The sequence below is a fragment of the Monodon monoceros genome, unplaced genomic scaffold (genome assembly GCF_005190385.1).
Source record: "Monodon monoceros isolate NGI ecotype Baffin Bay Population unplaced genomic scaffold, NGI_Narwhal_1 Super_Scaffold_19, whole genome shotgun sequence".
NCBI classification, from domain to species: Eukaryota; Metazoa; Chordata; class Mammalia; order Artiodactyla; family Monodontidae; genus Monodon; species Monodon monoceros.
Genome location: NW_021703775.1, coordinates 70,465,891 through 70,754,248, shown reverse-complemented (window position 1 = coordinate 70,754,248; position 288,358 = coordinate 70,465,891). Strand labels below are relative to the sequence as shown.

General features: G+C 44.3%; 1 protein-coding gene across 1 annotated transcript in view; it reads left to right on the top strand.

Moving 5' to 3' along the window:
- Window positions 1-271,641: 271,641 nt before the first annotated feature.
- The window catches only part of KLHL29 (kelch like family member 29), a 309,933-nt gene continuing 293,216 nt past the window's right edge, over window positions 271,642-288,358 (top strand). Inside the window, exon 1 of the mRNA XM_029231912.1 lies at window positions 271,642-272,241. The gene's annotated coding sequence lies outside the window, so the exon portion shown is untranslated. The remainder of the gene's footprint in view (window positions 272,242-288,358) is intronic.

The following is a 288,358-nucleotide window of genomic DNA, read 5'->3' as shown; positions in this document are numbered from 1 at the left end:
AAAGGGAGAGTGCTTTGAAGACTGTGAAGACTTGTAAGCTGTTCATCTCTAAGGTAAGATGGATGATGAAAGTGGTGGTGAATCCTCTCTCATCTATACTGCATACCTTAGGAGCTCCATTATCTCTCTTCCAGCTAACTTGGCTACAAACACAATCCCCATACTGTAACCCAAATGTGCTAATCACTCCCCTCCCTTCCTTCTACCTCCATTTTACCACTCTTAAGACAACCATTAAAAAAAAACCTCAGTTTAGGACATGGATTAGGGGGAGACTTGGGCTCAACTTGGATAAGATGGCAGCTGGTATAACTGTAAACCACACTGTTGTTCTACCAAGAGACATCACAATATTGTATTTAACCACGAGGGCTCTGAAGTCATACTTCCTGGGTTCAGATTCCGTCTTCACCAGTATGACTTGCTCTTTGACCTTAGGTAAATTGCTTGACCTTTTTGTGCCTCAAATTCCTCAACTATAAAACAGGGATGTTAATAGTAGCATCTACCTCATGGGGTTCTTGTGACTTTTACATGAAATAAGATACATAAATTATCTGAGACATCATATATGTGAAATAAATATTTGGTCTAATTTCATATACTTAGAGGTGGTAACAAGAACTCAATCATTCAACAAATATTCAAGGATTAGTTAGAAATCCATTTGCTCCAGGAACTGGGGATACAGGGAGAACAAAGCAGAGATCTACTCAGATTTATTAGAGTCTAATGTGGAATATAAACAAGTAAATAAGAAATTCAAGCAAGTGGTAAGTGCCATGATAGGGAAAAAAATAAAGGATGCTGTGAAAACACACAGAAAGGGCTTCTTGGAAGGATGGAAATGAGGAAAAAGTAATGAGGTGTTACGGGCTGAATTTTGTCACCCCAAAAGTCATACATTGAAGTTCGAATTCCCAGTACTTCCTAATGTGAATGTACTGGGAGATAAGGTATTTAAAGAGAGAATTAAGGTTAAATGAGGTCATTAGATTAGGCCCTAATACAGTGTTAACAGATGTCCTTACAGGAGGAAAAAATTAGGACACAAACACACATAAAGGGAAGACCATGTGAAAACAGGAGAAGATGGCCATCTACAAGCCAAAAAGTGAGGCCTTCAGAGGAAACAAACCCTGACAACACCTTCGTCTTAGACTTCTAGCCTCCAGAACTGTGAGGACATAAACTTCCCTTGTTTAAGCCACACAGTCTGTAGTACTTCGCTAAGGCAGCCCAAGCATACATAGGGTGTGGCAATGGTACTCTTCAGAGAGACACGACAACACATCTGAGACTGAAGTATGAGTAGGAGAGGGCATATTTTGGCAAGGGCAGAAGGCAGGGGGCCACAAGAGAAAGGTCAAGGCCATGACTGCTCATAATACGACCTTTCATTTGTATATATTCCAAGCTCTTTGGAGCACATTATTAACTTCTTTTGTCCTCACAACAGCTTTGAGGTGTTGGACACATCTGAGTCAAAACTATCACTATTTTCTAGAGATCAAAGCTAAGGTTCAGCATGGGGCTGAACTTGACTCACCCACACTATAGATAAGTGCAAAACTGAAGCTCTTAATGAGGAAATAACAAAGCTATCTCTTCCTTGTATTTGGTACTGAATATAGTTTATGTTTATTGATGTCATGGAGAAGGAGAAACTTTAATTCCCAGTATAATCCCTTCAAAAACAGCTAAATAATATAAGATAATCAGTTTGGAGACAGATAAGTGAACAATTTGAAAAAGACAGAGAGAATGGTTGAACATGGGCTTACAGATGAATTAGGCCAGCAGATAAGAATGGAAACTGGATACAACAAATGTTTTGGAGGGGTTGTGGGTGATGGGTAAATTTGGTGAAATCTGTATGTTCTTTTCAAGGAAGGAGAGAAGTGAATATTGAGTCAAAACTTCTCCCCTAGTCCTCAAACATCTTCGATGGTGATTTAAACAGTCTGCCCCCCACACCTAGCACATCTTCCTTGAGGTTAATGAACCGGAGTTGAGCTCTTTGAGATGAATCCACACCGCATGAGGACTTCCAAGAAGGAACAAAGTGAGGTCAACGTGGTGTTTCCACTGTTCCGACACAGTCTAGTGATGGAACGTTGGTTGAGTTAACTAAGAAAGCATTCTTAAAGCATCACCTCAGTTTTCTCACCTGTAAGACGGGGCCTCATTTAACATGAGAGTTAAATGAAAGCATTAAAGGAGACATCTAATGCTTGGTCTAAAGCCTTGTGCCTGGCACAAAGCAAGCACAGGATAAATAGTGGGTCCTTATATAAAATTTTAGGGGAGAAAAGGAGCTGCTTCTGACTTGGGGCTGCAGAATGATTTAGGTGCCATTAAGCTCCCTTCCACTCTGAGCTTTACACTATTCAAATGCATCAGTAACGGATTAACACTTCCACAGCTAAGAGTTCCCTTGAGCAGACAAACAAAGACAGCTGGCAGCACCTAGCATCACCCTCCTACTTTCTGAGATGAGCAAGCTAAAGTCAAAAGAACCTAGTGATATCAGGTAAATATAGTTGAGCCTGTCATTGGAAAGCTCCTAATAAGTTTCCCAGGTGATTCATTGGGGGGCAGGAGGCATCTGACTCACCCAGGCTGCCCTTGCTCACATCCGCAGATTTGATGGACAACTGGCCTCAGGTAGTTCTTTTTCAGAGCAATCCAAGGTGTTCTTCACAGAGTATCGAAAACACAACAATGATTCCACTGAGAAATGATGAGAACTAAAAATAACAATTATATTATCTTCACCAAGACAAGAGTACTGGAAAGATGAGAACCAGTTTTTTTCCAGGAAGAGAGACACGCTCTCTTTCAAGCCTATAAAGGGTAAACACCAGAACCACCAGATTCCCCCAGGGTTCATGTCAGTGGGCTGCACATGTCTGCACAGTCATGCAGTGCCGCATTACAGGGAAATGTCACTAAGCCAAAGGACCTCAAACAGGGCATCCAGTAAATTCTGAGCAACAATAGTGGCCTCATCTGGCTGGACTCCAAAAGCAGAGTATTTGGGAACATGACCTTGCTATACATGGAGCCTCCAGATAGTGAATTGAGGATAGCCTGCCAATCACAACTGAAAGATGCTCCCAGACACCCCTGTGCAAGTGTGAAATCTTCCAACCACATGCTCTTAGCTTCTGTCTACTCCCACACAGTCTCCTGTACCATTAAAGGTACTCTCTGATATTGATGCGTTATTTAATTTTGCTGAAATAATGCTGTTAACGTTGTTCAAATGTTCTGCCTACCCGCCTTAATCTTAAATTCTTCAAGGGCAGCAGGAAGCCCTTCTCCAATTCCTCATGTCCTCCTCTCTTTCTCCAAACCCCTGCCCCAGGCCTAGCTTTAGCCCTAACCTCAGCACAGGCCCCACACTAATGCCTGTGGTACGACTGAAAGAACAGAACCCTATTTGCTTCAACCTCAAAACACATGGAAATCCCAGGATAAAGTCCTCATATATGACATTGGTCAAGGCAACTGCCCTGTACCAGTGTCATCACAGTGTTCACTCTTGCATATCAAACTCTTCCTTATTGGACTAATATTTTAAGTTCATTAAAATGGCAGGCAATTTGCTGTCTAAACTGTGATATTTTTGTGGTGGTTTGCAAGAAATGCAGAACAAGAAAACTAGTAAGACAGAAGTCGTTTTAATCAGGGCCAGGTATTGAAGATGATCATAATGGTGGGTGCTCTCTGTACATTTCCCTTCTCATCTCACACTGACTTTGCTGAATGAAGAAGTTACAAGACTCTGAGTAGGGAGGCAGAGAGATCTTTCTAAAGATGCAGAGCTTCCCTATCCACAATCAGACCCTAGAAAATTGCATAGGCTCATGCCTCTAAACCACAGGTTTTAAGGACCCGCTGCACCTTAAGGCTCTGACTGCTGCTTCTAATGTGTTTCCAGAATTAGAAACTGTCCACAGGAAGTGTCCTATGATCTGGGACATCCCTGTGCCCCTCCTAAGACATTCTGGAGGACCTAGAGACACACAAGAAGGGAAAAATCTTTTCTTATCTCTTGCTTTCCATCTTCTCTGGCTATTTTCTCCTTTCCAAACTCCACATACATATGCACATGCAACGCACAGTTGGAAAGAACAGGAAAAATCTCACCAACTCTGACCTCATTCTTAAATTATTTGCCCAAAAAGAATAGAAGGCAGTAGAAACCAGAGATTTTACATGTTACCTATAAAATTAGTATCTATGAGTTAACTATGAATTAGTTAACAATGAAATTAGTAAGTACTCCTTGTAAAAAATATTAAAACAATGCAAACTAGAAAGTAAAAGTTTCCACATATATATATATGGTTTATGAAGATTTCACAAATGGAAAAGTCAACATTCTTCTTAACATCTTGAGATACAAGCTCTGATTTACCTTCTGAAAGACAGTAGATGATTAGAACATTTCTGGAAAATCATACCAGAAATTGATAACTGTAATTACTTCTTGGAATGGAGAAAAACTTACTTTCCATAACCTTTTACAGTGTTTAAATTTTTCACTCTAAGCATGCATTGCCTTCTAAAAGTGAAGGTAACCAAATCAGACAATTAATCAATTGGCTAATTTTTAAAAGTTGTTCTAGTTAAGAAGACATCAAATCTAGTCCCACAAATTAAAGTTATTTTCTGGTGTGAGGATCTGAAAACAGAAGCTTTAGTCCCAGCCCTCTCCTTAATATGTCTCATGACTTGTGTTTCCAATCCATGAAAACAGAATTGTTCCATTTATTGATTTTCTTCTATTTCTTTCATCAATTTTGTAGTTTTCCACATATACATCTTATAATACATATCTTGTCAGATTTATACCTAAGCATTTTGGTTTCTGGTGCCATTGTAATTTTTTTAATTTCAAATTTCAATTGTTCATTACTGGTATATAGGAAAACATTTGACTTTTGTACATTAAGCTTGTATCCAATGACCTTGCTATACTCACTCATGAGTTCCAGGAGAGTTGTATGTTTGTTTCTCAATTCTTTGAGACTTTAGACAATCATGTCATCTGTAAACAAAGATATTTTTTTCTTTTTTTGTGTTGTACAGTTTTTTTTTTTTAAATGGAAGTATAGTTAATTTACAGTGTTGTATTAGTTTCAAGTGTACAGCAAAGTGATTCACTTTTATATATATATGATATATATATATATCATATATATATGAACATATTCTTTTTCAGATTTTTTTTCCATTATAGGTTATTACAAGGCATTGAGTATAGTTCCCTGTGCTATTCAGTAGGTTCTTGTCATTTATCTATTTTATATATAGTAGTGTGTATATGTTCATCCCAAACTCCTAATTTATCTCCCCCCACACACCTGCTACCCCCTCTGGTAACCATAGTTTGCTTTCTATGACTGTGAGTCTATTTCTGTATTGTAAATAAGTTCATTTTTATCTTCTTTTTTAGATTCCACATATAAGTAATACCATAAATTTGTCTTACTCTGACTTACTTCACTTAATATGATAATCTCTATGTCTATCCATGTTGCTTCAAATGGCATTATTTCATTCTTTTTTATGGTTAAGTAATATTCCATTGTATATATCAATATATACCACACCTTCTTTATCCAGTCATCTGTTGATGGACATTTAGGTTGCTTCCATGTCTTGGCTATTGTAAATAGTGCTGCAATAAACATTTGGGTGCATGTATCTTTTTGAATTAGAGTTTTCTCTGGATATACGCCCAGGAGTGGGATTGCAGGATAATATGGTAACTATTTTTAGCTTTTTAAGGAACCTCCATACTGTTCTCCATAGTGGCTGCACCAATTTACATTCCCACCAACAGTGTATGAGGGTTCCTTTTTCTCCACACCCTCTCCAGCATTTCTATACACTAATAATGAAATATCAGAAAGAGAAATTAAGGAAACAATCCCCTTTACCATTCATCAAAAAGAATAAAATACCTAGGAATAAACCTACCTAAGGAAGCAAAAGACCTGTACTCCAAAAACTATAAGATGCTGATGAAAGAAATTGAGGATGACACAGATGGAAAAATATACCGTGTTCTTGGATGGGAAGAATTAATATTGTTAAAATGACTACACTACCCAAGGCAATCTATACATTCAATGTAATCCATATCAAATTACCAATGGCATTTTTAGCAGAACTAGAACAAAAATTTTTTAAATTTGTATGGAAACACAAAAGACCCCAAATACCCGAATAGCAAAAACAAACATGAGAAAGAAGAATGGAGCTGGAGGAATCATGCTCCCCAACTTCAGACTATACCACTACATATATATACCACCATATACATATATATACCACCACTATACCACTACTAAAGCTACAGTAATAAAATCAGTATGGTACTGGAACAAAAACAGACATGTACATCAATGGAATGGGATAGAAAGCCCAGAAATAAACCCATGCACTTATGGTCAATTAATCTCTGACAAAGGAGGCAAGAATATACAATGGAGAAAAAACAGTCTTTTCAACAAGTGGTGCTGAGAAAACTGGAAAAGAATGAAAAAGAATGAAATGTAAAAGAATGAAATTAAAACATTCTCTAACACCATATACAAAAATAAACTCAAAATGGATTAAAGACCTAAATGTAAGACTATAAAACTCCTAGAGGAAAACATAGGCAGAACACTTTTTGACATAAATTGCAGCACTATTTTTTTGGATCTCTCTCCTAGAGTAATGGAAATAAAAACAAAAATAAATAAATGGGACCTAGTTAAACTTAAAAGCTTTTTCACAGCAAAGGAAACCATGAACAAAATAAAAAGACAACCTATAGACTAGGAGAAAATATTTGCAAACAATGTTACCAACAAGGAATTAATTTCCAAAGTATACAAATAGCTCATACAGCTTAATATCAAAAAACAAACAATCCAGTCAAAAAATGGGCAGATGACCTAAATAGACATTTCTTCAAAGAAGATATACAGATGACCAACAGGCACATGAAAAGATGCTCAATATTGATAATTATTAGAGAAATGCGAATCAAAACTACGAGGCTGTCATCTCATATCAGTCAGAATGGCCATCATTAAAAAGTCTACAAATATCAAAGACAGTTTTATTTTTTCCTGCCCAATCTGTATAACTATATTTGCTTTTATTGTCTTTTTGCATTAGCTGGGACTCCAGTATGATGGTAAATAGAAGTGGTAAGAGAGGGCATCCTAGACTTGTTCCTGATCTTAGGGAGTAAGTTTCTCACCGTTAAGTGTTAGGTCAACTGCAGGGTTTTTGTAGGTGTTCTTTACAAAATTGAGGAAATTCCCCTCTAATTCTAGTTTATTGAGAGTTTTTATCATGAATTAGTGCTGGATTTTGTCAAATGCCTTCTCTGTACCAATTTATATTATCATATGACTTTTTTTTTTTACCTGTTAGTGTGGTGGATTATGCTAATTGATTTTCTGATGTTGAACTAGTTTTGCAAACCTGGGATAAATCCTATTTGACTGCGGTGTATAATTCTTTTTATACAGTGTTTGACTCCATCAACTAATATTTTGTTGAAAACTTTTGCTTCTATGTTGATATAGTCTTCCCTTCTTGTAACGTCTTTATCTGTTTTGGGTTTTTTTTTTTTTAATCAGTTTAATGCTGTAGTCATAGAATGAATCAAGAAGTATTCTTTCTGCTTCTACTTTTCTGGAGGAGACTGCTGAAAAGTAGTATCACTTCTTTAAATACATGGCATAATCTACTAGTGAACTATCTGGGACTGATGCTTTCTTTTTTTGAAAGGTTATTAATTACTGACTTTATCTCTTTAATAGATATAGGGCTATTCATGTAACCTATTTATCCTTGTGAGAGTTTGGCAGTTCTTGTCTTTTAAGGAATTCATCCATTAATCTACGTTATCAATTTTGTGAGCATACATGGTATTCCTTTATTATTCTTTTAATGTCTGTGGACTCAGTAGTGATATTCCTCCTTTATTTCTGATTTTGGAAAATGTTGTGTCTTCTCTCTTTTTCCCTTGGTTAGCCTGACTAGATGTTTATCAAATTTATTGATATTTTCAAAGAATGAGATTTTGATTATATTGACTTTCCCTATTATTTTCCTATTTTCAGTTTCATTGACATTTGCTCTAATTTTTATTGTTTTTTGGCTTGCTTTAGGCTTAAATTACACTTCTTTCTCTAGTTTCCTAAGGTGGAAGCTAGATTATTGATTTAAGATATTTGTTCTTTTCTAACATATGCATTTAACACTATAAATTTCCTTCTAAGCACTGTTTTCACTGAATTCCACAAATTTTGATGTTTTATTTTCATTTAGTTCAAAATAATTTTTAATTTCTCTTGAAACATTTTCTTTCATCTGTGTGTTATTTAGAAATGTGTTTAATTTCCAAATATTTGAGTATCTTCCAGTTATCTTTTTGTTATTGATTTCCAGTTTAATTTTATTATGGTCTGAGACATACTTAATATGATTTCTGTTATTTTAAATTTGTTAAGATGTGTTTTAAGGTCCAGAATGTAGTCTATTTTGGTGAATGTTCCATGTGAATTTGAAAAAAATGTATATTCTGTTGTCATGGGATGGAATATTGTACAAATCAAGTTGACTGATAATGCTGTTCAGATCAAGTATATCCTTACTGATTTTGAAACTACTCTTATCTATCAATGACTGAAAGAGGGGTATTAAAGTCTGCAGCTATGGTAATGGATTTTTCCATTTCTCCTTGCAGTTCTGTCAGTTTTGCCTCATGTATTTTGGCACTCTTTTGTTAGCTACATATACATTAAGGATTGTCATGTCTTCTTGGAGAACTGATCCCTACATTATTATATAATTACAACTCCAATATTATTATATAGCTTCTTTATTCCTAATAATTTTCCTTGTCCTGAAGTCTGCTTTGTCTGAAATTAACATAGTTACTCCAGCTTTCTTTTGATTAACGTTAGCACGGTATATCTTTCACCATCCCGCTACTTTTTTTTTTTTTTTTTGCGGTACGCGGGCCTCTCACTGTTGTGCCCTCTCCCGTTGCAGAGCACAGGCTCTGGACACGCAGGCTCAGCAGCCGTGGCTCACGGGCCCAGCCGCTCCGCGGCATGTGGGATCTTCCCGGACCGGGGCACGAACCCGCGTCCCCTGCATCAGCAGACGGACTCTCAACCACTGCGCCACCAGGGAAGCCCCATCCCCTTACTTTTAAAGTGCTTTTCTTGTAGACAAAATATAGCTGGTTCTTGTTTTTTTAATTCACTCTGAGAATTTCTCTCTTTTAATTGGTGTATTTAGACCATTTACATTAAAGTGATTATTGATATAGTTGGATTAATGTCTATTATATTTGTAGCTGTTTCTATTCACTACACTTGTTATTTGTTTCTTTTCCCCACCTTTTTGTGCTTTCTCTGGTTTTAATTACATGAGTCCATTTTCTCTCCTCTCTTAGCATATCAATTATTCTTCTTTTTAAAAACAATTTAGTGGTTGCCCTAGAGTTTGAAATATACATTTTTAATTAATCTAGGCCCACCTTCAAATAACAGTATACTGTTCCACATTTATGGAAAGTACCTTATAACAGAGTTTTCCCAATTCCTCCTCCCTGTCCCTTATGACATTGCTATTAGTCATTTCATTTATCCATAAGCCATATACTACTTCAACAGTTATCTTTTAGATGAATTAAGAGTAAGAAATGCAAAAAATTTTATTTTACTTTTGTTCTCCAGGTAAGCATATTTCAATGTGACTTTGCTGTATTCACCTGTCTCTCCAGATTTCAAAGTGATAGTTTGCTCCACAACATCATTCTCTGATGGTCCAAGAAAAGTCATTGGTTTTCAGTTTGCTTAGCTTTTTCTTGTTGTAAGGATGACAGTGATGACTTCCAGGACCTTCACATGTAGGAGCTAAAACTGGATGTTCCTTTTGACTTGTGTTTCAATATTCTCACCTATAAAGTGGAAAAGACCCTGCCCTGGAGGCTGCAAGGCGATGACTCATATAGGGTGGGGGTCTTGCAGGAGGATCATGAGATAGGACCTTCTTTCTCTGCAATCTATCAGCCTTTCATTTTATCAAAGCTGATTACTTCTTCATTCTACTCATTCAGAATCTCATAGACTTAACGTATCTTTGCCCATGAGGATTTCTGAATTAAGTCATAACGTACTAGATTATGTATTCCTTTTGGCCTCTGTATCCCTAACATTTTGCCCTACTCTGCACTTTTATAGTACAGACTCTACCAAAAATAGAATCAGGTTCAAGTTAGGAATAACAATGGTGGTACTCAGGAATCAGGTGAGTTATAGGTTGTGGGATTAAAAGTGCAAGGCTCAGAGATGGCTGGGGCAATAGAAACAGCATATTCAATCTTAGAACAGAGTGTGGGTAGAAAAAAAGAAGGGCATCGAAGGGTCTGTCATTCTCATTACCCTGGGATAACTCCTACTCCCTTGAGATTCCAACTTAACCTCTGGTTGGTCTGTCTGCCTGCTTCCTCTCACTGCTCAAAAATTACAATAGCCATTATTTCTAGAATTATAAAATACTCAATATATAAGGAAAATAAGCATTCATATAGTCCAGTCATCCACCCAAAGCAAGGATCTTTTCAAGCCCCGTTACATTACTAAGACAGTAGTTTTTTGTTTTGGGGGGTTTTTTTTTGCAGTACGCGGGCCTCTCACTGTTGTGGCCTCTCCCGTTGTGGAGCACAGGCTCTGGACACGCAGGCCCAGTGGCCATGGCTCACGGGCCCAGCTGCTCCGCGGCATGTGGGATCTTCCCGGACCGAGGCACGAACCCGTGTCCCCTGCATCGGCAGGCGGACTCTCAACCACTGCACCACCCGGGAAGCCCCTAAGACAGTAGTTTTGCCCTCAGCCAAACTTCATCTTAACAATTTTCTCATCTCATTGGTCAGGACTTCACATTCTGAGGGAATCATCAGAATCCCCCAGTTGAGAATCACCTGAAGGCTTCGTTAACCTGAAGGATTTACTCCCCACCCAACCATGAGCTGGATAAACTGCTGTCTGTCTCCTCCTTTGCTTTGGTCTTCTGGCCACTCTTAATCCGTGTGACAAGGGCCCACACAGCCAAGCTACCCCAGCTTTGAAATAAATGATGTGAACACTGGTGCCAAATGTGTAAGTAAAGTTCAAAGATTTATGCTATCTTTTAAAATTCGGCCAATTCCTGTGCACAAGAAAAAATCAATTGTTGGGCCTGCTTTGTTCTTGAAAAACAAAAATCAATCATGGTTCTTGCCAACGATCCCATTACCCTCTGGGTGCCGGGGTCCCTCCTTCACATCCCCATTGCATGTTTACATCAGCTATATTGAACTGCATTTCCATAAGGCTTCTGTCTTGGTTTAAGATTGAAACCACCTTTTATATTCCCCTCTCTTCCTAGCATCCTTAGATCCCTATTACTTTTCCCCAAAATAACTGTAAGTGTGTGAACTAATTAGCTTAGAGAGCACAAGCTCCCTTAATGCCTTCGGAATCCTGCCATCCCACACTGATTTCTCTATGTTCTGAGCTGAAAAATAGCCCCTCACTTGGTTTTGGCTTAATTATTCTTCAAGGTCATCCCTTTGCCACTCCTGTCCATGTTTTTTCTTCTCTGCTTCTGTTTTTAAGAGGATTTTTAAATAGGTTCGGCAGCTCAGTCATTTTTGAGTCATTACTAGCTTCAATCCCCTTTCACACTTATTACTTGTCCTATTTTTTTGCTAGCCTCACCTCCTTCTCTGCTGTATTTGCAAGAGTGTTTCTGATTCTCTCTGACCCCTTTGCCAGGTTGGAATTTTTCTGTGTTTTGGTGGCCTGTGCCTTTTCCCTGCAGTTTGAACTAGTCTCGCATGGCCTGGATTTGAGAATGGGCTCTCTCCTCCCGTTTACAGCACAGATGGGTCTTTTCCTTCATCTTCCAGCTGCCCCTTCACGAAGCTGGGCTGAATGTTCCCTTGATCTTCAGGACACTCACTCGTCAGGCAAAAGCTCCAAGAAGACATCTTCCCCATTCATGGTGGTTCAACAGCACCCCAGACTTCTGGGTTTCCAGTCCACCTACTGATTTATTTCTATGTTTACCTTTGACAGAAACCAGAATCTTGAGGTGAGAATAATAAAGCAAATGCAACAATTATAATAATAATGCCACCTCACACTGGAGAGCACTGAGGGCTTTTCAAACACTTTCCTATAAATTCTCCCATCCAGAAGACACATTACATAACAGACTTTTATAATTTCCTGCTTTCTTCTAATTATTATTCTAATTATTTTCTATTTTCTTCTAATCTCCTATTGTAATTTCTCCTTCCCACTCACTTTGCATTATCAATCATCACCTAAAGAACCATGGAAAGCACTTCAGAGCTGGATCTAGACCAAGGGATTTTGAACTTTTTGAAGTAGCAGAACAAAGAGTTGACACTGAAGCCAGAGTTCACATCCTATCAGGAATGTGTAAGGATAATTAGAAAACTGAGGATTAAAACCTCACAACCAAGCACGCCCAATAAAAATGGGAAATGCTACAACTCTGAGGCCCACAGAAGACCTAAGCATCCCTCACTAACTCCAACAGCAGGCTCTGGGCAGCACCTCATTCCAGGCATCATAGATCATAGAAATGGGCTCTTAAATGAGACTTAATCTGGTTCTCAGAGGGAACTAAGTCTGCAAGGTATGGGCCTCTGTGGGCAGAAGGTCTGGGCAAGTAAGCAGAGTAGAATGCTAGGTAGAGAGGGAAGAAAAAGAGATACCCAACAATGATGCCAGGCAGAAGACTCAAAGGCCAGGAAAACAAGTCTTCAGAAGTTCACTGTTATGGCCCAAATTGGAGATAGGGCCTCTACAGGGGTGATTAAGCTAAAATGAGGAGGCCATTAGGGTGGGCCCTAATCCAATCTGACTGGTGTTATTATAAGAAGAGGAAATTTGGACACAGAAAGAGACACCAGGGATGCACACACAGCGGAAAGACCAGGTGAGACACAGCAAGAAGATGGCAGTCTGCAAGCCAAGGAGAGAGGCCTCAGAAGAAACCAAACCTGCCTACACCTTGATGCTGGAATCCTAGCTTAAAAAAAAAAATTTTCCGTTGTTTAAGTCATCCAACCTGTATTTTGTTATGGCAACCCAAGCAAACTAATGCATTCACCCAGAGGATAAGTTAAGCAGAAAACCCTCAGGTCAGATTTCCTGGGTTCCAATCTCACCTGACCACTTACTAGCTATGTGACCTTGGGCAAGTTATGTAACCAAACTGTGCCTCAATTTTCTCATCTGTTTAACAAGGAGGATAATGGTACCTAGCTCACAAGGTTGTCATAAGGATTAAATAAATTAATCTTTGTAATGTGCTTTAAAAACTATCTGGCGTATGCGCTATATTAGTTGCTACTATTATTACTGTTACTACCATCATCTCATCTAATGTGCCAGGATTCTTCGTGGGTTTCCAGGAAGGTAGAAGAAGATCGATGAGACTAGAGAGGGACTAGAGACTAGGGAAAACATGTAAACAGAAACGGATTTTTGAGGCAGAAAATTTGTGACTTAAAGCTTGTATCCGGCAAACATCAACAGCTAATTCTAGGAAATGAAGACATTTCCGGAAGACGGAGTATGTCTCCCCTTTAATTCACACTCATTGTCAGAAGTCCGGGCTTCCCAGCGTTCAAAAGCATTTCAGCAATAAACATTAAGCACCAACATTTGCATTAACATGAAGAAAAAGAACAATAAAGATAAATATCATCAGTGCTTATGTGCCAGGGGGCAGACTTTATGCCACCACAGTCCAAAAACAGGAGAAAGAAAACTTCTGGAGTCATATCAATTTTTGATGTTAAATTTCTGCATACTCTTCTTTTATCTCATTGCATATGAGAAAACATGAATACTCCTTTCCCTTGAAGCAAAGACCCCTCTGAAAAAGATGAAGTGGACAAAAGAGTTCAAATTGCTTGATAGTGTTAGAGTCCTTTTTTAAGCAATAATGTCCATGTTTTTCGATGAAAAGATTGTCTAAAAATGTAAGCACAGGCTCTGTGATGTGGTCACAACATGAAGAACTAAATATTTGGCCCTTTAGGTCCTTTGGTCATCATTTCAACCTGCCTAGGAAAAAGGAGATTGAAGCCACATTCCCAGAAATGTCATATTTATCAACAGTAATAAATTTCTCAGAATCGGAGGGACCCATCTGCACTTACTTTAAGCAGCAACGACTCTGAAAATGGGCAATCGCTTCCCCAACATGAAAAAAGCATCCAACAGCAAAGCAACTGATTGGAAAAAATGAGACTAGCCTAAAAGATGAGAACTCTGGGAGGTCATCCACGTTCAGATAAAGGATCTAAGCCTGACTGAGAAAAGCAAGATGACTAGTACAATGGAAGGAACTCAGTAGAGTCTGCATATTACAAACAGAGGGAGCATGGCTCATGGTGAAATTGTTATTTTTTTTCCATCACTTAGAAGACTGGGATCAAACTGCTTATCTCAGAGTTCTACTGGTCTACAAATCCATCTCAGAATCCCTGGTTTTAGTTTTGTTTTTCTAAGGCTCAAGAAAGACCACTGTTGGTTTGAAAAGAGATTATTTCAAACTATTTTATTCTGATCCCCTGAGATATCAGATTTTCAAAACTGTTTCAATTAGATTTGTACCCTTGTAACCCTTCATCCCACAACAACATCCCTAACAACAAAGTCCAGGAGCTATGAGTTATGTGTCTGCCGAACAAGTTAAGAAAGGGTTTTAATAAGACCAAATAAAGACTGAGCTCTTGGTAAGGCAGGTAGGGAAGGGAATGCATAGGTCATTCATTGGTTTAGAGAGTTTTTGAGGATGTCTGCCTTCTGCAGCTGTGAATGACCCCTCGAGTGTCTCGACTCTACATCCTGTTTGATAGATCAGTTGATCTACCAGCTAGTTCTACTCTACACAAACGTGGCTAGGCTACGTAGCTAACCCAAGCTCTGCAAATGCTGAGGCCTGTTGGCATTACTTTTTCCCCTTGTTTATTATGTGTTGACATCCAGACAGATTCTTAGGCAGGTCCTGTAGACTTCAGATTTTCACAATATTACAATTTCAGCAGGCTGAATTGTTAAAAAGTGGAAACTGGACAGACTGTTATCAACTTTAATCGACCATTAGAGCATCGGAGCTTGAAGGCACAGTATTTAACGGCTGGAATGGGGTGGTCAAGTAAAATGCTGTCTCTTTCATTTGGAATCTGGGAATAAAGCCAACCCAGATAGAAAGGAAAAAAAAGCCATTACTCGGACAGCTGTGGCAGAGCACAAGGATCAGCGATGCAAAGGAGCCCAAGATGAAAATATTGCAGTACACTTGGGTGAGGTTTGTCTACAAATTCTGGTTTGCAGATTTTTTACATAGTGAAGATAAATAAGCTGAGGAATGAGATACTGACCTACCAGAATGAAGGCTATTATCTAATATCAAAAATGGATCCTGTGACATCATATTATACTGCCAGACTTGGCCTCAATATGTCATCAGCTCTCTGTGCAGGAATGGCTCTCTTCTCAGAAAGGCAAATAATTTGCTGCCTTGGTTAGGATTCTCCGCCTCAGCCCCTCAGCATGGAACACTGTGAATGCTTCAGAGAAGGATCCTGGAATTAAGGTTTTTAATTGCACCTGACATTAGTGAGCTTTCACCTGTTGGCAGCCATCTTGTTAAAACCACCCACGGGAGAAAAGTTATTTTACTAGGAGTTAATGCTCCTTGCTCCTTCGTGCCTCGGTTGGCCATGCCAGATTCCTTCCTGACACCGTTTACTCTGCTAAGGTGGTTTTGCACATTATGAACTTTCAGAATGTTAAACTGAGCACAGTTTTCTTTTAAACAAAATATATTGTTTATGTAAAGAGTCTAATGGCCCATAGCAATCCAATCTACATGTAAAGTACAAGATTTCATACTGAAGCAGTTTTATTACTTCACATATGAAAGATATTGAGCAGTGGTAGGTATATTGTATTTGTATCAGAAAAATGCAAGGGCAGATATATGGGGCTTGTGCTTAATAATATTAGAATCGATTATCCCAATGAGAGGCGAGACATCTGTTCATTATGGGAAGAAGCGTCATTTCCACCCCACCACTGTTGCCCGATGAACCCTTTCCCCTCTTCACTCAGTGAAATAACCATACTTAAAGGATTAATAATGCCTCCCAAACTGAAAACATTAACTGTCTGTCAGCAGCAAGGGAATATTGTTGATATCATTTAAAATTTACTAAGCACATGTGGTTTGCTGGACATTATACCAAACCTATAAAACATTAGACATTTAATCACTGGTTGCTTTTGTATGCTAATTATGTTGATTCACTTGACCTCTCAAAAACTGGATTTAATCTTTCCCATAATTTCTACACTATGGAAACCCCAAACCTATTTTTCTTTACATTTTAGCTTCTTTTTCCGTGAACTCTAATCATTAGACAATCTCTTGCAGAGTAATCTGTACACTTATAAACTATCAGCTATTTGAAATATTTTAGGAGAGAACTAATCTCTTTTTTTTTTATTATTATTAATCTGGAAGGTTGTTCTTTTTTTTTTTTTTTTTGCGGTACACGGGCCTCTCACTGTTGTGGCCTCTCCCGTTGCGGAGCATAGGCTCCGGACGCGCAGGCTCAGCGGCCATGGCTCACGGGCCCAGCCGCTCCGCAGCATGTGGGATCCTCCCAGACCGGGGCACGAACCTGTGTCCCCTGTATCGGCAGGCAGACTCTCAACCACTGCGCCATCAGGGAAGCCCTGGAAGGTTGTTCTTTAAGCACTGCTGTTGAGAGGGAAAAGCTAAACCTTTGCAATGTTCCTAATAAACAGATTCTCTAGATGCCCTCTCTCCTTTTACCACAATAAATATTTATTCAATATAATTGGAAGCCTCGATTAATATTACTTAAATCAGATGGGGTGAGAGCATATTCTTGAGTTAACAAAAACTAAAACTAGCAGGCAATTAGGGACACAGAATAATTTGAAATGAAACCAATGCAAAAGGAAATTTGCTTATAATATCCTTTTGGAAATTTTGTTATATTTTTGGATACAAGATTTTGTTGTATGAAATTTCACTTTTAAACATTTTTTTTTCCTTTTCCATGTTTTCAAGGGTGGAAAGAAAGAGCTTTCTTTTCCACCCTAACTTGCTTCTCGGAGTAAAAGATGGTCCCTAGCTGTCCATGTCTGAATTGATGTGATGTGCTTTGGGATTTAGTTAGAATGCACACATTTTTCCATGTCCTTCTAGCTTCTAGGCATGCAGGCCAAGTTCAAACACAACATCTTAAGTAAATAAAACTAAATTGAACAGCTAAAGCCTTCCTTCAAGGAAAGATATACAGATTAGTGAAGGCCAGACCATAGTGTGACTCTTGCCTATACCCCAACGATAATTCAACCACACTCTAGAGGGAAAAATGTGCCTCTGCTGCGTGACTGTGTGTGTTTGAGTCCACACATAGTTTGCACTTCCTGGGCCCTGCACAATATGGCCTGTGGTATGGATTAGATATAAAATCATTACACTGTGGATGTCAGTGCACTAGTCTTATTTTCCTTCAGTAGAAAAAGAACTCTCAGCCAAAATACTGTTTACATTTAAAAAATGTTTCCTCCACAAGAAATCTTCCTCCCTGTAGATTCCCAAGTCTAGACTTAGCTGCGAAATCCAACCTTTGCCAGCAGGAGTGCTCACCAAGCTGGGAGGGAGCTGAAGCAGACAAACCTCTGCTCAGAGGGGAAGTGGGCCGCCCAGGTGGGTCATGACTGCACAACGGGCTCCAAGGCTCACCAATATGTACCCATCGAATAAAGGAGCCCTCAGGCGCTCCTGTCTCTTCAGATCTCCGAGACTTGGATTCCAGTGAGAGAAAACACACATTTAATCAACTAATAAATTTACTTTTAAGAGGGTCTCCTAACATCTCGACAAGGAACTTCTACTTTTTAACGTGCTGCAATTTCTACTCTTAATACCTTAGTTCTACCCTCTTTGATTGATCAACATCCCTTATTAAGCAAGCATCTGTAGCGCCTCATTCATCAGGAAACTAAAAAAGCTGTCTTAGTCTGTTTGGGCTGCTATAACGAAATACCACAGACTGGGTGGCTTATAAACAGAAGTTTGTTTCTCACAGTTCTGGAGGCTCAAAGTCCAGAATCATGGTGCCAGTATGGTCGGGTGTGGGCCCTCTTCTGGGCTGCAGACTTTCTGCGGCTTCACATGGTGGAAGGGACCAGGGAGCTCTCTTTTATAAGGACACTGATCCCATTCATGAGGACTCCATCCTCATGACCTAATCACCTCCTAAAGGCCCCACCTACTAATACCATCACTTTTGGGTGCTGAAGTTTCAACATGAATTCTAGGGGAATACAAACATTCAGACCATAGCAATAGCCAAAGGACTGATGCTCCTTGATCATTCCAGTTCTATTCATAGCTCTTCATGTGTCATTGCTAATGCCCAAGCCAAAGGGCTGGGTTTTGTAGGGAAGGTCAAGATTTAGGAAATATGTTCTGCTTCCCAAGGAATTAATGGACTCTTTGGAGAGTGTCTTGGTCCATTCAGGCTGCTGTAAGAAAAATACCATAAACTGGATGGCTGATAAACAACAAACATTTATTACTCACAAATCTGGAGGCTGGGAAGTCCAAGATCACAGCACCAGCAGATTTGGTGTCTAGTGAGACCCACTTTTTGGTGCATAAATGGTGCCGTTTTGCTGTGCCCTCAGAGGATGGCATAATTCCAATCATTAGGGCTCTGCCCTAGTGACCCAATCACCTCCCAAAGTCCCCACTTCCTAATACAATTACGTTGGGGGTTAAGATTTCAATATATAAATTTGGGCGGAGGGGATAGAAACATTCAGACCATAGCAGGAAGGTAAGATTCATATGTGATATAATTATTAAATAAAACAAGGAGATGTGTGATTAAAACAATCAAAATGTGAGGCTGCTGAGGTTCAGGGAAACAAATATTCCATTATATCCACTACACTCTATTACCAAGGCAGGAAAGAAGATTAACATATTCTTGAAATATTTCCAATGGTAATTGAAATAATGAGTTCTCCTTTCCTTCCCTATAAGCAGAAAAGTCAAGTAATCATATCACGTTGCTACCTTGTCATTCCATGTACTTGATGAAGCAAAGGAAAAGCATCAATAATGCCACTATTCTTCTACGAATCGAAATGTCTTTGGGTTCCACCTTACTTCCTTTCCTAACACAGAAGCATTTTCCCAAAGAGACAATGTAATATATATGGCAATTAGTATCCCTTCTATATCAGCCCTTTAAATGCACCTGCCAAGCCTATGTCAGCTGTTAGGAGAAATCATAAAAAAGCAATCCTTCCAGAATATCTCCAGGTCCCCTCTAGCCAACCGGTTCCAATTGTTCCCGTACGCTAGTACCCTAGTTCTCAATTCTCTTCCATTCTCTTTGATACCAATCTTGGCTGTCAAACTCTATCAAGCTTCTTGACTTGGCCTTTTTACCCCTTTAGAACATGACCTCCTGTATCTGCCTCTGTGCTCCACATGTGAAAAGACCCTCTATCCCCTCACTCCATCCACCCCTCACCAGAACACAGACCTTCAAGACTCAAGAGTGGTGGTTGGTGTCCAAGGGTCATTGTAAGAGCCAAAAGTATGAGGATAAAAGACTATTTACTCAAAAGAACCAGGGTTCTCTCTGCCTAGAGAACTTTTTTTGAGCAGTATGACAAAATATCTGTCTATCTGCCTATATCCTCCACTGGTGGGTGAGCTCTTCAAAGCATGGGACAAGGACTTCCTTATCTCTTCATTCTAACACACTGCCTAGAAAAATAACACACACATGGTTGCTTAATTAATTAATTAATCCATGCTCCAAGGTTAATTAACTCCCCCAAACAAAACTATTTATTCAGTAGTCTCAACTAGAGTTTAGGAGGAAAGTGAACTAATTGAATTAATTCACCCTAAAGCATAAATTATTAAAAATACATCATTCTGGGCTTCCCTGGTGGTGCGGTGGTTGAGAGTCCGCCTGCCGATGCAGGGGACATGGGTTCGTGCCCCGGTCCGGGAAGATCCCACATGCCGCAGAGCAGCTGGGCCCATGAGCCATGGCCACTGAGCCTGCGTGTCCAGAGCCTGTTCTCCGCAACGGGAGAGGCCACAACAGTGAGAGCCCCGCGTATCACAAAAAAGAAAAAAAAAAAAAAAATCATTCTGATATAGGACCTGACAATGGTATTTTTTTAAATCTCCCCAGGAGATTTTCATGAGCAGCCTGTCTTGAGAACTAGTGGCACAAAATGCCCTCTGTGCTGTGGCCCCTGCTTCTCCCATCATCTACCCCATGCACGTGCCTCTCTAGTTGTACTGAAATAAATGTCCTTTTTCATGCACATCTTGCCTGCCCAGACCCCCAGATCTGTTTCACCATACTTGGAGAAATTTGAAGTTAGGGATGATGTTAATGTCTCTTCCAAGGTCTCCCTATCAGTATTATTTGCCTCCTATGGTCTGAATGCTTATGTCCCCCCCAAATTCATATGCTGAAATCCTAACCCCCAAAGATGATGGTATTAAGAGATAGGGCCTTTGAGAGGTTCTTAAGTCATAAGAGTGGTACACTCATGAATGGGATTAGCACCTTATAAAAGAGGCTCCAGAGAGACTCTTTGCTCCTTCCTCCATGTGAGGTTACAGGGAGAAGTTGCCGGCTATGAGCCAGGAAGAGGGTCTTCAACAAATGCGACCACCCTGGCACCTTCATCCTGAACATCCCAGCCTCCGGAACTGTGAGAAACCAATTTCTGTTGTTTATAAGCTACCCAGTCTGTGGTATTTTGTTATAGCAGCCCAAACACTAAAACATTGCCTCCCAAATCAGGTTATTTTTTTCCCTGGAAATGCATGTCAGAAATAATGTTTCATTTTGAACAAGAGTTAAATCACCAGAGTAAGGAAACTACATCAAAAGCTACTCTGGGAATTTTGGGAAATTTGATGAATCTAAATGAGAAGAAAATACAGAGTGAAGCCTTTTAAGATTCATCTGCAGCAGCTCGTCTCAGTGGTGGATGGACTGTGCTGGTTTTCTTCATCTGCAGGGCAAAACCCATTGTCTAACTGTAGAAAAAGATTTATTGCAGTTGCCAGAGCTATGAAAGGGAATCATAATTCCTGACACCTCTCCCCATTCTTTCCTCATCCTCTAGCATAATATATCCAGACAATTTGGTTATGACTTAGTAGGTACTGATGGTAGAGCGTAGGGCTCCATCTTGATGGATTCAAACCCAACCCATCCTGCTGGTCTTCTGTAATAACAGAGAAGGTCTCAGAGACCAGAGTGAGTTCAGGGCAGTTTTCAAGTACATAACAATGGGTGTTTCTCATGAAGTCAACATAATCATATTCTCTGATGATGTATCTGCTACACTCACGACTCCATCTGAAATATTTAGGGCTTGTCCTTTTAAGATGATCCCAAAACACCCCCTTCAGCTTGTCTTCCACAAACATGCCTTTTCTGAGCGATTCAGGTGTAGAAGGAGGAAAAAAAAAAAATAGGTGGGGGATTTATCAGGATTAATTAATACACAAGAGGAAAGAGATGTATGTGATTAAACTAACCTCTCAGGTTCATTATAAATATTTTATGCATTTATGTGGCTCTGAATTCTGTCTTTGTCATTTAGGAAATAGCCCTTTGTCATTTAGGAAGCTTCCTACGAGTGAAAATAAGCTGCAAGGATTCTTATACCCAGGTCTGCAGTTGGAAAGACCCAAATAGAGAGCAGTAGGACTCCTGTCAGAAGAGGTAACACTGCCAAGGAGATAGGAAGGGACACACCATCACTGCATTCACTGGGCTGACTGATTCTCTGGAGGCACTTTATATAGGAAATATAGGAGAAAGCCTTGGTGGATGAAGGACAGCTCCCAGAAGAGGGGATGGGTGGGGCTAGCATCCCCAAACTCTCCTTTACACGGGCCTCTGCACTGACCTCTGGAGATGCCCTGAGTGCTCCCTCCTCAGCACCTCCACTATTGTTTTCCCCACACCATCCCCTAGCCCTCCACCATGCAATGTCCTCCTTTTACCCTTCTCTCTGCCTGGCTTCTCCCACCCATCCTTGGAAATCAGGCTCCAGTTCATCTCCACCATGAAGGCTATCATGGCGTTACATATTTAGGATTATCTACATCCCTTGGAACCAGAGGTTCTATTTCAGAGTGGGGTTGATTTCAAGAAGTAAAATTTCAACCACCCAAAGTAATTAAAAAGGAACTTCATTCTCTACTCACATTTCTCAAAAGTCATGAGAAGGTCTCCAAAAGCATAGTTTATAGTCATATTTATTAAAACTCTCTTTCGTCACTGTCCTTCCTATCCCCAAGGGACTCCCACAGCACTTTTTTCAACCCCTCCCCAGAAAGTGCCTCTTTGTCCCCCAGCTCATGAGGCTTTCTTTCTTCCTTTACTACAGCGGGGAAGATTAAAGTAGACACCACATGATTCTCTTTGGTGTTCTGGGGGAAAGGCAATGACTTTGAACATGCGGACCTCATGAATTTGTATCCCATCATATACTTATTATATATCCTTGTATTCTAGACATTTTTTCCTGTGTATTGATCCTGTCTTCCCGAATAAGGTGTGGATTCTTTGAGAACTATGTTTTATTCACCTTTGTATTTTAGTACAATGTAGGTTTTCAGTAATAGTTTTAGAATGAATGAAAGAATTAAAACATATGAAAGTCAAAGATTAAATTTCATATTTCATTAATTCCTTCTGCAAATATCACATACTACACACTCAATTACTATTTGCTGATGATAACAAAAGAGGAAAGCAACCTAATCAGGAGGAAGAGAGGAGGCAAAGGCCCCGATCAACCCTGCAGTCTTTCACCCATAATGAGCTTCAGTCAACCAAATCTCCAGGGCTTCTTCACCCAGTAATCTGTTATTCAGCCTCTTGTACGTGGACGTGCCCAATTCATTATATCAATCTCGAAAAAAAAAAAAAACCACCTGCTTTGTTTTGCTTTTGTCCCTACTAAAATTCATCTTACTAGATATGACCTGTCCTTTCAGCTCTTTGCAACCTGTTTGATCCCTGGGTTTGTTACACACCATGATTCCTATTCTCCGAAGACTTATCAACATGGTTGTAGAGTCGCCTTTTTATTTTTAGTTGTTCATCACATCATGAAAGAAACTCATCTCCACCACAAGGAACTGCAGGTTGTAATTTGAACGCTATGTACATACATTCAGATGCACATTTATGCATGTCACACGGGGGAATGTGCCCACTCCTTCACCCAAAGCATAGGCACACGCTGGGCACTTCTGACAAACACCCACAGACGCACCTCAATACAACATCAAAATGGGTCCAAAGCACATGGTAGGCAGGATGTAGTCTGTACTAGGTGCTACCTGGTTGAGAACACTTGCTGGGGCCATAAAGAGAGGGGCACAGGCACACAGCGAGGCAGGAGGAGGTGCAGCTTCCCAAAGCATGGCTTGAGCATCCTGGACCAGATATTGCCCTCATGGAACCTCATGGTCAAAAAGTTTTCTGAAGGGAGAGCAGGGCCAATTTGCTGAGCTCCTATTATAGGCGTGCACCTTCAGATGCATTTGATCTTCCAGTCACCAAAACACCAGCATAGATCTTATAAACATCAGCATATTTGTACATAAAATTAAGGCTCACCTAAATTAGGCCATGCATCTGTGTCATAAGGTCAGTAAGCGCCAAAATCAGAACCAAAGAGTGATCTCATCCAGGCTCCAACTGCTGCTGCTCTGATCCCAGATAACCTGTTGGTAAACCCACAACCTGCATCAACCTAGACCTCAGCTGCTCCTCCCGGACACACATGCTGCATCCGTCCCTAGGAAATTCCATACATGTCCTCCATCCTCACCTGGACCACAGAGCAAAGCCACTTCTTGCCCACAGTCAGATCCCACTTCCTTTCCCCACAGTGACAATGCCAGGTTTCCATCATCCTCCTTGGGAAGCCCTACTCACCCTGCCACTTTTTCTACCGGATGAGGAACTGAACTTCTTATTTGCTTGGTTCACTTTTCACCAGCAACTTATCAATGGTATTGTGGTTACAGAGCCAGACTAAGTCCAAATCTTGATCCCTCTACTTTCCAGTTGTGTGATTTCAAGCATGTTAGTTAGCCTCTCTGAGTCTCAGCTTCCCTATCTGTAAAAGGGGCTAAGAGCTGTATCTATCTACTGAGCAATCCCTGGGCGGGTTGAATGAATTGATGAATGTGAAGCACTTAGAACGATGCCTGGCACACCGTGAGCATGAGATGCATTCTGGTTCTCACATGTGCCAGCTCTGGGAGCCAGGAGGACAAGATGGACACAGCCCCTGCTGTAATTCGAACAGGGAAATCAGTGCTAAACACGTAATTGGACAAATAATTAATTAGAGTGGAGATGAGCACTCTGAAGGAAAAGGACAAAGGCAATGAGAGCATCTACCAGAGGGTCAGAATGAGTAGGAATCAGGTAGATCAGGGGTCAGCAAACTATGGCTTGGCAGCTTTAGTAAGCAGAGTTACTGGCACACAGCCTCACCCTTCCATGTACGGAATGTCTGTGGCTGCTTTTGCTCCACAACCCTAGGGTCTAGGCAGGGACCTCATGGACCACAAAGCCGAAAATATTTACCATCTGGCCATTTAAGAAAAAGTTTGCTGAACCCTGAGCTACAGGAGGGGGGAAAGAGAAAAACAATCCATAAAGAGGATGTAGGAAGGCTGGCCTGGGGCTCAAGGAACTCGGAAAATGTGTCCCTCGGGCATGAACTCCCCAGCTTCCGAAACCATATCACCTGCACATACAGACACCTTCAGCTGCACCTTCTTCCCTCTGGCCTCTGGGAAATGGCAAACGTTCCCCTCATTCAGGACCGCAGCCTCCTCTTTGCTCAAGATTTCCTCTCCTCTAAGAACCTGTCCTCCCAGGTTCATTCTTTCTTTCTTTCTCTTTCTCTCTCTCCCCATCCCCCCCTCCCCAACTAGTCATCCTACCTCCAGTCTTTCCCACCCATCCTCCCCACTCTGCCTTCAGGGTCATCATTCTAAAATGCAAATCTGACCATGTCACTCCCCTGCCTAAAACCCACCAGTGACTCCCAATTGTTTATGGGTAAGAGTCCAAACTTTAAAACAAGATATACAAAGCTCTACATAATCTGTTCTCACCACATCTGCAACTTTATCCCTGGCAAACTAGGACCACCTATCCTATTGTAACAATCATTAATCTTTCTTCTTGACCACTAACACCTTTGGACGCCCTCCCATGTTTCACAAATCCCTCACCTCATGAGTGTTGTGGGAAGAGAATACAAACCAAATGGTCATGTTCCCAGCTTCCCTTGCAGCTAAGGTCCAGGCTGCCTGAGGTGACCTCAGCTTCCCCTGACAGATGAACCCAAGTCAGGTTCTGAATCTGAAGCCAGCAGTATGAAGAAGGATGCACAGCACAGAGTTCATTCTGCTGAGGGTGGGGACAGCAATGTCCAGGCTCAAGTGGCAGTGCCCAGTGCCCAGCATTGCAGTGTCAGTAGTGAAAGCCACCCTGGCTGTGTCCAGCAAAGAGACAAAGATGTCTCCTCTGCTAACTGTCAGTCTAGTTCTGGGAATATAGCAGAGAACAAGAGAGAAAAGGTCTCTACCTTTACTGGGATTATATTTTAGAAGCTGCATCTGACTTGCTTCTATCTTCAAGTGACCACCATGGTACTGGACACAGAGAATGTACTCAGTCCATGTTTGCCTTTTGTGTTCCAAGCCATTCCTCTGTTTTCAGTTCAGCCCACTGCCTAAGATCTCATTGCGTCCATGACCTTCATCCTGAGGGCTACTTCACCACCAGTGCCACAGCTGTGGAAGTGGGCTAGACTCCACGATGGGCCCTGATCTTGTTTGCTTTTTACAAAATCCCTGGAATAACTATCTTATTCCTTTTAAGTAGCATGAAGCTGAAAGATGGCTCATTGCATGTTCCCGTTGTTCTAGTTATAGGTGACTAAGCGTTCTGATTTATTTCCTTGTGCCCCCATTAGCCTAACTCATCCCAGGACTGTGAACATAGTAGGTGTTCCATGAATTTAGGTTGAACCTGACTTAGTTGTTAAATGTGTGTGTGTGTGTGTGTGTGTATCTCCTCACAAACAGAGCTTGTGAAGAGAGTCACAGAGTCTAATTTTTGCAGAAAAAATTCAGAACAGCTCTGATTAGTGAGTTTGTTCCATTTCCCAAGAAATCGTTTTAACCTTTAAACACAGAAGGTCAGCCTCTCATCTCTCTGTTCACACATAATTCCCCCTGTCCTCTGCTCTCAGTGCCTCGGCAACCCACCGGAGAGAGAGCCCGAGTCTGCGGGAGGGAGAACGTGGGTGCTCCAAGGCCCAGGCTGCCTCCCTGGGACTGACTAAGTCGTCAGAATACGTTGTCTCCCTTGCTACATTATTAATGAAACTGCGAGAAGTTCGGGAGAAAAAATTTTCCCCCACCCAGAATAATTAGCATTTATGCCACACACGTTGCAAACTTAGGAAGATGAACATCAATAAAACAGAAAATGTTCCCTTTGAATCTTATTCTGGAGCCAGTGCCAACGAAGCACTTTGAAAGAGTGAAGGGAGTGGGAGAGCTCAGGTTGAATAAATCAGGGTTGCTGGGTCATCTGGGCACTGTGGGTGGCCCCAGTTAGGGCCAGAGGGGGCTGGGGGAGTCCAGCCGGTCCCAAATCTCTGTAGTATCATCACAGATCCTGGGTAGCAGTACTGGAAGTAGTCAGTGGTAGGATGTCCTACCATGGGTGATGGCTCACAAGAGCCCAGGAGACGCAAAGTCACTGAAATGAGGCCAAGGTCAGACAGGCTGGCTTGGTAACTTCCTGAAAGGCCCGGACTGGCCTGCAGGGCTGACCCTGCAGCTGAAGGAAGTCACATGATCTTAAGTAGGTGGAGGTATCTAAGCAGGTCACTCTAACTAGTGGGAATGATTCGTCATAGAGCCCAGGATTTCAGTAGCTTTTTAACAACCATGTCAAACAGCTAATGGGCCAAGTGTTACTTCCTTGTAGAAGTCTTCCCTGCCTCTCCCATTTAAAACAGCACCCCATCATTCCATTTACCATTGCTAGGCTTTCTCTTTCCTCTCACCACCCTTTGTTAGCCTGTATCATATAACCTACTTATTTGTATTGCATACTGTGTATTGTGTATTACATTTTAATACTAGAATGTAAGCTATTTGAGGACGATGTCTTCTTATTCACTGCTGTGCCCCCAGCTCCTGGGTCAGTGCCTGGTATCCAATTAGTATTTACTGAACTCATAAATATATTCTGAACTAAAACTCTGATGTATTTTCACTTGAACTGCTCATTGACCAGGTTTATCTCAACTGTATTTGTACAATTGTTAGTTTTTAACTTTAAAAATGCAGCATTTTATCTTTTGGGTTTTTGTCCATTTTTCCAGTCTTTCAAGTTTAGTAAGTCTTGATTCCAACACAATGGTGGGTCCCCTCAACCTCATTTCAATGCCTCCAAAACCTGAGCAGCATGCCATTGTCCCTCCATCCAAGTTGACATGCCAGTAGACACGTCCCCTCAGCCTGGATTCATTATTCTTAACCATTTGAGCCAGGAATCATTGCAATAGAGGCTCTCCCTCTGAAAAGGACCTTTGAGATCAATTGATCAGAAGCTTCAGTTTTACAGACTGGGATTCTGGGACCACATGGGGAAGTGAGTGACAAATGGATGGCCTCTCTGTGACATCATAAAAAGTGCAGGGCTTCCCTGGTGGCGCAGTGGTTGGGAGTCTGCCTGCCGATGCAGGGGACGCGGGTTCGTGCCCCTGTCCAGGAAGATCCCATATGCCGCGGAGCGGCTGGGCCCGTGAGCCATGGCCGCTGAGCCTGCGCGTCCGGAGCCTGTGCTCCGCAGCGGGAGAGGCCACAACAGTGAGAGGCCCGCATACCCAAAAAAAAAAAAAAAAATGTGCAGTGATGGGTTCATAAAGCCTCAGCCCCCCTGGGTTAAGTAGGTGCTTCCATAGCAACAAGCTCCCAGGGTGGCCTTGGACGAGCACCTGAATTCTCCAACATCCATGCTAGACAGGTGGGATCCATCCACAAAGTCTGTCTCTTCTTTATCTTTTCCCATACCAAGGGTGGTCCATGAGCAACAGCTGGAAGGACTCAGAAGCCAAGCCAGGGCCCTGGCTTCTCCCCTCTTCACCCTATCCTTCCTTCTCCCTCCTCCTGAGGTGGCAATGCTCTCCTGTTCTCTTCCTTTTCCACCCCACTGAGACATGTAAACTTATTCAGAGGGGGTGCAAATGCCAAGAATATACTGATGAGCTATGGCCAACAGATACTCAAAGAGAAAAGAGAGGTTTCCTGGCGCTTCTGAGAGCATAAAATCCTTTGGCTCTCAGTGACTGGCAGCGTTTAAAAAAAACATGTCCTGAAACAGCCAGAAATATAAGGGTAAAGGGAAGAACCAGTCACAGTAAGTATTTGTTGAATGAATGAATGAATGAATGAATGACTTCAGTATATGAAACAAAGTAAATGGACAGAGTAATGGAACTGCTGGTGCCTCCTCAGACTTACCTTGTCCTAAGTGGGGACATCAGGGGAAATCACAGCCAGTGCCTCCGCACCTCCCGAGGAAAGGCCGGGCAAGAATAGTCCAACATTAGGGTACAGTGAACGCTGCAGAGGTCGCTGTGTGCCCACCTGAGGCCACATCCTTCCTTGGCCTTCTTCCCCTGCCTCAGCCTGCTTCCCTCAGTCCCTGCTCCTGGGAGCACCGCCTCCATAAATCACTTTCTCAAGAATCCCCATCTCCAGCTCTGTTTCTAGGAATGTGACCCAAGACATTATATTTCTTAAAATACAACAGGCAGTGGAATATTTTCTATTGAATCTGGCCCCTACAACCTTTTTAACTCCCTCCCACCAGACCCCTCATTGCTGGTCCCAGAACACAGTGTCACCAGACTCCCACTTCTGCAGCCGGCTCAGGCTCTACAGCCATGACGTCAATGGCAACCCTCAAAATGCAGGGACGCTCAGAAGTAAACTGTCTGCAGCCACAGTTTTAGACACAAAGGTGAGCAGCTTAGCTTGTGAAGTTTCAAAGCTGCCAAAAGGTGTCTTCGGTTATAGGAACAGAACCCACTGTCACAGTCATTAATTATTTATGGAGCAGATTTGGGAAAGAGTCAGGGGCAGGTGGTGAGACAGGCAATACAGAAATGGAGAAAGATTTGCATGTGCTTATCTTAAAAACTCCCGGGTGGGCTTCACACAGGAAAGCAGTCACTCAGGCTGCCCTCTGCCACCAACACCTCACCTCTCTCCCTTCTGGGAGACCGAGAAGGAAGCAGATAATCCGGAGTAGAAAGCTCTGACCTTCCCAGCCTGCTCAGTTTTAGATTCGGAAGGACTTTAAATGACAGGCCCAACGTGGCCACTTGGCGTGGCCTGGAAGTATCCCTGTGGCGCTGTGGCCTGTGTGCACAGACTCCCCAAGGCCGTGAAGAAGCTCCCAGCCAGCACGCCCCTTCCCTCTCCACGGGGCTCCTTCAACTATCCCCCACTCACCCACCTGTTTGCCACCTTCTTCCTTATCGTACGAGATCTTGCCTCCGGCTTCAAGGGAAATGCAGAAGGGAGCAAAGTGTGAGGTACTGAACCTCTGGCTTACACACACACACAACACAGACAACACAAAAAAACACAGAAGGCACACACTATACACCCACAATAGACCCACAACACACACTACAGATACACAACACGCAGACAACACACAATGCATGCGCACACACACACACACCCCTGCTCTCTACCTGCCCTTTCCTCCTGAAAGCTTGGAAGAGGTGACCTGCTCCTCACACACCCCCTCCCACTGCTTCCTCTTCTCTCCCAAACTTTCAACCCCTCTCGCATTGCAGGCCCCTTCCTATGAGCATTTACTGTGCTGGAGTTTCACTTCTTAAAAAAAAAAAAAAAAATGGGACAGGCATAAGCAACAGACTACCTCCCCTCCTACCTGCAGTGAAAATAGAAGCATCAGATGGGCACCACACACACACACACACACACACACACGCACGTCTACACACCTAGTGGGGCCCTCAGTGGCAGCCAGGCCCTCCCACCACAGCATCACCTGTGCTCCAGACCCACCCCTTCCCCACCTCCAGAGCCAAGTCACAGTTCCCTGAGTTAAACCCTCTCTTAAATGTGCAACTCCTTCCTTTGCCAGCTCCTCTCCCACTTTAAGCCCAGATCTTCCTTGGGCTCCTTCACTTCCTGGCACCCAGCATCTGAGGGATAACTGATAACTCCACACCCGTGTCTCCAGCCCAGCTCTCCCACCAGGTCAGCCGCAGGTGTAACAAGTTCCTAGCGGACAAGAGCCTTGAACAAAGCATGTCGAAAACTAAACTTCTCAAGCTCGCCCCCTTTCTCCTTATAATTAATGTCTCACTTCAATAAATTAGCATTTCCAGCCAGCCAGTTGTCCAAACCAGAGACCTGGATATGGTACTTGACTCTTTGAGATTCAACCTCCTTCTCCCTTAACCAGTAAAACTCCATGTCCTATCTTTACATCCCCTAAGTGTCCCTTAATCCATCTCTTTCCCCCTATTTCTTAATTGAGGCCCCCCCATCGCACCTTCTAACACTGGAAGAGCCTCTGTCCTACATGAGGCCCACCCACTCCCATGCACTGCAGTCATCACTCCAACAAGCAAAATGGAGTTGCCACCTTCTCTTTAAACCCTTTCCTGAATATCTTCCCCCTTCACAGACCTCCTCCCAGGAGAAACAGACTCAGGGAAGAGAAACTGAGCAGAATACAGCAAATCCAGGGTCAGGGAAATTGCTGATTCGTGCATTTGTTCGTTCATTAAATTATACCTTCAGAACCTGGAGTTAGTCCTTCTGGGAGTCTCCAGGCCCAAGCATTTAGTGTGCTTGTTTATTTCCTTCATAGCACTTACCTCCATTTGTTGGTTTTTTGTTTTTTGGTTTTTGTTTTGATTCACTATTTTTATACTTAAAAAAAAAAATCTATCTCCCTTTAAGAATAAGTTCCTTAGGGCTTCCCTGGTGGCACAGTGGTTGAGAGTCCGCCTGCCGATGCAGGGGACACGGGTTCTTGCCCCGGTCCAGGAGGATCCCACATGCCATGGAGCGGCTGGGCCCGTGGGCCATGGCCGCTGAGCCTGTGCGTCCGGAGCCTGTGCTCCACAACGGGAGAGGCCACAGCAGTGAGAGGCCCGCGTACCGCAAAAAAAAAAAAAAAAAAAGAATAAGTTCCTTAAAGAAAAGGTACTCTCTCTGTCTGTTTGATATGGTATCCACAGCCCCTATTCCTAGGTGGGACATATAGTAGTCACTTAATAAATATTTATAGAATAAATGAAAGGATAAATGAATGACCACATTGGCACATGGTAGTTTCTATCCAGAGTCAGTTCCATCAACACTAGTTTGAGAACAAATTTCCCATCATCGATCGGCAAGCATTTACTAAGTACCCGCCATCTACAGGCGGAGTGGGGCGGGCGCCAGCAGCACAGATACAGAAAGTGTGATTTCTACACTCAAGTCTCTCTAGGGAGGGAGGGACTGAGGTACAAAGGGCTAACTCTTAGCAGTGTGGGACCAGGGCTCTCCATGCCCAGGGACAGGCCTCGCCTGGGGTGCCCGACACAGATGCCAGCCTTGGAGTGGGGACAGTTCCAGCCTGAGGAGCTGGGCCCTGGGGAATGTCCTCCCTCCTTTGCCTTATGCCAGACTCCAGATACCCATTCCATGCGCTCAGCCCCCAGCAGGAGGAAGAATGTGCCTTCCACTCTGGTCCCATGAGGCTATAGCTGGAGGAGGGTGTGCAAATTTATCAGGAGAGAAGGAAGAAGCACAGGAATGCGTTAAAAAAGAAATGAAGAGAAAATGAGAAGGAAGGAAAAAGGAAAGAGAAAAGCCATCCCCGACGACATCTCTCATCTCTCCTTTACAATCCCGGCCCCGGGCCTTAGCGCGCTCACCGGGACAATGCAATGCCCTTCCCACCAGCCTCCCTAAACCAAAACACCCACCCTGGCTTCCACTGCAATCCAAGCTGCAGCCAGGATCTGGTGTGGGCTTTTATAAACATAAAATCGGATTGTGCAGCTGTGTCACTCCCTGCTTAAATCCTCCTTGACTTCCCTCACATCGAAAATAAAATCCAAGTTCCATGTTCAGTCATGGAAAGCCCTTCATGATTTGGTATCTGCCCCTGTAGACTGAATCCAGCCACAATGACCTGCTTTTTGCACCTGAAAACACCAGGCTTACTGCAGCCACAGGGCCTTTGTCCTCATTGTTCCCTCCTACTGGACGGCTCTGGCCCCTCATTTTCACCAAACTGGGTCCTTGTTGACATTCAGCTTAAACATCACCTTAGCGAAGTGATGCTCCCTTGACTCCCCATTCTGAAGTAACGACAGGGCTCCCACTCCATTACATGCCTGGGGGTTATTTTTCTGTACAACCTTTACCAGTATTTGAATCTTTCCTGGTCACATTTTTCTGTATTCCCCGGTATATTAGTCTTCTACTGCTGCAAAACAAATTACCACAATCTTAGAAGCTGAAAACCACACCCATTTATTAGCTCATAGCCCTATGGGTCTGAAGTCTGGCACAGACAGGCTGAGTTGTCTTCCCAGGGTCTCCCATGGCTAAGATAGAGGTGTTGGCTGGGCTGTGTACTCGTCCGGAGCTTGGAGTCCTCTTCCAGGCCCGTGGGGTTTTGGCAGGATTCATTTCCTTCAGTTGTAGACCTACAGTTCCCAGTTCCTTGCTGGCCACCAGCAAGGTGCAGCCCTGAGCTCCTGAAGGCCACTCCCATTCCTTGCCATGGGGCCCCTCCAACTTCAAAGCCAGCAACAGAGTTTTCCTCACATTGAGACCCTCTCACGTTGCGAATCTACCCCACCAGGAAAAGCCCAGTCCCCACGAAGGGATCGCCTATGTCAGGTGGACCCAGGACCATCACTCTGAAAGTCAAATCAGCCATATAACGTAACCTAATCCAGGGAACGACCGTCCCATCACATTCACAGTCCACATCCACACTCCAGGGGAGAGGATTATACCCAGCAGGTATGCCGGGGGCAGAAATTTGGGGGTTAACTTAGAATTCTGCCTACCATGCCCCACTTGAGGAGGACATTGCCTGCCTTGTTATCTCTGCACCTCAAGGCCTTGGACAGATCTTCCAACCACACAGAGAACATGCTGACAATGAAAGTACTGCATAGCACAATGTGGGAAAGCAACAGCATTGCTCAGAAATTACAGGTGCCCCAGGCCCAGGAGCCCTGACCAGCCCCGGCCCTGTCTGTCCAACCCAGGGACAAGGGAATCAGAATCCCACATGCCTGAACCCAGCCATGGGCCACCGATGCGCCACCACACAGTACTGGAAGCCTCTGGCCGAGACAAGTTCCAGCACATAGCAGATGCTCATTAATTTGTTTTTCATTTATTAATGGAACGAAAGGAAGAGGGCTATCCCTCCTGGAAACTAGAGATGGACAGAATTGAAAGAATTGGGGTGGCGAGAGCAAAACAGAAGCCACGAGCCAATCAAGTACTTTCCACCTCCCTCTGCTCTCAGCCTGTCCAACACCCACTTCCCGAGACCCAGCTCCCTCCAGCCCCACCTCCCCCAGGAAGCCTCCTCTGCCCCAGCCTGAGGTCCTGTGCACTGAACGCCCACCTACCTCATTCAGCCCTTTTCAGAGAGCTGCCTTTGGACCCCTCTCTCCTATTGTGGAGCAGTAGGCCAAGTCCTGCGTGCTATTTGCAATTCACCACGCCTGTGTCTTGGGTTCCCGTCTCACCTTCACTCTGCTTGAGAAAGTGGCTGTTTCACCCACCTTTGTCTCCACCCAGTGCAGATGGAGCACATTTTGGCTGTGAAGACCTCTGGGACCTGCTTGGTGGTTTGGAATTGAGACCTGCTGTAAGCAGGAAATGGGAGCTGGCCTGAGGTGGGGTAGTCGTGGGGTGAGGCATGCCAGGTGGGGTGGAGACAGAGGCGGGGGAGCAGGCAGCAGGAGCACAATATGAGGCCCTGGCACCTGTGAAAAGGCGACAGAGGCCAGAAGGTCACAGCGGACCTAGAAAAGGAGAGGAAGGAAAGCAATTGGAGCAAGAGAGCTGCTCGTCATCAGAGTGGCCTGCAAACACAGGCTACTTGCTTTTGTCCAAACCTGCCTAAAGAGCCACAGTCAGAGAATTGTCTCCACTGTCGCTTCTCCTTACTTCCAGTAGTGGTCACTGTTGGTGCAGATAAAATGAGACAGTGATGCTGGTGGTAGATGTGATATATTTTGCCCTTGACATCCCAGGGAGTAAAGAAAAATGATCTGGTATGCTAGTAGGCTGAAAGGTGACCATAAGCCTATGAGTGAGACTGTCGCCAGCACACAAGCCCCATTTGGGTACGTGAACAGGAAGGTAATGCTCATGCCATGGGTTCAAGAAAGACTCTCATTAGGAGTAAGATGGGTCAGAACTAACTAGACTCCAAGTTCTGGTTCTGGGCTCCCCTCCAGGGAGACTGGTACTTAGCGAGGGATCAGAGGGCAGCCTCAAAAGTGATAAGCAGACCGGGCAGCAGGGCCTGGGAGAAAAAGAAGCTGGGATTATTCATCGGGAAAAAACAGGCAGGCAGGATTTAATACAATCTTCAGGTATCAGAAGAGTTCTTAGGCAGTGCAGGCTAAGTCTTGGCAGTGGCTACTGAGGATAGAATAAGGAAAGGAACTTAATCCCTAGCATAAGGGATTTAGGATAGCTAAGGGGGAGAATTTCCTGATGGTGAAGGTTGTTAAAAGTGGCAATGAATGGTCTGGGGAGAGACTCGGGTCTGCTCTGGAAGCTTTTACAAGTAGAAGAGATTATCCTCTGGTAGGGCAGCTTATCTCTAATCCTGCCTGAAGGCAGGGGAATGGACGCAATGACCTCAGGGTCTCCTTCAGACTTGGAAAGCAGGCTTTCCCATCAGTGGGCCAGGCAACACTGCTGAGCAGGAGATGTGTTTAAGGAATGCCCAGAGTGTTTCTGGAAATAAAAAGGAGCAGCCCCACGTGAGAGTTCCTTTCCTTTGCCTATCTTTTAGCCAGGGCTGCCTCACAGCAATGGCCAGGCTCCTCTATAACCTCAGGTGTAATCAAGGGCACCTTAGACAAGAAAGCCAAGAGCAGCCACAGACCACGCAGAGAGAGATTACTTTACACTCGGCAAAGCACCCAGGACAGCAGAGCCTTGCTGTGGTCTTCTCCACAGAGGGTTCTGCATTAAAAAATCCATGTGGACTGTTTGTATATTTTGGAGATTCACTTTGTTATACAGCAGAAACTAACACACCATTGTAAAGCAATTATACTCCAATAAAGATGCTAAAAAAAAAAAAAAAAAAATCCATGTGAAAAGCTTGCTGGCCCCCAGGCAGTAGCAACAGGGCGTTTTCAACGTGTTGCTGCCAGCCCAGATGACCAAAAAGGGCTGCGCTATCTCCAGCTTCCCTCAAACCACACTGCCACTTCCTGTCTGTAAATTGACAAGCCTTCTGGAAACACTGGCCAGTGCGCAGCTGTTCACCTTGCGGGCCAGGGAAGAAAAGCCCATGACCGTGTGCATGCACAGCTGAGACCATTAACAAGTACACAGAGCACTGGCCGGGATGGCCTCAGAAGGCTTCTGCGCTTGCACAGAGCTCGAAGGAAGGGCAAGATTTGGGCAGAGACGGGAACACCAACATCTTCTGAGGTGGTTTGCCAAAGTGCCGCCCAGATACGTGAACTACTCTCAGGGCCACAGTTGATTCAATGTTTTCTGAAACCCAGAAAGCCAAAGACAAGATGACCTTTGGCTTTCTAGAACCTCGGGGTCTGACTCTGCCCAGTATTCAACCAGATAAATTTGGAAGTGCGTATATCTTTTATTTTCAGTTCTATTTCCCCAGTGAAGAAAGAATTCTTTAAACCCTAACCCTATACCTTCACAGAGCTTGATTCTTCATCCCTGCTATTTCTTTCTTATAACTTGGCTGATGTCCTCCCAGCGCTTTTTCTTTGTCCTCCATATCTCTGTTCCAACTCTTTTACAGCATTTGCACCAGCCCCATCTCTGCTTTCCACCTCTCAGCTCTTGATAAGTCCACAGCTCCGTACCCTCCCCCACAAACAGGGCCCTGAGGCCAGTGTCCTCCCTTCAAGGACACCTTTCCTTCTGGAAACTTAAACATCAGCTTTCTGGACACTCCTACTTAGACCGCCTCGTAGCACAGGGATAGGACTGGAGCAAACGGCCAAGGATACTTAGGGGAAATAAGCATGGAAATGTATTATTCTGCCCATTGCACATGCTGGACACAGGCAGGAGCTGGTTGCAAAAGCATATTAAGCATGCAATCAGCTGCATCCTCGAGCTAAATAAAGCTATTTTCATTTCATAAAGCAAGAGAGGAAGTCAAGTCATTAGGGAAATAGGGAGGGAGCTTAAATGCCTAATTGGAAGCTCTATAGCACTTGCAAAGTACCTTTGGTTTTTCTAAAGAGTTAAGGGAAAAACATTGAGCTTAGAATTGCAGATAGATCGATCTCATGTCCCTTCCCGCATTAGCACAGAAGGAGAATCCCTTCCTGTGGGCTCATCCCAACCCAGGTTACGGTACATAAATGACACTGAGGGCCCAGAGGAAACAAGTGGCTCCCAAAAGCAGGAAACATTGAGGAGACAGAAAAAGTCTTCTTCCTTTCCATGGAAGGCAGAAGCTCATGGCCACAGCACCTCTCTGGCTGTTTTAGTTTCCATCTGTTAGTAAGAATTTTAATGAGTTTGATTTATTTATTGGACATTTCCTATGTGCCTGGTGCAATGTGAGGCTAAACTACCTCTGGAGCGTCAGTGACCTCCTCTGTTAAATGCAGGGGTTAAGCATGATTGGTGGTTTAGCCCTGAGATTCCACAAAAGTGCCTGGGAGCCACGGAGGGGAGGGGTCCATGTGAGAGATGGACAGACAAGGAAGATTCTACTCCCCCATGCCCATGTCCACTTGTATCTGTTTAATATTTTGGGATTCCACGTAAGATATTGTTTGGCGGGGGCAGGGGGGCAAGGTTTCTGTTGCTTAAATACACACACACGCATACACACACACACAGAATCCACCGAGGGCTCCTCCAGGATTGAGAAATTCAAGATGTATTCTCCTAATCTCACCATGCAGATGAGGGAAGTGCTCATTGACCAGCTTGGTAACTTAGTTATAGAACTCAGTTGCTCATAGATTCTCTGGAGCATGTAATCCAGGAGCTCAGAGCATAAGAAAACAAGGATTATGTTTCCTGGGAGGTTCAGGCTTGACTTGTTGATTGATCCTGCACATACGACTGTTTTGAGGTAGAACAAGAGCAATTCCTGCATCACATACTTTTTCATAGAGAGCTCCTCTAAACTCATCTTTTCCCAACTCATCTAAACCATGTCTCTTACAAGTTGCAGAAATGAGAACATTCAGATTAACCTGGATGCTCATCTGGTGATGGGGTCTTCTTACAGATAAGGTCTTTTATCCAGAAAATCTCTGTCTCAGGAGGGCTGAGGGCGTTTATCAACACAGGACTCTTCAATCAAGAGGAGCACACAGGGGCTTCCCTGGTGGCGCAGTGGTTGAGAGTCCGCCTGCCGATGCAGGGGACACAGGTTCGTGCCCCGGTCTGGGAAGATCCCACATGCCGCGGAGCGGCTGGGCCCGTGAGCCATGGCCGCTGAGCCTGCGCGTCCGGAGTCTGTGCTCCGCAACGGGAGAGGCCACAACAGTGAGAGGCCCGCGTACCGAAAAAAAAAAAAAAAAAAAAAAAAAAGAGGAGCACACAGGATCAGCAGAAATAGTCAGGAGGAATAGCCTTCTTGAGCCAACATCATGGTGTTTCTGAAAATTCCCAGAGCCCCCAATTCCAAAGGAATGAACCTCTAATGGTTGAATATTAGGTACTCTGAGTGCACATAGGAGGTAATAACTAGAGCCTCTGGGAAAACTAACTGCCAGGTCCCCTCAAGGAGCCAGCCCTGCAAACACACAAGGACTTAGCCCTTGACTTTTTCTTCTGATCCCTACAATGGGTTCACACTGCACTTTCCCATTCCACGGAATGTCTGCAGCCACCTTTATCATCACAGAGAATGCAACAAGAAGATAAAGTTAGAAAGTACTTCTTCCCCTGATCTGCAGGAATGACCTCCAGACCTCAGGCCTGTGGTTCATGAGAACAAACATATCCACTAGAGTGATCATGAGTAAGTCAGCTTGACACACACATGACATGACATGACGTCCTAAGTGTGATTAGATTAGGTCCCTACCTGCGCTGGAAATGAAACCAGAGGCATATAACGGAGGACCTGCATCGAGTCACACCCAGTCTTTCTGCAACATCACCAAGCTGGGCACTCACGCCTCTGTCCCGAAGCACAGTCTGTTGGGAGTCCCACAGGGTGTGAAACTCAACTGTTTTCCTGGCTGAAGAGACAGTTGGATTTGCATGGGCAGCAGGGACTGGAACTGCAACTACCAAAACTCTAGGTTCTCCCCAAAATTCTAACCCCAAATAGAGACAGCGTGTCCCTGGAGAAATGGCAGGATGTGGAGAGAGGAAGAGGAGAGAAGCAAAGTCGCAGAGAAAGTGATGAACGGCCAGTCTGCTTTGCCAAGCTAGTTATTACTGAGTCGTTTGCCATTTGGCCCCATGTATTTTTAAAGCATATAGTTAAGGAGCATTTATTAAAATGTTTTCAAGTTGTCCTTCTAAAGAAGAGACCCTGACAGGTCACTCAGTATACTGCAAAGGTGGGTTAAATACTATTATCCCTGCTTCAGAGATAGGAAGACACAGTATAATGGATTACCTTAATTTCCCAGAGACATGTGGTGCATTCATTACTGAGAGGGAAAAAGAAAAAGAAAAGAAAAGACAATCAGATTAAAGAGTCCTGAAGCCTGGGCTGCCTTGCCAAGAAAGCCAGCCAGTCTGAGAAAAGGAGAGGCGAGCCCCACACCTCCGAGGGTGCTGCTCCAAAACACGCAGTCCTTAGAGACACAGACACCTTCAGGAGCTCCGAATTAAAATGCACAACAGAAACAAATTCGCCACACAGAAAACTGCGAGGCCTCACCAATCTGCCATGTGAGGCAGATTGGGAGAGAAGGAAAAAATAATCCAGATCCTAGTTTAGTTCAGGAGCTTGTTTTCTTACACCGACAAATCCTTCTAAATATGATTTCCTGATTAGAGTCAAACGTTGGAGGCCCAAACTCTCCGAGATTGTTGTGTTGTCAGCATGTTAAGGTGTTCCTTAGCAACTCTCTCCCTCCACCTTTAGGAGGAAACAACACCTCTACCAGTAACACAAAGCTGGAGAAGCCTCAGCACTTCTGATGATTCACAGCCGGGGAGGGAGGCACAGATATCTGAGGTCGATGGGAGAGTGGGACGCTGGCTGGTAGCAAGACATAGGCAGCAAATGCCAAGGCAGCTGCCAGGCTGTATGCGGAGGCTGTGCAAAAGGAGAGAAGAGGGGCCACTGCATCTCTGTATCTCTACATACTTGCAACCATCATTTGCCATTTCATTTTCATTCATGAAATGCGAATCCCAGTACTTACACAGAGCTAGTATCTTTTTTCTCACCAGACTTAAAGATGCAAAAAGCCCTAAGGAGAGGTCAAGTTACTGAAGGTTAAGGAAAAGGGTTTCCTGAAATGATTTTGTTTTAATCCTAAACTCTTGAATCTTCAGAATCAGTTCGGAAAGAAATGAAAAGCAAAACTTTATGTATCCATTGATTAACTACTTATTACACATTTGGCAGTACGCTGGCTCTTGTTCTCTGTGATTTCCGGTCAGCTCTTTGGGCAATGAGCACCATCAATGAACCCTAAAGCTAGAAGGGACTATCAACTCCAATAATCTCATTTTCCAGATGAGAAAGCTGAGGCCTCATGAGTTTCTCTTCCTTGAGAGATGAGTGATTTACTGACAAAGCTAGAGTATGAATCCAAGTATTTCCACCATGACTACTAATTCTCAGACCAGATGCTTCCAAACTGGACTTGGATGGTCTCTGTCTGAGAAGGGGAGAAGTGAGACTCAATTTGCCAATATTCACAACCTTGGAGGAAGTGATATTCAGCCTAAGCCAAAACACACTGGAAAATTCTCTAATTTAGTCAGATGATGTCTCACTTTACATGATAAATGTTTCTAAAAAGTTGCATGCAAATCAAATTTTTGCAAATTGAATTACTTTTTTAAAAGCACAAGACAGATTGCTTTGTAAAGGAATCCTGGGCTGAAAATGAGAAATATTTCTGCAATTTAAATAATAACTACCTCCATAATTTATCTCTTGTGCAATTCATAATTTAATATTTCTTGGTTTTGTTTAGCATCACTTGTTTAAAACAAGAAAGATCTATATTTATGCAGCTAGTGTCACCAAGAAGTTTGAAGTACATTAATAATAACTAATACTTTCCTTCTACATACCCTTAAGAACTAATAAGGAATTGGTATTCCCATTTGGCAGATGGAAAAAGCCAAGGCACGGAGTAAGGATAGATCTAAGATCATGGAGAAAGTCAATGAGGTGGACAGCATGCCTGCATGTTTTTGATTATAAATCCTGCATTTTTATCTATTGATGTTAGGACACTGTAGGCAACTATCATATTCGAGTTCTCCAGAGAAACAGACCCAATAGGATACATATGGATACATAAGAGGGGACTTATGAGAATTGGCTCATGTGACTATGGAGGCTGAGATATGCCATGATGTGCTGTCTGCAGACTGGAGGACCAAGAAACCCAGTGATATAATTTAATTCGAGTCCAACGGCCTGAAAAAGGGGGCAAGGGAAATGGAAGAGGGGCCATTGGTGTAACTCCCGGAGTCCGAAGGCCAGAGAAACAGGAGCTCCGATATCCGAAAGCAAGAGAAGATGAATGTCCCAGCTCAAGAAGAAAGAGCAAATAGGCCCTTCTTCCACTTTTTTTTTCCATTGGGGTCCCTAGTGGATTGGATGATGCCCACATTGGTGAGGGTGGCTCTTTTTCACTCAGTCAAGTGATTCAAATGCTAATCCCTCTTCTGCGAACATCCTCACAGACACACCCAGAAATAACATTTCCCCAGTTATCTGGGCAATCCCTCAGCCCAATCAAGTTGAAAAATTAACTGTCACAGCTATTGTCTCCCAGGGAGACATTCTCCACGTCACAGATACGTGGACTCCAAAGAAATTCATAAGGCATCTCAAAGATATACGTTCCGGGAATCCAAGACAGCCTCCTACCTTTCTCTCTGCCCAATCACTGGACTCACCTAGGAAACATGGAGACCAGAAAAGAGTCTCAACCAACCCATGACAATGTGGCTTTACCAATTCCCCATCACAATCCACCCCTCTGACTGTAGAGAAGAAAAGAGGAGAAAGTATAGGCTCTGCCCCCAAGAACTCTCAGCCTACTGAAAGAGGCAAGGCTCATACACAAAACTACGTTAGAGTCTAAGTTCATATGGGTCTTCCCCACTGGACTGTAGAGCCTTAGGAGAGGGACCTCTTCATCTTTGCAATGTTAGCGCCTTGCCTTGGAAAAAGCCAGTACCCAGTTGAATTTTTGGTCATATTAAATTATGAAAATGTAGAGAGATTGGGAAGGATGTTATCTGCAAATATCTGGAGAGATGATACAGAATAGATAGAATAAACATATTGTTTGTATCTCCAGAATGAAATCATCTCCACTGCAGTGCGGGAAGATTAATAATAATGCCAACCTCAGAGAGTGGCTGTGGCACTTGAGTGGCAAAATAGATCTAAAGCATTTAGCAAGTCTCTGGCACACAGTGAGCACTTAATAGGCAGTGCCTATCATTTATTTTACAAGGATCACAGATTGTGGTGACAGAGGACCACATGACAGATCAATGTGAGGAAGAATTTTCCAAAAGTATCAAGGGCTGCTCCCTTGTGGAAGCTACTACATGGGTGAAGCTCCCTCTCCCAGAGGCTGGACAGTCATCTCTCAATGAAGATGTCAAGAAAAGTCCTGCACTAGGTAAAGGTTGGCTGACAGCACTGGTTCATTAACCTGGCTGAGAATTAGAATAATGTAGGCAGTGTTTTAAATATACACAGTTTTAGGCCAATCCAGACTTCTTTAACAATTGTGAAAAGACCCAGGAATTTATATTTTAATAAGTATCCCAAAGTGACTTTTAGGTAGCTCATCAAGCATGGATCTAATTATCTAAGTTTGAGAACCACCTGTATAGAGAAAGTTTATACTCCCTTCCAGATTCTGAGGCTCTAGGAATTCCTTCATCCATCCTTGATCACCTTCAGAATAGTATCATGGAAAATCATACAGGTTGATAAAGTCAGAAAGATTGGCTTCAAATCCCTGTTCTGCCACTTCCTGTTTGTATCACTTAAAGTGTATTGATTATTCTCCCAAAGCCTCAATTTTTTTGTCTATAAAATAAAGATGATTACCTTGTATGGATGTTTATTCTAGGAGGGGTTTCTGGCACATAATAATATTTAATATTTAATAAATATTTTATCAGAAAAATGCCTCTCATTGTACATACATACATACATACATATATACATACATACATACATAAATAAAGACTTAATAAATACCAGTTCCCTTTCTCACCACCATCCCAAACTTTCACATTGTGTAGAGGAAACTGAGTTCACTTCAAGCAAGGAGGTGACAAAAGATGAGAAAGTAAGACAACAGAACCATGCATAGATGGAGATACCAGAAGAACAGGAAAATAGCTTGGGAGATTCCAAAAAGCAAGAGAATTCTCAAAATCTGAAGTAAAGCAGGCAGAGAAAAAACACAATGCATTAAATTTCAGTGGGGAAGTGAAGGAGAGTGAAAGTATCATGGATCTTTCCGGATTTTGTTGGGTGTTCTCAATCATTACATCTGCATTTAGAAATATTTATATTTGCTGAAAACCAAGAGCCTTGGCGCACAGGGAGAATGAAAAGAGCAAGGGACAGGGTCTAATTAATCATCAGGGGGCTGTCACACTGACAACTAGAAGAATTGGAAAGTTACAAAGTACCAGCACCAAACAGCATCAATCACCCAACGATGGTAAATAAATTAATCAAAAATCATTGGGTACCAAAAGGTCTGGGGGAAAAATAAGAGGCAGCAGAGAAAAATGATCAGGAGCAGCAAGCAAGCAAAAATAGCAGAGCCTGACCCTGTTTAAGCTGAAGCCAGGTACCTTGGCCACTCTGCCTTCAACGCCTTGCCCACCCCCAAGCAGACTGCCAAGCACAGCTGGGTTTGTAGCTATTACCCCTTCTGTTTTGAATGGGAGATTCACTTAGCATCCCTACTCCCTACCCCTAATAAAAGGGGAAATATTGGCCTTGACAAGTAGGTCATCCTAAATACCACTTTGCTCAAAGCCATTCCCTGACTCATTACTGAGCTGCTATATTTGTGCGTTTGAGTTAAAACTCCCCACCTAGCCTGCTGGGGACCAGTTATTACCAGCCACAGGTCTTGGTGGAATACATGACTCTCTTCTCTGGGATACTGGGGGCCCTCACTGACCCAGAATTATAACACCTGGCCCACCCCCCCTTACCTGGCCTCTATTTCCCCCAATCAGTTTGGTTTTTGTTTGTTTGCTTGTTTTTAACGTGGCAGAAGAGTGGTTATGGAGGATATTAACCAGATCATCAACTTCCCCATTCTTTTCCAATCAGGATGCACACATCTGCCCCTTTAGGTTCACACAGGATTCAGGGGGGCTCAGCCATGAATTAAAAGAATTGAACACCTGGATTTCCTATGGATCCACACAGGTCATGAAATATTCCAGTAGAGTTTGACATTTGCTATGATCCGCCTTTTTAAAAAATATATTTTTGACATGCTAGATCACACATCCTTTACAATTCACCCACAAGGGTTAATCTGCAATTTAATTCCATTTAACAGATATTCAGTGAGTACGCATAGGTTTCTAGCAATGATATAGAAGTAAGTGGGGTCATGTCTCTATTCTGAGAGCTCATAGACTAGTAAGAGAGACAAAACCATCACAGATTACACGATCCGGGCAACTGTGACCATGGTGACCACACAGAGACATAACCCATGCACAGTAGGACTAAGGACAGAATTAACTCTCATGTGAGGCATTGGGAAAGGCTTAAGTAGTGGGGAGCGCTGAGAGAGAGACAGGATTTGATATGACGTGGAAGAATGTTATCACTTGGATGATGGCGACAAGAGAATGGCATTAAAGGCACAGAGACAAACCTGAGAAAAGCCTGAGAAGTGGGTGAATGCAAAATATATGGGAGGAGCCATGGAGAGCCTGACCTTGCTGAACAGAGGAAGTGGGGTCATGAGTGGGAGACAGTAGTGATGAGGGTTAGGAAGAGTCTTTTAAGTACAAAAGCATCCCTCCACCCTGAACAACTCTGACTGCCTGGGTACACGATACTCTCCCTTCTCTAGATGTCCAGAGAGATCACAAGGGTGTCTCCTGGGCCTTCCTGGGGGCTGGAGTCTCCAAATATGACAGCAGCAGCTGTAAACACCACAGGAGCTCCAAGGAGCTAGTCCCCAGAAGGCAGGGCCCATGTTTGAGGCCCAGCAAGGGAAATAACACATAAATGATATCTGAGCACAAATAGGTTATGTACAGATCACATGCACCCAACCAGGTGATAGATAGACAGGTAGGTATCAAGTTGATAATTTGTTGGGTGGGTAAGTTTTGGAAAGTGAGACAATATATATGTGTAACTGATTAATTGAATGAACCAGACTCATAAGGTCCAAGCAAGAAGAACTGAATTTTTTTGTCACACCTGCCCTTTTCAACCTGTTCTATGGGATCATTACTCCCTGCTCCTAAATGAATATCCAACAGTCTCATCACATTTTTTGTTAACTCTCAGATAAAAAGCACATTAAAAAGTCCAGTGCTATGTAATGTTAAAATTCTAAAATCTCCTCTAATTTATGGTTGCACCAGTTAGACCCATCACAGTCTTGGGGGCCTGAGGGGAGAAGTCAGAGCCTGTGTTCTTTTCTTTTGCTCCCTCCTCCCCACTCCACGCTCTGATCTGTGGCTCCACAGGGGTGAGTGCAAGGGAGAGGGAGGGGAAGGAAGGCGCAGGAGAGGTCCTCTGGAATGGTGCAGATATAAGCCAGCATTAGTGCTCTTGGAATACAGGGAATGTCATCCAAAGCTAATTATTTTCTTCATGGGGTGCTTTTACGAGGACCCCCATCTTGCATTTTCTTGCAAAAACAATGCTTCCCGTGGCCCTGCAGCACTCCCTCCATCACTGGCATCTTGCAGTACACCCCTCAAGCCCCTCATCTCTCCAGGGGGTCCTCGTGAGCAGCTGAACCCGATAAGCCCTCTTCCTCAGAGCCTCTTTACTCTACAAGGATGTAAGCTTAGGCTTACATCCTAAGCCTGGTTATACCTCAGAAGGGCAGGCCATTTCTAGGGCCATTCTGATTCTTTCCTCTCTTCTTCCTTCATGCAAGCTGACCAACAGAGTCCAGTCACAGTGTCCACCAAAGGCCAGAGAACACAGGTAAAGCTTCTGGGCAGTCCCCTTGATTAGAGAGACTCCACCTTTCCTTCCTACTTGGGATGCGTGGGGAACAAATCACTACGTGTTGACAACCTTCCCCATCCTAAATCCTGGCCTCCTACCTTCTACCCCTTTTCCTTTACACCCTGGAGGTGGCTGATGAGCTAATGCTGACAGCACAGTTTAGGGTCAACTCCTTTTAAAGTACTTTATAGATGGGCTAGACTATCATTTTAAATTATGGGTGCACTTGGCAGATATTTTTCTCAGACTTTGGGCATCAGCTGAAATTCCAAGCAACCAGAAAGTTTTATTTAACATCCCCCTACATGACTATCACAAACTTATAGAGGTTCAAGAACCCTTAGAGATAACACAAGGCCCCTAACTTATTTTATATATTAGAAAAGTAACACTCCTCCCTTGTCTCACCTTGTACTTCTATCTCATGTGTAGGGGGATACTGAGGCTGCTAAAAGACTGTACCACACCCGGCAGAAATGGCACCTCCCATCTGCTCAGGCAATGTCTCTCAAAACCTAAATAGCCCTCCTTCTCCTAAGAGAAAGGGCCTGTGAGCAGAAAAGGCCATAGTGCAGCTGGGACATGCAAGTCTATGTATTAATCAGGGTAGGTTCGTCTTTGCTGCAGTAACAAATAATCCCTGAAATCTCAATGGCTTAATAGCACAAAGTAAGTTTATTTCTAACCCACTTCAGGTTCTATGGGGATTGATAGTGCCCCTGATGTCCTCTCCTCCACGTAATGATTCAGGGACCCAGGTTTCTCTTCTCTTTTGTTTCTCCTTTATCATGAATTTGAGTTTGCCCTCAAGGTTGTCCACAAGCCAGCAGATGGGGGAAAGGGAGCATAGGAAGTCACACGATCACTTAACCACCTTGGTCATATTACCTCTGCTCACATTTCATAGGCCAGAACTAGTTATATAGTGAACCTAAATCAAGGGAGGCTGAGAAAAGTAGAGAAGTTCACAGAAATCTCCATAGAACCAACTCTGTACCACCTACTGAGCATCAATTTCATTCTGGGGACAAAGGTATTTCTCCTCTTTATTCTGGTGCTAAAGTCCACACTCTTCTCACCACACATGTCTCCACTTTGTGATTTGATGAAGAAGAGGAATTTCATAATCAGAGGCAGGATAGCATTGAGATTCAGAGCACAGACTCGAGTCAGAATGTCAGGGTTTAAATCCAAGCTCCACCACTGGTTAGCTAAGTGACTTGGAGTCAGTCACTTAACTTCTCTCATCAGTATCATAGGGATAATAACAGTACATACCTAAAAGGATTGTTGCAAACATTAAATAAGTTAATATATCTATAGAACTTAGAACAGTGCCTGACTTATGGTAATCCCTACAAAAATGTTTAATGTTAATATTGTTGTTATTTTTATTCTCTATACCAAACTCTTTGCCCTGTTAATTACAGTTGCTCTTGGCTATACATAATTCCTTATTAGCAGACAGCATCTCACTGAAAGATGCCAGAGCACTGTAGTTCATTGCTTTAGAAAAGAAGAAAGATCCCATTGTCTGCAAAGCTTCCTGGTCATTTTTCCAAATCAATTCTCTAGGACAAGGCATAGTCAGAATAAAGTCTTCACTGTCGCATTCCAGGCTGGTAGAAATGCTCCATGCTTCAATAGCTCAATGGCCTCACACCAGCTCTCAGTGGCCTGCAGCCCTCTGAAGAAAGAAGTTATGTCCTAAGGGTGAAAAGTTATTTAGTTTCCCTGCCTGACATTCTAGTCCCAGGCCTTCTAGAAACAGAGAAGCTGTTGTCACCATGCCAGGATGTGACAAATGATGTGAGGGAGTGTTATGATACAGCCATCCATCCACCGTCAGAGGCCAGGACCACAAGGGGACAGAAAATGAACAGGGAAATTGTTAATTGTGTTGCTTTAAAGCTTCCCAAGAGAAACTTCAGAGAGAAGTATGTTTTGCCACCATCTAGAGAGGCATAATATGCTGAAAGCCTTTAGAAGGTACACCACCAGCTAGGCAGGAGACTAGCAGAGCTTGGGGAGGGAAGGAAACACCTCAGAGTCAGTGAAAGCAAAAGACGAACACTACAGAAAGAATCGTTGCAAAAGCAGGTGTCTATTATGCTTGGAGAGAGAACTAAGGTTAATCTTTACAGGATCCTGGATAAGTTACTTAACATTCAGAGTTGGCAGAATATGTAAAATGAAGAAGGTATATATCTTACTTTCTTAAAGGCAGGGGGCTACTCTTGAGAACCCTCCAGAGTCTAAGACCATGTGATTCTTTAAGTATGTGATGCCCTTTCTTCTCTCCAGTGTAGAGTTATTTATTTGATAAATGTAAAATGGGGGATTTCATGGCACTAAATTTAGTCTCACTTACAAAAGATATAAGCAGGATGGAGGCTAAATACATATATAACAAAATTCCATTGCACAAATCACCTTCTCCTTCTGGAGAGTGGGTTCTACCATCACATGCAAATATTTGCCATGCTGTGAGGTTATAGTACATGGGCTGGATATTTCTGAAGGGAAATACCTACTACATGCCCTATAGCCCTGATGTTTTTATTCTCTCCAGTCCACAACAGAGACTCTCTTGAAAGGATTAATACTTTGACTCTAACATGAAGCCTACAGAATCCATATTAAAACAACAGTGTAAAATTTCTGCTTATGCCTAAGAAGGAGTAAGAGGAACCAGATTTATCTTCCTACCTGAAGCCAAACAAAAACAAAATAAAAACAAAAAAAGCAAGCAACATACATGAAGCAATGTTTTTAAAGACTCAGTACATCAGGGAATGAAGGATGGTGATCCCTGAAAGAGAAGAAACAAATGAGAAGAGCCTAATAATTGCCCCAGTTTACTGCCTTGAGAGAGTCTCCAATACATGACCCAAGGAGAGGGAACCTAGGCAGATCCCAGCACACAGCCTGAGTCAAGCAGGTGAAGTTGAAAGTCCAGGGGTCCTGGGCTTTACTCTTATAAGAATTTTTACCACGTGAAATAGTACAATATTACTTGAAGGTAGACTATGAAAACTTAAAGATGTGTTCTGTAATCCTCAAAGAAACTATTAAAATAACTAAACAGAGTTATAGTATAAGTCAATCAACAAAGAAGATAAAGTAGAATAATTTTAAAATACTCCATTAATACAAAATAAGATTTAAGAAAAAGGAAAAGAAGAACTAAAAATAGATGGAACAAATAGAAAACAAATAGCAAGATGACAGATTTATATTATAATCACATTAAATATAAATGATCTAAACACTCCAGCTGAAAGGTAGAGATTACCAAAACCATACAAAAACAATACAAAGAAAGAAAATTTCAGACCAATATCTCACATGAACTTAGACACAAAAATTCTCAACAAAAAATTAGCAAATCAAATCCAATGATGTATAAAAAGAATTATGTCCCGTGACCAAATGGGATATATTCCAGGTATGCAAGGCTGGCTCAACATTCAAAAAGCAATCAGTATAACTCATCATATCAACATGCCAAAGAAGAAAATTCATATGATAATATCAAACGATGCAGAAAAAGTATTTGACAAAATCTAATACCCATTAATGATTAAAAAAAAAAAGACTCTCAGCAAATTAGGAATTGAGGGAAATTACCTTAACTTGATAAAGAGCATCTACCAAAAAAACCGACTGGTAATATCATATTTATGGCAAAAGACTGAATGTCAGAAATGGAGAACAGATTAATGGTTGTCAGGAGTTAAAGAAAAGGGCAGGGTGGCTCAGAGGAAGGGAAAACATGAGATTTTTTGTCGATGGGACTTTTCTATATTGTGACTGTAGTAGTAAATACATGAAACTATTCAAGTGATAAAACTGCATAGAACTAAAAACATATGTACACACATACATACAAATAAGTACAAGTAAAACAGGAAATCTGGGGCTTCCCTGGTGGCGCAGTGGTTGAGAGTCCGCCTGCCGATGCAGGGAACACAGGTTCGTGCCCTGGTCCGGGAAGATCCCACATGCTGTGGAGCGGCTGGGCCCGTGAGCCATGGCCGCTGAGCCTGCGCGTCCGGAGCCTGTGCTCCGCAACGGGAGAGGCCACAACAGTGAGAGGCCCGCGTACTGCAAAACAACAACAACAAAAAAAAAAACAAAAAAAAAACAGGAAATCTGAGCAAGTCTGATGTATCAACATCAATATCCTGGTTTTGATATTGTACTGTAGTTTTGCAAGATGTTACTGAAGGAAATTGAGCAAAGGAAACACAGGATATCTCTGTATCATTTCTTACAACTGCATATAAATCTATAATTAAATCAAAATAAAAGTTTTTAGGGCAGATATTTTTGGATTGGGTAAAAAAAATACAATACCAAATTTGTGCTACCTATAAGAAAAATATTTTAAATATAGACATAAATGGTTAAATTAAAAAATGAAATATATATGTATATATATATATATATATATATATATAGAGAGAGAGAGAGAGAGAGAGAGAGAGAGAGAGAGAGAGAGACATCCCTAAGTATCCATAGGGGATTGGTTCTAGGACCCCTATTATACCAAAATCTACGGATGTTCAAGTTCCTTACATAAAATGGCATAGACAGTCAGCCCTCTGTATCCACAGGTTCTACATCTGTGGATTCAAGCAACCCCAGTCCAGAGTTGGTTTAATCCAGGGATGCAGAACCTGTGGATACAGAGGGTCAACTGTATACACATATTTGTGTGTGAGCATATAACATTAATCAAAAGAAAGTTGGATATAACTTTCTGGCTATTAATAACTGGCTATATTAATAGCATATGAAGTAGATTTCAGAGCAACAAAAACTTATCAAAGATACAGAAAAGTCATGTCATATTGGTAAAGGGGTCAATTACCAGAGTCACATAATAATTCTAAATGTTTATGCAACTTATAATGGAGCTTCAAAATACATGAAGCAATAACTGATAAAACTTCAAGAAGAAATAGACAAGTCCACAATTATAGTCAAAGTTGTCAACATTTACCTTCTGATAATTAACAGAACAAGTACAAAGGAAATCAGGAAGGTTATAGAATATCTGAACAATGCCATCATGTATACATGCAAAATTTGTCCACAGATGTTCATAACAGCTTTATTTATAAGAGGAAAAACTGGCAATAACCCAAATGCGTATCAACTGATAAATAAACAAATAATGGTTGATCCATACAATGGAATACTACTCAGCCATAAAAGGAATGAACTACTTATACACATAAACATGGATGACTGTCAAAATACTTACACTTCGTGGGAAAAGCCAGACAAAAGAGTACCTGGTAGCAGATTCAATTTATATAAAACACTCAAAAATGAAAATTTATAGTGGCAGCAGACCATTAGTTACCAGCAGACATAGGGAGAAGGGAGTGATAGGGATCACAAAAGTCTCCAAGGATCTTTTGTTGATAACAGTTCATTATCTTGAATATGGGGATAGTTTCCTGGATCCTGTATAAGTCAGGCCTAATCAAATTGTATACTTTAAATATGTAAAGTTTATATTATTTCACCTATATCCCCAAAACACACACAGTATGACCAGCACCCACCAAGAGGCATCAATCATTATCCCCAACAATGATCCCTTCTATCCGAGCCAGACCTGTATCTTCACTGTGTCAGACACATGGAACATCCCTCTCCTTCCTTCCTTCTGTCTCTTCAAACTCTATTTGTCCTTCAAAGTCCAGAACAAGTCCTACCTCCTGCAGGGAACCTTTCAGGACCTCTGTCCCTCACTGCACATATAGACTACAACTGTTCTATATGAGAGTATCTTCATCATCCAAATAGAGGTTGAGCTCCCTGAAACCAGGAACCATGTCATCAGGATCTTTCCTCTACCTGCATAGGCCTGAGTCCAAGAAGCCTCAGTTGATACCTGTTGCTTATTTGGTTGATGAATCTTTCACTGATAGGTCTCCCTCATGAGGCTACTCTTCACTCTGTGATGACATGTCATTAATTTTAAAAAGGGAAGAACATCTTCTGTGCTTTTGGCCTTTGCCTCTGCCAGGGACCACTGGTGTTTCCAATCAGAGCATGCCTCTGGAAGGGTCCTGTGTGCTGGCTCATGTAAGAACTCCCTGCAGCTGGCTACAGTGCTGAGCTTGCTGCAGAAAACCAGAGAACCAAGGGCTGCTTTGGTCCACTCTGTGCTTCACATATCCCAGAGGTTCAGCAACGTTTGCAAAGAAGCCATGCACTACTCTGATGTTACTACAGCCTCAGAACATAAGAAAATGTCTAGTGCCGACTAAGTTCTTGTCCAGATGAATAAACCAAGGCCAGGGAGATCATGTGGGCAGTTTTGGGTTACTCACTGAACCTTGCTTCTTCATTCTTACTTTCTTTGTGTTTGGGGCTTGTCTCAAGTGAAGAGATCATAAGATAAACAGAAGGACAGACCTCCCATCCCCTGTTGCTTCACTAGACCAGAAAAGGGTCATCACAAGGTTTCCATGCTCTTCTACAGATGTTTCATGATCAAATTTCCCATCACTTGGTTAAAAGTAATTTCTTCAGCACCTCACACTCCAATCAACTGTTCTTTTTTTTTTTTTTTTTAAAAAAAAGAAAAAAGTCAATAGGCTTACAGCCTTAGAAGTAGATAAAGATATTAGCAGGAGGCCTGCTGGTTCCAACAGTAGTAGACAAATAATGATCAATAGTTTTTATCTCCTAATGACTGGATGGTGATTGGGTAGCCTCCAGCTAAGAACTTCATTGACAACTACAATGTTGCTTCAAGGAGGGAGGGGAAGTGTACCTTCCAGAAACTCCTGGATCTCAGTCACCACAATCCTAGCAATTGAGTTGAACTGGATTCTTTTCTCTGCACCTTGTAATCATCAAGTTCTTCTCTAAAATTGTCCCCACCTTCCATCCCTGCAGCCTCTGCTCAGAAATCACATCAAACATGTCTGATAGCAGACAAAGAGGTCTTGGTCCATGAAAATTATTTGTATCCTATTACGTCCTCCCTGGAGATCTTTATGGGGGTCCCTAACACCACTCATGTCTACAGTAAGTCCCCTACACACAAGCCTTCAAGCTGCGAACTTTCAAAGATGCAAACGTGAGTTTGCATGTCCAATCACATAAGTTAGTTCGTATGTGTGGCGTACATTGTCACACGCGTACATCCTCTACAAGTGGCTGTGCTTTTGTGTACTTTACTGTGCAGTACTGTACAGAGTACCATAGTACAGTATCTCTATTTCAAACCCAGGATGTCTGGAAGCAAGCGTAAAAGCAGTGGTGATTAGCTGGTACCACTGTACTTTTCAAGGTACTGTACTGTAAAATTAAAAATGGTCTTTTTATTTTTTGCGTTTGTTTGTTTTTTATGTATTATCTGTATAAAAAGTATTAAAACCTATTATAGTACAGTACTATATAGCCGATTGTGTGAGTTGGGTACCTAGGCTAACTTTGTTGGATTTACAAACAAATGGGACTTTCGAATGCGCTCTCGTAATAGAACTCATTCGTATGTAGGGGACTTACTGTATTTCAAACTCTGCAGTGAGGACTGAGCATCCTTCATTAGCTGTCCTCTGATTCCTCCATCTTTGTCAACAATCTCCCTCATGCATCAGCCAAGACATGGAACATACTTGCTTTCCACCTACCTTCCTCCTTGCCTTTGCTGAACTGGCTGCCTCCAGCTAACAGGTTCTTTCCTAGTGACCCATATCAGCCATTTTCATAAATTTTCACTCAAAAGCTCTACCAGATAGCACGCTGATTAACTCCACCTCATCCTGATGATATCTTTCCTCCCTGCTCTTCCCCATTTCCCGACACAAACTGTTCAATGCCATCTCATTCGGGGACGACACTGCTGCGGGATTGGTGATATTCCCTGTGGAATGAATTCTCAAATTAATTCTCCAGTGATAGGCAAGAAAATGTCTCTTGGGCAGCAGAGGCACACGATAGCATTTGGCATGTTTGTGAGTGAATGCATGGAGCACATTCCTGCGGATACCACATAGCCTAGCAGTGCATTTCCTCTAGTACGTCAAATGGAATGCCAATTCTCCAGGATGTTAATGGGGACCACAGTTTTCTCTACATGGAGTTCCATGACCAAATAAGCATGGTCAATGTTAAATTAAAGAAAGTTGAAAAGTTTACTGCTGAAAGTCTCACAGTCTTCCACACGTTCAGATGAAAAATTCTCTCCAAGAGGGAGGCATATTGTACATCATGTCCAACTTATATGATCATGGAGCCCTTTATCCACAGAGTATCGCACAAGGTTATAGCAGTCCAGATAGCAGTCTTTGGCAAATATTCCCCTAAAACATTCAGCTCACAGCTTCACTTCATTCTGCTGAATGAGGATCTATTCTTTCCAGAGCCTCGGTTTAGTGATTCAGATCAGCTTTTCTTTGCCTAATTCTCACATGGCCCCAGTGTGTCATGTCAGTCTGTGCCAGAAGAAGAAGAAGAAGAAGAAGAAGAAGAAGAAGGAGGAGAAGGAGAAGGAGAAGGGGAAGGGGAAGGGGAAGGGGAAGGGGAAGGGGAAGAGGAAGAGGAAGAAGAGGAAGAGGAAGAAGAAGAAGAAGGAGAAGAGGAAGAGGAAGAAGTAGAAGAAGAAGGAGGATGAGGGGAGGAGGGGGAGGAGGACGGGGAGGAGGGGAGAGGGAGGAGGAAGAAATGAAAGTCAAAAATATCAGCAAGCATTGAAATTATTCCACAATAAGATTAAAGCATGAACACCTTCCAGCACCAAGCCAAAAGGCAGAAAGCAGAATTATATCTAAAAATCAAGCTGCACCCCTACCACCTGTTCAACAATCAATATGCCATTACCCTGTCTACGGAAGTGGTTTGCAAGTAGCCATTCCCAGGCTACAACAGAGGCAAAGGCAGGATTGGAGAACTACTTTGAATACTTTACCATCCCAAAGTAGAAACTTAGGATTCTGGACACAGGCCTGGGGGAAGCATGGGCTGCATGACCTATGCTGGCTGTAAGCAAATGTAATCACACCATCCAATTAAACCATGAAGACAGCCACGGAGCCAATTGAATCCTTTTCATGGCTGAGGGGAGCTGGGACTGAGATACCAAACTGGACCGTCCTCTCTTATCTTTTGAAAATCAGAGTTGCCTGTTCCTTTGCATAAGCACTCTAGCCCAAATAAATGGCTAAGAAAACACACAACACCTATCAAGAGGTGGCCACAGAAAAATGAGATATCTGTGTTATAGGCAAGAGTGCCGTAGGAAATAGGAGGATTTACACCAGAGAAGAGGAAATTCAGAGTATAAAACTGAATGTCTTCCTATGTCTGAACAGCTCTCATGTCAGGAGTATCATTTGTGTCATTGTGGAGTCAGTTACAAGGGGGTCAATTTGGACTTGATAGTAAGAAAACTTTCTAACTCTGTGCAGATGTCAGCAAGGGTTATGTTGCTCTTTAGGATCTGTAAAGATTGCCTTGGGCAACAATTCAGTGGGTTTTGAAAAATCAAATTGCCTTTCCAAGAATCACTAACGTGTATGTCCATGTGGGAAGGGAGGCTGGATTTATACATCTCTGAGTTTCCTTCTGAAACTAAGACTACGTGTGTCAAGTGTGCCCTTTGTGCTCCAGCAAGAGAGGTGAATATACCAGAGAAGATTTTTACATGTGTGAACCACACTGAGAGGTATCCATTGGCACCAGCTCGCCTCAGAAAATCTCCTGCATGGAGAGGTAGGCAAGGTCTGACTTAGTCATGCATATGGGACTCTGCCATTCAGTGAGGGATGAACATAAAAGCTCTTGAAGCTCTGACCTGAGAATATATGCCAGCAGCTTCTAGAAGTTCAGAAGTATTCTACTAGCATGTGACTTCTGTTTAATGGAAGGAAGAAACTTTCAATCAAAATAGCTCAGCAAGTTCACACTTGACATTACCACCCTGGTTCCAAACATGCAGTAGTGATCTATTAAAACAACACAAAAATATCACTGGGCTCACAAACAAGTAAATGTCTTCATGGATGAGAAACACAACAGGAATTCCAAAACATAAACAGCTCTGAAGTCACAGACCCAGACCAAGGCAATAGTAACTAGGAGTTCAATGCCTCTGGGACAACAAGGGGCTAGAAGCAGGCTCACTGCCTAAAGCTAGAGGGTGGATTGCCCCACCACATTCCCTGCAACACATGCGCTCATCACTTGAGAAAGGAAGAAGAAAGCAATACGAATCCAGCCCCAAGATCAGGAACTAAGCAAGATACCCACTAGCTCAGGAAGAGGGCTAGTAACTTCCCTGATCACACAACTGGGGTGGAAATAAATACCACCATTATAGGACCTGTTCAGGATCAGGGTTAGGCTTATGGAATGGTAAGCACATAGCCACTCAGATAGGAGTGAGCATTAGCAGGAGAAAAGAGAAAGAGAGAATAGCAAAGAACAAATAAGATCTCCCCTCAAAATGGAGCCATAAATCAAAATTCCAACCATGTAAAGAAATATAACACTAGGAAATAAAACAAACGTACAGAGTCATTGAGACAAAAAAGGCAATCTATATCCCTTATATTCCTTTATTGAAGCATGGAAATAAGTATGTCTAGGTGGATTGATGAAAGAATAGCACCCTTTAAATGAGCAAAAATTATGGTAAAAGGCAAAAATGAAACAAAAAAATGATATGGAAATGAATGGGTAAGAAGTTTTAGAAATGAAAATTATAGTAATGGATATAAATGAATTTTTAAAGCAATAAATGGGATAAAATCTAGCCTGAAAACAGGTGAAAGCAAGTTAGTGACGGAAAAGATGGTGCTGAGAAGTCTACCCAGAGGCTGTGCAGACAGAAAAAATAAGAACTGTGGAAGGTCCATTAGGAAAGATGGAGTAAAATAAGAGGCACAAACATGGGTTAAATGAGTCTTCCAGAAGAAGAGAATGGAGGGAATGGCATAGAAACAATATTTATTTATTTATTTATTATTATTATTTTGTTAACATCTTTATTGGAGTATAATTGATTTACAATGGTGTGTTTGTTTCTGCTTTATAACAAAGTGAATCAGCTATACATATACATATGTTCCCATATCTCCTCCCTCTTGCGTCTCCCTCCCACCCTCCCTATCCCACCCCTCTAGGTGGTCACAAAGCACCAAGCTGATCTCCCTGTGCTATGTAGCTGCTTCCCACTAGCTATTTTACATTTCGTAGTATTTATAAGTCCATGCCACTCTCTCACTTCATCCCAGCTTACCCTTCCCCCTCCCCATGTCCTCAAGTCCATTCTCTAAGTCTGTATCTTTATTCCTGTCCTGCCCCTAGGTTCTTCAGAACCTTTTTTTTTTTTTTTTTTTTTAGATTCCGTATATATGTGTTAGCATACAGTATTTGTTTTTCTCTTTCTGACTTACTTCACTCTGTATGACAGACTCTAGGTCCATCCACCTCACTACAAATAACTCAATTTCGTTTCTTTTTATGGCTGAGTAATATTCCATTGTATATATGTGCCACGTCTTCTTTATCCATTCATCTGTCGATGGACACTTAGGTTGCTTCCATGTCCTGGCTATTGTAAATACAGCTGCAATGAACATTGTGGTACATGACTCTTTTTGAATTATGGTTTTCTCAGGGTATAGGCCCAGTAGTGGGATTGCTGGGTCGTATGGTAGTTCTATTTTTAGTTTTTTAAGGAACCTCCACACTGTTCTCCACAGTGGCTGTATCAATTCACATTCCCACCAGCAGTGCAAGAGTGTTCCCTTTTCTCCACACCATCTCCAGCATTTACTGTTTGTAGATTTTTTGATGATGGCCATTCTGACTGGTGTGACGTGATACCTCATTGTAGTTTTGATTTGCATTTCTCTAATGATTAGTGATGCTGAGCATTCTTTCATGTGTTTGTTGGCAATCTGTATATCTTCTTTGGAGAAATGTCTATTTAGTTCTTCTGCCCATTTTTAGATTGGGTTGTTTGTTTTTTTGATATTGAGTTGCATGAGCTGCTTGTAAAGTTTGGAGGTTAATCCTTTGTCAGTTGCTTCATTTGCAAATATTTTCTCCCATTCTGAGGGTTATCTTCTCATCTTATTTATGGTTTCCTTTGCTGTGCAAAAGCTTTTAAGTTTCATTAGGTCCCATTTGTTTATTTTTGTTTTTATTTCCATTTCTCTAGGAGGCGGGTCAAAAAGGATCTTGCTGTGATTTATGTCATAGAGTGTTCTGCCTGTGTTTTCCTCTAAGAGTTTGATAGTGTCTGGCCTTACATTTAGGTCTTTAATCGAAACAATATTTAAAAGCTGAGAATTTTCCAGAATTAGACAAAGACAGAAATCTTGAGAACAAAGTTTCCCTCCACTTATCAGAAGGGGAAAAATAAAAATAAATCTATACCTAGACATATCATAGTGAAACTACAGAGCATTAAAAGTAAAAAGAAGAATCTTAAAATCTACCTTTAGAAAGAGCTATCAAATTTAGTTGACAGCAGGCATCCCAAAGTCAAATTTAGATACCAGATGACAAAGGAGTAACACACTCAAAATGGTGAAGGAAAAACACTTTGTAGTGTTTATATCCAGCTAAACTATTATTTTGGAAAAAAGGCAAAATAAAGTTGCTTTTCAGACATATAAAATTGAAATCAGATGGAAGATAGGATACATAGGAAATAGCTGTGAGCAGAAAACTGATATGGTATATCATTAAAAATAAAAATAAACACTTATCTAATATATGTGTCACTATAAAAATATACTGCCTGTTGGTTCAAAAACTGGCCCCCAGACACAGAGGGCAAGGAGAGATGGAAGAAAGAGGCAGACCTCTCCAGAGTCGGGTAGGTGCAGGTTTAATAAGCAAGGGACTTACATACAAGGCTTGGGCAGCTGCAAAATGAATAGGTCTCTGCACGCACCTGCCACAATCTGAAAAGTTTATAGAGGGGGCTTAACTAGGTTCGTAAGTATTCAGTCCAGACGGTCTCAACCACACCTTACACTCTCAAGGCTACATCCTCGAAATCTGCTCCCTCTGGGAGAATGTGGGGTGAAATGTACATTCCGAGGACAGGGGAGGGGTGAGGAGCCTCCTATTGCCCGGGTCCAGCTTGAAGACCAACCAACAGTCACATCCTCTCAATGACCTCCTCCAACACTGCCCCATTATCCTGAAATAAAATTTGTAGACAATATAATCTTTCCTTTACACATAACTTCAAAAACATCTGTAGGCAAACTCTCAGGTGGCAAGCAACCAGGGCTGGAGGAGGAGAAATCTTCCAGTATGTGAGGAGCAGCGGGAGTTGGCAGTGCTTGGCTGAGGAAATGGCTCCTGTGATTGGAAGACTGGTTACTTACAAGGTGATTGAGAAAATAAGTCAATAAAGTAAGAATGTGCAAGCCAGGTTTCTCATTGTTGAGAATGGAGGTACAAGTATGGAAAGGAGAAGTCTAGAATAAACCTCACAATGTGAGATTGTATTTAGGGATACTGATGTAAAGTTACGGTTCCTAATAGATAGATAAATATACATGTACATAGCAGTAGACATAGATATGTAGTGAGAGAGAGAGAAAAAAAGAGAGGAGAGATCGATTCTAGCTCTGTCTGCTGAGAAGGCCTGGAAGCAAGACAAACAAGCAGCAATGAACACACCCAGCACCAGATCCTGGTTTCTAAAGGGCACCAGGGATTCCTAGAAAAATGGCTGATTCCAGGGCTGTGGCAGGGAACCAAGCCTGGACCATCTTGTGATGGAATGATAGGAATGTGCCTAAAAGATGCAGAATCCAGCTTGACAGGTGTTCCACCAGCCAAGTTGAAAACAACATGGGCATCAAAATAAATGCCAATGGTAAGGGATTATAACCCACTGAATAAAATAGGAACTCATAAGTACATACATCTATACATAGTAGTTCTACCTTATGTAGAAATGCCAACTCGTAAGTGTAGATAGAAGGCACCATGCAATTAGAAAATTGCCATTGGACAACTGATTCAGGCAAGATTCACCAGTAGACTCTAGGGTGAAGGTTTGATAAGGAAGAGCATATGTACATAGTATCACAGGATCTGCTCTTAAAAATACCTACTAATTAGCTTTACAATGGAGAAACCTGATGGTTACCATTTTAACTAAGTGATAAAAGTTCACTGTTTTATCCTTATCAGTAAAGGGAAAACCAATATCATGTGTCTTCTGAAATTACACACTGAGAAGAACACAACATCACCTCTGTGACGTTCCTGCTAAAAATGCACAACCTGAAATCTATTGATGAGGAAACCCCAGACAATGCCCAACTGTGGAACCATCTACCAAGTAACTGTCCTAGCCCCTTTAAAAACATCAAGGCCATGGAAGACCAGGATGACAGAGGAACCGCTACAGGTTGAAGGAGACCAGAAAGCCATATGACAACTAAATAAAACGAGTGAACCTGAACTGGCTCCTGCGTCCATAAAGAGCATTATTGGGACAAGCTAGGCCTGTGAATGGGAACTGTGGTCGTGTATATGTGATGGTAATAAGATATCAATGTCAATTTCCTGATTGCAAGAGGTGTAATGTGGTCTTAGAGGAGAGTGTCCTTGTTCTTAGGAAATACATACTAAAGTCCTCAGAGACAATAGGGTATCCCTGTGCACTTAATCTCAAATGTATTAGGGAAAAAAAGAGAAATGTGTGCCTTTATACATACACATACAGAGAGAGATTGGTAAGGCAAATGTCATAGTGTGTTCTAGAGGAAAAGTTACAAAATAGTATTACAGAACAACTGAATGAAAAGGAAAACACTTAGAAGGAAGTTGAATTTTAGATCAACTGAACAATATATAAATTTCCAACTGATATTTAGCAAATTGACCTTGAACCAAGACATGAGCCATCTAGGGAAAAGCCCGAAACGGGAAGTTGGTTGCCCATGTTGACCCACAAAGGGGCTTCCTTTGTGCCAGAAACTGACCTGCACCAAGGCTGTTCCTCAGAGCTTCTCATCAGAGCCCTGTCAGAACCAACGTTCCCTTTTTATAACAAGCTTTTAATAATGACCCGACTTGAAAGTCATGGATAATATATCTGACCCACATCACTTTTTACAATAGAAATATATTGTCCTAAGTAAATGGAGTGATTAAAGTAAATAATCTACAATGAAATGCATAACTCAATATGTAAGGGATCATGCCTATACTGGAAGACATAAAGTCATGAGATGTTCACATCTATATCTGAAAGAATCATCATGAAGGTGATACCTAAAAATGCAGGCTAATCCAAGCGTCTTGTATTTACGACTCATTCTCTGAGTGCTATTTCTATCAGTGAGTTCATTTTTCAAAATGGTGAGCAACTCCTGGTAAAGTTCTAAGCAAAACAAAGTACATCCTCACCCCATTTCACTGTATTCTTAGGAAAAAAGCAGCAGCAATTTAAAACATGCAAAGACAAATACCAATATAACGTACTAACTAGAATGTCATGGAGAAATACATGGGAAAGAATGTATGAAATAGCACTTCTTTCAATCTGTAAACACTCAGGAGGATGACTAACTAGAAGACATAGCAAAATGGCCAGACGCTTGTGTCTTTACATAGCCTCACCAGGAATGAGACAGCTAGAAGCACAGATTGCTACAATCTGTGGGCAATTCCGATACCATGAGAGGCGCTGCCATCAGTGACAATGATTTTCCATGATGGGAAGGATGTGAGCAATTCCTGATAAATTTTTGAACGTCATAACGTGCAATATTTTCTCAATTTACACAGTAGATATAGTCCCTGGGAAAGTCAGTGCAGATCAGCGTTATACACAAAATACTTTGTGTTATATGTAGAACAGTTAAGACCTAGGCTCAGCTAATTGACAAAAGGGTTTTCACCTACACCAGCATCCACTGAGATATTCACAATTCATGCAGGATGTGGGACAATTCCTCATGTACAGGACCCATCCTCCCCCTCCTGTCCACATCACTGGATAAACCAAAGGCCTCCTCAGAGGCAGAACTTCTCCAAAGGTCAAGAAGTCTTCCTAAATGACCAGTTAGGTCAGAACAGAACTATAAGCATGTGGTCTACAGATTTTTGGACCCCCTGTCCCAGCCAACACCAAGGCTAAGGAAGGTTGGACATTTGAGCTCAGAGCACCTGCTTTAAGCCCCTTCTGCAGTAATGTATCCACCACAGGCAACCGATAAAACTTCATGAATGAATGAGCAGGTCACTTTTCTGATTTGCTGTAACAAGCAATACAGATGCTGTCTGGAAAGAGGTCAGCAAGATCAAGTAAATCCAAGTGTAAATAAAAAAGGGAACATGCCCTCAGATGCACAGTTAGAAACAGTCAAGTGCTGCAACAGAGCCAAGATTCAAAGGCCTCCTTGGAAGCTGCTGCGGTCACTTCTCTGCTATTAGGCAGCTCCAACTTTCTCAGGTTTGAGGGTCAGTGCCAATTCTGCTGGCTTGCTGGAAAGAGGTCCCCAAGCCACACAAAAAAGCTAAAAGGTATTACAGGGTTCTCCTCAAAGCAGAAAGGCGGGTGAGGGGAGATCTTTCTGGAACTTTCCCCCAACTTGGCTGGATGGGCTTCACTGAGCACCGTAAGTGGTCACAGAGACCAGGCCCCTAGAATCACAGAGTCGGCAGGAGCAGAACCACAGATTCGTTCATCTTTGTTTTTTGAATTTGATGTAAAATCCTGAGTGCCTAACATCTTATAGGTGTTCAAAAATTCATAACTATGATTGCTATTTCTTTTATTTTCTGTTCGTGAACAAGCAAAAAATTAATAGCCTCTCAGCTATTTCCTGGGACTCCAAATTCAGTATTTACAAGATGAAACTAGGTCTGGGAATCTGTGAAGTTTATTTTCACCTGATACACATTTTACTGTCAATCTTTCCACATGTCTTTTACCAAATTTTTTAAATGCAGCAAACCCAAAGCAATTTAAGCAATTAAGTGCACTGAATAGAAGTAATTTCCCAAAGATAGAGCCAAACGGATTATGAGCATGAATAAAAGATCACAAACCAGATACCCCTTGGAGATCCACCTCCAGATGGAGAAGGGGAGACTCTCCTCTTTCTTTTCCACAACACTTGGATCCATCAAAAATGCAGTCTGTACATTTGGTCTCTCCTCTTTCCTATTTTTCAAATATCCTCCTACCTGTGGGGGAGCATGAGGGCCAGTGGAAAAGGCCCCGACTGAAGCTTCTTTTGCCTGGCCACCTCGTGTAGCTCACCCTCAGCGGAAGTTCAGTGAGAGACCTTTGCCCCTCACACCAAATAGAAATGTCTTCATGAATCAATAATTGATCTCAATTCAGTCCTCTGAGTAAATCTCTCCTTCCTCACATCTCCACCTGTTAGTATCCCTGCCAGGCACAATTTTGGGTGGAGCTGGGGTCTCTTCCAGATCCCTCCAAGGGCTGGAGTCACTGGACACTGAGTACACAGATCTATTGCTTTTATTTCAGGAAAGAATGTTTATTTTCAGCAACTGCATCTCTTTTGGAACTAGACGCCCCAGAAACTCTAGGAAAGCCATTCAACAAAGGCACGTCTGAATCTTGTAACACTGACACAAAACAGATGGACCCCCGTTTTCTCCATTCCATTCAGCATAAACCAGGAGTAGTTCTTTTCCTTCTTTGTGCTAATTTCTGCTCTCAGCTAGACCAGTTAGCCCTGTGAATGAATAGGGAGCGGAAGACTCGATCATGGCAGTAGCCAGGGGGTCAGCTCTTCAGACTGACAGCCCCTTGCGCCCAGCCTAATGAGCATCTGGGGCTGTGTTCTTCTCACTCGTGTCACTATGTTAACTCTGGGGTGTGTGTGTGTGTGTGTGTGTGTGTTTGTGTGTTTTGCCTCCCCAGACCTAAGGGCAGAGATGTTTTATAAAAATCTGTCTTCCCTACCACCATAGCTCTCAAAACAAGGAATGACACACATTAGCAACCTAAATCATGTTGAACAAAGGAATGAATGAAATAAAGTACTTCTGGCTCTATTCCCAACACTGGAAAAATAACTGCAAGCATATGTCCGCCCAGCACACTTGCTGAAATGTCTCCATGAGATTCAGATACTCACCGCTGAGCCCACAACCCTTGAGCCTCTCTCTCTCTTTGTGCAAAATGAGAAGAAACCAGGTGTCCTCACTAATCTCCTCCAGTGCCAGGAAACAAGGGGTGCAGTCTCCACAGATGTGCCCACTGACCCTGAGAGAAGGAGGAGAAATTATTGAAATAAATGCCAACTTCGAAAAGCATCCCGCAAATGCAAAAATACTCTTATGCTACCTAGCAGGCTTGTGGGATATAGCAGGTGGCATACACTGTTATCACTGCAGACCATAAACACACACACACACACACACACACACACACACACACACACGTGTAATGCCAGGACAAATAATGAGCCTTGATGCTATGGCCACATCAGTCCAAAACCTTTGAGTCACAAAGAGACTGGGAAACTGTATCTGGGATATGTCTTACTAAACCTATTAGCTAGGACTGGGAAGTAATCTAAACAGTTGTGGACTGTTTCAGAAGAATCTGTTGTGAAGGAGATACGTCTATGGGTTACTTACTATTAAACTTCCCATCAGGGAGGGCACCTCCTGGCTGGCTCACCATCAGACCAAAGCCCTGGCAACACTCGTAGGCACTACTCTCCCAGTTCTCAGTTCACCAACACTTTCTTTTCTGACCGTGAGGAGGGAAGTTCTTGGAGCTCTAAGTGTGCAGAGGTCCCAAGAGAGGGGCATGACTTCCAAGAATCAGAAACAACAGAAAGAGATGAACAAATCTAGGGAAGAAGGCAAGTCAAGAAGGATTCGAGCCAGTCAGCCATCAGAGAGCCAGCCAATAAACCAGGAAGGGCTTTTGTTTGACCCACCCTCCCGGTCCACCACACACACACCACAGGTTTGAATTCCATTGGTGAACACAGGCTGGACTTGACTATGATCCCACCACATACCATAGTGCAATATTCGCTATTGGGCACTGATCCGTAGTCCTAAAATATCAGGCGTTCCGTAGATACAAAATCATCCAGTATGAATTAAGCTAAGACATTTGTAACAGGTGTGATTGACATTATAAGATGCCTTAGTCACTGTTAACAATGAGCCTGCAAGTCAAGCCAACTCTTGAGTTTATGACAAATGACTGATTAGGAGAGAGATTTAAAGGGTACCAGCTAACGCTGGAAATGAAGTACAATGGGCAGCCTGAAGTTTCTGTATCTGTGAGAAGATACTCAGTATTTAGCACCAACAGAACAATACAATCAAGCTTTGTGTTTTTCTTTTTTCTTTTTTTTTTTTTTCACAAACCAGAGCAAGGCGTCTTAGGAAACAGGTGCCAAAGAATAGATGTGTCCTGAAGCAAAATTACTCAGTATAGTCCATAGAGGTCAGATGTGCACTGAAGAGCAACTAAGCATGGGAGAGATTCAAAAAGACCCTGGGAAGCAGAAGACCTGGTGAATAAAGCTTGGAATTTGTATCAAACTCCAACATCGTATAAAAGAGCAACAGAAGTGAAACGGGAGCATTTCCTTAAAACTGCAACCAACCTGGAAGTTGCCCGGAGTTGACCAAGCTGCAAGAATTACCATAACTAGAACAAGCCCAATGCAGGAAGGGTTGTACTTGAGTGGGTGTATAATCACGGATGTGCAGGGTCTCTCTACGTGAATGAGAATGAATTCATCTCATGCATGAATGAGAAACAAATGTAATAGGGAATGCGTCTGTTGAAAACAGGAATTCCATCCTTGAGCTCTAAGTGATGCTCTTTTCCACAATTAGAACCACCAAATCCCCAGAAGGTTTTGACAAACTCCCACATAGCTTTCTGTTGGCAAAGAGGGGAAATAGTGAGGCCAGAACATGAAGGAATTCCAGTGTGTACTATTTAATGAAGTGTGAACTACAGTATCACCGCTAAATGACATTTATCTTAAGCACCCAAGCCCTGAACACATATATCCACCAGAGAATTTTTTTCCATGAATATACCTCCCCCTGCCTCCTAAGGTTGGTTCTGGGCATCTGGTTCTAAATGTTCACTTCTGTTGATTCCTGACTCCCCCACCTCAAAAAATGAATCCTCTCCCAAGAGCTGATGGGTCCCTTATACAAACAGACTTCTTGTTAATGCGCCTCACCAGTCCACCACGCATACTCAAGCATACATGATAAACTTGAACTCCATTGGTGAGCTCAGACTGGACTCAATCTATGGCCCACCACACAGTATTTACTAAAGCTTGCTGAGCTCAGATTTGGGGGACAAGAAGAGGGGCAGATGAATGGGTCCTAAGGTAAATTTGGTAAGGATAACCCACAGAAGTCAGATGTGTCCAGGAGAGACAAAAGGCACAACAGAAGGAAGGAGGGGAGGAGGAGATGGGGCAGGGCCTCTGTCCTATGGGAAATTCAAAGAGCAATTAGGGGGAAAAGATATACTCATGAGACCAAAGCAATTCAATGCTGAGTGTATGGTATACAATAGGGGTTCTTTACCCTGGCTGTACATTAGAGTCATTGGAGAGCTTTTAGAAAACAGTTATCCTGACCTCACCCCAAAAGATTCTAATTCAATTGTTCTGGGGTGAGATGCAGACAACAATATCATCTAACAGCTCTCTGGGTGTTTCTAATGTACAGCCGTGGTTGACATGCATTTATTCCAACTACAGAATCTATAAGAGCTCAGATGAGAGGAAGAATCCTGAGGGTAGGAGCAATCAGGAAAGCTTCCCAGAGGGATAGGTAGGGAAGGAAAAAAGAACCAGGACTGTAGGGTAACAAGGGGAGAGGAGGTCTGGAACATGTCTGATTATGAAGGCTTTGAACACCAAGCTCAATAGTGCAAACTCGATCTGATAGACAATAGAAAGAAATGAGGGTCCCTAAGGTGGGCTGGTACATCCACATACACATGACAGTTTTCAAGTTACAGGGCATTTTTCCATCCATGGTCTTGTTTGTCCTTTCAACAACAATAGAGATAGGCAAGCAGGGAAAACATAAACATATCCATTTTACCAATGAGGAAATGGAGACTCATAGAGTTTGAGTGACTCAGTAAGAATAGTGTTTTCAGAAAATTAGTCCAGTGATAGCATGCAGCGTGAATTACAGTGCGGGAGAGGTCCTGGAGAACACAGATGCCTTCCCATAAATGGGAGATAATACCAGTCCACAGCCTGGGAGAAGCCTTGGGAAACACAGCAGAGAGGGGGTCTAAGAGTCGCCTTACTGCCATGCATCCCTCTATTTGTGTTTGGTGCATGGGCACTAATCTTTAACACAGCAGATTAAAGTTGGAACAACTGTGTCTGCATTAAGAATTAGGGAGGCTGCAGAGCAGACGGGATGGAGTACACCTGAGCAGACATGGCTGAGAACTTGGCCTGCCAGCAAGGGGAGCATGCCTACATGAATTGATTTTAAAGGTAGAGGAAGCTTTCTCTCCATTCCTGAAGTTTCCTTCCAAGTGGAGAGAACTCTATTGTTGACAGACTTTGATCTCTCCCCATCTCCCAACACATCATTCATTTGACTGGTGAATTTGAGAAAAATAACTAAGGATGCTCACTTGAGCTCTAGCTTCATTACTTCTGGGAGCCAGCCAGTCCAGGGGGAACAGGAGTTCCCCCAAAACTCTTGCCTGGGTAGCCCTTTCCCTGTAGAAAGCCCTGTTCTGTTCAGTGCTACCAGGGTTGAGTGGGTGAGCCTGCTTCATTCTGGGGCTGAGAATCAACAAGCCCACTTGGCTACAGAACTGTAAGTATGACCTCCGACTTAGCTGTCCTCAGTGATACGTTTCAAACACACTCTTACTCTTCATTCAGTTCACAACTTCTTCAGCGCCAGGAAAGATAAGAGGAGCACTACTCATAGGGAGGTTGCTCAGAGACCCCGACAGTTGACAACATTATTAGAGCAAGAAAACAAGGAGATTCTCGGCATAAGCCCTGTGATAATGGCAACCCCAGGGTGGGTCTTCACCCCTCAATAGGCTTGCAAAGGAAGAGATCACTGATGACTTTCCAAAGGAGCACAGAAGCTTAATCTCTCCACCCACCTGCCCAGTGGAGGAAGCTGCCTCTGATTCAGCTCTGGAACCCACTCTGGGAAATACCATCCGGCCACCAGATGGTATTTCCGGTGCCCAAATTTTGCAGGCGTCTTGTTTAGTTACAGACTGTTGCCTCCATCAAACTCCTTCATTCAAACAGTCAAATAAATGATTGGCAGGCTCTATTCTGTGATTTTTACAGCACTGACAAAGTGCAGAAGCCAAGACAAACATTTTAATAGTCTTTACCTTGTAAACAGCCTGGCAGGCCAGCTGATTAACAGCTTACCTTTAAAAGGCAAAGATGGTATGAAGGATCATTCCTTTCTTCCTGAGATGAGATAATTTTGTAATTCTAGTTCCTTCAGTAAGTCTAAAGTCTGTACCTTGTAGGGAGCCAGAGCCAATATTCATTCTCTATTTTTTACAGGTCTTGGGATTAAATCTTAGACTAGGTTGAACTCGATCATCTAGAAGCTGCAGCTACCCGCTTGTTCCAGGAAATATGTCCTCTGGGTCATAAGCTCCTGTATCAATACCATCTCCTTTTACCCAAGACTCTTAGATCATTCTCTGCCCTATGGAAGATGTGTAATAAGTATACACATTTAGCCCAAAATATAGTTAAGTGATGTGATAGAGAAAACAGAAATTCAAATTTTAGGGTTTTGTGAGGTTTTTGTTTTTTTTTATAATTTCTGCTTTTAACATTCGGTTCAGTAATTTGCTCTCCATTTACCCCAATTACATTTCCAAGACTCCACGTTATTAGCCCACTTTGGTTACATATCTAAATAAGCTCCACTGTGGTTAAAATTTATGCCAATTTGTCAGTTTCATGTCCTTCTCTCCTCTTCTACCCCTTGGGGCAGGAGGGTGGGGGGTCAACAGAGGCCAGGTTTTGGCAGGAGATTGAAATCTGGGCAGGACTTAGTGTTTACTAGAAGTGTGTTCCCAGAAGGATGGGGCCGGAACATGAGTGACTGTCCCTGTGAAGGGAGAAAGTTCACGAGACACTCAGTGCTAAGTAGAGGGGGACCTACTGTCCTATTTCTCTCTTTCTACACATAATGAGACCTTGGAGAGAGGATTTCTTTCACAGAGCAGGAAAGGTAGGAGGGAGTTACTGCCACTTCCAGATCCTTTTGTTATTGCCAGATCCTTTTGCTGGCACTACTGTACTTGAATTTCTTTTCTTTCTTTCCAAGTTTATGTCAGTGTCCAGTTTAAGCCTTGTCTCCTCCAAGAAGTCCTCCCTGACTATACCCACTGGAATAAAGTCCAATCCAGCCAAGAAGCACCCACCACCAGGTCAGCCCTATAGGTAATGCCAGCATTGGCTGTTTGAAGACACTGTTGTGTATTGACACAAATAAAACAAGATAAAGAGTAGAAAAAATCAAATAAGGGAAGAAAAAGAACAAGGAGCAACATGGGTTCAAACTATGGTGCTTTCAGATGAAAATGAGAGACTAGAAATGGCTAAAAATTATGGAGGAACATCAGGGTTCATCTAGCTCTGACTCTGATGAACAAGTTCTTCCTAAAAAAAAATAAAAATATTTCCAATAAGCCTTAGAAGCCCTCCACACTGGTCCTACTTGAATCCTTGAAGAGGCAGAGAATGCATTTCATCTCCCCAACTCACTCTGGCAACATCTCCGAAAGTTGAGATCAATTCCTTAGGTTGGTTATGGTCTATTTCCTTGCGCGATAATGGAAAGATATTATTAAGATGGACTCTTGCATTCATTCTTTCTCACAATCATTCTCTGTCCAATATCGGTACAGGGGCACAGGAGTCTATCAGTTGTTTATCTATCTCTCCACACATCCATTTAGCACCTACTTAGCATACCAGCTGGATGAAATTTCAAGAAGCCAAGCACTCCCAATCACATTGCATGCAGCCTTGCAGTCAGACACCGAGGCTACTCATTCACTCACTCAACACTCTATTTGGGAATGTCTACAAGACACCAGGCACTGTTCTCAAAACTGGGTGTACAGCAGAGAACAAAACAAGCAAACTTCCTGCCCTTTCAAAGAATCTATGTTCTAATGAGGGAAATAAACTAACAAGAAATTATAACTATATATATAAGATAATGTAGTAATAAGTGCTATGGAGGAAAATAAGGTGGTATGAAGGGACAGATGATGACCGAGGATGTTATTTCAGGTGATAAAAGAAAGACTAAGGAGATGACATTTGGGCAGAGACTGAAAAAAAGTGAAGAAATGAGCTATGCTAATGGCTGAAAGAAGGGGTTTCCATGGGGAGGGAACACCTAGTGCCAAGACTGAGGCAAGAGGTGCCTTAGATGAACAAAACCAAGGCCTGTGCGCTGGAACCATGAGCAAGCAGCAGGCAGGGAGGAGATGAGGTCAGGGATGAGACAGGGTTTCAGCAAGGGTGGTAACCATGTTGGTGCTACTCTTGCTGTGATAGAAAGCTCTGGAAGGGTTTTGAGGAAAGTCATAGTCTGCTGTAAGACTTACAGCATTCACACCGGCTGCTCTGCGGAGAACAGAACAGATGGCTCAGGGCCCAGAGTGGAGGCTGGGAACCCAGGCAGGAATCTCTCTTGTTTGTTCCTGCTGCTTCCTGTGTATCATTTTCCCAGCCCAGTTGCAATCTGTTCTAGGGCAGACTGTTCTGGTCTGTCTCGAAACCCTACTGCTTGGCTCCAGGGAACCTTCTAGAGCCCCAAACTGCTCCCTACTTTCCCCTCAATGTGTTTTCCTTTCCTTTGCAACCCAACTAAATATGCTCATACCACTGTTTCCCAGGCATCATACCCTTCCCCTACATGCTCAATCCACCCACATCCAGGATCAAATTCTGTTCAGATGGTGCTAGGGATGAGCCACCTAACCTCACACGCTGGTTCTCACTGAGGTGCAAACGGCCATTGCAATCTTAATGCAACGTATCATCCATGTCATGTTACCTGGGAAGATTTAAGAAAACATACATTTTCTCAAAAGCAGCAGAGAAAGAGGGGAAACCTCCTTACTTGCTATTCCCTGGGCTCAGGTACAGTTTGGGTGCTAGCTTTTCAGAGGACCCTGGTCACCTCAGAGAATTTTGTTCTTCCAGAGAAGGAGGAATCCTATGGTATCCTATGGTCTAAAGTCTGAGTGGTGGTGACACCACTGAAACAGCAGATTAAATATTTTTGTGATTCCAGAAGCAGAAAACAAACTGCTTGATGAATGGCAGGCACTGCACAGATGCCACTTATTAAATAATTAAAATAAAGTAGAAATTAAAAATAAACAGTGGAAAATGATTTGAAACACAAACAACCAAAGGAAGCAGAAAGAGTAACTTGGGAATGAAGAAGTGAGTAAAATTAGATTTGAGTTATTTCTAAATTCAATTGCAGCTAGATTAACTGGCTGTCTTTCTCCCATTGTCAGCATGAAATAAACAATACTTTACACTGAGAAATCCTAGAAGCAAGTGCAATTCTAATGCAGCGGCCATGGTGCCTCTTTTGATGGGCAGGAAAATGCCCGGATTTTGCTGATTAGGACAAAATGTGTATATATAAAGTGAGGTGAAATGAAAATAGAATTTGTAGTGGTCAGCAAATGCTGTGTAATGAGCATTTACAGAAACTTTGTAACACACAGTGAACATTTACCTATCTCAGATTTGTGGGTCCATTGTGAATTTGCTGATCTGTATGGGGCTTGTCTAGGTGGCTCTGTTTCATGCTGAAATTTAGGCTGGGATTGGTGTATCTCAACTTGTTTGTGCTCTGGTGTATTTCACGGTACTTAGTGTGGGAACCAGGCTAAAATGGCAACAGCTACTCAGAGGAAGCTTGTTTCATGGTAATGAAAAGAAGGTAATTTCAAGAAGGTAGGTGTAAACTCACAATTCCTCTGAAGCCTCAACCTGGAACTGGCTACTCCTACCTACACCCCACCAGCCAGTACAAGTCCCATGGTCAAGCCCATGGTCAATGGGATGAGAAAATACACTCCATCCACCCTACTAACTGATACTGCAAAGTCATATGGGAAAGGGTATGATTATGGGAAAGGGTTTTATTAAACATGATACTTTTCAAAGCCAATTGTTTCTCAGGTCCTTCAAAATGATGTTCTAGACCATGGTTTGACAAACAATGGCTCACAGGCCAAATTCAGCCTGCCACCTGTTTTTGTAGGTCCTGCAAACTAAAAATGTTTTTTATGTATTTAAATGATGGGGGAAAAACAGTCAAAAGAATAATAATGTTTTTGGACACATTAAAATTATATGACCTTCAAATATCAGTGTCTATAAAGTTTTATTGTAACATATCCACACACATTCATTTATGTATTATCATGCTGTGTTTGCACTAAAATAACAGAGTAGTTGCAACAGAGACCCTGTGGCCTGCACAGCCTAAAACATTCACTAACTGACCCTTTAAAGAAAAAGTTTACTGACCTTTAGTCTCATAGAAAAATAATGTGAGCTATATATATAATTTTACATTTTCTAATAGGAACATTGTAATATTGTGATTTATAATAAGAAATATGTATTCGGTCTTCCTCTCACTTCTAACTAGCTAGCTCCTAGCTCCTAAAACCCTTGGAATTTCCTAAGTGATGAGAGCAATAAAGGTGACTTGATTTTCATAACAATCTCCTTTCAACCACACCTGAGTTTATGTTAATAAGGTGACCTCTGGAAAACACCTACAGATGATGGCTGGTTGCCACAGGAACCAATTGTGTGATTGGAGGGCTGAAACTTTCCTTCCCATCCCCCTGACCTCTGGGGAGGGGAGAGGGCTTGGAGATGGAATTTATGGCCAGTGGCCAATGATTTAATCAATCATGCCTATATAATGAAGCATCCACAAAAAAGCAAAAGGACAGGGTTTAGAGAGTGTCCAGGTTGGTGAACACGTGGAGATTCTGGAAGAACATGGAAGCTCTGCACCACTTCCAGCATACTTTGCCCTATGAATCTCTTCCACTTGGCTATTCCTGAGTTATAACTTTTTATAATAAACTGGTAATCTATTAAGTAAAATGTTTCTTTGTTCTGTGAGCCACTCTAGCAAATTAATTGAACCCAAAGAGGGGGGTGATGGGAACCTCCAATCTATAGCCAGTGGGTCAGAAGCACGGGTGACAACATGGAGTTGTGATTGGCATCTGAAGTGGGGTCAGTCTTGTGGGACGGAGCCCTTGGCCTGTGGGTTCTGCCAATAACCAGATAAGTGTCAGAACTGAGTTGAATTTGTGGAGAGCTGAGCTGGTGTCAGAACAGTACACATCATGAAGTAAAAAGAAACAGGTGAAATAAATTATAATAATATATCTACTTAAATATATCCAAAAGGGTAGATTATGAAAAAGTATTAATGAGATATTTTACATTCTTTTTTCGTATCGAGTCTATAAGATTTGATGTGTATTTTATATTTACAGCACATCTCATTTCAGACTGATCACAATTCAAGTGATCAATAGCTATCTGGGCTAGTGGAGACCATACAGGAAAGCAAAAATGTAGACCATTTTTATCTCCCCTTTGCAAAGCCCAACCCTGCGTGGTGGTGGTTGTTTTCAGATCTCTTCTTAAATCAACTTATTCTAAATAATCTCTTAGCTTGAATGACTATGGAGTGTGTATCTACAGCCAACATTATGTTATCTTGTGCCAGGAGAAGAGCTCTGCCCACGATGGATGCTCAAAAATTGTTTGTTGGATGAATAAATATGTGAGTGAATGATGCACTTGTCCATATCATGTTTCTGGAGTCATTCTCTGGCTTCTCCCTGTGTTGGATTCCTGTCTCTCTAATTAAACAGTTTGCTTCTTAAGTGTGATGACCAGGTATCTCCTATTAGAGCAGCCCACCTGCAGATAACTATAAACGGTGGAGAATATTTTTAAAGCGGCTATATGAAAGTGTCAAAAACAAGACGAAACTAGAGAGGAGACCACAATTGGAAGAAGGGAATGGTGCTGGGTTGATTGTCCATTTTTACCTGAAGGCAGACTTCAGTCAGCAGCAAGTGGAACAACTAAAATTTGGTGCGAATCCCACTGTCTTACCAGCTTGCAGAACCAGAGGACAGAATTCACGGCGCCCATGGTTGCTGGGAAGAGGAGGAGGTGACCCAAAAGGGAATGAGCCCAGGATGGGGAGCCCTACATTCTGCTTATAAATTCTGCCCCAATCTCTGGCTGTCCCCTGAACAACACAGGTGTGGGACAGACACGAAGCAGCCCAGCTGAGACTGAGAGAACAGAGCAGAGAACCTTGCTGCTGCCCACAGTAAGGAAGACAGAGCTTAGAGTTTTAGTCTAGCCAACACTTTTCCGAGGCATATAACTGAATAATCCAGAGTGTCTACAATGTATCATTGAGAACATGCCAGACACATTTTGAATGACTGAACACTTCACTCCTGCACATCTTCCTGGAGAATTCCTTCAAGACCCAGTGTAAATATCACTTTTCTTAAGAAGCTCTTCTTGCCTCCATCCTAATCACCCCCTCCTCTGCCCAGTCTCTGAACCCAGGGCACTCCTGTCATACTATGCACCACAATTTAGGAAATTTTAGTTCTTTTTTAATGCCCCTCCCTCATTACACTATGAGCTGTACGAAGGCATAAACCTGATCTAGTTCCTCTTGGTCTCCCCAGTGCCAGGACCCATAGTAAGGATCCAATAAATGTACCTTGCAGGGGGTGGTGGGGATGGAGAGGAAAGAAAAATACTTTTTTTTCTGAAAATTAAAGGTCTGGCAGGGGGGGAGAGGGATAAATTGGGAGATTGGGATTGACATATACACACTAATATATATAAAATAGATAACTAATAAGGACCTACTGTATAGCACAGGGAACTCTGCTCAATACTCTGTAATGACCTATATGGGAATAGAATCTAGAAAAGAGTGGATATACGTATATGTATAAGTGACTCACTATGCTGTACAGCAGAAACTAACACAACATTGTGAATCAACTATACTCCAATAAAAAAATTAATTAAAAAAAGGTCTAAAAAATTTTATAAAATCCCTTTGACTCAAATGCAAGCTTTCTGTAATTGTCACAAGACTACAGTTTTAGATAACAATAACAGCTCTTCACATTTCTATAACATTTATAATTTACACAGCACTGAATATAATCTGTCGTTTTTGACAACCCAATTATGCATTAGTACTCAAATATTACAGCTGAGAAAGCCAATGATTAAAAACATTGACTTGAAAAAAAACACATTGACTTGTCCAAGATCTCTGGCATATGACTGAAAATGCACAGAACTTTGACCCAAACTTAGGTCTTTGGATTTAAGGTTTGTTTCGTTTTGTTGTTTGTTTTCACGACATACAAACCTTGAGGATAAATTAACCCCTGCCTCCTAATGTGGGTGGAGCCTTAGTGTCTCCCAGGGACATGGCAGCCATCATCAGCGCTGAACACTACCAAGGCCTGCTGCGGCGGGGGTTCATGTCGGGGTTTGCAGAGGCCCAGGTACCACCAGCTCCTGGCCTAAATCCAAGACCCCAAGCTAAGCCCCGACTCCCATCTCATGGGGCCAGTACCGTCCTCAGGCTCAGCTGTGCAGAGGTGCCTGTTACTTTCCCTCTGACTCTTTCTGCCACACCTGATGTGGTTGCAAAAGGAGGCTTCATAGAAAATAGAACATGAGATGAGTCTTCATGGATGCTCAAGTGGATAGACAGAGAGGAATGTGCAAAGTGTTTGATGCAGGAAGATTTTGTAAAACAACATCGCCAAAGCGGGAGGTCTATAGTTTACTCCCAGAGTCTATAGAGATGGACACAAGTGGGGCTCTCATGGGTTGAAGAAGCCCCACCACCACCACTACCTCTGCTATGGCCTCTTTCTTTCCAACCATGTCTTCCATTCACATTGGACATGAATCTGAACATGGCTGTGCATCAGGCAGACAGCTCTGGGGGACACAGTGGCTCATGCAAAGTCAGAGGTGGGCTTTAAAATCACACAGTCAGCCCTGCCCCACCCTCTAGCAAGAAGCTCCCTGCCACACCTGTACACAGGCCTGCGGGAGGCCCCCTAGTGAGTGTCAGGGTGCTCTATCCCAGGCAGCCCCCCCGAACTTGATGGAGCACCTTGAAATGGCCAATTGTTTTTGAAAATGTCTGGGTACTGGGACCTGCCTGCCTCTGAATCGCTGTGGGCAGTTTTTAAAACTAATTTTCCCCCATTTCTCCTATGGTAATTCTGATCTCTAGGTATAGAAAGGGTCTTTAAACATGATTCCCAGACCCTATACTGGACAAGCTAAATCAAAATTACCTAGGGAGGGCTGTGGGAACTGGTTCTTTAAAAAACCTTCCCAAACGGTTGTTTAAAAAAACCTTCCTGGGCTTCCCTGGTGGCGCAGTGGTTGAGAGTCTGCCTGCCGATGCAGGGGACACAGGTTCGTGCCCTGGTCCGGGAAGATCCCACATGCCGCGGAGCGGCTGCGCCCGTGAGCCATGGCCGCTGAGCCTGCACGTCCGGAGCCTGTGCTCTGCAACGGGAGAGGCCACAACAGTGAGAGGCCCGCGTACCGCAAGAAACAAAAACAAAAAAAACAAAAAACAAACAAACAAAAAAAGCTTTCAGGGCTTCCTCCTCAAGACACCTGCTCGGTGTTTGAAAAATAAAGGCTATCATCTTCTCCTCCGTCTTTTCTTTTTAAGACTAAAAGGAACATCACAGCAAGAAAAAGAGGGATTTTCCTGCTAGGAGCTTCCAGAAATTAGTCTCAAAATAGTATTTGCTTCAGGGACTTATTTATTATAACTCAGAAACAAAGTGTTGAAAGTGTAGGGAAAATTCAAACTGATTTGTTTCACCTTCGTATCATTGTATTCAAAATGCTGAGGAATTTCTTTTCTCAGAGTCAGTTTTGTTTTGGCAATTGACCCTGTGGAAAATCAAAGAAAAAAATGATTCAGGCAGATCCATGAATTGCCGCCAACTGAGGCCATCATTTGAAGGGTTCTGGCCCCTGGCTCTTCTCAGCAGGGTAGGGAAGGGAAGGGGCTCCATCCTTTGGAGGCAGCCTCCATGCAGAGCCCCAGTTAGCAAGATGAGGTGTCCAGCTTCATCAGGGCCGGGCTCCGGATCTGGGAAAAGGCAGCATCTGTAGATTCACGTCCTGGGAACCTAACTGGAGTGGAAAGCTGAGAAGGATGGCCAGAGGCTGCAACACACAAATCTTACCCCTCCATCAGAGCGCTGGCATGTGAGAATTAGCTGGTTCTGGGAAGGGAGGACTTAAAAGGCATAGTTACCGGGATGCAATGGTACAACATTAAGCGCAGGTGTTTACACCTTAGACTGGATTTATCTTTTCACTGGTCAAGCATTGGTCCAGTTAGTCCCAACGGGGTAGGTAGGTTTCCCCAGTGGGCATCGTCTTTGTGTGCTGACCACATTTCTTCATGACAAGCTTGATGTTTAGCAGGGGCTTAACACCAAATGTTGGAGAAATAAAGAAGGGCATTAAAATAAATCCTCAAACATAACTAACGTTGATCTATTCTTGGTAGAGACAGTTGGTCCAAAACTGCTGGACCTCAAAATTGTGATATGCCTGAGATGAGGGGAAGGGATAGTTTAAGAACTCCTGCCATGGATATAGGTATCTTTCACCTAATATTTTCACAGCCCTCAAGAGTCTTTCTCATGCTTTAACCCAGCTTTAGTGTCAAAAAATCCAGTTCTATAAGCAAGGTACCTACGATTATCCCATTTTACAGATAAAAAAAGTTGAGGTTCAAAATTTATATCACTACCCAAGTTGGCAGAGTAGAAAGCAGCAGAACTGGGACTCAAACTCTGTCTACTTCCAAGTCCAAGATGCTTCCAAAAGATGACCTTCTTCACAAAGGCTAAAGGAACTATATACTAGCACCTACTAAAACACAGGAGCCTCTGCCCTCAGCACTCAAGATGCCCATTCTAAAAATATTTCCTGTTGTTAGCATGGCTTTGTTTCTAAGAACTACCCAGGATCACCTAGGTAGAGCCTAGATGAAGTAGCAAAGTCCTAAGGAGAGAAGCTGGCGCCTCCTCTTGCCATCAGCAAATCTCCTCCACGACATCTGGATTCCCAGGCCCAGCAATAGGGCTTACACATTAAGAGAGCCACCCTCTCCTGTGCAGTCAGAGGCAAGAGCTACTGTACTGCACAACAAGGATGGGGAGAGGAGACTAAGGTCCTTCAACTCCAGGAATGTGTGACAATCATGACTGGACAGGCAGGAAGGAGTGTTGGCTCAAGAAACCAAAAAGAGGAGAGGTCAGAAGTGAAAGCTATCAAGGAAGGGGCTCGGCCCACCTAACTCAGGAGGAGAACTGAGATGCGCACGCCTTATAGCTTCTTCGAGCTGTGTACCTTCCCCATGGCTGTTAATTTTTACCTGATTCCTGCAATTAGGAAGTGAAAATCTGAGGGGTAAACCAAGAGTGGGGGGTGAGGGAGGAGGAAGGATACTGTGGCAGGGGACCTGGAAGGGGGATACTTGGGGGATTTGAGAACAGATAGAGGCAGCAGAGGAGATTCACAATCACAGACCCCTTACTAGCCAACATGGTGACCTTGCACACACTATAGAAGAACTAGACCTTCCTTTCTCAAAACACTTTATGGCCATCTGCTGGAAAATTGTCATATTGGTGCTATAAACTTAGGATGACTAGGAATGTGAATGGTGCTCCCTGGGGTTGTACAGGCACGTGCACAACCAAGAGTGGACGCTTCACCTCTGTGCCGGGCAGAGGCAAGGCAGGGCTGTGTTAATAATTAGGGGCACAGCACCCGGGACCTGGAGAAGTTCAGCCTCCCCGTCTGTTTTCCTCCAGTGTTCACTCAGATAAAGACACCTGACCCACAACAAAGAAGGGAATCCTGAGGTCCTTCTCTCCTGCTTTCCTTGGTTCTTGCCAAGCTGTTCCCCTCTCCAGCCTGGTCTGCTGTATCAGACACTTGCCTTTAGGTTCACACTGATATTCACAGTTTCCATCGCAAAGGTAGAGCACAGAGATGCTCCAAGGACAGGACACTTCACTGATATAAGATTCCCCTGGGCACACACCATTCATTCATTCTTTCCTGGGAGGGCATATCCTTCTCTTCTAGAGGAATGGAGAAGAAGGACTCTTTGGAAGCCTCACGGGTAAGGAAAATACAGAAAGGAGAGACCAGAGATGCAAAAGAACTTAGAAATCATGGAACTAATCTGTAGCAGAGCTGGGAGGGATTTGGGCTTCATCTAGCCCAGCCAGGGAGCCAGGGTTAACTTAAGCCTCTTAGCTCCCTGACCAACGCTGCATTTCCAGGCTTCAAGGTACACCAGGCAGCTCAGTTCCAAGGGAGACAGAGGCTGTGCTCAAAGGTTCATGAGAGCCACGAACAGGACCTGACCAATTAAGCCTCAGGCTTCCAGCCCTCAGGCACCTGCCCACAGACACAAGGGCCATCCTACAAACGCATGTATAAAACACACACAGACCGAAACCTAACCACCCAGACACCCGGATGCAAACAGCACACAGGCACAAAGGCAATACATGTTCACACGGGCAAGTCAAAATAACACTAGTTCCCATTTAATGAGCTTCTTCAATGTGCCAGCCTCTGTACTGGGTAATTTACATTCATTACCTCATTATCCTCCCAACAATCCCACTTGTTAACCTCACTTCATAGAACAGAAAATGAGGCTCAGAGAGACTAAGTAACTCACCAAAAGTCACACAGATGATGCCATATATAAATATATATATACATATTATAAAATATACATATGCGAGACTAATAATATGTAATGTTAGTAGAGATAACGGTAATAAAGATGTGTAATAGCAATGATAGTGGTAATAATAATAGCTCACTGTCTCAGGTGCTGTTCTAAACCACTCATCGTTCCAAGCCCTTTCCACAAATTAGCTCATTTCATCCTCTCAGTAACACTCTCAATTAGGTACCATTTTGTAGATGAGAAAACCACAGTCCAGAGAAACTAAGTAGAGTTCTCAAGGTCCCCCAGCTGGTAGGCTGGAGAACCAGGGTGTGAACGCAGTCACAGGGCTTCATGTGGGTCCGGAGGAGAGGCTGTAGCCAGGCGCCACCTGGGTCCTGGCTTCAGTCCTGAGGCTGACCCCGTCATCCTCCCAGGCGGGTGCTTTGGGAGGAAGCACTCCCGCCATCCCTCCGTCCTCAGCCCTTGCTCACCTCTGCTGAATTTGCAGCTCCGGTAGGCCAGCTCCAAGGCAGAGCTCTGGGTCTCCGGAGAACGGAGCAGTGAAGGCGGGCAGCGTGGCCAGCCCTGGAGGCCCAACATCCCCGGCAGAGGGAGTCAGGCTGCTTGTTCAACAGCTGAGAGCTTGGGCGCTGCGGAGCACCAGGGCACGAGGCCGTTTTCTAGGCGGCTCCATCCAGGGTGGAGGGAAAGCCAGGCTACTGATCCTGCGCGGCACCCGGGGGCCCGCTCCCCCTCGCGGCCTGCCCTCCCTCGCACCTGGCCTCCTGGGCTGTCTTCCCATGCTCCCCTTTCCTCCCGAGCCGGCTCCTCTTCTAGCCCCTCTCTTTCAGCAGATCAATCCATTTTGTAAGAGCAGAAGAGTGGGGAAGAGATCAGGCTACAGAGACTGAATGCACGGCCCCGATAAGAGAAGGCAGAGCCACCATCTGTGGCACAAGGGGCTGTGGAGGGGATAATAGCCCAGACCCTGTGTTCTGTTCGGCCACACAATGGGCGGCTTTCAGCAAGTGCCCTCCTGGTCTCTAATCTAGCAGAAAGGGCTTGTGTGCAGTCTATTAGCATTTATTTTCCCTTTCTGCATTGTACTGATAACCCAGTTTCTGACCCAACCTCTCGCTCTCTTTTCACTCTACATTATAATTCTGCTTTCTTAAAATCCTATTCAGCTATATTTAAAAGAAAAAAAAAAAAAAACTTCTAACTCTCTCTACCTTTCTACCTTTTGAAAGCACACCAGTAATTTTTTTCTCTGCTGAACGAAGGTGACTTCTACAAAGGATTTACCACTCTGGATGGTAATGATGGTTCAAGAGCTAAGGGACAGGTAGCATTCTTCAGACTGTATTTATGAATTCACTAATAGAAATCAACATAAAGGATGAACCTCAGCAGTGAAACACAGCTGTCACAGAAACCAGATGCCCAGGACAGGCAAAAGCTTCCTGGTCAGCTCTGCCTTCCAAAGAGCCTGGAATGAGCACATGACAGGTGGACTCAGGCCGTACCATGTTGTGACTGCCCAGTGGACTTATTCACCCTGCTATTTGTTTTTAACAATATTTGCCCAAAGTAGGATGCAGAGTTTAATCAATGGTTAATGATTCTGAAAGCAGACATTTCATGAAACCCTCTTAAGCTCTGAGAAAACTAGCAAATTGCTTGTAATCATAGAAAGTGGAATCTTCTGTGGCCAATACCTTTTGTTCTTTACTGGAGCCTCCCAGACAGGAGTTAAACCTATTGATCATCGGAATGTCCTACAATAACAGTTGGATAAGTGAGAAGGCAACTGGGATGTGACCACCATGTGGAATACAGAGGCCCGAGCCCGAGTCTTAAGCCACGCGTGAGCTAGTTTGGTGTTGTCTACTGATATTCCTTCTGTGACTTAAAAATAACCCTCCAACATAACAAAGTGAATAGGCATTTCTAAGCCAGGGGAAATCTCCTGGACTCCCCGCTTATGCTGGCTGTGTAAACATTAAGAGAAATTCTGATGCACAACTTCCTCTAAAGGAGTAACTCTCACAGAAGCCTGACCTCCTGCTGCCCTTGAAAAATATAAAAATCTCCAGGAAATTGGCCACATACACGAGGGAACAAGAATACAGGATGAGTGATACCCCAATTCTCACCCAGGAAGGCTTTTTCTTTTCCTGGAAGGGCCGCAGCTTCCAGAGCACAAGTGTGAGAAAGCTGAAGGATTGGACTCCAAAGAACCTTCTGACTAACAGGAGTGTTGGGTTGTTCAAAGGGAAGTGGAAGAGAAAATGTTCCCACCATGGGTGACAAAGAAGGGCATGACGCTCGGGTCATGACTTCTTCCAGTCAATAGATGGTCTTTAGGCAGATGACCCTACACACCAAGTCAGCAGGACTTGAATTTTGAGTCATTTCCTCAGGAGTGGAAGCTCTGGTTAACACGAGCGTTCACCCTGTCTTTACCATGCGCTTATGAAAATGTCTGGGAAATAGCCAGAGAACAAGGAAGATGCTAGGTTGTGGTATGACGTGACCAGGCCCAACTGGGGACCGGGCACTGGCCCTCTAATCTCCACGTGTCCACTGGAGACCGATCCCAGGCTGGTGATAAGTGAAGAGTGCCGGGGAAATGTCCTCGCCACATGCCTTCTCAGAAGGATTGTCTGTAGAAATCTACACTGGACGAGGTCTCAAACTCAGAGGCCTACGGAGACCAGGTAGGAGATGCAAATGAGGGAAATGGGCTGAGAAAGAACCTTCTGTGGCCAACTGCAAAGCATGCATCCTGGCTCGAGGGCAGCCACTTCTCAATTCCAATCTCATCAGTGTGTTGCTGGAGAGGAATGCAAGTCCTACGTTGCCAGAAAACCGAGACTTTCAAGAGATGTAGAAAATCGATTTCATTTTATGTTGTCAAGTAATTCAAAAATTTTTAAATATTATGCAGGCCAGATCTGGATGGACGTCAGGCCATCAGTGGGCAACCTTGTTCCTAAGAACATTGAATCCAGCATTTTTATCATTACCAGGCATCTCCCCAGTATCTATTTGGACCAAGAACTTGTTTCTCCAGTGAGATTCAGTAAATAATTCTGCCTCTCTGGAGCTTGGTACCCTCTGTGTGGAAGATATTTAATTCCCAATTGCAATTCTAGATGTTTTCTTTCAGGGTTCATTCTGGTATTCAGTGTCCTAAGCACTAAGAATACAAAGGTGATAGTCAAGATACTCGCTCTCATGCAGCTCACATGCTAGTTGGGAAGGTGGGAAGAGAGGCTACGTACATGTATACATACATAAATGCATATACATATATGTGCATGCACACACACATGCATAGATACACGTATGCATTCATACTATGGATAGATTGGGATATGTGTTGTAGGTAAAGGCAAAAGGATTTGCACATGGTTTGGATATGAAAAATTAGAAAAAAAAATCAAACAGGGTGCTTTGAATAATCCTAGTAATTTTTAATAATTATTGAGTTTTTACTGTGTGTTTTTTTCTCTTCTTTTTTAAGTCCACTTGATTTACAATATTGAGTTAGTTTCAGGTGCACAGCAAAGTGATTCAGTTAAACATATATATATATATATATATATATATATATATTCTTTTTTAATTCTTTTCCATATGATGTGTTTTTTTAACTGCTTTACCTAAATTAACCCTGTCTAAGCAGTAGCCCTAAGCAGTAAATATTTATTATGATCCTTATTTTACAGATGAGAAAACAGAGACACAGATAGGTTAGTAACTCACCCAAGGCTACACAGTAAGTGGCAGAACGACTAGACAAATCCAAGCAGCCTGGTTTGCAAGCCCAGTTCTTAACCACCATGCTATACTTCCTCTTTCATAAAACAGGTGGATGAGGAAGATTGAGGCATGAGGTTTACAGAAAAATCAAGAGTTCTATAACTGAAGTTGTCAAATCCGAATTGTGCATTAGACACCCAGTGGCAATATCATGTATGACTCTACAGACGATACCTATGAAAATAGAAACTTCCTTGATGGTTTCCTCAAGAACCCCAAAAAGTCAATGGAAGTAGATCGAAATCTACAAAGCTGCTTATAATAACACTGACCACCACCATATCTAGTGGCAATAGTGACCTAGGAGTCAGGGTCCACACCGTATATCACCAGGATCTTAATCATATTGTACTAACAGTTCCAGAACAATTATTTTTTACAATCTTATGATAAAGTTATGGGAAATGTGCCACTTTAAGCTTTTATAGATCTGTTTAGATATCTTACTAAAGAAAGTGTTTCTATCCGTCACTAGAAATCCGCCTTGGAGTTAGCTTTCCCTGCTTCATCGTCACAGGCCAAACCCAAATCACAGAGAGTGACCTTAACACCATGAACCACAGAACAGGAAAGTGCGAAGAGGGGCCTCTCCAGCCTGCCTGCCCCTAGAGGCACATGCTCCCGAGTGCATCAGAGTGTGTGGTCGCCTGTGAGCGTGAAGAGCCATCTTCATTAATTAAACTTATTGTTGCCATGCTTGGAAAAATGGCTCATTAGCTCTGGCACTGTAACCATGCCTACAGTGTTTCTACCTAATGGAGCCCAGGGATTTACAGCAACTGCAGTACTCTATGTAGTAGCTGTGATTTTTGACAAAGTGCACACTCACCACCTCCTCCTAATTTACTGAGCCCTTTTGCCCTCCAAGGTACCTTGTCAATGTCTGGTGATTTCTCAGCACTCCTCGCAAAGGACGCTGTGGGATGTCAAGGTACCAGGAGGAGGGAGTGGAGCCCTGAACCCAAAGCAAAGGCAGACTGAGCCTCCAGAAGAAATCAGACCCCAGACAGAGTAGAAGGTGTTATGTCAAGTGGGTGATGAATACTAGGGATCATTCAGAGCAGTCATCCCTGATCACAGAAAAAAATGAAAGTAGTGGAGGAACTAGACGGCTCCTCTACTTTGTGAAACTCCTCCTCGACCCCCAGACAGCAGGCCTAGATCTAGCAGAGCACAGGGGAAGGCTCTGATCTCTATCGTGCTGCGGAAGGTTTGAACCACTGCTCGAAGCCAGAGAGAAAATATTTACTTTATTAAACCCCCCTAAGCAAAATCAGCCTAGTCAGATTAATATTGCTTCCCAAGATTGCTTTCCAAACGTTAGGGGCAATGACCTGGAAAAGTGAAAAGCTTTATTTAAGAGTGTTGATGTCTGCATCTAAATGGATGGGTCTTTGGATGTCAGAAGAACAAAACAGCCATTGGTTGGAGTTTAATAATCTTTGGCTGTCCAGATATGAAACTTGCTGTTGCCCCCACTGAAGACTTCCAGGGAGCAGAGCTATAAAACATGGATGTTTGCTTTAGAATGCAGAAAGTCACAAGGGAGTGTCGCTTCCATGCTACCATTAGAAGAAGCCTGATAAGCTGTAAAAATTATAGTTTTTAAACTCATCAGAGAGCTGAGGATATCAATAAGCCTAAATGAATTAAATTCCAGAAAGCAATGAGCCCTTCCTTGAAAAGTAGAGACTCAGAGCTACTGGCATCATTGGTGGAGTGGTGGGAAAGGAGGAATTCAGAGACAATAGAGACAAAGGCACAGAAAAACCAGACAAACATTTCATAAATCTCCCATGGCCTGTGTGAGCTGGTGAGATAGGAAGCCCATGGTATCCCTTCCACAGAACAACTCAGCATCCATGCCCCCTATCTTTCCCATAGGCCTTCAGCAAGCATATGGGCATAGTATATTAAAGGCTGGGGGCAGGGCAGAGACCTGAAAGAGATGTCCCTCCCACAGCATACGAGACCTCCCCAAAGTGCAAGACAGGGACCCACTGCCGGGTGCACGCAGGGCAAGAGAGCTGAGAAAATCTCCCTGAGACCCCATGGACTCACTAGATGCCCAGGCACAGCCACTGAAGGCTAAGGCAGGCGCAGGGCAGGGGAGCCGGGAACAATCCCTTCAGGGCTCTGAAGGTCTTTGCTGAGTGCACTGGCGTAGCCCTCCAAAGGCTGGGAGCAGGGGAACAGGATGGAAAGAAACTTCCCAAGAAGTAGAAAACCAGCAGCAGGACTGAAGAAAACAGAGAAGTCTCCAGATAAAAGTTGTCAGGTGGGCTCTCAGAACAGAGCCTTCCATTGTTCAGGAAACTATAAAGCTTAAAGATCTCTTGACTCTCACCTCTGTTCAGATCCCAGGCCCTGCTGAAGGGACAGTCTTGAGCACATACTCCGAATATTTAAAGCCAGAAGTGAACTGAATCTAACCAAAGCCGCGACAGAGCTCAGGCCCAGCTCAACATATCAGATTAACTCATCCTTCCAAATTACCAGCCTGACAGAAGATGGGTCTTTTTCTTTTCTAGAGGTAAAGTTTATTTACCTCTACCACTTCAGTCCTTTTTTATACGTATGATGTGGCACACAATAAAAAAGAATTAGGAAACAAACAAGGAAGCAAGAGAACGTGACCCATGGTCAAAAGGAAAAAAAGAGAACTGGAATCAGAATAAGGGAAGTTCCAAATACTGGATTTATCATACAGGGAATTTGCAAAAAAAAAAAAAAAGTCTATGATAAATATGTTAAAGGATCTAAAAGATATCATGGACAGTATGTGTGAAAAGATGAGGGATTTTATTAGAGAGTTGGAAATTACAAAAGGGAACAAAATGGAAGTGCTATAAATAAGAAAAACAATATCAGAAGTGACTAATTCATTTGACAGGGTTAAAACAAACTGGACAAAGAAGCAAAGAGGATTAGTGAGCTTTAAAACAGGACAATAGGAATTACTTTGAATGAGGGAAGTTTCTGGAATCATGGAGATGTTTTACATGTTGTTTCAGTGTCAATTACACAAGTGTATACAATTGTCAAAACCCATCAAATTGAACCCTTAGGATCTATGCATTTTACTTTATGTAAATATCCATAAAGTATGAATGGATGAAAATATGGAAGGCTATTATTCAACATATTTATTGAGCCTCTGTATGTGGCAGATACTTTACCAATAGACAGGAATAAGACGTTGAGGTTCACAGTGCAGCTGTTGCCTTTATAGGGCTTACAGTCCCTGAAGGTGTGAGACAGCCCCTTCCCTTTCACGGAAAAAAGTCAGGGCACTGTTTCCTCATGGGACGTGTTAAAAAAAACAAAGCAAAACAAGGTCCTCAGAGGGTATGAGTTGATCTGAGTGACACAGGGAAACCGTACTGGGCCCTACGCATCCCCCAGGCCTCAGCTCTGTGGTTGGTGGAGAACCTCGGCCACCATTTCGACCCCGCCCTACACCCTGACATCCTAAACACCTGGGGGGGCAGAGGGGGGCGGGAGGGGGTAGAGGGGTATAGCTTCCTGTTCATTGCCCAGGACAGAAGCCTCCGGAGCTCCGGTGCCCGGGTCTGGCCTGAGGAAAGGCACACAGGCTCTGACTTACCCTGCAACTGCCAGAAGGGGCTGAAAACGGTCCAGAAATCTCAGGGACACAGTGCCCCGTGGAGTGAACCTGAACCTGGGCCAAGAGACAGGAGCTAGGAAGAATCGATAAATAAGCTTCCTCGCCTCCCCGCCCCCCTCCCCCGCCTCCGCACCCCACTGGACTATTCCCAGGAGGAGTCATTCCACATGGCCCCCTGGAGAAATCTGTGTGTGGCGGGGGGTGGGGGGGGGTGGGGGTGGTTAACATCTTTACTGGAGTATCATTGCTTTACCATGGTGTCTTAGTTTCTGCTGTATAACAAAGTGAAGACAGGGCCAACCGGAATCCCTACAAAAGCCCCCCTGGCGTTTGCTCCCCTTCCTTCCCTGCCTCACTCCCCTTTACCCCTCACTGCTGACCTGGGGATTAACCCTCCTCCCTTCCCAATAAAACAGGAGCACAGGAGCTTGGTCTCAGGCTCTGTTTGCTAGGCACCCAGGCTCATACGAACACAAAACTTATTTCAGAAAAAGAATAATCCTAGTAATTTTTAATAATTATTGAGTTTTTACCGTGTGTTTTTTTCTCTTCTTTTTTAAGTCCACTTGATTTACAATATTGAATTAGTTTCAGGTGCACAGCAAAGTGATTCAGTTAAACATATATATATGTATTATATATATATATATATTCTTTTTAAAATTATTTTCCATATCATGTGTTTTTTTAACTGCTTTACCTAAATTAACCCTGTCTTAGCAGTAGCCCTAAGCAGTAAATATTTATTATGATCCTTATTTTACAGATGAGAAAACAGAGACACAGATAGGTTAGTAACTCACCCAATGCTACACAGTAAGTGGCAGAACGACTAGACAAAACCAAGCAGCCTGGTTTGCAACCCCAGTTCTTAACCACCATGCTATACTTCCTCTTTCATAGTAAATGAGACCAAAACAGTGAACATGCCAGGCATGATGCCTGTGAAAGTATTAGCTTATTCGAATCTGAACGTCCGATAGGAAGCTACAAATACAAATCTGAAGCTTGAACCAGACCTACGTATCCAGCCAAGGGCCTGGAAGCATTTCAGCTCATTTAAAGCAGCTTCACTGGGCCCTGTGCGCAGGTGTGTGCACACCCACACACACTCTCGTGTGTGCAGGAGTCTCAGTGAGGTACACCTGCCACACTGGATATGGGAACGCAGGACAATTGTTCTCTTCTCACCCTCCACCCCTCCCCCATCCCTGCAGTCCTTGCAAATGCTCTAAGAGACTTGTCACACGATAATGATAGACTGAAATGTGACGGATTCAATTACAGTTTATACTTTAACTTAACAATCAATTACCTTCCCCTTATTGGAGGAACATCCTTAAGCTACGATACCAGTTCTGGAGAGAAATGCTCTTAGGGAAAGGAGCCGCTGGCCCAAGGAGATCTGAAAAGGGCTGTTATCCTCCCAGGAACCTGGGGAGGGGGAGGAGAGGCACTGAGCAGGAAGCGGGGGTGAGGAAGGGCTGGCTGGCTTCCCGGGGCTGCACAGGTGTGAGCAGGGAGGTGTTCCCTGTCTGTGCTGAGAGAGGAAGATAAGGGGATCCCCTCCTTATGCCTGCCATGGTTCACGTGTCTGTGGGTGCTTCCCCAGGCTGTAAAATGAACTAGAAAGGTGAAGCTCCCATTGCTTGTCACCTAGGAGCAGCTGATCTCTGAAGTGAAATGTTTGCAGAGAAAGGGATGAAGGACGTTGGTAGCAGCCAGCGCTGAACAACACAGACCCCCCGAGGACCAGGTCACGGTGCACGAGGCAGAGGCAGCTTCTCCTGTGCAGCCTCTGCTGAGATCCTTCAAGAGGTTTAGGGTGATGGATGCACACTCACTCCCCAGGTGGGCTTTGTAGAACTCAAGAGGCTCCCTGGGGTTCTGCGTCGTGGAAAGCCACAGCAGCGATAAGCCCTGCACAGATGCAGCAGCCTCCAAATAGCAGCCGCACAGGAGGATAAAGATTGAAATCCCAGGTTTCCTTCAGGGAGACGTAAAGACGGGAGGGAATCCCAGTGCAGGCTTCTCTCTCTTTCTCTCTCTCTTCCCCACAGGGATGGAACCCAGACTGGGACAGGTCTCCATGCCTCCAGCGTCTCCTCTTCTAAACCTTTCCTCACACTGCAGCCAGAAGGAGCTCTCAAACACACAGATCTGACCATGTCACTTAAGGCTTTAAACCCCTCATCTTATAAAATAAAGCCCAAATTCTAAAGTGTGGCTTTTGAAGGAGATCAGAATATGCTACCCCCAAATATGCCACTTTGGAATAAGGATTATTTTGAATGTAAGGCCACTGAGAATCGTTCTCTGCCCTCCCCTTATCTGCCTAAAAACAGGGCATAATTTCCCTTTGTGAAGGTGCTTACCCCTGTACCAGGAAGGGAAGACTTTTCATCACTGAAGATGAAAAGTCAACACTGAGATGAGTTTGCATACACAGACCTCACTATAATAACCCTTATCTTCCATGAGTCGCCTCATGTATTTCCTAGTTACTTCCCCACAGTTTATTGTTCCTTCAAGCCCAAACACTTTTTCTGTTGTTAGAATGGTATATAAGCATCCAAGTCTAACCACTTCTTTGAGTTTAGCTTCTTTCTGTGAACTCCCATGCATACAAATATTAATAAAAATGATATGCCTTTTCCTCTATTAATCTGTCTTTTGTTAGTTTAATACACACCCCCCAGGAACTGAACCTAAGAGGGTAGAGGAAAAGTTTTTCCTCCCCAACACGTTCAAAGTCCTTCCCAATCTTGCCTCTATGACACACACTTTCCAGCTCCCCCGCTAAACTTGGCCTGGTTCTCAAACCACTGTTAACTTTTAAGTGCCTCCTAAAATTTACACACACTCTTGCATTCTCCCAGCTTCTCCATTTGACCCAACTCCTATTAAAACGCTGAAATCTCTTCAAATAATTTCCTCTCCTGAAGCCTTCTTTCAACATCACCAGGCAGTGGATGGCCCTTTGCCTTGCTCCCAAAACACTGCGCCCACACTATTGCAATAATTATGATGTAACATATAGTACAGAGTGAGGAGAGACAGCATAAGAGCACTAGGGGAAAACTGCTTGGATTCAAATCCCAGTCCTGTCTCTTCCTAGCTGAGGGATCTCAGACAAACTCCTTATCCATTTAGTACCTCAGTTTCCTTGTCTGTAAAATGGGGCTGATGTGACTACCTTATATGAACGTGGTAGTTGGAAGGATGAAGTGAGTTGCTGTATGAAAGCCGCTGGATCAGTGCATGACACCTAGTAAGTGCTCAGTAAATGCTGGTTACTAGTTATTTGATTTTTGGTAAACTAAAAGTTTTTACGGAAGTGTCAGTTAAATCTTAATCATCTTTGGACCCAATGTCAAAAAAGCCTGTCACAGAGCCTGGTGTTTCATAAATTCTCAAAAAAAAGGAAAAAGTGTGCTGAATGAACAGTCACTTTGCAGAGCTATTGTGAACGCAGTAGCTGCTGGTATTCGAAACCATGAATACATAGTTTTGTGGAACATTTCAACTGCTGATCCTGTCAGATGTGCTTACATGTAAGTATTGTGAAAACATTTTAAGGGCTCATACTGTCAAATGCATTGAGGAACCACTGTGAATGTTGACCCTGTCAAGTGGGGTGTCAAATATGGTTATATGAAAACAATGTAACATCAGTGTATGTGACATATAGATCTATATTAAAGATATTGCACCAAGAACGAGGTTAAAGCAAAGCACAGTCCAAATAAAACACCAAGCCCTACCTTTCGGCTCATCGTCTTAAAACTGCGATGGCTCCAGAAATTCATCATATGATAATTCTTTAAAAAACATTATGTTGTCCTGGGTGGGGGAGTGGAATGTAGCATGAAGGGCCCCTTAAGGAGAAGCAAAGGGCATGGCTGCCCCACCCACAGTGAGGAAGGCCTTTCCTAAGTGAGACTTCTGCGCACTCTTCTACCTGATTTCCTGGAGCTGGGGGCAGTGTAAGCAATGACATAGGTGTGGCCGAGATGTTCAGATCGCAAGGTCTTTGGTCATAAATGTTGGAGTCTTGCATTACTCAAGCCAGCCCCAGAGAGGGCTGAAGATGAGATGCCCTCTGTCCCCATGGGGTCCTGAGCTGGCAGGGACCGTGGGGCTCCTGTATAATGGTCTGAATGATACAGTCCAAACCCACACCTCACCCAGACCTGCACAGCAATGCCATCACAAATTCTGGGAAAATGGAACTGCATCTTACACATTATATCACTTCTGTTTCTGAAGGGTAGCTGTTACTTTCTGAAGGGTAGGGTTACTTTCTAGCTTAAAATCAAAACAAACGCAAAATGATAAAAATATCCCTGTGTTTCTACCGCATTAACTTGTCTATTGTATCCAGGAGAGAGAAATCATAGTTTTGTTTTACATCTGCTGGTCACATCAGATCTGAATTGAATGTCCAGGTTAGGAAAGGGAATAATAATAGCATTACCCCAAATTTTTCACACTATGTCTCAAGAATCATAAAAATGTTAAAAATGTTTACATCCTTTACTCCACTAGTTACAAATCTGGGGATTCTGTGCCATTTCTCACATTCTGACGTTTTTGAAATTTGGATGCACACTTGTATTTGACATACGCATGTAATGAAGTGTTTCTCCTCCACCCCCCGCCCCCACCAAAATGCTATTAAATTGATGGTGTGTCTTAAGTCAATTGTATTCATGTGCTCGGCTGCCATAACAAAATACCACAGACACAGCGGCTTAAACAACAGAAATTTATTTTCTCATAGTTCTGGAAGTGAGAGTCCAAGATCAAGGTGTGAGCAAGTTTGGTTTCTTCTGAGGCCTCTCTCCCTGGCTTGTAGATGGCGCCTTCTCACTGCGTCCTCACATGGCCTTTCCTCTTGTACCCTCACATCCTTGGTGACCCTTCCTATAAAACCAGTCATGTTGGATTAGGGCCCACCCTCATGACCTCATTTAACCTTCGTTACCTCTTCAAATGTCTCATCTCCAAAGACAGTCACACTGAGGTTAGGGCTTCAACATATGAATTTGGGAGGCACACCATTTAGTCCCTAACATCAGTGGTGTCTTAGGATCAAGGAAATACAGCATAACCTTCATAATCAATAAACAAGAAATGAGTGTTTATTGAAGAAAACAAGAGACATCGCCATACCTTCTCTGACAGATGGAATGTTCTGGCAGCCTGTCTGACCCATTGCTGACCACCTCAGAGGCCTGGGCTCCACCAACAGGGGGACGACAAACACAGCATCCCTCTCCCCCCAAGTCCCCGCCACCCTGCCCAGGTTAGGAATGGCTCCTGCCGTGTTCTCTACTGTCTCAATGGATATTTTGGCCCCTGTGGCCGAGGACTCCAACACAGTGCCCTAGGCTCGCATTTTGCCCTGACCCTAATGAGTCTTTCTTTTTTTTTTTTTTTGGCTGCATCGGGTTTTAGTAGCGGCATGTGGGATCTTTTGTTGCAGCGTGAGGGTTTTCTCTCTCTAGTTGTGGCACACAGGCTCCAGGGCACGTGGGCTCTGTAGTTTGCACACGCGGACTCTCTAGTTGAGGCGCACGAGCTCAGTAATTGTGGTGCACAGGCGGGCTTAGTTGCCCCTCGGCATGTGGGAGCTTTGTTCCCTTACCAGGGATCGAACCCTTGTCCCCTGCATTGGAAGGTGGATTATTTACCAGTGGACCATCAGGGAAGTCCCCCTAATGAGTCTTATATTGTAATTTAATCTTTTCTGAGTAAACCTTGTCTTTCTTTAACCACAGAATTACCTTCTCCTATTTCTGCTTAAGTATCTAGCTGTCATCTCCTCCTCTGGGAAACATTCTTTGACCACCTGACACATCAAGCATGGGGTAGGTGTCCCCTTCTGAGCTGTCAGTACCACTACAAGGTTTGTCCTAACTATGCACCATTATATCTCACATTCACACTCACATGCACAAACACACTCTCACACACAGACACACACACATACACATAGCAAGCCCGTTAGTGCTGGAAACTCTGGCTTAGCTTTCTGCCTTCGTGGCCTAATACAACCACTTACTAGCTATGTGCCCTCTATGCCTTAGTTTCTGTCTCTGTAAATAGGGACAGTCACATAGGATTGATGGGAAGGTGAAATGAGATGGAGAAATATAGACAGTGGTTTGCTCAGGGTCCATATGTGACTGAGGAGGGGGAGGGGGTGGATGACAATACAGCAGCGCCCAGAGAATGTCCAGAGGAGGAAAGGAAGCTTCGTCTAAGCCATGGTTATGTGTTCTCCACCTTTTCCCACCCCATGAGACCCAGGCGCCCAGGTCTAGGCACGGGGATCGCTTCTTAAACTAGATTTAAGGTGAATAAATGACTTGGGCTCCGTCTAACCTGGGACCCATTAGGGTTTATAGTGACAAATAGTAAGTAGGCTCTCAAGAGTTTAACCATAATGATAATGGGTAGGTAGGTAGAAGAGATAAATAAATATAAGACATGAAAAGTCCACCTAGTCCCTGCAAAGCTTTTTTTTTTGCGGTAAGTGGGCCTCTCACTGTTGTGGCCTCTCCCGTTGCGGAGCACAGGCTCCGGACGCGCAGGCTCAGCGGCCATGGCTCACGGGCCCAGCCACTCTGCGGCATGTGGGATCTTCCCGGACCGGGGCACGAACCCGTGTCCCCTGTAGCGGCGGACTCTCAACCACTGCGCCATCAGGGAAGCTCCCCTGCAAAGCTTTTAATCCTGGTCCACAGACTGCCCGCAAATATTCCAGCATTTCCTTTTCCTGTGCAGTATGGCTCTGCTTGTGAGGTATACTCATGGGGCAACCTACTCACATCTCCAGGGAACACCCCTGTTACATGGTGCACAGTGTGTAAGTCAGGACCACCCACAGGAAAACATCACCATGGGCTACAACAGCTACTCAATCTGACTCGGAAATCCCACCTCTGGGAAAATATCTTCAGAACATGATTCGAGAGGACAAAACTCTATCTGTATGAAGATGCAATAGCATATAAGATCCTAAAAATACTAATTAGCTTATGAGGACAGTCCAATGTGCCCACGCATTGACAATAAAATATTCTATAGCTTTGAAAAGGAGTAGTTGGAAGTCTATGCTTACAGTTAAAGAAGAGACCCAAGTTCCATCTGCACTATCATTACAGCTGTGTAAAAATATATATGCTGTGGCCAAAACACAACATATGCCAAGAAGAAGACAGATATTTTGTTAGGAAGGAAGGAATTGAGGGGAATTAGGAATGGGCTCCATTTACATTAAAAAAAAAGTCCTCTGTGCTTTTATAAGAAGGTTTCTATAAGAGAATGCCCTACATTAGCAAGTTCCCAGCTGTTGGGAATGCTCCCTGACTCCAGAGGATTAAGAATTCAGGCAAGGGCTTCCCTGGTGGCGCAGTGGTTGAGAGCCCGCCGCTACAGGGGACACGGTTTCGTGCCCCAGTCCGGGAGGATCCCACATGCCGCGGAGCGGCTGGGCCCGTGAGCCATGGCCGCTGAGCCTGCGCGTCCGGAGCCTGTGCTCCGCAACGCGAGAGGCCACAACAGTGAGAGGCCCGCGTACCGCAATAAAAAAAAAAAGGAATTCAGGCAGCCACATAGCACAGGGAGATCAGCTCGGTGCTTTGTGACCACCTAGAGGGGTGGCATAGAGAGGGTGGGAGGGAGGGAGACGCAAGAGGGAAGAGATATGGGAACATATGTATATGTATAACTGATTCACTTTGTTATAAAGCAGAAACTAACATACCATTGTAAAGCAATTATACTCCAATAAAGATGTAAAAAAAAAGAGCACCAAAAAAAAAAAAAAAGAATTCAGGCAGCCCCGATGGCTGTCATTGTTCCAAATAGTCCTTAAAATTCACAATCAGAAAGAGTTGGCCAAGAACATTCTCGGTGTAGATGAGGCTCATGTCAATGGTGGCTGCCTGCTGCCTCTCTGGGGTTTTCCCAATTGCAAGATGCTTAGGAGAGACTTCCTTTTGTTTCCTCCTTGGTGTGTATACTTTAATTATTCATGCAATCAATTGGTGTTCACTAAATGTTTTTAAAGAGCTTTTCCTCTTGTTTCTGTGACTTTGGTGACGTTCAGTTCTGCACTTTGGCCAGAAGAACTCCAAGGGCTCCACGTAACCCAGTCAGAGGAGGGAGTCTAGGAAGTGCCGCCATCTAGGTCGTTGCAGAGGTGGATTTGAATAACTGATGGTTTTCTGATATTAGTTCTGCTCTGATGATGTTTTTAAGTGTGTGCAACTTGTTTATTGAGCAATCTCAGCACGATGGGATATAAACATGAGTTTTCTTCATTCACTGCCTTTAATCAAACCTCATCTAATCTCTCCCATTCCCATCCTTTTTTTTTTTTTTTTCGCGGTACGCGGGCCTCTCACTGTTGTGGCGTCTCCCATTGCGGAGCACAGGCTCTGGACGCGCAGGCTCGGAACGTGCAGGCTCAGCGGCCATGGCTCACGGGCCCAGCCGCTCCGCGGCACGTGGGATCTTCCCGGACCGGGGCACGAACCCGTGTCCCCTGCATCGGCAGGCGCACTCTCAACCACCGCGCCACCAGGGAAGTCCCCCATTCCCATCCCTTAACAACACCCTCCTCAAGTTTCATGACCTTCTGATCACTTTTGGTTATTAAAAGTCAGATACGTTTAAAACTTCTGTGTCAAACTTAACCTCATCTGCTCCTCTCCTTCCAAGGAAGGCTGACAGTGACCTTGACTGCTTGCAGTGGGGGTCTCTAGCCCCTTAGTCCTCCCAGCCCTTCAAGGTCTGGCTACTCTGGTGCTGGGCTGGGAAAAGAGTAGAACAAGAATGCAATCATCACTGTTTAACTCTGCTGGTGGTCCCAGCTCTCTATACCTGGACTTCTTTGGGGCCACCCCCTCCCCTGCACACTTCCCTGAGATGAGAAATCCAATTCCAGCTCTTATCTTTCATTGTGTGCTAAGGATGGAATGTCTGTGTCCCCCCCTACTCCCGCAACCTAAATTTCATATGTTGAAATCCTAACCCCTAATGGGAAGGTATTAGGAGGTGGGGCCTTTTGGGAGGTGATTAGTTCATGAGGATGGAGCCCTCATGAATGGGACGAGTGCCTTATAAGAGAGCCCTCCCCCAAAATCTCCTTCATCCCTTCCACCACGTGAGGCCATGCAAGAAGACAGCATCTATGGGTCTTCCTCAGACGCCTAACCTGCCAGGGGACTTGATCTTGGATTTCCCAGCCTCCAGAACTGTGAGGAACAAATGTTTCTCATTTTCGCTGCCCAGTCCGTGGTGATTTTGTGATAGTAGCACTTACAGACTAAGACACTGTGCCACCACACATCCCAGTCTCTGCTGCTGGCCACCACCACCCATCAGGCAACAGGCACGATAGCCGGGGCATTGCCAGCCCCGCCCTCTTGGCACTGTCGGCTGGACCCATGGAAAACTCATGCCCCCTTGAAACACCAAAGCACACACAGAGGTTCCTCCCTGTTCGGCTCTGTGGTCATGCTGCCCTCTCTCCCTTGTCTTCTCTTCTCCTGCTCTTCCAGGTATCAGGTCAGATCCGAAAGTTAGCAAACTAAGCAGACATGTAATCTGGAGTTAGCATATGAGCTTCATATTCTTGTTGAAGAACCCCCAATTCTCTTGATTCCCCCTCATTTGACTTGGGGGGTCAGGGTGGAAGCTGAGGGATTGACCGCTCCCAGTGAACCATGTGTGACCATGACTTCAGCCATGGTTTCCTCTCCTCTCAAACTGAGGAAGGGCTTCACCCCAGAACTGATGGCGGCAGGACTAGTGTTGACCCCAGATGTTGTTGATTGTCTCCAGCATGTACAGAACTTAGCAACTCTTTGTCCTTGGTTTCAGCCTCAGTCACCAATTCTGGGTCAACAGAAAAATGCATTCAACTTCCTGTTATGTGTGCAAGTTTAGATTTGGGTCCAAATTGGCCTTCTATTTCTTTGGAGCTTAGCTCACAATTTTAGAAAAGGGTAGAATTTGGTTTTACTTGGTCCAAGCTTTGGTTAAAGAGTGAAGTTCAAGAGCCAGCCGAAACTACAACCAGGCGAGAGAAAGCTGCTCAGGGCACAGCTGCAGAGGGCGGGCCCAGCCCCGGTTGGGCGGGGAGTGAAGGAAGCACCAGAGGAGCCCCCGCCCCCCCATCTGCGGAACCACCTATCACGTGGACACAGCGGGAGACCTCCAGGGCTCCGCGAAGGCTCTACCGTTCAGACACTCCTGGCTGAGTCACAGCTGATCTCATTCAGGCAGAGCACCAGCGCCTTTCCCTGGAACCAAGCCTTCTTCAATCTGTGGGAGAGAGGGGAGTGCAGTGCCAAGGGGACACCCACTTCTACCCTTTATAGGCATTGTGGGTCAGTTAGTCATATCTTCAGGCTTTGGCGTTTTCCATAAAATAGGGAAAACCAATCTACCTCAACGGGATGCCAGAGGATTAAATGAGATGATGCTGTATGAGAAGTATATATGACAGTGCTTAGCACATAAAAGGCAGAATAAATTCCCAATCTACCCACCGGGCAGTGAGACCACAGTGACCAGGAGATAAATGGTCCCTCTGCCTTCAGATCCATCCATAATTCAGCTACTTCTCACCATGGTCACTGCCCCACTCTGGTCCAAACCAGTATCACCTCTTACCTTGGCCCCTGCAGCAGCCTCCAAAGTGAAGCCCTGCTTCCACCCTTGCCCCTACAGTCTATCAGAATGGCCCTAATAAAAGGTAAGCAGGTCATGATACCATGTAAAGCCCCACGATGACTCCTGTCCTCATCAGAGTGAATGCCAAGGTCCCCACAGTCACCTACAAGGCCCTACACATTCCACCTCCAGCTGCTCTCCTGTCCTGTCTCCATCCCACTGGCCTACTCCCTGTTCCTCCAACACAGCAGGCCTGTTTCTGTCTCAGGGTCTTCGCACTGAACAGTCCTTCTGCTTGGAATGTGCTTCTTTCTGATAGCCACATTACTACCCCTTACTTCTTTCAGGTCCTGCATCAAATGTCACCTTCTTGGTGGTCTACACTGACCACTCTGTTTAACATTGCATCATTCCCCCATCTGCCCCAATGGCTGTCCTATCCCGCTCCCCATAGCGTTTTATCTCCTGACATATACCATGTAATTTACCGATTTATATTATTGTCTGTTTCCCCTTCCACCCCCACACACACCAGAATGTAAGTATCATGAATGCAAGAATTAGTGTCAGCGTTGTTCACTGCTGTATCCCAGCATCTGGGACAGTGCCTGGCACATATTAGGTGCTCAGTAATCTACTGGATGAATGACTAAATGAATAAAAGAACATGAGTACTCACAAGCAGGAAGTGTAAGACCCAGTTAACTACTCAGCGTAGGGTGATGCTGAGAATGAATCAGAGGAAGGATGAAGTCAGTTTAGAAGAGGCGCCCAGACTGCGTAAGTGGGCTCCACCCTTGCCTCATCTCAATTTGGACCCAACATAGGAAACACATTTTGAAAACATCCTCTTTAGTCATTCCAATCATTTGTTTCCTCTAAACTCCAACTTGTCTGGGGACCAAAGTCCAAAGCTCTTGCAAATAGAAGCTGTGTTAAGCACAAAAAAAGTTCAATGGCACTTTAACCATTTTGACTTCAGAGAGCGAGGGTGCTACCTCAAAGCCTCCCAGATGCTCCCTGCGGCTCGGCTCTCTTAGGTACCTGTGGTCTCAGACTCTCTTCAACCAAAAACTTGATTCACACCTTGAATTGAAGAGATACAACTGTTCCACGTGCGTGGGGGTCTCTTCTCTTCACAGGAATGGCAAGTAAAACAACAACTGGGTATAAGAAAAGTAGAACTCACTGGCAAGCGCTTGCTCCATCTAAAGGCATTCAGACATGAATGGATGAATAATAAATACACAGCCAGCACCGGTCAAGGCAAACAAAACACTTCAGATCTGCAAACTGACAGTCTGCAGTTCAAGTCTTGATTGCAAGTTTAGCCCCTGTATCAGCGCAGCAATACAGCCGGCACTTAATGAACAGCTGTTGGCTACAAAGCACCAAGTACTGAGTCATAGAAAGTAATCCAAAAGAGGATTAGAAAGTCTTGTTGCAGGGAGTGATTCTGCCCTTTTGCAGATGTAGTATATGGAGTGTTCTGTTTCTCACCCCTCTCTCCCATGGTCTCTGACCCAGAGCATATGTGAGGTATCTGTGGACCCACTGGTCACTGGGAAGAGGCTTACACTCTCTGTATGGAGGCAATGCCCAGAAAAGGGGTTCAGAGGAGAGAACTGCTGGTGGGATGAGAGAATTGAGCAGGGAAGAGACTGTGGTTCTCACTACAATGTAGCCTCTGTGCCATGCTGGGTTTTTAATTGGTGCTCAAAGCACTTCCACCAAGTCTGTCCAATCCATGCTTCCCACACATGTGCACACACACTCCCCCCACCAACTTCTCTGACCCCTTTCCTTTCCTAACTGCACTTTTGCTTAACCTACTCAGTAGCCTTTAGAAATCCTCAGGACATTTGCAGCGTTAAAACAAGTGTATCTCCATTTTATTGCACCTGTATTTCTTGTAAAGAGCAATTTCATTTTGTGTCTCCATTGTATTCAATCTGACTTTTACACTCTGAAACTTCTCCAAACAAAGCTCTCCTTGTGAAGCAGGAAACACAGCCGACAGCCTCTTGCTCTCCCAGCATTTTTTCAGAATGAGGAAAAAAGCATAGAGCTCAGCCTGGAGCACGCCACCCCAGTAGCTGCTTCATCCCAGTGAAGGGAAGAGAGAGCAGCCTCCACTGGCTGTAAGTAGGAGTTATGAAGGCACCACACCCCTCGCTCACTCTACCTACTTCCCACAAACCCAGGGAGGGCACTTAGGAACTTGTGAGTGAGTGAGTGCGTGAATATTTGCATTATTGTAATAGCCCCTTAAATTGTCTTTTGAGTCTAATCTCACCTCTATCCAAATCATTCTCCACATACTTCCAGAGTAATCTTTCATGTCACCCTTGTTGACCTTAAACAAATACGGTGCCAGTTATTTCTCCAGCAAAAATGGGTTTACCCAGGATCAGCAAAGAATTGCAATTTGGGGACTGCAACCACGGTGAGCCATGTGCAAGTCTCATGCAACAAGAAGAGGAGAACTCTTTTATAGAAGGGAAAAGGAAGTTGGGAGGTCTGCACTAAACAAAGAGTCCATTGGAGGAATCAAGAGTTTGAAGTATAGTGGGTTTTCATTGGCTGCCTTGTGACAGTCTCTCGTTGGCTGAGCTCTTGCCAGGCAAGAAGAGGAAGGCTTTCTTCTTCCTGTTGGGCTCCGCCATCCTCGCAGGGCATATGAGTTCCCCCTTCTGGTCTCCTGACTCTATTTTAATTGAGGTCTCTATTTATTAATTTTCACACTCTCATTCAAAGCCCTCAGGATAATCCAGTCTTCTACATGTGAACTTTCCTGACATGAGTGCCAACTATTTCTCCACTTGATCTCTTGTACTCACTCCCCTTCACCCTCCCCTCCAGCCAGATCCACCTTCTTTCCTTTTAGGCACAGGCCACATTCTCTATCGCCTTTGAACTTTTGGCCTTGTGTCTCCATGCCCAGAGCACTTTCCCCTCCCCCACTCTACCCCCCTTTTCAGCCAATCTTGTCCTTGGTGAAATGAAGAAATGGGTGAATAAATGATGAGATCAAATGGAAATGTTTGGTCTTGGAGCTCAGGAGAAATATTTGGGTTTCAGACTGAGTTTGGGGGATCACCATGTGTCCCCTAAGACCTTTGGACCATGATTGAGAGAGCAGCATCTGCTGCTGGGAAGGGGAGGCTCCAGAGGGTCCTCCAGGACCTAAAGGGTGTGTGCCTGAGACAGAACATGGTGAGGACACACTCAAGGGGAGTAGCACCAAGGCTGAGCACCTTCCCCCGTATCTTCTCCCCTCCCACCCGTCTTGTAGCCCATCCACCTTAGGAACAGGCAGCATCACTTCTCAGACAAAGCTTATCTTCCTTCCTCTCAGCAGCCACATCCCGCCTGAGTCTGGGAAGGGCATTTATTCCATTCAGCGGACGACACTACTTCAGGCAAAGCTTCTAACAGCCCAATTAGCAGCAGCACCAGTGTGGCCAGAACTAGTCAAAGCATTTCATCTGTGCTGCGTGTTCCACCTGCAGAGCACAGAATATTTAGAAGATTCGAATCAAAATAAAGCCCCCTAGAGAAGAAAACTCTGGGGTCTAATAGGGAAACAGCTCAGATCACTGGGGAAGGAAAAGCACTGGGCCTGTCTGTGGTTTCACCCCATCCAAAGAACAAGTCCTGGAGAAGCCCTTAGGAATCAGAAGAAGATGTACCCAGATGACACAGGGAGTTGCTTTAAATGATGTTTAGGAGACAGGAATCAATTCAGAAGAATGAGCACGTGTCCACTTCATTTTGATCAGAAGTTGCAGTACAGAAAAAGTTTTATAAGGAGAAATGCAAAGATTTCCCTTAAACAGTTTTTCTCAGTTTGAAAGCTAATAGGAGCACACTTGCTATGGATTGAATTGTCCCCCCGAATTCAAATGCTGAAGTTCTAACCCCTAGTACCTTACTGCAGCAAAATGTGACCTTATTTGGAAACAGGGTCAATGAAGTTATAATTAGCCGAGCTGAGGTAATTAGGGTGGGCCCTAATCCAATATGACTGGCGTCCTTATAAAAAAGAGAAAGTTGGACACCAACAAATGTCCACAGGGAGAATGCCATAGAAAGGTGAAGGCGAGATCTCAGTGATACTTTTATAAGCCCAGGAAGCCCAAAGATGTCCAGCAAGCCACCAGAGGCTAGGAGAGAAGCCTGGAACAGACTCTGCCTCACATCCCTGGGAAGGATCCAACCCCACTGACACTCAGTCTTGAACTTCTAGCCTCTGTAACTGTGAGACAATACATTTCTGTTGTTTAAGTCACCCAGTTTGTAGTGCTTTGTTATAGCAGCTCTAGCAAACTAATACAAAAAGCAAGCAATATACATAGAAAATATTATTTTTCCTACTCAGTGTCCGTTGCATACACCGCGAGTCACCTCAAAAGCTCTGTGCCGGCGCTACTGCTACACTCATTACTGAAGGTTTCCGAACCCTGCAGGTGCCTCACTCCTGGCCACCGTGGCATTTCCTTGCCTGTCCCTGTGACGGAGGGACAGTGCAACAGAGCTGTTATGAGCCTGGGCTTTGAAGCCAAGCCGATCTGCCTTTGGACCCCTCTCTGCCACTTACAAGCTGTGGCACTGGGGCACAGCTTGCCGCCCTTCCTTGCTGGTGGCCTGAAGCTAGCAGCACTGCCTGCTTCACGGGGCCGATGTGAAAAGCACCTGAGATGACTAGGAGTGCCCAGAAGCTGGCTGTGGCACACTGAGCCCTTAGTGACATCAGGGCAGACCCTTAACCCTAGATCAGGGTAAATCAAGACGGTGCTCACTGGCTGCCTTATATGCCTGCCCTCTCAGCCGCAGCAGGTTTTCTCCTCTGCTCGCTTGGGACCTGCTCTGGCACCTGTACGTGCTGCTAGACAACTCCCCTCTGTCTACTCCAGACGGGGACTTGGTAGCTTGGGATAAGGGACAGAGCCATTTCAGGTACGAAAGTGGGTCCCAGTACTTGCCACCTCGGGACACATCCCTTCGCCTGCCAGCACCTCAGGGAAAGCCTTGCTGGATGCAGGAACGTGCTGGCTCCCTGAGGCGTCTGTAGGGTTAGTAAAAGGACCCCGAGGGAGCTTCAGCCCCACCTCCTGCATCCTTCAGGCCAGTTCTGAGGACGCGATGTGCACTTTAGTTCACTCTCACACCGCTGTTTGGCCCAGGAATGGGGCACTGTCCTCCAGCCGCCCTTGTTCATCACCCTGTCCGGAGGTGCACTTACATCACCACACTAACTACAGATTGGAAGGAACTTCTCTCCGGATTGATGAGAAACTTATGGAGCCCATAATCTGGACCCACGTGCCAGCATCAGGTCGTGCTACATCGGACCATCCGCACACACTTGGATTTTTCCCTCCTGGGGCAAGACGGAGCCTCAGTTTACATCTGCCTGAAGGCTGCTTAGAGGGGAGTTCAAGGAATTTACAGGATATCTTCTTTTCTGCTCAGGTAATTAGGTCCAGAGGAACATGTGATCACCTGCCAGCCTGCCCAGACAGCGGGTGAGGTAAGCCTTCAGCTCTGACAAGGTTAAAGAACTTGTGGCTGCCTGCAGCCCACTCACTGTTTAGCACTTGTCAGCGGCCCAGGGGGCCTGGAGCCCCAAGTTAACTGAGGCGCTAAGACCAAGCCAAGCAGGGGCAAATGCCCCTGGCCAGAGCTAAGAAACTAGGATTCATCTGCACCCACCCAACTCACGGTGACCTCAGGCAAGTCACCTGAATCCTCTGGGCTTTGGTTTCTTCTTCCGCACAAAGATCCCTTCTTGCCTCCAGCAAAAAAAGTTATTAGGGAGAACAAATGGCATGGGGGATGTAAAGGTTCCTTGGAGATGATTCACAATCAGCATTGCTTAAGATGTTGTTTACAAAGGCAAAATAACGCTGGGAATTTGCTGGAGGCAAAATGGAGTTTTATCGGAAATGCTCTATGGGTCCTCTGACCATTGCTGACCTCAGTAAATCCTCAGCACGTACAGATGGATCCGAAATGATGAGGTAGAGGAGGCTTCCCCAAGTGCATCTCTCTGCTCAGTAATACCGTGAGGACTACTACAAATACCCCTAGCGTGCCTGACACACCCCAATAGAAACATGGTAGTGAGTAAAACTGAGGCATGATGCAAAGTCAAAGGGAAGTCCTCCCACCCCAGCTCAGCCACTAAAACAAAGATGGCCACTGGATGGTCTTGCAAGTAGGGAAATGGCTGAGCTAAGCAGGAACGAGGGTTGTTTAAGGGAAGGCAGGATGCTTTACTCCTTTGATTTTAGGAATGAGCTTAGCAAGGACCAAAACCCTGCCGTCTCCATGCTGGAAGGTGAAGAATCCAGGGAAGCTGTTGCATAGCCTCTGCAGATATTGCCCACCTCCTGCCCCACTGAGGCCACTTGTCCACCCAGTGCCTTAGCTGTTTGCATAGTAAGGATGCCTCCTGTGCCCACGGCCAGAGCAACTCCCAAGCCTGTGGACAGCTAGGACCGCAGAGAACAACTACGTAGTCCCTGTTCCTCTGCTCACCTGGATTTCCTGAGCCAGGCTACACAAGAGCTTTACCTTGTATCTGTGTCCCAGCTGGATGCCAGCAAGTCTCCATAAATCAGAAGGGAAAACCATTTTGGAGCAAAAAGGCTTTCCCTCATAACAGAGCTCAGGCAGATGGTAATTATTTATTCTAATTAACAGTAAGAATAGATAAGCTTAGTAAGAATGTTCTATGGTCCAGACACTGTTCTAAGTGCTTTATGTGGATTGAGCTCATTTATCCATTATTACAACCCTAGGAGATAATAACTTTTATTATACCCAATTTACAGATGAAGAAACTGAGGCAAGAATGGTTAAGTGATTTTTCCCAACACTATACAGTTAAAAAGTGATTATCTTCATTAAGTAATGCTAGCTGCGGTCGTAAATAAACCTTGAAATCTCACAGGCTTGATATATTAGAAACTTGTATCTCACTCATGGAAAGTCTCATTGGTGGGAGGAGTGGATACTCAGCTCTGCAGAGTCATTCAGGACCCTACTGACAGAGGTGACACCTGCCATCCTCACCATGTGACATCCAGTGTTGCTCTGGGCATCTACCTCCACCCAGCAGATGGGGGAGGGTGGACATGGAGAGTCATATGGGGGGTGTTTATAGGCCATGCCCAGAGGGGCATATATCACTTCCATCCACCTTCTAGGACCCAAGCTCAGTCACACGGACCTGATTGGAGGCAAGTAAAGGCTGAGAAATGTTGACCCTGGCAGGGCAAACACTTCCAATCACCATTCTACACTGTGAGAGGGAAACACAAACCTAGGGTGGTCAGCAAGCCACTGCTGCCATGGTTTTGGAGCTGGGATCCAAACCCAAGTAGCCTGGCTCCAGAGTCTGTCCTCTTTATCATTATGCTACCTATTCGGGGTCAAGGGCTGCTGGTGAGGTGGTCACTGGTGGAGCTGGGCTAAGATTGGAAAGGAGGTAGCAGTCATCTCTCAAGTGCCCATCACTAAACAGCCTTTCTCAAGAATCTCCTCCACACCCCTGTCATAGGGTCTGAAATCCCACCATTAACATGATGAGTCTCTGGGTCATGGGCTCAGCAATATTAGGTGTTCCTACAAAGTGGCAGATATCTCTGGGAATGGCCACTCCAGATCTTTATTTTATTTTACAACTTCCCTGAATGAGTTTATCAGATCTTTTCCGTAGGGGACCCCTGGGTGAGTTTACAGTCCAGTGGGAATTGGAAGTCTGGAAGATGGGGTGAAAGTACTATGGGAAGGGCGGGGGGGGGGGAGTTCAAAATCTAGGAACACGCCTCATGTGGCAGGGGTTGGTGAGCAGCCCAGGGTATCTAAGCAAAGAAAGCTTTGTGCAGGAATGTGATGGTTTCAAAAATATGTCCACAGATCCTTTGTTATTCCTCCCTTCAAGAGGTGGAGGCCAGTTCTCCTTCTCTTGAATAGGGACCAAACTTAGTGACTTACTTTTAATGAATGGAGCAAAGCAGAAGTGATGGCATATGACCTCAGATCATAAAGGACACTGAGGCCTCTTCCTTGTTTTCTCTCATTCTCTCTTGAACCACTTGCTCTTAGGAAGTCAGCTGCCATGTTGTAAGGATGCCCAAGCAGCCTTTGAAGAAGCCTACATGGCGAGGAACTGAGGCCTCCTGCCCACAACCATGTCGGGGGAGCCATCTTGGAAACAAATCCTCCCAGTCGAGTTTTCAGATGACTACACCCCTGCTAACATTCTTTCTGCAACCAAATGAGACACCCTCAGCCAGAACCACCCGGTAAAGCCACTCCTAAATTCCTGATCCACAGGTACTGTAATATAATAAATGATTGCTTCCTTAAGCCGCTAAGTTTTGGAGTAATTTATTTTGCATCTATTGATAACTAACATGGGAGAAGAAAGGAAGCCAGTGGAGGCAACATGCTCCACTCATGGAGAGCTTTGAATGGCAAAAAGCCAGCTCTGGTCTTCATGTTTTATGAGGAAGCAAAGAATCTTTCAACCCGTGACATGAAGTAGGGAAAAGAAACAGGAAAGCATTCCTCTGGCCACAGAGAGAGGAAAACTCATTCTCCTGATATCTCAAGCTGGGAATCTGCCTTTCTCTAGCCCAGTGGTTCTCAACTAGGGGTGATTTTTCCCCCCTATGTGCCCCCAATGTCTTGAGAGATTATATTTTGGTTGTCACAATTGGTGGGGGAGTGGGGTGCACTACTGGTATCTAGCAGGCAGAGGCCATGGATGCTGCTAAACATCCTACAGTGCACAGGTCAACCCCACAACAAAGAAGTATCCAGCCCCAACTGTCAACTGTGCCAACATGGAGAAGCCCTGCCTAGTCCTCACCTCGAAACCACTACCTCCCTTGAAGCATCTACAGATCTGGCCTCTCCAGAGTTGGAATCACCAGTTTGACTCTCACACTGAGACACTTCCCAATTTTGAGAACTCAGAAGAAGAAAATACAGGCCTGGCCAATCAGAAAAGACCTTGGCCAGATTCCAGGAGGCCCAGGCATAGCTGTGGGCATAGGACTAACCTCTTCCATGGATTCTCACAGCCAAGAAGTCAGAATAGGGTAAATTATGCTATGCCAACAAGTTAACTCTGAAATTTCAATGTTTTAACACAAAAAAGATTTATTTCTCATTCACATCACAGTCCAGGGGAAGCCTAGGAGTCTCTCCTTCAAGAAGTAACCCAACCTTCAAAGGCCACTTCCATTTACAGTTCTTCTATCTGGCCTTGGCCTTCTCTGGTGGCAGGGGGTGGAAAAAGAGAAGGGAGGGTCACACATGGGAGATTTTATGGCCAGTCCTGGAAATACCTACATTCTATTAGCCAGAACAAGTCACATGCTCCCATCTAACTGCAAAAGAGGCTGGGAATGTAATCCAACTATAAGCCTGTAAAGATGAGAAAAGTGGGTGTTGGTAGCAGTGGCAAAATCTGTACTCTGATACAGTCCCTACTTTTCCTCACTTTCAAGGCCCCACATTCAGGACACGGGCCTGGCCCAAGTCCACCGGTACAATCCCAACAGAATCCATCATAAAAGAAACAGGCATTGCCTGAGGTCACTGGCGGGTCCTCAGGAAGGAGATGGAAGACAGCACAGGAGCCTTATCCATTATCTTTGCCTCTACAGTCAGCTATACAAGGGGCCTCATTACTCTTTGGTTCAGGAAAAAAATTAAAGAACTGACCCTCCAACTATAGACCCAAATTAAGTAAGTTCCACTTACTAAAAGAGCTCTCTTATCAGCCACACTCGATTACGATTTTGTACCTCAGTTCTCAATTCCACATGAAAGATTTTTTAACCTCAGATATTTTTGCAAAATGAGAAGCAAATCTGAAAGTTACTTCATAAGACAGCCTTCTTGAGTCCTTTATACCCTTAGCACTAGGACACTGTACAGTGCCTTACAACCCAGCTCAAGTGAAGATATGTCTGAGCCTGTGCAAAAGCTGAAAACTTAGTCATTTGATAAAAAGGAGAAGCTCCAAATGTGGGCGTTAAAGATAAAAACAGGAGTTCAACTGCACACCATTTATATACATTCTTTTAACTATATATTTCATTAAAGATTTTTTAAGAGCCTATTCCCGATTTAAAATAGTAAGTGAATACTGCATTCTTGGGATAAAAATGAACGTGGCTCCATTTGACATGTGCCCCAAATGGAATCAACTCACCCCAGCCCAACTCTTCTCAGCCTCTGTTCAGGAAGTTTGAGTCCTGTTTCTTTTTCTCTTTTCCTCTCAGGCCTGAGAAGCCGCCCTCCCTTCTACCTGTCACCCCGCGGGTGTGTTCTGTAATCCTACAGAGTATGCTGGAACACAGTTTAAATATAAGATGTTACAGTTAATAAAGTTTATCAGAATGGCTTGTCATTATTTTTGCATCGTTGTACAACTACTGCAGCTTGGGAGGTAATAAGTCACTGCACAGGTGACAAGTTGAGACGCTAAGGAGAACAGTTAGTCTCACAAATCAAGCAGTTGCTGCCACTAACGAGATACGGCGACCTGGTGCTCAACCGTTTAAAACTGTCCCGCAGTCCTGCAAGACGTCAGTGGGAAAGCCATCCACACATGGAAGCACTCAAAGCCCATTGCCAAGACCGCAAAAGAGCCTGACACTCCAACACCTCCAAAAACGAGCGTCCCAGTCTCACTCCTTTATGGCCCAGAGGGAGCGTCGTTAACCCTAATAACCAAACTCCAGCAAGACTACATTTCATTGGCTCTGCGGTAAGGGCCCAGACAGCCCATTATTCACTCACTGATGTCTCTGCAAAAGCCTGTATCATCACTCGTGCATGCGTGTGTATGCGCACACGTGTTTTAAGTTGTGTAAGTATTAAACTCTATCTGCATAATTTCCTAGTACACTAAGTTTTGTTTTGTTTTTCACACTTAGGTAACAAAAGACTAACAAAGCATATTTTCTACAGACTATAAAAAATAGATCTAAAATCAAGCAGGCAACATGTGAGTCCAAGAAACAGTATTCGAGGAGAGAATTATGAAGGCTGTAAGGGGTTTGGAAAAGAAGAACCGGTTCAGCTCCACTCTGATGCTGATGGCTGAGCTGGTCGAGGTGCTGCAGACCCACCAAACTTATCAATGGGCTCCTAGAAGACAGAGAACTGCTGAGAAAAGAGCTAGTAAGAGCCTCTTCCAGAACGTTCCAGTGAAGCCATTTATTTGGCACCAACCTATACCGCTAAATAAGAAAGCATCTTTGGTTTTGATGAGCAAATCAGGTAATTAGTGCCTGGAAGTAGGAAAATCTGTGTCAGGGAATTACACCCCAGAGAAGTGGTTCTCACAATACGGTACCCAGACCAAGGGCATCAGTATCACTTAGGAACTTCTCAGAAATCCAAATTCTTGGGTCCTACCTCAGACCTACTAAATCAACAACTCTAAACCGCTAGCCAGAAATTACTAAATCAGAAAGGATGCCCAGGTTCAGGCATTCTTCTGAATGATTACATAGTTTTCCTTTATTCAGGGCTGCCACATCTGGATGTGCAAGTTGGGCACAACACAAATTCTCCCTGATCAGGAGATAATTAGGGGGCTAAAATATAGGCTTTGCTTGCTCCTGAGCCATGAGTTTAATATGCTACATATGCCATGAAAGGTGTTTTCTAATACATGCAAAGACATCATATAGGCTGGCAGCTCATGTTACCTTCATCCCTTTATTCAAATAAATCCCAACCTTCAGGATGAAAAAAAGATGAGCAGCAAGTGAAAATCAGAATCTTACCCTTCCAGATAGATGGATGAGCAGTTTAACCAAAATGGTGACTTCATTCCCAGAGTGACTTGAACTCACGAAAGCCCAGTTCTCATGGCCAACCTCAACTGAAACTAAAATGAATCGCAAAACAAAACTCTGAAACTCACAGCCTGCATGACATTCTCTAACCTGCACCCATCCTACAATCAAGGTTCTCCAAATACTGAAGTAAATTTGGTCCTATTGAATCCAGCTAAGTCCAGTACCAGGACCACCCCAGACGACAATGGGGCCATGCGGAGTTCAGACAGAGCCCACATAAAGAGGTCCTTCCTCACATGGGGAAAGGCAACAGGATATATTCTATAAGCCTCTGATATAAAGCATCAATCTTTTCATCCACACAACTTCCCAAGGTCCAAGCATCTCCCAAGACAAGCAAAGTCCTCTCCAAATTAAACCAGATAAATAAGTGCACTGGAAAGGGTTCTAATCTTCCTCTTCCGCCAACCTTTCCAGAAAAAAAGGCCACTGGGAGGTGGCCCAGTTCATGCCTGCTCACCCCTGTGACTCCATAACATCACTGAGAAAACCGCATCAGATTAGGGGGATTGGAGTGGGGGGTTACTTCACTGCCATTGTTCACCACACGCAGAAAAATGATGGTTTTGTATATTATGCACTGGGTAATCAATTCCAATCCCCTGGAGATGTCCTGGGTCTGCTAAGCACATTTATTCTCCTGTTTCTAATCTATTCCTTTGATTTGCACAACTTGAACATACTGTCATCATTTTAAAGGAGGGGAGAGAAGAAGAAATGAGAAAGCAAGGGCAGAGGAAGCAGGAGAGAGGGAGGGAGAAGGGGCTTGATCCTGTCATTCCCCAGCTGGAAATTCCCCTTTGTCTATAGGACAAAATGCCTATGCCTCCCATTTAAGACATTAACAGCCTAGCCCCAGAACTTGCCTGTATATGTCTAGGCTGAGTTTTCAAGGTTAAGTGTAATGACAATGATAATATAACAATATCATCATTATCAGCAGAGCTGAGCAGTCTAGACTAAATACTAGAATGTGCCTGACACTCAGCTTGAAGGCTCACAATAATCACATGAGTTTAGTGGCTATTATGATCATTATTTCATTAGCTAATATGTGGAAGATCTTGGATTTGGGCCCCAGCAATCTGACCCCACATCCCCATGTTCCTAGTTGCTATGTTCAGTGTTAAACTTTTCCTGACATAGAACCAACCCCTGGGCCTTTCTGTGTCCTGTGCTCCTTGCAGTGAGAGGTCAGATGAAGCTTCCATTCAGGAATGAAATTTTCTCCTCCAAGCCATGACTGTTTACCCTCTTTCTCAGCCTCAAATCGGAAGAGACCTTGTATGTATAGAAACTGAATATAAACTAATCAAGAGATACACCTGTACAGACATTCTCTGCTCCCAAAGATTCTCTGAATCCTGGCACCTAACATAAGGTTTCACAAACTAGCTGTTCAATAAATGTCTGCTGAATGAGCATGTTCTCAGATTCATGTTCTGTAAATTGTTGCACACTTATAAGGCAGGCAATGTGCTAGATGATTTCTTGGAGTTACCTCGCAGGAACTCAAGGAATAAATTTAAGTCAGGCTGATTTCTTTATGGGAAGGTCAGCCTGCAAGGATGATCACTATTGATCACTTCCCTACCTCCACTGTTACAGAGGTGTCATTTCACTCATCAAAGGTGGCATCTAATTTCCCCTCCCCTCGGATCTGGGCTGACTTTATCAATACAGCATGAGGTAGAGTGACTTTGCAGTAACTGGCCTGGCCTTTCAAAGGACCAGCAGCTTCCACTTCCTCTGGGGGAAGTTGAACACCATGTAGGAAGTTAAACCTCTCTGAGACGACCATGCTGTGAGGAGGCCCAAGCTGGCCTCACGAAGCAGCCACGTAGAGGAAAACCAGAGAACCCAGCTGGCAGCCAGAAGCGGAGCCCCAAACATAGGGCCCAGCTGAGCTGCTCCATCCAGCTCCTGGCCATGTGAGCCTTTCCAGTCAAAACCAGACATCACGGATCACACACAAACCGTCAATGATATATCCCCACATGCCCTATTCAAATTCTTGACCCGCACAAGTGTGACCAAATAAAACAGTTGTTGTTTTAAGCCACTGAGTTTTAAGATAGTTTATTGAGCATCAATAGATAATTGAAGCACTTTCTAACCCCTTCCCAAGACTAGCCACACCACAGTTTTGAAGGGGGAGAACAGGAAAGCCCTGTGTTCAAGGGTTGCCCTGGGGGTGTGGGTTTGTCACACTGGATGAGGTGACAGCTGGGTGAGTTTGCAGAAGGGAACATGGGAGGAAGCCAAGGACATATCTCCCCTGTTTCAAAGTTTTGCCCAAAAAAATTAAAGGAAAGAGGATTCTCTTCCTTCTTTAACTTCTCCCCCCTCACCTCCATTGACCCTCTTCCCGGGATGCACAGAGGTCAGAATAATATGTATTAAATTGAATTTTTAATTTATTTTATTTTTACATACGAAATACTTCAAACGTACAGAAAAAAAAAAAAAAAACAGAAAATAATTTAACAAATGCCCGTGTACTTACCACCTAGCATTTAAATAGACTTTTGAGGAGCAGTCAAGAATCTTAATCAGTTTTCATAGAATTACTATTTAAAGGAAAATATGTTTCACATTCTGAAAAAAAGTGACTTGGGGATGAATTCCTGGGATACCCTGGCAGTCAGCAGTAGGACTGAGTATCTGCCTCCCACGGATCTCAGAGTCTGGCAGACCCTAAAACAATGCCAGTGACTTCCATTTGCCATATCGATAGCCCCTCATGTCCCTTTTCCCACCACCACTCAGGTGTTCAGGTGTCCAGGGAAGTTACACAGACAAAGGCCCCCACTGGAGAGCTTGCCTGGACTGCTTCTCCCTGAGCCACCCGATCCTGCACCATTAGCCTCCACCTTACCCATGAAATGTACCTGTCCTGTGTTCCATCCCTGAGATGGCCGGTAGCCAACCAATTTGATAGACATCCAGACTTTTTATTAATGGCTAAGCCAACACTGTCCCAAGGTCAGATATTTGCAAGTGAATAGGGACCTTCTAGAGACAGTACGGTGTGACCCACGGCAGGAGTGTCATTACAAGAGGTGTTATGAGGGCACTGGGATCCTCCACTGGCACCTCCAAATCCACTCTCCATTCTTCTCTCCCTGGGAGGCTGACCTACTAGGATTACATGAGGGGCTCCCTCGCTTCTAACTTTCTACTGAGTTTGATCAATGAGGGGACACTCACAGGAGATGAGAGAAGGGAGGACAATGCAGTTCCGGTGTTTATCCTTCTGGCGCCCTTCCTGTGGAGTCACCACAGGCTGGAGTCACCAGCAACCAAATCCTGAACTCCCACTAGATGGCCAGTCCACACAGCCCTCCCTTTCTTGGGGTGAGGAACTGCTCCCCACCCTTGCTTGTTCAGGCCCAAGAGAAGTAAGGAGCCCTGCTGTTCCTGCCCCAGGAATCTGCATTATTCCCTGTGGGTTCCTTTCATCCTGCCTCCACCTCTGTACAGAGTCTATTATAGTCCCATCAGATTGCCTAATTTGAGTGTGCCATCCTATTCCCTCTGGGAAAGTAACAGTACAAAAGGAAAGTAAAACCTCTCGGCACCCCTCAACTCTTGTCACTTCCCCTCTCTTGGACAGGTGACCCAGCTAGGAGCCACCAATGACACAGGTAGAGTAGCCCTGTCCCCTGCCCAATCAGGGAGATACGCTCCTGAGGGCATTTCCAGCTGCACGTGCCCGGAGCCCTCTGCCCTTGGCAAGCCTAGGTGTGCGTGGTAAGCCTGGGGCTACAGGTGAGGATGCCTCCACACTCCTGGTCCTATCAAATTAAGTCCCCCCTAATTCTGAGCACTTCTCTTATGCTTTATGCTTCTTCATAAAAGGATAGGACGTATTATAAGCAAAATAGCCTTGCTAAATATAGTCTATTCAGCCTGGGGAAGGCTAAATTATTCATAACCAGACCAGGATATACAATACACGCTAAACACAAATCCATTTTTGATTTTGGTATTTTTTCTGGGGCCTGTGTATTCAGCGCCCCTGCATTGATCTGTAACTACCCCCCTGATGCCTGCATTTGCTCAGGATGAAGATCTCAGCATCGGGGCCAATTACCAAGCTGTGAATAACCCCAGTCTCGTCCTCTGCAGGACAGCAGTGACCACAAGGTCATCGATTGTCCATCCTGTGCCATGGTCCTGGAGGCATGTGCATCCCGGGAAAGGATCATCAGCTCCCTGCAGAGCCCCAAGGATAAACAAGCCCTAAAAATGACGTCATCGAAGCCAGCACAGCTCAGCATCCACTGCACCATGAAAGGCAAGAAGGGACAGAGTGATTGCAACAGTTAAAACCACTGAGTCCTCAAAATGATCAATGCCCAGGAAACAATGTATAAGTCCCCTCCAAAGCAGAGGTCTCAGGCTGGGCTCTCGCATTTCAAATTATTTTCAACCTAAGCTCTCTTCACACAGAAGCTGCTGATTAGATTTTTCTGTGCTATGAGAATCACTGTTGAAAATACAGATGTCTCTGAGACATTCTTCTTTTCACTACTGCTGTTTTCCAAATAAGATGAAGTAGAACCATAAAATAAAACACCGACCTCAGCTATTCCTTCTGAGTGTTGCTCCAGGAGCTGAAGACTTAGCCAGCTGACCGTGACCTAGAAGCTTCCTGAGCACCTCAGAATGGAAAATTGGAGGAGGATACGATGGAAAAGCTGTAAGAAGGAATCCCTAGGCAATAATCTGCCAAGATATGGCATTTCTGTCCTAACAGAAAAGAGAAATCTGTCATAAATACATTATGTCTCTACTAAAATGGATCCAGATTTTACAAACGGTAGTTAGAAAGGAAGAGGTTTTATCTGAGGACAGAATGTGAAGTTTGGATTGAAATGGACAGTGAGTTGGTAATGCATCTATTCCCAGGTACCTACCATTACCTAAGGCCCTTGGAGATTGGGGTGACTTCTCCTTCCTAGATGAGGGCACAGGCTGTATAGATTTAAAGGACAAACCTGCTGTTGCTTGACTCATGTGAGGGATTTGAGCAGCAGCCCTTGGTCTTCCAGAACCTGAGGTCAGGGAGATATCACTGGAAAGGTCATCTGGATGAGAGGCAGAGAGCAACGGCAAAACTCAGTTGCTTTCCTGACATCACAACTGCTACTAACCACCCCAGAGATGGGCCCAAACTTCAGGAGGTTTCATCTTGCAAGTGATTGCCTGGTTTCTTTCCCATATGAGAGGAGTGTGCTTTATTGATCAAAGAAAAGAGCCTGGGATGAGGGATTCTGCAGGACTGGTGGAGCAATCAGCCCTTCTGGAAGCTAGTGAACGTTCTGTTCCATTGCCTGAATCATTGGATGAAGAGTTCCCTGAAAATTCAAACCAACAGAACAAGTCCCATACAAAGAGAAAGTTCTGGGAAGCACTGGAGTATGTGAGGAAGGGGATGGGGCTCAAACCACGGCTCCCCTCTCCCCTGCTTGTCAGCCCGGGGCCTTGAGCACATCAACACCTAAATAGACATTTCTCCAAAGAAGATATACAGATTGCCAACAAACACATGAAAGAATGCTCAACATCATTAATCATTAGAGAAATGCAAATCAAAACTACAAAGAGATGTCATCTCACACCGGTCAGAATGGCCATCATCAAAAAATCTAGAAACAATAAATGCTGGAGAGGGTGTGGAGAAAAGGGAACACTCTTGCACTGCTGGTGGGAATGTGAATTGGTACAGCCACTATGGAGAACAGTATGGAGGTTCCTTAAAGAACTACAAATAGAACTACCATATGACCCAGCAATCCCACTACTGGGCATATACCCTGAGAAAACCATAATTCAAAAAGAGTCATGTACCAAGATGTTCATTGCAGCTCTATTAACAATAGCCGGGAGATGGAAACAACCTAAGTGTCCATCATCAGATGAATGGATAAAGAAGATGTGGCACATATACACAATGGAATATTACTCAGCCATAAAAAGAAACGAAATTGAGTTATTTGTAGTGAGGTGGATGGACCTAGAGTCTGTCATACAGAGTGAAGTAAGTCAGAAAGAGAAAGACAAATACCATATGCTGACACATATATATGGAATCTAAGAAAAAAAAAAAACGTCATGAAGAACCTAAGGGTAAGATGGGAATAAAGACACAGACCTACTAGAGAATGGACTTGAGGATATGGGGAGGGGGAAGGGTAAGCTGTGACAAAGTGAGAAAGTGGCATGGACACATATACACTACCAAACATAAAATAGATAGCTAGTGGGAAGCAGCCGCATAGCACAGGGAGATCAGCTCGGTGCTTTGTGACCACCTGGATGGGTGGGATAGGGAGGGTGGGAGGGAGGGAGACGCAAGAGGGAGGAGATATGGGAACATATGTATATGTATAACTGATTCACTTTGTTATAAAGCAGAAACTAACACACCATTGTAAAGCAATTATACTCCAATAAAGATGTAAAAAAAAAAAAGAAAGAAACAACACCAATCCGGTGCCTTGCCTGGGAAGGTTGTGAAAGAAAGCATCTGTAAACAGTAGAGCACTTACAGCTATAGGAGATAACTATCATTTTCAAGTTGGAAGCCATCAGAGTCTTGAAACCATGACAGGCCCATATGATCTTTCCTTAAACAAGCAGTTCTCAAAATGCAGTCCCCTCACCAGCATCACCTAGGAATTTGATCATGCAAATGATCGAGACCCAGACTCACTGAATTAGAAATCCTGGTCAGGGGAGAGGAGGAAGGTGGAGAAGGTAGTGTTTAACCAGCCCCACAGGTGATTCTAGTGCACACTCAAGTGTGAGAGCTACTGTTCATAGGAACTTGTGACTTGTCTGGTATGTCTCCATCCCAAGATGACAGCTACTGCCTTGCTTAGACCAGGAGGCCCTCTTCGGCCTGGGACAGAGAAGGAGATGAGTCAGACACAGAGAAGAGAAGGGCCCATCCCCTGTCCTGGCCTTGGGGGGAGTTCAAGTTAAACAGGAGCAAGAAAAGCATCCACAGACTATCGGCAAAGGATCACAGATGCCCAGAATATGTGACTGTCTGGCCTGGCTCAGTGACTGTCACTGCTGGGGGTGGGAGGGCATGGGGAGGAAAGCAATGAGTCTCCAGGGACCTAAGTTGGATGGGAAAAGGCAGAGATGAGGAAGGGCACTCCTGTGTGTGGTTGGAGAGGGGTCCGTAGGATGAGCACCCAAGCAGGAAGCAGGGTAGCTGGGAGGGGGATGGAGAAGGACCAGCTCACCTGGTCCAGGTGATTCCCTCAAGGGTCCCCTGAGCCTGAAGCTGGTTTTCCTTGTTCAGTTCAGATGCAGATTCTCTTAAATTAGTAAACCACAGGCCCTTCCACGTTACACACTGTGCTTAATCCTCAAGCCTCCCCTAAATCTGTCTTTTCCCCCCTGCCAACCACATCAGGCCTATAAATAGAGAAGCTTCAGAGGAAGGAATGGCTGAAATTACATGGCTTATTAGGATGATTATATATTAGTTATGTAATAATTACATACATGATTATATAGCATTATAATCATGCCTATATTCTAGCTTTATTAACCATAAAATATGATTTTTGCTTTTAAGGTTTTTATGGTTTTTTAAAAGATTTTAATTATTTGTAATTTTATTCAAATGCACCCTGAGGTTTTAGAATGAACAATGCTGCTCTAAAAATCTAATAGATAAGTAAATATTGGGCTTCCCTGGTGGCACAGTGGTTGAGAGTCCGCCTGCCGATGCAGGGGACGCGGGTTCGAGCCCCAGTCCGGGAGGATCCCACGTGCCGCGGAGCAGCTGGGCCCGTAAGCCATGGCCGCTGGGCCTGTGCGTCCGGAGCCTGTGCTCCGCAACGGGAGAGGCCACAGCAGTGAGAGGCCCGCGTACCGCAAAAAAAAAAAAAGTAAATATTTAGTCTCTACCATCATTTCAAGAGATTTAGCCTAATATTAAAAGCTTTGGTAGTCTCAGTGTGTGATTGAGAAGGATGCCGTATGGCTTGAAACCATCATGGATAAAATCATTCATTTGATCAGCAAAAAATCTACTGAGTGTCCACAGGCACTGTGCAAGGAACATCTTGGGATACGCTTTCTCTGTACTCAGGACAGATTGGGAGGGGCTCTGGGAAATGGTTCCAGAGGAGGACCCCTGGGTTTCAGAGGGGACCCTATCACCAGCTCTCTGCAGATTGTATTCTTTCTCCTTACTCTAAAATAAGGGTGTTGTTCAGGGTAGACTGTGAGAAGTTGTCCTCGTTATGAGCACTATATAAGTAACAGGTACTCTAATGTAGGTCACTAAACACAACATAGGAATAGAACTCAGATCAAGGGATTTGCCTCCCCTGACCCATAGCTATGCAGGAACTGGAGCCCAGCCCCAAAGTTCTGAAATTCAAGTCCAGAGAACCCACACCAGGGACCATCAGTAAAGTTCTCACTGCCTCCTTTGGACATTTTTCTCCCTCCGGTATCTCCCTCCCGTATTACTGCCCATCCCGTATCATGTCCCACAGCCCTGATATAATATCTATTAGCCAGTATAAGCTGAAATCAAGGCACTGACAAAACAGAAGCACCAAAATATGTGTTTGAACACATGTGATTTTTGAAATACTTCAAAAATCATCCAAGTAATCATTTGGGGGGAAATAAGAATTTTTTTGGACCTTCTTATATTTGTTTCATGGTTAAGTGTTTATTTTACTTAAAATTATATATCAAGTGTTCTTTTATCTATTTAGCATTTGGTCCCCTAAAGGTTGCATTGGCAGGAGAAAAGAATACAGTAACATAGCTTACAATAAGGTGTTCATGACTTCCTCTAGCTTAGACCTCTGTCAAGTACAACTCTACTGAAAATAATGCCTATATTGTGAGACTTCGGGATATTTGCAGAAGACCCATGGCAAAGATAGTCTTAATAAGAAGGTTTTCAGAATTCCCCTCAAACCATACCTCGGTGACAATTGCCTATCTCATCCACCCAGAAGGCAGGAAGGGTATCTGATTTCTGTGCAGTGGAAGAACATGTTTCAAATCCACTCAACATGGAAGTTACTCTCCTCCCAACAGAATCCAGGGTCAACTGCACAACTCCTGTTCCTGCTGCAGCAAAACAAGAGATTCAGAAATTAAGAGGGTCAAAAGCCATTTCTAACTTCTGCAGCAGACACTATGGTAGGCATTTTGCTGATCACTTACTGGAAAAAAGGAGACTCTGTTAGTGCCACCTGAATAGGGACAAGTGTCACTAGAGCTAACCAAACGTAGCCAATAAAGATACAACCTAAATATAACCCTGGAATCATCACATAGCAAAGGAAGATAGCAAGGGAAGAAAAATGGAATAAAACAAGAACAAAACAGACAGGAAACTATTAATGAAATGGCAATAGTTAAGTCCTCACCTATTAATAATTATTTTAAATATAAATGGATTAAATTCCCCAATCAAAAGGCTTAGAGTGGCTGAATAGATAAAAGAGCAAGATCTAGCAATGTGCTGTCTATAAACACCCCACTTTAGACTTAAGGACATACATAGGCTGAAAGTGAAGGGATGGAAAAGCTACTCTGTGCAAATGGTAACCAAAAGAAAGCAGGGGTGGGTATACTTATGTCAGAAAAAAATAGACTTTAAGTCAAAAGCTGTCCTAGAGATGAAGATGGTCATCATTTAATGATAAAAGGGTCAATTCACCAGGAAGATCTAACAATTACAAATATATATGCGCCCAGCATCAGAGCACCTAAATATTAAAACAAATATTGACGGATCTAAAGGGAGAAATTGACAGCAATACAATAGTAGCAGGAGACTTCTCTATCCCACTTTCAATAATGGACAGAACATCCAGACAGAAAATCAGTGAAGAAACAGTTGATGTGAACAATGCTATAGACCAAATGGACCTGAAAGATATATTAAGAACTTTCCACCCAATAGCAGAATGCACATTCTTCTCAAGTGCTCTCAAAACATTCTCCAGGCTAAATCATAAGTTAAGTCACAAAACAAGTCTCAACAAATTTAAGAAGATAGAATAATTCCAAGTATGTTTTCAGACCACAGTAGAATAAAACTAGAAATCAATAACAGCAAGAAAATGAAAATATTCATAAGTACATGGAAAGTAAATGACACACTCTTGAATAACAATTGAGTCAAAGAGGAAACCAAAGGGAATTTTTTAAATATCTTGAGATAAACAAAGACAAAAATACAACATACCAAAACTTATGGGATGTCATAAAAGCAGTACTAAGGAAGTTTTAGTTTTTTTAACAAAAAATACATCAAAAAAAGAAAAGATCTCAAATAAACAATCAAAATTTACACCTCAAGCAATTAGAAAAAGAAGACAAACTAGGCCCAAAGTTAGAAGAAAGAAGGAAATAATACAAATTAGAGCAGAAATAAATCAAATAGAGAAACAGTAGAAAAAAATCAAGAAAACTAAGAATTCATTTTTTGAAAAAATAAAACAAAATTGACAAACACTTAGCTAGACTAACTGAGAAAAAAAGAGAGAAGACTCAAAGAAAATCATAAATGAAATAGGAAACATTACAATAGATGCCTCAGAAGTAAAAAGGATCATAAGAGACTTTAAGAACAATTACACATTAACAAGCTGGATAACCTAAAAGAGAGGGATAAATATCTAGAAGGAGACAATCTACCAAACTAAATCAAGAAAAAGTAGAAAGCCTGAACAGACCAATAACAAACAACAAGATTTAATCAGTATTTAAAAACCTCTCCAAAATGAAAAGCCCAGGACAAATATGATCTACAGCTTCAATGCAATCCCTATCAAAACTCCAACATTTTCACAGAAATAGAAAAAGCAATCCTAATATTCATAAGGGACCACAAAAGACCCTGAATAGCCAAAGCAGTCTTGAGAAAGAGGAACAAAGTAGGCTGCATTGCACTTCCTGACTTCAAATTAACCATAGTAATCAAAATAGCATAGTACCAGCATATAAACAGATACATAGAACAATGAAACAGAATCTATAGCCTAGAAATAAACCCCCACATATACAGTCATTGAATCTTCAACAAGGGCACCAAAAATAAACAATGGTAAAAGGATAGATTTTTTAATAAATAGTTTGGAGAAGACTGTACGTCTACAGGCAAGGGAATGAAACTGGACCCATCTTATACCATATACAGCGATTAAAGACTTAAATGTATGACCTGAAACTGTAAAACTCCTAGAAGAAAACAAAGGGAAAAACTCCTTGACATTAGCCTTGGCAATGATTTTTTTTGATATGACACCAAAAGCACAAACAACAAAAGCAAAATAAACAAGTGGGATTGCCTCACCTGTACTTCAGACATCAGTCGAAAGTTGAGGTTGTTACCTGTACTTCTGACCAACTAGCTATAAATCAGAGGTTCCCAAAACCCCCTCCTCAGGTTCCATTAACTTGCTGGAGCACCTCACAGAACTCAGAGAAACATTTTACTTACCAGATTACCAATTTGTTATAAAAGGATATAACTCAGGAACTGCCAGATGGAAGAGATGCCGAGGGCAAGTGATGGGGAAAGGATCAGCCACTCTCTCCAAATCTCCATGTGTTCACTAACCTGAAAGGTCTCTGAACCCACTCCTCTTGGGTTTTTATGGACACTTCATTACATAGTCATGACTGATTAAATCTTTGGCCATTGGCAATTGATTCAACCTCCAGGCCCTCTTCCCCCCCAGGAGGTTAGGGGGTGAGGGCTGAAAATTCCAACCCTCCAATCACAAGGTTGGCTCCACTGGCAACCAGCCCTCATCCTTAGGTGTTTTCCAAAAGTCACCTCATTAATAAAACAAAAGATACATTTTATCGCTCTCAACACTTAGGAAATTCCAAGGACTTTGGGAGCTCTGAGACAGGAACAGTGGAGGAAGATCAAATATATATAAAAAATATATTTTGGTAACCTAAAGGATCAAATATATATTTCTTATAAATCACAATATCACAGGGTTAATATCCAAATTCATATATTTATAACGCAATTAAAAAATGGGCAAAGGATCTGAATAGACATTTCTCAAAAGAAGACTTACAAATGGACAATAAATGCATGAAAAGATGCTCAATTATCAGGAAAATGCAAATCAAAACCATAATGGGAAATCACCTCACACCTGTTAGGATGGCTATTATCAAAAGGACAAAAAATAGCAAATGTTGGTGAGGATGTGGAGAAAAGAGAACCATTGTGCATCGTTGGTGGGAATGTAAATCGGTATAGTCATTATGGAAAATATGGAGGTGCCTCAAAAAATTAAAAACAGAACTACTATATGATTCAGCAAGTCCACTTCTGGTTATATATCCAAAGGAAATGAAATCTCAAAGAGACACCTGCACCCCATGTTCACTGCAGCATTATCCACAATACCCGAGATATGGAACAGCCCAAAAACCCATCAACAGATGAGTAAAGAAATTGCATCCATTATATATATACATATATATACACATGTATACATATTATACATGTGTACAGATGCACACACAGACACACACACACACACATTCAGCCTTAAAAAAAGAAGAAAATCCTGTCATTTGTGATAGGACGTGAGCCTGGAGGACACTATGCTGAGTGAAAAAAGCCAGACACAGAGAGAAAAATTCTGCAATATCTCACTTCTGTGTGGAATCTAAAAAAGTTGAATTCATAGAAGCAGAGTGTAGAATGGTGGTTACCAGGGGCAGGGCAGGGAGGGGGATTGGGGGAAATGTGGAGATATTGGTCAAACAATGCAAAGTTTCAGTTATGTAGGATGAATAGTTCTAGAGATCTAATGTACAATACTGTGAATATAGTTAATAACATTGTATTGTATACTTGAAATTTGCTAGGAGAGCAGATCTTAAGTGTTCTCACCATACCCACAAAAAAAGTAACTATGTGAGGTGATGAATATGTCAATTAGCTTGACTATAGAAATTATTTCACAAGGTATATGTATATGAAAACATCATGTTGTATACTTTGAATATACACAGTTTTTATTAAAAAAAGAAAAACTTCAAGTAAAAATTTATAAACATTAAACAGGTGAAAAGAGGAGAAAGTGCAAGCTGACTGAAACAATATGAAGTCTATTGGTAATTACATGCAATGTAAATGCAGTACTTTTTAACTACTTTTTAATGGTTATGTGATGTATTCCATAGGATTGGTAATGCATTTTTAACATTCCTTTACTGATGAACATTTAAACTGTTTCTAATATTCCTTATTAAAACCAATGTAGGGAGTTCCCTGGCAGTCCAGTGGTTAGGACTTGGAGCTTTCACTACTATGGCCCGGGTTCAATCCCTGGTGGAGGAACTGAGATCCTGCAAGCTGTGTAGGGCAGCCAAAAATTTTTAAAAATAAAAAATAAATTTCAGAGGGTGGACAGCAGAAGTAAGAACTACAATTCTGCAGCCTGTGTAAGGAAAACCACATTCACAGAAAGATAGACAAAATGAAAAGGCAGAGGACTTTGTACCAGATGAAGCAACAAGATAAAACCCCAGAAAAACAGCTAAATGAAGTGGAGATAGGCAAGATTCCAGAGAAAGAATTCAGAATAATGATAGTGAAGATGATCCAGGACCTCGGAAAAAGAATGGAGGCAAAGATCAAGAAGATGCAAGAAATGTTTAACAAAGACCTAGAAGAATTAAAGGACAAACAAACAGAGATGAACAATACAATAACTGAAATGAAAAATACACTAGAAGGAATCAATAGCAGAATAACTGAGGCAGAAAAACGGATAAGTAACCTGGAAGTCAGAATGGTAGAATTCACTGCTACAGAACAGAATAAAGAAAAAAGAATGAAAAGAAACAAAGACAGCCTAAGAGACCTCTGGGACAACATTAAACACAACAACATTCGCATTATAGGGGTCCCAGAAGGAAAAGAGAGAGAGAAAGGACCCGAGAAAATATTTGAAGAGATTATAGTCGAAAACTTCCCTAACATGGGGAAGGAAATAGCCACCCAAGTCCTGGAAGTGCAGAGAGTCCCAGGCAGGATAAACCCAAGGAGAAACATGCCGAGGCACATGGTAATCAAATTGACAAAAATTGAAGACAAAGAAAAATTATTGAAAGCAACAAGGGAAAAACGACAAATAACATACAAGGGAACTCCCATAAGGTTAACAGCTGATTTCTCAGCAGAAACTCTACAAGCCAGAAGGGAGTGGCATGATATATTTGAAGTGATGAAAGGGAAGAATGTACAGCCAAGATTACTCTACGTGGCAAGGATCTCATTCAGATTCGACAGAGAAATCAAAAGCTTTACAGACAAGCAAAAGAGAATTAAGCACCACCAAACCAGCTCTACAACAAATGTTAAAGGCACTTCTCTAAGTGGGAAACACAAGAGAAGAAAAGGACCTACAAAAACAAACCCATAACAATTAAGAAAATGGTAATAGGAACATACATATCAACAATTACCTTAAATGTGAATGGATTAAATGCTCCAACCAAAAGACACAGGCTCGCTGAATGGATACAAAAACAAGACCTATATATATGCTGTCTACAAGAGACCCACTTCAGACCTAGGGTCACATACAGACTGAAAGTGAGGGGATGGAAAAAGACATTCCATGCAAATAGAAATCAAAAGAACGCTGGAGTAGCAAAACTCACATCAGATAAAATAGACTTTAAAATAAAGAATGTTACAAGAGACAAGGAAGGACACTACATAATGATCAAGGGATCAATCCAAGAAGATATAACAATTATAAATAAATATGCATCCAACATAGGAGCACCTCAATACATAAGGCAACTGCTAACAGCTATAAAAGAGGAAATAGACAGTAAAACAATAATAGTGGGGGACTTTAACACTTCACTTACACCAATGGACAGATCATCCAAACAGAAAATTAATAAGGAAACACAAGCTTTAAATGTCACAATAGGCCAGAAATATTTAATTGATATTTATAGGACATTCCATCCAAAAACAGCAGATTACACTTTCTTCTCAAGTGTGCATGGAACATTCTCCAGGATAGATCACATCTTGGGTCATAAATCAAGCCTCAGTAAATTTGAGAAAACTGAAATCATATCAAGCATCTTTTCTGACCACAACGTTATGAGATTAGAATCAATTACAGGGAAGAAAACAGAAACACATGGAAGCTAAACAATACATTAGTACATAACCAAGAGATCACTAAAGAAATCAAAGAGGAAATCAAAAAATACCTAGAGACAAATGACAATGAAAACACGACGATCCAGAACCCTATGGGATGCAGCAAAAACAGTTCTAAGAGGGAAGTTTATAGCAATACAAGCCTACCTCAAGAAACAAGAAAAATTTCAAATAAACAATCTAACCTTACACCTAACAGAATGAGAGAAAGAACAAACAAAACCCAAAGTTAGCAGAAGGAAAGAAATCATAAAGATCAGAGCAGAAATAAATGAAATAGAAAAAAAGAAAACAATGTATATGTATACAATGTATATGATTACAACTAAGTTTATAGAGTGAACAATGTAATAAAATATTTAATTCAAATATAATAAAGTATATTAAAATATATTATATAAAATATAACAAAATATATAATATAATAAAATATTTAATTCAAATGTTTGAATTAAATATACATATATCCCTGAGAAGTCATATTCGTTGAAATCAGTAAGTTTAAAATGACTTTTCTGGCACAGACTAGCACAGAGCATGGAACACATGGAACACAGTAGAAGATGTGTTCATGATACAGAAGTAAAACCATGGCCATAAAAGATAAAGAACAAGGGGGAGCCATGAGGGAGAGATTTGCCGTAGTCAGATGTTTCCAAGAGATTCATCGATTCCACCCCAAAAAGAAACTGGAAGCTAAATCAGACCCAAAAATGTACAGTGAATAGATTTACTTCTATGTGATCAAGTTTAGGTTAACTGGCTTGTAGACTCTACTGAGTTCTTATTTCATAGTGTGCATGTCCTCAATTAATCATTTTGTGGTTATTATCCAGCTAGAGTTGAAGAATTGGTTTGGGAATTTTTGTGAATGGATTATCTCAACCTGGGAAACTCACCTTGGCAACTGTAGTCAAAATAAGGAAGATCAACTCAACTTGGTTCTCTCCCAGAACAGGGTCTAAAGAAGTTCCAATTCTGTCTGAAAATGTCTGCTTCATATTATACTAGCCCGAGATCTGAAAAGAGGATTGATATTCCAAGGGAAACCTCACCTCAGTTGTTTTTGGGACAAGTTACCAAAAGATATTTATCTCCCCAAAATATGCACCATGTCTTCAAGGTCTCTGGCCCCATCCAGTTTCTCACATTTGATGCCAGCTCAAGGCCATCCCAAGTACCCTCACCCTCACTGTTCTTAGAGGACATAGACCAGTACTGACCAATAGGAAAAGAATGCAAGCCACATATAATTTAAAACTTTTAGTAGCCACACTTAAAAAAAAGTAAAATGAAAAATGAAACAGGGAAAGTAATTTCAATAGGATGTCTTCTTTAACCCAATATATTCAAAATATGATCATCTCAACATGTAATCAACATAAAATATTATTCAACAGACGTCGCCCATTCTTTCTTTGGACTAAGGCTTTGAAATCTGCTCTGTATGTCTTACACATAGCGAGTCTCCGTTTGGACCAGTCACATGTCATGTGCTCAGTAGCCACGTGTGGCTCCTGGTCTTCCTTTTGAACAGTGCGGACTAAATGACCTCGTTCCAAGTCCTCCATCCCCAGCTGTGATGTCCTAGATTAGGCCCAGGAACCAGGCCTGGATGCTGGTACCCACCGTGGTATTTGCCAGTGTTCCTCACCTACGAGTCTGAAATGGGCCAAAGAGAGCCAGCCTCTGTGCCCACAGGACCTGGCTGGGCAGCAGGTGCCAACTCTCCCCACAGCCCAGCGAGCCAGACCTCGCTTCTTATCTAGGATCTGCTCTCTGAGTGGCCGTTCTGAGTCCTGATGAAACAGTTAACTCCCTTTATAAAATTTCTGAGAGGATGTTTTATTTCTTCATGTGAATTAGAAAAGGCTATTTTTAAAATCAAAGAACGATCTTTAGATCTTTAGGGGGAAATGCCTTCCTCACCAGTGACCTGTGTGGGCAATTCACCCTTAAGGAACGCTGGCCTCCAGAAGCAAAGCTCATCACCGCCAGGGAAGGTGAATGTCAAGCCCTCTTGCATCCACCTAGCCATCCCCAGGTCAGTGGGGGAGCCGGCTGGAGAGCAAGGAGATGAAAGCAGGCTCCTGGAGGGCTAAGTGGGAGCACGTGCTGGAGACGTTTCTTTGAAAATCTAATCCAGGGTGTGCAGGAGGCTCAGCACCTCCTGAACCAGGAGGCAGTAACGAGATAACGCGTGAAATGATTTAGTGGCCCCTATCACCTCCTCGTGGGGCTCAGCAATGCCACCGTTAGCACTTCTGACACTTAAGAAACCCCAGGAGGAGAGAGTTATTGTCACCCCAGAGTGAGGAAGGAACCTGGATGCAGGTCCTGAAAAAGGAAAGTCCAGAAACGAATACAGAATGGCAGACAGGGTGTGGTGGGCAAATGCTGCTGATGCCCTCTCAGTGCTCAGGACAAGGCCCAAAGGGCTAAAGGTGGCAACTCAGGCACTAACCCATTCTGTGATTCTCTGGGCTCTCTCAGGGCAGGCTGCTAGCCAAACGTTGGCCTGACCTCTCCAGCACCCACCTCCATAAGGCCAGCAGTGGATGTTAAGTGATACGGTGCTTATGGAGAGGTGGGCAAGTCCTAGGGCTACCAATCAAGCTATGTATTCTCATGTTCAACAGATGCATATTAAACACCAAGGTCCCAGTTAGCTTCTTAAAAAGATCATCTCAACATGCAAACAACCTGAGTGCCCATCAACACATGATTGGTTTAAGAAGATGTGGTATATATACACATATATATATATATATATACACACACACAATGGAATATCAGTCATAAAAAAGAATGAAATATTGCCATTTGCAACAACATGGATGGACCTACAGATTACCATACTAAGTGAAGGAAGTCACACAGAGAAAGACAAATATTATATGATATCACTTATATGTGGAATCTTTAAAAATGATACAAATGAATATATATACAAAACAGAAACAGACTCACATACATAGAAAACAAACTTATGGCTACCAAAAGAGAAAGGGAGGGTGGGAGGGATAAATTAGGAGTATGGGATTAACAGATTAAAAGCTATCATACATAAAATAGATAAGCAGAAAGGACCCACTGTAGAGCACAGGGAAATATATTCAATATCTCATAATAACCTATAATGGAAAATAATCTGAAAAAAAATATATATATATATAACTGAATCACTTTGCTGTACGCCAGAAACTAACACAGTATTGTAAATCAACTATGTTGCAATTAAAAAAAGATAATCTTCCCCCCAACTAATTGTGTTTTAACCAGTTTTGGAATCCTGAATCTGTGTTCTCTCTGCTCCTTTCTCCCTCCCTTGCTCTCTATCTATTCTCTGGGTTGCTGAGTGTTCCTTATATGAACAAAGTTCTGTGGAGGCACAGAGCACAGAGGAACTAAATCCTGTAGAGCTGTTGGCCAAGACTTCAGGACTGTGACATAAGAGCCGGAACTGAAAGGTTGGGTGAGAATTTGTCATGTAGAAAGTGACAGGAATATCCCACACAGAGGACATAATAGTCATAGAGCAACAGAGCTGAGAGAAGGGTTAGCAAGGTTGAATCCAACCTTAGAGAGTTCATAGGCTGCCCCAGGCCTGCTCAGAAACTGGACCTACACTGAAGGTCTCCTAGCGTCTGTGGATTTCTTTTGGCACATGGCACAGTTGGAATGTGTTTGGTCTCTTCTATAATTTCACTTGCACACCTCTGATTTCACATTTCTTTTTTTCTAGACAAGCACAAAAATAATCCCTGAATTTGACATGCCCAGAGCTTCCTAACATCCTCAGGTCTGTGAGCTATTCTTACAAACAGCATAAGTGACTTCAACATTCCCTACCAATGCAGCTGTAGCACTTTTAATGTTTACAATCCTGCATCACCCTGGGCCTGAGATGCTCTTCCAGTTGAACCCTGGTTACACTTCTCTTTCCAAGTGCGAAAGAATCCAATTAAAGTTAATGAAAGTAATCAGTCTGCAAGTCTCAGGGTGTTCTGCCCCATTTGTGAATACAGGTAATAACACCCACTGACCTCGTGGAGGGAGAGGAGGCGCCATCTTTGTCTGCAAATGAGCCAGACCTGAGCCAGCCAGGGAAACCTGGAATTTAGGAGGTCACCCTCTTTGGACTCCCCCACAGAGCTCAGGATCCCATTAAGCATTAACTGTAGGAATCTGTCCTTTAAGGAGCTTCAGACTCATTGGGCTGCCATATAGCTGGGGCTAGCAGCGCCTCCCATAAGCCTGAATTCCTGGGACACCCTACACTTATTTTCAAGAAGCCATTCATTGCATTACTCTTGATTTTCTATCTGGCTTCCAAGAAGCAGCTCCCAAAGAATAACATAGTTAGAGCACCAAAAACCTGTGAGATGAAATCAGCTCAAGTCCTCTCTCTGAGCTTGCATGACCCTTCTCCAGCCCCTGGTGCTAACTCTCAGAGCACCAGAGGGACCTGCTGGGTATCAGCTCAGAGGGTCAGCCTGGGATCCTTCAGGAAGCATCAACGGGATGCACGTCCTCATGCCAGAGAAGCTGTGAGAACACCCCTCAGACGCCAGAGACTTATCAGGAGCGTTACTTGTCACCATTCATTCTGGAAGGGCCTGTCCTCCCGGGGCACTCTTTCTGCCCAAGTGCAGCTGAAGAACCACACGTCCACCTCAGCTGCATCTACTCCTCACTGTTCTGTGTTTGTTTTGAAGGCTGACTCACTCGACAGTCATTTCTTGGCATAATCTTGAAGTTTTGACCTCAAAGTTATGGTCTCATGCTTTCTGTTTCCTCAGAACACTGTCTTTAGATGTGAGAATCTGACCCTGGCCCCATCTGATACCAACGAAGGAGCCTGTCCCTGTTCTCGGGGAGCTCGGCTCCGGCTGGGGAAACAAAGCTGACGCTTGTGAGCAGTTGGAAAACCAAACAAGGCAGTAAATAATTAAGTGCTACTCAATCACATAATTGATTAATTATAACTAATTGCTACTTAAATGAACTGTGCTAGCCCACATTGATCTTCCTCGGCTCTGACCTCATAGAGTGGCCATGGTCTGAACTGCTTACTTGGGCATTTGCACATTGTCCAGAACATTCTTCCCATCCTCTCATGGATGAGTCTCCTCTCTCATGACTGGTAGTGTCCTCAAGGGCAGGACCAGGTCTTTTCAGTTTCTTCCTCCTCTGTCTCCCACAGCAGAATCAGCCCATTCAAAGCATAAGGCTCTTTGCTTAATAAACACTTGGTGATTAATGTCAAAAATGTGGACCAGTGTTCATATATCCAATGTGCCCCAGCTTCATGCAACGATGAGTACAAACTAGGGTCACACAACCATAATCAACTTTGCTTCATTAACTTAGCCCCCTAAGCATGTCCTTGGGAATGTCCCATCTTACGTTCCTCTACTCTGTCTTGTGAAGCCACCAGGATAGTGGTTCTGTCATTGGCCACACTGTCCTGCTAGGATCCATCCCGCAGCCACCACTCCGATGGCTCACACAAGACGCTTCTTTCCCCTATGTGTTGTTTGATGGATGATGCAAAGGAAGGGCAAGCCAGGGCGTTGCCCACCTACCTCTTTCCGCCTGTGCTTCTTTAGGGTTCGAGGTCCCCTGCTAGGCTCTGAGCAGCTTGAAGAATCTCTATTCATCACTGGGTCCCCATTACCTGGAAGTGACACAGTAACAGTCAGCTAGGGCTGTCAGAACAAAATACCACAGACTGGGGAGCTTAAACAACAGAAGTTTATTTTTTCACAGTTCTGGAGGCTGGAAGTCCAAGATCAAGGTGTTTGACTTGGTTTGATTTCATTCTGAGGCCTCTCTCCTTGGCTTGTAGGTGGCCATCTTCCTGCTGTGTCTTCACGTGCTTCTCCCTCTGTGTGTGTCTCTGTCCTAATCTCCTCTTCTTATAAGGACCCCAGTTAGATTGGATTAAAGTCCACCATATGACCTCATTTTACCTTAATTACCTCTTTAAAGGCCCTATCTTCAAATACAGTCAGATTCTGAGCTACAGGGGTTTAAGATGTCAACCTATGAGTTGTATGGAGGACACAATTCAGCCCGAAACAACCACTAATAGCCTAAGTGCTTAATAAATGTTTTGGGCTTGGTGGAAAAGAGAGAGATGACAGATGGACAGATGGATGGATAGAAAACAGAAAGGCTGCTGAAAAGATAGATATTTGGCCCTGAGCAAAAGGTGGGATTAACAGGGCAGGAGATTCTTTCCTAGTCCTGGGCCCTTTCTACTCCACCACATCCTTCCCTTTCTCACAGAAAGAGATGGGCTTTCCAAGACGGAATTCCTCTGTTTCCTCCCCAGCCACCAGACAGTGACTTCAGGTTGTCTCCACGTAAATGCATGCAGTGAGGGCTGCTGTCCCCACACACACCCATGGGTAGCCATCTGGCTCTCTTCTGGGGGTAGAGCAGAGGACACGGCTCAGGCTGTGGCTTCCTAAGCAATGCCAGAAATGCTAACTCAACACTGAAATGAAGACTTTTTGTAAATAACCAACATCTGAAAGGGAGACAAAATCCCAGAATTGGGGCCTTTTTCTTTTCATGTTCAGCAAAATCGTTACTGCTGTTGAACAGGAGCTGTGCTCCCAGGAGCGGGCGCAGTCCAATAATTACGGTGGGGCCAGGAGTGCTCAGGGTCAGGAAAACAAAGAGGAGGAAACTGCCTGCACAGATTGGCTCAAATATCAGGTTCAACGAAGAAGAAAACACAATTTGCTCATTTGGAAAATGACTCTGATGACGTGAAGGCCCTACACGTTGTTGGAATTCAGTGGGAAACAGGGCAACAGCATGGGGAACCCCGCCCCCACCCCCCAGGAGAAGAGACAGCACCCTGCTTTTAGACCAGAGAACAATTCTGTGGGCCGAGCAAGTGGACAGCGGAAGAGACCCTCTGTCGCATTTATGAGTTTAGGTCTTCAGGTCCACAAATCAGCAGGGCTCCAAGGAGCTCTGAGTCCTTGTCTTGGGACAGTGTCTTTGAAGGTGCCCTTGGCTCGAGCTCCAAGACAGGCAGCATTGCCCAGGCACCTCCAGGAGACAGACCCCCCACCTTTATTTTTTTTTTTTTATTTTTATTGGAGTATAGTTAAGTTACAATGTTGTATCCGTTTCAGGTGTACAGCAAAGTGAATCAGTTATACATATACATATATCCACTCTTTTTTTTTTTTTTTTAGATTCTTTCCCATATAGGCCATTACAGAGTATTGAGTAGAGTTCCCTGCACTGAAACAGGCTCCTTTGAAGGAGAGCTTCGAGGTGTCACCGATGGGATCCTCATCACTCAGCTGGGACATGGGTGTGAGCTCATGGCTGCATCTGCATCCATCAACCATTCTAGGACCCTCTTGCAAGTTCCTTTCTCTTCATTTCTTCCTCTGCACAGTGTGACATCTAAACCTGTGCTGACCCAGTACAGAGGAGCCAGAGAGAGGCTGTGAACGGTCATCATGCTAGGTGGCTTCTGGGTCAGGGTGTCACCCACCTAATTTGCCCAGGACAGTCCAGGTTTACACCTCTGGTCCCAGCATAATCATTAACATCCAAAGTGTCCCAGTTTGAATACTAAATTAAACAGGTATCCCAATTCTCTGGAATTTTACAGGACCAGATCCCCACTCTTCCATGCCTTTCAGCCATGACTCTCCTGATGGGTCCAAGCCCCACCTGGAAAAGACACCCCGGATCAGAAGCCTTTACACAGTGCAAGCAGGTCCTCCCTTTGGGAATTAGGAATAGAGGAGCCAAGGAGAAGATCACCGCAGGTGTGGGACATCACTCAGCCCAAGGTTGCTGTGCAGTCAGTCACACATACTGAGCACATTTGCCATTGTCTCCATGGTCTGGGGGTCCACCGGCCTCCCAGCACCCCCCCACCCTGCCCCTCAAGGTAGAGCCTAGCCAGCTTCCTGGAGATGAGCCCCTCCCCCTCTCTCCTCAGGCTCCCCAGGACCTTGGCAATTAGGCCTCATCCTCAAATGTAATCCAGACATGTCTCTACCTTTAGGTCCTGCCTGGGTTGAGGCTTAACAGATCTACCCTCAGATACAGAAACAAAGAGTTATTTCCAAAGTACAATTGGGGTTCTTGTCACCACCAGGGGCTAGCAACGAGCAGGGAATAGGAGACGGTTTTGTGAGGGAAGTGATCTAAGTTGGAACTTAAAGGATAGGGAGGCTTTAGATCAGTGGGAGGGGCGGGAAGAAGGCCCAGGGACATGACGGCACTTATGTAGGGAAGAGTGAGGAACTGGCCATCAGCAACCTGCAGCAGAGGGCATGGGGACGGGGATCCGAGGTCAGGCCCTGACCACGTCCCTGAGTAGCCCGGGCCACCTCACAGCCGCTCTCCAGCTCCCACAGACCCTGCCATCTGTGCCGTTCCACTTAATGACACTGTCTGGCATTTGATTGACTCTTAAACATAATGCTGCTATTGTGGACAAAGTTCAGTGTCGTTAATTAAGTCATTGAAAATCAAAATAAAACGCACAGACTGAACTGTTCACAATCATCCAGTGAAACAGAATGACTTTGTAATCTGTAAAAAAAAAAACAATGGGACATCCTCAGTCTCCTCCCAGGAGTTTCTGACCAGGCTGGGCAATTAATGGGTGAGTGGGCTCCGCAGAGCCCAGGGAGGCCCGTATCTGATCCTGGCATCCTTCACTCATGGACGTGACCTCACGGTTTCTGCTGCTTTCCTTTGTGCAGGAACTGTGTGTTTCAGCCTTTAAGATTCCAATTTTTATTCTAATTCACGTTTTGTTTGTGAAAGGGTGCTCAGCAGCATAAAGATGAAGTTAGCTAAAGACAGTGTTTCCTTTGCCCACCTGGAGAAGGCACTAAAATGTGCGTAATACCTACCACTTTAGAAATAGGAAGAAAACAGAAAGGATTCTTTTAATCCCAACAGCTATTTAAAAGATAAATACAAGTGGAATTATACCAACTAACCGTATTACCAGCAGTCAGTTGCTGGAGAATAAACATTCTTATTCCAGGGTGTTCTATTATATTCAAAGACATGGAGAATGGCACCAGAAGAATTTATCACTGACTTTTGCTAAATTAGATATTCCCGAGGTTTGCCTATATGGATGACAACATTTTTAGCACTTCAAGGTCCTTGCAAGAAAAAGTCTCTATAAAAATTCAGGACGGTATTGTTATCATCAACACTTTAAAATTGACTGTGATTGTTACAGCAGTTTTAAAATCAAAGAGACCTAAAAAGAAGGGGGAAATTATATGTGTACTCTGTATTTGAATTTTTATACATGAGATTTAAAACAATATCGTGATGTTTATTTCAGATAAATTTGTTTTCACGAAAGACTTTTTTCTGAGCCAAAGTCGATGCAAAGTTTATCGAAGACCTCGCCAAAAAAATAGTTTATTGAAGACCCATCAGCGAGGTAATATCCATCAATAACCTGCCATTAACCACCGTGTCATGTTTTGACAGTTCAGCTCTCAACCTGTTTAGCTGTGCTTTCCATTTTGGCTGCTGTCCTAATTAATGACTAATCTATAAAATGGGGATAATAAAACATACCTCATACATGCCACATACATAATTATAAGGAGTGAATCATGTTGCACATGGTACCTGGCACAGTAGATGCTTGGTAAGTGTTTGAATTTTATGTTTCTTTTTACTTTTCCCTGGCATTTTGTTAATGCTTATGATCTTTACTCTTGGGTTTCCAAGGCTATTTAGAAATAAATAATAACAAAATCGAAAGATCTTTTTATATGATAAAATCTCCTGTTGTGGCTCTATCCCAAAAGCCACTCAAAGGAATCAGAAGCCTTGGGTATCGGTTTGAGGCTCTTTGGCTGGGGCTCCCACCCGTCAGAGACTTGAGACCAAACTTTCATGGTCACCATGGTCCAGCTCTATCCCAGAGGATAACCAGATTAAAAACCTAGAAATGGACTGAATTGCAAACATATTTATACTATTTTACTAGAAATGTACTTGTACTCGTGCATCATTTTTGCTTCCTTCCCTACTTTGGATTCTCAATCTTCCGCTTTAGGAAAATTCTCAAAATTACAATGGATGCCTGCAGCCTCCCCCCAGTAGCAGATCTGGGCTTCCTGGTCATCTGTTCCCTAATCCTTCTCTCCCCTTCCTCCTCCAGTGACCCATCGTCTGTACTTTTCTCTCTACTAACTCTGTTTACTAAAACTATGCAACCTCCAGAATTCAGAAGCAGTAAATTCCTTAGGTTAAGGGCTACGGCTGGCATTGAAATAGTCTATAGGTGCTGTCAATAGCTGGTTCTCAACTAATCATCTTTGTATGGAACTGATCTTTTTTGTTACTGCAATGCTGTCAGCAGACAGTAACAATGCTGAGATTTGGGGTCTAGACATTATGTTGGTGCCTGCAGTCAAGCTTACTTTCTGAAAGATGAGCCTTATCCTGACCATCTCAGTTCCAGCCACAGCTTGGCCCTTCCACAGTGCCATATGCAGACATGAGCCTGGCACAGGGGATATGGAGCTTCAGCCAATGACCCAACCCTCCAATAGTCAAGGACAGCTATTAACAGGGGCATAAAGATATTTGTAAACCTGCTATAAAGCTTAAATAAGAGTTTAAACCTTGTTCATGTCTGAACTTTTTTTCCTCCCAAATATTATTGTATTTATACTTACCATATATATTTGTATATACATATATACATGCCAACTGATATTACCTAACACTTTATAGACACATGGAATCAGCTTGTATATAATTTTATTTACATTACATTAAATATAAGGCCCAGATATGGCCTTAGAACGACATGCAATGAAACATACCACTCTGCAGCCATAGCCATCAAAGCCCCATTCAGCAGGACACAAGGGAATTTGAATCATCACTTAACGTTCTGATCTGTGGGTAATTCCCAACCACAATTTAAGTTTAACCAACCCCATAACTTCTGCAACTTTCTTGGGCTGAGGACCCACAATGCATAAAAATAAAGTAACTCATCCTGGTTTTTCTCCTCTAGGGCATCTTTTTGTGAGGAGACATTACACGCTCAGACCCATGAAAAGTACTAGAATTAGATTTCTGTGATCATTTTATGGGTTGAGGTAACAGATGCATCCTGAGAGGCCAAACTTTCTCCTGGCAGAAACTTGAGCTCTGTGTTCACCACATCGGGTTCTTGTCTTCAACCTCTTCCATCTCTCATGCTGTAATTTCTCTCTGCCTGCCCACCAGGCATGAATACGAAATTCTCTGTATGCTGGGGGCACCGGCCCCAGAGTGTACCTTCCTGTTACAAACCAGACCTCCCAATAAAGAAGAAACCACAAATCTCAGACACCTCACCACACAATACTTCCCTTTGATTTTCAACTCCAAGTTGTGGTGATTATACAAAGGCAACACGTGACTTACTGTGTCTCACTGAGATGAAATGTCAGACCAGGGGAACCAAATACCTCAATTAAGTTTTTGTGAACACAAACATGACGCCTAGGAGTGCCTTCGGAGATCACCCAGACAACCCCCTCATTTGACATAGGAGGACACGAAAGCATGAGTTTTTAAGAGACCTTTATGCTTCAGTCCTTCTCTCCGGACACCTCCCCAGGAGGTCTCCCACACCCGCCCCACCGCCAGTCACCCACATAATTGACAACGTGCTCAAAGCTCTAATGCACCAAAGTGATCTTTCAACATGGAGTCTGTTTTCTGCTTTGCCCAACTTACTTCCCACCTCCCTTGATGAACAGACATATATCAGTGCTAACTCTTTTATAAATTGAATGCCTCTGTTAGATCCTTCAAAATAGGTTCTGGTAAAATAACCACGAGTAACCCTCTATATTGAGCATCACTCCGCATTTTACAAAACACTTTTACAAAACACTTGTAAATAAACAAAAGGTTTCTTTGTTTAGGGAGAGAGGAATGGAAAAGTCAGAGAGTGTTGAATAACAGAAGGGCCCATCAGAAAAAGAGATTCAAAAACATGGATGGGGCTCAGTGAAACATATTTTTCCTTTTTGGAGCTGGGAGCTGAAAGCCAACTTCCCCATCACGATCTCTCATTTGAGGGGCTCAAGCCTGAGAATCTGTCTGAAATAGAAATCAACTGATCTCTGGGTGAGGCACTGACATCAGACCCATCAGAATACCCAGCGCTGGAGTCTGCAAACCAAGTTCCCGAGAACCCTGAAATGCTCCCAGTGGGGTCTGAGCGAGGCAGGGTGTGTGTTTAGGCAAAAAGTGCAGATCCTGATCACAGAGGCTGGAATCCAAGGAGAGGCCAGAAACCAGTTCCAGAAGCCAGTTCCAGCCTCTTCTGACCCATATGGACTGATTGCTCCCTCAGGGCTGGTTGGAGCTCATGTATATAAAGTCAAGGCATTATTTTGTCATTGATGATGAAAACATATTTATAATGTCAGGAGAATTTATGACACATAAAATTCCACTATCAAATCATATCAAGTTTACATTTCTTCATAATCCCTGGTCCTTCTCATCCACATACACACACAATTTTTTGCAGCCATAAGAGGAGGTTACTTAAAACTGGGTATCCTTTTTTTATGGTATTATTATCTGTTTTGTATTTTTTCCAAGTTTCTACAGTTTCCATGTCATAATGGTCTTGATTTGTATAATCATAATTTAAGAGAAGGCAAAGTTCAGATTATCCCTAAATTTGTAAATAAAGAGAATTTCTGGGAATAAAACTAAGTCAGTTTGCCAGAGAAGAGCTAAGCCAGCCACAGAAGGAAGTCAGGATCCAATCTGTTAGGTGGAGGCTGAGATGCTACAGGTCACTGACATGACTGGGTGTAGCCTCAGGGAGCCAGGGCTATGAAATGACTGCTCAAAGATCAGGATGTGTGTCCAGCAGTGCCTGGGAGGGAGGCCCAGCACCTGGGGCTTGGACATCTAGCCACCAGGGATGTGTCCTCTTCTGTGAGCTGAAAATGGCTCATCAGACTCCACCAGGGCCCAGATTAAGCCTCCCCCTTGGCTCTAATTCGTGGTCACACAGAAGTTTGGGGTGATATCCTTCCAGAAATGCTATCTAGAGATGGAAATGCCCTGAGTGATGAGCCGAAGCATTCTAGTCACCATCTAGGTGTTTCCACTGTAAATGCATGATCTGGTCTCCACTTACACAACAGGCTCACATAGTTCGTGTCTTCACCTCTGAGGACCTGGCCACCTGGCTCAGGTTTCTGGACATACATTACTGAAAACCAGTGACCACATCAGGTTGCATGATACCAATAAGGCCCTAGCCAAGGGCGAGTTGGCACCCTTCCAGGGTTTGGCCTTCTCTCTCTACCAGCTGGACCACACCATGGAGTAACTCAACCAGAATATGATTTCTGTTCCCGGGGGCTGGTTATCTTGCTTGTTCATAGCTTTATGCTCGTCTAGAGAAGATTGACATAAACACCCTTGTGCCTTTGGCTTTTGTCTTTAAGGGATTGTGAGGATGGCTGAAGATTATATTCCCCATCTTGGGGGCTTTTTGCCCACAGGGTTGAAAAATTCCAGAATGGTGATTTAGAGTACCACAGGAATCCAAGAGTGAGAGCAGAGAGGTTTCATTATCAGGTCAGGGACTCAAACTTTGAGTTCCATGGGCAGATGTCATACAGAATGTCATCCAGCTGAACCCCTGTGTCCTGTCCTCCTGTCCTCAGACATGCCTGGCCCTAGCTCATAAGAAAGCTTTTATTGCTATAGACACAAACTATGGCAATGTCCCTTCATCTTCAAATCTCTATTCCCTATTAAATTTAAACATGAATTATGTATTTGCCTTCCCTCCAGATAACATTGTCTTCTGCAATATGAAATTAGATGGAGGTAACAGGAATGATTGCTGAGTTGTTTGAATTTTAACCATTAGACTGAAAAAAGAAATCGTAACTCAACTAACTCTTCATTAAAAGTACTATATTTCATCCAAGATAGAACATACCAGAATACAGGTTCTTGGACACGTTTTGTTTGTTGCATTTTTTAAATTAATTAATTTATTTATTTTTCGCTGCATTGGGTCTCCGTTGCTGCACGCAGGTTTTTCTCTAGTTGCGGTAAGCGGGGGTTACTCTTCTTTGCGGTGCGCGGGCTTCTCAACTGCGGTGGCTTCTCTTGTTGCGGAGCACAGGCTCTAGGCACGTGGGCTTCAGTAGTTGTGGCACATGGGCTTAGTTGCTCCGCGGCATGTGGGACCTTCCCGGAGCAGGGCTCGAACCCGTGTCCCCTGCATTGGCAGGCAGATTCTTAATCACTGTACCACCAAGAAAGTCCTTGGGCACGTTTTTTATGGTGCTCGTAAGAATTCAAATTTCCCCATGTATATGTCACCTTTTAATAATATTAAAACTAATATGGCTGATTGTCCCAAGGAAAAAGCCATTCTTTTATATATCAGAGGCCAGCAGCCCATGACCAGCCTGTCAAAGGTGACTTGCATGGGGATTCGGAGAGAAGCCAGAGAACACAGAATGCATCGATTTTCCTGACTTGACTCTCAGCATTACTAAGGCTTTGGCTTGCTTATTGCTCTGGCTCTTTCTTCTCCTGGCTAACTCACAGAAGAAGCTGCAATCACTGAGGAGCAACTCTCTGCCCAAGACTCCTGGCCCAAGGGAGGTTCGGGGCTGCAAGTGCCTCCAGTGTAACATGACCAAAATGGAACACATCATCTCCACAATCCCCTCCACACACACACATATAACACAGCACACACACACTTATGCTAAACACACACAACTCCTCTTCCTATATTCTCTGAGCCAATGAATGGCCTCACTAACCTCCCAGCTGCTTAAGCCAAAACCTGGATAATTCTCAAATCTCCCCTCCTCTGTTCCCCAATAGCCATGAACTGAAAGCACTATCTATACTAATCCCTGAATACCCTATTCTCTACCCCATGATTAGAGTGCTCGTATCTCTCATCTGAACTATAGTATCAGGAGATGCTATCATTAAAGAGATTCCACAACACCTTAAAAATTCAAGCCATTGATCAATCACCAGGTGTACTGTGAGGGGCATCACAGAAACACCCCTGACCTCGAGTCGTTCGCGGCCTTAGACATGTGCTGCCTCACCATGAGGAAATGAGGGAGGGAAGCAGTGTCATGATAAAGTGACAACCAAATATAATAACCACCAGATGAGTTCCCTGGAGGGGAAAAGACTGATGGGGTAGGAGTTATCAGGAAGGCTTCCTGAAGGAAGTAGGAACTTGAGGTAAGCCACCAAAAGCAGAACTTGAATCTGTGAAGTTGAAGGAACAGTGGAGCAAAGTCTTGAGAGCCAGGTAGGCCACACAGAAAGAGAGGAGAGGAGACGGCATGTCAGGAGTGGTAAGAAACAAAAAAAAAGCAGGATGAGTCAAAATAAGGAGGTAGGTGCTTCTGAGCATGGGTTGGCAGTTACAGAGACCAGGGAGGATGAAGCAGGGAGGCCGAAGTTCCAGGAGAAAGAGGTGAATGAGTGTGGGCTCTCCTCCTTGCTGAGCTCCGAAAGGCAAAGTGGGTGAGTAGCCAGTAAAACTAGGCCTGGAACCAAAACTATTGCCTCTTTCTAGAGCCACCTCTTTGGCTGAGGCCCCAGTGTCTTATTCTGTCTGCTGTCAGCCTGCCCGATCTACCAGGGTCACCACTGGGGACATGCAGCTCTTTTCCCAACAAGTGGCCAATTTCTCCCAGGATCCAGAAACGTATCCACTTAGACTTCTAAAATCTATAAATTCCAGGGTCAATGGCACCACATTGGACATGTGTAGGGTTAACAGTGGGGAGTTCAGGAAGGAACGTCCAGTGGAAAAGCTCTTTATTCACTGAGGAGAGAAATGTGTGCCTCACACTGCCCAGGGAAGCACAGACCTGAGCTGCACATCCCTTTGGGCTTGGAAACCAAATAAATAGGCCCAGGACGTTCAAGTTAGCAGAGGGAAATTAAGAATTCACTTCCTGGGGCCTGGAGAGAGTGAACCAATAATAGAGGCTAGGCTTATTTTTCAAAAGCAGATTCTTCCAACCCACTGGGGAGATAAGCCACGGAAGCACTGATGGCCTCCAGGGTCATGTGTGCACCTCCAAGCTGGAAAACAAGCAGTCAGAGGCAGCTAGGACAAGAGGCTGAAATCAGACAAGAGAAGGGTGGAACCGGAGAGCTCAGGATGGGAATCCAGGCTTCATGACTATTCCAACAGCCTTTGTATGAGTAGAAAGAACCATGGCTGGCATATCTAGGGATATGTGTATTTTCATTCCTGCTCTGCTACTTGCTACTTGTGGTATTCAAGGAAGTTGCTTACCCAGCGAGGCTTACCCAGCAAAACACAGGTTATCAGACCTCCCGTCCCCACCACTACCACCACAGAGGGTTTGCTAAAGGGATGACTGAACCAACAACCAATGAAGCAGTTTGTCACTGTGTGGTCCTATGCTCAAATGAAGGTATGTAATCATCACAATGTGCTCCCCATGGCCCCAGGCCACAGAAGAGGGAATAGGATCACGCAGAGTCTGGCACTGCCCTCAAGAAGTTCATAATCAGACTTGGAAGAGAGGCATACCACCCAAGGACAATCGTTAGATGGGTTAAAAGCTCCTATCCAGACTGCTATGTGCTGCAGAAAAATGGTGGTAGATATAAGCAAAAAAGATATCCCAGGGAAGTTTGAACATGAGCTGGACCACAAAGGATACAGTCAAGTCTGGAAAGATGGAAAAGGTGAGAATGGAAAAGAAAAAGAAAGCTGCAAACATCAGAAATGTAGGCCAAAGGTCCAGTTTTAGAACTCATTCATGGCTAATGTACAGGCAAGCACCGGGGGCTGCAACCCTTTTCACTTATTTATTTTTCTTTATGAGCAAAGCCAAGAAATCTGAGAACTTTAAGGAAGGGGAAAAAAAAAAGAAGAAAATTAAGATTACCCACGGTTTCCTAATACTCGGGATAACCAGTGTTATTTTATTATGTGTCCTTAAAGTCTTTTTCAAATTTTCTTCTGCAAGATCATTTTTAAATGCTTGCATACATTTTATTACATAAATGTAAAATGGTTAACTCATGCCCCTGTTGATGAGCCTTTAAGACATTTCCAAATAATATAAACGATATTTCAAAGTTTGTGACTGGGAATGTGGAATTCTCGAGTAAGGGTGTTTGGGTTCAAATTCTGTCTCCATCATTTATTATCTGAGTTACCTTGGGTGAATTTAGCTCTCTAACTCAGTTTCCTATTCTTGTAAATTGGGATAAAAACAGAACCTAACACTCAGAGTTTTAAAAAAAATTGTGGTAATAGTCACATAATGGAAGGCAACTCAGCTATAAAAAGGAAGGAATTATAGATACATGGATGGATCTCAAAATAATCATGCTGAATGAAAGAAGCCAGAGGAAAAAAGAGGGTACATAGGGTATGGTTCCACTTGTATAAAATTCTAGGAAATGCAATCTATATTGACTGAGAGCAGCTCAGTGGATGCCTGGGATAGGGTAGGACATGGAGGGGCAGCAGGAAACTGTGGAGGGTGATGGGTACATTCATTATTTTGACGGCTGTGGTAGTTTCATGAGTATATACATATGTCAAATGTTATCAAATCACGCACTTTAAATAGAGTAGTCCTTGCCTAAGCTATGCACAGTGTGCTGTGTGCAGCTTTCTGTGTTAATTATGCCTCAATAAAGTTGTAAACAAAACTCTTTTTTTTTAATTTGTGCTAAAATAAGCTACCACCAGGAATGTATGGGCATGGCTTTTGTCTTCTCCCTTCTGAACACTGGGTATTCCTTTATCTTAAACAGTTTTGCCAAACTGATCAACAAAAATAAAGGTATCTCATTATCATTTTAAATTGTGTCTGTGATTACAAACAAAGTATAAAATACTTACTGTTTTGTATGTATTTGCATTTCTTTTCTATGAATTATATGTTGATATGTTTCGCTCATTTTTGCTGGTGTGTTTATCCTTTTCCTTATTTATTTCTTATTGTGATTATGCAAGTATGTCTTTCCAGACTTTTCCCATCCAAATACATATACTTTTTTAAAACAAAAATCGGATCATACTTTATATCCTATTCTGTAACCCACTTTCTACACTAACATAACATGAATATCTCTCAATGTCGATAAATGGGCGGCTACATCGTAGTTTTAATGGTTAGAGCAGCAATTCTTAATGCTGCTCCTTAAATCATATTTCAGTTTCAGAAAACGGAATGAGGCTCTCCCTCATTTCAAAGGGAGTTGAGAGTAACTTCACAAATCACTCTTTTATTTGCTACAGCCTCATAGAAACTGCAGTAGGTTCTTTGATGAATGACAACCAAGAATTCTCCTCACCCTGAAAGGGAACTTTATGAAACTGACTCTGGCTAACTTCTTTTTTTACAGTTCCCTTAGAACAGTGCTGATAATGAAATATTCAGCTAGCCGCACTTCACTTGACAAATTATGAAGAGATCAATTTGTTCCCATTAGTCTCTTCATTAATACCCAAGACGAGGTCCACTCTAGTAAATAGTGAACAACCTTTGGCTCAAGTAGAGATGTCTCTTTGTCAAAGTCTTAAGAGAAGCTCTTCCTTAAAGTTCAAAAGGAAATACTTTGATTAAAATCAAAAAGCTACTCCTCTTAAATGTCAAGCAAAAAAACTGCTAATGTCCTATGAGAAATACAATTAATTCAAGGCAACACATTGCTATGACATTGGGGTTAAGAATTTAAAAGTGACACAGCTTAAGAATGAAAAGTTATGGTTTACCAGCAATAGTAATCTATCTGCTTTGCAAGTTACCTTTGAGTGACACTTAATACCCAGGCTCTGTCATCCAATGGGCTGAAAGAATTATTCAAACTGGGGTCAGTAGAACCTTACTTAAAAATCATCATTCCATTCACTTTTGTACTGTGTTTCAAACAAGTCAACCATATAAATGAGGAAATATTCAGTCTGAAGGTCAGACTGGCTGAGATTTTTGTTTTAAAAGCACTGGTCAGAAACAAAGCATTATTTTTGAAGGGAGAAAACCAGGAATTGGGTTGCAATAACCAGTCCATGGCAGCCTAGGCATTTCAAAAGGGCTTTCTCCCCCCTGATGATTAGAAAGGCATTGAACATTCAGTAAACACTGGGGCCTTCCCTGGGCCCTACGTAATTCTGGGTGCCAGTAAGCATATCATCAGCTAAGTGGACGAAGAGATAGGCATGTAAACAGCTCACTTTCTGATGAGGCCAATGGGGTTGGGTGTAATCAGAAAGAAGAAAGTTTGCTGTGAGCATAAGAAACCAGTGACTAAGCCTGGCAGGACAGAAGGCTCTCTAAAATAGACAGCACTTCGGCCTGAGGAGAGAAGGAAATACAACTTTCCAAGCCCACCCATCTTACTACCTTTGGGTGCATAAAACCAACGCTGGAAGTAACTATTGCAAGAGTTTTTTTTTTAACATCTTTATTGGAGTATAACTGCTTTACAACGGTATGTTAGTGTCTGCTTTATAACAAAGTGAATCAGCTATTCATACACATATATCCCCATATCTCCTCCCTCTTGCGTCTCCCTCCCACCCTCCCTATCCCACCCTTCTGGGTGGACACAAAGCACTGAGCTGATCTCCCTGTGCTATGCGGCTGCTTCCCACTAGCTATCTATTAAACGTTTGGTAGTGTATATATGTCAGTGCCACTCTCTCACTTCGTCCCAGCTTACCCTTCCCCCTCACCATGTCCTCAAGTCCATTCTCTACGTCTGTGTCTTTATTCCTGTCCTGCCCCTAGGTTCATCAGTACCTTTTTTTATTTTAGATTCCATATATATGTGTTAGCATATGGTATTTACTTTTCTTTTTCTGACTTACTTCACTCTGTATGACAGTCTCTAGGTCCATCCACACTACAAATAACCCAATTTTGTTTCTTTTTATGGCTGAGTAATATTCCATTGTATATATGTGCCACATCTTCTTTATCCATTCATCTGTCAATGGACACTTAGGTTGCTTCCATGTCCTGGCTACCGTAAATAGAGCTGCAATGAACATTGTGGTACATGACTCTTTTTGAAACTCTTCCAAAATATAGAAGAGGGAGAAACACTCCCAAACTCATTCTATGAGGCCACCATCACCCTGATACCAAAAGCAGACAAAGGTGTCACAAAGAAAGAAAACTACAGGCCAATATCACTGATGAACATAGATGCAAAAATCCTCAACAAAATACTAGCAAACAGAATCCAACAGCACATTAAAAGGATCATACACCATAATCAAGTGGGGTTTATCCCAAGAATGCAAGTATTCTTCAATATATTCAAATCAATCAATGTGATAAGCCATATTAACAAATTGAAGGAGAAAAACTATATGATCATCTCAATAGGTGCAGAAAAATTCAACACCTATTTATGATAAAAACCCTCCAGAAAGTGGGCATAGAGGGAACTTATCTCAACATAACAAAGGCCATACATGACAAACCCACAGCCAACATCGTTCTCAATGGTGAAAAACTGGAACCATTTCCTCTAAGATCAGGAACAAGACAAGGTTGTCCACTCTCACCACTATTATTCGACATAGTTTTGGAAGTTTTAGCCACTGCAAGAGATATTTTAAAATCTCAATGATCCTTAAAATAAATCGAAGTGGGAAAAGTGCATTTCAAGTACCTAGGCTAACGAGCACTTCTTCCATAAAGGTGATAAAAGCAATTACACCCTAACAGAAAAGCTCTCTGTGGATGTCTCCCCACAATGCAACACTTTATACATGAAACAACAAGTTTCATACAAATATTAGATGTTTCCAATAAACTAGAAACTTACAGCTCATTTGAGAGTGAGAGGACTCTTCTGCAGAGCACCAACCGCCTGAGAGAAGAAACCCTGGTGAGTGAGGAACCAGGTGCCCTTCAGAGTAGGCAGGTAGGGAAGTGAGTGGGCAGGTAGGGAACACAGCAGCACTCCTGGAGGTCCCCCCCTTGGATGACAAGGACAGGTGCTTCCCAGGAATCAGGGCCATAGGGGTTGAGACTGGAGATGTGAGACCAATACGCTGCAAGGAATTGGCAAGCTGAATAAGTTTGACCACCCAACATGGGTGCAGTCAGTGGGAAAACCCCTCAACTCCCCACAGCTTGGTCTGAGGTCTGCAAACACAGGGAAGAGTTTGGGACCTAAAAACTTAGAAGTGCAACTTAGGAGAAGGGGGCTTGGTGGTCAATCCCAGATCCTTTTCTGAGATCTGAGTCGGCATGAAAGAGAACAGAACCTATAGGAAAGGGGAGCTGAAATGAAGGGCTGAGGGACAAAAGAAAACCTGGCCAAGCCCACGGTGAGGCCACTGCTGCTGAAAAACTGGTCTTAGAGCTTGGGCTGGTTCCCAAGGGCGGGGGGCAGAGGTCCTGCTGCAGATATGGTGATGCCTGGGCAGGATCCGATCATTCTGGATGGTCTGCAAGGCCTCCTGTCAGAGGCCCTAGGGCTCAAAATATGGGAGACAGGCAGAGAGCTGGCACCTGGGTACTTAGGATAAATGCATTAAAATAATTGCAAGATAATAGATACCTTCCAATGATGACACTAAACAAAGGATAACTGGTATCCCTGAAGCAGAGATATGACAAGTGGTATAAAATAAATGAAAGATATAATAGGAAAAAAAACTTTCCCTTAAATGAAGGAAGAACTAAATCTCCATAATTAAAAGCACATTCCAAGTAGACCATGTTGTAGGAAATTTGAGACAGAATGAACACTACCAAGATCAACCCTGGTAAATTACTGAACATTAAAAAAAAAAACAACTGAGAGAATTCCTTAGGCATTCCTTAGGCATCTGAAAAGAGGAAACAAAAGAAATTTACTTAAAAGGCTGATAAATAAGGCTAGCCTCATGTTTCTTTATAGCAACATTAAAATACGGGGAAAGAAGGGAACAGCATATGTGAGTTTCTGAAGGAAAATAGTGTGATCCAAAAATTGCAGGCCCAACAAAATGTTGTTCAGGTGTAAAGGTGTCAGGAATAAAGATGCAGACATAGAGAATGGACTTGAGGACATGGGGAGGGGGAAGGGTAAGCTGGGACGAAGTGAGAGACTGGCATGGACATATATGCACTACCAAATGTGAAATAGATAGCTAGTGGGATGCAGCCACATAGCACAGGGAGATCAGCTCGGTGCTTTGTGACCACCTAGAGGCGTGGGATAGGGAGGGTGGGAGGGAGACGCAAGAGGGAGGAGATATGGGGATGTATGCATATGTATAGTTGATTCACTTTGTTATACAGCAGAAACTAACATACCATTGTAAAGCAATTATACTCAAATAAAGATGTTAAAAAAAAAAAGTGTAAAGGTGTCAGACAGGCATTCACGGATTCACAAGAACTCAGGAAATACAGCACCCAGTAATCCCCTAGGAGAAAAAATTTGATGACAAAATCTAGCCATACAAGAATGAATGAGAAGTTGTGGTGGAAAAAAAAAAGACCTATAATGAGCACTGAAGCCACACATTTAAATGGAAGCTAAACAATTTTGTATATACATATACTTATACATACACATGCATACATATGTAACAAATTGGAGAAGTGCTATAAAGGAACTAAATAATATGATGTATGTGGTTAATGGTGGTTATCTCTGAAAGTAAAGGCAGTCAGAGGAGACAGGGAGAAGCAATTTTATTTAATTTTTTCTCCCATACTCTGTTTTTAATTGAGGTATAATTTACATGTAATAAAATGCATAAATTTTAAGTATACAGTTTGACAAATTTTGACAAATGTGTAAACCTACATAATCACTACTCAAATCAAAAAAATATTTAACATCTCCTCCACCCCCAGAAAGTTCCCTCATGCCTCTTTCAGTCAACTCTCCAGACCCCAGAGGCAACCATCGTTCTGATTTCCATCGTCTGTTCTAGAACATTATGTAAGTGGAGTCATGTGTTTGGTTTCTTTCACTCACATGTTTTTAAGATTCATCCATGGTGTTGCATATATGAGTGGTTTATGTTTTATTGTTGAGTAATATTCCATGGCTATACCATGCTGTGCTTATACTTTCTCCTGTTGATGGATATTTGAGTTGTCTCCAGTTTTTGCCTGTCACAAACAGAGACACCCTACACAGTCTTGTACAGTATATTGTCATTCCTCTTGGGTAAAAACCTAGTAATGGATTAGCTGGGATATAACGTAGTTGAATATATAACCCTATAATAAATTGCCTAATAGCTTTCAAAGTGATATATCATTTTACCACCAAGTGCAAGATGTTCTACGTCCTCTCCAATATTCTTAGACTTCTAATTTTAACCATCTAAGCGTGTGTAAGGTGGTGTCTCTTTGTGGTTTTCATGTATGCTTATCCAGTTACTGGTGATGCTAGGCTTTTTTGAAATGTGTTATTAGCATTTCATATATGTTTCTTTGGGAGGGTCTGTTTAAAAGTGTTTTTGCCGATATTTTCACCAAGCTTGCAGTTTGCCTTTGAACTTTCTGAAGAGTGTCTTCTGAAGAGCAAATGTTTTTCACTTTCATAAAGCCCAATTTATCAATTTTTTCTCTCTTAGGGGTAATGCTTTTTAATGTCCTTTAAACGAATTTTGCTTACTGGTCAAGAAGGTATTCTCCAATGTTTTCTTCTAGAAACCCTATCGTTCAACCTTGTATGTTCAAATGTGTACACATCCTGAATAATTTTTTGTGCATAGTATAAATTAGGGTTTAAAGTTTAAAAGTTTTTTTTTAATATATAATCTAATTGTCCCAACATTGTTTATTAACACTATTTCCCCTCCCCATTAAATCACACTGTCATTATTGTTGAAAATAAATAGACTGTATTTGTGTGGATTTATTTTGAGATTTTCAAATCTGTACCATTGATCCATCTGTCTACCTTAAAAAAATAATACATGGCTTTGATTACTGTAACTTTATAATAAGTCTTGATATCACGTATATGTCTTCCAACTTTCTTCTTTTTTTTTATAAAGTTTTGCCTATCCTTAGCATTTCCTTACAATTTTTAGAATCAGCTTCTCAATTTCTTAAAAAAAAAAAAAAAAAAGAGGTTGGTGTGATTTTGATTGGGTTTATGTTGAATCTACAGGCCAATTTAGGGAACATGAACATCTTAATAATACTGAATCTTTCAATGTACTAATATGGCATATCTCTCCATTTCTTAGGTCTTCCTTAATTTCTGTTTCATAGTTTATAGTAGTCAAAGAGCTAGCACATCTGATGTTAAATTTATTCCCATGTATTTTATGTTTTTAATTTAACTTATATAAATTATATTTTTATTCCATTTCATTTTTCATTGTTTGTTGCTAAAATACACAAGAACAACTAATTTCTGCATATTAAACTTTGACCTGCAGAATTACTAAATTCACTTATTTGTTCTAGTAGGGGTTTTTTCCCCATAGATTTCTTAGGATTTTCAACATATATTATCATGCCATCTAGAAAGAAAGACAGTTTTACTTCTTCCTTTCCAATCTTTCTACTGTTTTCTTACCTTACTGCACTGGCTAGGACCTCTGGCATAATGTAGACTAGAAACGTTGAGGGTAGATAGCCTTGCCTTGTTTCTTGGAGGAAAGTAAGCATTTAATGTTTCACTATATGATGTCTAATGTTTTGTGTAGGATGTTTGCTGTAGGCTTTTCATAGATTCCCTCTATCATACTGACAAAATTCCCTTTCATTTCTAGTTTGTCAATAGTTCTTATCACAAATGGGTGTTGATTTTCTGCATCTATTGAGGTGATCCCGTGGGGCTCTTTTACTCTGATGACATGGTAACCAACACTGGTAAAGAAACTTTGCATTCTTGGAATAAACCACAATTGGCCCTTTTTATATATTGTTAGATTGGATTCATTGATGATTTTTGTGTCCTTGTATATAAGGATATTGGACTGCAATTTTCTCTTCTTATATTCTTGTCAGGTTGCAGCTCTTTGGATTGTCTTTATTATTTGTTTTTTATTTTGTTGATTTTTGCTTTTATCTCTTTTATGTTCTTTCTTCTTAGTTTGATTTAAATGTGGTCTTCATTTTCTGGCTTCTTTAGATGAAAGCTTAAATAACTGATTTCAAACATTTCTTCATTTCTAATATAAGATTTAAAGGCACAAATTTTCCTTTAAGAACTGGCTTAGCTATATCTCACACATTTTGTTAGGTTATATTTCCTTGGTGATTTTGTATGAAATATTTGCTTATTTTTCTTGTGATTTCTCCTTCGATTCCTTGGTTATTTACAAGTGCAGTTTCACTTCCAAAAAATAGGGGATTTTCTATATATTTAATTTCAATCCTTTGAAATTTACTGAGTCTTGTTTTATGGTCCAGAACCTGATCTGTCTTAGTGAATATTCTATGTGTACTCAAATAATATGGAGGGATTTTTCTATGACCATCAAATAGGTTAATTTGGATGATGTTGTTCAAGCATCCTATTTCCTTACTGACTTTTTGTCTGTTTGCTCTGTCAATGACTAAGTTATGGATGTTAAAATAATTTATGACTGTTGATTTGTCTATTTCTCTCTTTGGTTTTATCCATTTTGATTCACATATTTTTGTTTTCAGTTCAACAGTAGTAACTTGCTTTCTTTACAGTTCTATTGTGGTATAATCAATGTACAATAAGCAGGACATATTTAAAGTGTACAATTTGATAACTTTTGACATAAGTGTATACATGGGAAACCATTACCAAAATCAATATAATGAACATAGCTATCATCCCAAAAAGTTTCTTCATGTCCTTTTGTAATCCAGGCTTGCCTCATCCTCTCCCCATCTCAAGTTATCTACTGATCTTCTTTCTACCACTATAAATTAGTTTGCATTTTCTGGAATTTGACATACATGAGAACAAATAGCATGTACCCATTCTGTCTTGATTGTTCCACTCTGGAAAATTATTTTGAGATTCATTGATATTGTTGCATGCACCAGTAATTTATTCTTTTTTATTACTGATAGTATTCTACTATGTGGATATACCACAATTTAGTTATTCACCTGGCAATGGACATTTAGCCTGTTTCTAGGTTTGAGTTATAACACATAAAGCTCCTATAGACTTTTCTTTTAAATCTTTGTGTGGATATATGCTTTCATTTCCCTTGAGTAAATAGCTAGGAGTCGAATGACTAGATTGCATAATAGGTGTACACTTAACTTACTAAAAAACTACCAAATTTTTCCAAGATGATTGTACCAGCAGTTTATGAGAATTCCAGCTGCTCCACATCTTTGCCAACAATTAGTAGTTAGTCTCTTTATTTTCAGCCATTGTAGTGTGTGTTGTGATTGTCATGTGGTTCTACTTGCATTTTCCTAATGACCAATGATGTTAAACATCTTTTCATATACTTATTTGTCATCCATGTATCTTCTTTGGTGAAGACTATGTGCAAAGTTTTGCCCCTTTTCTAAGTTGGGTTGTCTTTTTACAATTGAGTGGGAGGAGTTTTTATACATTCTTCATAAAAGTCCTTTGTAAGATACATGTTATGCAACTATCTTCTTACAGTCTATGGCTTGCCTTTTATTTTGAAGAATAAAGTTTTTAATTTTGGTGATTTTTCATTATTGAACTTTTATGTTTAAAATTTGTTCTTTTTTTGGACATATTTATAAAATCTTTGCCAAGCCCAAATGCACTAAGATTTTCTCCTACGTTTTCCCCTAAAAGTTTTGTAGTTTAGCTCTTGCATTTATGTCTATGATCTATTTCAAGTTAATTTTTGTGTACAGTGTGAGCTAAGGGTCGAGATCCATGTTTTCACATATTGTGATTGTTCCAACACAATTGGTCGAAAAAGTCATTTTAACATTAAACTGCATTGAGCCTTATAGAAAGTTAGTTGGCCAAATACGTGTGCATCTATATCTTCAGTCTCTATTCTGTTCCATTAATCTACACACATGTATGTATGTCAATATTACATTTCCTTGATTATTGTCACTTTATAAGTCTCGAAATCAAACTCTGTTCCTCTTTTTTGAAGTTGTTTTGGTTATTCTAGATCCTATGCATTCCCATATAAACTTTGGTATCTGTTTATAAATTTATAGAAAAAGAAGACTGCTAGGATTTAATTGAAATTAATTGAAATCTATACATCAATTTGGAGAGAACTGACTTCTTGACTCTATTGTATCTTTACATCAATGAATATAGCTTACATCTCCAGTTATTTGTGCTTTCCTCGATGCTCTCAACAAAGCCCTTTAGTTTTCAGGGTACAGCTTACACAATTTTTGTCAAATTTGTCCCTTGCATTTCACACATATTGCACTATTTTTAATACAGTTGTTTTTAAATTTTTCATTCTCTGATTGCTATTGTTGCATATATAGTAATGTATAGAATAAATACAATTGATTTTTTGTATCAATCTTGTATCCTGAATAGTGAACTATTTGCTACATTCACTTATTAGTTCTTATAGATTTTTTTTTGTAAATTCCTTAGAATTTTTACATAGATGATCATGTCATCTGCAGATAAAGTACATTTATTTCCAGTTTGGATGGTTTTTATTTCTTTTTCTTGCATTAATGCAGTTGCTAGCTTCTCCCATACAATGTTGAGTGGAACTGGGGAAAGCAGACATTCTTGCTTTCTTTCTGATCTTTGGTGGAAAGCATTAATTCTTTCAGGATTAAGTATACTATTTGTTATAGGTTATTCATAGGTGCACTCTATGAGGTTAAGAAAGTCTGCTTCTGTTTCTAGTTTGCTGTAAGTTTTTATCATGAATGTCATATGCTTTTGCTGCATCAATTGAGGTGAACAGAGGGGGGGTTTTTTTAGTCTGTTAATATGGTGAATTACACTGATTGATTTTTCAAATGTTGAACCAATCTTGCATTTTGGGGTTTAACCCCACTTGGTCATGATTCTTTTTATGTAGTGTTGAATATAATTAGCTAAAACTCAAAAATTTTCATCTATTTTTATAATGGACACTGGTCTACCAATTCTTTTTCTTGTAATATCTATCCCTCATTTTGGTATCAGGGTAATTCTGCCCTCATAGAATAAGTTGGTTTTTTAAATTTCATTCTCTGATTTTCTGGACTAGTGTGCAGAATTGGTACCATTTTTTTTTTTTCTTAAGTATTTCTAGAATTCACCAGTGAAGCCATTTGAACCTAGAGTTTATTTGTGAGAATTTTTTTTACCTACAAATTCAATTTCTTTAATAGACATAGGGCTTTTCAAGTTATCTATTTCTTTTAGAATAAACTTTGGTAGTTTGTGGGGTTTTTTTGTTGTTGTTGTTGTTGTTTTGCGGTACTCAGGCCTCTCACTGTTGTGGCCTCTCCCGTTGCGGAGCAACAGGCTCCGGACGCGCAGGCTCAGCGTCCATGGCTCACGGGCCCAGCTGCTCCGCGGCATGTGGGATCTTCCCGGACCGGGGCATGAACCCGTATCCCCTGCATCGGCAGGTGAACTCTCAACCACTGTGCCACCAGGTAAGCCCAGTAGTTTGTGTTTTTTGAAGAGCCTGTCCACTTTATTGATAATTTATTATGAAACTCACAGTCATAAAATTGTTCATAATATTCCTGTATTATACTTTCATGTTTGTAGAATCTTTAGTGGCCCCCTCTTATTTCTGACATTGGCAATTCGTATTCTTTTTTTTTTTTTTTCTTCCTGCTCTATATGGCTTGGGTTATCAATTTTGTTGATCTTCTCAAGGGACCATATATTAGTTTCATTGATTATTCTTATTGTTTTCGTTTTCTGCTCTTATCTTTATTATTTTCTTTCTTAGGCTTACTTTGTGTTTCATTTGTTCTTTTTCTAGTTTCTAATGTGGAAGCTTAGATCAGGGGTCAGCAAAAAATTTTTATAAGGAGTCAGATAATAATTATTTTAGGCTTTGAGTTCATATGATCTCTGTTGCAACTAATCAACTCTATTGTTATTGCTAAAAGAAGCCATGGACAATACATAAATGAATGAACATGGCTGTGTTTCAATAAAACTTTGTTTGTAAAAACAGGCAGCAGGTTCAATTTTGCCCATCTGCCGTAATTGGACAATTCCCAATTTGCATCATCCATTTGAGATCTTTCATCTTTCTAATATAGGCACTTAGTGCTATATATTTCCAAGTACTGTTTTAGATGCATCCCACAAATTTTGATTTGTCACGTTTTTATTTTTATTGGAAAATGGAGAATGTTTTGGTTGTTGACTATGAATCTGGTCTTTTCTCTCCTTAATCACCACCACCTCTGTGGGCTCTTTACTGTAACGTTACTAACTGAAAGCAGGCTGGGCATGAAACCTCCGCCACTGCTATTGAAGCTTCTCTACCCTCCTTTCTCTGGGCCCTGCATGTGAGGCAGTGTCAGTTTCTAAAATTTTCAGAGACGCCCAAACCCCAGACCCCTTTCTAATCTCCCTTCTCCAATTATATTTCCTCCACCTCTTGAATAGAATGGCTTGATCCCTCACACCAATGACCCCCCTGCTCACATTATCCTGAAACACAAAGATTGCAAGTTGACTTATCCCTGAGGATGGATAGATGGGGGAAGGGAGTGCATTCATTTGGGTCCCTGAGAAGGGGACATCTAAACAGGAGTAGACATGCAAGAGACTGGTTGGAGAAGGGAGCAGGGGAATGAAGGGAGCATCTTCAGATTATGGTGCAGATCTGACAATTCTGAAAGGAAAGAGGGAAGGAAGGAGGACTCAGGAGGAAGGCCCTTGGACTGAAGCACAGTTTCAAGAAAGATTCTGCAAGGCCATTGGAAATACTCAAGCCAAATTCACCTGTTGGAGCAGTCCTGCATTTTGCTGAAACGGGCCTGCCTTAGCACCCGTGCTCTGCTTAGTCATTGGTTGGAAGCAGCCTTCAGGAAGTATGACCTTACTGTGAATACAGTGGTAGATCCCATAAAGACCTCAGAAAGAATCTCCAAATTATCTACAGCATCTGAATTCTATGTCCTGTTAATAGAGGAACTGGATGGAGAAAAGCAGATGCCTTTATTCCTTGTTGGCTTAGGGCTGCTGCACTAATCAAGAAGCAGATCTCACTCCTCTCACCATGAGTCACCGATGGAACCACACACCACTGAAAGGCCTTCCGCACACTGACAATACTTGCCCTCCATTGCAAGGACACCTGTCAAAACAACACTTGACAGATATATCTTGCCTTGTTCTGAACTGCATTAACCACAGAAAAATACACCTGCTCCAATAACACACTCCAATGTTATTATAAAGGCCACTAAATGTGCTTCTGGGCACTTTTTCAGCAGGATGTGCCAGCAGCGGTGTGTGCTGTTATGCACATCGTAGCGACGAATTTCCTGACTGTTGCCCAATGGTAAGAGCCACTGAAGCATTAGAGGATGATGGGAGGGCATAAATTCTATGCCTGTGTTGGTGGCAACCTAGATTAGGTGATGTGTCTTTAAAGGCAAAGCAGATTCAGCCCAATGGACCTTTGAGTCTGCACTAAAGGATTAATAAAGCCAGAGTGGCAGAGACTAAACCAGCCAGAACACGAGCGACCTTGCACAACGTCTTCAGGAGCAATTTTCTCACACACCACAGCAAACCTCCTAGAGTCCCATAAGCAAAATGCCACATTGGATAAACTGAGGCAGAGGAGTAAAACCAAAACCTAGCACCACACTCTCAACACCCTCTCCCCTTCATGTGTAAGCTATTGGGCCATATGGCTTCGTCTTTCAGCAGAGCTGTTATTATCTAGGCAGGGCCTGCAATATTCACTGAAGACCTAATAGGCTTTTGTTTCTGGCAATAAACACTGCCCCTTGGTCATTCAAACAGAAACAGCTCAGAAATAGCTTTCAACGTTTGCAGGCTCTGTGATTCCCCAGCTGGGCATCTGCTCCCTGAAGCTGGGCTCTCTGAAGGTGTAGGGCGAGGCAGTACCTGTCCACACAGATAGATCAGCCCAGGACTCTGACCAGCTCCTGGCAGAGGCCAGAGTGCAGAACTGCTTAAATAATTCCCAGGGCTATTTATCAATGGTGCCCCTGGGAGGCACTTTACCAAAGCACTCTAACCTGCAGAATTGACAGCATGCTATTTTAAAGACTATTTTCCCTATTTATTTAATTCCTTCATTTATTCATCACATACCTACTGAGGTCCTGCTCCATGCAAACCCTCTTCTAGGCACCTGGGATACAAGGACCAACAAGGGGCTGTTGAAATTGTCCAAAGAAACAGCATGGTCCTGGATTAAGGTCATGGAAGCTGAAGGGAAGGGAGGTGGGTGGATTTGAGAGATATTTAAGAAGAGTAAGACCGAGCCACCCCTGAGCACCTACCATAGCCAGGCGTATAGTTTGTCTTCAGCAAACTACAGCTTACACGGCTCACTACAGCATGAAAATACAGGAAATGCAGGGCCACTTGTTCTGAAAGAAGGAAAAGCTGTTCCCTTGTTCCTTACTCTCTCCATCTCTCTGGACTGCAGCATCCTTCCAGAGGCTCAGCAAGGCAAGTGGAAGGCCTCAAGCCAAAGTTTTGTATGGGAGGAGACCCGCAGCTTCCTGGCATGGGTCTGCCTTACAGATACTCCCATGGCAAGGGCTGTCTGCCACAGGTCCCGCTCTGTGACTCAGTACCACACCCTTGCTCAGGTCCCTTCTGAGAGCAGAGGGTGGCTGAAGTTGCTGGGTCAAGACAAAGGAGTGAGCAGCTAAGAACCTGTCCTGGGGATGTGGTGAGAGTGTAGGACCCCCAGTGTATCTCCACTGCTCCATTGGACTTCACTTACAAAACACAAGCTCAAAGATAATGTTATTTAAGACTGGCAAGTCAGCAACCACAGAGCATTTAACCCCAAGTGCAGAGCTCTTCTGAACATAGGGTTTTTGCCTTTTGCAGCTGTCTTGGTCACAATTCAGCCCGTGAAGCTGGCTCTGGTGCCAGCCACCGTGTTGGACTCTGTGATGCAAGAATGAATTAGATTCAATTCCCACTCACCCACTGTGATGGGGCAGGGAACTGTGGGATACTCCTGGGACTTAGGGGGTGATTTAACAGAGGAAGTGAGGTCGAACTGGAGCATAAACTGTTATTAGCTGCAGGAGGAATGGGGAAGTGGAGGAGAGGAACCTTCCGGCATAAGGAACAGCAAGGGGCTTCCCTGGTGGCGCACTGGTTGAGAGTCTGCCTGCCGATGCAGGGGACACGGGTTCGTGCCCCGGTCCGGGAAGATCCCACATGCCGCGGAGCAGCTGGGCCCGTGAGCCATGGCCACTGAGCCTGCGCGTCCGGAGACTGTGCTCTGCGACGGGAGAGGCCACAACAGTGAGAGGCCCACGTACCGCAAAAAAAAAAAGAGGGCAACATTGTAAGAGCTGGCAGACAATGGAACGTAATAGGTGAGAGAGAGGACGGGGTCACAGAGGATGCCCACATTTCTGGACACTGTGTGGATAGTGCAGATTGTGGTCCCCTGAGCTAGGAACCACAGGGGGAGGAGCAACAGGGGAAGGGAGGAGAGCTCAGTTCTTCCCATGTTCTGTTGGAGCTGCTCCTTAGCCATTCAGGTGAGATGTCTGGTAGACATTGGAATGTAAGGATCTGAGGCCAGGTAAGGATTCTGGGCTTGGGTATGGGGTTGTTTTCAGCATATCTTTGGTAATGAAACCATTAGCGCGTGTGAGGCCTTTCCTACAATTCTAACCCCTAACAGGGGAGTAGCAGCCTCTCTGGATAAGAAGCACCATCACTCATGCTTTCAAGCAAATACTGGGATCAGGTAGCTGAGGGGAGGCTGGAATGCAAGGCCCCAAAAATTCCTTCAGTTGAGCCTCTGAGTCATCAGCCTTTTCTACCATCTAAAATTTATTTTCCCTTTCACATCATAAGAAATTTCAATTTAACTTTAGAGTCAGACACACTAATGCTAAGACATCAAATTATATTTCCTAGAAGACTGTGTGCTATCTCTTGCTTTCTTCCAGGCTTCTCCTCCTCTTGGGGATGCCCCTCTTGGCACTTTTCTCATCTTCTTTGTACCCCCCAAAACCCTGATCTTCCAGCCTCTTCTACCTCCCTTCCCCACTAGCCTGCCCGCCCTCTTTTCTGCCGCCCCGGTAATTCCCACCATATATCTCCGTGACTGATGAATAGGAAGTTAATCAGAGTGCAGCCAGCTGGACCTTTGAATCCTGGACTCATTTTGAGTTGTCTTAATTGAATCATCTCCCTGGGAAAGATGAACTGTAGATAACAATCAGAAAGCCTTGGGCAAAGGGTAAAGGGGCGAGTCTTCTAAAATGAATATAGGTCAAAGTCAGATGACAAGAACCTTAGGTTCACCTAAAATCATTCAGTCAGCTGGTCATCACTCAACAGATGTTTACCATGCACCCCACACCCTGCTGGGATCTCCAGGAATTCAGGATCATGGCTGGCTCTGCCCTCAAGCTATTTCTCTGCCTTTGCCTGAAGACAGCTGAAAATTATGCAGAAAGGGATGCGCTTGAACATCCTTCCTGTGACAACAAAGAAAGAGACCATGGGAGCTTCAAGATGGCGGAGGAGTGAGACGTGGAGATCACCTTCCTCCCCACAAATACATCAGAAATACATCTACATGTGGAACGGCTCCTACAGAACATCTACTGAATGCTGACAGAAGACCTCAGACCTCCGAAAAGGCAAGAAACTCCCCACATACCTGGGTTGGGCAAAGAAAAAAAAGAATAAACAGAGACAAAAGAATAGGGACGGGACCTGCAACAGTAGGAGGGAGCTGTGAAGGAGGAAAGGTTTCTACACACTAGAAGCCCCTTCACGGGCGGAGACTGCGGGTGGCGGAGGGGGGAAGCTTCGGAGCCGCGGAGGAGAGCACAGCCACAGGGGTGCGGCGGGCAAAGCGATGAGATTCCCGCACAGAGGATCGGTGCCGACTGGCACTCACCAGCCTGAGAGGTTTGCCTGCTCACCCGCCGGGCTGGGCGGGGCTGGGAGCTGAGGCTCGGGATTCGGTCGGAGCGCCGGGAGAGGACTGGGGTTGGCGGCATGAACACAGCCTGAAGGGGGCTAGTGCACCATGGCTAGCCGGGAGGGAGTCCAGGAAAATGTCTGGAGCTGCCGAAGAGACAAGAGACCATTGTGTCAGGGTACATGAGGAGAAGGGATACAGAGCACCGCCTAAATGGGCTCCAGATATGGCGTGAGCCACGGCTATCAGTGCGGACCCCAGAGACGGGCATGAGACGCTAAGGCTGCTGCTGCAGCCACCAAGAAGCCTGTGTGCGAGCACAGGTCACTATCCACACCTCCCCTCCCGGGAGCCTGTGCAGCCCGCCACTGCCAGGGTCCCGGGATCCAGGGACAACTTCACCAGGAGAACACACGGCGTGCCACAGGCTGGTGCAACGTCACTCCGGCCTCTGCCGCCGCAGGCTCGCCTGGCATCCATACCCCTCCCTACCCCCAGCCTGAGTGAGCCAGAGCCCCCGAATCAGCTGCTCCTTTAACCCCATCCTGTCTGGGCGGGGAACAGACGCCCTCAGGTGACCTACACGCAGAGGCAGGGCCAAATCCAAAGCTGAATCCCAGGAGCTGTGCAAACAAAGAAGAGAAAGGGAAATCTCTCCCAGCAGCCTCAGGAGCAGTGGATTAAATCTTCACAATCAACCTGATGTACCCTGCATCTCTGGAATACCTGAATTGACAAGGAATCATCCCAAATTGAGGCGGTGGACTTTGGGAGCAACGATATATATATATATTTCCTTTTTCTCTTTTTGTGAATGTGTATGTGTATGCTTCTTTGTGTGATTTTGTCTGTATAGCTTTGCTTTTACCATTTGTCCTAGGGTTCCATCTGTCCATTTTTCTGTTGTTGTTTTGTAGTACAGTTTTTAGCGCTTGTTATCATTGGTGGGTTTGTTTTTTGGTTTGGTTGCTCTCTTCTTTCTTTATTTTCTTTTTTTTATTACTTTTAATTATTTTAATAACTTTATTTTATTTTAATTTTTCTTTCTTTCTTTCTCTTTTTCTCCCTTTTCTTCTGAGCCATGTCGCTGAAGAACAAGGTCTTGGTTCTCCAGCTGGGTATCAGGCCTGTGCCTCAGAGGTGGGAGAGCCGAGTTTGACATTGGTCCACCAGAGACCTCCCGGCTCCACGTAACATCAAACAGCAAAAGCTCTCCCAGAGATCTCCATCTTAATGCTAAGACCCAGCTCCACTCAACGAGCAGCAAGCTACAGTGCTGGACATCCTATGCCAAACACCTAGCAAGACAGGAACACAACCCCACCCATTAGCAGAGAGGCTGCCTAAAATCATAATAACGTCACAGACACCCCAAAACACACCACTGGACGTGGTCCTGCCCACAAGAAAGACAAGATACAGTCTCAACCCCCAGAACACAGGCACCAGTCCTCTCCACCAAAAAGCCTACGCAAGCCACTGAACCGACCTTAGCCACTGGGGGCAGACACGAAAAACAATGGGAACTACGAACCTGCAGCCTGCAAAAAGGAGAATGCAAACACAGTAAGTTAAGCAAAATGAGAGGACAGAGAAACACACAGCAGATGAAGAAGCAAGGTAAAAACCCACCAGACCAAATAAATGAAGAGGAAATAGGCAGACTACCTGAAAAAGAATTCACAGTAATGATAGTAAAGATGATCCAAAATCTTGGAAATAGAATGGAGAAAATACAAGAAAGGTTTAACAAGGACCTAGAAGAACTAAAGAGCAAACAATGATGAACAACACAATAAATGAAATTTTAAAATGCTCTAGAAGGAATCAATAGCAGAATAACTGAGGGAGAAGAACGGATAAGTAACCTGGAAGATAAAATAGTGGAAATAACTACTGCAGAGCAGAATAAAGAAAAAAGAATGAAAAGAATTGAGGACAGTCTCAGAGACCTCTGGGACAACATCAAATGCACCAACATTCGAATTATAGAGGTCCCAAAAGAAGAAGAGAAAAAGAAAGGTACTGAGAAAATATTTGAAGAGATTATAGTTGAAAACTTCCCTAATATGAGAAAGGAAATAGTCAATCAAGTCCAGGAAGCACAGAGAGCCCCATACAGGATAAATCCAAGGAGAAACATGCCAACACACATATTAATCAAACTATCAAAAATTAAATACAAAGAAAAAATATTAAGCGCAGCAAGGGAAAAACAACAAATAACCTACAAGGGAATCCCCATAAGGTTACCAGCTGATCTTTCAGCAGAAACTCCGCAAGACAGAAGGGAGTGGCAGGACATATTTAAAGTGATTAAAGGGAAAAACCTACAACCAAGATTACTCTACCCAGCAAGGATCTCATACAGATTCACCAGAGAAATCAAAAGCTTTACAGACAAGCCAAATCTACAAGAATTCAGCACCACCAAACCAGCTTTACAACAAATGCTAAAGGAACTTCTCTAAGCAGGAAATACAAAGGAAGGAAAAGACCTACAATAACAAACCCAAAACAGTTAAGAAAATAGTAATAGGAACATACATAAAACTACCTTAAATGTAATGGATTAAATGTTCCAACCAAAAGATATAGACTGGCTGAATGGATATGAAAACAAGACCCGTATACATGCTGTCTACAAGAGACCCACTTCAGACCTAGGGACACATACAGACTGAAAGTGAGGGGATGGAAAAAGATATTCCATGCAAATGGAAATCAAAAGAAAGCTGGAGTAGCAATTCTCATATCAGAAAAAATAGACTTTAAAACAAAGACTACTACAAGAGACAAAGAAGGACACTACATAATGATCAAGGGATCAATCCAAAAAGAAGATATAGCAATTGTAAATATTTATGCACCCAACACAGGAGCACATCAATACATAAGTCAACTGCTAACAGACATAAAAGGGGATTTTGACAGTTACACAATCATAGTAGGGAATTTTACACCCCACTTTCACCAATGGACAGATCATCCAAAATGAAAATAAATAAGGAAACACAAGCTTTAAATGATACATTAAACAAGATGGACTTAATTGATACTTATAGGACATTCCATCCAAAAACAACAGAATACACTTTCTTCTCAATTGCTCATAGAACATTCTCCAGGATAGATCATATCTTGGGTCACAAATCAAGGCTGGGTAAATTTAAGAAAATTGAAATCGTATCAAGTATCTTTTCCGACCACAACGCTATGAGACAAGATGTCAATTACAGGAAAAAATCTGTAAAAAAATACAAACACATGGAGTCTAAACAATACACTACTTAATAACCAAGAGATCACTGAAGAAATCAAAGAGGAAATCAAAAAATACCTAGAAACAAGTGACAATGAAAACACGACGACCAAAAACCTATGGGATGTAGCAAAAGCAGATCTAAGAGGGAAGTTTATAGCAATACAATCCTACCTCAAGAAACGAGAAACATCTCAAATAAACAACCTAACCTTACAGCTAAAGCAATTAGAGAAAGAACAAAAAAACCCCAAGGTTAGCATAAGGAAAGAAATAATAAAGATCAGACCAGAAATAAATGAAAAAGAAATGAAGGAAACAATAGCAAAGATCAATAAAACTAAAAGCTGTTTTTTGAGAAAATAAACAAAATTGATAAAACATTAGCCAGACTCATCAAGAAAAAAGGGAGAAGACTCAAATCAATAGAATTAGAAATGAAAAAGAAGTAACAACTGACACTGCAGAAATACAAAGGATCATGAAAGACTGCCACAAGCAACTATATGCCAATAAAATGGACAACCTGGAAGAAATGGACACATTCTTAGAAAAGCACAACCTTCCGAGACTGAACCAGGAAGAAATATAAAATATAAACAGACCAATCACAAGCACTGAAATTGAGACTGTGATTAAAAATCTTCCAACAAACAAAAGCTCAGGACCAGATGGCTTCACAGGCGAATTCTGTCAAACATTTAGAGAAGAGCTAACACCGATCCTTCTCAAACTCTTCCAAAATATAGCAGAGGGAGGAACACTCCCAAACTCATTCTACGAGGCCACCATCACCCTGATACCAAAACCAGACAAAGATGTCACAAAGAAAGAACTACAAACCAATATCACTGATGAACATAGATGCAAAAATTCTCAACAAAATACTAGCAAACAGAATCCAACAGCACATTAAAAGGATCATACACCATGATCAAGTGGGGTTTATTCCAGGAATGCAAGGATTCTTCAATATACACAAATCCATCATTGTGATACACCATATTAACAAATTGAAGGATAAAAACCATATGATCAGGGCTTCCCTGGTGGCACAGTGGGGACACAGTGCCAATGCAGGGGACACGGGTTCATGCCCCAGTCCAGGAGGATTCCACATGCGGCAGAGCGGCTGGGCCCGTGAGCCATGGCTGCTGATCCTGTGTGTCTGGAGCCTGTGCTCTGCAATGGGAGAGGCCACAACAGTGAGAGGCCTGCGTACCGCAAAAAAAAAAACAAAAAAAACCCATATGGTCATCTCAATAGATGCAGAAAAAGCTTTTGACAAAATTCAACACCCACTTATGATAAAAACTCTCCAGAAAGTGGGCATACAGGGAACTTACAGCAACATAATAAAGACCATATACAACAAACCTACAGCAAACATCATTCTCAATGGTGAAAAACTGGAACCATTTCCACTAAGATCAGAAACAAGCCAAAGTTGCCCACTCTCACCACTAATTATTCAACATAGTTTTGGAAGTTTTAGCCACAGTAATCAGAGAAGAAAAAGAAACAAATGGAATCCAAATCGGAAAAGAAGAAGTAAAGCTGTCACTGTTTGCAGATGACATGATACTATACATAGAGAATCCTAAAGATGCTACCAGAAAACTACTAGAGTTAATCAATGAATTTGGTAAAGTAGCAGGATACAAAATTAGTGCACAGAAATCTTTTGCATTCCTATAAACTAATGATGAAAAATCTGAAAGAGAAATTAAGGAAACATTCCCATTGCAACAAAAGAATAAAATACCTAGGAATAAACCTACCAAAGGAGACAAAAGACCTGTATGCAGAAAATTATAAGACACTGATGAAAGAAATTAAAGATGATACAAACAGATGGAGATATATACCATGTTCTTGGATTGGAAGAATCAAATTGTGAAAATGACTCTACTACCCAAAGCAATCTACAGATTCAATGCAATCCCTATCAAACTACCAATGGCATTTTTCACAGAACTAGAACAAAAAATTTCACAATTTGTATGGAAACACAGAAGACCCTGAATAGCCAAAACAATCTTGAGAATGAAAAATGGAGTTGGAGTAATCAGGCCCCCTGACTTCAGACTATACTACAAAGGTACGGCAATCAAGACAGTATGGTCCTGGCACAAAAACACAAATATAGATCAATGGAACAGGATAGAAAGCCCAGAGATAAACCCATGCACATATGGTCACCTTATTTTTGATAAGGGAGGCAAGAATATACAGTGGAGAAAAGGCAGCCTCTTCAATAAGTGGTGCTGGGAAAACTGGACAGCTACATGTAAAAGAATGAAATTAGAATACTCCCTAACACCATACACAAAAATAAACTCAAAATGGATTAAAGACCTAAATGTAAGGCCAGACACTATAAAACTCTTAGAAGAAAACATAGGCAGAACACTCTATGACATAAATCACAGCAAAATCCTTTTTGACCCACCTCCTAGAGAAATGGAAATAAAAACAAAAGTAAACAAATGGGACCTAATGAAACTTAAAAGCTTTTGCACAGCAAAGGAAACCATAAACAAGACGAAAAGACAACCCTCAGAATGGGAGAAAATATTTGCAAATGAAGCAACTGACAAAGGATTAATCTCCAAAATTTACAAGCAGCTCAATATCAAAAAAAACCCCAATCTAAAAATGGGCAGAAGAACTAAATAGACATATCTCCAAAGAAGATATACAGATTGCCAACAAACACATGAATGCTCAACATCACTAGTCATTAGAGAAATGCAAATCAAAACTACAATGAGGTATCACGTCACACCAGTCAGAATGGCCATCATCAAAAAATCTACAAACAATATATGCTGGAGAGGGTGTGGAGAAAAGGGAATCCTCTTGCACTGCTGGTGGGAATGTAAATTGATACAGCCACTATGGAGAACAGTATGGAGGTTCCTTAAAAAACTACAAATAGAACTACCATACGACCCAGCAATCCCACTACTGGGCATATACCCTGAGAAAACCATAATTCAAAAAGAGTCATGTACCATAATGTTCACTGCAGCACTATTTACAATAGCCAGGACATGGAAGCAACCTAAGTGTCCATCGACAGATGAATGGATAAAGATTTGGCACATATATACAATGGAATATTACTCAGCCATAAAAAGAAACGAAATTGAGTTATTTGTAGTGAGGTGGATGGACCTAGAGACTGTCATATAGAGTGAAGTAAGTCAGAAAGAGAAAAACAAATACCCTATGCTAACACATATATATGGAACCTAAAAAAAAAAAAAAAAGGTTCTGATGAACCTAGGGGCAGGACAGGAATAAAGACGCAGATGTAGAGAATGCACTTGAGGACACGAGGAGGGGGAAGGGTATGCTGGGACGAAGTGAGAGAGTGGCATGGACTTATATGCACTACCAAACGTAAAATACATAGCTAGTGGGAAGCAGCCACATAGCACAAGGAGATCAGCTCGGTGCTTTGTGACCACCTAGAGGCGTGGGATAGGGAGGGTGGGAGGGAGACGCAAGAGGGAGGAGATATGGGGATATATGTATATGTAAAGCTAATTCACTTTGTTATAAAGCAGATACCAACACACCACTGTAAAGCAGTTATACTCCAAAAATATGTTTAAAAACAAAAAGAAAGAGATCATGGGCTGAGAAAGTGGCCCAGGTGTGAAAACCCTCTTAGCATGGATTAGTTTCACCTGCTAGAAAGAAGCAAAGGAGATTGCAGCAGACACTGGCTAGTTATTTTCCAAACTCTTTCTCTCCTTTGCCAGACAGAGCTGCCGGGCTACCTTTCCCACCCTCCCTTGCCGGGCTACATTTCCCACCCTCCCAGACAGAGCTGCCGGGCTACATTTCCCACCCTCCCTTGCAGTTGCAGGTATGAGAGTTCTGGCCACTTGGTTGCACTGGTGCCTGTATATTCAGGCCAGTCCTCCTCCAGTTAGGGTGATGTGACCCACTCAGCACTCTAGCCAGTGTCTCCCTCTCACTGGCAGAAGCAGTGGCCAAGTGAAGTCAAGCTGATCTGCACATTCCATTCCCAGCTATTTCAAGGAGAAAATGAGCCCATTCCATTTCCTGGAAAAAGGAAAGTTAAAAAGCAGAATCTTCAGGCAGTAGAGCCAGGGTACTTAGCCTCCCTCAAAGTCCTGCTCAGAAGTCTCTGATTATTCAAAATCAGAAAGGACAGAGGCCAAATTCAACTAAAACTAAATTCCGGTCAGTGTCTGCACTCAGGAAGAATAATTAGCAAAGACAATCAGGCATTGTTTATCCTTCTATCGCAAGAAAAAATCACTGGTTACCTTCAGCAAGTCTATGTATCACCATTCTAGATGCCAGTCTTAGAGAATACTAATTTCGGCTTGGGCTCCTGCTATGAAATGCAACCCAGCTGATATTCAAACATGCATAAATATCATCATTTGCTAATAATGGCTAATGGCTTTAATCACAGAATAAAACAAATCAATAATTAACCTTAGCAGTAGAAGTGCAACTTGGATTCAAAAATAATTAATTCACTAGTGGTTCTTGTTGCTATTAGTACATATACATCAAGGTAAATATGCAGAAATGTGCCCATTTCCAAGTAATCTATTCATAAATGTTCAGATTATGACTCCAATTTGGTTATGAAGGTGGGTAATAAATAATACATCCACCAAGTTTTCTCTAATCTATTAAGAAAGCTATAAGCTTACATGTCAAAACATTTATTTACCACCCTTATCCCCGTTATATACCAGGTCTGTGCCAGAAGCGGGTGGTAGAGAACAATAGAGCAACATTAAAATACAACATTAATGCCAATCCTTCTCAAACTCTTTCAAAAAATTGAACAGGAGAGAACACTCCAGAAACTCATTTTACAAGGCTAACATTACACTGATAACAAAGCTAGATAAGGACATTACAAGAAAAAAAACGTACAAGCCAAATCCCTGATGAATATAGATGTGAAAACTCACAACAAAATACTAGCAAACCAAATTCAACAGCACATTAAAAGGATCATACACCATGATCAAGTGGGATTTAACCCCAGCATGCTAGAATGCTTCAACATATACAAATCAATAAATGTGATACACCACATTAACAGAATAAAAGATAAAAATCATGATCGTCTCAACAGATGCAGAAAAAGCATTTTACAAAATTCATTATCCTTTCATGATAAAAAACTCCCAACAAACTGGCTATAAAAGGAGCATACTTCCACATAATAAAGGCATATATGGTGAGTCCAAAGCTAACACCATACTCAACAGTGAAAGGCTGAAAGCTTTTTCTCCAAGATCAGGAACAAGACAAGTGTGCCCACTCTTACCGCTACTATTCAAAATAGTAACAGAAGTCCTAGCTAGCGCAATCAGGCAAGAGAAAGAAATAAAAGGCATCCAAATAGTAAAGGAAAGATTAAAATTGTCTCTGTTTGCAGATGACATGATGCTATACCCAGAAAATCTTAAAAGACTCTACCAAAAAACTGTTAGAGCTAACAAATAAATTCAGTAAAGTTGCAGAATATAAAATCAACATACAAAAATCAGTTGTGTTTCTACATACTAAAACTATCCGAAAAAGAATTAAAGAAAATAATATCATTTACAATAGTACCATCAAAAACAATAAAATACTTAGGAATAAGTTCACCCAAGGAGGCAAAAGATTGAAACATTGAAAACTATAAAACATTTATGAAAGAAACTGAGTAAAATACAAATAAATGGAAAGATAGCCTGTTCTCATGGATTGTAAGAGTTAAAATGTCCATACTACCCAAAGCCATCTATAGATTCAATGCAATCCCTATAAAAATTCCAATGGCATTTTTTACAGAAATAGAAAAAACAATCCCAAAATTCATATGGAGCTGCAAAAGACCCTGAATATCCAAAGCAGTCCTGTGAAAGAAGGACAAAGCTGGAGGCATCACACTTCCTAATTTCGAACTATGTATACTACAAACCCATATTAATCAAAACAGTGTGATACTGGCATAAAAACAGACACACAGAGCGATGGAACAAAATAAAGAGCTCAGAAGCAAATTCACGCATATACAGTCAACTAATATTTCATGAGGGAACCAAGAATACTCAGTGGATAAAGGACAGTCTCTTCAATAAATGATGCTGGGAAAACTGGATTTTCACGCGCAAAAGAAGAAAATTGGACCCCTATTTTACATCACTCAAAAATTAACTCAAAAGAGATTAAAAATTTAAATGTAAGACTCAAAACTGTAAAACTCCTGGAAGAAAACATAGGGGGAAAGCTCCTTGGCATTGGTCTTGGCAATGATTTTTTTGGGATATGACACCAAAGCACAAGCAACAAAAGCAAAACTAAGCAAGTGGAACCACATCACACTAAAAATCTTCTGCACAGCCTAAGAAATAATCAACAAAATGAAAAGGCAATGTATGAAATGGGAGAAAATATTTGCAAGTCATATACCTAAGAAAATATCTGCACATCAAATATTTGCAAACTCGTACAATGCAATAGGAAAAAAAAAAGTAATCCAATTTAAAAACGGGCAAAGGACCAGAACAAACATTTTTTTCCAAAGAAGACATACAAATGGCCAACAGATACATGAAAAGGTCCTCAACATCACTAGTCATCTGGGAAATGCAAAGCAAAACCACAATGAGATCTCAATCACCTCACGCCTGTTAAAATGACTATTCTCAAAAAGACAAGAGATAACAAGTACTGGCAAGGATGTTGAGAAAAGGAAACCCTTATGCATTGTTGGTGGGAATATAAATTGCTACAACCACTATAGAAAAGAGTATGGAAATTGCTCAAAATTTTTCAAATAGATCTACCATATGATCCAGCAATTCCACGTCTGAGTATATAGCTGAAGGAAATAAAATAACTCTCTGAAATAAATATCTGCCCCCCATGTTCACTGGAGCATTAGTCACAATAGCCAAGACACACAGACAACCTAAGTGACCGCTGATTCATGACCGAATAAAGAAAATGTAGTGTGCGTGTGTGTACACGATGGAATATTATTCAATCATAAAAAAATAGGAAATTCTACCATTTGCAACAACATGGATGGACCTTGAGGGCATCAAGGTAAGTGAAGTAAGTCAGACAAAGAAAAGATAAATACTGGATGATCTCACTTATATGTGGAATCTTAAAAAACCAAAACCCGTAGAAACAGAAAATAGATTGGTGGTTGCCAGAGGCTGGGAGATGGGGAAAATGGGAAAATATTGGTCAAAGGGCACAAATTTCCAATGACAATATGAGTAAGTTCTGGGAATCTAATGTACAGCATGATAACTATAGATAACAATTCTGTATTATATACTTGAAAGTTGCTAAGTAGCAATGTTTTCACCACAAAAATACAAACAAACAAATAAAAACGGTTACTATGTGAAGTGATAAATGTGTTAATAAACCTTTTTGTGATAATCACTTTGCAAAGTATGCATATATCAAATCATCATACTGTACATCTTAAATGTATGCTATGTTATGTGTCATGTATATCTCAATAAAGCTAGGGGACAAAATTGGTTGGAACCAAATCCTGGAGAACCTAGAATGAGAATATGAGAAGTTGTTGTATTTGGAAAACATGAAGTGCCTTTGCCTATTTAGGTCTTAGGACAAAGGCTGACATTAACCATCTGTGTTAGAGTGATCAGTCTGATGTAGAGATGAGAAAGGATTCGCTAGGAGCAGTTCTGGAATCAGGGAGTCTAGAGCCATAGCTCTAACAGAAGCAGTGGGGATGGAAAGGAGGGAACAGGTTAGGGGATATTTAGGAGGTGATGCCATAGGACTTGGTGACTCATTGGTTATAGGAAATAAGAAGGGGGAAGGTATACCAGGTCACCACAACTGACATACAATGTCATCATGATGGAAAAATACTATAATAACATCTTGACAGACAGGTACTTCATGTCATAGTGACAGACAGGTACCATCTATCATGGTGACACACAAGTATACCAATTATTATGTCAGGGACACCACGTCATAGTGACAGATATGACATCTTTTGCATTGTCTTTATAGACAACCTACCATGGCATGACTATGGCACACATTTATCATGTCTTCATCACATAGAGACACAATGGATCAACATGAGAGAGAGAAATAGGCTGTTGTATGCAAACAACACCTTAGCAACTAGAAGACACATAAAAGTGGTGTGACAAATTTACTGTGCTATTGTTGTAAGTGAGCTTGATAGCTTCCACTATGATGAAAGTGGTACTATACATGTACATAGTTATAAAGCTAAGTGATGATTTTAAACGATGGAGAAGTTTTGCATTTTGCTTGAACAGTCCTTATAATAAATGCTGAGAACGCTTTACTCCAATTAGAGGTCCCTGTGATGACTGGTGTTACCATCATCTGGTGCCACCTCTCCACGGACGTAGCAGCCAGAAGGGAAACTAAGCTTCTCTAGAATAGACACCGAGTGTTTTTCACTACTTTATTTACTCTTTTTGTTTTTTAGATATTACGTGGCATTTACTATGTGCCAAGCACCATTTTGAGTGCTTTTAAATTCTAACTTGATCCTTATAACAATCCTGTGAAGCAGGAATATTATTTCCATTTTACTGTTAAAGAAAATGAGGCATGAAGAGGCCATTGAAGCTAGTGGGTGATGAAATTGAGATTCAAACCCAAGCAGCTGGTCCAAGATCTTTTTTTATCCTGGGATCTAAGCTCTTAACCTCTACATGAATGCTGCCTAGGCATCTGTTGGGATGCTTTTAGTTGTAAGTAATAGGACTCATCTCAAACTGGCTTAAACTTTAAAAGGGGTTTATTGGCCCCCATAACAGAATTAAGTGTGGCTTCAGGCAAAACTTGATTCAAAGGCTTAAGGGATGTGACCAGGACCTGAGTTCTAACTCTCAAATTCTCAGCTGAAGTTTTTTGGCCTTGGCTCTATCCTCAGCAGGGTCTCCCTGATCGTTACCAGATGGCTACTCATGCTCCCTGGATGTGTTTCCAGGTTCTAATCCAGAGGAAGGGAAAGGTCCACATAACCTGATATCTAAAACAAAAGTCTTTGGGTTGACTCCTGATGACCTTTGATGACCTGAATTAGGTCACAGGACCCTCACCTAATTAATCACTGTGACTAGCTGCTGGGAGGATGGTGTGGTATTGATCGGGTTCACCGATCCAGTTCATCAGGCACACACTTACAGCTGGAGAGAGACGCAACCCCTTCTAAACTACATCCATAGAAAACTTCCTTTCGAAAGAAGAAATGAGGGGACTAAATCCTGAGGAGGAAACCAATAAGTGTCCATTGTATGATCTTATCCCCACCACCTAGATTAGCACGTGGCACAGAGTAAGTGTTCAGGGAATGTTTGCTATTTGGATGGGTGAGATGGATGGATGGATGGATGGATGGATGGATGGGTGGATGGACGATGGATGGATGGAAAACTCATGATTAGGACAGAAGAGCTACACTGGTACATTTTCCAACCTTCACAAACTCCAAATTAGTTACCAGGAAGAGTTACATGGATCATGGGACCAGAGGACAGATGGGCTGACTAAGACATGTTTTCCTCCCAGAAATCACAACTTTGTCAGCATCTCTTCAGTGATTACGATTAGGCTATTGGTTTCGGTGACCATTTTGACATTTGAACTTGATACAGATTTATTTGCATCACTTTGGGGTTCTTAGTGAGTCTAACTCTTCTGGGATTCATGGATTATAATGTAAGTCTCAACTGTCTCTACCCCTGAGCAACCCTGGCCCTTGAGTACATCCTATGGAGAAAGTATTGCATTCCCACCTCTACTTGAAAATCTTCTGGATCTGGTTTAAGTGTGCTTTAAATGATTCATTCTGGAACACTTGGCATGTCATTGAGGAAGGAAAACATACTGCTCATTAACGGAAAATGTTGGATTTCCTCATTTCCAGCAAGAATTATGAAAGGTCAGGACTCACTCCATCCTAGTCCCCTTAAATAAATCAGCCCACCTGTGCAAATTGAGCCTAGAAATAATTAAAGCCCCTTCAGGTATGAGCACTACAGTGGCCCTGCTTCCTTGATGGCCCTCTCCCGTGCCCCAGCCCCACAAGGCATTGCACCTTGACTCCCATGGTTTCCTTGGAGCTAACTGACGGACAACACATTTAGACTCAATTGTCAACTTTGACTCCAACACCCCCTATAAGAGACAACTTACCTACCGTCTTAACACTTCCACTTCCACTCCCACCCTAGGCCCAGCGGGACCTGAGCTCTGGTCTGTGTCAACAGCTAAGTGACAGACCACTTCTGTGACAGGAACACAAAGCTATTCCTATTGAAAAACTAAAGAAATTCAAAGGGAGAAGGGGGTGGGAGAGGGATGGATTGGGAATTTGGGATAAACAGATTGCAAACTACTATATATAGAATGGATAAACAACAGGTTCTACTGCCCACGTTATGGGCAGTGGTCTTGTCAGACCACCTTTGAGTATCTTTCATAAGGTAGTTATCCAGCGAACGTCTGTCTTTAGAAATGTTGGATCAGCCCTTTTTTTGAGAAACTCACCAGATGGATCAATGTTCTCCCTTGCTCAGAGGCATATAGTCTGTCTACGAAAATCCAGGGCAGGGATGAGCAAAGCCAGTTAGAAGCCCCTTGTCTGTAAGAGTCACAGTTTGTCTTTCCAAATGCAAGGAAAGGGAAGCAGTAATGTCTGGTCAATTCTCAAGTAACATCAGCCAATTAATCACAGGGTGCCTCGTGTAGGGTCAGAAGTCAGCAAAGCCAAATTTCCAAACAAAGTTGCAATACATTTGAAGAAGCAATGTTTAAAATCTCCCAAGATGAAAATAGCTGAAGAATGATGTTTTAGGAACTCAGATTTAACTCAGCAAGTGACAGTTCAGCAAGATGAGATGTGAGCTGGGCAGTGAGACAAGGGGATGAGCTCATCCTCGGGCCACCCACAATCTGACCCAACCTGCTGCAGGCAAGCGAGGTGCAGGCTCAGACTGGGATTTTAAAAGGTAGAGAGAAATGGATGTGACTCGGCTGACCCCAGGGTCCAGAGCAAAGGCTTACTTGGACATCTAATGCGACTGTTTCCGGATAAGACATGGTTTTGAGATGAGGGGGAGGAAGCCAAAGAGGAAGGATAGAAATGCAATTTGTAAAATCTTTGTATTGTGATAAAAATCCAATACAGTTGGACTGAGCGAGGGCTTGAAATTTCATCAGTTCTATGAACCATCCCCAGGGTGCAGGGAAGGGTCTGGGTTTTACCATGGCAAAAAGTCAGCTATAAAGGAACTGTCCTGCAGTCCGGGCAGAGCCAAGCTGACATTTCAGCCCAAGATGCATTCCTTTTAAGGGCCAGGATTTTAAGGAATGTGCTTTTCATCTGCTCCCACGAGCTCACACAGGCAAAGTCAAGGCAGAAGGAGCTGTGTGCGCAGTGAGACGTGTTTTTCTCATTACCCTTAGATGCCTTTCAAGCCTTGCTCACCAACTCCTCCCTCCTGGCACTTTTCCCAGGCAGAGGGGGCTTGGCTAGAGGGCTGTCGAGGGGAACACACTTTGGAAGGAAGGCGAAAGGAAATGTTTTTCAAGTCTGGCTATCCTGAGGACTCGCTGAATATCATCTGGTCACGTTTATGATGAGTGTGTATGTCAAGGGGAGGGTGCTGTCCTGCCACAGAAATCCACAGACCTGCCCTCTGATGTGTCAAAAGCTCAAGTCTGAACGTCATTTACAGTGACCTGGCATGCATGCGTGCATTCGTTCATTTGCCAAATTCATTTACCAAACAGTTCTCGAAAAATTTCTCTTTACCCAAATACACACAAAGGAAATAGTGTCAGTCCTAAAGCCACATCTCAAACAATCACAGAGCAACCACTAGTGATGTTTTTCTGGTCATGGGCTGCAGTGCTTCGCTAAACTCTGCTATAATCGCTTCCTGGGGTAAAAGAAGGGGAAATGGGCATTTGGAAGACTACAGATGACCAAGTCCATATTTTAGTGTTCTCAGCTAATCAATCAATAAATAGAAATTGAACACTGCCTACGGATCTACTAATCAGAATATATTTCTGGTTAAACTGGAAACGGGTTTGGGATATGAGATTTTACTTTATAGACAAGTTTGATGGGTATGTCCCAATGCAGAATACTGGTCATCAAAAAGCCAAAGTCGGGGCTTCCCTGGTAGCACAGTGGTTGAGAGTCCGCCTGCCGATGCAGGGGACACAGGTTCGTGCCCCGGTCCGGGAAGATCCCACATGCCGCAGAGCGGCTAGGCCCGTGAGCCATGGCCGATGAGCCTGTGCGTCTGGAGCCTGTGCTCCGCAACGGGAGAGGCCACAGCAGTGAGAGGCCCGCGTACCGCAAAAAAAAAAAAAAAAAAAAAAAAAAGCCAAAGTCATTTCAAACCTTCAGGGCACAATAGAATCTTCAGAATGAGTTTATTGGTGAACATTTATTTCTATTGCTCAGTTCAAACTGAACTTTTGCATTATAACAATAGGGGTCCATTTTATCTTGAGTGTTACAATATTCAGCCACAGAGATGAAAAAAAATCTCCAGGTAATTTGACAAGTGATTTCTGCATAGATACCAAAATTACATACAAAAGTAAAGTCTAAGAAAGCATTGAAACTAGCCAGAATGTCTTAGAAGCCCTTAATCTACTTAGCAGAAGTACTCACTAAGGACAGTGTCCAAAGTGTATGCATTTTTCCAGTCTCTAAGTTATTTCATAAATATCATTAGTGTTTCGTAGCACAACGGTTGATATCAATACAGTAGTTATTCCCACTCAAAGTTATATGGCTTTTGAGGCAGACACTATACAGTTTTTTGGTCTTTGTAAAGAGAATTTTGAATAGCGAAAGACATAAGCCATGCTTATGAACACATGCAGTCACTCACATATAACAAAAATATCAGTTGTTCATGAGAACTGTAAGAGCAGAAATTCATGGTATTATAAAGGATATCCAATGCCCATTGTTTTCAGATAAGCTCCCACACAAACCAGGCATCAGTTATGTTTTCTAAGCTATAATGTGAAGATATTAAGAAGTATGAGATATTAATAGGTGTTAAGATATTAAGATATGAAAAGGTGTTCTGCCATAGAAAGGTTCAGTGGCCAACTAACACTGGGAAAATGGTAGATGAAACCAAATCAAATACGTTGGCATTTTGTTTGCTGTTTATTTATTTGTTTTTACTACTGATCCTGAAGGAGCTTTAATATGTTAACGCACACTGTGAATTCCAAGAGGGGAATGGAGTATGAAACATTTCTAAACTTAATTAACCACCTTTTTAAGGGATACCAGTCTTCTGCAGGAAATACCTCTATAGAGGATAATTATCTCTGTCTTGGTCATAAATATTTTAAGAATCATCTTGGCCCTACGGAATTTTCTTTGACCCACCCATGGAAAGATGAACACTCCTTTGTGCCCCCACAGTACTCTGAATAAAGTACACTGAAACTCAAATATTCTTCTATCTTATACACGCCTTACATATTTATATGCCCAAAGACAAATTATGCATTATTCATCCACATGTCCTCAGTGCCTGGCCCATGGTCACTGTATTAATCTTAGTAGAATCTTTGAATGAATGAATGAATGAATGTTGCTATTGAAAAATAACCTACTTTACTGAAGTTTCAGGTGTGTCAGGTTCTCTATTTGGATAATCTCACCTGCTACATGGTTAATACTGACCAATTCATTTTGCCACATGAATTGTCATCTGTGACTCAGCATCCAGTACACTTAGGTGTTCTGAAATAGTCTTTGTTGGGATCTATGCATCCCAGTAAGCTTCCTCCTGGTGATACCCCAGGCCCTCTATGGACTGGCACCAGCCTCCCCGCATGCTCTGACTTTCCACTGCTTCCTGTCACACACCCTCCTCCTCAAACAGCAAAACTCCATCACCTCTAAACCTGGCTGACCTGGCCTGCCCCATATTCTCCATCCTCAGTCTTTCGACAAATATTCAGCCAAAGTCTACTGAGGCCTGGGCGTTGCACGAGGCACTGGGTTACAAAGATGGATAGATATGGTTGCTGCTCTCAAAGGGGTCACAATAGACACATGAACAGCGACATGCTGTGACAGAGCCCAGTACAAGGTACTATGTTAAGACAGAAAGGGTACTGGTTAAGGCTTTAGAAGCAGGAGCTTTTCAACCTGGATCTTTCCTTGAACTATATATTACCAGTGGGTGCAGTCACTGATCCACAAGGACAAGAATCTATGCTCCACCCTCTCTTCTGCTTCTCATTTCCATGGCATAAACTCACAGGGCATGGCCATGTAGGATATCAGGCATCCTCATTCATGCATTGCATTGGGTGAGTTGTATACCTGAGACCATCCTACAAATAAAGGCTGAGATTAGGGAGGAAGGAAGTAGGAAGCAGTCTACCAGGCAACCCTCATAGTGTTGCTGGTGGCATCTTACAATTACTGCTGAACAAGGTGGAGGTGATGGCATTGCCATAGCCCACACATGAGCATACTCGGCTGTTGTTCTGGTGGCAAGGTTACATAATTGCAAACCTTAGTCTTTCAGTTGACAAACTACTTAAGGACCATTTGAGAAAAAAAATGAGTCCCAGGTTCTTACCTTCTGGTAAGATCAAAGGAGCACCAGATCTAGAACTCGTAAATGGGTGTCAGGGTTAGGGAAGAAAACACCAGATCAATAGTGTAGTGCTGTGGGATAGAAAAGCTCATCATCACTGCTCTTAATGTCAGGGAGGGAGGCGTAGAGAACCACAGACAGCAGCAACCCTACGTCAGAGAGACATTCAGAAAAGCCCATCTTGTGAAGACAGTTTAGGAATATTGCAGCCAGTGTATTCTGCTTATATTCTCATTTTACTGTATGCACAAATGTCTACTTAAGCCTTAAAGAGCTCTTTTATAAGTACAAAATTACAATTCTAAGTTATAAAGCAATGTGGTCATAGTTTAATTGCAGTACTTTTTATCCTCAGAGGTACATAAAATAATGGTGCATCTTAAAATCGATAATGTCTCAGATGCTTTGAAATACAGAGGCTACTTGTTTATCCAGCTAACCCACTGAATCCTAACTGTAATTAAGTTTTCTCTTTATGTATCGCTCCGGTTGAGTTGAAAGCTTCTCCAGTCCATTAGCTATCCACCTGAGCTCTGGAAAAATATGTCAGTGTTCTTTGTGTTCTCTGGAAGAGAACAGCAAAATGTGAAAAACTTTAATATTTAATACTGGCTTGTTATCCTCATTTCTGGTTTCGGGAATTAGATGGGGATGACTTCATTGCTCTGCAGGCAACTGTATTGATGGAAGGGACCTCACTCTGTGCAACAGATGTGCTCCTGGAGAAGATGTGCTTAATTTAGATTTTTTTTAAATTCAATTGTGCTCCCACAGAAAAACAGTTTGCTTAAGACATCTTTCACACACACACACACACACACACACAATTTCACTTCAGAATCCTATGAACAAGGATCACAAGGCTAGTTAAGAGCAGAGTCCAGGTCTGCATGCCAAGTTTCCTGACCCTGGTGGCCGCTCCCATTCTTTTGAAGGATAATTATCTCTTTAGATTTACAAACCCAGAAAAACTGAAAACTCTTTCCACATTACCTCTTAAACATGGGGCAACACAGTGTCACTAACAAGTATGTAATTCATATATCTACAAGCCTTTGCTATAGGCTTTTGTGTCAAAAAATAGGAAAGTTAAAAGCCAGATGCTCAGCCTCGAGGAAGGGATTGCAATTGATGGGATTTTCAAAACGAGAAAATGGTCCAGGTCCAAGGAGATGGTGTTCGGTCACAGTATCCTAAGAGTTTTCACTGGAAGGATTTTCTTCTCCTGTCATTCTGAAAATCTTAATGGGTTTGAATTGATTCACTGAGCCGTGCCACTGAAAAAGAAGGGAAGTGTCAAGCTTTCATGTTTTCAGTCGTGCTTTTGGGGGCCAGACCAAAAGGCACCTCAGAACTTCTAGGTTCGAATGTGTTTTCATCAAGAAAAAGAAATCATTGGACAAGTCTTCCCAAGAACCTATCATGTTCCCTGAATTTCCCTAGGTCCCTCTCCCTGGTCCTTACTCTCAGTTGACTGTGGGGACGTGGGGGGGTCAGCCCCACACCTAAGGATAGGGGAGAGCCACCTAAGCAGCTTTACTGTTCCAAGGGGCCCGGGCTGTAGTTGCCATGGGACCAATGTGTCTGAGACCATCACACCACAGTCTACACCATGGTGGGAAGATGGAGTCAAATTGGTGGAGAAATGTGCCCAGAGGCCAGCAGTGGTAATAGTGCTTCCAGTACCCCCTGCAGAAGTGAAGACCTCCTTCCAGCAGCTCAGACTGGCACCTGGAGGTTACAGGAGAGACATCATCATCACCCTGAGAACTTCCTGCTGCCCGGTGGCTACCACCTGGGCTCTTTCACTTTACTACACGAATTGCCATCATTCTGGAGCCCTCTGATTGCCACTGGGTCTCTCTGTTCAATCTCGGTAAGAGCCAGAAACAGGGAATCGGAGAAGTGGGTAGGGAAGGGTACTGCTCTATAGGATGAGGCACCGCATCGCTGAGAACTCACAACATCCCCGTGGGAAATACAAAATGGTGTCATGACCTACTCTGGAGTTGAAGCCAGTGGTCCAGCACTTGAATTATGTACCTCAATACAAAACCGGAGGAGGACACTCTTCTCATACATCCTAACTGCAACTCCAAGAGCCTCCCTTCTCTCCCCTTATGCAGGTTTTTGTCTAAATAACTACAAGGATCTCAGTGCAGGGAGGAAAATATGCCTTTAAGGAGAAGAGAAATGCTAGTGATTTGGTGGGGTAGGGACCATGTGTGTGTGGGTTGGGGGGTGGAAAGCAGTGAGGCATTCTTCCAAGGACTGGGGACCATGAGCTCAAGTTCCCACCAATTAAAAAGGATGTCACTTTCCCATCTGCCCTGGAACAGGAGTGGAGCCCACACAGCTGAGCAGTACTGTTCCAGCTCCAGCTTCCCAAGAAGAGAGGAGAGAATACTAAGCACAAAGGTATCTAAGCCCGACCCTCTCTGACCTTTCTAGACACAGCCGTGCAGGCCACCCAAGTCCACGGCCACTTTTCTCACCTCTGATGAACCCCCAGAGAAGTGCATTATCTAAGCTACTCAAGTTTCAGAATAGATTTGCCCAGCTGAGAGCTCAGCTCTGGACTTGTCCCTGAATTACACAGATCTCTAAGCCAGAGACATTCCTCGTCAATGCTGGCAGATGAGAAAGTGGGGATCATCTCTCCCATTTCTGATTTATAGGTTGCCCAGGGAGTGTCCCAAAGCTGGAAGGCTGAGGTCTATTAATTGGTTCATTGGTCTGAGGCCAAACTATCAGACAACACTTCCTGCTGATATGTTGGATTCTCCAATATAGAATTACTTATTCATGAAGTTATTTAGACCTAAATGCTATTCAAGCTTTTTCATTCCCTTACTTCCCCTAATAATTTCTCATTGGAATTATACATCTGATTCCCAACTATAAGCTAAGACTTACCTCCAGGGCCCTGATATTGTCTTAGAAAATGCAGAGCTGAACCCAAAACAAAGCCAATAAAGAAGCCATCTAAAATTCCTTGGCACCGCCATGCAGTTTGAGTCTTATTTAAAACAACTATTCATTTTAATGACTGTTCAAGTTTATTTTCATAAAAATGTGTTTTACATAAGCTCCAAAGTTTCTCCGACAATTAATTCCCTTCACAAAGAAAGTGTGTTTCAAACCCAAAATGGTCATGCTGGTCTCCATGACCATGGAGCTTGTTTCTTTCAAGTTGCAGTTGCCTTTTTAACCCTGTAATTAAGCTTAGGGAAAAAAATCATAATGCAAACCAAATAAATCCTGCCCTTCAGGCAATTATGTATGGTATGTGGTGAGAAAAAAATGATCTAGGCTTTGTTCATCTTAAAATACACTTGGCAGCCACTTCACTTAATAAGCTCCTTTCTCTTTCTGAGAACAAGAAAGTCATGAAATCCAAGCTGTAAGGGCAGAATGCTGGTACCTCGGGAGGGGACATCCCAGAGGAGAGACCTGCGCACAGAGGCTCAGAACACTGTTCTGATTCAGCTTCTTCAGGATCATGAAGTTTGTCTTTAAGTCTGTCTCTCTGGGTCTTGCTTTCCTTATTGTTTCTGCCTCTGGTAGAACCTAATTTTTACATGATGAGATAAGGACTCACAAGCCCTTATGCTCCTACAGGACCCACGGGCCTCACTGAGCACCAACCTGCCCGCTCCAGTCTCTTCTTCTCTTACCACCCCTTCTACTCCCCAGTCACACAGGACTTAGCCTGAGATCCTGCCCCCCGGAATCTCACAGCTTTCTCCCTCTGGGGTCTGGGTTCCACAGCGATGAGCTTCCTCTTCATCTACCTTGATCAGATCCCATCATGAGTAAGCACCTTCCTGGTTTCTTCTCTTCCTGTGTTCACAGGCCTTGGAACACTGCTGGGGAGGCCACAGAATGGGGCAACCCCTCCGATCTAACCACTTCTCCACCCTCGCTTCCACTGCTGACAATCAGAACTTCTACCTTGGACTAGTCCAAAGCTACCCAACATCCCTACTGTCTCCAAGCTCTGTGCCCTCCAATCCAGAGACCAATTGTTCCAAAATGCCCATCGAATCAGGTCACACCTCCTGCTCGGCAACCTTTTCTTTTTGCTTTTTTTTAAATTTTATTTTATATTGGAGCATAGGTGACTAACAATGTTGTGTTAGTTTCAGGTGTACAGCAAAGTGATTCAGTTATACATATACATGTATCTACTGTTTTTCAAATTCTTTTCCCATTTCGGTTATTACAGAGTATTGAGCAGTGTTCCCTGTGCTCTACAGTAGGTCCTTGTTGGTTATCTATTTTAAACATCTACTCAGCAACTTTCATCAGCACCACTGTTGATCAAAGTGTGGAGAGACCCTTACACTAACTTTCAGGAGTCTGGATCCCCACATCTTCTTCCAAGTTGATTTTTCCAGGCTCTTTCTTCCCAGATAGTATATAGGACACACTGGACTACTTGCTGATCCCTGCAAACATGCATCCTTTCATTACCTGCCCCTGTGCCTTTGTCGATGGCTGTTCCTTCTACTTGGAAGGCCAAGGCACTATCTGTTTGTATCCTATGCTCTATTCAAGGCTTGGCTTAAATACCACCTCCTCCCTTTAACAGAAAGTTTCTTCTTCTCCACTTGAACCCAAAAAAAACCCTCAGGTAGCTCACTTAGAGCTCTTGGTTTCAACAAGGAGCAACAAGCACCCCAGACCCGATTGCGCATGTCTGCTGTCTATGAGGATGTCTTAGTTGGCAACCAATATGAATCCTCCCGCAGGGCTGAAGCCACATCCGATTAATCTTTCTATTGCTCCTGCCTGGTAAAGTGGCTTGCATTGAATAGGCATTAAATATATATTTGTTGACAGAATAACTGAATGAGACACTTCCCCAGAGTTTTATATTATAAAGAAGCAGCTTAGAGAAGGAAGGAGAGAAGTAAATTTGCTTAATTTGTTCTGGATTACATTTGGCACTTCATCACATCCAAGGAGGTAGCAATCTTTTAAGTCTCAGATTAAATGTTACTTCCCACGTGAGGTCTGCCGTTGCCCCTCTACTGGGTTAGGTTCCTCCTGTGGGCACTGTCTCACACACATACACACACACCCCTCCTGTGAGTGGTGGTGCAGAGCAGAGGTGATGGGGGAGGAACTTCTTCCCTACTCCTGGTGTCTTCCTCCGCATGAGGTGTGCTTGCACTAACATCACACTCCTGGCCTCTGTCTCTGCCCCTCACTCACTATGCTGAGTTTATACCGATTCCTATAAAGGGGACGGTGAAGGGGAGCCTGAGTCTGGGGGGCCCAGCCCTCCACCTCTCCTGCCCTCTCGGAAGCGAGTTTCCTGCAGCAAGCACATCCCCTGCCCGCCGCTCCTCCCACAGTGGATTTCACCCAGATGCTCCACCCCGGCCCAGGCGGCCTCTGGCTGGTGGCCAAGCTGGGCAAACTCTGTAACTCAGTGTCAGGCAGCCCACAGGCCTGAAGAGATGAGTTACATTCTCCAATAGCAGCTTCCCCGTGGATTTCAGTGCTATTTTGATTTGCCAGCTGCCTTAACCTTTCATCTTATTTCTCAGTTGGCCCAGAAATTGGGTGAGAAAGAGGAGAGTTCTTCATTGGACCTCTGCCTTATAACAATGACTTATTTAATCATCAGTGTTCTACCCTGGACCTCAGCTCTGTGAGGACCGCTTCTTCCTTTTCAGTGTGTCCCCAGTACCTGGTGTGGGTTGAATGCCAAACCCGAACACAGGTTAATTTAAAGAAGTATTAATTATTCATGTTATGGAGAAAATTAGGAGAAGAAAAGAATGAAAAGGGGAGGGAAGAAAAAGGAAAGGGAAGGGGTTTTACAAGAAAAAAACCAGAGAGGAAGAGAAGGAGGAAACAAGAGCATCGATGAAAGAGGAAGGACAGAAGAAAAGGAAAGAGGGGGGAGTTGAGAAGGGAAAATAGAAAGAGAGAAAAAATAAAGCACCAAGGCCAGGGGCCTCCACACAGCAGCCAGAATGCCCACTGGGAGTCAGAGCTTGACTTGCCTGACTCCTGACCCCTCGCCCGTCTTCCACCCACATCAGGGGAATTCCGGTCCCCCTCCCCTCCCTACTTCCAGCTCCAGCTGCTTCACCTGAGAAATGAACATTCACTTTCCTGCCTCTCGGTCCACGGGCTGCTGGGACGAGGAACTAGGATGGATACAGGTGACAGTGCCTCGGAAGCGGGAAGGCTCATCAGAGAGAGGGGTTATGAGTGTTGAGAAGCCTTCTCCAGGACACCCCAACCCTGCAGAGGTCAGGCCCCATCCAGGAATCACAGAGAGTGGCCTCTTCGGCTCCCCACACCACACCAGGCTGCCCTACTTTCTCCCCTCCTTCCCCCCTTTGCTATTCAATTCTCATTATCCTTCTGCTAATCGAGTAGAGCTGGGCACTCGATCAAAACCATTGGCTCTGTAACTCACCCAGACGCATCACAAGCTGAGACATTTATGACCATCCTGGGGTATATATCTCTGCGATAGATCTCCTCCATGAGCTCTCTGGCTGCCCCTGGAGTCTAGACACATCTCATAGCAAAGGATGTTTGAAAGAAGGAGACTGAGGCCTTTACGGGGCTCCCTTCCGGCACTCCTCAGCCCTGATCCCCACGGCTGGGGAAAAGGGGCACAGGCCTTCCTCAGAACGTAAGTGGGTAAATCGAGGTCAATTATTTTGTGTTTATCTGATCTATAGATGAACTAGTATCACTAGGCAGCACTCACAACTGAATACTCCCTGGGACTTTGTCACAGTGGAGATTTTTAAAAGAAATTCAGCTTTATTGATAAGAAACATATTGTCCCGTTTATACCCAAGTCACATCCCTGACAAAATGGCCTTTCAATATTTACACATGCAAAGTACGTTGACAATGATGAACATTATGGTTGTGTTGTTATTTTAAAAACCTTAAGCTTTCCTCTCTGAGCTTCAGATGATTTGAATGCCACCCTGTATTACTCTGCTAGGGCTGCCATAACAATGTCCCACAGACTAGGGGGCTTAAACAACAGAAATTTATTTTTCTCACAGTCATGAAGTCTGAACGTCTGAGATTAAGGTGTCAGCAAGGTTGGTTTCTTCTGAGGCCTCTCTCCTTGGCAGGTAGATGGTCATTTTCTCCCTGTATATGCACCTGGTCTTCCCTCTGTACTATGTGTGTCTCGTCTTATAAGAGCACCAGTCACATTGGATTAGGGCCCACCCTAATGACCTCATTTTAATTTAACTGCCTCTTGAAATTCTCTATCTCCAAGTACAGTCACATTCTGAGGTTCTGGGGGTCAGGACTTGAACACATGAATGTGGAGGGGATACAATTCAGCCCATAACACACCCTGTCCCAGATTCTCTCCTCAAGTCAGACCAGAGTAACCAGAACAGAAGAATAAACACCCAGCTTCAATCTCTCCTAAGAATGTGGAAATTGCTCACATATATCTCAGGATCACCCCAACCTCACAGCCACAGCCCTTTAGGGCAACAGAACTGGAACCAACTGTCCAACCAAATATGAGGCTGCCCAGTTCCAAGACACTGAAAAGAGATAAACGGCCACCACCAGAGACGCTAGCTCATCTGTGTCCACACATCCAGGGGATGTGAAGCAATGTGTTAGATCTCCATGCTCCCAAAAGGATGGTCATAACCCCGGAGGAAATGGCTGTGGAACCTCAGCCTTGCCAGTTAACTTCCCTGAACCTCAGTCTCTTCATCTGTACATAGAGAAAAGAATTGGATCTATTTCATTCAACCACATGAAGATTAAATGAGAATATCCATGTTCTTTTCAACACAGTGTCTGGCACGTAGGGAGTGCTCCAAACACTCTGGTCAGAGTGGCAGTGGAAGCAGCGGTGGGAATCAGGGGTCGGATCCTGTCAGCTTTCCCACTTCCACAGCCTTCCTGTCCATGCCACACGATACCTCACGCCTCTTCTCCACCCATCACTCCAGGGCCAGCTCCAGCCCCACTTTCTCCCAGATGATTTTCCAGAACTCTCTAGCACAGAGTCTCTCCACCTCAGGGCTCCAGCAGTTCAGGCCAGTAGGGCTCTCATTCGGCCCTGAACACTACCTTGTGCTGTGACTCCGTGCTCTTCCTCACTCCCTTGGAACCCCCTCCGCCGTGAAGGCCCCACAGCTTCACCTCTTCATATTCTCTTCGGGGTGGTCCCTCCAAGACGCCCTGCATGTTCAGCCCTTCATGTCTTTGCTCCCATGATGCCTCCCAGGGCACCTCTGACTACAGCGCAACCCACTTTGTGAGCCTGGCTAAAGCCTTCCTTGAAGTCCTGAACAGGAAGGGAGCTCTTCGGCTTCCGTGCACGCACAGCAACAAACAGGTGACTCTCACATCCCTTTGTGATCATTGCCGCCACCCACCGAATGCTTGCTATGAGCCTGGTGCTGTGCCAGGGGGTTTCTCCCACACTGGCTCCCAAGTACAACGACCCCCATTCTACAAGTGAGGAAACCCAAGCTCCAGGTGAACTGACCTGCTCTGGGTCACGTGAGCGTTAAAAAAGGAAGTTGTGACTTTCTAAGTCTGTCTGGCTCCAGAGATAGACCTTGTGCTACGATACCAATGATTCTCAAATGAGGAGAATGGAGACATAAACCACAGGGGGTCACATGATGGAATACTACCCAGCGATAAAAAAGAATAAACTACTGCCACATGCACCAACACGTAATATAGGCAAAGTAGCCAGACACGAACCACAACTGTATGACTCGTTTATATGAAGTTCAAGAACAAGCAAAGCTAATCTACACGATGGAAATTAGAGGAGTGGTGACTTCTGGGGGAGTGGGGTAGGGGGACTGACTTGGAAGAGGCCTGAGGGAGCTTCTTGGAGTGCTGGAAATACTCCATGTCTATCCATGGTGGTATTCATACCACTGCATATGTATGTGAAATTCATATACTATATACTATATATGCTTGTTATACCTCAATAAAATTTGTTTGAAAAACACCTCATGGAGGACATGTGTAGCTTTTAAAATATATTCAATATTATAATTCCATATTTGGAAACCAAAAAACAAATCTACTCTATTGCTTTTGAAACACAAACTTTAAAGAAATTTTCAAGATTTATGTTTCTCCACAGGAGACATATGTTGAAAAGGCTGAGACACACTGCACTACACTGTTCACATTCTGCCTCAGTTCCCTGAGTAACTCCGGCTCCCCCACTGGACTCAGGGCATCCTAGGGGAAGGCACCGTCTTGGTACATGGACAACAAACAGCTCAGGGTCTGCTCGGGCACACAGGAGAGGGTTAGTAAGAGATTGTCTCCCTAATGGCCAGAATGGGTCCCCAGAACTTACTGGCTAGCCATGCCTGCCCTCCAGAACCCCCAACGTGCTGAAGTGGCCGAGAATTCAGGTCCCAGACTGCTCTTCCCCATCCCAGCCGTGATTCAGCCACATTTTTGCAATTCAGAAAAAAAGAGAAGAAAACAAGCACTGTGGCTAGCCTTGCTCTCAACCAAGGGCTGGCTGCTTGGCAGGCCTGGCCGAGCGCCGAGCCGCTGAGGGTCTGACCCCACCCCACCAATCATATAAAGTTTCCCTAGCCAAGGCCGCTGCCCCCTGTGGGCAGTTTGCTCTGCACACAGACTCCGGGCACAGAGAAGCTGCTGGAAGTTGTTTCTAGGAGGCGATGGCCTTTGCTGTTCTTAGAACAAAGCCTTTAATTTGTGTGGCAAGAAGCTTAGTGTATTTCATGCTGCCATTCTCATTATGAACTCCCAGGGGACGTGGGTTGGCGTGAACCTTCCTGTAGTGAATACCAGGCACATCAAGCCCTCAGCACGGATCCCAGGATGTCGTGGGCATATACAGGTAAATTCACTCCCCCTTCCCTGGCTGTTCCTCACGAGAAGAAGAGCATTCAGGAAGGTTGGAGGCATCAGCCAACCAAGGCACAAATTCTTCTCGAGGACCTACCCTATGACATGGGGTTGGCAAGAGGGGGAAGTGTCTTTGATGGCCCCTTGAATAGCTGAGGCATGCTGAGCACTGGAAAGAAAAATGCAGAAGTTACTGTGCTCTCTTTTAACGGGGCAAACTGTGGGTGTGTGACACCTTCTTGCAGTTCTTACTCTGTATCAGATCTCACAAAATTCCTAGAAATTTCCTGCCTGGCTGTCAGCTTTGAATTACAGGTAGATGACAAGGCATCCTTGGGTTTAGTGATGCCCCAGACAGTAGAGGCTCTTGCCTTCATTGCAAAGATACCTCCTTACCTTTGTCAGATTCTGGAAAAATCTCAGGCTTCCGCCCGCTCCTTTGTGTCACTCATTTGGAGAAATTAGAGAAACTTTAGAAACTGATTATAGGCTCATGAATGTCCAGCCTCTTGGTCTTTCTTCATTGGGACCAGGTGGACAGATTAATTGGCTGATCCTCTCTGAATATCCAAGAGGTGCCAAACATAATCAAGGAATCAAGCAATGGGAAGAAAGAGAGATGAGAGATAAGGGTCCTGTCTAGAGAGGCTCCAGAGACTCCTGGAGTAGAACATCACTTAGAGATCTTCTAGTCCATTCCTTCTTTCCCGGTGTCTGCAGATGTCCCAGAAAAGGGCAGTGGCCAAATTCATCCTCCCAGAAATCTCAAGGTGGGAGTGGGCCTCTGCTGGGTCAGTTCTTACTCCTAGGCCAAGTCATCTTAGTAACAAGAGTCAGGAGCTCCTCTCTCTTGCAATGAAGCTACAGGGTTGTTCTCCCAGTTAAATCTCTCACTCCTTCTCTGCTACCTAAGTTTGCAGAATAAGTTCTGTGGCCCCTCCATAGAAGAGGGCTGAGCCCAGCACGAGGCCCATTCTGACCCTAGAGTTCACAGACATGAGACCTGCAGGGCAACCAGGTAGCAGAGAGCGTCCTCATAATTCCTGACAACAATTTTTATACCAAGGTAGATGAAAATCCCTTTCACATTCATTCATGTCTAATGCATGAGGTACACTGAGGGTCACAGAGGTGAATTAGACATGTTTTCTGCCTTCAGAAGTTCTTAGTCTAATAGAAGGAACTTGTATTCAATAGCAGAATACAAGATAGGCCATGAGAATTATCCCCTAGGAGGGCCCAAGGCGCTATGGGGCCATAGAGGAAGGAGATTCCTCATAGTTGGAGGAATCAAGAAAAATGAACCATAGAAGAGAAAAAATTTGTATTGGACCTTGAAAGAGAGATGTCTGGATATATGTGAAAATGGGAAGGAACTATGCCAGGGTGAGAGGACTCAGAACCAAAAATGGAGAGATGAGAAAATGCAGGGCATGTTCAGAAAACAGCAAGTAGATGAATTTCACTAGGCAGAGTATGTGAAAAAGAGAAGTAAGAGAGAAGACCATTTAGGAAATGCTCTAATTTAAGAAAAGGCAAAGTCTTGGAGGACTTTGAATGCCATTTTGGAAGCTTAGATATTTTTCATTAGGCAACAAGAAGTTATTGAAGAGCATGATCAGGGCCAGGGTCAGATTGGGGGGACTGGAAGTAGCGTGAACTTTGCCTTCAGAAGAAAGATATGGAAGCTGAAGAATCCAAGGCAGAAAATACAGAATCCCCATCCCAGAGGAAAAGAAGTTCTGCTTCCTTGTCAAGCTCTCCACAATCTCCGTTCACTAGTGTTCCCTTCTGTATTTATATATTCAGATTCTCCTCTCTTCTGGTTCTTTCTTCAAAGATCACAAAGTGTCAAGTCTATCTCTTATACTAAGAAAATCAAATCTATATAGATTCCACCCTCCCACCCTTTTCTTTATAGCCAAGCTTCTTAAAATGATAGCAAGCCTTCTACAATTGATGATTTTGTCCATGCTCTACTCTTAAAACCACACAGTATTCACAAGATGATCTATTAGGGAGTAGGAATAAAATATTAGAATCTTAATTTTATTTATTTTATCTAAAAATATATAAGTAAAATTATGTTTTACTAATTCAGTAGAACTCTGCCATAATTCAATAAGTGGAGTCAAAAATTTTTTCAATCATGTAAAATTCAGGGTAATGTTCTTAGAAGGTTAATGAAAAATAGCATTTGGGGGTAATGTACTGTCATGAGATAGTGCCAGATGAAAAGTTTACATTATCTGCAAAGAATATCAGCAAACATCTTAACAGTCCCAATAGAAGACAGGAGACAACAGAATATTATTTTCAAAGACCTGAGAAAAAAGTAATGGTCCACTTAGAATTCTATACCCTGCTAAGTTATCACTGAAGAATAAGAGTAAAGACTGAAAGAATTTACCACTAACAGACTTTTGCTGAAAGAATAATTTTCTTCCTCCAAATATAAAGGATGAAAATTAGGAAAGTGGAAGTGGAAACCAGAGGAGCAAGATGTAAAAAGAAATGGTGAGCAAGAAATGAGTAAGCATGTGTATAAACCTAAACAATAACAATATAAATGATAAAAAATCATGATTAATTTGGGGATCATAAAAATCAAGATAAAACTACAAATACTGGACAAAAGAAGCTTGTAATATGGAAGGTTGTGATGAGAGTTAAAACTTCCTAAATTCTTTGTATTTCTCAGGAGGATGATTGAGCTATTGGTTAACTTCATTTGGTAAGGTATACATAAAATTGTTTTTAAAGTGACCATTAAAAAATGAGAAAAGGGGGCTTCCCTGGTGGCGCAGTGGTTGGGAGTCTGCCTGCCGATGCAGGGGACATGGGTTCGTGCCCCGGTCCAGGAGGATCCCACGTGCCGCGGAGCGGCTGGGCCCGTGAGCCGTGGCCGCTGGGCCTGCGCGTCCAGAGCCTGTGCTCCGCGGTGGGAGAGGCCACAGCAGTGAGAGGCCCGCGTACCGCAAAAAAAAAAAAAAAAAAAAATGAGAAAAGGATATACAACTTTCAAATTAGTACAAGGGATAAGGAAAAATAAAGAAAATGCTGTCTATCCAAAGAACATAGGAAAGGAGAGGAGAAATCATAGCAATGGAAAAGAATAGAATAAAGCCAAATATATCAGTAATCACAAGAAATTAAATGAATTAAGCTCAGCCATTAAAACCCAGATTATCAGACTGGATAGAAAAACTAAATGTAATTACATGCTGTTTACAAGAAACATGCTTAAAACAAAAGACAGCTATTGCATGTTAAAAGGTGGAGAAAAGACATACCAGATAAATACCAACCAAAAGAAGCCTGATAAAATGGAGTTTCAGGGGAAAAGCATTATTAGAGACAAAGATGCTGACTACCCATTAATAAAAAAAATTATTCCCCAGGAAGATATATCAATTCTAACACTGGTCACACCTAACAATATAATTGCAAAATATACAAAGCAAAGATTGACAGAATTGCCATGTGAAATTGACAAATCAGCAATCACAATGGGAAATGTTAGCACCTCTCCCAATAATTAGTGCATTAAGGAGAACAAAAATTAACAAAGGTATAGATTTTAATACCATAATTAAAAACCTGATCTAATGAACACCTATAGAGAGAGCTGTCTAGACATTCTCTGTCTATACTTCCTCACTTCCCAGCCACTCTTCAACCAACTGCCTCCACTCCCAGCGCTCCTCTGAAAGAGTGGCCCCAAGAGCAACCTACGACCTCCCAATTACCAAATCCTTACGGTTCTGCTTTTAAAACTGTTGGTTACACTCTCCTTGAAACTGTCTGATAAATACCCTTCTGTGATGCAAGATTCTTGTTTCTCTTTCTGCTCATTCACTGTTTCCTTTATGTGTTTGACTTCATCTGCTGGTTTTCCCAAGGTTCTGTCCTCATCTCTTCTCATTCCATTCCACACAGTCTCCCTGACCACCTTATTTCGCACCATGGGTTTATGTCAGAAATGCAAGTTTAGGAGGCAAGGGTTTGGTGCAGGAGACAGCATGGATGCGGGTACAGCCCACAGGCCTCCTTGATGAGTGCCCTGGTGAATGCCAGGGTGTGGCAGTGGATGGAGGCTGGAAGGCCTGGAAGGTGGACAGTCTCCCTCTAAATTCAGAGCAGGGACCACGTGTGTCCTGTTCACTTCTACACCTAGCTCAGTGCCTAGCCTCTAATAGACATTTGATAAAAGTTTATTACTTGGTTGAGCACACACTGAATTTTACATGTTCTCTAGAGAGTTCTAGAAATACAGTCTGTTGAGGGATGGAAAGTTATCATCAATCTCTGAGCTTCCTCAAGGGCTCTGACTCAGGCCAGGAGCTCTTGCCCAAACAACAGCCAAGATCACGGTCAAGAGATCAATCTAAGCCAACCCCCAGTGAGGTCACTTCTTGGATGTTGCACGTACTGCTTTGAAAAACCAGAGCACTGTCTTAGATCATAAGACGCCGCACACCTGCTCGTTTCTTCCTGTCCCTCTTTTTCCCCGTAGAGAACATCCCTCCCTCCACCACCCACACAGCTGTGAATCTGCCAGCAGTCCCTGAGAGAGACAGGATAGGGGCACCCTATGTATCAATGACTGTGGACCAGGGAAAGAGACTTCTGGCAAAGCAAAGTGGCCATTTTCACAGACTTTTCATAAGTACATAAGCCAAACCCTGAGCTGCTGAAAAATCAGTCTCCTGTCCTTTCACATTCTTGCGGCAATAAAAGTTCATTTTCTCACCATATGCTGTAAATTACAGGCTGAAAAGGTGGGTCGCGTCTGACTTCAGCCTATAAATAGCTGATCCTCCTTTGCCTCCTCGGAGGGGCCATTCTCAACGGTGGCTTAGCTCAGTGCATCCCCGGCCGAGGGATAAGAACGCAGGAACCAGAAATCAAATCTCCCTCCAGTGAGCCCGGGGCAGTACCTGGAGTTCCTCATGCCTCAGAATCAGAGAAGACCCTGCCCAGCGCATACATATTTTTCTATGAGGCAACATCTAGGTAAATCCACTCCCAGTCTCTCTTCATCTCTCTTATGCACCCCTTCTGCAAATAGCTCCCAACACCGTCCCAGCATCTTGTAAAATAAAAATCAAAGCTGAGCAAATAATTTCAGACTCGTGTTTAAACCTTTCCCGGGTTCCTGAGTCATTGCCTCTTAAAGAGGAAGCGCCTTTGCCACAGGCTCCGGAAGCTGTTCCCTATGACAGCACCTCAAGCATCCCCGCCGAAGAAGCCTTTTATTTGGCGTTTCAGGAGCTCCTCACAGGGCTTACGGAAGGCAGTTTCTAATCCACCGACAACACTAGTTATCAGCAGCTGCATGCCTGGCACAAAACAGCTGCAAAGGTGAATGAAAGACACGAGTTGCATCCTCAAGGAGCACACAGGCAAGTGCAAGAGACACATCACATTCTGTGAAACAACAGAGAACAGGAGAAAACTGGGATTCAGCATTCAGTCGAGTGGGTGAGATGGCAAGTGTGTTAGGAGTGCAAGGAGAGTGGTCTGTGAGGATGGAAAGCTTCCTGGTGGAGGTGAGGACTGAGCTGGAGGCTTTGGAGAAGAGAAGATTAAGGGGAGAAACTAAAGCCGGGAGAACAGCATGAGCAAAGGCAAGAAAGCCAAATTAAAACCAGGTCTGGGAAGATGTGACCTGCATGTGTCACATGGTCTGTGTTTTGGGCTGATCTGTGTCCTCTGCCCCTAAAATTTGTATGTTGAAGTCCTAACCACTAGGACCTCAGAATGTGACTGTATTTGGAAATAAGACCTTTAAAGAGGTGATTAGGGTAAAGTGAGGTCTTATGAGTGGGCCAATAGGACAGATGTCGCGATAAGAAGAGGAGATTAGGACACAGACAGGCACAGGAGGAGGACCACGTGAGGACACAGAAAGGAGGCAGCCATCTGCAAGCCAAGACTAGAGGCCTTAGAAGAAACTCACCCCGCCAACACCTTGATCGTGGACTCCCAGGCTCCAGAACTGTGAGAAAATAAATTTCTGTTGGTTAAGCCCCCAATCTGTGGTACTCTGTTATGGCAGCCCCAGCAGACTGATGCAGTCAGGTTATCTTGGAAAGAGCTCTCTGGAAGCAGCTGGAGGCTGTCCCAAGAGTCCAAGCACAAGGCCATCTTGGCCTGATCCAAGGCAGAGGCTATGAGAATGGATGTAAGGAATTAGAAGGTAATAGAGACCAGCCTTGGCCACCAGTTGCATGCAGGGATGAAGGATATCTATAAAATCTGAGGAAGAAGGACTCCAGTGAAACAGGCTGCCATTTCAGTTCCCAGGGGTGACCTTATCCACAGAAACCCAGTGTCCTCTCCCTGCCCTTTCTCAACCCTGGTCTCTGTGTGGCAGGGGACACCTTTAGGTTGCAGGATGTTGATGAGATGAACCTCAACATCCAGTGCTTCATGCTGACTCAAGTTTGGAGCTCCCTGGTAGGAAAAAACTTTAAATCCTAACTTACACCCGCTCCGGCACTCCCCTGCCCAGGTGGGTAGTCAGGAAAGAAATCCCTCCTGGGGGCACCAGTCATTAAGAGACTCTGGACAGCACCTAGCTCATCACTCAGTCACTGGGGATCTCAGATTCCTCAATCACTCAATTCTGAGAATCCCAGCTGTGATCACTGACAACTTCAAGCTCCAGACACCACAGCTCGTGCTGGAAGGGGGAATCACGAAATGTGTACCGTGACTCCTCAGGGACATCCCTGACCTCAAAACACCTAATGAGCTGGGTGCATGATGGCCCGTGCTCACTCTGCACAGGCGCAAAGGGCCTTACATACATCGATGATGTATCTAATTATTCAAAGAGACACGCTGCGATGTACAAATTGTACCCCCAGTGAGCACCACTGTGCACCCACCAGAGCTACCGTGAAAATCGCCAGTGTTGATATGGACATGGGGCAGCTGAAAATCCCCGTCACTGCAGGTTGTACAACCACTGTGGAAAGCTGCTCAGTAGGATCTACCAATGCTGAATGTACATTCACCTCATGGTCCAGCCATTCCATTCCTAGGGACAGAAGTGTGTGCCTACGTGCACCAAAGACATGTACAATCGCAGCACTACTGTACCAGATCTCCCCCAAATTAAAAGGGGATGAATAAGTACAATGACACACAACAATATGGAGGAGTCTCACAAACATATTGGGAAAAGGAAACAACACAAAAGACCACCTATTGTATGATCCAATCTACTCAAAGTTCACAAACAGGCACAACTAACCAACTTATGGAGTTAGAGGTCAGGTTGATGGTTATTCTTGGGATGGGGACAGATGTATCCTCTCCTGCTCTGAGGAAGCATGAGGGAGGCTTCTGAGGTGCGGGTGACATTCAGTTTCTTGAACTCGGTGCTTGTTGTATGGGTATGTTCACTCTGTGAAAATCAATCTGCCGTACACTTATATTTGTGCAGTTTTCTGTGTGTATGTTATAATTCAATTAAAAGTTTTTAAAAATTAAAGTGACCGCCTAGAGGGGTGGGATGGGGGGGTGGGAGGGAGGGAGATGCAAGCGGGAAGAGATATGGGAACATATGTATATGTATAACTGATTCACTTTGTTATAAAGCAGAAACTAACACACCATTGTAAAGCAATTATACTCCAATAAAGATGTTAAAATGAAAAAAAAAAATTAAAGCCCCATATGGTAGGAAAATGACTCTTTGCACTTGAGGAAAACAAGGCACAGAGGACGTAAGTAACTCTCCCAGGGACACATGGCCAGCAAGAGTCAGAGCCAGGACTTGAAGCCAAGTCGTCTGGCTCTAGAGCTAGACACTCAACCACCCCTCCATGCCTCCTCTGGGAGAAGAAGGGGTCTTAGCCCATGTCCTGAATTGACTGTCTTGTGTAAACCCTGTAGAACCCTAAGCACAGTGCTTGGTATTTCACAGGTGTCCAGTATATGTCTTATGTGGATGTAAATCAATCCCACAGAAACCACTTGCAGTGGGTAACATGTTTTGCACAAGTCACAGCATGGCCACTGTATAAGAGCCAGACCATAAGGACAGATGACTAAAATTAACTTCATATCATGGACAATAGAAATGAGTCTTTAGACCTGGAAGCCATTTCTCACCCACCCCCTCCCATCCCTCCTAAAGACCTCATAGGAGGGACTGGTCCAGGCTTGGCTTTCCTCTGGGTTGAACACTTCTGGCAACAATTGATGATGGACTCTCCTTCCAGGCACCTTGGAAAACCTATTTGATCCTGGCATTTAGAGAGATATCTCAAGGTTTCAAAGGCCAACTCACAGGTCAGGAGGCTGCTTGAGGGATTTAGAACGCAGAATATGAGATGTAAAACCAGTGGAGATCAAATTGGACAACGTTCTCTAGAGAAGGGCTGGTGCCTGACTACAGTCTCTTCACTCACACACTCATCCACTCAACAGGCAAGCTTTTCTGCCTGAAGATCACCCCCTCCTCTACTCACCCTTGCTCCAGGACTCACACTTGTTCATCCCAATAGGAAACAAGGGAAGCCAGGCCCAAGGATACTCAGGACGCCTCTGTGCAGACAGCCGAGGTTCCAGCCTCAATGCACTGCTCTTAAGAGAGCGCTGGGCCCCTGAGCTCCCTGCCACTGCCACCTCCCACTCAGTTCACCAATTCCCTCTCCTTCCATGACTGCTGTGACTTTGCAGTCAGACTTGGATTTCAACTGAGAGGCTGATGCAACCCACCCCATGGCCCCCAAAACCCATCACTGCTTCCAACTCACTCCACACCTCGCCCCTTCCTGGGAGCCCGGTCCTTGCTCTTGGGGGTCCCCAAGGTCTGGGGCCGGCTTCTCAGAAGTTTCTGCAAGCCCCAGCAAGGGGCCTTCACACCAGGGCACAGCCCTGAGCAAAAGCAGAACATCCGGGGAGCCTGTCCCCAACTCCCGATATCCCAGGGGAGAAAAAAATACTGCCCGTCGGAAATGTGCTAGAACTGTCGAAAACACATCAAAACAGCTATATACATAGTGATCTCTAAGTCACAGTTCCATTTGTTCTGTGACAGTGTAAAAATAACAAAATTTTCATCGAGACAGAAAATAAAAACCAAGGAACCACTTCAACGGTATGTGAAAACAATGTCTCAACAAAAGTCCCTTTTTTCCTCTCAGTGGTGGCCTCTATTCAGTGACATCTGTCTCCCTCCCATTCTCCCTCTCAGCACACTCCTTCCTTCTCTCTCACCCTCTTCTTTCTCTTCTACCTGGGCCTTTTTCCCATACCTGGCTCAGACAGCGAGCAGGAGATCGCAACCTTCTGATCTGAAGACAGGTCCAGACAGTGCCCCAGAGTCGCTACCAGCTCAGTTCTGCCAGCTCACATTCCCAGAACACTGACCCAGGAAGACACCCAGACCCTCCAACCATAGGATTTACATATTTAAGTTGGCCTGAACAAAGGCTGGGGGTGAGGGTACTCTTCTAGAAGGTGCCAAGAGAAAATTCCCCAGAGCTGCTTGCTCCATTCTCATGCTGTTATAGCACTGAGCATCCTGGGTTGTGTCCTCTTCAATTAAGCCTCAAACTACATGAAGTCAAGAGACAATGATCCTTTGCCTCCCCCCACCCCCATTCCCCAGCCCCAGCCCAATTTCTGCCCCAGAGGAGGAAGGAGCTGGAGAAATATTTATTGAATGACTGAACAAATGAATAAAGGCTGGCCTGAATGCATGAATAAATGAATGTCTAGATCACAGGGAAATAGTGATCATAATATTTATTTGTTTGTATCAAAATAATACAGGCACATGGTCTAAATAAAACTCACATCGAGCTAACACTTAAAAGGGAGAACAGAAATCTCCTTCCGCATCTCCGTTCATCCACCAGTCCTGATCTCAAGTGACAACACTCCCGTATCTTTTACCTCTTTGTACCTTCATATATCTTGATTGTTAAGAGTGGAGAGAAAAGACACCATGGGATGTCCACAGCCCAGTCCAGCAGGGATTCCTGGAGTTCAGGAGCAAGGCCACACCATCTGCCCCAGAGAACTACACACCACTCAGAAAGTAGCTTCTGGCGGGATACTGGGCCCTGGCAGGGATAGAATCTGATCCTGAGGCATCAGAAGACTATGTGAGCAGAGCCACCCACCACAGACTGGTTCTGTCAGACCCATCAAATCATAAGGTCAGGTGGGCCCAGCAGCAATCCATAGTAAGATCAAAGTGGTACATTTGGACAGGGCAGAACCAGAGCCAGAGGGCACAAGTAAGCTGCATGAGCAGATGTCTCAAATCCTATCATCCACTGCTATTGCACTGGCACTTCTCCGTCGGCCCACATCTATGGCCACAGATAGAGGCGGAAGAGAGCTGAGCCCTGTTTACAGATAGGTAGCTTGACATGTGGGTGCCAACCGAAAAAGGATTACAGCTGCACTATATCTTCACTCGGGGTCTCCGTCACCCAGAACCCACCTCTCTGGCTCCACAAGTGTTAGATGACGGAAAATAAGTACAAATATTTTTTAACTGTGGTAAAGTACATAGAACACAACATGTACAGTTTTGACTATTTTTAAGTATTTTAATGTTCAATGACATTAAGTACATTCACATTGCTATGGAATCATCACCATCTACTCCATCTATATCTCCAGAATAGTTTTCATCTTATCAAACTGAAACCCTGTACCCAATTAACACTGACTCCCCACTTCCCCCTCCCCCAGTCCCTGGCAACCACTATTCTACTTTCTGCCTCTATTAATCTGACAACCCTAGGTACCTCATATTTGCGGAATCATACCGTATTTTTTCTTTTGTGATTGGCTCATTTCGCTTAGCATAATGTCTTCAAGGTTCATCCATGGTGAACCATGTGTCAGACTATCCCTCTTTCTTAAGGCTGAATAATAGTCCATCACATGTATGTGCCACATTTTGTTTATCAATTCATCTTCAATGGACACTTGGGTTGTTTCCACGTTTTAGCTATTGTGAATAATACTACCATGAACATGGGTGTACAAATATCTGTTCAAGTCCCTGTTTTCAACCTTTTGGGTATATATCCAGAAGTAGAATTGCTGGATTATATGGTAATTCTATTTTTAAGTTTTTGAGGAATTTCCATACCATTTTCCATACCATCTATGTTCCCACCAGCAGTGTACAAGGGTACCAATTTCTCCACAGGCTCTCCAACACCTGTTGTTTTTATAATAGCTGTCCTAATGTGTCTGACATGATATCTCACTACGGTTTTGATTTGCGGTTCCCTGATGATTAACCACGTGGAGCATCTCTTCATGTGCTTATTGGCCAAATATCCTTTTAGCTACCAGGAAGACTCAAATTTACCAAGTAGCAACCAAATAGCCCCATTTTCATTGCAGAGTGATCTATGCAGGCAGCAACAATGCACTCACTTTGGAAAATAAACAAAGATGTATTTTACTGACCATTAATTCATAGTATCAAGAAGAAAATGTTTTTCATTCTCAGTCATAGGAGGATTTGATCAGTGAATGCTGGTTCAATAGTTCAATTATATGAGAAAACTTAAGCTCAGCAAAGATGGCCTGACCTCTTTACTGAACCTTCTATAAACTGAAATGGAGTTTGAATATTGCACAGGGGTACTAATTTACCCAAAGGAAGAGGAAAATCTGAACCCTACGTATGCTGCCGGCTAAACAAGCCCAGCAAGCCATTAGAACCTATCTCTACGTTCTTACGGCCTTGAGACCACTGCTTCGCAGGCTTAAAATGTCAGTGCGTGAAAGGCCAATTTCTCACAATGTGAAAAAAATACAGGTGGGGTCAGAGGAGAGACGTGAGCAAGGGTTTGTATACTTTGGAGACTTTTTGGTCTCCTTTCCACTCCAGGCAAAAGCGGTGCTCTCCCTTCCTCCCAGGAGCTCAGCACAAAAACTTCCTCATACTTCATCACACTCAACATCTAATTACTCCCACAGGCCAGGGGACTCCACTTTCGACACCACTCTGCCCCCTTTCTGTTCCCTCCTCCTCGACCCCTCTCCCCACATCACATTTAGAGGGACACCATTATGATTCCAAAGCAGAAACTGGCTACACATGTTCACCACTCTCAGTTCTCCTTCCTAGACCCATGGGAAGACTACATTTCCCAGACTTCCTTGTAATTACATCAGGGCCAGGCGATGTGGATTGTGGGCAGAAACTGTATATTAGATTTTCAGTCTCGGCCATAAAACTCCCAAACAATTGCCCATACTCTCTCTTCCCCTTCCACAGCAACCATGCAGGCCATGGATTGAAAATGGCAGCATGACAAGATAGAAGAAGTCTGGATGCCTTAGTCATTACTTGAGACAGAGCTCCCAGAAGAGCCTCTCAACCCACATTAGATAGTGACATGAGAGAAAAATATACCTTTTTTCAGGTCAAGTCATTTAGAGTTGAGGGTTGGTCATCACCACAGCATAGTATAGCCTATCCTGACCAATACAAACCTTCCCATCTTTCCATAACTCTAGTCACCAAAAAAAATTCTCAGCGAACTCTGGACATTGGCTGGTTAAACCAAGTAGGACTCCAAGAGCATATGAAGTTCTACCATAAAGCTAGACTTTACTAAACACCCTCCTGGCCTAACTATAAACACTGAGAGTTGAACTCATAGAAGCAAAGTAGAGCCCTGGTTGCCAGAGGCTGTGCGTTGGGAAAAAGGAGAAATTTGGGCAAAGGGTACAAACTTTCAGTTATAAGAGGAGTAAGTTTTGGGAGCTAATGTACAGCCTGGTAACTATTTTAATAATATTGTATATTTGACATTTGCTAAGAGAACAGATCTGAAGTCTTCTCACCACATACACACAAAAAGCGTAACTATGTGAGGTGATGGGTGTATTAAAATAAGCTTGATTGTGCTAATCATTTCACAATGTATATGGATATCAAAACATCATGCCGTACACCTTAATTAAATGCAATTTACCAAAAGGTGGTCCACTACAACCATAGAATGTAAATGTTTTATTTTATGTTCAGTGGCATTTTATCTGTTGAAGTGGACATGCTCAATTACTTACCTAGAAAAAAATTAATGCTATTGTGTACGACATGACACGGAAAATGTGCATCCCTTGATTTCACCATAAGAATGGCTGCTGCAACCTGTCCTCTTATGAATGTGTTTCCCTGACCGATGTTAAAATCAATCAATCTCCATGGAAATTCAACCAGTCGGAACTGGGCCGTCATGAACTGCTCACATTCAGGGTCTTTCTCCACCCTCATTTTCAGAATGCAATAGCTTGGCTATTGTGTTAATTAACAACACACTTTGTAAGCAGCAAAAATCAATTGAAAAAACAGCTATAATTTGTGGCTAATAACCAAATGAAACTCATCACAAAAATGCCAAGAGCATTTGAAAGATCACAGGGAACCCAGAAACTTGTGTTCAGACAGAGGAACCATGGGAGGGAGAGACGAGTGCGGTCCAGAGTGGTCAGGAGTGGTCATGGAGAAAGCCCACTCAGCTGGCACAGAGTCAGACAGCAGAACGAGTGGCATGCCGCTAAACAAAAAATATAAAGTATGTGTCATCCCCCTAGTGGCGGGGCAGCAGATGGTAAAGCTGTAGATCAGAGGCTGGAAAGATGGGGACCCACGATATGCAACGGCAGAACATTCAAAACTGTCACCTGTCATTACTTGGGATGCAGACCAAGTGCGTACTGAGTATGGCTTAGAGGAAATGGTTGGAAAGAGCCAAAATGTTACTGTGTGTTGGTTGCTCCTCCCTGCATTTTACAAGGCATAACAAAAAGATATGCACTCAAGAGAAATATCGGCTGGTTTGCAAACAGAAAATGGAAGGGAATAGAGAGAATCCAGGTAATAGGGCCCACCTGCTACACCCCCAAACAGTAAGAGATAAGACTGTAAAATTCTTTAGGCAACTAAGTCCATTAAGATTTCTTGGTTAAAAAGGATGACTCAATCCTGTAGCAAAGAGTAAATTAAGGATTCCCACCCAAGCCTATTGATTGAGATGGTCTCAAGATAGTTGCCATCATGCTGAGAGAGAGATGGATGAAGAAAAAAAATAAGGCTGGCTTAATAATTATATCTAGGAAAGAACTTTGGGTGAAGTTATGGACACCTGCAACTGTAAAAAGCAGGTTGATCAGAGAAGCCTGTTAAGTTTTGGACAAAATTCTATTGCCAAAGAGACTATAATCCTGGACTTTTATAAAAAGTCTGTGTTTATTAAATAATCCTCAAGCCCCTTCATCTTGCACCGGGAAGAAGCAAGCAAGGAGGGGACACTCGCCCACTTCAGATGTGTTCAGATACAGGATGGTGGACAAGGAAATACCTTCGAGAGAATGGATCTGGCAACCGTGAGAAGAGCGAACAAGAGTTCCTTCACTCAAACAGAATCAGGGCTCATAAAGGGACCTCCCCACAGCTGGGCAGGAGTTCTCACGATGGACCAGTGTCTGCTGTGCCTTGCATTCCTGTCTCTTGTGAATGGGAGAGGTCATTGCGCTGCTCCACCGTGCCACGGGTGGGTAGAAGGAGGGGGCAGACTGCATGTCTTTTGGTTCATCAGTTACTAGGTTATAATGAGTCATATCCACACCTGATGGTTTAAATTCCAGGAATTTGAGCTGGATGCACGAATTTAACTTTGGGGAGCAGTGAGGACAGTTGAAGTGTGAGAATTAGGGTGTGCACAGGCTTTTATTATCCAGGGACAGACTGTGGCAGTGATGACTAGCTGTCTACCAACTGATACTGCGTCTTCCGTTGTGTGGAGCTGTCGCTGAGAGGCTGCTGTGTCAGGCCAGGGACTGCATTTCCCAGCTCCTCCCTTGCACTTAGATGTGTCCCCACTCTTCCCAAAAGAATGTGCATGGAAGAAATGTATATCACTTTCAAGCTGGGGGGTTTTCATTTCCACTCTTCTTTCCCTTTCTGGCAGCTGGAAGCAGAAGACTTTGAGGTCTTAGGCAGTGGTAGAGCCTAAAGATGGAAATTATCTGGATCTCCGAAGCACCATTTGGAGAAACATCACCTGCCAACCAGGAGCATCCAAAGTAGACTGTTACATGCGGGAGGAAATAAACCTTTATTGTGTTAATAAACCTTTACTGTGTTAAGCCTTTGAAATTTCGACAGTATATGTCAAGAGGTAGAGTTACCCTAACTAATATATTAGCAGACTATTTGAAGCAGTGTTCTCTAATTTCTCTGTTTATGGCACACTTTCAAATGTTAGTATTTTTGTCAGTGCACTTGAAGGGACTACAGTCTGTGCAAATTGTCACTCTACTCACTTCAGCACTGTGTCACGGCCTAAGTGGATCGATTTACTTGCTCTTTTACATGTAAAAGGAGGCAAAGTACTTGCATTTGGCAGTGAAGATGTGATTGCTCTGTGGCTCAGATGTGTTGTGATGCTACCATTCTTGCAATATATTCTATCATCTCTACACTGTGTCACCCATCTCATTCAGCTCAACATTCCATTTCGAGCCCCACCAGAGTGGGTGGTTACAGAAGTTCATTTTATGCACTGCTCAAAATTCTGGCTACTCGCCTATAATGGTTCACAAGTCCCTTTCTAGGGTACCAGGGCACACTGATTGAGGACCGCTGGTTCAAAGGTTAGAAATACCCAAGCACAAAATGCTTCAGCCCAAGAATCCCTAGTGAGTTTTTCCAAGTCCACAGAGACGGGTCTCAAGGAGTAATTTCAGCTAGGGTAACTCTAGCTTTCATTCACACAGAGAAGTACTTCTGCAAAAGTCAAATTTGACTTTATGGCTCAGGGTCAAGAGGGGCTGAAATTTCTGTTTCTATTTCAAAGTGTCTGGTATCTTCCAGGTGGCAGAGGGTGGTTCACCACTATGCTGACAGCTAATATGAAACAGACTGTAGCCTACGGTGATGCAAGTACAAAATCTACAAACATCTAAAGATGAATAAAAACGAACTAATGCATAAATAACTAAATACACACATGCTAAGAATCAAACGATCCACATGATTCTGTCCACATTAACATGACTTCACTTTTCTAGGGGAACCTTGCTCAGGCAGGTAAAAGTTGTTCAAACCAGGAACTTTCTGAAAGACTCAACTCTTGAATAGAAAGCATCAAATGGCCATTTATCCCCCAAGACCCTTTGAACCCATCTCTCAAACTCCTCGCCTGTTGTGTTCACCAATCCTAAACTATAAAATCATGATTCTTACCTGCTCCTTACCAAGTCTCTGCATTGAAAACCAGACTTGAAATTCTCAGTAAATACTCCAACTTTGCTCGTGCCCCAGTGAGATGCCATTAGACTCTGTCAAGCTGGGGCTCTCTTACCATGGTAGGCAATAAACTCCGCTTTGCTTACCTACAGGTTGTCATGGTGATATTTTGGGATCCAGCATTCAGCAACCCACTTATAAGGTACATTCTGGTCCTGTTTCTGTAACTCATTCACAGGGTATCTCAGGGCAAGTATCTTAACCTCTCTGTTTGCTGACAATAAATCTGGAGATGCTAGATAAACACATCCACCTAGTTATTTTAGACAAGGCTAAGCATGATCTACTGTGGCCTGAGGCAGAAAAAAAAATCTATCAACAACACAGGTACTTGTATCATTGAGACCAATCACTAAATCCTTTGAGGATTCTTGTAAACATCGTTACAAAACAGACACATGCATTCACTCTGGGCAAGGAGGAAACAAAAGTCATTTAAACAGAGAAAATCAAAATTGGGAAGAGGATTGGAGAAAAGGAAATAAAAAAACAAGCATTGTATTAAGACGAGAAATCTAGAATATAAGAGCTGGAGGAGAAAAACTTTTTCAACAGGTTTGTAAACTGAGCAATGATTTTTCTTCCCCATGGCCAGCATATTGAAGCTAATGGTAAAAGAATTTGTCATGAGAGTTTAAAGATCTCTCTTGTCAGTAATGAAATAAACACGTGACAGGGTAGCCAGAGAGTTACTGTTTATAGGAAGGTTATTATAATAATTAAGATTAATAGCAATTACTTGTTGTGTTTGTGCATTTTTTTTCCCTTGGGAAAGAACTGTAGTCATATTAAATAACTAATCAACACATCCCCATGTCAGGCTACAAATGCATGGATTCACAAGGCTTCCCATACTCCCCAGCCCGCCATAACCACCTAAATAAATAAACAAGCATGGTATAAAAACTAGCTCACATTTTGAAAGGCAACTTCAAAATTAAACCCATCACCAGATTGATGAGAGGGTCTAAAATGGAAACTGAGGCTTTCTCCTAGTCACATGCTAGAATACCTCGTGGAGCCCACTGATGGCTGACAAAATGTAGATTTTGGATCTCGCTGCCTTTTCGTGTGTTTCTGTGTAGGTACGTAAATAAATCTATATCTTAAGTGTTATATATTTTATATAATAACTGGAATAATTTTATCTTCATATAAAAGGGGATTTTTCACTCTTCCGCCACAGCCCTATAAGGGAAATCTTAAGCCTTAAGTCTTAAAGCCTAAAAGCTATTTTGATTGAACATTTTCCAGAGCAGCATGAAAACAGATAGGAATGTTTCCTCATATACAAATTTTTTTTTTGAGGGGGGTGGGCCTTGCCATTTACATAGCTCGATACTGAGGGAAGGAGAAGGGTCAAGGAAATCACTCTTCCTCGCTGGGAGAACGCTTACAGCCTGTCACTGAACAGAAGCAAAACACATTTGTAAATAAAGAAAGTCTTGGTGGAAACGGGGAGAGGAAATGCCTGCTCCCTCCCAAAGCTTCCTCCTAACGGCAACACCACAGCTGAATTAGGATCACAGACCAGAAACGCAGACCCGGGCCAAGGGCTGGAACGTGTAGAAAGGATGGAGACAAAATGGATGGTGAAGACTGCTGTGGTCCAGGGCAGGAGGGCGGGCTTCCCTCCTCCCACCCGGCCATTAAACTCACCCCTAAAGCTCCTCTTTTCTACTCTCTCTCCTTCACATACACACAGATGGACACACACACACACACACACACACACACCCCAACACACATGCACACAGTCATTAACCGCAAAAGTGCAGAGACTTCCATTTCTCCCTGAACCTTCATTTTGAAACTGGTAAATTATATTCATCCCACAATAAATCTGTGTGCTGTAGTGGGAGAAGGAGAGGGGGAAGGAAAGATGGCAAGAAAATAAGCGGTATTTATTATTGGGTCTGCTCTGAGAGAGGATCAGTGCTCGGACTCTGGGCTCAGTTAAGATGACAAAGACTCAGCTCCAGATCCTCAGGAGCCTCACGTCGATTCTGCTGTAAGGGAGTTGCTGTCTTCAAAATACAACACCTAGCACTTTGCAAATTCTGCTCCCAGAAAGGATCTTGGGAGGGGGGCTAGTGTGACAGGGCTGGACCACATGCCACCTCTGCCTTCCTCTGGGATGCCTCCCTCTGAATGCACACCGCCCGGCCCCTGGAAGCTACGGGTGTCACCAGAGCAGCAAAGGCTCAAAGAGGATGTCTCAAAAAGATGTCTCTGCAAAAGCAGAGATACAAGGGAAGGGTGGCCTGAAAGGGAGGTATGAAGAGTATGCACAGAGGGATGGTGGTAGAAATGCAAGAGATGTTATCAAGTCCAAGGATCCACAAAAAAGGGGGAAATTCATGCATACTGGATACATCACAGGAGGAGAAAAGATGGGGCATCTTCTAAAACCAGAGTAGGTTTGTCAGAAAGAAAAATACTGAACCCTCCAGGGTGGCTCATAGATATGGATCCTGCATCCCTGTCAGTGAGGCTCCACAAGCAGGTGGGCCAGGTAGATGCACAGTTGGGTACCAAGAACTGGTGCGCAGAGCAAAGTCTGGGCAGGAGATGGGATGCTGCATGTCAACAGCACATGGGTGGTCGCTATGGCTATGAGAGCGGGTGAGGTCGCCAGGGAGAGTGTGCAGCGTAAGAACGCTGTTAACGTGAGGGCAGAATCATAGAGAACACTAGTCTATAAGGCTAAGCAGGTGAAGAAAGACAAGCAGGAAAAAAAGCAGGTGGAGGAGCTTGGAGACTAAGGAAGGAGAAAGCTTAAGGCAGGAATGTCACCTGGGGGCTTCCCTGGTGGCGCAGTGGTTGGGAGTCCGCCTGCCGATGCAGGGGACGCGGGTTCGTGCCCCGGTCCGGGAAGATCCCACGTGCCGTGGAGCGGCTGGGCCCGTGAGCCATGCCTGCTGAGCCTGCGCGTCTGGAGCCTGTGCTCCGCAACGGGAGGGGCCACAACAGTGAGAGGCCCGCGTACCGCAAAAAAAAAAAAAAAAAAAAAAAAGAATGTCACCTGGACATAGCTGGTTCCAGTGCCCCATCCGTCCATCCTCCAATCCACCGTCACATTAATCCTCAGTGAGTGACTTTGTGACCATGACCTCTGCTTACTCAGAATGCCCCAAAGACTCTACCATCTTAGACTGGTATTAAGGTTCTCGGCGAATCAGTTCTTGCAAAACTCTCCACCCTCATCTTGTAATTGCTCCCATAGAGATACCCTGGAACTCGCTAAATCACTTCCTCACCATTTATTTCCCCTACTTTTTTTTTTTACCACCATGTCTTTATTCATGCTGTTCCACCTTCTGGAATGCCTGTCCTGCCTGGACTATCTTGCCTGCCAGAGAAGTCAGTGAACATGCTCCCTAAATCTGTCTTATGACTCCATCAATGAGAAGTCACCCAGAAGCTAACACGTGTGTACATGAAGCCATGCTGTGGACAGGCACAGCCAGATGGACCAGTCTTTCCTCTCATCGCTGTGGGTAGATATTGGCCAGCTGGTAGTCAGACCGCAGCCACAATGTGCAGTAGCACATCCACCTGGACACAGAAATGTGTGGGTGTGAACTCACGCCCCACGACCATGGGACTCTGTTTGTTCCCTCCAGCCCCAGAACAATGGTCCCCCAGCCGCTATTAAAACTCCAGCTGGCCTCTCTCTGGGTCTTCGTTGTCTCTCTGGGTAGAAGAAGCCTATCTGGCATTTGCGATAGCTGGCTCCTGGCGCCCCCAGCTACTGCCTAGAGAAATCTGAGCAGAGCGCTTGGCGATGTCCCAAGGTGAGGCCCAGTATCCGAAATAATAAAAAGCAAGTATGACTGTGTTACTCTCGGCTCTGACACAGCCTGGGAATCCTTATCAAACAAACACCAGTGTGGGAGGAGAGGTCACTGTGGATATTCCAGGGCTAACAGTCAAACGTTAATAACTTTACCGCGTAGATTAATTTTAAATGTCAGACCACGTCGCTGTGTAAAGCTAAGGAGCTTGGGAAAACCGTACGCTTTCAGGCATCCTGACGCCACCAGCACATTTTGTGTTTGATCACTAGTGGGGTGGGCAGGATCAGAGAAGAGGGTGTTTCTCTAACAGTTGCTGCCCCTGCAGTACAAACATTACAAATAAATGGCATCTGAATGCATCCACGGCCTAGCTTCTCAACCAGGAAAAATGGCTGAAATGACAGTAATGAGATTTCACACAGAACCACAAGACTGTGCAAGGGCCGAGACCCAGCCCAGGGCGCCAGGTTCCAAGCCCAACCAAATATGTGTAACTTGTTTAAGAGCCCCTGGAAAATAGCATTTGTAATGGAAACAGTGGTAACGCTGGGCTGCTGATTCCGCCCCAGGCAGGAGGCAGAGCTGGGTCAGGGCTGCTGAGGGTGGGCGTGCATAGGGGGGCGGGGGGCAGCCCCAGCCCAGGAAAAGCTCGAAAGGAAAAGGGATGTGAGGCAGAGACTACAGGAGGAGCACGGAGGAAGGAACAGATGCTGCACACAAAACCCACCCAGGGCTGCCAGGATTGCAATTAAAAATTCACATATTTTGGACTGAAATTCTCATATTTTAAGAGAACTTGGGCAAAAATCCTCCACCCACCAATATTAGCAATGCAAAACCGGCAGTCAAGACAGACTCAAATTATCATCCATTTTACAAAAAGGATGAAAATTGTATAGCACTGAGTCCAAAATTCTTCAGTGAAAACAATCATTAGAACGCACCTGGCAGCCCTTGGTCCGACCCCCCAGGCTCCAGGACCGGGACAAAGCACCCGCCCTCTCCCCCACACAGCCCCTGGGCTCCAGATCTGGGACTGTCACAGCGGTCACCAGTCGCCAGGGGCTCTCTGGATTCTCTTACAGTTTAAGAGGCCACCCTTATTGGGATAAATGTGCATGCTGAATTCAAGAGGCGATAATACTATAGCAGGATAAAGTGCAAGGGCAAACATGAAGCGTGCCAGAAATTCCAACACAAACACAGTCCCAGGCCTGATGCACCTGGATTGGGCTTCTGATGCACCCGGATTGGTGTTCAAGCCAACAAATGGGGTGGGAGAGAAGGAAAGAGGGGGCCAGGATGGCAATGTAGGCACCCAGAATCCAAAGTCAAGTGAACCCTCAATAAGCAGGGTCCCGCACCTGACAGCAACTAAGTTTCTGGCTAAAACCTCTGAGGTTCTAAACTAGTGGTCACCAGTGGCGGGGGGGATGGGCAGCATAAGGGTGGGGAAGTGGGAGGTACAAACTACTGGGTGTAGGATAGGCTCAGGGATGTGCTGTACAACACAGGGAATAGAGCCAGTATTTTGTAATAACTGTAAATGGAAAGTAACCTTTTAAACTTGTATAAAAAATGCAAAAAAAAATAAAAATAGAATACATAAAACTACCAGAGGAAACAAAATAAAATAAAATTAAAATTAAACCTTTGAGATTCTACCTCCAAAATGAATCTTAAATACATCTCCCACCTTCTTCCCATGTTCACCCTCCCTATTCCAAACTTCTTCTGCACTGCCTCCAGGGCTGCTCCATGAACACCCATTTCCTTATGTCAAGTGGCCACCACCGCAAACAGGATCAATTTTCAGCTCCAGCGAGGCTCTCTGGGGGCTGGTCCAAGGTGGCAGCGCCCACCTGGCAGGCAGAAGCACAAAAGGTAGAAAAGCAAGAGGCATGATGGGGAGGGACTAGTCTCACCAAACAGTACTGATAAAAAAAAAAAGTTTATACATATAAATATTATATTTATTAAAGGGCTATAAATACAAGTATAACAGAAATGTCAACAGATTCTGAATTCAGCAACACATTCTAAGGGCTAGACCCAATGCGCTGGACCTCTGTCGTGTTCGCGAACCTGATGCAGAGGGCAGGAGGTGCTGGAACAGCATCAAGATTTGCAACAAGTGCGACCTCTCTTACCAGGTTAGCAGGTCTCTTCAGGACGGCTGAGGAGTGGAGAGTGGGGGCTTCAGAGGATTGGCTCTAAACTCATACATCTCAAGTTCAAACCCAGCCCATGGTTTCCCAGCGGTAAGAAGACAGGCAAGTCGCATAATTTTTCTGAGCCTCACTTTCCTTAACCTTGGTCTGATAATAGTATGTACTTCATAGGTTTGTTGGGAGATTTCAATGAGATGATTCATATAATGCATTTAGCCCACTGCCCCGTGACTCAATAAATGTTCTTTATCGTTTTTAGAATTAGGAGACCAAGGAAGAGGAAAATTCTACCCAAGGTCACACAGAGAGCTGGGGGCAGAGCTAGAACCACACTCTGGCCTCTGGATGCCCCATCCTGGCTCCCCCCGCATGCCAGGCTCCTTTCCTTTGCTGCAGAGTCCGCAGCACAAACATTACATCTGGAGCCAGAAGATAATCAACCTAATTGGGCCATTAGGACCAGTCACTTCCCTCTACATTGAGCCTTTGGGGTATGTTACCAGTGATCAGTATAATAAATAATATTGCATAGTCTGGGGCACTTCTCAAGGGAGCATCTTGGAAACCAAGAGGAGAAAGAGACTGAGATCATCATAAGAGATTCAGAGAGAAAGCAGGATCTCCAGGTATCACTAAGCTCCTCCCTTGCCTCCCTTGCCTAGTTCTGTGCAAGGGGAGGGAGGGAGGATGCCAAAGACGGACAAGGTAACCCAGGTGTTCCATTCAAGTTTTGTAGTTCCTGGTTTTTGTTATCCAAGGTGCTTCTCTCAGTCATGTCACCAATTCACAGACATGGTTCACAGGTAATAGTGGTGAGAATTTGGTGAGCTCGGCCATAAACAAAGGCTTTCTTCTCTCTCAGCAGAACCTTAAATGCCTGAGAAAATCTCACAGAGCCCAGGCACACCTTCAGGGGCAACCCTCAACCCCAAGGGCATTTACCAGTTTACGGGCGTTCAGAATCATGCAAAAACATCTGTCCTGGATAAACGTTTCTCTGGTTCCCTAGAACTCTGGGTTCAAAGAGCACAGTTTAGACTTACAGAACCAGTTTGGAGAGAGAAAAGTGTCCTTGTGGGATCCCTAGAAAATCAAGGAGCTGACCAATGTACCAGAAAATCAGAAGTATCCATACGTTTCCCTAGATTTCACTGCAAGTCATGGCCATGACCTAAGAGTATGTAATAGAGGTTCTGAGAATAGAGGTTCACAGATCCACAGACTAACCCCAGTGGATGTGCAACCCAGATGACATTGGAAGTGGAATGGCTGAACTGCAAACGTCTGAGTGTTGGATGCTAGTGAAGACATTCAGTGGCGTACACAACAATTGCTACAATGACCCTGTCTGCCAAAGGAGGAATGTTTTGTAAGCTTGAGCTTCCATCAATAGCTTATTCATGTGTAGACATTTATCCGGTGAACACAGAGCCTTCAGGTGTGAAGAGTGGCAATATCAAGCCAACAGGCAAAGAAGCCGTTGTCCAGTTCTGAACAAAGCAGATCGCAGCCCCATGCGGAGGGGACTCAAGGGATGCACAGCTCCTCAGCAATGTAATAACAAAGATTCAGTCCATTAAAGACCTCTGAGCAAGTGCAGAAGTAGGAACATTGAATTTCTCCAGGTCAAAACTCTAAAATCCAGAGCTGATTGGAGACAGCAAAAGACAGGAGAAGTGAAGAATCTTAACTGTACCAGAGCAGAGGCTATTATCTAAGTAAGAAGGAATTACAAATTAGTAACAACTCAATATGATATTATTTGCTGTGCTAAGCGTGCTTATATTCTCTGTCTGGTCACCATGTCTAGGTCTTTCTCATTACATTCTGTTCAACTCATCTCTATTAATATCTTCAATGAGACAACTCCTCCACATACGCTGTTGACAAACGTGTGGTTTGAGTGAGCCCTGATATCACTTGAGGACACTGTTCGCAGAATGAGCAAAGCCAGGGACAGGGCCTCCTTTAAGAAGCCACTTGAGCACAGTGGCTTTCTGTCTGAGAGCTCTCCATCACCCACTCACCAGGAACCTGCTCACACACGCATGAGCGCCAACAGCGCTGATACCCACAGACAGAACTCCTCCCCCATGTCTCACCTGCGCCCCTGCCCCTCCGTAGAGCACCCACCGTCCATGACCACTTGTCTCTGAAATATCCATGCCTCCGTACCTGCTGGAGTAAACGTGACGGCCTCCCGTGGATGGGATGAAGCCAGGGAGCCAGGAACAAGAGGCGAACCTGAAAGCGCTGGGTTTCCTTTGTTATTCCCCAGAATATAAAAAGACTCATTCCTCTGAAATATCATCTCCCAACAGCATCAGGCAGGGAAGGTCAAGGGCAGTTTGGTTTCTGTGTCTGAGACGGCACCCGTGGGTGTCTGCATCTGAGGCTTTGTTCTTCCTGCAGTTCTTCCATGACTGTGGGACCTGTCTGGGCACAACTGGCCAAGCCCCGAGCCGTGCTCTGGACTGTGCCTGTACCTCTGAGCCAGGACTGTCCAAGACTGACCGTATCTGTGATCCTTCCTGCGACTTCCCAGGCTCCGAGCTACGTCTATGCATAATTATTGTCTGTTCCTAGAATTATGATTGTTTGATTATACCTGTAGTCACTCTGATTGTAACTGTCTTGGTGAATGTTTCCTACCATTGTGATTACACCTGATTATGTGGGTGACATTCAGAATATTTGACTAGTCCAACACCAACTGGTTGGAACAGATGCCCTCCGTGAATAACTGGTACGGCTGTGCTGAGGCATTTCAGCCAGACCGTACACAGTTTATTGAGCAGTCTCAATTCGGTGACGTATAATCACAAAAGTGTTTTATTTTTTCCATCGCTGCCTTCAATCATGCTCTGTCATAACCCTTCCCTGTCATTTAATGACATCTTGAGTGGATCCCACCGCTCCCCGGTCACTCTCAGTTATTGGAAGTCTGGTCCAGCCCTCAGGGTACGTCTGATTTAAACCCAGAGAAGACAGGCTACAGAACTGTGAGAAGAGAGAGCACAGCCTCTCTCTCCCCTCCTCTCATCTCTTGTCTGGAAACAGAAGTCGGGAGGGGAGATGGGAAGGATGGTAGGTGTCCTCTCACAGGATCGGTCACCTGTGGCAATGGGGCTGCGGGGTCCCTGACTTTGCCCTGGCTCCATCTGGTTTCACTGGTCACTGGTTATGGCTGTAATATGTGTCGCGTAGATTTGCTGGAGCTTCCTTGAGTGTGTGACCAGTGTCACCACAGCTCCCTCCATCACTGAGGACAGCTCCTTTGGCCCCCCATCAGCAGTCCACAGCCCAACAGCCCTTCAAAGGGCATCAGTGAGCCCTGTGGCTCCACACCCGAATCTGCATGCTCCTTCCGGGGAGCCACAGGAACCACTGAGGCCTCCTTTCCTGTCCCCAGAAGAACTGAAGGCAACAGCCCCCCGTCTCATCCTCTTCCTCAAATGCGCACCCCCCAGATCCCTTCTTGGAACCCGCTGACTTCAAAAATCTCCAGTGGGAGGGCTTCCCTGGTGGCGCAGTGGTTGGGAGTCCGCCTGCCGAGGCAGGGGACACGGGTTCGTGCCCCAGTCCGGGAAGATCCCACATGCCGCAGAGCGGCTAGGCCTGTGAGCCATGGCTGCTGGGCCTGCGTGTCCGGAGCCTGTGCTCCACGACGGGAGAGGCCACAGCAGTGAGAGGCCTGTGTACCACAAAAAAAAAAAAAAAAAAAAATATCCAGTGGGCAAGCAGACATCAGTCACCATGGTCAGGAAGACCCTGAAACTCGAAGGGTCAAGTTCTCCCAAGACCTCTCCTACTCCCTCTTCAGTCCTGACCCCTGATGACCAAGACACCAGTGTCCTCAAGCCACGCTATGGAGAACTCTCACATGGTTCTGGGGGAGGGAATGGGCAGCAGAAGGGAAGCCTTCTTGTCACAAACTCTGCACTGCTGTCAACTTGAGCAAGGGCCCCTCTCTCCCGACCAGTCTTCTCTCATGGAAACGGAGGCTGGAGGCAGAGGGGCAGGTGAGAGTGCTGACTGCTAGCATCAGGGTTTCAGGGATAGATGTCTGGTCCCTACTGTTGGCAAACTCCATCTTTAGAATGCAGGGTACTCAGCCCCTCTTCCTCAACTTTGGACTGAGCTGACAATTCAGGGGCAACAGGGACAACTCCATTCCCATCCAGTTCCCAATGTCTTTGTCCCTCTGCCTGGACCATTTCTGAGACTTCTGTCTGTTGCCTGTTGCTGCTCCCTCTGTGGTCACACACCTGGGATTGTCTCAGTCTTCATACCACGTGTCTATGACCATGTCTGTCTGTCTGTGGGATGAGGGACTCTCTCTGTGCCTGCAACCATGGCTCAGGGCCCACCCACCATGGGGTATCTGTGACCATGTCTCTGTGACAGCATTTCTGTGCCCAGGCCTGCACCAAGCCTGACTGGGGGACTCTGTCTCTGCGGCACCTTCTTGGGTCTGTGACTCAGTCTCTGAGCCTACGTTTTGTGCTTTACAGACAGTGTCCCTGTGTCTGGGCTTGGACAGCTGAGACTCTCAGCTGTCTTCCCTGCTGTGTCGTCTGTCCGTGCTGTGGCAGTGGCCAGCGTCTGAGGGTGAGAGGTTTTCTAGAGGGGAAGGGCTGCAGTAGAACAGTGTGGGAGATAGTACACACGAGTGTCTGTGAAGGGCTGACTCCATTTCCCCCAAGGTTAGGGTTCCAAGGCATTTCTCTGTCCTCAGCTACCTTTTCAATCTCTACTGCCCCTTCTACCATCTCCCCTACCCACCAGTCAAATCAGAACTGGACACACTGGTCAGAAACTAACTAAGATCCACAGTAAGGACGTGGTCCTTTGCAGGACTCAGGTAATTTTCAAAGGCCTCCTTGATTGCCCATCACCAACCCATGGACAGCCCTCTCCCTGCCTTCCTCTGGAGGCAGGTGTGGTCTGATAGAAACGCTGACTTGAAACCTGATTTATACTAACCTCCCTAAATCACAAACCCTGGTGGGATTGTTGTGACGACTCGGGAAGACATTGTCAGTAACGCAGATGGCCCAGTGCCTGACACCTAAGTGCTTAATAAATCTTCATTCCTGCACTCCACAGAGCTGCCTTTGGGAGAAACAGGGTTTGGCGGAAACCCACCTGCCTCATCCTGATGGATGCTGCCCTGTTACATAATCTGGGTGAACTGAGGTGCTTCTGACAGTATGGATATTTCTACACATGAAACATCATCGTATATCATGGCATTCAAGGGCCCCACAATCTAGCCTATATTAGTTTTGCTGTTGTTGTTGTTGTTTTGGTCTTCCTAGGTTCCCATCTGCTCTGGATATAACTGGACAATTTTCTTTTTCTAGTACTGAAGAGATTAGGCATATGATTCATGGATCCCCTTAACCATCTCAGCCAAAGCCAGGAATAGAGGTAAGATTATCTAGGAAAGCTTTGTGGAGGACTCCCTTGTTTAATGATGTGATGACATACACAGGAGACTCACAAGATTTTTGAGAATGGCTTACCCTTAGAAATACTGCCAGATTGCATTGAAAGCGACGGGGACAAGATGAAATAAAGGAAGACTGTCAGACACACTCCCCCCACAACTTTACAGGCAGGAAGCAGGCTAATAAAACCACACGGCTGCAAACACATGTTACCCTTCAAGAAAAAGGAAGAATGACTCCAAGGTCAGAGCCACAGTCCAGAGTGTGGAGCTGTGGACCCTGAGGACTGAGCATTGAGCCACAAATGATAATTCCCAGGTCTTGAAACCTAATGAAATGCACCCTGCTGGATTTTCAAATTGCTTTGCCCCGGTGACTCCTTTCTTCCTTCCATATACTCCCTTTTTGGAATGAGAATGCCTATAACTGTCATCTTCTCCCTGTCCCACCATTGTATCTTGGCAGTAGCTAACTGGTCTCCTAATTTCACAAGTCCACAGATAGAGAATTTTGCCCTAGGATGTATCATATCAAGAGTGTCAGCCATACCTGATTTAGATCATAAGACTTGGGACTTTTGAGCTGATGATACTTAAATGAGATATAGGACTTGAGTTGATGCTATAAAGGGTTGAGACTTTGGGGATCCTGGGATGAGGTGACTGCATTTCACATGAGGAATGGATATGAATATTTAGGGCCCCGCCAGCAGACTATAGTGGGCTGAATAATGACCCCCAAAGATACCAGGCCCTAGTCCCTGGAATATGTGTTACCTTATATAGAAAAATGGTCTTTGCAGATGTGATTAGGCTAAGAATCTTGAGATGGGGAAATTATCCTGGACTATCCAGGTAGGCCCTAAATACCACCACAAGTATCCTTATAAGAGGATGTGATTTGACATGCACAAAGGGAAAGGTGATGTGAGGTGGAGCAGAGAGAGATTTAAAGATGCTGGCTTTAGAGTGATGCAGCCACAAGCCAAGGAATGCTGGTAGCCACCAGAAGCTGGAAGAAGCAAGGAACCGATTCTCCCATAGAGCCTCTGGAGGGAGCAAGGCTTGGTCAACACCTTGATTTCATGCCTGTGATCTGATTTCAGACTTTTAGTCACCAGACTTGCGAGAGAATAAATTTCTGTTGTTTTAAGCACCAGGTGCCTATATAGTGATTTGTTACAGCAGCCATAGGAAAATTTACACCACCCAAAAAGGCTTCTTCTGGCAAAACAACCTTCTCCCTCTCATGACAGGGGTGGCCAGATGACCCAAGCTGAGCAGTCATAGCTTCCCATATCCCAGCCACATAATTGATGCAGGCATGGCATGTGCCTCAAGCTGGACCAGTCAGAGGCCTTCTCTGAGAAGCTTTTCTAAGTAGATTCGGTGGAGAAGGTCTCTTCTCTCTGCTTGTGAGGTTAGAAGGATCTAAGCTGGAGTTACCTGTATCCTTGGTTCCACCTCACGGGAACAGCTAGCTTGAGAAAATAAAACTCTCACACAGAAGAAGCAGGGAAGAAAGAAGAGGGTAAGGAGGAGAGAGTTCTGAGGCTGCCTCAACCCCCGGCTATTCTGTGAGTTCATCACAGGCACCATTATATCCCCTCTTTTACTTATGCAATTGATCTGGGGCTCTGTCACATATAACGAAGAATCCTGATGTATTTTGTCATCCTCCTAATCCAACCTAATCTCATGCTACCCTCTACCTACACTCTTCACCCCTCTTAAGCCAATCTCAAATTAGTTCAAGTGAGCAAGCCTTTACCAAGCATCAAATTCATATAGGATATTGAATACAGAGAGGAAGGAAAAAAAAAGTCATTACAGACAAAGGGCATTTAACATGAGTCTTCCAGAATGGATGAGATCTTCTGGCAAACAGAGATGAGCAGGACGTACCTCCGAGCAGAGGAAGCAGCATGTGTAATGGTACAAGAATAGGAGATTTGGGACTGGAGAGTCCAGCTTGGCTGGTGACTGTAGTAATGACAGGCAGGAGGACGAACAGCTGATATACAGAAGGTCTGGTCTACCCTACGCAAATGCTTAGACTCAACTCTGGAGATTATGGGGAGTCATTAAAGAGTTAAGCAAAAGAGTTGCCCCAGAATAGATGCTTCAAAGAGATGCTTGGACGATGATGGAAGCAGGGAGACCAGGCAAAAGATGATGTTGGTCTGAACCTGAGCAGTGGCAGGATAGGCTGAGGGGAGGAATCAGAACCCAGATCCCAACATGGAGCCACACCCCCTTTATGGACTGATGTTCTGCCCTCTGGGACCAGTTTCGTTCCCACCCACCTCTGCACTTCTGCCCTTGCACATCCCTCATCTGTAATGCCCTTCCTTTTTTCCTGCCTGTATTAAGCCCTATCTTTCAAGGCTGACTTCAGAAGCAGCCTTTTCTGACTGAAGGGTGATCTGGCCACGCTTCTCTGAACCCAGACCCTTAGACTGTAAAATGCAGACCCCGAAGATGTCCTGGTTTCCCTTCCCAACCTAGGATTCCATAACTATTCTGGATTCCATAACTATTCTGGATGGGTGCCTGTGCATCCATGCATACGTATAGATATACATGTTTGTACAGAGGCACATGCTTATGGAGGGCTTCCTGTAAGTTCTTGGTGGGCAGGGGTCCTGTTGGTGTCCCACTGGAACCCACGGCTTGTGCACACCCTGCGGGTACTTTGTCGATACTTGTCAATATGTAGGATCTAAACTGACTCTGCACCAGTGGCCCTACTCATCTCAGTCCTTTTGGCAAGGACAGGTGAGGTGGACACAGGAAGGGACAGTGATAGGCTGTAGGTCACACAGTGCACCAGTGACCAGGCCAGAGTGGGGGTAAAGGCAGCCCTCTGACCTGCCAGCACAGAAGGTGCTTTTCTCCCATTTATGTCTCTTGTCTCTAACTGCGCGGACCAAAGGGAAAGCTTTAGAAAACTCAGGTCAATATAAGTAGATTTTCCCTCCTCTTTCACTGCTCTTTTATTTTTTATTTTTTTAAAGAACAGGTAATATGACCCTTCCTTCCCTTTACTTTACAGAGATTTTATTCCTAAATGAATTATGAATAATTAAAACTCCACTCCATTTGTTCTAATTGTTGTTAATTGAAAAAATTAAAAATGCATGTGCTGCAATGGCCGGGTGGCCCTGGGAGAAGCTGGTGGACGGCTCAAGAGGAGATGTGCCAGCGCCTCCCAGGCCTGCTGCCAGCGCTACCTCCAGAGGGGCATGTGGTCAACCACTGCGAGCACTCCCTTTGCCTGTCCTCACCACTTCCCACCAAGCACACCGAGGGTATAATGTCATTTCTCTCCTTATCCACACTTCTCTTTGCCCATGTAAAAGCCAGGAGGTGAAAGAACTGTATTTATCATTAAAACGTGGGGAAGCCTCACTCATTTCTCTCCAGTGGCTTTCCAAGTGATCCAGGCCCCAGGTGCCAGGGTGACCTGCTGGGTGTGAGATGTGACATCTTCCAAGGACACTGTATAAAGTCTCGAGTCTATTGCCCAGACTAATCACACCACCCACCCCTACCACCAGAGCTGACAGGTACAGACCCAGAGCTGAACAAAGCAAGGTCTCTACCCTGGAACCTGGGTCAGGTGTGCGCTAAGTCAGCTTGGTGGGCTTCACCCCTGTCCTTTTCCTCTGAAATCCTCTCTGTCCCCGTCTGCTCAGGCTCGTCAGGCCACCCCACTGCCTGCTTAGCCCACAACTGCAAAATGTTTGTTGACTGAATAAATCCTGTCCCCAGGCTGGGCTAATGCAAAGTCAGAAGCGGTTAGCCATTGTATCAGGCAGGATACGCTACCTATTGTCACAAACAACCCCAAATCCCAGTGGCTTCACACAGTAAACATTCGTTTCTCATGACCCCCTCATACAGCACTGCTCTGCGGGTGGCTCTTCTCAAGCAGCAACTCAGAGACCCAGAGCCCCTCCTTCTAGCATCCTAGCTTATTCCGTGCAAGCTCCTTGGAGTGTTCTCTACTTGGCGGTGGATAAGGAAAGAAAATGGCGGATCCCCTGCCAAAGCCTGTCATCATTCCTGCCCTCTCCTCCTCGGTAAGACTCCAGGGATGCTTTCTTCCAGGTCTTCCCCCATGCTGGTCTGTTTAGCATGAGCTCTTGCAATACCTGATCTCCTTGGAGTCCTTGTGGACGATCTCGCGTTACTTCAGGCCCACTCTGAGGAGGGCTTCTCCTGCACCCTCCATCTTAATAAACTTCCTTTGACACGAGATGAGCTGCTGGGGTTGAAACAAGACCCCAGGCTACAGGGAGAGAAACTGCCTGGGGTTCTAGTCTTGGCTGGTGCTCCTTTACGTGGTGAGCTGAGCCTCCTGCCACCAAGGCCAGGCTGAAGTTTCACTGGGAAGGGGAGCGACCCCTTCCCAGGCAGGCACGTAACATGTGAGGCCGATGAATTCGGCTGCTTCCCCAGAACTGTTGCCCCACTGGAGTTTTGCTTCCCTTAGGCACTCCTGTGGGAGAAGGAGGGGAGATTCACGTCCAGGAACCCGGGGAGAAACACCTTCTAATGAGTCCCTTTCCTCCTTGGTTTGTGAGCACTGCTGGCTCAAAGTCGTGCCTTGCTGTGAGCTCTGCTTTCTGCGTTTCGCTTCCCCACCTTTAATGTTCCCCTGATCCAATTTCCTTTGCGATAGATAAATAAATAAATAAATAAAAGTGTTTTCGTTGAATACAAACCTACTCACTGCAAGGGGCCTGGGTGGCGCAAACAATGAAAGATTCGCTCTTCGTCAAAGCAGTCAGTCCTTAATCTCCACACTTTCTTCTTCCCCACAGTCTGCCTTGATCATGCGGAAGTAAAACCACAGCCTCCTCTCCCTCAGGGAGCTCATTCCCAGAGGGACAGACACTAATAAACCCCAGTGCCAGTGGATCTCACAGGCACCAGGCATCACAAGCATTAGAGCCACCCTGGGGCCTGGAGAAAAACAGGTGGGGTGGTCCAGGCAGCTTCCCCCTGGAGTTTGGTTTTCTGTGTGCCTCTACAGCCGAGGAAGTAACCTTCGAGATGTTTCACGGTGAGAATGGTGCCCTGTAAAAGGAGTGGGAAGCAGGCACCTCTAACCACTGGAATTGATCAGTGGCCCCTCGGCTCGCTGAACCTGCTTCCTATGAGAGCCCCTGTGGCCCAGAGATGCTGCTGTGAGCGCTGCTCCGCACTGACCCCGCCCCCAGCATTACCTCGACAGGCTCCCAGTACCTCCCATCCCATTCCAGGGAGGGAGCTGCTGCATCCCCAAGTCCTCCCCTGGATTGCAGACTGGCAGTGCCATCACCTGCTGCCAGGCTTACTCATGGATGAAGGCCACAGCTTTGAATGCAACGCTCTTCAGAACAGCACTGGGAGTGTCCCCCACCTCCTTCAGGGGACTGAGCCCTACTTTTCTGCCTTTTCAGGGACATGTGGGGAAAGAAGAGGCAGTCTGGGGAATAATCACTGTCCCATTCGGTGCAAATCCACCAAGCTTGGTTAATCGAGGTTGAACTGGAACTACCTGCACATTTTCTTTAATGCAAGTGCATATGGAGCAGGTGTTTTCTTACTGGTTTGACTCAATCAACCACCCATTGATGAGTCCACAGGGCACCCCAGCCCTGCTGAGCACAGTGGGCCGGGCATGGATGTGAAGACATCTCCCTGCCCTCCAAGAGCTCCATCTAGTTGAGTCAACCAGACACACACCTGAAAAATGAGATGAAATAAGAGCAATTTAAGGCCAAACGAGACTGTTTAAGGGAGGCAGAAAGTAAAATTACAACAAGAGCTGCTATTCTCGGAACGCACGCCCACCGCTGTGCCTCAAAAATCTTTAATCTTCACAACAACTTACTGAAATAGGTATTATTCACCCCGGTTGGCAACGAGAAAACTCATGCTTAGAGAGGTTAAGTGATTTTCCTGAGGTCACACAGCCAGTAAATGAGAGAGATGAAATTTAAACTCCTAAAAGCCTGTGCTTCTACCCACCGTGCAATCCCAGAGGACACATGCCAGTGGAGAGAAGACCCCAAGGCAGAGCTCAGCTCAACATAAAGACATTGCTACTAGCCCAGTGATGGGATAGGCTGAGTAAATGAGCCCCTGGCCCATGAGAGGTTCATAGGCTGCAGGGTCCTCTGGTATGTAAAAGAAGAATCTGGGCCTCAAAGGAGATTAGATAAATACATTCCAGATGGGAGATGCTATAACTGTTAGGGAAGTAGGATTTGGAAGAGCTAGAATTTAAGAGGAAGGTCAGGAAGGTGGTAAATGTGTCAGCCAAGATGCAGAGGTAGGGATCACAGGTGTGTCTGAGGGTAGTAAGTGAAAACTGATTGGCTGAAGCAAAGACCCTGTGTTGGTCAAATCTCCCCTTGCAATGGCCAAGGTCTAGCAAGGCGATGGGGTTGGGTTAAGAGGACCAGTGATTAGAAGTGGCCAGGAAGATTTGAAAAGGTGGGAAAGGTAGGGAGAAATGAGTGCCACATTCTCAATAGAGTCATGGCACAAAGAGAGAAAACTCAATTTCAGCCTTTAAGAGCCAGGAGCCAGCTATCTGCATCCAAAAGCGAGGGGTCAGGTCACCACGGGATCAGAAACTGGAAGAAAGAGCCAGGCTGGGGGTCCTTGGAAATGCTTATGGCTGCAGCATCCATGTCACAAGTGGTATTCCTGCAGCTGCATGGGTTAAAGGTGCAGGGGGCTGGGGGCAAACAGTGTTGAGAGTGGCAGACCCACTTCTACCCAGTGGGGCTGGCCTCAGGGGACAGACTTACCCCCGAGGTGCTCCCCACCCATGGTACAGCAAAGCCCTCGGAGGATGAATAGAGAATCAGCCCGAGACCAGAACAGCCCATTCAGTCCAGAGCACGGTGACACGGCGCCTGTCCCAGAACATCCATCTGGGCAGAGGCAAGCAAACTGCAGCTCTGAATATGCTCTTGGCCATTTTCTAGAAATGGCTTCACTGGTTTCACTTGTTTAAAAAAAAAAAAAAAAGGAAAGGAAAGGAAGGAATATGGTCCAATTCCGAGGGCTAATTGCCTTTGCTCTCAACTAGAGCCCATGCTTTTTCCGGCAAACATGCTCTCCTGTCGCTGTGCCACCAGACCCACTCTCCATTTCCAATCAGCCCTGAAAACAGCCCTTGATAGAGATAATAGAGAAATTCAGAGGAGCAGAGAGAGGAAAACAAGTCATGCCTAACAGGCAGCCCTGAAGTTGTTTTCATAAAGAACCCTTCAGTTAGTCCCTGATTTGTCTCCAAACAGCGAGGCGTTCAATAAATCCCAAGAAACAGACTTGGACCGAGACCAAGGGTTCTTTGACTTTTTTAGGTCATAGACTCATTTGAGAATCTGGAAAAGCACAGACCCTCTCTCTCACCAGGAAAATGCACATAAACACATATTCCATATATTAATTCAGGGGCTCAGAAACTCCACCGGAAGCTCCAACCACAGACCCTAGTTAAGAACGCATGATATAGGCAATCTCTTTTTTAAAGGCTCTCCTACTTATTTCTCTCTCCCTCTCTCTCTCTCTTTCTCTCGCTCTCCGAGTGTATGTGTCTGTTTATAAGGAAAAGGTTGAGCTACATTTCTTCAGGCATAGTCTAAGGGATTTTTTTTTAATTGTTCGGTTTGAAATTTTGTAAGTCTTTCTGCAAATAACTGAGGGTGAGGGTCCAAAGAAGGGGGGTTGGTTCTATGTGAGCCATTCTCAGCAAAGACACTCACTGAGGGAGTCAACCCTCAGCCTTGGCACTCTCCCCTGCAGGCCTGAGCAAGAACAGGTGTATCACTAAAAGGCTAATAACGGCCACGGGGTCTGGAGGGGCTGTGGGAGCCCGGAGCCTCACACCTGTGGAGAATGGTCTATGCCAGGGCTTCGCAAACTTTACTGTGGATCCAAATCACCTGGAGGTCTTGTTAAAATGCAGATTCTGCCTCAGTAGGCCTGGGGTGTGGCGGAGATCCTGCACGTCTAACAGCATCAAGTGATGCTGCTGCTTTGAGTAACAAGAGTCTATGCAATGATCAATTCCATGCTGGGTCTGAGAGCAGGGACAGAAGAGGGGCTGAGGGATAAGAAGGAACTAGAATATCAAAGAGAGAAGAACTCTTAGAAATGTTATAGCTCAATCCTATCGTTTTACAGATGGGGACATTGAGGCCCAGAAAGACTTGTTTAAGACCAAACAGCTGGCTGACAGCAGGGCCAGGATGCAAGTACAGATCATCTGACCTCCTGCCCATCTCCATCTCGCCCTGGGTTCTGGTGAGAACCGGACAGGCTTCCTCTCTGGATTCCCAGGTCATCCTGGGCAGTACTCTGCCTCAGGCCTGCCCTCTAAGAGCCCCCCACTCAGCCTGGCACAGACCCAGGCACATGCAGGTGTCAGGGGGCAACTGTGATTCAGCCCACGAGGGACAGAGAGGCTTACCTGGGAGCAGCGCTAACTCGAGGCCTCTCCCTACACACTACAGACTGTCAGCCTAATAGGCCTGCGCCGATCGCCTGGGGGAAAGTCAGTTCCAATCAGGCCACAACCCGTGGCCAGCAGTCAAATGCAGGGTGAAGGCAGGAGACGTGGCCTCTGCAAGAAGCCAGCCTGGCCCTCCGCCTCTCTCAAACAAGCTCACGCGTGGAGAAGGGGGAAAATGAAAACTGGACTTTCCCACCGCCAGCAACAAGGCCCCCCTTCTACTCTTTTTGTCCAAGAATACCATTAAAAAGATACTGCAGGGCTTCCCTGGTGGCGCAGTGGTTGAGAGTCCGCCTGCCGATGCAGGGGACGCGGGTTCGTGGCCCGGTCCGGGAAGATCCCACATGCCACGGAGCAGCTGCGCCCGTGAGCCATGGCCGCTGAGCCTGTGCGTCCGGAGCCTGTGCTCCACGACAGGAGAGGCCACGACAGTGAGAGGCCTGCGTACCGCAAAAAAAAAAAACAAAAAAAAGATACTGCAGTTCCCTTGAGACCCTGAGCTGCAAATGCTTGGAGAACCAGTGAATCTTTAGCCAATGTAGGCCAGCCTCAAACTCCTGGCTTCCGATCTGTGACCACAGCCTCAGAGTAAATCAGGCAGGTCCCTCTGAAGACAGAATCTATTCCCCTGTGCCTGCTGATCCTGGGCCACAAACACCCATTTAAAAGCATCACATGAGAGATTGTGAAGGCCATGCCATGACCGAGACCATGGGAATGCCACGCTGTCCTCAGAAACACATGTGCAGGGGCAGGGGTGCATCCCTAAGCAGTGACTCAAATTAATTCCACAAACCAGTAAGCACCTACTGTGCGCTACTCTACACTCTGCAGTTTCAGGGCCAAGGCAACTTGCCTGAGCTGGTCTCATCTCACATAAACTGAAACCAAAGCTTCTCTGTTCCACTTTCTGCATCACACAGAAACACACAGCATAGATTTGGGGGTGATGCAGCCAAATTTAAAAGCAGGTGCCTTCAACAGCCTTTCAGAAAACATGCAACCACAATCTGGAACTCTTCAGTTTGCCCCTCTCCCACTGGAGAACATCCTCTCCACCTTCTGTTGCTCCCAAATTTGACACCATGAAAAAAAAAAAAAAATCAGCGTCTAGCCCGCAGTGCGCATAATCAGACCTCCCTGCCCCTTTCCCCGAGATGCATGCTGGAGTGACTAGTTCCCCTCTGAGTCCTGGAGAAGCATCAGTTTCCTCTGATGTTACTAGTACCCACAGCTTAGGATTGATGCGAAAACCACAAGATCATTCAAGTAAAGTACTCAGCATGGGGCTGGCAGAGAGTAGGCCCTCAATAAATGGCAGCTATCATGACCATGGTCCTGACGCAGGGAGTAGAAAAGCGGACTCAAGTACCCAAGAGCCACCATTGTTTCTGGACTCTACCAGCCCCAAAATGTTCTACTGAGACAGGATATGTCAGCGGACCACCCCGTGTAGGAGGCTTTGAGACAAGGCCTGACTGGTGCCATTGGGCTGCAAAGGCTGCTGGTGTGAATGATGTGCTCTGGTCTAGTAAAGCACAACAGAAATTACTTTGTCAGTCACCTCTGAGGGAGGGGGTCTGCCAGAAGCATAAGACTTCAATGGTGCTGCCATTGGAGCCTCGTCTTTTGTAGAGACTATTTTTAGCATAAATACTGTACACTCTGTTATATTGTCAAAACTGACAGATGAGCATTCTCGTGGCACCCACAGACCATGCATTCAATTGGGAAGATGTTAAAAAAATGTTAGATGAGCTCCTCCCAACCGTGGCACAAAGAGTTGCTATGTATCACACGCCATGGCCACTGATATTCATGACAGGTGCCTCTGCCCTCTGCCCTCTGCCATAGGGGTCCTGGCCTCTGAACCCTGCAGCTGGAATTCAGACTCGATTCCATGATGGGCGCATCTCAGTCGAACACTCAGCCAGGAGCAACTGAGTCCAGGGAGTCCACTGTGGCAAAGCATTTGCAAAAACTATATTACAGGTAAGAGGTAAGAGGTGTACTATAGGTAAGACGGGATGAGAACTCCATAGTCATTGGGGGCCTGGCAAACGACCTGTGATTTCTCATCATCCAGTCTCACAGCCCTGATGCCCTCCTTGGTCTCCCCCCAGGGGAGCCACTGCTTGGGGCCAAGTAGGGGGCAAGAAAATCAGTACATCTATCACACAGGAAGACCCAGATCACTTCTCAGGTCCTCCTGAGACTAAGGAATTCTTTGTCTGTTTGGTTAGTTGGTGTGACGTTTTCGTTTCCTAGCCTCCACTCACTATGTTTCTCTGACGGTATTCCTGCACCATAGTGCCCAGCATGCTATACTCTGTCCAGAATGCTTTTTCCCCCTCTCATCACCCAGCTAATTCTACTCACTTTCTAGAGCTCTACAAGAATGTCACTTCCACAGCCAGGCTGTCTCTGGCCACCCAGTTTAAGAGAGCCCTTCTATGATTCACTCTCAGAGCACCCTGCGCTTTTCCTGCAAAGCATAACAGTTTGCATTTATGGCTTATTTGTCTCCCTTATTAGCTTGCAGGTTCCCTGAGAGTGAGGACATGCCTCTTCTGTTTGCTTCTCTTTACAGTGCCCAGCACAAGGCCAGACACAGAGGCCAGCACAGAATAGAGATTCATTAAGCATACTCACTGAGTCAAATGAATGAATGAAGGATGGATTGATGAATACTTAAGAGGGGCCCAAGGATCGTCTAGGCTGAAAGCCTCCAAAATTCTTCACATTCCTTAATCCATTGCATTCATCCTTAGAGAGGGAGAATCTTTTATCACCTAAAATGGGTGAAATGCATGCCTCTTTGTGGGGGAAAACAACATGAGCAAATGCAATCGTCTGCCCTTTGGATTGACCAAAGAAGGGCCCAGGGAAGGGGAGGACCCAAAATTATCTTTTCAGACACTGAAGGGGTGCAAGCAGATCCACGCGAGGCCACTTCAAGTCCTGACACCCTAAATTCTAGGATTTCCAGTCTGCTACCCACAAATGACAAATGCTGAGGGCTCAGTGGGCCTGGCTCAAGACTTCCTCTCCTTCGCTCACTGTGTCACCACAGGGGCCTGTCCCCTTGCTATTCCTCCCCGCTCCCCTGAGAGGTGAGCTCCCAGCTCTCGCCAGCATCACCATAACCAGATCCATGGCCAGGCATCCTCAGTCAAGGCTACTTGGTTTTTGGCTTGATCACGATTATAGGAACAGTATTTTTCAACAGGAGGGCAGATTAACAAAGGTACTATCGCACAACATAGAAGAATAAACACGTGAGTACAAATAGAGAAGAAAGAGTGAGGGACGGTGCCGGCTGCCTGCTGCAGATGCTTTGGATCTGGTCCCACGGGGCGGCTGGGCCCGTGAGCCATGGCCGCTAAGCCTGCGCGTCCGGAGCCTGTGCTCCACAACGGGAGAGGCCACAACAGTGAGAGGCCCGCGTACCGCAAAAAAAAAAAAAAAAAAAAAAGGTGTAGTCAGGCATGCCGGCAAGTGGGCCATCAAGGACTGGGTTAGATCAATGTGATAAACCATATTAACAAATTGAAGGAGAAAAACCATATGATCATCTCAATAGATGCAGAGAAAGCTTTTGACAAAATTCAACACCCATTTATGATAAAAACCCTGCAGAAAGTAGGCATAGAGGGAACTTTCCTCAACATAATAAAGGCCATATATGACAAACCCACAGCCAACATCATCCTCAATGGTGAAAAATTGAAACCATTTCCACTAAGATCAGGAACAAGACAAGGTTGCCCACTCTCACCACTCTCATTCAACATAGTTTTGGAAGTTTTAGCCACAGCAATCAGAGAAGAATAGGAAATAAAAGGAATCCAAATCGGAAAAGAAGAAGTAAAGCTGTCACTGTTTGCAGATGACACGATACTATATACAGAGAATCCTAAAGATGCTACCAGAAAACTACTAGAGCTAATCAATGAATTTGGTAAAATTGCAGGATACAAAATTAATGTACAGAAATCTCTGGCATTCCTATACACTAATGATGAAAAATCTGAGAGTGAAATCAGGAAAACACTCCCATTTACCATTGCAACAAAAAGAATAAAACATCTAGGAATAAACCTACCTAAGAAGACAAAAGACCTGTATGCAGAAAATTTTAAGACACTGATGAAAGAAATTAAAGATGATACAAATAGATGGAGAGATATACCATGTTCTTGGATTGGAAGAATCAACATTGTGAAAATGACTCTACTACCCAAAGCAATCTACAGATTCAATGCAATCCCTATCAAACTACCACTGGCATTTTTCACAGAACTAGAACAAAAAATTTCACAATTTGTATGGAAACACAAAAGACCCCGAATAGCCAAAGCAATCTTGAGAACGAAAAACGGAGCTGGAGGAATCAGGTTCCCTGACTTCAGACTATACTACAAAGCTACAGTAATCAAGACAGTATGGTACATACTGTACCATTACTGTACAAAATACAGTAAGTACAGTAAGTACTGTACAAAGTACATACTGTACAAGACAGTATGGTATATACTGTACCATTACTGTACAAAGCTACAGTAATCAAAACAGTACTGGCACAAAAACGGAAAGATAGATCAATGGAACAGGATAGAAAGCCCAGAGATAAACCCACGCACATATGGTCATCTTATCTTTGATAAAGGAGGCAGGAATGTACAGTGGAGAAAGGACAGCCTCTTCAATAAGTGGTGCTGGGAAAACTGGACAGCTATATGTAAAAGTATGAGATTAGATCACTCCCTAACACCATACACAAAAATAAGCTCAAAATGGATTAAAGACCTAAATGTAAGGCCAGAAACTATCAAACTCTTAGAGGAAAACATAGGCAGAACACTCTGTGACATAAATCACAGCAAGATCCTTTTTGACCCACCTCCTAGAGAAATGGAAATAAAAACAAAAATAAACAAATGGGACCTAATGAAACTTCAAAGCTTTTGTACAGCAAAGGAAACCATAAACAAGACCAAAAGACAACCCTCAGAATGGGAGAAAATATTTGCAAATGAAGCAGCTGACAAAGGATTAATTTCCAAAATTTACAAGCAGCTCATGCAGCTCAATAACAAAAAAACAAACAACCCAATGCAAAAATGGGCAGAAGATTTAAATAGACATTTCTCCAAAGAAGATATACAGACTGCCAACAAACACATGAAAGAATGCTCAACATCATTAATCATTAGAGAAATGCAAATCAAAACTACAATGATATATCATCTCACACCAGTCAGAATGGCCATCATCAAAAAATCTAGAAACAATAAATGCTGGAGAGGGTGTGGAGAAAAGGGAACCCTCTTGCACTGCTGGTGGGAATGTGAATTGGTACAGCCACTATGGAGAACAGTATGGAGGTTCCTTAAAAAACTACAAATAGAACTACCATATGACCCAGCAATCCCACTACTGGGCATATACCCTGAGAAAACCATAATTCAAAAAGAGTCATGTACCAAAATGTTCATTGCAGCTCTATTTACAATAGCCCGGAGATGGAAACAACCTAAGTGCCCATCATCGGATGAATGGATAAAGAAGACGTGGCACATATATACCATGGAATATTACTCAGCCATAAAAAGAAACGAAATTGAGCTATTTGTAATGAGGTGGATAGACCTAGAGTCTGTCATACAGAGTGAAGTAAGTCAGAAAGAGAAAGACAAATACCATATGCTAACACATATATATGGAATTTAAGAAAAAAAAATGTCATGAAGAACCTAGGGGTAAGAGAGGAATAAAGACACAGACCTACTAGAGAACGGACTTGAGGATATGGGGAGGGGGAAGGGTGAGCTGTGACAAAGCGAGAGAGAGGCATGGACATATATACACTACCAAACGTAAGGTAGATAGCTAGTGGGAAGCAGCCGCATAGAACAGGGAGATCAGCTCGGTGCTTTGTGACCGTCTGGAGGGGTGGGATAGGGAGGGTGGGAGGGAGGGAGGGAGAAGCAAGAGGGAAGAGATATGGGAACATATGTATATGTATAACTGATTCACTTTGTTATAAAGCAGAAACTAACACACCGTTGTGAAGCAATTATACCCCAATAAAGATGTTAAAAAAAAAAAAAAAAGGACTGGATTAGAAGGAAGAGAAGATGCACCAGGCCACACGTGCATGAGAGAAAAAAGGGAAGCGACAGAGTGGGAGGGGAGAAGGAGTGAGGTCCAGAAACCTTGACAGGAACTGCTCCTTGTAGAGCAGAGGACACCAGAGCTTGTTGGAGCCCAGAGATCCATTCCCAGGTAAAGGGTGGGGAGGCGTGGGAGATAAAATCCCCGGTCAACTCACAAGTCCCACAGATGGCAGAAAATCCTAACAGGAGGAGGTACAGGGGAGGCCAGGAGACAAGGTGGCAGAGAGACAGAGGCAGACAGAGAGACAGAGTTCACTGAGAGAAAGTTGCTGCCCAGGTTGTTACCAGGCATGATACTGGCCTCCTGTGGGCAGATCCAGCCTTGCCCCCAGCTCTGGACAGTCACTAGTCTCCTTTTTTTTTTTTTTTTTTTTTTTAAATAAACTAGTCTCCTTCTGTGAGGAGTTCACTACCAAGAGCTGTGGAAGGTCCCAGATTGTATCCTCTTGCAAGCTCACAAGTTAGCCACAGTTTTACAGATGTGGGTAGAAAACATGAGACCCTTGGATCAGAAACAAAGCTCTTTATTCCTCACAGTCCAGCAGGTAGCACGAGCATCGCGTCTGCATTGGTGCCTCTGGTCCACCCATGGGGACAACATAGAGGGGCCTAGAGGGATGCTGCACACACAGTGGGTTTGCTCCACAGCTGACGGAATACAAGCTTAGGAAACCTGAACCTTTTAAAATGGGCATAAACCTGCCTGAGGGAGATATTGTCTTTACTGGAGAGTAAAAATACCTGCCATCTGTTCCTCACCCCAGAGGGAGACACTGTCTGCTTCTTCCAAGGCTGCGTGCTATACAAATATCCCCAAAGACAGAATCTAGAACAAAGGCCGTCAGTGCCTCTGCTCACAAGGCTTGCAGGAATGCAAGAAACCCCCAGAGAATTATCTCCCAACACTCACAAACTGCAGAGAGATAGACTCCTACCCTCCCAAGACAGCTCCCATCTCGTCCTTGGGAAGAGCACAGGATAGAGCGGGCAGGGATGCTTCAGGAAGAGAAAGTCCTCACGCCTGATCTTGAGGGATGGCAGAGACAACCTCACGCTATGGTTGGCTCGTCCTGAGGAACGCCTCCTCTATTCCACTATTCCTCCTCTATTCTTCTATAATTCCACTTTAAAACATGGGTCTGCCAGGGTACAGAGAGGCAAGGAACCGTGCGTGAGCAAACAGAATTTGCCCTGCCCTCCTCCAGGGAAAAAGATGCTCTAGGGTTTTTTTAAGATTGCCTAGAATCTGAATCACATTCGAAGCCATTCTCTGGCCACTGAATGAGCACCCGTTACAGCTCCCAATCTTCTTCCACTCTGTCTGTGGCACATGGCATTCCACCCCGTGGTAACAGTGTCCCCGGAGTTCTCCAAATACAGCCTGGAGGGTCCTGCCCTGCAGGTTCACGCCCTGAAGCAGCCAGAGGGGTAAGGGGGCCTGCACATGTGCCTTTCTCTTCACAACAGGCAAGTGGTGAGAAATTTAGAACTGGGTCACCTGGTTTATCTTCTGCCCTCATTGAGAAGATTAATTCACAAACCTTGCATTCAGAAGGCAGGTCAGATGGCCATTTCAAGGACTCCTCAGATCATTTTACCTTTCCCTATGGGGGCCCACCCAGCAGCCAGGGTCACTCAGGGTCACTCTTCTGAATTATAAGTCACAGCACATGACACCACCAGCCCTTTCTCACAGATTTTAGAGCAGAGAGGCACATGCCGCAGTCCAGGATCCCCCATGTGAACAGCCCCCTCCTAGGAGCTCTCTCAAGGTTTCCACAAGCCCCTAATCTTCTGTCCCTCTCCCCAGGATCTCTTAAACAAATGTTATATGTTCAATTATTGCATTGGCCTATTTAATTGATTTATATGCACTTTAAAAAGCTTTACACTGTGCAGGAAACACATCTATCATAATCCTTGACTGAATTGGAGAAAGGAGAAGGGAGAAAGGGAATTAAAATTTATTGAGCACTTATTATGTGCCAGGTAATACACAAGGTACTTTACATACATTACTGAGTTTAATCCTCACAACTGCCCTGTGAAGTGGGTATTTTTTCCTACTTAGCAGATGAAGAAATTGAGACCTATAGAGGTTAAGGGACTTGCCCACAGTTACAAAGCATCAGCTGGAAGAAGCAGGACTCAACTGCAGCTCTGATTCCAAGCTAACATCTACTTCGGGGTTTAAATACCAAGTGTTTCTATAAAAAGTTATGAATAAGGAATGTACCCTTATTGTAGCATTGTTTCATTGAGGAAATAAGATCCAATTGGCATTGTTCCCTTGAACCACATCTTCTACTACAACTGAACATGCCCAAGTGCACCATTTCACACTAATGGGGGGAGGGGGAGGGATGAGGAAAGGGCCGCTGAGGGATACGGTAGGGGTGTTTACAAAGCCCAAGAGTTTTCTCTCTGAACACTAACACTTCTTAGAAAATTCTCACTATTGAAAAAACTCTTCAACTATTTCTACTCAATGCCATTGTGAAGGGGTATAGAGAACATTCGTTCATCCAACAAGGGTTTATATATGATAAGTCACTGTGTGTAGGTACAAGGAGACAGCAAAGAACCAGACACTCATGGTCCCTCAGAGCCCACATTCTAGAAGCTAAAGTGGTGCTCAAAGTCTGAAACAGCCAGTTAGGCACAGCCCTGAGCAGACAGAACAGACACAGGTGTCAGTGCTGGGCAGAGTCCAGGGGAGGGGACAGCTGATCCAAGACCCAAGTGACAAGAGGAGAAGCCCTGTACCTTCCCTTCATGACAGAGGTGAGCACTGTCAGTCCATCACGTGTGGCCCCAAGACCAAAGTAAGGCTTGATCTGTTAGTCTGGGTTCTCCAGAAAAACAGAACCAATAGGATGAGATAGATGATAGATAGATAGATAGATAGATAGAGAAAGAGGTTATAACGAATTGCTTAATGACATTATGGAGGCTGAGAAGTCCCGAGAGCTGCAAATTTACAAGCTGGAGACCCAGGGGAGTGAATGGTAAAGTTCCACTCCAAGTTCAAAGGCCTGAGAACCAGAAGAGCCAATGGTGTAAGTTCCAGCCTGAGTCTGAGTCCAAAGGCAGGCAAAGGCCAATGTCCCAGTTCAAAGACAGTCAGGAAGAAAAGCATTCCTTCTTCGTCACAGGGGGGTCAGCCTTTTTGTTCTATTCAGGCCTTCAGCGGATTGGATGAGACCCACCCACATTGGGGAGGGCAGTCTGCTTTACTCAGTCTATCAGCTCAAATGTTAATCTCATCCAAAACACCCTCACACACCCAGAACACACCCAGATTAGTGTTTGACCAAATATCTAGGCATCCCACGACCCATCAAGTTGACACATAAAATTAAACATCACACTTGGGCAAATATTTACCCCTTTACTAAGTAGAACCAGACTGCTGAGTTCTTTGATTTTTCATCTGTTTTGTAGTTTTTCTGTCTCTTATTACCAGACTGTCTGCTGTCACTGCTGACGGTCACTGCCCTTGCCCACAGTAGGACCTCTCCTCACTTCTAATTCAATCTGGGTTTGAAAAACAAGAGTGCTATTCTAGTTGGAATTTAATAAATTTGAAGGAATCCACAGACGTAGAGGTGAAATGCTTGAGATGTAGAGCAAATATTTTGTGACATCTCTCTTATCTTCTCACAGGGAACTTTTTTTTTGCATCTATTCTGATTCTTAGAGCTGTGAGCTAGATAAGGCAAGTTACCAGAGAACATGAAGACTTTCTGTATGAGGATGACTCAAACAAAATTGAAATCACAGGGGCTTCCCTGGTGGCGCAGTGGTTGAGAGTCTGCCTGCCGATGCAGGGGACACGGGTTCATGCCCTGGTCCGGGAAGATCCCACATGCCGCGGAGCGGCTGGGCCCGTGAGCCATGGCCACTGAGCCTGCGTGCCCAGAGCCTGTGCTCTGCAACGGGAGAGGCCACAACAGTGAGAGGCCCACATACCGCAAAAAAAAAAAAAGTTGAAATCACAATAGAGGGCAAGTCATGGGTAGAAATGTTTTCACAACTTCAGGGGGCAATTTGGTATTCAGGAATCACAAAACACAACAAATGTGAAAACAGGCAGCTAAACAGAACCAATCCTCCTAGCCTTCTTGTCTATTTAAATTATCCTAGGAAGAATAATTTCCTCCAAAGCCAACAGAATGAATCTTCACTGTGACTTCCCAGGCAATAAGCTAGTCAGATCCTACCACAGAGTTTCCAGAAACAATGGGTTTTTTACTTTTAAAAACGATCAGAACTTTCAGGACTTACACACACAAAAGTAGCAACCATTCTGCTTTGGCCCCATTTTATCAAGTGTGAGTGTCAAAATTTGTATAGCTTCAAATCAACAACAAGGAGCTGTAATTTTTGTGTTCGTTTGTTTAAAATACCAGCAGTTTTCTTTTTGCTTGTTTAAGCTTCATTTAATTCACGCTCCAACCTGCCCCTCTTTGATTGCATTTCCAAATCCTAAATAAAAGTGATAACTCTTTCTGCCAATTGTAACAAACTGCTAGTGCCAGTTATTGCTTTTTGAAAGAAAAAAAAAAAAAGCAAAAAACTCTTTTAATACTTAGCTGACAGCTTTATCCAAAAGGGGGAAGAAAACCCTGGCCTTTCAAAGCCACCCGATATATCTGTAAAAACCTCTTTACTGAGTTCATGTATCTTCTTTATTGTTCTTCATAAACAGGCTATTGGATCTCTCTAGCCTGCAATGTGAAAAATGAAAAACTTTCCTCCCATCCATGCCTCTCTTATCTCATAATTGTTTTGTTCTGAGGTAGGGGAGACCCGTATAAATGTCTCTGCTATTTTATATGTCCTCTCCAAGCCCATTCATGCTTTACTCCAGGGCTTTTGACTCCTGTTCTGTTTCTGCCTGAACCTCTATCTGCTTACTGTTCTCCACATCAAACCCCACGAAAGTGTTTGAGATTTCATTTCAGAGGGTGGCGTAAGAGAGATACGAGTCAAAGGCATTTGAAAAGCCACTTTCCAGCGTGTCTGTGCTGCGTAGGTTGGAGGGAGAGACGCAGCTTACCTGACATCACAGAGAACATCCTCGTTCAGGTCTGCGACGTCCACTTCTCTTCTCTGTTCTTTCCAGAGGGCTCTGCAGCTGTGCGTTCTGCTCCGGCTGCTGCAGCTTCAGAGGCTCCTCCATCTCTGTGAGCTCCAGCCTCATCACTGTCCCCAAGAAGCTGAGGTCTGACCACAACAAGAACAGCCCTTGTCAGGGACAGGCAGGTCTGAGCACCTGTGGAATGGCTTGTTGGGGAGGAGGCAAAATTCTTCCATGTGGTTAATTGTCCTATAGATGTAGGAGATGCACACTCCAGGAAAAGGTCATGGAAAGGAGTCTGGAGGGGGGAAAAACTGCTCACTAAAGCTCAATTCCTTGATGATATGCCTCAGAGTGAGCATCTCAGACTTGAGTACTGGAGCAGTTTCATGCAATAAAAAAAACCATGAACACTCATTAGTTAGGCTTGGCTGTGATACTGCTGTGTAACAAATAATGCCCAAATCTCAGTGGCTTACAAGAGACATTTCTTTCTTTTCACTCTTGGGTCCGCAGGTTGGCTGAACTCAGCTAGGCTTGGGTTAGGTCTGCTCCATGTAGCTCTCCATCGTGGAACTGTGACTCATACAAGGTATACATATCTCATGGTGAAGGCAGGAGCACCAGAGGACAAGCCCAAACCTTTGAGGCCTGGGCACACCCCCACTTTTGTGCACTGCTTACATGGCCATGCTGGAAGTGAGTGAGGCAAATAAGCATACACCATCCTGAGGAGGAAGAGAGAGGGGATATTGAGTGAATATTTGTTCAACAACAATCCTCTCTACCACACACACACACACACACACACACACACACACACAGAGACAGAGAGAGAGAGAGAGAGAGACTTACAAGGTCAAAGAGAACTGCTTTTCAGGGAGGCAACAGTCCCACAAAATAGGAATTGCCTGCTCTTCCTACCTGCCCCTGGCTGTTTGCAGCAGTTCAACAAAGACATTTTTGGATCTGGGACTGAAAGCAACTTTAAATGCCATCTAGCCCTACATCTTCACCACAAGAAGTTTCTAGTAACAGCTCCAGTGAAATGGAGATCACTTTCTTCAAGGCAACCCACTCCAAGCACACAAAATGAGTCTCCTTCTCCAGTATAGCAATGCCTCAGATGTCAGTGGCCAGCTCTTAGGTATCCCCTAAGCCTTCTCTTCTCCAAGTGAAAGGCCCTGGGTGTCTTTCACTCAAAGCCCATGGTTTTGAGTCACAGTTTCCTCCAGGCACGTGCTATGTGTTAATGCACTTCTCATGTTGGGAACCAGAGCTCCAGAACCACAACATTTGTATAAGCAGAGCAAGGCGATCCTCTCCCCCATTCTGAGCCAGCATCCACCCGACAGGAACCACTCATATGTCTTCCTCAGGTTGAGCCTAAAGTCCTCTCAAGTCGAAACAGTCTTACATGTGTTGCTAAACCATTCATCAGTCACCCAGTCATGGAGTGCTTAGCATACAGCCTGCATCCTGCGAGGTGCTGGCGACACTGTGGTCAACAAGGTTGACGTACGTAGTTCCGGCTCTCGTGGAGGCTACTTGGAGAGACAGATAAGAAATAAGTAAAGAGGGGGCTTCCCTGGTGGCGCAGTGGTTGAGAGTCCGCCTGCCGATGCAGGGGACACGGGTTCGTGCCCCGGTCCGGGAAGATCCCACGTGCCGCGGAGCGGCTGGACCCGTGAGCCATGGCCGCTGAGCCTGCGCGTCCGGAGCCTGTGCTCCGCAACGGGAGAGGCCACAGCAGTGAGAGGCCTGCGTACCGCAATAAATAAATAAATAAATAAATAAATAAATAAGTAAACAGACCAAAAACTGAGAAAATGGAAATACATACTATGAAGGTAAAGAATAGATAATGGGAGGAGGGAAAAGGGAAAGCTTTACGAGATACGGTGGCCAGGGAAGGCCCCTCCAAAGAGGTGAATCCTGAAGCCCGGGGAGAAGGCCGACAGGAAGATGGCAGGGAGGAGCCCTGGAAGCCGACTGGGCAGGATGCGGGCCTGCAGGATGAAGGATGGAGATGTGAAGGTAGTCCGGGTGGCCAGGCCTGGTGAGTGGCGAAGGGGGCACAAAGAGCAGGCAGAGTGTCAGTAGGTCTGCTTGGCCGTGAAGGGAGCAGAGTTTATTCTGAGCACAGCAGGAAGACACTGACGTGCTTTAAGCAGCAAAGGGCACGACATGACGTGGATCTTCAGCAGCATCCCTGGCATTCCGAGTGTTTGCATCCAAGTGTGTACATCCGAGTGTGTGCACCTGAGTGTGTGCATCCGTGCACATGGATCGGTGCAGTCCTTTGTGGAGAGAAAGCCCAGCCAGAGAACTTGATGTCTGTCCCAAATGAGTTTCTCTTTGTAAATTTAGGCCCCTCGGTCCAGCCTGTCGGCCAACAGCCAGATTTTCCTTGCAGCTCTGTGCCACCAGCACAGGCCAGACCAGGAGGAAATGTGACTCTAATGGGTGAACAGCAGAGCCCTCGGGCACATCAACTGAGATAGAAAAAGTATAAAAATCTGACAGAAGAACTTTAAAAGCAGAGCCTTCAGCAACCATGATTTTCAGGAACAAGTGGTTCATCTTCCTAAACACCCAGCCCAATGTTGAGGAACAGATCCTGGGTGATGAGCAACAGGGATATAAAACTTCACCCTGGGGAAACAGAAATGCAAAGCACTGTCCTAACCAGATGAGCTGGAGCCTGCCTGCAATCAGCCAGAAACCCCTGGAGTCTTGTCTGACTGGGAGGAAGAGGTCTCTGTGCCCTGCTTCTGCCAGACTCACCAACATGTCTGTGTGACCCCTGCTTGGTGGGCTGGTGCTCTGCCCAGTGGGGTAGCACTGCTTCCACCTTCTCCACCAGCCATCCCCGTGGGTCACTGCACGGGTCTGGACCATGCAGACAGGATGGGCAGAGACCAGAGGACTAGTGAGGAAGTAGGGGGCCCTTCGAGCACAGCTGAGTGGGCAAGGACACTTAAGAATCTGACCCGGGGGGATAAAGGAGAAGCTGTCAGCATAGATGAAACAGGCAGAGGAGATTCTGTGGACAATTAGAGGCTTAGAGTTACCTGGGACTCTCTCCTGAGCCCATGTGCAGGAAGGCTCTTAGATATGCAGGAGACACCTGCTGATTTGCTAGGAGCCAAGGAAGGCCAGGCAAGGCTCACCTGACCAAAAAAAAGAGACAGAAATAGAGATATTTAGATACATATAGGTATATAGATATCTATAGATACAGATGTATAGACAGATAGAGATATTGATACAGATGTATCTTCCCCAGAACACATCTTGTTTTCAGTGAGTGATCTCCCCCAAGGAGCCAGGAGCTCTGGAAAAGGAAGTAATGACTGAGACCCACACCTGGAGGCGGGCACAGCTTTTGTGGGGGACAGAGATAAAGAGAGCGCCATGCAACTGAAGGATGCTCCAACTCACCCCTTGCTTTTCTCTGCTTCCTCCCCTGCCCAGCCTCAGGGGTACTCTCTCCTTTGTCCCGTTGTATCCTTCTTCCTTACTCCAGCCTCCTGGTCTTGTCTGAATAACACAAAGACTTCAAGGGTCAAACCCAAATTATCGAGAAGGAGGTGTTTCAAACTTCTTATCCTCATTACATTTTTCAGAGAGAAAACAGGTTTTCAATCAATATGTACGGTATAATCCTATCTTTAAAAATATATTATTTATTACTATAAGGGGCAGAGTATTTATATGTGCATATAAACAGAGGTGAAAAAAGTCTGACAGAACACAGGGGATTTTTAGGGCAGTGAAACTCTGTATGATACTGTAAGAGGGGGTGCATGTCATTATATGTGTTTCCAAATCCACAGAATGTACAACACCAAGAGTGAACCCTAATGTGAGCCATGGGCTTTGGGTAATAATGATGAGTCAGTGGCAGTTCATTAGCTGTAACGAATGTCCCCTCTGGTGATCGTGGCGGAGGCTGTGCAGGTGCAGGGCAGGGAGTATGTGGGAACCCTCCATACCCTCCTCGCAGTTTAGCAGTGAACCCAAATTCACATCAGGTTTTTTTCTTTAAAAATATAATCTTTATATTTTTAAAACTTTAGCAGATATTTATCAGACAGATCACAGTTTTCTGAGTTCATTCATTCCCTTGGATATTTATGGGGACCTTCTGTGTTAGACATTTTACCAGAATTGAGTATCAGAATTTAATTAATTTAAGTGATTTACTTTTCTTTCTTCATTCTCTCTTTCTTCTTGCTTATCTCTCTTTTCTCATTTTGCAAGTCAACATGTAATGATAATGAACCAAAGAAAAAGAGTTTCAGAGCAGGCCTCCTCCTTTCCCAGTTCTCACACCCCAGGCTAGGCATCCTGGTGGAGAAGCTTCAGACTTCTGCTGTAGTGTTTGGACATGAAGTTCCTGCTCTGCTCTTGGCCCTGGAATCCTGTCGGAGCTCACAGGAAGCTCTAGCCGGCCTCCCCAGTCCCCCAGGAATCCCCAGGGCTAGGATTTGGGTGGCTGTGCAGAGCCCTGTCATCTCACCGAGGTACTATGGCTCTCAGTTCATGCAGCACTGGAGAGGGGGCAAAGGAGGCAAATGGAATTTCTGCTCAGTGAGTTGATGATGATAATAAATAAGGTCTTTTCTCCAAAGACTTGAAATCTGTTGGCTCATTTCAATGCACAAAATTATTCATTTAAAAACTCCTCCCCACAGGCTTGAAGTAGATGGGGGATTAGTAATCATTAATCCCATTTTGCAGATGGAGAAACCAGGACCCAGCAGGAGCTGGAGCTCATAACCACTGGCAAAGCAGGTGTCCTGACTCCCCGGCCACTGCCCTATTTGGAGGGGGTGCAGTCACAGCCTCAAGCTGGTACTGGAAGCACAGGCCCAGAAGGTCATGGCTGTATCCTCAAGAGTCTATGCTGAATTCTCCACCTATTCCTCTAACTGCTTCCTTCCCTCCTCTGACTCTGAGCTCCCAGAGGACCCGAAAACCATTTCTTCCTCTTTCTCTGTCCTCCCAAGACTGAGCAGACTGAGGGCAGGGTCCAGACACTCCCTCTGCTTCCCTCACGCTGAATGTGCTCAGGACAGGGCTCCCCAAAGGCCCCCGATGCTTGGTGATCAATGATGCATGGATCGGCTGAACCATGGCAGAATGACTTCCCTGGTCCAGGCTCTTACATTTGCCAGGAGAATACTGCCTGGGAGGCAGAGGCAATCATGTGGCTCCGAGCAGGGAGAGGACATCCTTCTCCTGCTCTGCCTTTGCCTGTCAGAGCTTCCAGCCTCGGGTAACCATGGTAATCACCAGCATTAACCACGGCAGTGACAGGAGCCTCAGCAAGCCAGCTCTGACCTGCTCCCACTGCAGATGGTGCCCTGGCTCTCTGCAGCACGTCGGTCCCCAGTTCGTACCCCTACTGCCTGTACCCAGGGGCTGCAAAGGATGGTCTGCCTACCAGACCCAGGAGTCAACGCTGGAGAGAGAAAACAGCCTTAAGCCTCCTGCACCATCAGCAGGACCTGGGTCAGAAGAGGTCGAGGATGTGGCCCAAGATCTTAGTGGCCATGATGGTGGTGCCCAAGGACCAGGGCTTATTCCCTGCACTCCCCGTCCTGTCCCAGCCCTGCCTTCAAAGATGGCAGCCATCAGCTGTCACCACAGGAGGCCAGCCTGACCTGAACCTATGGTTGCCCCTCAGGGCAGGAATTAGGGGCATCCACAAGTAAACTTCTGCTGCCCTTGACATAAGGGCCATGCCAGAAGAGCCGCAGCTGAGCCATTCTTGCGAAATTTCGGTGCTGCCACTCTGACCCTGCCCACCGTGCCCATCAGCTGCACTGCTCCACGTCTGAGACATCGGGGGACAGCGTACCATGTCCCCAGGTCTTCATACCAGCGACACGTCCTACCAGCCCGGCCTCACTTCTTCCTAAGCCCTGCTCCCCATCTCGCCCTCCTATGAAGCATTAAACTTTTTTCCAGGTGGCACGGAGCTGAGGCACTGCCCAGAACCCAGGGGCCCGTCCTTTGCAGCTCTGAGGGCCAGTCCAGACTGCCCACGGGGGACAAACAGAGGCCTTTTCCCAGGTCCTCGGGTGAGGGGAGCAAAGGACAGCTTCTGTGAGCTACCAGAATCCCTGCCGCAGCCGCCCCAGGGTTTGCAACAGGCTTGTGGCCGCATCCGGGACTCAAGGGCTCTGCGAATTCCTGACAAACAACACTAAGGATGGTTGAGCCCAGCTGCTCCTGAGAAATCTTTAAATGGGAAAGGGCCAAAGAATGAGTTTCCCAGGAACCGCCCCCCCCCCCCCCCCCCCAGCCCTGGCTGCCGCCCAGCCTGGCTTCAGCCGGGAGCCCAGCGCGGGTGACGGAGAACGACGCGGCGCTCCCTCTAGCGGCGAACCTCCCGCACAGCGCCTCGCGTCTGCCGGCGAGCCTTCCCGCGTGCAGACGCTCCCCGGGGACCGCGCTCCTGTCCTGTCTCCCGAGTGCAAGCGGTGAACCGGTCAGCTCTGAGGAGCAGGGCCGCCTCACCTGGGCCAGAGGAAGGTCCGTGCCCCAGCGCAGGAGCCCCTCCGGCCTCGAGCCGCTCCCAGCCAGGAGTTCGCAGCAGATCCCCTGACCCGGGGTGAGGCCGCCAAGCTGCCCTCTGCCTCGGTGAGGCCAGGAACGGGCCAGGAAAGCTGCGTGGCCTGTCCCAAACTGAGACCTCTACAAGGTCTCTGGGCTGCTTTGCCAAGCCAAGCAGCGCTGACGGCGCAAGACGCTTCGCAGGCCCACCTGCCCCACCCCTAACCCCCCATCGCCCCCCCTGCGCCAGCAGCCCCCTTCCAGCCCCTACCCCGCTGAGCTACCACAGTTGGGTCACGTGCCCCACCCACCCCTTGGGGATGCACTCTCTTATTCATCTCTGTATCCTCTGCACCACGCACAGTAACTGTCTGTTGAATTCATGTACGAATGAAGAAATAGAACAGCATTTGCTGTGACAAAAGATGTTCCTCTACACAAAGACGATCTGTTTTGCCAGAATCCACAGGAGACTCGATCTGTGCCGAGGAAGTTACGTTCAGTCTCGACTGTGCTCATCCTTTCCACACCTCCTCTCCACCCTGCTCTACTCCTTGAGGAGGAACGCCCTGTCTACTTTTTCTCTGGGTGGGGGTCTCCAGAAGAATGCTGAGAAAAGACTTAAGTGAAGAAGGGAGGGAGGAAGGGATGAAGAGAGAAGGGAGAGAGAGATGGAGGACCTGTTATTCATGTCCAATCAAAGCTGGCTTTTGATTCACACCCACTCTGATTGGCCTGTCCAGTCATGACGTCATCAGAGAGCCAGGGGTGCTCTTACTCTAATTAATCAATCTTAGTAGCTTTATTGAAGTATAATTCACATACCATACAATTCACCCACTTAAAGTGCAATTCAATGATTTTTGTTCTATTCAAAGAGCTGTACATCCATCACCACCACCATTTTCATGACCCCAAATAGAAACTTCACACCCATTCACAGTCACTCCTCAGCCCCGCCCAATCCCCCAGCCCTAGGCAAACACCAGTCTACTTTCTGTCTCCACGAATTTGCCCATTCTGGACATTTCATGTAAATGGAATCATACAATTTGTGGTCTTTAGTGACTGGCTTCTTTCATGTAGCGTAGTGCTCTCGAGGACCATCGATGTTGTAGCATGTGTCAGAACTTCATTTCTTTTTATTGCCTAATAATAGTCCATGGTATGGATATATACATTTTGTTTATCCATGTATCAGTTGATGGACAGTTGGGTTGTTTCCACGTTGGGCTCTTACGAATAATATTATTTTTCTAGTAATAAAAATCAAAACCGTTTGATGTTCCCCCTGCCTCCGAAGAGGATATGAGGTAGTTTACCCTAAAAATGGCAAAGCTACAATCAAATCCAAGACTATTTGCATATTACTGTTTAATTTTGAACTTCCTCCGTGTCTCAGACAGGGTGCTAGGGACTTTCACAAAACATTATTTGTTTCTGAGAGAAAATTTTGAGCTAATTCTTGCATGACAATTGAGTCTCAATTTACCTGTACGCTTCTTAACAGCCAAAGCAAAAAGGGAAGTATAAGGAAATGTACATTATATTACTGTCCCACTGGTATCACTGTTGGATTGGAAACAGCTCCATCATTCACTCTTCTCCTAGAATTAGGAGAGCAGAGCTGCTCTTTGGTTCTCCATCAAGCATGGAGCCTTATTCCGCCCCGCTCCATGCTTGTTAACCATGTACCAGTACCATTAACTGGTTTGCCCAGCACTTTCATACCCGTGATCTCTTTTAACCCAGTGGGGTAGTGCCTGAGCCGTATTACTAGCCCTATCCTGCAGGTCTTCAGTGTTTCTTCAGCCAATGTCTGTTACAAGTCAAATACTATGAGTCCAGGTGAACAAGATAGATACAGCATTGCCCTCCCAGAACTCACGGCCCAGAGAGGAAACCAGACACTAAACAAGCAGATAACTAAGTAATCCCCAAAGCCAAAGTGCTGGAGATAAAACCAAGAGGGAGTAGTGGTGGAGAATATCAAAGTGCGTGGAGAACATACTCCCAGGAGTGGTCAGGAGAGTCCTCCCTAAAGATGGGGTTTTCAGCGGCAACCCTAAGAAGGAGCCAGCCATGTGGTCAGAGAGAGATTGTTCCCTGCAGAGGGAATGGCATGAGCAGGGGCTCTGGGGAGGAAAAGAGCCTGTTGTGATCCAGGAACAGGAGGAAGCCACTGTAGCTGGAACGTAGGAACAGGGAAGAGGCACAGACAGGGCCGCACGGACACCCAGGGCAGATCGGGAAGGGCCTTACAAACCAAGATAAGGGGTTTGGTTTTTATTTTCAGTGCAATTGGATTCAGTGAAAAGTTTTGGAAAGGAGAGTGATGGGATCCCATTTAAGTTTTGAAAAGACTGCTGTGCGGAAGATGAACTGCAGAGCCAGAGAAGAGGCAGGGAACCCTGTTGGGAGGCTCTCGTAGGGTCCAGGAGGGGATGCCTGTCATGGGCAAGGCGATGAGTCACGCTGCAGAGAAGACATAAAGAAGAGGGATACATCACAGGTGGCTCCTAGGTTTTGGTTTGTGGAACTAGGTAAAGGATAGTGCCATCTACTGAGGTGGAAAAGAGTGGAGAAGAAATAGGTTAGGAGAAATGTCAAGAGCTCTGTTAGAGATGCAGTTGGTTTAAGATGCTTGTGTAACGCCCACCTGGAGAGGTCAAGCTGTGAACTGGATAGGAGCCTGGAGCTCTGAGCCGAGGCTTTTCTAGAGATGCAAATTAGGGACTGTCAGAGTAGAGGTGGCATTTCGAGGCATGGGTATGGATGAGATCACCTGGGGAGATCTCTCAAGCTTTTGAAGCTTTTCTCTATATCTGCCTCCCGGGTGCCAAAACAATAAGTCAACTCTGTCAGTTCAGAGAGGGGAAAAAAACTCACAGATGATTCTGGCCATTTGGTCCCATGCAGATAAAAGTTTGATTGAGCAACTTTTCTTGCAGTCAATCACAGGTTTGATCACGTGTGCGCAGATACACAAACCGCGCCTATCCCCCTGACCACGTGAGAACAAGGGAGACTGGGGCAGCCGGCCAGACTCAGGACAGCAAGTGGGCTCGCCCCCAAAATGGGAAAACAGGCTCCTATCAAGCAGTGAGATTGCTCGTCAATAGGTCACTGCTGCAGCAGAAATGTTACAGCACAGCCATTACTGACGAGCAACAAGACTGGGATAAGGCTCCGAGGGCTTAAAACAAGAAACGGAGACTCTGGGTGTCCACACTCAGGTACAAAGGGGAGGGAGGAAGCCCAGCCAGTTTCGACCATCCATATACCACCCCCGCCCACACACACTCACCATCTTCACCATCATCATCAACGCTCTGCTGATAGGAGAGACGTTGTTTTGTCCAGTAAAAATCTACAGAAAAATTCCCAAGTTTTATTTTTCTGAAAAATCAGCCTTTAATAAAAAAATTGCGCTGGGCTCATTGAGAAACGCTGGTGTTATTTCTGAGACACAATCACATGGTTTTCATGATTTTATAGGAAAACCTGGGTGAAAATAAAAGGCTTCTCAAGAATCCCATTCCAGAAGCAAAGACAACTCCAACTTTTGCTGTTTATGAATGGAGGGTGACTCAGCCTCTTCTGCCGGCCCCAGGGCCCCAGCCATGGGGGAAGCGTGGGCGGCAGACACAGTCTAAGTTAGGGAAGGAGGAATTAGCATGGATTTGCTCGGATGTAGCTTTGTCCAATCATTTCTGAATGATAACGGTGATTCAGATATAAATGAACTAGTGTCAGGAGGAAAAGAAAGATGTCATCAATCACCCAGTCGTCAGTTATCAATCGTGACGATGGGTCAAGACCCAAGGTGAATGATGCCAGAACAGAGGAGAGGAAAACCCAGCCCTAGTCTCAGGAAAACCAAAGACAACAGCACATGCAAAGTTCACAGCAAAGCCAGTCTGCGTGTGCCAAAGGCTAAACAAGGCAGAACTCAGCCCTTCAGGAGCTCTTGGGGAGACAGCACCGTGCAGGGGCAGTGCAGGCAAGCACAGAGGGGAGGAGACCTCAGGCTGGGAGGGGCCCAGAGGATTCAGAGGACAGAGGGTGTGCAGGGAAAGGGTCCAAGCACAGCTCCAAAGCTGGGAGGGAGGATGTGGTTGGGGGGCAGCAGGGAGACCAGTGTAGGTAGGATGCAGAGGGCAAGGGTGGGGACCCAGCAGGCAGGGCAATGGGTGAGCACCAGCAAGAGGTGACAGGAGTAAAGGCTCTGTCTTCAGGCAAGATTTCACCTGACCTGAGCTGTGTAGGTACATCTGCGTCCCGCGACCCCACCTGAAACCCTGCAACGGGCCCACTGAACTCTGTCCTGACTCCACATTCACTGCAAACACACAGACAAACTGGCTAAACACTGTAATGCAATTTATCAGAACGCATGCCTTGCCCTCCTTTGCCAAGCTTTCAACCATATAGATACGTGGGGAGAAAGAGAGAGCAGGTTAACAAATCATGCAGTTCTACCCCAAAATAAAGCACAAGCACCCCTCTCCCCGCTCCAGTTCCCCGGGTTAACTGATTCTCATGAAGTCGTGGCATTTACTGCCCACTGCTCATCTTTATTTTAAAAGATCACAAGCGGTACACAAATTGCAGGGTGAAGACCACCTCTGGCTCTAACTGTTTAGTGAAAGGTTAGTCCCCGAATTAACAAAAACGTGTTATGTTATTTTATTTAAAAACATATCTGGGGGCTTCCCTGGTGGCGCAGTGGTTGAGAGTCCGCCTGCCGATGCAGGGGACGCAGGTTTGTGCCCCGGTCTGGGAGGATCCCACATGCCACGGAGCGGCTGGGCCCGTGAGCCATGGCCGCTGGGCCTGCGCGTCCATTCAGAGTACTTACCAGCCCAATTTTGGGCAAATAATTCTGTTTTAAGTAGGCTGGGCCCATAAGAAAAGCTGAGAGTGGGAAAGTGCCTGTGGGTCGCTCACACTGAGGCCGCGTGAAGACAGGAAAGGGCCTGGCCGGGCACGGCTGGGCTGTGGGGACTTGATCCAAAATAGGTGACTGAATTACAAGGTCCCAGGGGCTTGGCAATCCACGGCAATATTGATGTTAAAACATGCTGTGATTTTCTTGGAAATGACTCCCAGTGTAATTTCATGGGTCCAGGTTCTTTTGTTTTCCCTGCATCCCTTCTGCCAGGCTAGACTATACAGTTTGTTGCCCAGTGAAGGTGGAAAAAAGCTTCAAAGAAGGTCATAGAGCAGAGAGGCAGGGTGTGACATAAAGATGACCTGAAAAGTGAAGTAGAACATCCTTCATTGCTGGTGGAGGAGCCCACAGAGAGATGAAAAGTACAGGGAAGAGGTCACTGGCTCCCTCTAACTGTTGAAATCTCTGGAGGCAGAAGAGAAATTGGTAGGGCCGCCAGACAGGCTTGCAGGGAAATCCCAGCATGCGCAGCTTACTTCTGACTTCCCAAGGCACGTCTCAGGAAATCAGTGTCTGCAGAAAAACCATCTCTTAGGCACCGCAGTACAGGGTGGGAAATTAGAAGCGCCTGAGGAGTGGTCCAGCTGGCTGGCACCCCTTCCTCGTCTCCTGCTGTCCTAGGAGTGTTGCATCAGGACCCGAGAAGCTCCCTCCCACCAAGCCCCAGAGTCGACTGCCACGCTCTGCCTGTGCCAAAAACACAGACCATAAGCCCCCGTCCCCAGCAGTGGATGCTTCAGTGGTGGAGCTGGTGAGGCCAGAGGCCACCCCAGGGACAAGTGGGCAAGCAGGTCAGCCGCAGGACTGTGCATGGACCAGGGAAGTCCATCAAAGCAGGAGACATGAAGATGTCCTGAACTCAGGCATCCTCCTAGAAAAGTTGACAGGAGGAGGAAGGGAAAAAGAGCCCGCTTGAGGGGAGTCACAGACCTGAAGGAGAACATGTATTTTAATTGATTTATTTACTGGGGCAGGGGGAGGGGCACTCTTTCAACTAGAAGAAATAATGCTATCTTCCTTGTCAAGGTTAAAGACTGCTTTTGGTGGTGGTGGTGGTGATACTTGTGTTTTTATTATTGCTGTCTTTCCTGCCATCAGCAAGAAAGCAAGCTGAAACTAGTTCTGGAAAAAAATTTTTTTTTTTTTTTTTAGGTGTTGGGGGTAGGAGTTTATTAATTAATTTATTTATTTTTGCTGTGTTGGGTCTTCGTTTCTGTGCGAGGGCTTTCTCTAGTTGTGGCAAGCGGGGGCCACTCTTCATCGCGGCACGCGGGTCTCTCACTATCACCGCCTCTCTCGTTGCGGAGCATAGGCTCCAGACGCGCAGGCTCAGTAGCTGTGGCTCACGGGCCAAGCTGCTCCGCGGCATGTGGGATCCTCCCAGACCAGAGCTCGAACCCGTGTCCCCTGCATTAGCAGACAGATTCTCAACCACTGCGCCACCAGGGAAGCCCCTGGAAAAAAAAATTTTAAAGCTACCTTTTCCTGCACATATTAATACTTGCCAGTTACATTTCAGCCCCTTCACCACTTTCAGTGTCTAAAGGGCCTGTCACGCATGGACACATGAGGCAGCAGGAATCTCGGGACTGTGGTATTTGGCAAAGTGCAATCAGGGGCAGCAACTTTGTCCCGGGGGGGGTCCAGCTGTGTTGAAGGAGGACTGTATCCACAGCAACAAACACAAGGACAGAGCCCAGCCTTTCTCAGAGTGGCCTGCAAGGGCCAGGAAGGATGTCCAGCATGAGCCAAGCATTCAGCTCAAGGAGAAATGAAGCTCCAGGCAGGACAACTCGGACCGACTCCAGCTTATGGTCTGGAGAGACTTACTAAAGTTTCCCTGGGGAAATAGCAACTCAGGGGGTCATCTTAGATTGGACATTCAGAGCAAGAATAACTGCAGCACCCACCCACCCACTGCGATAGTGCCCACCCACCTGCCGGGCTAGACTCCTAGGGAAACAAAGGCTGCTAATTCCCCAAAGATGCCAGCCCTCGGTGCTCTCCCACTTCCCAATCTTCCACAGACACACCAAGATGAGATAATGGTTCAAAAGCACGTCGTCAACTGCAAAGTGCCATACAAAAGCTGGCATAATTATTAATATTAGCAGTGAATTTTTTTTTCGGGAGAGAGAGAGATGCCAGCATTTGTGCGTTCATAAATCATAAAATGCTTCCCACCTAAGCCTTCTTCCCTTGTCTCTCTTTGGCTTGTGAACTTCCCAGTCCTACCAAATGATTCCTTTTGATGGAGAGGTTGTTCGTTATAGTGGACGAGGAGTTCATGGCTGTCTCAGTGCCAGGGCCATGTCAAGGCTTTGTCAACACCTGCCTGTACTGAACAGAACTGGAAGAGATGCCACCCTCGGGCTGATGTGAAAAAGATGGGTGAGCGGCATGGCCACAGCAAGCACTTAAGGAGACTGCATCTCATCATTTACATGTAAACCTCATCCCTGGAGGCCTGTCAGTTTTCCAGAGGGCAGGGCCTGTTTATTCTGCATCTCTCAAACCCAACAGTGCCCATCCTGAGGCTGCAGGCTTGCTGGGTGAAGGAGTGCTCGCCTGATGAGCTAGTGACCTGCTCAACTGATGATATGCTCGTCAAAATCCATAAATCAATGCCTGAGCCCAAAGCCCAGATCTTGCCGGGGAGGTGCTAGACTAAGAGGCAGGAGGCATGAGTTCTGGTTCTTAGGGGCCACAGTTTCATGTGTGACTTTGGAAAAGTCCCCTCCCTTCTTTGGACTTCAGTTTCTTCATCTGTAAATTTAGGAAAGGGGGGTTAAAAATTTTTTGAGTGTGAGAACCCACATTCTGTGACCCCATCTATGCCTCTGCTCTCCTGGGCAGCGCAAACAAGACAGAACCAGACAAAATAATCATCAACAATTTAGCAAAAAGAGCAGCCCTATTCTTAATGAGATTCCAGAGATTAAGACTGGTTTTTATTAGATTTTGCAATTATTTAACGCTATGAGAATGTTGTTTGTGGAATGATTAAAAATTGTGGGTAGAATGTAAGTAAGTGATTCATTTAAATCTGAATCTGAAGAGATGATAGAGCCACAAGGGGGACTGAGACCAAGGTCTAACAGGGGAGCCAAGAAGGCATCAGGAAAATGGGTCCAGAGCTGCAGAGACCCACCATGAGACTTGCCACGTGCAGCCTAGGGGATGAGAACAAAGAACAAGCAACAAATCCAGGCCCTTTGAACTCTGACTACCGCCAACACCTGTGCACCTCTAACTTGTGAGCCATCTAAATTTTCAAAAGCTTGCAACACAGTTAATTTTGAAATCATATTCAGCATAGCTTAATTTTGAATCTTTGATGATTTGAAATGTCCTGCCTCAAATTTAAATTATTGTGGCACATGCAGATTTACACACACACATACACACACACACACACACACACACACCTCTCTCTTTCCCCCTCTAGAAACCACTGGAAGTTTCAGTCTTAATGATGAGGAGAAATAACAAAAGCACTGGAATTGACCAAGACTCTGCCACGAGAAGCCATAGCACAATGTCTGGAACACGATGGGTATTCCATTCAACAAACATCAGTGGTGATATGATGGTAACGAAGAAGAAGACGACGATGATGATGCTCGTGATCACAACAATGACAGTAAAAGCACAGGGAGACCCAGGGACCTACTTCTACTTGTACGCAGACCAGTGCGGCTCTGCATTGGCTGCCAGCAGAAATCGCCAAGGACATGATTCCAACCTTGTGACTCGGTGCTCCTCCCAGCAACTGTCTCCATCCAAGCTTCGGACTTCACCCCTTCTCATCACATTTCTATCCTCACCTCACCTTTCTGACCTGACTCTCACCGGTGCTGAATGTGTGCTCCCCAGAAGCTGCTTTTAAAAATAAACCTTTGATGTTTTTTTCCTGGGTGCCTGTCCCTTTCTCTAATAGCAACTCATTTAATCACAAACAATCCTATGAATTTAGTAGCACAGCATCCTCACTGAACATGTAAAGTGGTTGTGATCCGAATAAGTGAGTGCTCTTCTAAAGAGGAGGAAACTGAGGCATAGGGAGTCCCTTGCCCACGTCATAGAGCCTAGAGTTGAGGTCTGAGCCCAATTCTGTCCACCTCCTAAGTCTGCACGTTACAATAAGGTCTCATTCTCAACACACTCTGTTCTAAGGATTTCAGGTTATCTTGCCTACAAAGCTGTGAACGCTGCAAGGCCAGAGACATTGCCCGTTTTGTTCACTGCTGTGTCCCTGAGCACAGTCCTAGGCTAGGGTACTGAGTAGTGCCTCACTAAATATTTATTGAAGAAATGAATGAATTAATTCTATCTACCTTAGGAGGTGATCAAGGAAATGGAGGCGAATGTGTTTTGGTGGCACTTAAATTAGATACACATGAAAGAAAAAGATGCTTGAGGTACAGTTTTTAGCCACTCAGTTAGTTGGGATCTAAACAGGAAAGCCGCAAGCCCTCCTAGTATTCACACACAGGAGATTTAATAACACGTATTGGTATGCCACGAGAGAAAAGAGGCTGAGAAGACAACAGTGAATGGTAAAGGACCCTAGAGATGAATGCAGCGGAAACTATGGCCACTCTTCAGCTGGAGGGATAAAGAAAAGCCACAGAGTTACTGAGCTGGGAGCTGCGGTCACCCAGTAGATGCTGAAAACCACAGTGAGCCCATCCATGAGGAGCTGGGGCTATGGAACTTGCAGCTTCCGCCAAGGACTTAACCCCAGGCAAAGAGAAAAGGAGAGAAATATGCCAGCTTCTCCCTTCTTCTTGCCCTCAGTTCTCCTCCAGGGCTTCTCATTGGCCAGACCCAGCCAGGAGCCTGCTCACAGGGGAGCCTGGAAGAGCAGCCAGCATCACTGTCCCATGAGCTGAGCAGGAGAAGGGAGGAAACAGGCTCAGATACAGCTCAGGGACTGATTCCAAAGTGAAGATTCTTAAACTATTACCAGGCAAAGGAGGGGTCAGTCTTTTTCAGACATTTCTTACAATACTGCATATTCAGAAAAAACAGGAGGGGGACATTTTGAACAAGCTTGAGAGGAAACCACCTGCAGATCTGAAATTCCTGTCTGAGATGGCTGAATGACGCAGCGCTGGGGGGCCAGGGTGCAGCGTAAGATTTGTCTCTCATTCTGTCATTCATACTGGAGTGCAGCTCCCAAGGAGGCCCACTGCCCAGGGTGCCTGCCCATCCAGGAACATAGCCCCAGCCCGGTCCATTCAGCCCCCATGTCCCAGAGAGAGCTGGCCTCACAGTCACGAGACTGGCTAAGGGAGTAAGTTCTGTGGTCCAAGGGACGATCCATCTCTTAGAGCTGTCTGAGTGTCTGATTGTTCCACCAAGGATTCCCCAAACCAAGGCATAGAAGACAGACTGACCATCAGAGCCGAAGGACCCTGTGAGCTTGCCTGGTCCCATCCCACTCCCCACGCCTACCTTGTATTCCAAATGAAGAAGCTGAGGACCGAGGTTGAAAGAGGCTTGGCCATGGTCATATGGCAACGTAACAGCAGACTCAGAGACTCAGAACATCAGCTCAGGTTAGGGTTCCCAAAGGGGTGGGAAGAGGGTAGTTATAAAGTAAAGATGGAAAACTTTATTTATTTATATAGAGAATCAGCATTATGGTAAACTGAGTGATCTGATTGAGAATGTTCACGCTTAGCACATTAATCTCAATTTCAAAATACTTAAAAAATAGTAATTATAAATTATATTAAACAGAACTTAATAATTTATTATCAATGATGTTGAAGATGCCAAAAGACCTTGCCAGCCCTCAGTTGGGGATGCCTCAAAGTAATGCAGGAGATAGAGTTAAATGTGCAATGGCCTCAGGACATGTGCTGGAAACCACTTTTAAAAATAAATATCTGGAGATGTTGGCTTCTGTTTTTGACAGAGTAACTTGTATCAGGTTAACCATCCTGCTGAGAGCAACTATAAAAGCTAAATATATTGCAGAAAACAGCTGTTTGGAGTCATAGGAGAGTAACAAAAGCAGCCAGGACTTTAGGGGCCAAGATTCTGGAGAAAAGGGAAATGCAGTGAGTAAACCCTAAATGTCCCTCATGTTTTCCCTTCAGGGCATTTGCCAGTTCTCAAAGGGCATCACGAAGACAGAGAAGAAATATAAGTCTAGAACCGCAGCAGCCTTGCTGGTCTACGAAGACAAAAATTGGAATTCAAAGCTACCAAGGAAGCCAGAACATAGGGAACCCTTACCCTGGAGAAAGGTCCCATATATAGAAACAAGCCAGGCACTCCACATTTGAATTCCCCTCAATGAATTTTCTCATTCATAAGCTTTCCTTGTGATAGGCAAGAAACTAAGCAGTAAACAGCTTCTAAAAGGCTGGGAAACCCATCAGAGTTTCAGCAATCTCAAAGTGTTAGAAAGAAAAAATACTGACATTTGGGGCCCACCAAGGAGGAGAGGTTTTGGTAAATAACCTAGATTTTCACTGAGACAGCTAAAGGATTATACACCAAGAGAAAAGACAAGCCAGACAGAGACTAGCCCTCACAAAGCCCAAAATCCAGCCTTAAAATATCTCAATTTCTGACAGGATCAAGGTGATTTGCCCACTCTTTAACTGCCTGCTAGGGAAAAAAGATCCTCTCTAAGGGAAGGTAACATCATCCAGAGCCTTGACAAATTTTCATTTACAATATCCAGTATTTAATCAAAAATTATCCAGCATTCCATGAGACAGGAAATAAAGCCAAGTTAAAAAAAAAAAAGCTAAAGACTTTAGAAATACACAAGATACTGTAATTATCAAAGATACTGTAATTATCAAAGACTTTATCAAGCTAGTATTAGTATGTTCAAACAAATACACGAAAAGATAGAAAACTGCAATCTATTTTAAAAGAAACAAATAGAAATTCTAGAATTGAAAAATATGATAAGAAAAATTAAGGATTCAATAAATAGGTGATAGATAGGTTTAATAGCAGATTAGACACAGCAGAAAAGAGAATCAGTAAATTAGAAAATAACCAAACTGAAGCAGGAAAATAAAAGATTAAACACACACATACGTACATACTTACACAAAGAGAGAAAAGAGCATAAGAAACACAGTGAAAATAATCACTGTGGAATTTGAATCTCAGAGGAGGGCAAGAGGGGAAAGGGGGAAGACTCAGTATTTGAAGAACTAAAGACCGAGAATGATATCAATATACCCATTCAAGGAGCTCTAACAAAATCAAACACATAAAAACAAAGAAACTGACACAAAGGCACATCATAGTAAAGCTTCAAAAAGCAAAAGACAAAAAGAAAAATCATAAAATAGCCAGAGGAGGAGAAAGGATACGTTAGGAGCAACAACAAGACCTACTCAACGCAAACAGTAGGAGCCAGAAGACAGTAGAATGACAAAGCTAAGATGCTGAGAGAAGAGGGAAAAGTGTTAGTCTAAGACTCTTAGTCTATCCAGTAGAAATATCCTTTAAGATTAAGACAAAAATGTCAAGCAAATAAAAATTAAGAAAACATACGGTCAACAGATACATACTCTAAGAGAAATACTAAAGGAAGTTTTTCAGACAAAATGATCCCAGTTGGAAGAATAGTAATGCAGAATGCAATAGAGGGAATCAGAAATGGTAAATTTAAGAGCTAATCAAAATGAGTATTGGCTATTTAAAACAGTGAAAATGATGATGTCTTCTGGGATTTCAAATGCATGCTTCAAAAGAAGTAAAATGCATGATCGAAATAGCATAAAAGGAAGAAGAAAGTTGGGTAAATGGAATTAAAGTGTTGTAAGGTCCATTTATTGTCCACGAATGAGTAAAATTATTAAAGAGTAGATTCTGTAAAGGCATATGGTAAATCTCTAACAGAGCTTGGCAAACTATCACCCATGTCCAGATCTGTTCCATAGCCCATTCTGTACAGCTTAGGAGCTAAGAATGGTTTTGCATTCCTAAAGAATAGTTGGAAAAGAAAGAAAAGAAGGAGGAGGAGGAGGAAAAGCAGGAAGAAGAGGGGAAGGGGGAGGAGGTTGGAGAGGGGAGTCAGAGACTGTAAGTGTCCCTCAACACCTAAACTATTTACTATCTGACCTTTTACAGAAAAAGGATGCCAACTCCTGCCCTAGGGTAACACTAAACAAATAATAAAAGAATTTATAGCTAAAATCTAATAGAGGGAGGAAACAATAACAAAAAGCACTTTATTAAAATAAAGAAGAAGAGGAAAAGAGAACAAAAATCAGGTAGATCTAATATAAAACAAATAATTTGATGATAGAATTAACACCAAAAAATCAGGAATTTGTTAAATGTAAGCTGACTCGACAATCCAATCAAAAGTAAAACATTGTCAGACTGGAAAAACAATACAAGACCCAATTATATGTTGCTTACAACAGACAGACACATAAAGGGTATAAAACATAAAAGAGTATAAAACAATGTGCCCTGAAGACACTAACCAAAAAAATATTGGCTTAGCCATATTGATATCAAACAAAGCAAGACTTAAGGCAAGAAGTATTCCCAGAGATAAAGTGGAACATCTCACAATGGCAAAAATTCAATTCAGCAGGAATATTTAATAATCTGAAACTTGTATGCCCCCAAAACCAAAACCTAAAATATGCAAAGCAAAAACTGACAGAACTAAAAGGAAAAACAAATAAATCCAGTATTATAGTTGAATATTTCAAATACATCTTTCAGCAACTAATAGAGCAATCAGAAAATAAATCAGTAAAGATAAAGAAGATTTGAATAACATGATAAACAAAATTGACCTTGTTGGCAGATACGGAACACTGAACCCAACAGCAGCAGTATTATGTTATTTTCAAGCGTTCAGGGGACATTTGACAAAATAAACCATATTCTGAGTCACACGGCAGATTTCAATAAAGTGCAAGGGGTTGAAATTAAACAGAGTATGTCCTCTTACTAGAGCTGAAAAATCCTAGAAATCAATATGAAATACTTTAAAAATCCTCAAATGTTTGAAAATTACTAAGTAACACTTCTAAATCACTAAAACACTTCTAAAGCGAATCAGAACTTAGAAATCTGCATGGGAATTAGAAAATATTCTCAACTGAATAATAATGAAAAGCCAACATGTTAAAAACTTGTAACACAGAGCTTAAACTAGACTTAAGGGAAAAATGTATAGCCTTAAATGTATATTTTAGAAAAAAAAAGAGTAACAGAAAATCAGTGATCTAATGACTATCTCAAGGAGTTAGAAAAGAACATCATATTTAAGGCAAAGGAAATAAATAATAAAAATATAAGAAAAAATAAAATAGAATAGAGAAATAACAACTAAGCCAAAAACTGGTTCTTTGAAAAGACTAATAAAATTTACAAATCCCTACAAAGATTGCTCAAGAAAAAAAGAAGGAACAAACTACTAATCTCAGTGATTTTCTTTTTTTAAAAAATGTGCCATCACTAGAATTCATACAAACATCAAAGGGCCAATGAGAAGATGTTATGACAATAAGTTTGACAATTTAGATTAATTAGATTAATAATTCTTTTCTTAAAAATCACAAGCTGAAAATATTGACACAGGAAGAATTAGAAAGTCTTAATTATCCTATCTACTAAAGCTGAACACTGCATGCCCATGATCTGGCAATTCTACTCCAGTAGAAATGCCTACCTAGGTGCACAGAAAGATGTGTAAGGAATGTTTATAAAGACACTATTCCTGGGCTTCCCTGGTGGCGCGGTGGTTGAGAGTCCACCTGCCAGTGCAGGGGACACGGGTTCGAGCCCTGGTCTGGGAGGATCCCACATGCCGCGGAGCAACTAGGCCCGTGAGCCACAACTACTGAGCCTGCGCTTCTGGAGCCTGTGCCCCGCAACGAGAGAGGCCACGACAGTGAAAGGGCTGCGCACCACAATGAAGAGTGGCCCCCACTTGCCGCAACTAGAGAAAGCCCTCGCACAGAAATGAAGACCCAACACAGCCAAAAATAAATAAATAAATAAAGTTATTTATTTATTAAAAAAAAAAAAAAAGCCACTATTCCAAACAGTTAAAAACTAGAAGCTACCCAAGTGTCCATCAGTAGTAGGAAAGATGACCATATCATGGTAGTCATACAATGGAATACTATATACAACAATGTAAAAGCTGAACCCCTGCTACAGGCAACAATATGGATGAATTTCACAGACACTAATGTTGTGTGAAAAAAGTCATATACAAAAAAAATCCATACTGTGTGATTCAGTTCATGTGGCATCAAAGACAGATGTGGATTACTTGTGAAGGTAATGACTGGGAGGGGTGTACCAGGAGGCCTTGGAAGTGTGGGCAATGTTCTCTACCCTGGTCAGAGGATGCTCGCTATATAAAAATTTATCAGGATTCTTGAGATTGTGCACTTCACTGAATGTACAATAACAATTTTTTTAACTTACAAATAAATACTAAATAAGTCTCTGATGAAAGTTTGTTCCTGGGCATCTGTCTCTTTCTCATAAATAGTAGACAGCAATACAATAGTTAACCCCTTTATACTCTTACAAATAGAACTTGAGAGCATTTTACGGGCTTCCAACCTAGGATCATGCTTTTCCTATACTTTTTGGGGGAGAAATGATTCCCCTTCTGCTTGGGAATAAACAGTTCTCTGTATCTGATGGATCTACAGCATAAGGAGGATGGAATGTGAGATGAGAAGGAAGGGGCTTTGATTCCACCAATAAGGGACCAGCCCACATAAGCAATGGCGTACCTAACAGAGGAGCTAGCAACACCTTCTGAACTTTCTATTGGCTGTTCCCAAATGGGGATTTACAAGGAAAACCATTGGAGCATCCATTATTCAGCACACTCTTCACCCTTGAAGGGTTGGATACTGAATGGTGCCTTTGTTGCCAGAGAGTGGCCACTTTTGCAAAGGGGTGGGATTCCCTAGACAAGTCCTTCCACAAATCAGGGAGTTCTGGAGAAGAAAGAAAATTCAACTGGAAACAAATTAAAAAGGTAAAGCTGTTTTTGCCATGGTAACTAAGGTCTGCCCATACCTAGATTTATTTCGTTGACTGAAGTGGTTGTGTGGGTATAAGTGATTTTTGAAGAGCAAATTAAAAAGACTTTTTATAAGTCCCAGTAGACAACAATATAGTATTAGCTAACGGCAGCTGCCGTCTCTAAAATAATTACTTTTATAATAATCTGCTTATTAATGAAGTGATCTGCAAAATGGATAATGGTTTCTTTAGATTTAAAGCACAGGGATTCTTCCTTCCACTTCATTTTGCTTTTTTTGCAAAAGTATACTGTGAAGTAACTCAAAATTTGCTGACAAATTTTACATACAATAATTTCAGAAATGCATGTTCAAGTAGTATGAATTAACCCATATTTCTTGTATTGTGCCCTTAAATTATTCCCTCTGGTGAGAGAAATGTTCCAAAATTGGTTGTGGTGATGCTTGCACATCTCTGTAAATTTACTAAAATTGCACAGTTAACATGGGTAAATGTTTCGGTCTGTGAATTATAACTTAATAAAGCTGTTTTGGGGAAAAAAAGGGAAAAAATAAAATCAATTGAACATTTAAAAAATAATTTTCTCTGTTTCCCCAATCTTGTCACAGAAATGTTGAGTGTTGAGAAGGGAGTGTTCCAGGGAAAGGTGGCAACTACACAAAAGTGAGATGCAAGCCTGGGGAAAAGAAGATCCAAGAGTCCTAGCAGACCACAAACTGAACAATGGACACAAGTTGGCAGTGGAATGTTATTTTTAAGAAATCAAGCCCCCTATTAGGAAACGTTCTAAAAGCAGCACCTCTCATGCCTTAACACCAGAGTTCCGGCAGGAAAACAGACCCTGGGTAACTCCCAAACCCAGCACTTCCTCACTCGCTGCTCCTGCTACTTCCTTTTATCTTCATTAATTACCACTTTGTTTAGTCCTTATGTTGTCTAGTAAAGGTTAGTATCCACAGACATGTGGACTCTGACCTCTCCAAGGGCAGGAATTACGTTGTATTTTCCTTGTACCCAGAGTCAGTGAAAACCCCAGTGCCTAGCACAAAATAGGTGCTTAGTAAGGGCAGTTCCTATCTTTTTAGCTGAGCACCTTGCATAAACAAAGTGTTCAAAATGTTTCCTTCCCTTCTAGACTCTCAGGTGCTCGATCAATACCAACCTTATAACACAGGCTTGATGAAAGCTGCCATGGCATTTGCATGCCATGGCATGCCGTGTGAACCATCTAGAAACCACCTGCCAGGAGGGTGAGCTGGGTCCCAACAAGTGAACAGGACCTGAACCCAGTGGACCCAAGGCCCTTCCCCTCCTCTCCCGCCATCCAGCCACTGCTCAACGTCACAGTCAGATAACAGCCTCTACCCCACTTCCTGCGCCCTCTGGAATCTCTTGCTGGCAAATACAGCCTGGTGTCATCAGTGATCATCCCCCCAACATGGGCCTCAGGCCTCTCTCCAGCCAAGCTGTGCTCAACCTACATCCAGCTCAGTTTTGACCCAGAGCCCAGCCCTGCACAGCTAAGCACAATGAGAACTGGCGGCAGATGGATTGTGGGCAAGGCTGACACACTGTGGTTCCAAATGGTCAAGGTGCAGCACGCTGGAAGAATGACCAGAGTTTTAAAAGACATGCATGTTCATTGGCATGCCCATTGTCCCAGAGCAGCAGCGAGTGGCAGAGCCAGGACTAGAGCCCAGGGCCCTTGACTTTGGACCCAGTCTCCACCATGAGTTGGTCATGTGACCTTGAGCACAGCTCTAAGCCTCAGGGTCCCCATCCGTAAAATGGGGCATTGGCTTTCTCCCTCAGCTTTGCAGATGCTGGAAGAAATGTTCCAGCCCAGAGGGGCAGGAGACTCCTCCACTGCCTACCTCAGCAGGGCCTGAGCTCTAGTTTCAGGGGAAGTGGGCTTCAACCAGATGCCACCACTTTTATATCTGCCCTGGGGCCTAAATGCCATTGTCATCATTCTGTTCCTGTTGCCTCACTGAATCATTATGTTTTTAGCCTGCATTTCTGGGATCTTTTTACACTCTACTTGACAACTCTGTTACTTTGGGTTAAAAACAAACTTTTACAGCTGTATAGCCTTTAGTCTACAAAGATTGTCAGATCTGAATTCAGAAAATAACACTGTTCCAAACTCCTGTTGCTGAGAAGGCCCAAGGTGACAAAATCCAGGAGGGGCAAAAGCTGTGCACTAAAGATGCTAAGGAGATATAGCAGGGGAAGCCACTTAAATTTCATAGGTAGACAGAAGTGTCTGACTTATGTAACATTTCAGAAAAACAAGCTGCAATAATGACACTGCTAAATTAACACCATTAAAGAAAAGCAATTATTAGTGCTTAGAATTAAGGGCTCTGAGAATAATAAAAACATGCATAGTATAGTGTCAGAGTGGTGAGATCCCCAGCTCTTAGAGTCAGAACCCAGTCTGAATCCCAGCCTCCCTGTGTTCATGGAGGTGTAGTGTGTTACTTAACTGTTCCACAGCTCCAATTCTCCATTTGTTAAGTGGAAATAATGTCCAACTCTTCAAGACAGTGAGGGATCAAATTAAATGAGATAATATATAAATGGCTTGTAGTAGACAGAATAACAATCCTCCCAAAAATCTCACCATCCTAGTCCCCAAAACCTGTGAATATGGTATGTTATATGGCAAAAGGAACTTTGCAGATATGATTAAACTAAGTACCTTGAGATGGGGAGATGAATCTAGATGGGCAAACCCAATATAATCAAAAGAGCCCTTCTGAGAGGGAAGTAACAGGATCAGGGTTGGAGCAGATATGATAACAGAAGCAGAGAGAAAGAGAGAAGACAGACAGATTTAAGATGCTACATTGCTAACCTTGAAGACAGAGGAAGGGGCCAAAAGCCAAGGAATGCAGGCAGCCTCTTGAAGCTGGAAAAGGCAAGCAAAGGATCATCTCTTAAAGCTTCCAGAAGGAACAGAGCCTTACAGACACCTTGATTTTGGACTTCTGACCCCTGGAACTGTAAGATAATACGTCTGTATTGATTTATGCCACGAATTTTGTAGTTATTTGTTACAGCAGCAAAAGAAACAAAAGACAACAACAAAACAACAACAAAAAAAACTGGTACAGGATTTTGGAGCCTACTTTAGCACTGTGCCTGGCACATGTTAAGTTATCACTAAATGGTAGCCAGTAATAGTAGCTACTAATATTTGGACTCTAATGGTTTCTTTGTGGCCAAACACCCAAGCGATGCCTTCATCCCTTCCTTGAAGTCCCAACAAGGGATTTTCTCTCTCCACTTGGTCATGTCCATTGACAGGTGCTCCTATCTCTGAGCAGCCTGTTGTTTGGGGCAGCTGTGAGATGGCTGGAGAGGGTTCATTCTCACGTGGACCTGAAATCTTCCCATCTGGCCTTTGAAGTCTGCCTGGGTCCCTCTGCTCCTGACACCCCTTCAGATAACTGCATACAGGTCTCAGCTAACCCCATGGGCTTCACAGCTAACCCCTGAGTCCGTACAGGGCTTTGGGCAGCTGAACAACATCTTTGGTGCCTCTCAAACTGCAGCTGCTGCCTCTTAGCCCTGGACTTGTGCAGGGGACTGTTTGGACCCACATGCTCAATCCTATCATTTGTCTGTTTCATCTCATATCATTACATTTAGCTTAATATTTGAGCCTATTCTTCAGGCCTTGTTATGCCAACCAATGTATTCCCTACACATCATCTCAAAATTTCAGGATTAACTAAGTCATATATGTCTGCATCACTAATAAAAACATCAGATGGAACCATGGCTGTGGCCATTCACTAGAAATGTACTTTCATACTGATAGTGATTAGCATCTTTGGGTATGTATTACCCAAATACTAGTCTGCAGTTGAAATTATCTTACACACAAATTTATCATGAAATTCCTTGACAAATACCAATCCGAGGTATGCTTTGCGTCTACCATAGCTAACACAATTCCCTGACATAATAATCTAGCAAGCCTATCACAAAACTGGGAACACAGTTTCCTGGTTGTGGCTTGCTCTTAAAGAAGCCACACAGGCTTTTAGAGAATTCTCCATTTTTCATATGCTCACAAATCAGCCTTAAATAATCAACTTAATGAGGGTGAATAGACTATCCCCACTTTTGAAGTCTACATAATCTTTTCTCCTCTTTACTAATAAAAGCTATATTTTCCCATCTCTAGTGTTCCATTTTCTTTCCCACTCTCCATGTTCCTTAAAGATTATCAGCAGAGGCTCTACAGCTCTGGTGGTGAGTTCTCCCTACTCCCTGGGGTGTAATTTGTCCTGGCCAAGAGACTTGAGATCATTTACAGCAGGTTGGAGCTTGTTACAATCTCTTTACTCATCTTGAACTTCAATTTTCTCTTACCACAGTTTTCTATTTCTTTTTAGTCAGTAGATTGTTCTCGGCAAAGAAAAAGGAGGTAAAATCCCGTTTTTTTGCTGCCATTCTAAAAGGCAAATAGCATCACGTTACTTGGTCTACTCTAAACCCAGGAGTGGCTGGTTCCCCTTCACCTCCAACAGGGATTCTCAAACTCCTCTAAAGTGCTTGTTAAAAATGCAAATCCTCCAGAGAATTCCCCTCTCAATTGCTGTATTAGTTAGGGTAACAAACCCAAAATAATAAAACAGCTCAAACACAATAGAATTTTATTTCTTGTTTTCTTGAAACCCCAAAATGGGTGTTCCAGATCACTGGTTGGCCCTCTCCAAACAATCATTCAGCGACCCAGAGCTTCCTGGGTTTTGTTGCCCTGCCGTCTTTAACATGCGGCTTCCAAGATTCCTGTGTTTGCCTGCATCAACATGGAGAGAGGGAAAAGAGCATGGAAAGCATGCAGGGCAGATTTTAATGGGTCAGGTCTGGCAATGGCACATATTACTTCTATTCATATGTCATTGACATGAGTGCACCTAACTAAAAAGGAGACTAGGCAATATAGCCTAACTGCAAAGGACGCTGGGAGATGTAGTCCAACTGCAAAGGATGCTGGGAGATGTAGTCTAGCTCAGGAAGAAGAGAACATGGTTATGGTGAACTATCTGCTGGTGTGGATGTAGGGTTACGCTTAGGAATCAGCCTCCCATGTGATCCTGATGTAGGACCCCACTTTAAGCAACACTGCCCTGTTAAGCCCCAGTGTAGAGTCTCCAAGGCCCCATGTAAAATGGCCTCCTCTTTCTTTTCAAGCCCTGTCTGCACTCTCCACCCTGCTCTAATCGTATGAAGCACCAGCAGCTTCCCCTGCCTGTCCTGTGCTTGGCCATTCTTGTTCTCCCTGCCCTTCCTCCTATTGTTCATTTGGCGAAATCCTGCTCATCCTTAAGGACTCAGCTCAAGTGTAATCTCTTCTGTACAGGCTTCCCCGACCTGCCTGCTCCCAAGTAGCACTGGCAGTGCCCTTCCCAATGTCCCAGTGCTACCTGTACTGAATCTCATTATGGTATTGATCATGGCCTCGTTTATATGTGTCTTCGCATTAGACTGAAGATCCTCGAGGGCAGCGACCTTTTTTTGATTATCTTTCTATCCTTAGCCCTTGGCACTCTGCCTGGTACACAGTGGCACTCAGTAAGAGTTTGCACCACAGAAACCCGCAGTATTAGACATCTTACCACAATCACCAATCAGATCCTTTCTTGATTTTCTGCTCATGTCAAATAAGAAAAGCTGTTTTGTAATCCTGACCATTTTGCTGCCTTCATTAATTATAGCTCATTAGGTGTGTGTAACTCGACACCCTTCTGTCCTTTTTCCAGCTGCACTCAAAGGTGAACTTTCCCACGGTCCCTCTGGTTTCATCAACACCCATTCCCACCTGACTATTTCTCTTCAAGAGCATTGGCAACTACACATTAAGAATTCTATCAACAAGAGTTCTTGAGCCATCTTCCCTTTCGGAATCTCTTGTAATGTCTCCTGATCTCTTGGGGACCTTCAGAAGCCTGAAAACCTGAAACCCAGCGAACACCTCCTACCATGCCCACTCTTCCCCTCCCTGAACGCATGGAATCTAAGACAATTGTTGTAGTAGTCAGCCTCCAAGATGGCTCCCAATGAGCCCACCTGCCGGTATCCACAGCTTTGTGTCCCTTCTCACGTTAAACCTCTGTTGGTCTATGTTGTTTGTCCAAGATTAAGTTATAAAAGACATTACAGCTTCTGTTGGCCTCTCTCTCTCAGATCACTTGCTGCTCAGGGAGAAGCCAGCTACCATGTCTTGAGGCAGCCCTGTAGTGAGACCCACATGGCAAAGAACTGAGGCCTCTAGCCCACAGCCATGTAAGTGAGCTTGGAAGCAAATCCTCCAGTCCCAGTGGAAACTTGAGATAATTGTAGCCCCAGCTAACATCTGACTCCAGCCTCATGGGAAATCCTGAGCCAGAGCCACCGAGCAACGCTGTTCTTGGATTCCTAACCCTCAGGCATTGGGTGAGATAATAAATGTTGCATAAGCTACTAAGGTTTCGGGAAATTACTAATACAATTGGGGGCTTCTCTCTTATTCTAATCTTAACTTCCAGTGTCCTTTAGGTCAGATTTCAGTGGCATGAGTGGTATGACCAAAGGCTGGGGATGCCCAGAGCTTACCAGTGTGAGGCACCTGGTATACGCTTACGTAGTGAAAAGGCACAATACGACATCAGACTTCCATTCTGATTTTGAGACGTGCATCCAGAATGAGCCAGCCACATCCCCCCTCCAGCCAATGAATTGTATCACACTCCCTACTGATGAAAGAACATCTGCTCCTCTCTCTATGTGTCTGCATTAAAATTTTTAGACTCAGGATTCATCAATTCCCACATCCTTTGCTGTAAAGAATATAAGAAAAAAATTTTTAAGAAAATTAAAGGCTTAGAACAGTGTCTGGCACATAGTGCTAAACTAATATCAGCTATTATTGATATTTTCATCATCGGTACATCATTATTTTATATACTGTCACCCCAACTAACATCTCTGTTGCTTTTGAACAATACATACACATCTACTGCCACATGTCAATCTTGACTCCCAGGAAAAACAGTCCTGACTATAATGATGAGTTTATATCTGCAACCCTTTTAAAATCTTAAGTTCATTAATAGGATTTATCTGCAGATCGGTATATAACCATCTCAGATTCCAAATATTGCTCTGACTCTTTCCAAGCCCTAGGTTTTTCTAAACCTGCTATTCTAATGCTAAGTTCTGGTTATTTCTAATGAAATTTTACATTAGCCAAAACTCTCTGGCTAATTTTGAAACTGACCTGAAGCTACACTGAAATTATCAAGGGTTTAGCATTAAGCTAGAAGATACCTACCTGTTGCTTTCTAGGAAAATTCACAACCACCTAAATGAAATATGTCCAATTTGCAACGCTTTTCCTGAATTGGCAAAAAGTAAACCTATAAAGAATTGAATTTTTTTTTTTTAATGAAATCATCCGGTAAATATTTTTCAAAGGTTTAGAAGTAGTAAAAAAAAAAAGTTACCACAAAGATCTGTAGTGTTACACTTTTCCATGATTAGCATTTGTCTCCAAAGTCTAAAGGAGAAAACTTTTACCTCAATAATACTACATTCTTCCATTTACAGCAGGTCTCTGATTTTTTAAAACACTTTCTATTCAAGACATCTTTTTTGACCTGATACAAATGTGCCTTTCTTTATACAATCAGGTAACCTGGTGCATTTGCCCCTTTTCCCCTTAGAGATCCTAATTGTAGAACCCATTCATCTCGTGTGCCTAATGCCTCTAACCCCACGGTCCTCCCTTTGGGTTCTATCTGTTCTATTTCATTCCCAAATGTCTCCTTTTGCCCCATGTTTTAACCTGTAAATTGCTCATGACGTCTTGAAAGTAGGTAGGTCACAAGTCTTAAATAAATAAAAATAAATTAATGTGTTTCTGACCAGTTGTATATGAACGGAATGTCTACTAAATCCGCCACACATTAAATATCAAAGGGGAAATCTTCACTTACGGGCAGCTCATGCATCCTTTTGTAATGTAAACTAGCAAATCCTTCTGTTTTATCATTTTGAATTTTCATATATCATATTTTCTTATATCAAGATGCACCTGGACCAGATGGTGATTTTTATCACAGGCTTAGGCTTTTTTTTTTTTTTTTTTGCAATACGCGGGCCTCTCACCGCTGTGGCCCCGCCCACCACGGAGCACCGGCTCCGGACACGCAGGCCCAGCGGCCACGGCCCACGGGCCCAGCCGCTCCGCGGCACGCAGGATCCCCCCAGACCAGGGCACAAACCCGCGTCCCCTGCACCGGCAGGCGGACTCACAACCACTGCACCACCAGGGAAGCCCCGACTTAGGCTATTTTTACGACCCTTAGTAAATATTCAGAGAGTACCCTGAGTTCAGGCCCTATTGCTTTTCTCTTCCTTGTCACCTCTGATCTCTTGGGGACAGAGCCTCCGGGGCCAATGTGTTGACAGTCATGTTTCCATCGGGCATGACCTCACAAATTCCTCCTTCCAGACACACTGCACATAAAGTGTACGCAGCTTCACAAATTCGAGTAGGGGTAAACATGAAGATAAAATACGGGGACACGTATTCCAAAAGACCCCAAATCGCTGAAACCATTTACTTCACCCTGCAAACCGAGATTTATCTCAGACTCCAAGAGTGCCTGCAGCTTGACTCCCAACACCGCCGTCTTTGGGGAGAATAGTGAACTTGTTCCCTGGAGGATGGGCTGCCTTTCGCTTATGAACATGAAAGGCAGCCTCTAGTTTTGTGGATACAGAAATAAACAATAACTCCTGAGACAGTGTCCTGGGCTTGGCCGTGTTCATGAAACAGCTGATTAAGATGAGATTTGTGGCCAAAGGCTCTGCGTGGTGGTCCCTCTGCCTCCCGCTGTGTTCCCCCCAACAGCCTGTGGGGACTGTGACACTCTCTCAGGCAGCCTGAGTCCAGACAGAGAGCAGAGAGCACAAGGGTCTCTGTCCTAGAGACAGAGCAGAGCAGTCACCTGCCCTGGATGGGCATTGTTCTGCTTCTGGCCCAATCCAGGGCTTCAAAATGACCACACTAATGACATGGTCCTGGCCCCAAGTTCTACTGAAATCTCTGAGGGCGATAAAAGACATTGGCACCAGTGGATTCTGGAGTCAAACAGGGAACCAGCAGGCTGGAACCTCTTTACTCTTAAAAACAGCTTAAAAAATATGCATGCAAAGAACTATGAGGATTCAATCTTCTCTCAAAAGTCTCCTGCGTTTTCCCTTTAGTGAAAACCTGTTTCAGTGATCGAAAGACTCCTCTAACACTCAAATAAAATGTTCCTTTCAACGATCCTCCCAATCATTTGGGTCTTCTTTTTACACTCTCTAATAGAGAAACATTAGGCCCTTCTTAAACGTCGAAAAAGTAAAGTGGAATTTTGGTCACTGTGAACAATTCAACACCCAATAAATATGTATTGAGCAACTATGAAACCCATTCCTTTGACCGCCGTGTTTGAAGAATCACTTTATCAATGGGGAGAGTAGAAACTGCTCTCGTAAATCCCCCGAGCTGGTTTGCTGTCGGTTTGGGAGTCAGAACCATCCAGGAAATTTGCTAGTGGCTCTGTCTAATTAGCACTCCTGCCACCTGCAAACAACTGGTACTAAAAAAAGCTGCTGCATTCCCACCATTGAAAATGCCAAAAAAGACACCACCAGTTTCACTCTGAATCTTAGAATCTAATAGTTCACTGATTTGGGCAAAGAAGGAAAACACATTTTCATTTTCACCCAAAGGAAATGACTATTACCAGCAAGCAGTGTTTCAGAAACTCTCACACTGGGATGGGTCCCCCAGTCCAGGAATCCTACTCCTCTACCCTCCTGGCCCCTGCCTTCCACTCTGGCAGCTCTGGGTTCCCTCTGCCCCCCAGGAAAAACCTCCTCATTCCTCAGGTCCAGTCTGACACCCACCCACCCATCCTGACCAGCCCCACTCTTACAGATCATCCCTATATCCCACAACACTTGGAGTCTTTTCCCTACATCTGAGCACTCAGTTATGCTTCTTGATAACAACTGTTGTTACCTTAGCCTCTGTCAAGAACAAGAACCAAGTACAGTAGTCCCACCTCATCTGCAGGGAATCCGTCCCAAGAGCCCCGGTGGATGCATGAAACCGCAGACAGTACCAAACCCTATAAGCCCTGACTTTTATCCTATACCGATGGGCAGGTAGCGTACACAGTGTGGATACACTGGACAAAGGGATGATTCACATCGCGGGCAGCATGGCATGAGATTTCATCACACTACTCAGAATGGCATGCAATTGAAAACCTATGAATTGTTTCTTTCTAGAATTTTCCATTTAATATTTTCAAACCGGGGTTGACCACAAGTAACTGAAACCACAGATAAGGGGGAGGGGGAAAATCCTGTATTGTATTTGGATGCCTCAGCCCCTTTTGGGGCACAGGGTAAAAATGAGCAGAGTGAGAAGCGCACCTTGTACCTTCCCTATACTCCTGAGAGCACCCAGCACAAGGCTGAGCGTGCGGGAGGTCCTCTGCAAATGGCTGATTGCATGATTAGCATGTGCCTTTGCCACGCATCCACAGAGCAGGGTGGCCACAGTGAAAATACAGCAGCTGTGACTTCTTACTTCCTGCTTTAATCAACACCATGGGGTTGAAATGCAGGACACACAGTAGGTGCTAAATAGATTTTTATGGATTGATTAGCCACTGGAGGGACAGTGACTTATGTAGGATTTATTCATGCTTTTGATGCCAAATGGGGGTGGTTTTGGTGGAGCAGAATGTTAGAAAAACAAAACAGCAAACACAAAACCAGACCAGCAGAGAGGCTGGCTCCTGCTCTATTTATACCCACTTCGCTCCTGGAAACAGATGTCCTCTCAGACCTGAGGGTTTCTGACGAGGCGTCCACTCTTCCAAGTGACCTATGCATTCAGTAAACAAAGAGATGCTTTTCCCTCTTCTACATCAGCCCTCTGTGTCCTAAGACTGATTCCTAGTCCTGACTCCAGGACTGGCTGCTGATAGAGGCAAAATCAGCGTCCACTGTGTCTTCTCCAAGGGAAAAGCACTGGGTTAATGACAAAAGAAACTGCATTTGTGTGTTGAGGATGGTGAAAAGAACAAAGGCTTTGGAACCAAGCGACCAGACTCAAATACCAGCTCTGCCATTTACTGGCTGTGTGATTTCAGGAGGTCACCTACCCTCTCTATGACTCAGCGCTTGGGGCTGCTAACACTAACTCCACAGGTTGCTATGACCATTGACCAGGTATTGTGGGTAGAATACCTGGTACAATGGTTGGCACATTGCAGCCACTGAGTAAATGATCGCTTTGTTGTGATTACTATTTATAAATACAAACAGGGAGGGAAGTCCATCTCAGCCACAGTGGGCACTCCCAGACAGTAATGCTGTGGCTTCCTCTGGTGCCTCTCCAGGTGACGGCGGTAGCCTTTCCAGAACAAAGTCCTTGTCTGATGGACTGCGCAAATAATGGTCTATGCTCTGAGTGGGAAATGCATGTTCTGCAGCATTCCAGTCTACCTCCCTGGGCCTCACAAGTCCACTCCTTCACAACCCATCTGCTTGGAGCAGACACATTAGTCCTGATCTCAGAGCCCAGCTTGGGGCATCCTCGTCAGGACAGGGAGGGCTGGGTTTTGAAGCTCACTCTACAGAGCTTGATCCCGTGCTTCATGGAGAAATCTTTGACCAGGGCTGAAGAAGCTCTCACGTGTAACACCGAACAAACCGCATTTACCACAGAGAGAGATCCATGCTAACCATGGGGCTTATCCCAAATACCACAAAGCAGGGCAGTGAAAAACCCAGGACAGATCCCAGCCACGGGCAAGGTCTACACAGATCTCTTACACAACACAGAGCAGATCCACTGTATGTCACCAAGAGCCTGGGGGAACAGGGGCAGATGACATGAACAACAGCACTTCAGGTGAAATGGAGTTCATGTCTAGACCAGAGCCGACTCTTCCTAAGTCCAAACCCAACAGTTCCTAGCTAGGCGGAGCCCCACGGCAGAGGAAGATCTCAGCTTCAGACTCTGGAAATCCTTATTTGCATTCAGGCTCTGGGGATAAAAGAAGGGTGGGGTGAGGAGGGGGTAGACTAGCCCACTGTGATTTTACTTCACACAGCTTTTCTCATTTTCCTGACAGGCCGGCACCACCCCTGCGTGAGCCGTTATCAAGATCCAACCCTGAAGGCGTTGCAGCACTCTAGAACCAGCACCCCTGGCATCACCCGGCTGGATGCAGATTCAGCACAGTCTCTCTTCTCTGATAATGCCAGCAGGGAAACTGGGAGAATCCTTACACCTTCACCTAGAGATGCAGCTGAGGAAGGATTCCTGGAGTGCGTATTTCCTGCTTTCATTTGAGGATCATTCAAAATCACGTCAGACATTATGAGTGCCTCAGATTGCCAGATTTTAACCTATCCCTTAACCCTGCAAACCTTAGCCACATTTCCATAATGTCTACACCTGTCCTATGTGCCACTGCTCCAGGATGTAGCCTGGTGGATCCCACAATCTCACAGCTGGTGGACCCATGCAGATCATTTCAGAGGACAGCTTCCTACAACATGAATGAACATTGACTCACCTGTGCCTTTGTTCTCTTTGCATTCAGTGCTTGAAGTGTTACCTGCGTCCTTTTTTAAAACCCCAAGTAATCCTTCTTTCTCCTTTCTCCCATCTACATTACCCTTCAATCACTTTTCATATACCACGTTCAGACCGTGGCATTCAAACCACATCTCGCGTTCCTCTTCAGGTTGTTGGAGGAGCTTTTGTGCCCCCACTCCCACTTGTTCCCCCTTCAAGGCACCCTCGATCACCCTTGCTTAAAGACACACCACTTCTCCTGGCTGACCCCACCATCAAGGGGGGATTCCTCGCTGCAGTGCTTTACTCTGTCCTCTCCCCACCGCCAGGCTTCACACACCAAAACTTCATTCGATTTTTTTTCTTTTTTCAGAAAATGCAGTTACTGTAATACCAACGGGTCCTTTCCCTGGTGCTCTCATTCCCTTTCACTGATGGTCCTCCTGCTACTCTCAGTAGATGATTATTATTTATTATTTATCAGCCACCACACACTGCACTCTGCTTCCCACAGGATACTGAAGAAGGCACAATCCTTGCACCGAGTTTACAGCCAAGGAGAGAAGAGGCCTGGATTCAGATATCACAGGAGTAAGCTGAAAGAGATTTACCAACGAACCCTCCCCATGCCCTGGCAGATGGGGGGCGGGGCCTGGCAGAGCCTGCCCCGGGCTGGCTCCGCCCAGTTCAAGCCAAATAGCGAGCAGCTCCCTACCTTTCCACACCCACCTCCCCAATTTCTACCCAGGTCTCGGGCCTCAGCGGCTTCGCCGGGGAGGCGGGGGGGGGGGGGGGGGGGGGGGGGGGGGGGGGGGGTTGAACTGGGCGGAGCCAGCCGGGGGGGGGCGGTGCCAGGCCCGGCGGGGCGGGGGGGGGGGGGGGGGGGAGGGTTGTTGAAGCCCAGAGATGGGGGATGGGGGAAAAAGATATATTTCCTCTGAAATTCAAAACCAAATGAGGGGGAGGTAGGGGTGGAGGGAGAGGGCAGGGAATAAAAGCCAGATCTAGATCTACCAAAGAAGGGAAGACTGGTGCTGAAATGAAATGTTCTGGCACAATGGAAAGCCCGCACTGGGGCTGCCACGGGCTTCCAGCCAAACCTTTCCTATCAAGGTTGAAGTTAGGGTCTGTGTAGACAGCGTGTGGAGACGGGGAAGTGGTGGAACTAAGAAAGTCAGTGTAGACAGGGTGGGAGTCAGTGTAGACATGGAAGGCTGGGGTGGCCTGAGTAGGGGCTGTCTATAAACAGAGAGGTCCTGTGGATTCAAGAGGGTCAGTGTAGACAGGAAAGTCCGTGTACACCGAGGAGAGTCGAGGGTCGGTGGCCAGGATTTACAGGGCTAGCCGTGGTTCTTCAGAGATTTGGACAATTCCTGCTCCTTACCGTGGCTGGAGTGTCATAGGGAGGGCGGAAGCTGAAAGACGATTGGAATTTTCGTTCTCAAACTTTTCCGCCAGTTTCCTCAGGTGTTGAGAGAGGACGGCGAGCTCGCCTCGGTCCCGTCAGCCAACCCTGGGCGGGCGGGGCCGGGAGGCCGGGTCCCAGGAGCCGGGGCCACGCGCCGTGCATCTGCCGGGCGCGGCCGCCGAGCGGGCCGAGCCGGGAGCCACCGCAGGGGGGCGGGGACGGCGTACGGACGGACGGACACACCCGCGAGCACTCCTCCCGGGCCCGGCGCGCGACTGCTAGGTATCCCTCGAGCCCCGGGAGCAACGCCGGGCGCCCGGCCGGGGGCGCCCCGCCTCCCCCACCCTCCGCCCCCGCCCACTCGGGCGCCCGTGATTGGCTCCGCCCGCCCCTGGCTGCACGCCGCAGCCCGCCTCCCTCGCAGCTAAAGCAGACGGTACCCGGAGCGGAGCGAGCCAGAAGGGAGCATGGTCCCTGCGCCGCGGCCGCGCCAGCCCCCGCGCAGCCGCCGTCCCCGCCGCCGCGGATCTAGCTGCAGCTCCAGCCCCAGCCCCGGCTCCGCAGGGCCCGCCCGCAGTCCCGGCGGCCGCCGCGCCTGAGTGCAGCCCCCGCCCGAAGCCCGAGCCCCGAGCCCGGAGCCAACCCTAGCCCCGCGGCCGCCGCGGCTGCGGGGAGAGTGGGGGGGCGATGCTGCCGGAGCCGCCGCCGCCGCCGCCGCCTCGGTGAGAGCCGCGCCGCGCCGCGCGTAGCCGCACAGGCTGACAGGCAGAAGGACTGACTTCCCTCTCTCGGGCATCTTTCCTGGGCTGCCGGGAGGCGGCGGCGGAGGAGGAGGAGAAGGAAAAGGGGGAGAAGGCGGAGAGCAGGAACGCGAGGAGGTGGACCTGGATCCGTTTCTCCCGGCCAGGACCCGAGCGGCCCCAGCTACAGCTACCCGCAGACGCCGTCCCCTATCCATCAGCCCTCCTGCTCCCACTCGCGACCCCAGGCTCTCTGCGCGTCGGACCGGGGCCAGAGCCGCGCGGCCGGAGGTAAGAGCCAGGCTAGGGCGCCAAGGATGCGGCGCCAGGGACCCAGGGTCCTGGAGGCTGCGTGGGGCCGGGCCGGGCTCGGGAGCGGGGCCCGAGTACCCAGAACGCTGGGCTCGGCTCCCGCGGCGGCGGCGGCGGCAGGAGCCTCCCGCGTCTGGACTCGCAAGGCTGCAGGAGCCCTTGCGCCTGCGCTGCTCCAGGGGGGAAAAAAGGCGGCGGGGGGGGAAACTTCCTGCCCCCGGGTGTGTATGCACAGGGGCTGCCCGAGGCCAATGTCGCTGTGGTAGGGGGCGCTGGAAGCGAGTGTGACCCCCCCCCCAGCCGAGGCAGCTCTTCGGCTGGGCCCGACAGCATGCGTCCCTCTCCAAGCCAGCTCCCCTGAGCGGCCCAGGGCCCGAGCCGGGCTGGGGGCCAGGAAGAGGCAGCGGAGGGCTGGACCCTGGGGGCGGCCACGCGTCTGGCCTTTGGGGAGGTGCGCGCCTCTGTGCAGCGGGGAGCCAGGTTGGAGTTTCTGATCCCTCCCGTCCAACGACCCGCATTTGGGGACCTGGTCTCTTCACTCAATCCCAAGTAACTTTCGAGGTAGAAGAGCGAGAAAACCACAGGGAGGAAGCCCATACAGACCTTGTTGTGACCCGCCTTCCCTTAACGCCTTGTGGGTGCCAGCGTGTTTTGGGGGGGGCGCGGAAAGGAGAGCGTACGGGGCTGGTGAAGCGGCTAGGATGTGTGTTGGGTGGGGAGGGGTTGTTTATGTGCGGGATAGTGTGGACGGGGAGATGTGTAATGTGGGAGTGTGGACGCGCGCCCAGACTGCCGCGGGAGGTGCCAGGTGGCAGAGGGCTCACGTCCGGGTCTCTGTGGCCTGGAGCGAGCCGAGAGCGCGAGGGTTATATGCGGTCGCGGCGCGGTTGCGGACGCTGGGCAGTGCGGGCTCTGGGCCCCGAGGGAGGGGAGAGCTCGCCCGGGGTCGGGAGAGCAGAGTCGAGAGCCCGGATAGGTCCGAGGCAGCTCCCGGGCAGGTCGGGTCTGCGTTGGCTGGGGAAGGCGGAGACGCGCTGGCTGCCTGCAGCCAACGGTGATGGGGCCAAAGCGCGAGTCTCGGATGCCTGGGTCCGCTAGCTGAGAAGCCAGTTGTCGTTCCTGAGCTCTGGAACCCAATGGTAGACACGGTCAGTTGGTGGGTCCCCCCGCGGGTCCCTAGGGAGCCGCCGCCTTTGCCATCCCTGCCGCTCTGCAAACGCTCTCCTCTCTCTCTACGGTGCTTGCGCCGCGGCGCGCCCGGGGCGAATCGTGGGCGCAGGTATTTATGCAGCATTAGACGAGACCTCGGCGCTGGAGGGACGGGACCGCTGAGGACGCCGATCTGCTGCTGCCCGCGAAACTTCCACTTCGTCAGCTCAGGGAAAGTCAGGCTCCACTGCTGCAGGCTCCAGCCTCTCACTAGCCGAGCTATGCTGGGATTCGGACTCCTCTTGCAGTGACAGATCTGTCCTGGTTACAGCTGTATTTACCCTAATTTCAGTCGCTTTAAAGTCATCTGTCTACTCACTACAGAGTACCTTTTCTTGCCATGCGGTCTTATCTCCAACTCAGCCCTGGGAGGGCAGATTTAAGGAATTATTTCGGTTTAGGATGAATGACAGCAGATTTAATTAGCCCACCTCATTCGTGATGTTTTTAAAAATTACAATGGAGAGTGCAGAGCTACTTTTTTCACTTTTTGGAGGGGAGGGCATGATGAACAACTTTATCGATTGTTCATCCCGACTCTTGGCCAAAACGTCGGATAATTCACAGGTGAATACTTTAAAGGCTGGTTGGCATGCATGTATTTGAGTAGTCACATATTCTAGGCATTTATACTAGTATGGAGCTGTGTGCCACTGGTGAATACAGTCTCCGTCCGGTACATTGTTCTGAGTGCACTTGGTTTATCATCCTGCTATAAATCAGGGAATTACTAGCATATGTGCCCTTAAACTCTATATGAATTTAATGGCATTTAAATTGGTTTATGGGCTGATGTATTTAACCAATTTTAATAACTTTTCTGCACAAACATCTTATAAACCGTATTTGTCCGTGATTAAGAAAAACATTTTTTTCTGTTCAGTCTCTCCATTTCTAGCACAGTTAACAGAAATTTATAGGTCTCCAACTTTCATTTGCAAGCAACAATCCAAACGAAATACCTAGAGTTGTACTGAAATAAAATATCCTATGGTAGCCATGGTAACAAATAGATTAAGGGTTACTGGTTTTCATGTGTATGTGAAGGAAGTGAGGAATCTAGGTTGTGTCTCTTTAATTATGCTTCTAATGAGTGGTGGTCATACTTCAAGTACTCAATGCGGGAGATAAACAAGACTGAGAATTCAGTTTTGTGAGAGGTTTATTGGAACAAAGACTAGTAGAGCCCAAGAGAATGACTTCTGCTAACTGCAGCTCCTCATATCCAAAAAGCAAATGATAAAACCTTTTTTGTTTTTCAAGTAGATGAGAATTGAGTTAGTCCCTTGAAGAATAGAAAATTTATTTTCTAAAAGAAAAGGAACCTTTAAATCCAGCCCGTGTTTTCTAGGAATAAACATGTTAGAAGTGTGGATGTTGGTGTGGATTGTCACAGTTGTTATCAACACCTGTCAATCTAAGTGAGGCATATCATTAGTGTATTCAGATCTTGCCTATTTCAATATTCATGCATTTCCATGGTGATCCGTTCCATTTTTGTTTACTTAGTCAACCTTATAAATCTTTGGCATCAATTTCCGTTGTACCGTCTTTTTTTCTTTCATTTATCAATTGATTTGACTGCAAATCATTCCCAGTTTAAAGCATTTTCTTTTTTTTTCTCTCTATCTGCTAGTTCCCAAAAGTTTACACTATTCCTGGTTGCACACAGATATAAAAGGGTTAAATTTTTTTAATCGACTCAAATAACACCACTGATGCTAATGTGGTTTTTTAGCATCTCATTTGATATGTGTGTGTGCATGGGGTTTTTTTGTTTGTTTTTCTTTCTTCCAGCAGGCTTACCCTAAAGCTTTCTCACTTTATGGCCTGGAGATGTCAATCCCACCCAGCAGAATTGACTAAAGGTTTCCCTCTCTCCCTTCCTTCTTTCCTTCCCTCCTTCCTTCTTTCCTTCTCTCCTTCCTTCCTTCCTTCCTTCCTTCCTTTTTTCCCCTCCTACCCTGTTATGGTTCAAGGATTCTTTATGTCTTCAGCTGTATCTGGCTTAAACAGACTTCTGGACTTTGTGTGCTGGAACAAGCCTGTCCTCCTAGGATCTTTTCTCATCCAGTAGTAGCCAAAGACAGAAGGTTCTGGAGCATCTGAGGCTTTTTCTGAATACGATATACGTTTAGTCACAGCATATAGTGTCTCTGGGATCATTGTAACATTGTTAAGTTCACTGAACAGGAAGCTTTGCTTAAATGCGAGTGGTGATTTTGCTCACCCGCTTTCAACTTTGCTTTCTAATGATGCAGTCCTATGCTAATCACACCCTGTATATTTCAGAAATATCAAGGCAAGCATTAACACGCTACTGACTTATTAGGATCAGGCAAAATAATTGGAGCACTTAAGTTCAAAGTCAGATGGAGAAACTGAATTATAACCAATCTTGTGATTCTGTAATCGGTCAGCTAAGTGCTTACTTGGGGGTAGGGGGAGGAATAAACACCATGAATAAGAAATCCAGCCTTTGGTTGTGGTGGGTGAGGCTAAACCAAAGCAGAAACCACGTAGGATGACTGGAGAATAAGAGATCTCTTTGCAGGGAATTCCCTGGTGGTCCAGTGGTTAGGACTCAGTGTTGTCACTGCCAGGGCCCGGGGTTCAATCCCTGGTGGGGGAATTAAGGTCCCGCAAGTGGCGCGGCAAAAAAATGAAAGAAAGAAAGAAAAGAAATCTCTTTGCAGACAGATAAATCACATGTAAACCCAAATGTTTAGAAACTGGAAGAATGTAGTTTATGCAGAAGATGGTCGTTTGTTATTACTCAGGAAATCGGGATTCATCTCCTAACACGCTAAAAAAAAATAGTCTGAATAATTTTGGTTAAGAAGGAAAAGTGTGTCAGAATTTTTTACCTGCCTGCTGAGATCAAGATCACTCTGAAAGCAAACTCTGGTTCTTCCTACAACAGCTACCCGCTTACTTTCCTGAAGTCCTAGGTCGGAAAGGTAGCCTCTGCTCTCTTTAAGGAAATCACTTGAAAAAAGGGAAATTGAAACTGCAAAAAAAAAAAAAAAAAAAAAAAAAAAAAAGATGAGGTAGGTTGATCATTGAAAATAGCAACACAGTTATTTGTGAAATAAACTTTATTGTCTTGGGGGATCTCCGCCTTTAGGGAGGGAAAGGGAAGATTTCTCATTTTTATGAGAGAGGATAGCTGCATGAAATTCACATGGTCCGGACTCCTGACTCTGCAGCAGGTGGGGATGATTCAGAAACTAGAACAGGGACGGTTGAGCATTGTGAAAGTGATCTGGTTTGGGCCAAGAGGTCAGCTCCCCAAACATTTGATGGCTGTCATTGGCCCCACAGGTGTCAATGTTTTGTAATTATTTTCTAGAGCTTTGAAATTTTTAAATCATTGACTCTTTTAAGGATATATGCGTGTGTTATGTATATACATCCACATACATATATACAAATACGTTATACATAAAATATGTCTCTATACACACATATATACAGATATGTATTCTGCTACTTTATTTTTTTTAATTGTGGTAAAAAGAAACACGTAACATAAAATGTATCATCTTTACCATTTTTAAGTGTACAGTTGAGGAGTGCTGATATTTATATTGATGTGCAGTGGATATCCAGAACTTTCTCATCATGCAAAACTGAAGCTCTATGCCGGTTAAGCAGCAGCTGCCCGTTTCCGCCTTCCCCATCCCCTGGCAACCACCATTCTACTTTCTGTTTCTATACATTTGACTACTTTACATATCTCATGTAAGGGGAAATCTTACAGTCCATGTCTATGAACATGGGTGTGCAGATATCTCTTCAAGATCCAGCTTTCAATTCTTTTCCATATATACCCAGAAGAGGGATTGCTGGATTCTCCCACTTTTTACATGGATATGTTACACTGATCCTCTGTTTAAGAGACATGGTGAAAATGTATTCAACAGAATACAGTCAGAGGAAGAATGCAGTAGATGTGACTGACATTTGTTCTTCCTTTTCTGTGGGTACATTTCCTCACAAGTCTCTCCAATCGCTTATGTTTTGCGTTTAGGGCTTGCCTGAGTTGCAGCGATATGGCACAGTGGGTAAAGGCATGGGTTTAGTGTCATAGTTGAAGTCCAGTGCCTGGTGCCTACTAGCTGTGTGACCTTGGAAAGATCCTTAATCTCAGTATGCCTCCATTTTCTTTTATGAAAATGGAAGGAATAATCGTGGTCAAGATAACTCCGGTAAAACCTGCATCACAGTGTCTGTCTGGCCTAGAGAAATGCTCTAGAAAGGAGAACTTTGGTCAAGTGGTTGTGATAGAAAAGGCAGCAGCAACCCCTGGAGATCTCAGAAACCATAGACACCTATTCTGTTAAATTTGATCATACAGGTTTTCATAATATGCCAGGGTGTATATAAATACATTGTATTCTGTGAGTCTCATTAGCAGGACATATTCTGAAATGAGATTTGCATCACAATTACAAAAGTTAAAAATATCCTTGAGTGGATTTGATATATGAACTTTTAATTCCATTGTTAGTATCATAATTTTAGAGTTGATGTGGATATTAGAGGTCAGCTAATCTATTATTCAATCACCAAACTGTATCAAGCCCCAATAATATAATAATAATAGCTTCCAGTTATGGCTGACCACTATATTTTAGTGCTTTACATACATTACCTCTAATCCTCATATCAACGCTGAGAGGTAGGGATTATCCACATTTTGCAAATGAAGATGAGGCTCAGAAACATAATCAACTGGCCCAAGGCCATGAATTGTACATCTGGGTTTGAACCCACATCCGTCAACTACCAGTCTGTCTTGTCTTTTCGGTGTGTGTATGGTGGGGCGGGTGTGAGACTCCAGACTGGGTCTCGATGCATTTGCACCACTACACGCTGCCCGCTATGCACCAGGTACCGCGCTGTCTGTGCTAATTAACATTTTAAGTAAAATAATTCTACTAGAGGGAATGTGAACTTTAATAAGAATATTGACCAGGTCCAACGTTCACAGTACTTTGGGATTTGCTTACCTGCTTGCATTTCCTCTGTCTCCTGGAACGCTAAGGAGAAAAACTTTCAGATGTTTGAATGGCAGCTGTTTCCACATTGAGCCAGTGTAATAACTAAATATCGAAGTAAGGAGTAGAAACAATGTAGAGAGGATTAAGGATACATCCAGGACCGCTGAAGACTGATCTGGGTGTGTTTACTTTTCAATCCCAGTGCCTAACACAGTGCCTGGCACAAAACTTGATAGTAAAACTATTTGCCTGGATAAATTTATGCCCAGAGACGGTGTCAGGTAATAGACATCAAAGGCTACTTTTTGGAGTTCCTTTTCACTCAGCTGTGTAGCTGTATCTTCGTGGTTTTTCATTGTGTGGAATTTTAGATGCTATATTTGGGCATACATCTATTAAATATGCTTGTTGATGAATTCTAACTAATCTAAATGGAATCTTTTAGGATTTATGACTTGAGACTTGAAGACTAATTTTCTTGGAGCTTCTTCATTCCAGTGATAACTCGAATCTATTTGGCACTTGTGAGAGTCGACGCAAAGTCCGTCCTAGTCCGTCCTTCATATTACACTTACTCGTGAGGTGTTGTCCCCACTTAGATTTTTTAATTTGTGGCATTTCATAAAAGCATTGTTTTAATGGAAAATAAAATACCTTGCAATCATGGAGACCACTATGAAAGGGCAATAACACTGTATTTTCCAAATTCTGTCCTATTTGAATTCTTTGGTGCAGGGGTGGGGGCGGGTTGGTTGGTTGCTTTTGGAGATGGATGAGAGGATGCGAACAGAACCTGGGGCGGACACCACAAAGATGTGTTTGCTCCCTGTTTTAACTCTTCTAACCCTCAGTCAGGCAAGGAATGACTTCTCCAGTTTGAGATTCACTGGGAGAAAGGCATGGCTACAGTGCCTTTGATTGAACTTGTAACTGAGTGATCCCACAGGAAATGATGCTGGGTGAGGGTGAGGTTCCGCCCCACCACCTCCCGCTTCCTTACTCCTGGGCTTGTCTCTCCCCTCAAGGTAAAATCAGGCAGGAGGAGGCTTTCTGTTTCTTCAGGCCTCCCTGCAAAGCTCTTAGAAGCAGGGTCAGTGGTGGGGACGATGAAGCACGAACAGACAAGAGGACTCTCTGTCTTGTGAAAAGCAAAAGGTTAGGCCAAATTAGAGACGTGACAGCTGCCAGATCGTCCCTGTTTTCCTTTTGGATATTTAGCAACATTGAGAAGTAGTGGGGAAAGGTGAAACGTGCATTTAAAAAAACAAACCAAAAACTTACCTTTCTCTTTTATCTTCTCGTTTCAAATTTCCAGCTTTAAGCATTTGCTTTCGGATCAAAACTGCAGCTGAGCTTAGCCTCCTAAGGAACTTTAATGATATATTCGTCTCCTGGAGCTTCTAAACGAGTATAGACTCAGTAACTGTTTACTGAGCAGGTACAATGGAGAGAACGGTTCCTTTCATGCAGCATCTCTTTTGTTGCTCACCTTGTGACGTGGGTGGCATTATTCCCATTTTGCAGATGAGTTCTAGAGAGACAGAGCATTTGCCTGAGGTCAGATCAACAAACACGGGTGGCTGGATGGGTTAAAGGAATGCACAGGCCTGGCCTCCAGACGACTGCCAACCTCTAAAGAAGGGAGAGAGCCAGTATTCCCTTTCATACAGAATATAAATTGCTTATTTAAATAACAATATATACACACTTAGCCACATTGCTCACTGATTACCACAGTTGACGTAATAAGTTGAGGTCCAGCTAATTTTATTTTAAGGCTTGAAATAAACCTGAAAGTGAGACCCGTCAACATGATTTCAAATTCCTTCACACTTAAACTCACTGCCATCATCGTTTGTAAACTGAACAAAAGTTCGATTCTGAGTTTATCTTGAAGGCTTAGGTCTAACTGACTATTTATCCTTGTGGTCAGAAGGCTTCTTAGGGTGCCCTGACTTACATGGATGAGAATCAAATCCTCGAGGATTGAATGGCTTCCTGTTTACAGTGCTTAGAACAACACCAGGCATATCATACCTGCTGTCTCTGTGTATGGGTGGGTTGCTTTCTGCTCCAAATCATGTGAACAAGTGGTTATTTCTGGATTCATTTTGGGAATCACGACCTCCTTGAAGGCAGGGACCAGCTTTGTCTTTTGGCCTTGGACTTTACACATGTTGGGTACTCACTGTTCAGATGCCCTGAGATGTGGCCTCGACCATGAGCTCCCAGCCAACTCAGAAGCCCATGGCATGTGGAGAGCAGGCGGAAGAAGATCAATGAGGATCTAGTCCAGCAGTTTCCTGTGAAGTTCTGAAAGACAGACCACAGGGGAAGAACCTGATCCTGAATGCTACCACAGGCATCCACGCAGTTCCACCCGGGCACCTAGGTTGGGCACTGCTGCTGCTGGCCAGGCTATCCAGGCCAGTAGAAAATGATGCCACTCTAGCCCTGGTCCTCATGCTGCCAGACCTCAAATCAGTTACCAGCCTGAGACAAGATAAAACGGGAGTAAGCATTTAGAAACTTCTCTTGCATTTGCCACTGCCTTGACAGCCAAGAGCATGATCCTTGGGCTTCTCTCATTGAAGGTGTGGACCAGTCTGGGGCCACGTCACACTCCCGTGTGCGTTGCCGAGAGAGCAGTATGTGGTGTGAGCTGTGGTCTAGTCGTGCATGCTAAGACCACATTTCAGTTCTTAACAGATTGGAGATACAAATAAAACCCCCAAACCTGGTCTTTCACCACAGATAGGGGTACAGGGCAGCGTGGGAGCCTAGATGCAGTTGTCTTGCCAAAGCACGTGCAGTGATTTTCTAAAGCTCTGATCTAGAATCCCTCATCAGTGAGGCCAACCTTGCCACCTTTGGGACAACAAGCAGACTGAATTTTGGCCAGTCCATCAGTGCTCACTGTAGCGGGGGGAGCTGCCTGATCTGTTCTGTCCAGAAAATGATGACCATGTTGGGTGGGCTGTGAAGAGGGGCGTCTGCTCTGTGTTTATGTGCATCCCCAGTCGTTTCCCTGATGCTGAGTGAGAGCTTCAGGGTCTTAGCTCAGGAACCTCGTACCCACATTCGTATGAGGCCATTTTGTTGCAATTCTGCACTGTTTTGACTTCTTGAGCCATGCATAGGTTTTTTCTGCCGTTGAATTAGCTTATTTGTTTGGGGTAGGCTGTTTTGCCATTGAACTAGCCTGTTTGCTTGATCTGAAGAACTATAAGATGACCATAGTCTGATTCTGGCTTTCCAAACCAAAAGCCAGGGCCACCGAATTTGGGAAGTGTCAGTGCCGCATTTGGAAGCCGGATTAGTGAGACCCGGAGGCCGCGTGCAGCAAGTGTGGCGGATCTTGCTAGCGAAGAGCCTGCTGTAAGTGGAGTGCTGTAATCTATTCGTTTCATGCTGTTCCAACCAGCTTTAATCATCGAAACTTGAATAATATTCAAACTGTGAAAGGAACCTTTTTCTTGCTGAAACCTAGGGGTGCCAAGTAGAAGCTCTGAAGCTTCTCAATCTACTGATCTATGGCAACACATTGCAGGGGAAAAAAAAAAAGAGGAGTACCTGGGTTGCTTCACGCCCTGTGGGAAAACTGCCTTTTTCCACAATTAAATAGCACTAAGATCTAAAATTTCCTCCTTTGCCCCCAAGGAGAAGAATGATTTTCATGGAAACCATGCTTCATGGAAGTCACTTTTTTTCCTCTCCATGAACTCACCACCTCTCTTGTAACTGAAGGGACATTTTTCTTCACTGGCCCCAGGTCTCCAACAGGGTCTGCCCTGGCACCCCTGGGGGAGAGGTCTGACAGTGTAGAAGCCCACAGGGCTTTCTGGAGGGAGGGGATGTGTGTTGTGTGACCTGGAAGACACCAGCGACTGGGGACTGGGACGTGAGGGGAAGGTCACAGGCAGCAGTGGGGAGACTAATAGGAAAGCAGCTCGGGCTAAGGTAAAGCCACACAAACAATTATCCTGTGGCAAGGGCTCCAGCCCTGCATTTCCAGATGGGCTGTGGTGACAGCCCCTGCCTCTCCCATGCTCTCTCCCTCACATCCCCCAGTGAAAAGGGCATTCCAGAGCCACCACCCTGCTCAGGTTCCCACCTAGGAATTTAAAATTTCTCTCCCAGATTCTACAGAAAGCACAAAAAGCCCTCTTTGTTGGTGAGGACTCCTACGGAGGTCACAGAGGTGGGGTGGGTACTCACTGAACTGTGAAGTCACAATTCGAGAGCTGTAACTGTCAGCTGTTTTTATTCCAGGTATGCCTCCCAGAACATCTGGTCTTCAGAAACATTTTTTTGATATCTGGACTAGACACCAAGGCCAGGTATAATCTCCTTGGTCCTAGGGAAAGGGTCAGGCAGTTGCCTGTCTGACTCTTGGCTCCTGTGCTCTGTGTGACCAAGGGACCATTGGGGGTAGGGACAGGGACATGAGATTGACATCTAGGGACTGAGCATGTGACGGTGGGAAGGGCGAGACTGGGTTCTCAGTCCTGCACAAAGTTACAGGTAAAACTTATTTACTTTCAACTCAACAACAAACAAACGAACAGCTCGATGTGAAAAATGGGCAAAGGACTTGAACGGACATTTCTCCAAAGAAGATATACCAATCACCGAGAAGCACATGAAAAGATGCTCAACACCACTAATCATTAGGAAAATGCAAATCAAAACCATGATGAGATATCATTTCACACCCATTAGGATGACTATTATTTTTTAAAAATAGAAAATAAAAAGTGTTGGTGAGGATGTGGATAAAGTGGAACCCTTATGTGCTGCTCATAGCAATATAAAATGGTGTGATCACTAAGGAAAACAGTATAGAGATTCCTCAAAAAATTAAATGTACCATTATCATCCAATCCTGTAATTCTGCTTCTGGGTATATACCCAAAAGAAGTGAAAGCAAGGACTCAAATAGATATTTACACACCCATGTTCATAGCAGCATTATTCACAATAGCCAAAAGGTGGAAGCAACCCAAGTGTTCATCAATGGGTGAATGGGTATGTAAAATGTGATATAGTCATACACTGGAATATTACTCAGCCTTACAAAGAGGAAGGAAATTCTGACACATGCTACAGCATGGATGAACCTTGAAGGCATTATGCCAAGTGAAATAAACCAGTCATAAAAAGACAAATATTGTATGATTCCACATCTGTGAGGCACCTAGAGTTGTCAAATTCACAGAGACAGAACATAGCATGGTGGTTGCCAAGGGCTGGGGGAGAGGGGAATTAAAACTGTACCCACTAAACAACCCACTGTTGTTTAGTGGGCACAGTTTTAATTTGGGAAGATGAAAAAGTTCTGGAAATGGATGGTGGTAATGTTTGCACAACAGTGCGACTAGATTTAATGCTGCTGAACTGTGCACTTAACTGGTTAAAATGGTAAAATTTATGTTATATATTTTTACCACAATAAAAAAAAAAGACTTCTAAACATATTCCAAACTGGCTCTCCTAATAAATTCTTTAAACAATTTGCTTAGGGGGAAAAAAGGCATTTATTTCAACAGTTCATCAATTTGAGCACCTGCTGTGTACCTTGCCCTTCGCTGGGCATTGTATGTATGTATGTGTTTTATTTGAGGTATAATAGTTGAAGCAATACAATAAAGTCCACAGATCTAAAGTGTTCAGTTCACTGAGTTTCGATAACTGTATATACCTGTGTAGCCACCATCCAAAACAAGATGTAAAACGTTTTCGTCACCCCAGAAAGTTCCCACATGCCGCCTCCAAGCAATCCCCCGTCTTCTCCTGACCATTTTCTGATGTCTGTCATCAGAGATGAGCTTTGCCTGCTGTGTGACTTTGTATGAACCGAAGCATGTGGTGTGTACTCTGGTGCCCTCTGGCTTCACTCAGCCTACCCCGGGCAACACTTATCCATCTTGACACTTACCCCAGTAGTTCGTTCCTTATTGCTAAGTAGCGTTCCGTGGTGTGTACCAGAGTTGGTGTGTCCACTCTCCTGTGGATGGACATTGAGTGTTGCAGTGTTTGGGGAGAGTTGGCAGCGAGTGAGGAATGTTAGCTGGCCAACTGGGAGTGTCCCCACAGATTGGCGTTGTAATATAAGCTCTCCGTGCAGGGGGGTTCCCTACAAGACTGGCAGCTTACCCGGAGTTGAACAGTCTCCAGGTCCTGGCATTTGGGTGATTTACACTAAAAGTATGGCACCCGCTAGGCCAGATGCTCATGTTGCTACTGGACAGATTTCTCCCTTGAAGGTGCATCACACAGGAACCTGAGTCTCTTATCGGGAGGCTGCTTGGTGACTCTGCCCTGGGGACAGGAAGTTGGTGGATGGTCTTAAAGGTCAGTGTCCTTGAGCACCTCCCCAGCTCAGTCGGCCACCTGCAGAACTGACTGGATCCCACGGGGTAGGGGTAGGGGGTAGGGACTAGGGTGACCGCTCCCCAGCTCGGCCCCTTCCTCTCTGGTTTGCAGCCTCAGAGCTGGTTGACACGTTCTTTCTGCAGCCGAGTGAATGCCTTTAGTCTGAGACTGTAGCGCAAGAGCTATTCTTGCAAGAGCTGTCCTTCCAGTGACCTTGCCCTCTCTGTTGTGACCCATTCTCCAGTGAGTCTGCTGTCTGACTCTGAGATCAGCGTCCCCCACTTCCACATTTCTGGGCAGCATCTCAGCTCCTGAAGTAGCAGTGAGGCCTTGTGCCCACGAGCCATGGCCTTTGCTGCCAGGGAGGTCAGGCCTCAGCATCCTAGCAGGGCCGCCTAGAAATGGCGAAATCCTAGGCAGTTTACCTCATCTCTTGGAACATAGCCACCTCATATAATGACACTAATAATAGCTTTGCTGCCCTATGTACTGCCCGTAACAGGACTGTAAGGTGGGGGGCGAGGTAATTCTCGCCTTCCAGGAATGCACACAAGGTACATCTGCGTGAAAGCTGAGTTCACTTGTCTCCCCTGGGTCCACATTCCTGGGCCATGCATCATCGCATGACTTGGAGAGTGCGGGGTGCTAACTGGAACTGTTGCCTCCAGTGGAGAGCTGTGGGAACACGGGCTGATGAGGGTGTGGTGGTCGCTGGGAAGCCCCCTGGAGCAGGGCAGTGGGAGGACCTCCCAGGGCAGGTGTGCTGGTGATGGTCGCCCTCCCTCCATTCGGGTGCCTCCCTTTGCACACCCCGGACCCCCGTCCCCAGCCCACCAGCTCACAAGCTCAATACAGCTAACAAATCTACTCTCCCCTGTGAGAGGTAAGCTGGGAAGGCCAGCTTGGGTTTGCACTGTGATTTCTAAAGGATGCATTGCTCTGAATTCAGCTCTGAGAAGTGTTGGTGGCACAGCTGGGAGTCGTGTGAGCCCCACGACTGTGTGGTCGGCTCCCTGGCCAGAGCCCATGGTGCTGATGCTCCTGGGACAGGGGAGTGGGGCGTGGAGCCCATCTCAGCAAGCCAGGACCTGATGAGTCGTGCCCACCCACCCGTGGGCACAGGGAACTGAGCCCCTGATGTGGCTGGAGAGGAGGAAGGTGCACTGGGGACAGAGGGACTGTCAGCTGGCCGAGGAGCCGCTCTGGCCAGGCTGAGGCCACACTTGGATCCCCCCTCCCCTGTTACATCTCTAGAAGGCTTATCCATCTCTCTGCCCAGTTCAGACCCTGCGCATCCTTCATGGCTTCCTCTGGGATGAGCCCGTGACCCAGGTTCTCCAGGTAAACGCTTCTTAGGGGTCCCCAGCTGACCGTGTGCTCCTGGAGGATTGATCACCTCACCTTGCGTTTATATTCCTTTGTTGATTTTCCTCTAAGAGCCTAGGCCAGTGGTGGGCACATGTCACAGTTTGATTGAGTGAGCCCCAGAGCAGGGGAATGCCATCTAAGACGTGCCAGTGAGAGGCAGAGCTGGGACCGGAACCCCAAATCCTAGAACATGGAAACAGCATCCCGAGTGTGCAAGGAGGGGTGGGAGCGGCGGGTCTGGGTGAGGCATCCTCTCCTGTGAATCCTGTGCTGTTTCAAGCCGTTCTGGGTGAAAGAGTGCAAACGCCGGGGAATTTTCTCTCTCTGCCTTGGTTATTGTCACATGCAAGCAGGGATGATTTCCTAAAATGTGTGACTAGATAAGGGATCCCTTCACCAGGATGTGAAATGACTGTGCATTCAAATCTGAGCCACGAAAGATGATCTTTGCTCCATTTTTCCTGCGCACCACACACGAATCTTCCCAGGACACTAACCCGTGTGCTCATCTGGAGGCCTCGGGGCTTGGGGTCACTGGTGAAAGTGCAGCCTGGAATGGCTCCTGGGTGTTGCCCGTGCGCACCCCCCACTCTACTGTCTTCTCCCCCGATCCGGGTTTGTCCCATCTGCCCAGTGATGCACTGACACAGCCTGGTTTGTCTCAGGGGAAAATCTGTCCTCAGAGTACGTGTTTGGGTACTGGGGTGGAGTTGGCAAAGAGGTGGCATGAAGAGCATTCCTTGCCTTTCTTCTGATCAGGAGACTACAAGGAAAAATACAAAACACTTCTTTGAGCATTGAGAGCAAAATATTTAGAGTGACTTTATCATGAGTTTGTTTATCATGAGAATCATTTTTTAAAAGGAAACTTGGTTAATGAAAAGAAATCAGGGACATATTATATATATATATACAATGACGTCAAGTATGTAAAAAAAAAAAAAAAAGAAGAGCATAGAACGACTGAAAATGTGCCGTAATGTTAACAGTAGTCATTATTCTCCTTTTAAAATTCTACTTAAAATTTGTCTATTTAAAAAATAGGTTTTTTAAAAAACAATCAGCATATCTTTCATAATGGAAAGGAATAAAAACATTTAACAGGGGAGAGAAATTTAACTGTGCTAATAAGGTTAATTTTCGCCACCTGCCACCTTCATAGTGAGCGCTGTGTTTGTGTACACGCCCACACAAATACTGATGAAAACATGAAAAGGACAGGCCACAATGTGGAAGAGATTTTTAAACAACCAGTTTTTTAAAGGGAGGAAGGAACAAAATAATTTCATATAATCCCATATATAATATTCTTCACAGTGAATCTCAGACTCACCTTAAATGAACAATTCTCTCAGGGTTCTGTTCCATCCTGGGGCTCCAGCAGGATCCAAAATTGGGAGGTTGTCTTCTTAGAGACAACCAAGCAAAAGCAGATGCCAAACCTGAAAAGCCTGCCTTGCTGCATGCTAGCTGAGTGCCAGCCTTCTCAAATAACTGTGCCCCCAAGTGGTCACTTGTCCCTGTAAATTACATCCAGCAAAAAGGTTGCAATTAACCAGATCCTGAGTCACAGGGTTTATAATTTAATAATAATGATGATGTCAGTTACATAGGACAAAAAGGAGTGAGAAAGGAAAGAAGAAACCCAAAATGTGTGTGTGTGTGTGTGTGTGTGTGTGTGTGTGTGTGTGTGTAAGTGTAGAGCAAAAGACAGGGAAAGATTTTCTGAATGTTTACCTACCCATACCCCTCCAGAAAGGGGTGTGTGTGTGTGTGTGTATGTGTGTGCATGCATGTGTTTCCACTGGCAGAGGAGCCTGGCCAGAGGGGTGAGGGCGACTGAGCAGAACCCTCCGAGAATTCTGGAGACTCTGCCCCTTTCTCAGGATGCTCCTCCATGCCTTTGACGGCCTGCTTCTCTGCAATAGTTCCATGATCGTCTCTTTGGCAGTCTGCCAGAGGCTCTAAGTGTACCAAGAATTGTGTTTTAATAGAAGGCTTTACCTCTGATACAGATTTAAAATGAGGAAGAAACTTTCTTTTCCTCAGCCAGAGCGAAATGCATTTTGCTGCTTGTGAAATGCTGGTGATTACAAGCTACTCTTACATAATTTTATTATTTTCAATTGCTGCCTGTC